Source organism: Camelus bactrianus, chromosome 17, assembly GCF_048773025.1.
Source record: "Camelus bactrianus isolate YW-2024 breed Bactrian camel chromosome 17, ASM4877302v1, whole genome shotgun sequence".
Taxonomy (NCBI): domain Eukaryota; kingdom Metazoa; phylum Chordata; class Mammalia; order Artiodactyla; family Camelidae; genus Camelus; species Camelus bactrianus.
In genome coordinates this window covers 7,063,239-7,336,704 of record NC_133555.1, presented here as the reverse complement: position 1 = coordinate 7,336,704, position 273,466 = coordinate 7,063,239, and the positions used below count along the sequence as shown (strand labels likewise).

At 46.5% G+C, this 273,466-nt stretch overlaps 2 protein-coding genes across 20 annotated transcripts; one reads left to right on the top strand and one right to left on the bottom strand.

Annotated features, from left to right (window-relative positions):
• Positions 1–150,290: 150,290 nt before the first annotated feature.
• Positions 150,291–205,941, top strand: LMCD1 (LIM and cysteine rich domains 1). Of its 2 annotated transcripts, XM_045515274.2 has the most exons (7): positions 150,291–150,654; positions 163,439–163,610; positions 179,361–179,449; positions 185,254–185,509; positions 191,927–192,256; positions 203,330–203,545; positions 205,287–205,941. In XM_045515274.2, the coding sequence occupies exons 3-7, from the start codon at positions 179,361–179,363 to the stop codon at positions 205,443–205,445; spliced, it is 1,050 nt and encodes a 349-aa protein (XP_045371230.1). In that variant the 5' UTR covers positions 150,291–150,654; positions 163,439–163,610; the 3' UTR covers positions 205,446–205,941. The 2 variants fall into 2 exon arrangements, with proteins under 2 accessions (XP_045371230.1, XP_010951274.1); XM_010952972.3 differs by lacking the exon at positions 163,439–163,610.
• On the bottom strand, positions 160,253–269,874 carry SSUH2 (ssu-2 homolog). 18 transcript variants are annotated; one of them, XR_012499862.1, is made up of 16 exons: positions 269,769–269,874; positions 261,110–261,208; positions 260,681–260,762; positions 259,284–259,416; positions 257,950–258,010; positions 256,719–256,843; positions 255,600–255,662; positions 253,753–253,838; positions 252,347–252,439; positions 251,819–251,924; positions 249,967–250,074; positions 245,770–245,888; positions 239,914–240,004; positions 239,132–239,240; positions 177,395–177,499; positions 160,253–160,407 (listed from the first exon to the last, which is right to left on the bottom strand). XR_012499862.1 is itself a non-coding variant. In XM_074344425.1 (13 exons), exons 1-13 carry the CDS (start codon positions 269,794–269,796, stop codon positions 243,838–243,840), a joined length of 1,233 nt encoding a protein of 410 aa, XP_074200526.1. In that variant the 5' UTR covers positions 269,797–269,874; the 3' UTR covers positions 243,543–243,837. The 18 variants fall into 18 exon arrangements, 8 of the variants coding, with proteins under 8 accessions (XP_074200526.1, XP_074200527.1, XP_074200531.1 ...); XR_012499864.1 differs by lacking the exons at positions 160,253–160,407; positions 177,395–177,499; positions 245,770–245,888 and adding exons at positions 209,334–211,397; positions 245,942–246,175; positions 249,702–249,878; XR_012499861.1 differs by lacking the exons at positions 160,253–160,407; positions 177,395–177,499 and adding an exon at positions 179,439–179,617.
• Between the last annotated feature and the right edge of the window lie 3,592 nt (positions 269,875–273,466).

The window sequence follows — 273,466 nt, the reverse complement described above, 5'->3', positions numbered from 1 at the left end:
TGGGACTCAGAGAGGTTAGGTAGTGAACTCAGGTCACACCGGCACAAAGCGGTGTAGCCACCAGCTCTGTGCGATTACAAAGCCTAAGGGCTTACCTATGACGCTAAATATTTTCCCATCAAGTAAACATGACCTGCCCCTGGGGGGGTCTTTGCTCTTTCTGAAAACCTTGAAGATGCGCTAACAAACCTGAGATAGAACAGTGGGCTCCTACATCATTGGGTACACTTGGAAAGAATGGAGCAAGTAACTGAAATCCAAGCAATTCAGCCAATTTGGAGGCTGCAATTTCCTAACAGCCTACCTGCGAGGGCTGAAGTGAAAACGTTCCTGGGAGGACGTTCAGTTTTGAATCACATAGACCCAGCTCGGGTTCACTAGCTCTGTAAACATAATGACCAACATCTGGAGACAGATGAGGTCAATTAGCCCCTCATCCAGATGTTGTGATGTTAATTATTGTGACATCTTATTAAGGATGCGTTACATTCACGGCACTGCATGGGCTGGCTATCTGGTTGGGGACTGATTCATTTTTCTTATCTTCCAGATGGGCTGTATGATAGGGATGGAAACATCTCAAATCTTCACAGAGGCGAAATGAGTGGGAAAAAATGAGAGAGATTATACAACAAACGTCTCTAATTTGCATTGAATTAGCAGGATTTAATACTGATAACATAATGGGGTGGCTTACATCCATGGAGAACTAACAGCTTGTCAGGCAACGCAATGGATGTTTTGTGTATAAACTGTCCCATTTACTCCCCGCACCAGTTCCTACGGGAGACACAAGGGTTCGGCGACTGGGAGAGGCAGGTCTCAGGAGCAAGTGGGGAGGCTGGATTCAAGCCCATGACTGTCTGACTCCAGAGCCCTAACTCATCAGTCACACTAGTGACTTTCCTGCGTCCTTGCTGCTCAGAGTGTGGTGCAGTGATCAGCTGCGTCTGCCTTTCGGCAGCTTGTCTGAAATGCAGAACCTCAGCCTCCCTCCCTCGACTCACGGTTTACCAGACACCTCAGGAGACTGGGAGCTAAGGCTTCCAGTTGTGGTTCACAGACTGCTTGCCTCCGTGAATCACCTGAGAGTTTGTGAAAAAGGCACTCATCTGAGCTCCACTCCAGGTTTGCTGAATAAGATTCCCTGGGAGGGGACTCAGTTCTTCAGATTATCCTGATGTCACATGGGCACCTGAAAACCAGCGTCAAAGGAAAACCAACGTTCCTTTTAAGGCCTAGATGTAGGGTTCTGTACTTTCTTCTGAAACGGGGGGGCGTATCCAAAAATGGGAGGAAACAGGTCCTTTGAGGGATCCTAGGAAGACACTCACTTGTGGCTGATGTGGAATCCTGGGGAGGCTTTCAACTTTCATTTCAAAGCCACCTCATCGATTCCATCCAGTTCAGCAAACATCTGCTGAAGCTCAACATACGGCATCAGAAGCAGGAGAAGCAAAGGGTGGGCTTTGAAGTAGGAGGGTGATACGCAAAGACGCAAGTAAACACAACCTAAAGCATGGGCTCCTGGGACCCACAGGAGGCACACGGTGTCCGAGTCAGCTCTAGAAACCCTCAGCCAGCTGGCCCCACCCGGCACCGGAACCAGCATCCTGCCCAGGGCAGTAGACTCCCCATGGCCTCTGCCCCTTTTCTGGATGCTGCGTCAAGTTCAGCTGAGGGACAAAAACCTCTAGGCGTCCATGTGCCCCCAGCGTGGACCTGGCGTCCGTGCGCCCCCAGCGTGGACCTGCCCACCAGTCATGCTGGTCTAACGCGTTCACCTGGTTGTGGCTTTGCTTTCCTTGTGTTGCTGCTAAGATGAAAGCCCCCAGATCTATCAAGGTACCAACCCCAGTGGATGTGCAGCAATCTCCCTGTCAGCTCCCAGAAATGGGTTGCATCTGGATTCTGAGTGATGGTTCATTTCACGAGTATGAACCCCGGATGGAGATACCACGGAGATACAAGACTGATTCTGTATTGCACCTTAAAACTGGACGGAGGTCTCACAGGGAAGGTGGTTAACCATTAATAATTACACACAGGGACCAATGCTGCGGAGGTGAGGTTCAGAGTCCTGTGAAAGTGAGTAAGAGGAAAGCCAGACCCAACCAGGGGCATGTGGAAGGCTCTCCCGACGAAAAGCTCAGCCTTCCCCACCTTCAGGTGGGGACCTGAGGACCCACAGAAATGGGACCGCTAAGCTGGATCCCCGCCGGCTGCTGCGGATCAAGAAGACTCGCACCTGAACATCCCCAGCTCTGCAATACCACAGCCACTTAATCTGCACTGAACATCTACTCTGGTGAACAGATGAGGCTTTGTGCCATTTTACAGGCTGAATGTCTGTGCTCCCCACAAAATTCATACGAAGCCCAAATTTCCCACATGGCTGTAGGGAGATAGGACCTCTAAGGAATTAATTATGGTCAAAGGAGGGACCCTGATCCAACAAGATTAGTGTTCTTATAAGAAAACCCCTCCCATTCTCTGTTCCTCTCTGCCATGTAAGGACCAAGCAGGAACTGTGCTGTCTGCAAGCCAGGAGGGGCCTCCTCACCAGAAACCGAACCCCCTTGGAAATTCGACCTTGGACTTCCAGCCTCCAGAATGGTGATAAAATAAATGTCTACTGTTTAAGCCACTCGGTCTACGGTGTTTTGTACAGCAGCCCGAGCTGACTAATACATGCTGTATTTTTATAGGAATCTGTTAAAGGCCCTTCTTCATTTAGTAACCATTACTTGCCTAAAAGAGAAAAATTTGACCTAGGAGTTTCAGGATTTCTTTTCTTTCCCTGTTTCCTGATCAGCAGTTATATCGAGATGATATTTATAATAGTGGGCTAAATTAAAATCAGACCAGTAAGTTATTTTACAGCTTAGGTAAACAAAGTCAATTTCCTACAATAAATATGTTTCATAATTTTAAGTAAACAAAGTTTCCAAACAATTTACATGTTTAAATGGTTAAACTGATACTTCAGGTTTGCTTTGTTTCATTACCTTATTAAAACCAAGGAGAAAACATACTGAAGGTAGGAAAATGCAGTTATTTTTCAAAAGTTTTGCCCCACCTGATTCTTTTTTTAAATAAACATTTACAGATAAACAGTCTCTAATATTTTCTTCCTTATTTTTAGGGAGAAAGGCAAAGGTCAGCCCAGCAGCTTTTGGATTTCACAGAAGTTTTTGATTTGTTAGTTTTTCACAATTGTAACTTATGTTTTAACAACTGGTTGGTCGAAGACATCAAAGCTTCTAAATTCCGATTTTCACATTCTGCCTTAGACACCATGCCCCACCCTTTACAAATACACACATCACCGAGGTTAGCATCCTGATATCTATTTAGTACATAAGGAAATGAGGCACAGGAAGGAGACAGGAAGATAAGGTCCATGTCACACGGACAGAACTTGGCTTTCAAATCCAGGCCTCTCATCTACGCTGCCTTTGACATTTAACCACACATCCACACCATCTTCTCTTCTGACTGGAACTCTCCTCTCTGCTACATTCCTGATCCAGCCCCTGGCCCATCCAGAGGGCCCCCTTACCTCTCTCCTTCCCCAGTCTTCTGATTCTATGGCAGCCTGGCTCCTTGTCCCCGCTTCACACCTCACATCCACAACTGGAGTGTCAAGAAACAAACGGGTGCTAGAGTTCAAAGCATGCAAAAACCGACCATCTGCAACTGGAATCTGTAGAGTTTAGAGAAGAGGCAGCCCTTGAGTCTGAAGCTTGGGGAAGGATCCAAGTTATGGGGCAACGTAAACATTATGGACAGAGATATAGTGTAGGGAAGTTACCAAATGAGCGAATAGGTCCCAAATGAGACTGGTTTTGATAAAGAACAAAGTACATGTATTAGAAGAACAGAGTATACGTATTGGGTGTATATTTATCACCTGGACAGGTTGCCCTGGTGAGCTGTGGAGAGGACTGAGCACCAGTTGGCAGTGGCCTTGCTGGTGCCCCCCCCCCCCCCCGCATCTCTCTCCTGCTGGTAACATACGCCAACAAGTACCATGTTACCTAACTAAATCAGTTCTGGTACCTCCCCCTGACCACAGTGACTGGTCCAAGGTGGAAGGCAGGGCCTCGTTCTCTTGGGCTCCAACTGGATCAATAAGATTCCTTCTTCTGGGAATTGGCATATTCTTCAGACACCCAATCACCAAGAGTGGTTGGACCTGAGTCATTTTCTGGCAGTTTTCTTGAGAGCAGGTCATGAACTCTGGCCTCTAAGACCCCTCGGGGCATCCCTGGGTCCTACCATCCCAAGACTTGGTTACCTGTCTCTCCCTTTGATTTCCTGAGCTACCCCATTTGCTTGGGTTAGACTCTGTTGTTTGCAACCAATATCTTTAACACAGGCTAAGGAATCTGTGCTTAAATTAAGTAGACAATGGAGAGACACTAAAGGACTTTAAGATTAGGGAGATTATCATCAGACATGCAGAAATAATTCCTAAGAATAGATTTCAAACAGCCTAAAAATGCAGTCTACTGAAACGCCTACCAAGGGTTATTTGGAGCCATAGTCACCCTCCCCTGGAAACAAGGAGCTGAAGATCTACAAAGAAACCACAGGGCTCAGAGCAAGGCACCCCACAAAGCAAAGTAAATCTCATTTCAGACAGTCAGAAGTGCAGTCTTCTTTAATCCCGTTGGTTTCAGATTTGAGAACTGTAATTTCATGGAACCAGAGAGCATCCAGGTTACATGTGGCATTCTATTACATGGCCTTAGAAAATCGGTCTGTGTTTTGTTTTTTTTTAATGTGTGGTTATCATCACTGTATTCTCCAAAATAATCCAGTCCTGTCCAAAATCTAAAGAGTCCCGCAGTTCAATAGTTTTCCTGACAAGACAGCATACTCTTAACCTCTCCTCACTCCCCACTTTTAAAAAAGGAGACTGAACTTGGATGAAATGAACTTGCCCTAAAGCCCAGGGACTCGGATTTTTCCTCAGGAAAGGAAGGAAGAAACAAAAGCATCCAATGATTATGCCTCATTTTAGGTCAGTCCTGGGCTTCATTTTACTGGGGATTTGACGCTGAGAAAGGAGAGCGGAGAGTGATGGGTTTCCCTGGCCTCTCTCTGCATTCAGACAGGCGGGATTATCTATCAAAATGAGCCTGTCAACGCACATAGCTTAGAAGGTCACCCATCCAGCATCAAATTCCACACCCTCCTAACTGGGATTTCATTCAGTCTTACTCCATTCTCCCATTTTTGTCCTTCCTGCTTCTCCACAGACTACGCAGGGAAAAGGGAAGGGAGCCAGGAAAGGACAGAAGGGAGTGGAGGAGAGCAGAGGCTGCCCCCCCCCAGGGGAGGGGGGGGCACTTGGCTCCTTTCCCTTTGTGCTCTCTCTGATCAGAGTGGGGAGAAGCAAGAACCCGGCTTGCCCCAGGACTGTAAGATGAGACTGCTTCTCAGCAAAATGTGTGCTGGAGGACAGGCCTGACGGTCTGTAGCTGCATCTAGTTGGTCCTGATGTTGTGTCTTGTCAGGGCCCTGCAATTCTGCACCACCTTGGAAATCCCCGCCTGTGATGCTTAATCTCATGTGTCACTTTGGCTGGTCCACGGTACCCAGTTTTAGGTCCGGCACCATCCAGATGCTGCTGGGAAGGAATTTGTCAGCAGTAGTTAACTCTGAAATCAGGAGATTCTAAGTAAAGCAGCTCACCCTCCACAGTGTAAGTGGGCCTCATCCAATCATTTGAAGACCTGAGAAAAGACTGGGATTCTGCAAGAACGGAGGAACTCTGCCTCCCAGGCTGCCCTGTAAATCGAGCTGCAGTATCAGCTCTTGCCTGGGTCTCCAACCTGCCTGCCAGTGTGGCCTGCAAATTTCAGACTGGAGAGCTCCCACAGTCAAGTGAGTCAATCCCTCAAAATAAATCTTTCTCTTTAAATACGTACATCCTATTGGTTCCACCTCTCTGGAGAACCCTGACTAATACAGCACTCCTTCTAATCACAGTGCACAGCTCTGGCTCTGCCCTCTGGGCTCACTGGGACCATCTGATTAACCATTTCTGGCCGCATCATGGTTAGATGTGAGCAGACTCAGAGAGGGCTCCTCTGGGAGGACATGGTCAGCGAGGGCCTAGGAGTGTGTCCATGGACTGATGTTAATGTCACACCTTCCCAGACAGGCCAGGAGAGTGAGCATTAGCATGTCCATTTCTTAAAAGGAGGACATAAAGCTCAAGGAGGTAGAGCGGGATGCCCAGACTCTGTGTCTGACTGCTGTGTCAGTCACATGAGCGATGTGACCCCCACCTGGGTTTGTCTTCTATTCTGGGCTCTTTCCAGAGCCGTATTGGTCTGCTTGGAGCCAGGGCCTTCGCGCGGCAGAGTCTAGTGATGGGACCCTGAGACACAGTGTTGGGCGGAGGGAGAAGCTGAAAAAAGTGGCAGGAAGAACTTGGGATTCTGTTGAGTCAGCTCTGGTCTGAGCATCCCTACAGAGCTGCAAACTCCCTGGGGGATCATGGGTGGTTATTTCATCCCTCTTGGCCTCAGTTTACCCAGTGAGGGGTCTCGACTAAATATGACCATTCTAGGAACTCTCTTTATGTAGCTTCCCATGAATGGGAAGAAACAGTCAAATACACTGAATACACTAACCAAGGAAGGCACAGTGCTTTCTGGGGTGTGCGTGTGTGTGTGTGCCTGCTTTGTTTTTACCACTTCTCCTTGCTGCCAGGGTCTGTTTTGAGTTTTTCCACCCTTGACACCATGTCTGATACATCTCTCCAGCTCATAATGAGCTTTCATTCAAGCCACTGATCAATAGCAGGAACCAGCAGGTCTGTCTCTCCTGCTTGTTTTCTCTATCTTCAATCTGCCAAGACAGATGATGCTATTTCCAAGGTCACTCAATATTCAGGGAGAGAACAGAAAACTATCTGGTGGGCTGTTCGTAGAACAAGGCGGCACACAGATAAGATGAGAGCTCTGCTGTGTGTTCCACGACAGATTCGATTTACATAAAGGTCAAAGAGGGGACGTCTTCCTGCGGAACCTTTCCCTACCTCTGGGTTGCCGATCTGCCCTTCAGCCTCCAAGGCGGGAGGCTCCCTAACAGAACATCGACTTATAAACACAGGATGGGCCTCACAAGCCAAGATGCACTATGGAATCTCAGGGTCCGAGGTACCCCTTGTTATGCAACCCGCTTTGCCTGCCTCTTGAAACTTCCATCACTGGGCTTTAAAGTGCAAGACATGCACAGAGCCCCTCTCCTTGCCAACGGAATCCTGGCAATTTTGTTGAAATGGCTCACGTCTAACCTCCTGCCGAGTACCTGTACTCGCCCAGTCAGCGCTAAGCAGTGCTTGTAGAGGAAGAATCTTTTCAGCCTCCACCTCTGAAGACATACGTACAAGCTTCCTGGTCCAGGAACACAACACAGCAAATATGGAGTCACCATACTCCCCCAATGATTTGGGAGGAAACTGAGGGGGAAAAACGTGGAAGATCACAAAGGAAACAGGTTTTCCATTTCAAACCTCTAAGTACTGGTTCAAAAACTGTGAAGGTGAACCCCAGGCTGCAACATACGGAACTCGGGGGAGGATCTACCTTGACTCTTGTTCTGGGTTGAACTGCATCCCCCCGAAAAATCGTATGTGGAAGTTCTAGCCTCCAAGAACTTCATGATGGAACAGTGTGAGAGTTACAACTGCACCTTTGAAGAAGTAATTAAATTAAGGTCATTAGGGTGAGCTCTAATCTGTTCTGACTGGTGATCTTATCAGAGGAGAAAGTATGGACACACTCACATACAGAGGGAAGAGATGTGAAGAGACATAGGGAGTAGGTGGACTTCGAGATGCCAAGGACAGAGGCCCAGGACAAATTCTTCCCTTAAGCTCTCAGAACCAACCTGCTGACGCCTGGATCTTGGACTTCTAGCTTCCAGAACTGACAGAAACTTAACGTCTATGGTTAAGCCACCCAGTTTGTGATACTTTGTTACAGCGGCCGTAGCAAACTCAGACAACTCTCTGTAAAGACACAGCAACATTTGCCAAAGCAGATTCAGGTGTAGGGTCCCCTCTCTGAACAGGTTTACATTGCCAGTAAAGATAGTCAGTGTTTCCAGGCAGATGCTTTCTAGAGGGAAAAAAAATGTACATCTAACACACATACATGTGAGAGAAAAAGAGAGACTTTCTCCTGATCCTTGATGGTCTATGAGTCTTTAAAACTCTGTGAACCACAGTAGTTTTCAGGAGTAGTCTCTGGGTGTTAAGGGATTCATTCACTCATTCCACAAATTTTTATTAAATATCCCCTGTACTCCAGACACTGTTCTAGAAACTGAAGGTTCCGCCATGAACAAAATCCAGCAGGGGAGACAGGTGATAAACAAGGAAGTACACAAGTATGTCAGGCAGTGACACAAGCCATGGAGAACAAAGCAGGGAGAAGGGATGGATTGTGGAGTAGTCAGGTTACATGGAGAGAATGTTGTTTAATAACTCAATGCGTCTCTGCTCTATTCTAGTTCTCCTGGGGTCAGCTCTCTATAGCAAGGGGCTGGAAGGTTACACCCTACGTTTTCCAGATTCCCTCACAGCTGGGACTGGGTAGGTTCTGCCAACGCTCCCTCTGCCAACCGGAGGTACCAGCCGGAGACGGGAAAGCAGGAGGAAAGAGGGAGCAATATTCTTTCTGGTTCCAGTGATGCTTCAAGCAACCCCAGTTACCAAGGCAGAGTAGGGAGCTCTTGGGCCCCTGATGAGACAGAGTGATACCATTAACAGCAACCCCGCAGCAGTTAAGGACTCTGGCTCTGGCAGTGGTAACACCAAGTGTAGGTCTCTTCTAGTTCCCAAGCACCAACGGAAGTAAAGATTTTGATCTTCCTGCAAGGCAATGTCACTGGTGGGTCCAGCAGCCATGACCTCTGTGACCCCGAGAGCATGGGCTCTGGGTTACAACATTTCCCCTTTTCTCTTCCAGCCCTTCTCTGTCACTCACCTCTGTGTTAGCTCACCTCTCCCTTCTGCCCCTCTAAGCCTTTCAATTTGTAACCATTCTCCTCTATTAAATTCTGTATGAAATGCCTAGTTGTCCCTGAGTTTCCGACTAGATACTGACCAAGACAAAAGGTCTCACTGAGAAGGTGATGTTTGAGTAGTGACGTGAAGAAAATGGAGTGATATTTGTGATAATCTGGGGGAAAAGCATTCCAGGCACTGGGAAGAGCAAGAGCCCAGGTCCTGAGACAGCAGCATACCCGATATTTTCAAGGACCAGCAAGGAGACCAGGGGAGCTGAAGCAGAGTGATGAAGGGAGAGAGGAACAGAAGATGAGTTCAGGAAGACCCAGATAATGAGGCCACTGAGATGATGCTCTTACCCGAAAAAAATGTCAAGATTCCCTATTGACTATGTGAAAAGGGAGAGAGTAACAAAGTAAGCTGGGACTCATCATAACTGTGAAGAGATGTTAGAACCCGGTGTATGCCTGTTTCAACATTATGAAAATGGAGAAACTGTGGGAACTATGGTTTAAAACAGGGACGGTAGACCACAGCCCACAGGCCAAATGCAGCCCACCACCTGTTTTTGTAAATAAAGTTTTATTGGCACACAGCCACACCCATTCACTGACACACTGCATAAGGTGGCATTTGCACATCAACGAGAGACATGAACAGTTGCAACGGAGACCATATGGTCCACAAAGCCTGAAGTATTTATTTTCTCCTTCATAGAAAAAGTCTGCCAACCCTAATTTAGAGAGTTAGTCATGTCCGTGATGAAGTAGAGGTGATTTTGGAATAAGAAAACAACCATTTATGGTTAGTAAAACATTTTGTAGCTTGGACCTACATAATGTAGAATCTTGGTTATAAAGTGAGCAGAAGGATGATAAAATAGAAACCTCCAAGGACTTAACAAAAAAATTTCCTCTAAAAGCAGTCTGGTTATTGTCAGGGAAGTATCAACGAGGACCAGGCAGGGATTGAGACAATGGGGATGGGGGGTTGGGGGACTCAAATCAGCTAATCTCTTGAGCAAGACGACAACGCCTACTTACAGTAATGAGAACAAAACCAAAGCCCATGTCCAATATGTGCTGGAAATTCAGGCATGCTGGGCAAGAGAGTGCTTCAGAGTTTGGGGAATCCAATCCTAATCCTAAACCCTGGGCTGGGGAGTGGGGAGAAATGCATCTTCAAGTTCTCACTTTGTCCCTGCACCCCACACCGTCTCCAAACGAGCACCCTCCCTCTGTGTCATCTTCCTTCCTTCCTTTTGCCTAGGTTACATCCCCCTCTGAGCGCTGGGGTAGAAAAGCAAAATGCATCTTTGAATAGGGAAATTTAGCTCATTTGCTTAAAATGTACAGAATCATAAACTAACATTTGCAGTTCACAGACTCCAGAGTCCCACAGACCTTGATGAGCCCAGAGGCAGTTAACACAAGCATTCCTGGGTAAACTCAGTTTTCTACTGGCAAATAAATCTTTTTATATTAAGGTGAAACTGTAATAATCATTTTAAACAATCATGTGGAGTGTGATTACAAAATAGCTCATTTGGAAAGAACATTATCAGCTTATGAGATCCTTGGAGAAGGTGCTACAGAGGAAGCCAGGAGTTACAGGGCTTTGTTATCCCTGCACACAGAGGCAACACTCACACTTTAACACGGAATGGAAAAACAATGCAAATTCTGATTAAGTAAGAAGTGAGAGAGCCCTTATTACAGCCAAGCCCAACAGCTCTCCTATCCTTGCTGGCGTTGCGGAGGGATTGCAGGAGAGGCCTCTAAACTCCTGGGGCCCCTTAGGGACCACTCATCTCTGTGCTGAGCTGACATTCTGAGCACGCTCCCTTCTCGGCTGGGCAATAGTAAGGGTTTGCTAGCAAATGCAGACAATTACCTTTTGCAGTATTCTACTTGCTTGCTATTTACTCAAGGTTTCTGGAAAGCAGAATCCCATCCAACCCAGCCTAAGTCATGCTGAGCTCATTTCAATGCCGAGTTTTCCAGAACAGTATAACCTCCCCAACCGGGGCTGACTGGTAAAATGTCGAGCTGGAGTAACTCAACTGTCAGAGGGGTCGGACGCACTGAGTATTGCTGCCAAGGTACAGCTGTGTTTCTTCTGAGTGCACAGTAACTCCTAGAATCAGAGGGAAACAACTAGGATTCCTTCACTCAACAGACTGTAGCTGAACCCCTTCCTTGCACCAGATGCTGTTCTAGGTGCTAAAGATACAATTATGAGATAACAGTCGGGATTTCTCCTGCCTGGATCGTCATATCCATCAGAAATGAGAAAGACAGGTCATCACTGAATCAATGGTTTTATGAAAAGATGTACCCAAAATTGTTTCCTTCTGAATGTGGCCACCACCCCTATTAATATTGTTTACGTGAACACAAATATTATTTATCCTTCTTTCACAAGAAAATGATAAGTGCTTTTAGCAAAGCCATTATCAAATCACGAATTCTTGACATCTAAACCAAAGCAACTTAAACTCCTAATTACACAGATAAAGATGATGTCTACTTTTTTAACTACCCGTGAACAGGTTCTCAGCTCACATAGGACTTTTCCTACTGCCATGCACATCAAGCATGCTTCTGCACAAAACAGAAATGGTGAATGCGTGGCAACTGTGTTCTATTCCAATCAGCTTTTCCATCACCATGTGCTTACCTTCTAGTCTCTCATTAACCCATTTCAGTCCGGCTTCCGCCTCTGTCGTGCCAGTTGACTACTGCCAAGTTCATTAGTGACTTCCTTGTTTCTGAATCCAACAAACAAGTGTCACTGCTCAGCCTCCTGACCTTCTCAACTGCATCCAATAGATGCCCCCCCACCCCGTCCACTACCTATCCTCCATGGTACTACCTTCTTGTGGTTTTCCTCTTAGCATCTTGGCTTCTTTGCTGAGTTATCCTCCTTTAAATGTGGATACTCCCCAATGATATCTCTACAACTTTTTCTCCTGGCTTCATACTCTATCCCTTGACTTCCATATTATCATCATTAAGCCAATGACTTGCAAATTTGTACGTCCAGCTCATGCCTCTCCTCTGAGCTGAAGAACAACGTGCTCAATTGTCTACTAGACATTTCCCCATGTATCACAGTACCTCAAAATCAATATATCTAAAACTCAACTCTTGATCCAATTCCCTAACTCATTTTTCTCTAATGTCCTCTGTCTGCATGAGTAGCAACACCAGTTGTGATACACCAGAAACTTCAAAGGCAATTTCCCCCCTTCCATATCCACCACATCCTAATGAACGTCAAGAACTGTTGATTCTACTTTCTAAATATCTTGAGGACCCATCCAAAGCTCTCCAAATCTACTCCAATCACCAGAGTCCAAGCAAACATTTCCTTATTCCTGGACCATTGCAAGAGCCACTTTCCATGTTTATCCTTTTCCAACCCCATTCTCCATATTTCACCCTGAGTAATCTGTTAATATACAAATTGAATAATGCTGCTCCCCTTTAGTTACTCTCGACTGCTCTTAGAATAAGGCCAAAATCCTTAACCTGGTCATGGCTGATCAGGCACCTGCCCACTGTCTGCTGTTCAACAAAAATGACCTTTCACTTTCTCAAATAAGCCACACACTGCTCAACCTCAGGTCCTTTGCACATACTGTTCCCACTGCCTAGATGTCTCTTCCTGCTCACTTCAGGTTTCAACTTAAACATCATTTTATTCTCAGAGAAACCTTCACTGATCCCCAGACTATGTCAAGTACTCCTTCTTTCTAAGGTTGGAACTCACTGTGCTTCCCCTCTTTCTAACATTCATAACAACTGGAATCAAATAATGGACTTCTCCTGTGCAGGAATGCCAGCTCCACAAGCATATCTGAAAGAATGGAGGAGTTGGTGAATGAACAACTAAAAGGGTTTCAAGAACTTCCTATACATGGAGTCGAGAAACCCAGGACTTACAGTCCAAATACCATGTGCCTCGTATTTAGTGAAATTCCTTAAGTATTACCTGTCAATTACATGGGGAAAAAATGTTCTGTCATCACAAGCAAGTGAGCAACATGAGAAGATACATGTTATTCAGTTAATTCAGTCTCAAATGTATTTAATCAGTGAAGTGTGTTCTCCCAACCCTCTTTTTCTCTGTCTTCTCTTCACAGCACAAGCCATCGAGAACTGAACAAGACAGATAACATCCTGTTGTGTCAAGTCTGGGTCCTCGCTGGCTCAAAACAGTGTCCATCTGTCCCATTTCAGCTCACCTTTATGTATATCTCACCAATCCATGCAAGCATGCACTGAAAATATTTCAAAAGCCAGTGTTTGGCCTTAGCTGGGACTCCATTCTGTTTCACCTGCTTTGATTTGTGCTCTATCTACCTTACTTTTTTGGATCTCCCGCACCTGATCTGGCCCCCAGGACCTCACTACCCACCTCCAGCCATGCCCTCCTGTGTCAGACACACTACTCCAGTGAGTCAGGTAGCTATGGCTGTGTGACAGACCAATTCCAACTACAACAGCCACCACTTTTATTTCAAGTATCTGAGGGTTGGCCACAGTGAAGTGAGTTTAGTATACTGAGTTTAGGCAGAGCTGGCTGTGCTCCTCATGCCCCTCATCCTCGCCCTGAGACCAGTGGGCTCACCTGCACGTGGCGTTCCCATGGCAACGGTAAAGATGCAGGAGGTGAAAGTCTCGATGCACAGGTCCAAAGTGAACCTCTGATTCTGTCATGTCGGCTAATACCCCACTGACTAAAGCCAGTCACGTGGCCAACCCTGGGGTTAAGGAGTAGGACTGTCACTCCTCCACTGCAAAGCTGCAGCGGAAAGGGCATGGATACAGGGATGGCTAAAAGCTGAGGCTAAGGATGCAATCTACTCCCCCAGACTGGCCTGACATCCACCTTGAACACAATTCAAGTATTTCTCACACACCCCATGTTGGAGACAGACACTCTATCATCCCTGTCTCTTTACTTTGGCCCTTTAACTAGCTCTCCTTTTTGGTTGGTCATTTATTCAGGAAAAGTATCAGACAACACGGTTCATGATGTGATAATGTGATATGTGATAATGCAGACTAAAAAAAGTGGTCAGTGTTTTGAAGGTTCTACTTTAAATCTTTTCTAAGGTGAATTGCTATCTCTAGGCAGAGAGAAATTTATTCTAAATGCAAACAAATAATAGGAGGCCTGTGTGCTATTTCAGTGTGATCTATGCCCTTCTTCTGTAAAGGATACTCCATGGACCAGCAGCCTGGGCATCACTCATGGGCTTGTTAGAAATGAAGAATCTCCGGCTCTACACTGGACCTACTGAATTAAAACCTGCCTTTTAACAAGATCCCTGTGTGATGTGTATGCAAGTTAAAGTATGAGAAACACTGCACCAGCACAACTCCTTCAAATTTGGTGAAAGATCAAGAGGTAACTTGGGAAATGATGTTAACCAAAATTGGATATGAGCAGTTTCGAGTCCTCACGGGCATAGAAATGAACAGCAAATAGCAAGGCAGCTGTAGCCATCGGATTATCAGACTCAAAGGTTTGGTTTTCCAGATCTCCCATGGGGGAGGGGATGATGCATTCCTCAATGAACACCTACTGCTCTTAAAATCATGAAATTTCAAACAAATTACAGTAAAGGTCAGGCAGAAAATTAAAGCTATAATTTCATTGGACGATTCCTCTCAGACAGAAAAGGCTGTTTTTCTTCATTGTCACTTTTATTGAATTTCATTTCAAAGAGGGGAAGAAAAGGTACGCCCAGAGTGGATGGGCATATGCAGTGTGTTGAGTAAAAGAAAAAGTATAAAAGATCCTCATTAATTGTGAAATATTAGTTTATGATAGATGACAAAAATAACTCAGGAACCATGCAGAAAAGGCATGCATCCAAGCAATTTTCTTACATAGAAATAATGTAGATAGGAAATGTGAAAAAGTGTAATGATTTTGAGACCCATCCACGCTGCCGTGTGTATCAGTAGTTGGCTCCTTTTTACTGGTAAAAGAGTTTTTCATTGTATGACTAAACCATTGCCTATTAATGGGTATGTGGGTCATTTCTATCCAAGCTATAGGAAACAAAGTTGCCATGGAAATGTGTGTACAAGTCTTTATAGGGACATGTCTTTATTTTGCATGCGTAAGTGCCTAAGAATGGAATGGTATATGGTAGGTGTATGTTTAACTGTTTAAAAAAGCACAGTCAGACACACACTACTATACATAAAATAGATAAACAACAAGGTCCTGCTGCTGTACAGCACAGGGAACTATACTCAGTATCTTGCAATAACCTATAATGAAAAGAATCTGAAAAAGAATACATATATATGTATCTATGTATAACTGAATCACTATGCACCAGAAACTAACAACTATGCTTTAATTTTTAAAAAAGTACTGCCAAACACTTGTTAAAGTGTGTGTACCATTTTACATCCCCACCAGCAGTGTATGAGAGCACTGGTTCCACCACGTTTTCATCAGCACTTGGTATGGTCAGTCTTTTTCCCTTTAGCCCTAGTGGGTGTGTAGCATTATTGCACCATGGTTTCAATTTGTATTTCTCTAATGAATGATTATCCTGAACATCTTATCATGTTCTTATTGCACACTGATATACCTTATTCAAATATTAGCCTGTGTTTACTGGGGTATTTTGCTATTGTAAAGCTGTACAAATTCTCTATATAGTCCAGATCCAAGTCCTTTGTTTGATATATGGTATAAGAAAAGTTTTAAGGTCCTTTCTTTTTTTTTTGTATATGTTTTTGACCTCTGGGAGATAAACAGAAAAAGTAATGGTTAAAATGTCTACAATTGTTTTGGTAAATGGGGGTACCATTATATTGATTTTAAAAACATTTCAAAAGGAATATATATTATTTTATATAAATGCCTTCAAGTGACCACATCATATATATTTTACAGTAGTTTTTAGCCCTGGTAGTATTTATTTCTTATACTTTTCATGCCTGAATTGAAGGAAGTAAGAGAGACTGTGAGTAAAGATGTGAGTAAAGATGCAGTAAAGATGCAAAAATATTTCCTATAAAAAGGAAATATTAACTATAAACAGGAACCAATTAAAAACAGAAAACTCAATGGCTGTAACAGCCGAGCTAAAGGCAGTGAAAGGCAGACCACACAACGCAGAGGAATGAGTAAGTGACTTCAAATACAGGATAACAGAAGTCACCCAGTCAGAACAGCAGACAGAAAAGCAAGTAAAAATCAATGAAAGCAATAGAAGGGACCACCACCATAATCCCCAGAAAAATGGACTCCGTGCCCAGCCAGCTGGCTTCCTCCAGCCACTTCACATCAGAATCGTTCCTGTGTTTGTATCTTATTGACTGAACCTAAGTCACGTGACTCTACACCAAGCAGCAAGTCTAGGAAAGTGTCGATTCCCCTCCTTGGGTAGGAAGTGTTCATACTGTGAAAATTCTCCAAAGACTTCTCAGACAATTCTATGCAGCCACAAACTATACCAAGTGTCCATGATACACGTGGGCAGACCCATCCAACCATTCAGTCCGCCAGGCCCACAGTTAGACACACGGCAGGTGGGAGTGGGGATGGGGGGCTGGAACTACCCATGACACAGGTGCATGACAACACATCTGGTCTGACTGAAACTTCATGCTCATTCGCGACCACATGGTTCTCACCCTATGCCTTTCCTTTCTTCTCACCTTGCATCTGAGGTTCAAGTCAAGCTTCACCCTCAGTTGCTGCCTTGGAATGATGGATAAAACTGAGTCCCTGAATTACTGTTGCTGGAGAATAAACCTACGTTCATTTTAAAGAGCTTTTATCTGCTCAGCACACAAGGATGATTAGCTAATGACTGCTATTATATTTTGGCAAGTACATTGAGACTTGCAAAAAAAAAATACTTCTATACTTCTTTGGGAGCAAAGCTAAATGTCTGAACAGTGATAAAAAATGCTTGAGGCCAAAGAAAGTGAAAAAATTCCAAAGAATAACAAAGGCTATTTTTCAGATACTAGCAGGCTGAAAAGAAGGTCATGTTAGCAAGATAAAGAGACGCTCTTAAAAGAAAGGATCAAATCAACCTATTGAAGTGAATCTATACTATTAATATCACAGAGATGTCATTTAATTCTCTTGCTTGATTTCATGAAATAAAGATTAATGATCAGAAACCAGGAGAGAAGGGTCAATTATTCAGGTAAGCAGATAGTTGTAATATCAGATAAGTTCTGATAGCATAACAAAGTCAGTCCGAAAATGCTCAAGTAGATATTTATCTCTGCCAAAAATGTAATACATTTTTAAAAGTATACACAGAGAGAGAGAGAGAGAGGGAGAGAGAGCGCTCTATGAACTGCTTTGTTTATGTACAACCCCATCAATAAAAACAGAGGAAATTAACTCTATCAGGCAAACTTAGTTGTAATTTTTCAAACAACTTTTTCTAGGATAAAAGAGTCTCAGAAATACTTTTCCCCTTAAGAGCAATCCATTACTTAAAATGCTGCATTTTTAAAATTTATTTTTAAAACAAAGTTTATTCTAGAAGAGTAACTCATTGAGATAAAACCGCTTTAAATTTACATATATGTACTGTTCATTGTTTCTAAAAACAGCTTTAGCTTTTTAAATTTACATAGTTATCAAAAGAATAAAGCCAATCACAAAATAAGAATTAACAGAATGCAGTAATCCAATCACAAAGGACAGTCAAATGTGCTTACATACATTCAAGAAATCAATCACCTAAGTTATAAATAAGTAGTTCATTTGTGTGCTTTTTTTTTTTAGATTCCACATATAAGCAATTAAAATGCTGCAATTTTACTTGACTGTCTTAACAGACCCAAAGATATAGATAAGCCCTTAACATCCAGACTGACTTTATGATTTTGGGTAGATACACTTTATATAAGCTCCAAAGCTATACTTAGTGTATATTATGAATTTAAATATAACATATATTCTATTTTAAGTGAAACTTTGTTTAAAAATAATGAGTATATAACAGAAACTGGGCACTAGACACATGAAACAGCAACCAAAAATTATTTTATAATTAAGTCATTAAAGTCTTAAGCAGGTTATACATACAAATGCAAACCAGTAATGGATTTCTCTTAAGTGAATTTCACACATGAATAAAAAACATGTGGATCGAAATAAATATCTAAAGCCGGACAGCTGTAAAAACACGCCTAGAGTTAGTTTCAGAGCCGTCAAAAAGTTTAGAAAATGTAGGCATTCCATTTACATAGTTTCTTAAAGAGCTGCTTTATTAGAAGATATTCTCCTTGCAACAACGCACAGCTATCAGCCCAGAAGAACTCCCGCCCCGTGTCCAGCAGCCGCCTGCCTCCCAAATCAGCACTGCCCTGCTGGGAAGCAGCAGGAGGAACCTAGGAAGACACCTAGGAGCCGTGGCTTCTCAGCGGGTCCTCTGGGAAAAAATGCGGCTTCACACTTCTCAAATTTTAGAAAGAACTTTTCAAATAAACTTTATATATTGCATTGTGGGAAGTCACAGGACCACCTCTTTCCTACTTCTGCTGAGCTGGAGGCTCAGCTGGCTCCTTAAGGGCTGCTTTCGTTATGCAAGGAATGTTCCCCGACCTCCAGCTGCCACTTTCATCACCTGCAGAGACAGAGATGAATGGGAAAGGTGGATGCACCCAAGGAGGTGATTTCCATGATCCAGGTGCTGATCACATTGGTGACATTAAGCCTGGACAGAGAAGAATTACACTCACAGCCAGATGGAGAGGGTGCCCTTTATTTGCAAGTTCCTGGACTTGGAGAACTAGTCCTGGACAAAACACTGAAATTAGAGATGTTAATGCCAACTTGGTACACGCAATTCCTCACCTCCAAGTGCTCCAGGTTCTCACAATACTTCCTGCAGGGAGACCATCCCTACACAGAGCTCTAAACCTTGGGTTCTGCATCTAGAAAATGGGGATAACAATATTACAATGTTTGTGTTTATTAAAGGAGCTTTTACAGGTAGCCAGATCCATGTAAGTGCTGGACTAGTGTAAGATATTGTTCTTTTATATCAGCACACAGGTGGTAGCAACCCTGCCCCGTTGATCGAATCTTCCAGGTGTTGTTTTAAGCTAAATCTAATAAGCCTAGCTAATATTACTCATTAAGAGCATCATTTCTCCTCCCACGAGCTCTGGAGCCTGGCATAAACGAGTGACAACAGTGGCTTTAGACATCTGGGTAGTTACTACTCTTTTAGGTCTTTAAGAACTGCAGTAAGGATTTAACACACAAAACTCATTTAACTTTTTCAACAATCTAAGGATCAAGATGCTTCCACCCAAGGTGTGGGGAGGAGAGCAAGGAAGGAGGAGGGGAGCTTCCCGGTGCTCCTTGAATACCATGTGGACAGTTGCTTACTCCATCTCCATGAAGGACCCTCGTGGAAAGCAGACTCCGCCCAAATGGGATCATCCTCCTTTGCAAGAAGCACAGTGTGCTTGTGTGTGCCCCCCAGCCGAAGGCAGATGTTCAGTTCTATTCACATCCACCCTCCAACCTGGTCTGGCAGCCCAAGTAGGGAGTTTTTTCACTTTCTTAGACGAAGTTTCCTCAACTGGAAAGCAAAGCCTAGATGATGCCTACAGTTCCTGAAATCAGTATCACTCTGTTGCCAAACACAGAGGTCCATTTGAGCTAGCTCATGAGGAAGGAGCTGATGATGGTGTGGTCAGGGCTGGGATCAGGAAGTGGTCCAGCCCCAGGAAAGCTGTGATGCCAGCCATCCAATCACACAGTCCCTGCTAGCATCTGGGCCATGACTGTCGTTCTCTTTATCCGCCTGTGCTCTCCACCTCGAATCTCTTTCTCTGTCTCTTTTTTCTTCTCATGACCCTGATAATGTCAGCTTGCACACTGCTCTGCTTATTCTCTTTCTCAAGGCAGCCTATGGACTTTCGCCTCCACCATTAGCTGGGGGACATTTCCACCTCAACACCAGCCAGCCTGGACCACGTCGACCATTCACCATCCTCTGCTTCTTCTCTCTTCTCTGCAAACTGGCAAAGACCCAGTCTCCATCACCATCACCACAAGCCTGTATACAGGAACCAATTCCTCCTCTCAAACTTTTCATTTAGATGGAGGTGAAAAAGTCACCCTAATGTGTACTTCCAATGAGGAGTTGCTCCCAAAAATGGAGTACCGAATGACAGAGTTAATAAAACATTGAAAAAGAGGAGCTTTTTCTCACCTGAGAACTTAATTGCTATAGCAAATTCAACAAGGAGCTCTTGACATTCTATTTCATAAAAAGTGTTTTATTCTCAAATTGTACCTTTGATTTATAAACTGCAAGGTGAGGGCCCATCAATGGCCATGGGGAGCATTTCTCTGCTTAAATACCAAGGTTTAATTTACGCCCTTCAAGACTAAAACTAATTTATTTGGCTTACAATATAACTCAAAGTGCCTTTAATTTATGTCATTATAATTTTGAAAAATTAACTTTGAAAATAAATTACACCACTTCCCATCCCCAAATCCCTTGAGATCTTCTGCAGGCCAAGGGTTCAAGTTATCACCATGAATGGCAGCTGGAAAAGATCCCACCTCACCCCCTCTGCCATGGTTTAAGCCAAGAATATGAATAATAGAATACTTGTCTCAATTTCTTATAAGTATTTCAGGGCTTATTTTTCTTATAAATGCTAAATGGGGATTTAAGTGATCCACCTTGAAAGAACTTAACCAAAGGATTTTATATGATAGAAAGTATGGGTATACCTCGTTTTCAACCAAAAATAATTTTGAAAATGTTCTGATTTCATTAAAAAAAATATTTATATAGAGAACAAACTTATGGTTCCCAGGAAAAAAAGGAGGTGAGAAGGGATAAATTGGGAGTTTGAGACTTACAGATACTAACTACTGTATATAAAACAGATAAACAACAAGTTTCTACTATATAGCATAGGGAACTATATTCAGTATCTTGTAGTAACCTATATGAAAAAGAATATGAAAAGGAATATATGTATGTATACATATGACTGAAACATTATGCTGTACACCAGAAATTGACACAACATGGTAAACTTCCTATACTTTAATTTAAAACCAAAGTTCAAAAATAACTAAATAAACCCCCCCCCCAAATTTATTAGGTGTTGATTCTATCAGTCAAGTCTCAGCTAGAAATAGATAATGCATTTGAAATAAATACCCCTGGGGGGTTTATTTACAAAGGGGCAGATTACAAAGGTGTGAGCACAGGGTAACCACAAGGGGTGGTGGCGGGCACCTGGGGCAAGCAGCAGTGCAGCCATGTGGCCCCTAGACCCGAGCTGACCAAGGTAGGGAACGGTCCCCAGACCCTGGCAGGAGGGAGGCCAATAGTGGAAGCTACCTTGAGAGGAGCAGAGGCCTCTGTTGGGTCAGGCGGTACATACCTGGTCTGAAGAGCACTGACAGAGAAGGCCCAAGAGAATAAAGACCTTAACCTTGCTCTTCTCTCTTCCTCCATTTTTGTGGGGGGAGGGGGACCAGAAGTGTCCATTAGCTAAACCCAAGTGGGATCCAGAGGATACCAGAGCCCAGTGATGTGATGCACAGAGATCAGCCTTTGGGGGCAGAGAGCAGAGAAGGATGGGGAGTGGACGGAAGGGGCACTGGACAAGGTCAGCACTCCTACCACACTGTGCTAAGAGGACACACAGTTGAAGAGCATCCCTGCAGTGTGCAGTCTACGGAGGAGAGGACAGACGCGTGTAGAACAAACCACAGCTAGAGCAGTGTGGAATACGAGTGAAAGGAACATTTTAAATCAACATATAAGATAACATCTTCTTTGCTTGTACAGGAGCTCCTCCCCTCTCTCTGGCACTAGCCCCCTGACTTTCTGTAGGGTGGTGGTTCTCAAACTTCAGCACCATGGGAATCACCAGGAAGGCCTGATGAAACACAGACTAGTGGGCCTGATCCCAGCATTTCTGATCAGGAGTTCTGGGTGAATCTTGAGAATCTGCATGTCTAACAGTTCCCAGGTGATGCTAAGTCTGCTAGTGCCCAGGAACCTGAGTTTGAGAACCACTGCCTTCAGGAAATTACCCACCCTCCAAGCTCCAAACTTCAGTCCCTGTGGCTCCCGTCAGGCTATCAACTTCCCACCTATCCACTGCTGGTCCACCACCCAGGCCTGACCAGTCAGCATCACCCCATCACCCCAAACCCCAACCAGGGGCTGTCTGCAGCAGCACTGGTCTGTGTGAGGCAGTGCTGACCTCAGGTCCCCCACACTTCCCCTTTTCTCTCCTTCCCTGGAGAACAGCCCAGCTCTCACATGCTTACTACACTGTGTTTACCCAGGGAATTCCTTTTCAGGAAACAATTCAAGTCTGTGCCAAGCTTTAGCAACAAGGATGTTCACAATATTATCAACTCCCTAAACACCCAGTTATAGGGATAAGGTTAAATGAAGTGTGATACATCCACAAAACTGCATACCACAAAGCCATTAAAATGCATGAGGGTAGGTATAGCTCAGTGGTGGAGCGCATGCTTAGCATGCACCAGGTCCTAGGTTCAATCCCCAGTACCTCCATTAAAAAAATTATATAAAGATAAATAAATAAACTGAATTTAAAAAGTGAATGTAAGGAGACGGAGAAGATGGCGGAGTAGAAGGACGCTCGCAGGTCACCCTCTCCCACAAATACACCAAGACCCACATCTACAGACCCACTCAGCCAACCAGAGCACCTGTGGAACTCCGACAGAACATCGCCCTCTTCAAAAGATAAAGACGCCAAAAATCTGGTAGGAGAAAAGGAAAAAAGAAAGAACAAAAGGCAAAGCAGGAGGGTAGGGTCCTGCGGGGAGGGAGCGGCAAAGGAGGACTGGCGCTCGCTCGCTGGGTCTCCCCTCTCCAACTGAGAGGCCAGCGGGACGGAGGGGGAGCCTCCGAGGCTCGGATCTGTACAGAGCAGCCCTTGACTAACAGAACTAAGTTAAACGGGCACAGAGCGTCCCCCCAACACCCAGCCTGAGACGCGGGCCGGCAGCGGCGGGCAGGGCCAGGCTGCCCAAGCCGGGCGGAGGACGGAAGTGGCTGCACGGAAGCAGCCCAGGGGGAACGCAAGGGGCTGAGCGCCGTGGCTGTGGGTGCACAGGGCAGAACAACCTGGGCCCCCCATAAAACAGCAAGGTTGATGTGCTCTCGGGGGTTAGGGTGCACACCCCCATCTCTGAAAACCCGAGGAAAGTTTTCGGGGGAAGAGAGGCGGGGCTCAGGCACAGCCGCCATATCCTCCGCGCTGAGCACTCAGGCGGGGGCGGGGGCGAAACCTGAATCCGCACCGAAGGGCTTAGCAGCCGCAAAGGCCAGACTGAGACTGGCCTGCAGCCCGGGGCAGACAGGATCCTTCCATCCTGGTCCCTCAGAGAACTTGCTCCACAAAGACAAACAAGGAGCTGGGTTTTGGCTCGGAGCAGGGACGGGGCTGTCCCTCGGTCTTCCCCGAGCCCACCCGCGGAGCGCCGACCAGGGCGGAGCGCGCAGCCGCACAGAGAGCGGAGCTACCGGCGGTGCAGGTAGAGGGAGAGCGGCCCCCCCCCACCCCCCGCCTTTCGGGCAGGAACACAGCCCCTGACCCAGGTGCTGGGAGGGGACACGACCCGCCCTCCTACCCGGCCAGTCTGCAACATCTGACTGCGGCATCCCGAGGGGCAGCGACCCGCCCGCCCACAGCAGAGAGCTGCACCTGACTCAGTGTTAGGAGGAGGCGCGATCAGCTTGCTGACAGGTGCTGGGAGCAGCACAGAAGAGGGCGCCAACGGAGGGCCTCTGAAAACAGCAAGCTGAGCTTCCAAAACAGGACGAAGACAGAAAGACTTCACATTAAAAGCACACAGACTCCAGGAGAACACCGACAACACCCCCCCCCCTTTTTTTTTTTTAAATCTGTTTTTACCTGTTCTATTTTCTATTACTCTCTTAATCTTTACTTCTTAATTCATTTCTATTTCTCTTGGGTTTTGATGTCCTACTATTGATTAGACACAGGTTTCAAATACATCTATTCATCTCTCCCCCCCCCCCTTTTTTGTAAAGGTTTTAAAAGGACGTCTCAACCCGATTAATACTCTGCTTCAACTCACTCTTCTATTATTCATTATACACTGTTTTCAAACCCTCTTTCTCCCTTCTTTTAAAATTCTTTCTCTCTCTATTTTTTTTTCTTCTTTTCCTAAGTTCTATTCCTAAATAGGCATGAGACAGATAAAATCCTTAAGGACCAAAATAAACAACTGATACTCCATAAACCACAGTGCCAAAGAGGTATGAGCAAGATGAAGAAGCAGAAACACCTTTCCCAATTAAAAGAACAAGAGAAATCCCCTGAAAGAAAGATCAACGAAATAGATATCGATAGCCTACTAGATCAAGATTTCAAAAAAAGGAGTGATTGAATTGCTGAAGGAATTAAAAGAGATAGTGTTTAGAGATATAAAATATGTCAAAAATGAAACTAAAGCTATAAAGAAGAGCCAAGTAGAATGGGTAAACTCATTGACAGAGATGAGGAATGATCTAATAGCTGTGCAAAGCCGACTAGATAATGCAGAGGAACGAATTAGTGATCTAGAAGACAGGGCAATAGAAAGCACCCATTCAGAAGAACTACAAGAGAAGCAAATAAAAAATAATGAAAATAGCATAAGGGACCTATGGGATAATATAAAGTGTCCCAATCTTCGCATAATAGGGGTCCCAGAAGGAGAAGAGAGATCAAAGGGGATTGAAAAGGTTTTTGAAGAAATCATGACTGAAAACTTCCCAAACTTAAAGAAGGAATCAGATATCCAAGTACAGGAAGCTCAGAGGGTCCCAAACAGGAAGAACCCAAATAGACCCACACCAAGACATATCATAATCAAGATGGCCAGAGTCAAGGATAAAGAAATGATTCTGAAGGCAGCAAGAGAAAAGCAAAGAGTAGGTTACAAGGTAACCCCCATAAGGCTCTCAGCTGATTTCTCTACACAAACACTACAGGCCAGAAGGGAGTGGCAAGATATATTCAGAGCCCTGAATGAAAAAAAGATGCAGCCTAGGATCCTTTATCCAGCAAGGCTATCCTTGAGGATAGAAGGAGAAATAAAGAGTTTCACAGACAAAAAAAAAGCTGCAGGAGTTTAGCAACACTAAACCCATGCTAAAAGAAATATTGAAAGGGCTATTCTGAATAGAAAAGCAGCAGGATGCTACAGAAATGAGAAACACACAACTGGAAAGGTGATAACTCATGAATTACAAATAAAGTAAACATGAAATTATAAAAGAAGACATACAAATCACTGAGAGTGGGAGAGGGAGGCAGGGAAATATAGAATATTTTTTTCTTTCTTTTTTAAATTTTTTTAACAGTAGGATGGGTTTGAGATCATGTTACTATCAGTTTAATAAAAACAGTTATAGTAATGGGTTGATAGATTTACAAAAAAGGGTAACCACAAGCCAAAAATTTACAAAGGAGTCACAAAAATGAAATAAAATCCATGATAATACAAAGGAAAATTACCAAACCACAAAAGGAAGAAGAAAGGAACAAAGAGGATATACCAATTCAACTGCAAAGATAAGTTCAAAATGGCAATAAACACACATCTATCATTAATTACTGTAAATGTTAATAGACTAAATGCTCCAGTCAAAAGACACAGAGTGGCAGACTGGATAATAAAGCTAGAACCTTCAATATGCTGCATACAAGAGACCCACTTTAGGGAGAAGGACACATATAGATTGAGAGTGAAAGGATGGAAAAAGATATTCCATGCAAATGGAAAAGCAAAAAAGCAGGTGTTGCAGTACTGATTTCAGACAAAATAGACTTTAAAACAAAGGCCATAAAGAAAGATAAAGAAGGACATTTTATAATGATTAAAGGAGTGATACAAGATGAGGATATTACACTCGTTAATATATATGCACCCAATATAGGAGCACCTAAGTACATACAAGAATTACTAACAGAGATAAAGGGGGATATTGATGGGAATACAATCATAGTTGGAGATTTTAACACTGCATTAACATCACTAGACAGATCTTCCAGACAGAAAATAAACAAGGCAACAGAGAAATTAAATACTACAATAGAAAAACTAGATTTGGTGGATATTTTCAGAGCATTACACCCCCCAAAAATAGGATATACATTCTTTTCAAGTGCACATGGAACATTTTCCAGGATCGATCATGTACTTGGGCACAAAAGAAACCTCAACAATTTTAAGAAGATAGAAATTATCTCAAGCATCTTTACTGACCACAATGCCATGAAACTGGAAATCAACAACAGAGAAACAAAGGAGAAAAAAAGGAAAGCATGGATATTAAACAATATGTTATTGAAAAAACAATGGATCAATGAGGAAATCAAAGCTGAAATTAAAAAATACCTTGAGACAAATGATAATGAAAGCACAACCACTCAAAACCTATGGGACACAGCAAAGGCAGTGCTAAGAGGGAAGTTTATAGCGATACAGGAATTCCTCAAAAAAGAAGAACAATCTCAAATAAACAATTTAACCCACCACCTGAATGAATTAGAAAAAGAAGAACAAAAAGCCCCAAAAAGCAGCAGAAGGAAGGAAATAATAAAGATCAGAGAAAATAGAGATTAACAAGACCATAGAAAAAATCAACCAAACCAAAAGCTGGTTTTTTGAAAAAGTAAGTAAAATCGACAAACCTCTGGCCAAACTCACAAAGAAGAAAAAAGAGAGAGCACAAATTAGCAAAATAAGAAAGGAAAATGGAGAAATTACAACAAACAAAATAGAAATACAGAATATCATACGAGAATATTATGAAAAACTATATGGAACCAAACTGGATAACCTAGAGGAGATGGACAAGTTTCTGGAAACATACTGTCCACCAAAACTGAATCAAGAAGAATCTGAACACTTGAACAATCCGATCACTAGAAAGGAAATAGAAATAGCAATTAAAAACCTCCCTACAAATAAAAGTCCAGGACCGGATGGCTTCACCGGGGAATTCTACCAAACATACAAAGAAGAACTCATACCAGTCCTTCTCAAACTCTTCCAGACGATTGAAAAGGAGGGAATACTCCCAAACTCATTCTATGAAGCCACCATCACCCTGATACCAAAACCAGGCAAAGACACTACAAAAAAAGAGAATTATAGGCCAATATCACTGATGAACATAGACGCCAAAATCCTCACCAAAATTTTAGCAAATAGAATCCAACAACACATAAAAAAGATTATACATCATGACCAAGTGGGGTTCATCCCAGGGACACAAGGCTGGTTCAACATACGCAAATCAATCAGTGTAATACATCATATCAACAAGAGAAAGGACAAAAACCACACGATCATCTCAATCGATGCAGAAAAAGCATTTGATAAAATTCAACACCCATTTATGATAAAAACTCTCGCCAAAGTGGGTATAGAGGGAACATATCTCAACATAATAAAAGCTATATATGACAAACCTACAGCCAGCATAGTACTCAACGGTGAAAAACTCAAAAGCTTCCCACTAAAATCTGGGACAAGACAAGGATGCCCACTATCACCACTCCTATTCAACATAGTCCTGGAAGTCCTAGCCACAGCAGTCAGGCAAGAGAAAGAAATAAAAGGGATCCAAATTGGAAAAGAAGAGGTAAAAGTGTCATTATATGCTGATGACATGTTACTATATATAGAAAACCCTAAAAGGTCCACACAAAAGCTACTAGAGCTGATTGAAGAATTCAGCAAGGTAGCAGGTTACAAAATTAACGTTCAAAAATCAGTTGCATTTCTTTACACTAACGATGAATCAACAGAAGAAGAAAGTAAAGAAACAATCCCCTTTAAAATAGCACCCAAAGTAATAAAATATCTGGGAATAAATCTAACCAAGGAGGTGAAAGAATTATACACAGAAAACTATAAACCATTGAGGAAGGAAATTAAAGAAGACTTTAAAAAATGGAAAGATATCCCATGCTCTTGGATTGGAAGAATCAATATTGTTAAAATGGTCACACTGCCCAAGGCAATCTACAGATTTAATGCAATCCCTATCCAATTACCCAGGACATATTTCACAGAACTAGAAAAAATCATAATAAAATTCATATGGAACCATCAAAGACCTAGAATTGCCAAAGCATTACTGAAGAGAAAGAAAGAGGCTGGAGGAATAACTCTCCCAGACTTCAGACAATACTATAGAGCTACAGTCATCAAGACAGCATGGTATTGGTACCAAAACAGACATATAGACCAATGGAACAGAATAGAGAGCCCAGAAATGAACCCACAAACTTTTGGTCAACTCATCTTTCACAAAGGAGGCAAGAATATACATTGGAATAAAGACAGTCTCTTCAGCAAATGGTGTTGGAAAAACTGGACAGCAGCACGTAAAACAATGAAGCTAGAACACTCCCTTACACCATATACAAAAATCAACTCAAAATGGATTAAAGACTTAAACATAAGACAAGATACAATAAACCTCCTAGAGGAAAACATAGGCAAAACATTATCTGACATACATTTCAAAAATTTTCTCCTAGAAGAAATAAAAGCAAGAATAAACAAATGGGACCTAATGAAACTTACAAGCTTCTGCACAGCAAAGGAAACCAGAAATAAAACAAGAAGAAAACCTACAGAATGGGAGAAAATTTTTGCAAATGAAACCGACAAAGGCTTGATCTCCAGAATATATAAGCAGCTCATATGACTCAATAAGAAAAAAATAAACAACCCAATCCAAAAATGGGCAGAAGACCTAAACAAGCAATTCTCCAAGGAAGACATACAAATGATCAAAAAGCACATGAAAAAATGCTCAATATCACTGATTATCAGAGAAATGCAAATCAACACTACAATGAGGTATCACCTCACACCAGTCAGAATGGCCGTCATTCAAAAATCCACAAATGACAAATGCTGGAGAGGCTGTGGAGAAAGGGGAACCCTCCTACACTGCTGGTGGGAATGCAGTTTGGTGCAGCCACTATGGAAAACAGTGTGGAGATTCCTCAAAAGACTAGGAATAGACTTACCATATGACCCAGGAATCCCACTCCTGGGCTTGTATCCAGAAGGAAATCTACTTCAGGATGACACCTGCACCCCAGTGTTCATAGCAGCACTATTTACAATAGCCAAAACATGGAAACAGCCTAAATGTCCATCAACAGGTGACTGGATAAAGAAGAAGTGGTATATTTATACAATGGAATACTACTCAGCCATAAAAACCGACAACATAATGCCATTTGCAGCAACATGGATGCTCCTGGAGAATGTCATTCTAAGTGAAGTAAGCCAGAAAGAGAAAGAAAAATACCATATGAGATTGCTCATATGTGGAATCTAAAAAACAAAAACAAACAAACAAACAAAAACAAAGCGTAAATAAAGGACAGAAATAGACTCACAGACAGAGAATACAGACTTGTGGTTACCAGGGGGTGGAGGGTGGGAAGGGATAGACTGGGATTTCAAAATTGTAGAATAGACTACACTGTATAGCACAGGGAAATATACACAAAATGTTATGATAACTCACAGAGAAAAAAATGTGACAATGAGTGTGTATATGTCCATGAATAACTGAAAAATTGTGCTGAACACTGGAATTTGACACAACATTGTAAAATGATTATAAATCAATAAAAAATGTTAAAAAAAAAAGTGAATGTAAAAATTTCTTCCTCGATATAGAATGATGTTCACAATACATTAAGCTTTAAAAAAGCAAGTCACAAAACTATTTTTAGTATATCACCCCCTTTTAAAAATATATATGTATGAAACTTAATACAGCATTGTATTAGCCAATTGTTCCTAAGTGGGTGGCATGGTGAGTATATTTAATTTTCTTTTTTGTTTGCCCATCTAGTCTTCTTCCAGGGAGCATGTATTGCTTTTGTAATAAAAACAAACAATAAGAGAAATTTAATTTTGAAACACAGTTCTCATACTGACTGTATCTAATTTAAAGGCTCAAAAAGTAAACATCTATATTATTTCTATTAGCTCAGACCTCCGTGGCACCATAAAATCTAGATGTATCAGCTATAATTAGGTTTTGCTGCATGTAACCTCAAGGCAGATTAAAAGCTAAGAATCAAGAGGGTTTCATTCTCGCCCACGAAATTTACAGAGATGAGCAGCCCAGGGTCAGTGTGACAGCTTACAAATCCCGAGGGACTCTGTCACCTCCCAGACTTTTACTTCATTGTTGCTAGAATGTGGCCCTTCTGTAACATCCAAGGTGGCTACTGGAGTCTTGGTCACTGTATTCCTATCCTAACCAGCAGGTAGGAGAAAGGACAAAGGGAAGGAAATACTCACCCCATTAAAGACACGTGCTTGAATCGTGCAGACCACTTCTGCCTAAATCCTGCTCCCTGCCCAGATCTTAGCCACACGGCACACCTAACTGCAAGGGAGGCTGGCAAACGCCTCTACGGAGGACTGTCATATCCTCAACTAAATTGGGAGTTCTGTTACAAGTAGGAGAAGCAGAAATAGACATGGGAAACTAACCAGCATCCTATACTATGTCCCATAAAAGGCATGACCTAGTTAAACTCCATCCAGCAACTCCTCCAGATAAAGCATTCAAAATAAGAGATCTTTCTGAAATATCTCCTGGTAAAGCGGGGCCTCAAATTTTCCCCTAAGCTTAGGCCACTGAACTAACATTTTTCAGTGGCTTCATTTCAGGGGTAGCTGGGGCAAGAAGAAAATGTTTAAGCCTGGAAGGGTTTATAAAATCTCTACTTTTCTTTCACTGTCATGATTGAAGAGACTCTGCCTCAGAGAAGTTTCAATCTGACAGAGCTGAGCAACACGAGTCATACAGTCCCACAGATGAATGCAAGACAGACTGGGACAGTCACTACAAGGGAGAGGGGCTCTTCACATCGCCCTGGATTTTTATATTACTCTCCAATGGATCTTACTTAACTTCCTATTTGTCTCCCTCTTTACTGTATACCTTCCCTACTAAAATGGGGATCCTCTGACAACAGGGATCTTCTCTGCCTTTCCTCCATATCCTTAGGGCCTAGAACAGTGTCCAGCACGTAGGAGGCACTTGATAAAAATTCCTAGATGGATGGCTAATGCCAGGAATGCATGAGAGGAGTTGAGAAAGGCAAAGGGATGGTATGACAGATGTAAGATGTGAAAGCTAGGACAGAGCTAACTGGGCCAGTAGGAGAGGAAGGGCATTCCAATCAAAGGGCCAAGTGGCATGTGCAAGAGCTCTGCGGTCGGAGGGAACGTGGCTTCAACCAAACTAGAGCTCATGGTGGAACATACACAAACCACTCGCCATCTGCTTTTCTAAGGCAAGATGTACTGGAATACAACCACGTTCATTCTGTATTGTCTTTGGCTGTTTCCAGACTACAAAGGCAGAGCTGAGTATCTGCAGCAGAGACAAAATGGACCACAAAGCCCATATGGTTCTTTGCAGAAAGGAGTCCGCTGACCTCAGTACAGAGTCTTAGTGTTGGATAAAAACATAGGAGGCAGTGTCACTCAGCGTGGTCCACACACCGGCGGCGGCAGCAGCACCCCCAGGGGAAGTGTCAGATGTGCTCATCACACCCTATCCCTGACCGACTGAATCAAAATCTCTGGGGGACAGGGGTACAGCAATCTGTTTTGACAGCTCCCCAGAAGATTCCAATCCACGCTAACCCCTGTGGTAGAGGATGAGAGGAAAAGAGCGTGGTGAGAGATGAGGCTGGAGAGGTCAGCAGACACCATATAGGCATAAAACCACGTTCAAGACTTTAGTCTTTATCCCAAGGACAAAAGGAAGCCATGGAAAGGTTTTAACCCTGCAAGTAAAATGAGGTTTGCCATTTGCTATCACTCTGGCTGTGGTGTGAAGCAGCAGCTGTAGGGGGCGCTAGATCTGCAGGTGCCCGGGTTACTTGGGAAAGTGCAGTCCCCACCAGAGAGACAGTGGGGTTTGAACTCTGGATAATGCAAATAGCTGTGGATACAGATGGATGGAGGAAACCACCTGAAACCCCATCGCCATGTTCTTGCTTCTCTCCTTAAACCTCGCCAGGCTTCAAAACGGGGATAGTAAGTCACACATTTGCCATGAGGATTAAAAGACAAAATGTATAAGAAGCACCTGGCACAGTCTCTAACACAAAACAGGGATTCAGCTAATGGCAATCCTATTCTTGAGATGCTGTTTTTCTTTTTCTCCTGCTTCACCCTCATTCCGTCATCTTGAATGGCTTTTGCATTCCACTTTGGCCAGTCTACAATAGGACGACTTGGAAGTAGGTAATATGGTCCTATTTCCTTTCATTTCTAGCAAGACTGGGGCCCACCTTCATGAGGAACTTTAAAATACTTTCAAAAACAATGAAAAACTCATTCATCGAAGACATTAAGCTAATTATTGGAAGCCCAGTAGCGATACACAGGGTCATGAGAAGGAAATTATTTCTTAAAGAAAATAATTTTTCTTCATTCATATCCAACCCTATTCTAAAAGGAATTAAAGACTGCTTATCCAAATGCACAAGCCACAGAAAAACAAATTAAACTAAAAGGAAGAAAATGAGACAAAAGGAAAATAAGGGAGAGGAAGTGATTTAGATTTAGAGCCTTGAGCAAAGTCAGTAAGGTCTCTAGGAATTTGCCACTGATCTGGATCCAAGTTTTCCAGAAGCCAATACGGCAAGTTAGCCACAGTGGGTCAGGGGATTCACAGTGTCTATGAGACTAAAGCACAGCAGGGATCAAGAAAAGCCCTTCACGCAGAGGCCAGAGAAAGATGCCTCCCCTGGGCTGGCAGAGTGAAGACACCAAATAATTAACAAACACCATCCCTGGCAGCCCCCAGAATGGTCCTGAGGAATCACTTCGTATTTGCTATGTTTTGTAAAGCCAGGGTTCAAGTTAGGATCATCCACAGTTTAAGTGGTCCCCTTGAGGGCTGGGGAAGTGATGCTGCTGTTTCCTGCTGCTGTGTGAGTCACAAGCAAGGAGCCCATGAGACTGAAAAGCCAGGGGTCTTTCAGCCCAGAAGTTCTGAAGTTGTTTCTTGCATTCCTTGGGTTCCACAGAGATGGCACAGAGGAAGCAGGGGGATTGGAGGAGCACATGAGAGGCTAGTGGGGCAGGTCTTACGCTCCACGTCCTTGGCTTCAACCAGAGCAAAGTTTAAAATGGTCTCATTTTAAGTCTCAGTAAAGTGCAGCAATTCAAAAAGTGGACTTTGGAGTTATCTGGAGGTCAGAGAGCCTGGATGAAAATTCAAACTCAGACACTCACGCTTTGGGACTCTGGGCAAATGACTCCACCTCTTTGCACCTCATTTTCTTTATCTGTGTAATAGGGATACTACAAGGACCTATTATATAGGGTCACCGGGACGATTAGACTGCTTGATGAAGATAAAGTCCTGTGATATTGTGAATTTTAGTAAATACATAGTTTATTCTTCACAGTTCTCAGCTCACAACTCCCAAAACCCTTGGCAAAGAGGAATGGGAGCATCTTTGGTTTTGACATTTTGTCTCTTGTCCTCAGTTCCTGAAGTGGCTTCAGGGCCAAAAAGGTTAAGTGGGTGTCATTATTCATAACAGGCCCTTCCACAACTACTGGGTTTATTATCAATGAGGTGACTTTTGGAAAGCACCTAAGGATGGGGGCTGGTTGCCAAGGGAACCAACCACGAACAGAGAGTTGAACTTTAAGTCCCACCCCCTGATTTCTGGGGAAGAGTGAGGGGCTAGAAATTGAATCAATCCCTGGTGGCCAGTGATATGATCTATCATGCCTATGTCATGAAGCCTCCAAAAAGCCCAGAAGGAGGGGGCTCGGACAGCTTCCAGGATGGAAGAGTGGAATGTTTCCACGTCCTTCCTTACTGTCCCCAGACTCCACAAGGACAGAATTTTCCCTGTATATCTTCTTCTGGCTGTCGATTCATAGCCTTTAATATCCTTTGTAATAAATTGGTAATCCAGTGAGTAAATAGGTTTCCTGAGTTCTGTGAGCCATTTTAGCCAAATTAATCGAACCCAAGCAAGGGGTTTGGGGGAACCTCTGATTTATAGCCTGTCAGGCAGAAGCAAAGGCAGGAACCTGACTTGCAATTGGCATCTGAAGTGGGGCAGTCTTGGGAGACTGAGCCGTTAACTGTGGAATCCAATGCTATCTCCAAGTATACAGTGTCCGAATTGAGTCGAACTCTAAGATGCTCAGCTAGTATTGGAGAATTTCCAGGTGGTATGGAGAAAACTCCTCACACACAGGTTGCAACTGGGTCCAGAACCTTTAAGTCCTTTAGCAGGATGCCTGGCACAGAATAAGTGCTCAATAGTGGTTTTGTAGCAGAAGTTTGGGTAAAAGAAATACTAACCCTGAATCTAGCCAAGCTCCTACAATGTGAAGAAAGCACCACGGTAATACTTTGTCCAGATAAGGCTTACCTGAAAGAAAAGTTGCAGAAGTTGAAGTGACTTGCCCCAAATCACATTTCCAGTAGCAAAACAGGCACTGGAGCCCAGCACTCCTGACTTCTTGTCCAGTGAGCCACCCACTCGACGGGGACCGGTTTCCATTTCTCACGGCTGTGCTCCATTTTACTCCCACCTCCTCGGTCCACCCACATAATGAAATCCTGTCTATGAAACAGCTCTCATGTCATGTGTGAGCTCCACCTATTAGAGGCTTCCTCGACAAAGATTTCACATCAGGAGTAGCAATGCTGACAACCAACTAGTAGTGTCCCCGACTGGAAAGGGCAGGGAGATATTTGCAGATGTATTTCACTGTAGCATATGCCGTGGTACGTAATCATTTTTTGAGGATGAAAACCATGTGTAAGAGCACTTCAGACCCTCCAAAGCACAACTTCCTATTCTGAACACATAGTAGGTCATTTGTCAGTGTTTACTGAGTGACTAACCAATTGTTTCTACAAAATATTTAATGAGCATAAAAGAACGATGGTGACTGATTCCTTTGACCTTTTGCAGAACGTAAGGTAGGCAGTATTACTTGAGGTTAAGAATTATGAGCACTCAATTATTTACTTTCTCCAGGTCCTCGCAACATAGAACGATGCCTAACTGGTTTCAGAGGGTCCACTGGCTGAACAAGGGGAAGGAGACGGCACTGATTTCTATTAGGAAGATGTCCATCTGTGAAAGCCCTTAAATCAATTCAGGACTCTTACACAACGGGCTGCCTTCAGTACGTATTGCCTCTGAAACTGAAACTGCTTACTTTCGAATAATCTTGGCACTGCAAACTGTTAGTGGGTTCCCCCTTTACCCAGATGACGCACTGCTAGCTGTAAGCCACGGGAAAATGAATCAGTTGCTGGCTTCCGGCAAAGATACATGCGCCAATTAATCTTCACAAATTTAAGAATGCAAACATACTAATACAAGAGCCAGAAAAGTGTTAATAGAATGTGAGCCTGGATGAGAGGTAGTGAGTGGGAAAGCTTCTTGGACAGGGTTCATCTGAGCTAGGGACATTCCAATGGTCTCTCAGGAAGAGAAGGCCATTCCAGGTGGAAAGGCTTTACCAAGGGCATAGAATGAGGGAGTTACAAAGCATGCCTTAGATAGTCGCTGTGACACGTGGACGTGATTATAAAACTTTATGTATGACGGGCAGAGTCACCTGAAGAGGCTGATGTTATCCTTTGTCTCCCACCCTCCAAAACTGCTAAATCTCCAAAATTCCAATGATTATAAACCTGGTTCAAAACTCATTTTTGAAAAATGCAAAGCCAGACCAGACTGAAATGTTATTTATCTATATTAGAAATAGGTTGAGTGTCTGCTCTGAGTTGAATAAGACACAGGCCCTGCCCTCCAGAGGCTCCCAGTCTACTGGGGTAAACAAACACGTGGACCCTCCACTGAATTACAGTGTGGGGCATGCAAGAAAAGAGCTCTACCCTGAAGAGGCTAGAACCTAGAGCTGGGGTATCCAATCCAACTTTGAGGTGAGGGTCAGAGGAGGGAATCAAATAAAGGAAGAACCAGGAAGGCTTTCTGGAAGAGCCAATACCCAAATTAACACCTAGACGAAGTCAGCCAGGTAGTCCTGTTCATCTTCCCTCCTCTGCTCCTCGAAATGTTTCCTCTCATGGTTGACAGGATGCAACACCCTCACTTGGTTCTCCTCCTACTTCTCAGCCAGGGATCTCAGCCCCCTTCTCTGATTTCTCTCCATGTTCCTAACTCCAACATGTTGGAGTGTCTCAGAGCACAGTCCTTGCATTGCTTTTCCTTCATGTTAACACCTGCACCTGGTAACCTCATCCAGCCTCATGGCTTCAAACACTGTCTATCGGCTGATGGCTCCCAAATTTACATCGCCAGCCCAGGCCTTGCTTCTCATCTCCATATCCAACTGCCCACCTTACATCTCCAGTTGGATGTCAAAAGGTATCTCAAACATGAAATGTCCCAAACCAGTTTCTGATCTCCTTTCTAAACACTGCTCTCCAGCCTTCTCATCCCACTGTAGTTCACTACAAGGCAAGTCCATCCATGCAGAGGCTCATCATAAACCTCGACTCCTCTCCTTTGCTCATAACTTCTAGCCAGTCCGCCAGTAAATCCTCTCCACTATGTCTTCATGTTACCCAGAACTTAACCCCTCCTTACCACCTCCAGCCTAGCACCATCATTTCCCACCCAAATTACTACTCTATCTCCTAGTCGATAACCCTGCTTCTAACTTAAGCTGTCTTTCAACACAGCAGCCAGAGCAATCCTGTCAAAATGCAAGTCAGAACATTCAGACTAAGTCCAAAGCCTCTAACAGCCTCCCGTTTCACTTGCAGAATATCCCATTTCCTTACAATGACCTATAAGGCCTCACATGGTTTGTTCTACCCACCTCTATCACCTCTCTGACCTCACCTCTCATTCCTTTCCCCTGTGTTCACTCTACTTCAACCACATTGTTTCCTTGCAGTGCCTCACACACTCCAGGCACGTTCCTGCCTCAGGACCTTTGCACTTGCCATTCCTCAATCTGAGATGCTCTTTCACCAAATAGCTACATGGCTCACACCTTCACTTCCTCCAGGCATTCTACCCAAAGGTATGTTCTACAAGCCATATCTTGGACACCCTATCCAAAATTGCAAGCCCTATCCTCAAAACTTCCCATGGTTTTTCCTTGCCTTATTTGTTTTTCTTCTTAGAATTCACTATTATCGTATATGCTTTACTCAATCAACTTCTGTGTTTTTAATCCCCTCCCCCAAGAATGTAAGCTCCATGAATGTAGGAATTTATGTCTCTTACTTACTATTGTGACTCTAGCACCTGGAACGCTGGCTAATACATAGGAGACACTCAATAAATATTTGTCAAATGAACAAAAGAAAGGGAATTCCATTCCAAATGGGAGAAAAGCAGAGAGAATGGCATGATGATAAGAAATAGTTCACATCTCTTTAATGAAAATAGCTAACATATTTTAAGGTTAAGTAACACCTTAGAAGGCAAAATCTGGAAGAAAATAATATTTGGAATAATGAAGCTGTAAAATGAAAATGCTTTGCTTTTTCTGCAACTTCTAATTACATTTATTTTAAAGTTTTATAAATACTTTTAAAAGCTCAGTGAATTTTCAAACACTTCAAAATATTAGGAAGTTATTTTGGAATGTTCAAATTGTTAAAATGCAGAATGTAAAAATTATTTGCAAAAAATTTCAACTCGTCAGCAGCCTTAGAAAATAAACTGATGTAATATCTAAAATGTTTTGAAATTGTGTGTTGAGATGTTTGAATTTAAAATGAGGGAAAATAGTTTGGAAACAGTTGTGAAAGTCAACTGTTTTCAAACTGATCATGTTTGAAATTTAAAGTTTTTGATATCACAGTAAAGAAGGAAAGAGAATAAGTCAAACATTTCAAAGTCACTTACAAAGCAACATTTCCAAACTAGGGAAGAAGCAGATAGAAAATTTTCAAGGATACTTTTTGTAGCCTTGTGCTTAACAGTAAAAACCTGCAAATGTGTCTTTCAATAGGAAAACTATGAAATAAATAGGTATTTTAAATGGGATATCAGAAAAGAAAATATGTTTTTAATAATATATAGATCACAATCTCATTCAGTTTTTTCTTCTAGGAAGTTAAGTGCACGTGTCTGTAAGACATACCATGCAGGGCACCTAAACAGGGTTACTTCTCCCAGCTGTTAATGGTGGTTGCCCTGAGAGCGAGAGATGGGAAGGGTGAGAGGAACGTGGGGAATTTTACTTTAATTAATCCCATTTTAAGATTTTTTGAACTGTGGTGAGTTATCTATCAGGGTTTTTTCTTTAAAAAATGAAAACCTATGAAAACTGTTTCAAACGTTTTAAGCAACAGAGTTTGAGATACTGAAATGTTACATCAGTTCCCAGGTTTAAAGGGCTTTAAATATAATAAAATAGCCAGCAATGTTAAGGAATAATTATTCTACAATACAATAAGCTCTCAAGCACCAGCACAAAGTTGAGGAGATGTACAGATAAAGAAACATCTCGATTTGTTAGGAAGCCTTCCCAGAAGATAACTGGGCCAGTTCTTAAAAGACAGATAGAGCCAGGTCAAGACATTCTGGGCAGATTAGCAGAGCCAAGGCATGCAAAGGGCACACTGTGGGGACAGGTGGCCTTTTAGCTTGACTGGAGGATGGGCTTGAGGCTCCTTCATGGTTACTGCTCTGAAGGCTGGGCCTGAACTGGGATGAGTTGCAGAATAAAACAAAACATAAAGAAGTAAACATCTCAGCCCGCAGAATCCACTTTGGTCCAATTCCCAAACCTGTGGGTTTTCCACTAAACCTTGGGCATTTTCTCTGATAAAATGCCCCTGAGTGTGGCATCTTCACACAAATCCTTCTTTCTAAAGATGAAAGGGCTGGGAATAAATTCAATTACAAAAATAACATTAAATAATGGGAGGAGGAATAAATATTATTCAGTCTGGCTAAGGCTCCCAAAACAGCCTCTCATTTAATCCAGTTGAAATTCTTATGAAAAAGATCCTCACTGACAGATGAGGAAACCCTCAAAGTTGAAGCAACTTGCTCCAGGTCACAGAGCCAGCAAGTGGCCAGGGCGGGATTTGAACCTAGGCAGCTCGACAGCAAAGCCTGGAGCCTGTTCACCGCTGAGCAGTAGTGCCTCCCGCAAAACAGCATCTGGGGAAAGCAGAGAGAGGGCCCCCATTCAGACAGTGGTGGTTCTGGGTCCTGAGCTTGCTGGGGCTGCTCCGAGACCCGTCACAACGGAGACGTCTGAAGCACGTTCCTTAAGCCCTTTTCATTCACTCAACCGCCCGCAGCTGCAAGCTCTGTGCTCTGTTGCTCTATCCCGTCTCGGGCCAGAAAGAGGCATCCAGTCACCCAGAGCTTCTGCCCCAGGTCTGTTGGACTTCACCCCTCCACCTCTAGGGTCTATGATCTGTGCTCGAGTCCATCAGTGCTTCTGCCTGACAGAAACTCCAGGGCACTCGGGGTTCCCGCCTCCTCCATGAAGCCTGTCGGCCAACTTCTCCTGTCCTTCCCATCCTCCTTCCATCCCTCCTTCCCCTCCACAAATGTTTACTTAACATCAGTGAGTCTAGGGAAGGCAGAACTAAGCCAGGACATTCCAGAACCACCTCCATACTGCAATTGGCAGGAGTATTTGTATGTGACCCCACAGGCCATCTTGGAAGCCACTCTCCAGCCCCTTCCACTTTCATATGTTCATCAGGGCAGGAAGCTTCCAGGTGACTCCAGAACTCTGGTTCTCAGCCACTTACCAAGCACTCAGGTATCTGTTACTGTTAGCTGGTATTTGATATCTACTGTTGCAGGTCATCATCCCGCAACCCCATGAGAAAGAGATTACCTCCCAGATATACTACTAATGAGAGAGTGAAGGAGTCACATAAGATCTTAAAGCCACATAGCAAATGGTGGTGCCAAGACCCAAAGCTAGAGTTGGGCTCTCTTCTGCTGCGCCATCCTGGGCTCCGTATTGGATCCTTGGCAGGGGCAACATGGCAGAGAGGAAGAAATATGATCCTGGAAAGCAGGAGACCCAGGAACTAATCCAGGTCAGCTGCCTGTCACAGGGAACCTGTCAAGTCCTACCTTCTCCAAGCTTTGAATAGCTCAGCATCTGTAAGCAAGGGCTTCAGGCTGGATAATATTAATAACACTACTGTTGACAGCCTCCTTTTCCAAAGTCCTTATGCAGCATGGGGCACTTTGCGAGGTAGATTGTACCAGTCAGAAACACAGACCCAGGATTCAAATCCTGACTCCACCACTTACTCATGAGTGACCTTGGGCAAGTGACCTAAGTTTCCTCATCTGTAAAATGGGGATAAAAACAATACCTACTTCAGAGTTGCTCTAAGGATTTAGTTAGTGTAGACAAAGGAACTTAGAGCGGCACTTGGATTTAGATTTTGGGGTTGCCATGTTACAAACTGCCTTAATTATCTCATTTAATACTTTCAGCAACCCTGTGAACGAAAGACCATGATCTCCATTTTACAGACAAGGAAACTCAGGCTTATTAGCGAGGCTAATTAACCGGTCCAAAGCCACACAGTTAAGTTTAAGACTGGAATTTTAACCCAAGTATGCCTGACTTCAACGTCCAGGTTCTCATTCCCTGCTATACAGTGTCCCACTGCATCACGGATTCTCAACTATGGAACCATGACATTTGGAGCTAGAAAATCCCTCACTGTGGGGTCTGTCCTGTGCATTGTAGGATGTTTAGCAGCATCCCTGGCCTCTACTCACTAGATACCAGTAGCATTCTGACCTAGTTATGACAACCAACAATGCCTCCAGATATTGAAAAATGTCCCCCGAGGGGCAAAACTGCCCCCAGTTGAGAAGCAAGATACTCTCCAAGGTCAATTTCACTCTAATGTTGTATATTTCCACTTTTGTTAGAACATTGACCAAATAACAGGACAGCAGAGAGGTGGGCGATGCTGTTTATCACAGAAAATAAACAAAACCTAGCCGAAGCCTCCTTCTTGGGACTTGCCTATCTCATCCTTGGAGGGTGGCAGCCAGTTAAACCGGAGCCCTTGTGCTAATTACAGAAGGGCTCACCCACTCAACAGACAAATTACTGCATTGCACCTGTTTCACTTTTTAACATCTCTGAAGTTGGCATGTGTCTCATAATCAATGGCCCATGAAGATGGGATTGGCAACATCTTGTCTTTCTTGGGTGTACATAAAATAGTGGTGCATATGACAATCAACAGCATCCTAAATGTGATCATACACAATTTGCAAAGACCCCACACATACAATCCCACCCCCTGAAGAACACAAATTAGAAAAAGTTACCACCTCTGAGCAGAGGTGGTCCAAAGGCCATGGTTTGGCTCAGTGGACTGTGAACTGGCATGAAGAAAAGGATGCCCCTTCTTCCAGGTGGACACAGGGCACAAGGCACAGGGCTTGGGGGACAGAGACAGGCTGCATTTCAGCCCCAGGGGCATTTGTGTAATGCACAACCTCACCACAACTCATGGTTGTCCCGCTGGCGCTCATGATTTATCAACCAACTCTGCCCAACCCCGGGGACTAAGAATTAAATATAATAAAAGACCACTGGATATTACATGGCTTCTCAAAGCCAGAAATAATTTCCAGTTACAATTTCTTGAAGTGGTTTTCAATTTTTTTTCAAACCCTGACAAAGCAGGTTGTTGTACAGACTGAGAGTGACAGCCGATTACCTGCAACACAAAGGTAAATGAATAAACGTCTAAAATACGATATAGTTTTGAAAAAAGGGGAAATGCTCTCTCAACAGGAGACAAATGTAGCACAACCTCTATTAATATTGTTCCCTGAAGAAGAACGAGTTAGTATAAAACTGGGGAGGACAACAGCCATGCATCTTTCTGTCTTCGTAAAATACAGCCTTCTTTAAAATTGATGTGATTACTTGGGAAGCCAAAGTTTCTATTTTTTTTTTCTTCTTTGAAGCTGTGTGTGCCTTAATGTGCTTTAAATGTGTAATAAAAATATAATGAAAAACATACATTTATTCAATGTGGCTGCTACAACAGATGCTGTAAAGCCTGAATCCTATAAAGTTGAATTTTATGGCATTTCTTAAACCTGTTTCTTCAGCTTATAGCTGCCCTACAATATTGGTCAGAATTTAGAGCTTCTCTCTCCCATTTCCATCCCCCAAGAAAATTACTGAGCTTGAACTTTGAGTTCCCATTCCTGCTTTTTCATTTACCTTCCAGCCAAGCTCATCTTCCCAGTCTCGCTGGCCATATTCCACCACCAAGATGTTCACGCTCAGTATATGGCTAGTCAGAAAACCTTTATCAAAAACTCACGATCAGACACCTCTAACCAAAACCACATTTGATATTAAAATGTTAAGCACTGGAGTTAAATTAGGGTTCAGCAAACTACAGCCTGTGGCCAAATCTGTCCCTCCTCAATTTTTCAAATAAAGTTTTATTGGAACACAGCCTTGCTCATTTGTTCAGGTATTATCTAACCCTAATGCTCTCTGAACCTAGGATGCTGTCATGATACAAAGGCAGAGCTGACAAGTCAGAACAGAGACTATGTAGATCACAAAGCCTAAAACATTTGCTATCTAGCCCTTTACAGGGATTTTTGCCAACCCCTTGGTCAGAGCCAGGTCTCCAGAGGTAGGCCTGGGTTCACACCCCCGCTCTGAGGTCACAGGCAAGCTGATTACCCTACCTGCACTGCAGTCTCCCATGAGTCAGATGGGGATAAGAAGAACCTACACCGTGGGGTTGTGAAAATGCACAACATTTAGAACAGTACCTGGTATGCAGTGTGGTAAGAACTCCAGAGTTGAGTGCTGTTACTATGCCAATCTGCCTCCTCTGCTCTCTAGCATTTCCCCGCCTTCACTCTCCAAAAGACAGAAGTCATTCAACATTCCTCATCTTCCTGTTCTAACCTCTGTCTTCTCAACCCACTGCCTCGCCTGCACCTTCACTGCTCCAGTAAGACCTCTCAGGTTTGCACCCAAGACCTTCCCATAACCACATCCCACCACCTCTGAAATCTTTATTCCCGTCCATTTTTCAGTGGCTTCTGATACCGTGGACCACACTCCTCTTAGGGATGAACTTCCTCCCTGGGAATATTCACCCAAGGGCTGGACTGAGTGTTGTAGTTGCTCTAGGTTCTAAGGTTTTAGAGAAAACCAGTTCTCTTCCCTGAGCTTAACCCCTCATTAAGCCCCATTAAGACAACACGTTCTCACACTGGCTACATTTCTACTTACACAGAGCGAGCCTTGCAGGTCCCCAGCCTTCACTCTAACATCTGCCTGATGACATGAGGATCTGTAATTAGTCCCCTCTGAGGACTAAAAAGAGCTTTTCTTCCTTGAAAACAATTGTCACAGCTTGGGTTCCCCAAAAAGCAGCCCCTGAGACAAGACCGGAATGTAAGTAGTTTACTTGGGAAGTAATCTTGGGAAATATTGGAAGGGGAGAGGAAAGTAAAGCAGAGTAGGGGAAAAAGAAACAAGAGAAGGTGTGTAATTAGGCAGCTTATAAGGATGGGCAACAGAGGCTTAATTCTGATAGGGATGTTCAGAACATGCATCTCCCAGTCATCTCACGGGGTAAGGAAGCCCCCTCCTGAGGCTCTGTCCACAACCTCTGATCAGCCATTGGTTGAGGGATGCTCCCTCGGGAGTTAATGATCTGGCCCTCCCAGGCTGCAGGCATGCAGGGATGGCAACTGGAAATCAGCCCAGAGTGCACTGAAATGGTAACGCGGCAAGGGGATAGCAGAATCTACAACACCGTGTCAAATAGATTAGCTCATCAAATAAATCGCCCCCTGTGGAAGGAAGGAATAGGACTGGGGTTGGGGGAGACTGCGATTTTATGTAGAAATTGAAATACGCTTGTTAAATAAAGCTGCCATGTGGCTGTGAGAAAGCACTTGCCCTAATCAAAGGCAACTAAAAGTGTTAAGAGTTTAGAACAGAGAGTATTTATTCTTCTGATAGGATTGCTCTGGGATGTTTAAAGCAAGAGCAGCTCTCCACCGTCAAGGTATTATTAATGTCACTAGGCTGTCAGTCAAGCTCTGTTTTCATTTCATTCATCCTAGAAGAAAACGTCTCCCTTTCTCAGCCCTTAAGAGGTAGTATTTCTCCTCTCTAGTACTACAGAGCAAATCTGCCCTTATAACGACATAGCAAGGTTTCTAGACTTCTATTTTCCTTTATGTAAACACAACTGATACTTTAAGTTTGGTCTACACTTTATAATGCAACAAGTGAGAGACAAAGGTATTTTTAACATTAAGCAATCATTTCAAATTCACTGTGTGGCCATTTGTGTTCAGGTACTCACTCAATAAACAACTAGTTTTTTTTTTTTTAATATTTCTTAAGTCATTTGTTAAAGGCAGAAGGAAGGTGTTAAACAATTAATAATCCATACTCTCTGCCTTTAGAGAGTTTAATGTATAATTGTGTTGCAGAGCATATTTGTTATTTTGGGTCTCCCCAGCATCCTTCCCTCCCTCTTGATGATGGCATGTTGATTTCAGCACGTTGAGTCCCCACCCCACTTCTGGCATCAAGTCATGTGACCCAGGCCAGTCAGCTCACTGACTCCTAAGACACAGGGATTGGTTCAGAAGTGACCACAGGATCAAGTCTGTCCTATCAGAGTGAACTCCAGAACATGTGTGGGACCTTCCAGGAAGAGGTGCTTCCTCCTTTTTCTGTTGAATTTGAACCACAAATGATTTAGGCTGGAGCTCCTGCAGCCATTTTGCTCCCATGAGAGGAGAGGCTATCTGAGAATGCAGCTAAACAGAGGAAGTAGAGCTGAAGGATGAATGAATGGAAATGGACTCTTGATAACAACTGGACCTAACATTCACCTCTCTGGACATTTTGGTGATGAGACCCAGTAACGTCCCTTTTATGGCTAGGCCAGTTCACGACAGATTTTCTGATAAACAGAAAGAGGCTTTACCAACCCAAGATGAAGTAAAATGGTATTTTCTGAGGAGGAATTTCATATGTCCATCAATTCCTTGAGACAAAGATGCAATGTGGTCACTGAGAGACTAAATGTGTCCGTAGGACGTAATCACAGAAACACAGTACAGGACCTCAGATGTGTGGTTTTTGACCTTGATCTTCACTGGTCAGACCTCATCTAGAATATTCACAAATTCTGGCTACATCACCAGATAAAAGGAAGATATTCAGAGAAGGAAGAGCAGGATGAGGAAGCTTCTGAAAACCATTTCATAAGAATGACTGAAACACTTGAGACGTTTATCTAGGAGAAGATAACAGAAGTTATAATTGTATAGTTGTCTGCACAGTTACTTAATGATCTGAATGCTTGGGACATTTTAAGGACTCCCAAATCAGCAATGCCCTCCTGTTGAATTTGTTTCAAGACAGCCTTTGGCTTTTGACTTTGGCTGAGGGACTGAACATCTGACAACACGCTTTGCTGGTCTGTGAAGTAAAAACAGAATTCATCAATGCTCCTTAAAGTTAATTCTGTTACCCTGTTCTGGAGTATTGGACGTCGTCCATTCACCCTGCTTTGCCTGGTCTCATTTATCACCAAAGGTAACTGTGCAGAAGCAGTTCTCACTGCAGCACAGTCAGACACAAACTGAAACTTAAAGGAAGAGACACTATAACATAACACAGGTGCCAGATCAGTGCATTCACAGCCCTGCCCACGACTCTTCAATCTTGTGTACTAAACAGCATATATCAGCATTAGGGGATTTACTTAACAAACATTGTTGGAGTATCTAGTGAACATAGGGCATTGAGCTGGTGAACTGTGGTTGCTGGGTATGTAATTAAGCAGGATACAATTCACGGCCTTAAAGAATTCATCAGTTAGTACAAGTGATGCTGCATACGTAAGAGAAACACAGTGGAGATCAGAGAAGGCATCTAGAAAATATTAATGTCCCCAATGGCATCAATTCCTTTTCTTTTCCTCTACACAGACGTTGCTAATGATCATGACAGTCTTTCCCACTGAGCTCAGATACAACCTTAGACTCCTTCTCAACACAACTTTTTAGGCAGCTATTATTAATCAACAGATCTCATTTCTGAGATAAAATCTACTTGCCACACCTGAGTTGGAATTTATAGGGAGAAGAGACTGATTCCTACTGCAGTGATTTCTGGTACAAAGGATAGCGAGAATGACTCCACATAGAGATTTGAGTAACATTCTCCCCATAAGGAAGGGAAAAAATGAGCCATAACTGAGGAGAGAAGAAAGACTGGTGTAGTTTCTGAGGTCTCTGAAAGTGAAGATGAGGCTGGAAACAGAAGACTGAGGCCTCAGATGCTACATGAGCAAATGGAAGTTATTTGGAGGATATAAAGAACCATCAAAAATATATAAGAGAAGTGATATGATTTAGAAATATAGTTGGCTGGGCTCTAGGAAGAACAAGAACAGGAGGAGTCAAGAACAAATTAAAATACAGAAAGATGAGAGAAACAGTCAAAGCATACAGGGAGAGAGTACGAAGGTCTGGCAATGAAGTAAATAACAACAACAACAACAAAATTCGAAGAATCATTCTGGAGAACAGACAGAAAAAATGGTGTACTAGCCCGGAGAGTGGGAGGATGAGGAACAGGGAAAAGCTCCAGGATTTTGAGTTTGAGTGAAGAGGAGGGTGTGGCATCGTTAGCCACCCTAGAGAAGGTTGGTCCCCTTTGGAGCATGCTGAGCACTGAAGTACCATAGGACATCCTGCTGAGATTCCCAGGTAGAAATTGAGAATAAAGGCCTAGACCTTGAGGGGAAACAGCAGGTGGAGACGTGGAGATGTGAGCTGAAGTCATGAGAAAGTAGGAGGGTAGGTGGATGAGAGGAAGGATGACCAAAGGGCTCCTGGAAAGAAAGTCTACTTTTAGGAAGCAGCGTGAAGGAAGAGCCACATAAGGAAACCAGGATGGGACACGTTGTGTTTTAAGATAATAACTCCTATCCAGGGTTGTAGATGCTTTGGAATCAAATAGGATCTATTGTTTTGTGTTTTTCTGGCAAAGCAAGCCCCTCTAGCAGCCTTGCCCTGGCTGTTGGCATGGTCATCCAGAGGCTACCATTAGATAAATCACTCACTCCCTGGACTTATGGCCCTCAGACTGCAGACAGCTGTGCACAAAGCCATGAAGAGGCTGTTTTAGCTACAGACTCAGGTCCAGGGAAACAGGCCTCCCAGAGCTGGGTGGAGAGAAGCCACTATGTACCCCAAATATATTTATGGCACCCCCTTGGAGTCAGGCTTGGCTTGACTCTAGAGATTCTAGAAGTGAATAAAACCCAGGTCCTTCAATTCAGCACTTGTTAACCCTGGAAATGTTAATTAGTCACTGAGTAATGTGATAGAGGAAACAATTTTTCTACCCAAGGGGAAGGGTAATCAAAAAAGGCTAATCAGGTCTGAGAGATTCTTCTGACTTTCAAGAGGCCTGTACTGGGCCTGGTAGCACTAAATCTGGATAGATGAATGGGTGGGTGGTTGGGTGGACAGATGGGTGAACAGACGGGTGGATGAGTGAATAGGTAGATGGGTAGATGAGGAAGTATACATTTGTTGATGGTAGTGATGTGGAATAATTGTTAATATACTGGAGTTAGCTGTCTTTTCCCTCTCCCTGCTAGCTAAAAAGATACTGATTTAGTTCTTTCTCTTTCTACACCCTACATAAAGGATACTGCAACTGTCACATATCTCCTTTCCAATTTTCAAAAAAAGGTATAAAAAAATAGTATATGCTGATTCCCATGAAGAAAAGATTGAGTTAGTGATGTCCCACACCACTCCTCTCCCCACCCCTGTTCTATGTGGTGGTATTTGCTGGGGACAGAATATCTAAAATGAGGATGACAACTCTTCCTGGGTATAAGAGTTAGGAGTACCAAAATGTTACTAGACCCAGAGGCTAGAGACAGCAGGGGACTGGATGCCTTCCATGGAGTACACAAGGTCCAGGGGGAGATCAGAACCCCTGCTTGGCCTGTGCCTCCCTGAATGTAAAAGGTGGCAAAGACAGCGAGTCTTCACCAAAATGTCATGGGCTCCCTTGCATTTCTAGATGTCTTTTTCTAAACATTTTTTAAATTTAAGTATAGTCAATTTACAATGTTGTGTTAGTTTCAAGTGTACACAAAGTAATTCAGTGATAGACAGATAGATACATACACGCGCGCACACACATATATATATTTTCTTCTTTTTTCAAATTCTTTTCCATTTTAGGTTATTACAAGATACTGAGTACAGCTCCCTGTGCTATACATTATGTCTTTGTTGTGTATCTATCTTATATATAGTAGTGTGGTGTATGTATGTGTGTGTGTGTGTGTGTGTGTAATAAATACACACACACACATACAATGGGATATTACTCAGTCATAAAAAAAACAATGAAATAATGCTATTTGCAGCAATACAGACAGACCTAGAGATAAGTCAGACAGAGGAAAACCAAGTATCATATGATATCATTTATATATATAATCTTAAAAAAATGATAGAAATGAACTTACTGACAAAACAGAACTAGACTCAAAGACATATAAAACTAATGGTTACCAAAGGGGAAAGTGATGGGGAAGAGAGATAAATGAGGAGTTTGGGATAGACACACTCCAGACATCTTTTGAATTTAGGATGTGGACCATGTGACTGGCTTTTGTTTATGAAGTATAAATGGAGACAGCCTATATTCCTTCCGGACTAATGTGATAAAGAGCTGGTGTGCCTCTTCCAACTCTCTCTTCCCTCTCTGGTGATCTAAGTCACACATTCCAGATATCACAGTTAACAAGCTGGAAGAGGCTGCCAGAGATAGAAATAACCTTATGAGTCACACCAGTGAGATGTAGGTGTTTATTCGTTGTTGCAGCATAGCCTAGCATTATTCTGACTAATATCTAACATCACTCTGACCATGAACTACACGGGTCACAGTGCATCACAGTTATGATAGTGATGTTGGATAAATGATTTTTAAGTCCCCACACTCATTCTCACACTGCTTTACTTCCCAATTTATTGCCTCTAAAATATGCAAACATTCACTCATACACTGTTTTACTGTCAATGTAGATATCAAAAAACAGCTAGATACATAGATAGACAGGCAGACAAACAGATAATACTTTTAACACAAATACAAGCCAGAAAATGCAAAGAAAAAGATTTAGCATCCATATCTATCCAAATCAATCATTGTTTATTTTTTTCTTACCCACACTGTATTAGATGAAAATATGCTTTAAGCATGCTTTTCACAGCAACAAACACAAAAGTAATAGCAGGAGACATAATTGATATTACTTGTATGAATGAATATGAAACTGTCATAAAAGTTTAGTATCCTGTTTTCAAGACAGTCCATTTAATTCAAGGTACACTTATAGAGGTGGCTTGGAAGATAAATCATTTTTATTTCAGTAGCTTCAGGGGTAAATTTTAAATAGCCTCTCATTTTTTTCTATTAAAAAAGGATACAGAAAAAAATGACAAAACTTAATTTTTTTCAACCCTCTAGCATAAGTATTAGAGACAGTCTGAAACACAAGGGAGAAGGAAAGGGAAAAAAATGAAAAAAGCTTTCGGCTATCATATTGTAAACATTTATCAATACTGTCCTATGAAATTTTTATGCAACATCTCAAGACGTAATTTTAAAAAAAGAAGTCATAAGTTTAAAATAAAACTGTCCCTCCAGTTCCCTTCTAATCAGTCTATTTGTGAAGCTGTAGCAAATATTATACCCAAATTCTGAAAGAAAACAGAAGGTAGGCTCATAGGAAAAAGATAAAAAATAAAAAAAAAATATTTTTACTTTAAAACATTACATTTATTTTATAGAAATAAAAATACCATAAAATATTGTATTTATTTTATTTTTATATTTTATTTATTTTATTTCAATTTTCATTTTCAACAATATCATTATTTATTAAACCATTCTCAAGGTCTGTAGAATGATGGCAAAATATCAGTCTAACTTCAAATATTGTAAGTGTCAAAGTTATTTTTCAGTTTCCTTCACTGACCCACATATCCATCTATCCACTCATCCATTCCCCCATCCATTCATTCATCCACTCCTCCGCCCATCCAGTCATCCACCCCACCATCCATCCTTTCATCCATCCATCCTCTATCTATGCATCCATTCAATTTACTCACAAAATATTCAGTTAGCCTATGAAATGCAAAGTGCTAACCTCAAAGAGCTTTATAAACTATCATATAAATAACTCTAGAGCAAGGCTGATGAAGATATGACATAGGAAAGTACCAAAAAGTACTGAGAGTTGGAGGAGAGGCACAATCTCACAGTGGAGATGGAGACGTCTTCATGGAGGAGAGAGCTGAAAGAGAAAATACAGGCAAAGCAGCATCTAGCTCAGGGCCTTGCAGGTGAGGCTGAATCAGAAAGCAGAACTGTTAACAAACAACTACCCATCTCAAAGTAAGCGTATTAGTTGCCAATGAAACATAACATTCTGCAAACCACTCCTGGAAAGTTCTACCATTTACTGAAAAAGGGAAAAAATAGAATGCAGATCAAGGTGACAGGTTTTTTTTTTTTTTTTAACTTTGTTAAGCAGAAAGCTCCACAATGCCTTTCCTAGTGGGGCCTGCAATCAAAATGTCATCAGTTTGCCTCCTCCTGTTTTTCCAATCTCTCAGGGAAATTGCTGTTTAAAAAGAAAGCCATAGCAGAACATTTTGACATTATTTCTATGCTGCTGTCCAAAAAAGTGGCATTTGGTTAATGTCAGCGTTCACGTATCATTCACATCAGACGCTGTGATTATTATGTTTTTCACCTTAGGGTCTTTTCTAATGACAACTAAGGTTATCCCCACCCCCTCCAACTGCCAAAAAGAGAGAGAGAGAGAAAGAGTGCACCAAAATACCTTTGGTTATATAAAAAGGGAACTGAGCAATATCTCTGGGGCCCACTCATGGGACTGACGTTTTGGGAAGTACTGCATTACTGGTGAAGCAGCCCGACTTCTGTCTTCTGTTTTCCACTTCTCTTTTCCTAACTCCATGGAGATTCAGAGATGGGAATTCTCGTTACAAGCGTGGCAGGCTCGTCTCCTGTTTCCCCACCAGCTGCACCACTATTTAATCAAGGGAGCTAATCAACTGTGGAGTTCTTAATGGCTGTCAGGAACATTTCCTGTTGTTATGATTGATGAATCTAACTTTGGACTTAATGCCTTTGTTCAAAATTAGATGACGATAGAATCGAGATCAATACTACATATTTTTTAAAGCTGCATTGTGACAACTGATAAAAGTGGTTCTCTCACAGCCAGGGTACCACGCTGGTGGCAACAGAGATGGTTTTAGGCAGAGCCTAGACTAGTTTCATTCTAAGAACTACATATATTTCAGCATGCATCAATGTGAACCTTTTGCTTATGACTGACAGTGGTTCTTCATAAGGGTTGGTAATAAAATGTTTCCTCTTTGTAAACATTTAAATAAAAGTGAGTCTTCCATATGTGACTGATGGGATGTGTGTGTGTATGTGTGTATGTGTGTGTGTGTGTGTGTGTGTGTGTGTGTGTGTGTGTGTGTGTGTGTGTGTGTGTTGAATAAATAAATCTCTACTTACCTCCTCTTCTGCCAAAAATCAAAACTGTTACTGAGTCAACTTTCTCCTGTCTCTATCTTTTTCTACCTCTCCAATCCATTCTCTCCCTTAAAATTATAGTTAATAAAATGCAGGTTAGCCACAGACAACGCCCCCTCAGGCAATTGTCCCCACGCACCGCCCCTCAAGGGACGCAGTGTGAAACATGTGACAGAGTTCTCCCTGCTGAAGTTTCTTTCTCAGTACTGGTCTAATCTAACTACTGAATCCTGAACCCAATAGACACCTGCTTTGTTTACAGTGTCTCCTTTGTTCCCTCCTATTTTCCTTTGTTTTTTGGGGTTTTTTTGATTAATTAACAATGCTTCTTGGTAACAATCTCAAAAGAATGTCTTGATAGATTGCAACCATTACTTTCTCCACAGAGAAATGTACTTTAAATGTGCAGCAGGTTGAAGGGATGGGGGGAGTGTTGTGGGGGGGTCCTTAGCAGTTATAACAGGAAAAACTAGTAAGACTAAAATTGTTCATCCCAACTCAATGGGGAAAGAGGGTTTCTTTTTTTAATTATTAAGTTCTTGAAACAACAAAATCACATTATCACACTATAAAATTGAGCAAAATGCAGAAGGATCTTCTGCATAATAATAAGTAACCATATTATCTTGATTTTTTTTTTCATCTTCCCTTAGTCCCTAGAAACAGTTATCACTTGGGATTACAGAAATGTCAACAATTACCCTTTTCTGCACATCCCTTTCCCATTTGTTTTACTTAAACTTCTTAGGGTGCACTATAACCTAATGAGAAAGGGAGTCTCTATTCTTTGATAAATGTGAACGGGTTTTATCTTCTCCAGGGCTTGTGGCCAACTGTCCTGGGTAGAAGTCTCCCTCATGACATCTGAGTCTGACTCAATACCTAGTGGTCACTTTTGGTTACTGAAACAGTCTCAGGTTGGTCCTTTGAGCTCTGTCATGTTTGTTTCAAAGCATCAGTTTCAGCAAATCCAAAGGAGCCTCTCTCCCCTCCCTCCCCAATACGATATGGGCTACAATGGCGGCTCAAGACCCTGGGACAGGGGAGGTGGGCAGAGTCCTGCTTTCCTTATAAATGGGGGTAAGGTGGGGAAGAAGGAAGCAGACATCCTTCATGGCCCAGGGCTGGGCTGAGACTTCTTGACTGGCCATAACCACTGATCTATTTGTCTACAGATTTGAGAAGGATGAGTGGGGGCTCCAACAGCCCTCTGCCTGGGGCATCACTCCACTCCCTGCCAAACAAGCAAAGCCTTAACTCCTCAGCAGAACATGCAAGGCCCTTTACAACTGGATTCAAAACTCTTCTTCCAACCTCAACTCCTGCCACTCCACTTCAGGAACCCGACTTCCAGCTCTAGGAGGTCTTTGTCGGTTTGCCCAAGATGTCATCCTCTGTCCTATGTCCTGGCTTGTGCACTGGCTTCTCCAACTCCTATATTAGATTGCCCTTCACCCTCCACTTAGCTCTCTAATTTTTTTAATGGAGGTACTGGGGATTGAACCCAGGATATCGTGCATGCTAGGCAGGCGCTCTACCGCTGAGTTATACTCCTGCCCCCTGAATTCTTGTTTATCCGCCAGTCTTGAGATGCATCAGGCTTCCAGACAGGTGAGGGGCTGAGGATACACCTGGTTCACTAAGTCCTCTGGAATTCTGAAGCCAAGGATTCTATAACCACAGGATTTAAAGCCAGGAGAAAACTGAAACTGTCCAAACTTTCTTTTATAAGTCATCTAGACATACAGATGACATTCTTCCCTCTGCTTTCAGTTCTTTCTATAATGCTGTTATAATTCTTCTATAACTAAAAGTCAATTTAAAAATAACAATAAGCCATATGAAAAAGCCATCAAGAAAGCATTTAAAATGTCTTTCGCAAGCCCCATCATTACTCCCAAGTAAACGATGCTGTTTTCTTAAAACAAATAAATTACAAAAATGATCCAGCAAAATAAAAACCCTGATTGTCTCACTGAATGTTACTTCCTTGAGAACACACACACACAAACACATTTCATTAAGACAGCTTTTCTACATTGTCTCACATATAATTCTCTAAGGGAATAATGCAAAGTGATGCTTTACATCAAAAACAAAATACAATAAACGAATGATGTGAAAACACCATATTCTCTGTGCCGAAGAATAAAGTAGTAGAAAAGATTTTAACTCTACATTGTAAATCAATGATTTTTTTTCTCCAGGAGGGAGAAGACTTATAATTGGTTATCTGGAATAGAATTTTCTATCGTGTTATTTATCTCCTCTCTGCTCTCCAAAATAAACCATATGTATAGGAATAATCTAAAAGTCTAGGGAGAATATTGGCCCTAAGTGAATAAAACATTACTTTTTTTTCTGAAATTTTTTTCTCCTTGTTGGAGGTTGCATTGTGCTATACTCAGGAGAAGAACTACAAATTGAAAATTAGCTTCGGTTTTTCCTTCCTTGGATGTTTTAACAAAATTTCCATACTGGACTCCAGCGTGGCAGCCAAGCTGGAGTCCTGTGAGAGTCGGTGTGTGTTGGGGGGGGGGGGGGGGGGGAACGGACGAAATGCCTTCACCCCATCAGACCTCCACCAACCTGGACCCCAAGTCCCAAGCTGGACACATCTAAGCTTATGAAACCAGGCAACTCTGCTCTCCACTTTTCCTTGCTGTACAGCTGGGCAAATGCAGTACAATTTCTTCCATCGAGACCAAAACCACCATAGATTTTTTAAAGTTTACTTTAAAATTGAATTGCAGTTGAGACAGAGTCTCTAGGGAAACATAACGGCGGCGTGGGTCCACCTGAAGCAGCGGAATGACGTGAAGTAAACACTGGCTCCCGGAAAGCGGCGTCGCAGACCTTCCGTCACCACCACCGCAGGCGTGCACAACAGGCCGTGGGTCTTCACCCGGACACGGCCACGGGGCAAGAGGGCAAGATCTGCACCTAGCGTCTCGGGTTCCCCCTGACTCCAGACAGTCGTTGGAGCTTCTCCTGAAACTGTGAATTCTGTTCACAAATTGCTCACACCGTAAGTGGCTATTACTAAAAAAATAATAACAACAACAGCGAGAAACACAGCGTCTCCCCTGCTCGCGGTTCTGGCGGGGTGGAGGCGGCGCGGCGCGGGGCATGCCGGGAGTCGGCAGTCATGGCGCGGGGGCGGGGCCCAGCTCTGACAGGACTAACCCTGCTAGTCATGGGGGGCATCACAGCTTCTGTCGGCCTCGGTGCCACAGCGGTAAAGTCAACTTGGATATGAACTGAGGGTTTTCAAAACTTTTAAAATCAGCTGAGAAACCTTCGCTCTAGTGAAATCTTAGGCAAGACCTCGTAACATAAATGGATAAAGGTGACGTTATTCCAGTGGAAGAGAAGAGGTGGGGCAGAGGCCCAGCCACCATGAGGACATCCTGGAGATGTAAGGACCAGGCTTTGAAGTAGCCTGGGCTGTGGCAGGTGACTCCTGAAACCCTTGCCAGCCTCAGTGCTCAAAGTCAGCGCTCTGTAAGGCACAGCCCATGGGCTAATAAATTCAGCCTAAACCCTGCTTTGATTTAAAAAAAAAAAAAGTTTATTAGAACACACCAATGCCATCTGTTTAAGTACTGTCTGCGGCTGTTTTTGTGCTACAGGGACAGAGCTGAGCAGTTCTGACCAGGCCTGAAGTAGTTACTTTCTACCTTTAGACAGAAAAGGTTTGACAGTCCCTACTCTAAATACTTTCAGCTCGGTATCTGGCACAGAGTCGGCGTTCAATCAGTGCTAGCATCCTTCCCATCACCCCAATTCTATAATTAAAGAAAATGAGGTGCCAAGTCACTGGTTGGAACACTTTTCCAATAAGGAGCTAGTCTAAAAATATTACATGGACAAAGAGAATTGAACATGGTAGACTGAGTTTCAAATAATGTGCATCAGTCATCATACTGACCATGTAATTGATACAAAGCAACGGTGTCATTTCCTTTCTAGCTGGGCATTGTCCCAACTCAGGGACCTTCAGAAAAAGAAACAGTAATCTCAGGTGGCTCATGCCCCCAACTACTTACTAATGAGGGATAGAGGAGTCTACAAATAGAAAAGCAGATGCACTGGGTCATTTAGTCAATAAAAAGAAAAAACACAAATATGATGATTGGAAATCAAAACTAAAGTAAAACATTAATGATCCCAGCGGCCTGGGAGATCAGAACTCTTAATAAAGCAAGTAGTTTTTACATTTCAACTTGGGCTTCGCTACTCTATGTGGGATTTTCTAATGTATCACTCAGATGTGGAAGGCACTGGCTTTGGCCATTGGTTAATTACTGGATTGTCATAACCCATTTCATGCTCATCCATCTTTTTTTTTTAATAAGCTGATTTTGTTAGCACTTTTATTTTGTAATTACTGTCTCCTGACAAGTGCTTCTCCCACACCTGTCATTTTACAATGGAATCTACTGCGAGAAGGAAAAAAAATCCCCTGGGTATAGAGACTTCAAATATCTTACCATCTAGTCTCATAGGTAGTTTTAAAATAGTGGAGGAGGGGCTTTTAACAGTCATTCTGATGCCATATAAGGTTATCAAGAGGCCTAAGGAAATACATAAGTTCTTTTTCATATATAACTTCCTTTAAGTGTGTGTGCAGAATTTACAACCCTTTTTTAGATGCATTTCAATGAGTCCTGGGATTAGCTCTCTATTCGGGCTGATTAGTAGTTATTTCTGAGCTCCTATAATTATCAGCATGACTAATTTAATGAATACCATGACCAGTGTTCACACCCCTCATTGCAGGGTGCGTGGTAGGGCTTGCTGAGAACAAGGAAGGGGTGATTTCACTGCCTTTTTATAAATAACATTAAAATCAGGATTTTTTTTTTTGTCACTTCTGCCTTGATCATATTTCATGAACCAAAAGTGATATTTTTTAACTCCTCTGGGTCCACACAGCACTGTTGTCACCCAGTCACAACTGTGAGCACCTACGACGAAATCAGGAATTGGCTGATTGTGGTGCCATCTGCTTACCTCTCTGTATGGCCACCCTACTAGACTATGAATGCCTTGAGGGCTGGGAGAAATCTTATTTATCTAGGAGTTTCTTATCCCTAACATAACACACGGTACCTTTTAGGTTCTGTTCAGTAAATGTTCATTGAGTTAACTTACACATGGCCTTGCTGGTGTGACAAAGCTCATGCAAATTAAGGACAATGCCACCAAACTGTGAAATCCTATAGGACATAAGCTGTATTTCTCCTCCATGTGCCATCAATGCCAACCATCAACAAAGCCTCAAACATAGTAGCCACTAAATGAATGTTTCTGGAAAGAAGGAAGAGTTTTTACCTGAGAATGAAAAGCCCATTTAGTTCTATGAAAATGTGAATTTGACCAAATATGTTATGGATCTAAATCAGAAGTTAACAATTTTTTTCTGCAAAGGGCCAGTGGTAAATATGTAAGGCTTACAGGTTTTACCATCTCTGTTTCAACTACTTCATTCTGGTCTAGTAGCATGAAAGCAGACATAGACAACATGTAAATGAATGACTATGTGATGTTCCAATAAAACTTTATCAACAAAATCAAGTGGTGGGCCAGATTTCTTTGGCCAGCCATAGTTTGCTGACTCCTGATATAGACAAGAAAGGTGAAACAACAAAGCTTTTAGAAAAGAATGTAGTAAAGTAGCTGTATGATTCATGACTTCAGCATATAGAAAAAATATTAAAATAAAATACAAAAAAGGAGTTATTTTTCTGGAAAAAATAACAAATAGACTACATTAGAACTAAGAACAATGGAATGTGGCACAGCCATGAAATGATAACGCACAGCTACCAACACAACATGAATAAACTTTGCGACGTGATGTTGAGCAAAAGAAGCAGCATCATTGAGTTAGGGAAAAGGTAAGGTACAGGTGGGAAAGAAGTTTGCCACTTATATAACTAGCAAAGGCCACATACCCATAAAGGTGTTCTGGAACCAATTCCAATGTGTGATCTTTCTCCAACACCAACGAGCAATTCCGAGACACTGGTGGGATGTCCTATGATTCAACTCAGTTCTGACACTATCAACCCAGAGAGAGCATCAGATTCCACAGGTTAAGGGCTCAGTCCCACAAGGCTGCCCTCCCCCAACACACTTTGGATGCCAGTCACAAGCCCAGGTTAATCACCTGTGCTTTCGACCACTTAGCTATAAACCAGAGGTTCCCACGACCTCCTCTCTGAGTTCAATTAATTTGTTAAAGAGGCTCACAGAATTAAGAGAAATATTTCACTTACTAGATAACTGGTTTATTACAAAATAGCATAACTCAGAAACAGTCAGATGGATGAAATGTGTAGGGCAAGGTATGGGGAGACAGCATAGAGTTTCCATGCCCCCTCCAGGCATGCCACTCCCACCAAATCTCCATGTGTTCATCAAACCAGAAGCCTTCAAATCTGATCCTTTTGGGGTGATATAGAGGCTTCATTACCTAATCATTGGTTGATTGATTAAATCATCGGCAATTGGCAAGTGGTTCAATCTTCAGCTCCCCTTCCTTCCCCAGAGGTCGGGGCACAGAACTCAAAGTTCCAACCCTCTAATCACATGTTTGGGTCCCCTGACAGCCAGTCCCACCCTTAGATGTGGTCCCAAAGTCACCTCATTAACATAAAAAAGGCATTTTTGTTGCTATTATCACTTAGGGTTTTAGGAACTCTCTGTCAATAAAAGGGACAAAGATCAAATGTTTAATTCTTATCATAAATCACAATATCATAATCCCTAATATATAAATAACCCCTATGTATCAACTAAGGAAAGACATGTGAAAAAGAAAAATGGTGGGGAGAGGATACAGCTCAGTGGTAGAGTATGTGCTTAGCATGCATGAGGTCCTGGGTTCAATCCTTAGTACCTCCATTAAAAATTAATTGATTAAACCTAATTACTTCCTCCACCAAAAAAAGTTAAAAAGAAAAATGGAAAATGACAAGAACAAGCATTTCACCAAAATAGGATGTCCAAACGGCCAGTGAACATATGAAAATATGATCAACTTCGTAAGTAAGCTGAGAAATACAAACAAAAATCACAATGATGTACCATTACATGCCCACTAAAACAGCGAACATTGTAAAGGCTGGAAGTGGTCCAAGATGGTGATATAAGAGAATCCTGAACTCACCTTGCCCACGAACACACCAAATCCGCAGCTATAGGGGGAAAAACTTCTCTGAAAAAGACCTGAAAACCAGCTGTGCAGCCCTTCCCCTCTGGCAAACAAGAGAAAGTCCATACCCAAGAGACTAGGAGAGACTGGGACATAATCTCACCGTAAACCCATCCCAGGCTCAGTGACCCAAGGCTGGTAGGGAACTCACACATCTGGAGAGTCTCCCTGAGGAGCAACTGGTCTGGATCCACATCAGGCACTCCGACTGTTAAGACTTGCTCCCTAGAGATGAGCCCCTCAAAACATCTGGCTTTGAAAACCAACAGGGCTCACAACCAGATGATCCAAAGTCCTGTAGCAAACTGAGAAACGCCTCTTAAAGGGCTGGTGCAGACTCACCCACCCCAGGACCCAGCACAGAAACAGCCTTTGGAAAAGTGCTCAGACTTTATGTGAAAGAGAATTATTTACTCATCTTGAAGCATCAGCCCGAGGGACAGGGGCCTGATGGAATACTCTCCAGGGACAGAGGAGCTGGTGGACACCTTTCCCTCTACTTGCTAAAGATGCTCCATGCTCCAGGACCTCCCAGAGCTGAGCTGCTGATACACACGTCCGCTAGCCAGGGTTTTGCTGCTGCCACCCAGAGGCCACCCCTTGGACTCCTGGCTCTGGTGGCCAGCGGGACTTGCACTCATGGGTCCCACAGGACTGTAACCCACGGAGAAAGGGTTCCTCATCAAGCGACCATCCCCAGGGAACAGCAAGAGGCACTCGGCACAGAAGCTGAGTCTTCCTGTGAAAGACGCCCATTCATTTATCATCACAGCCACAGCGGAAGTGCGCTTCTAATCAAACACACAGGGCTAAGGACTACCGCCATCCCTTTCCAGCGACCCCGGAGGGCTATCTTCCCCTCCCCACCCCATCTCACGCCAAAGTGTCAGTATCTCTCTGGGTGGAGCTCTTACACGGGTCTTTGCTGTAGAATATTCCATTGTATGAACATTTATCCCCTCCACTGCTGACAGACACATGGATTGTTTCCAGTCACTTCCAGCAAATAATGCTGCTATGCACACTCTGAAATGTGTGTTTCGTGGCATCTTGGCATGCATTTCTCTTCGGCATCACCTAGGAGTCTGTGTTCCACGTGAGTAGACAGTGACAGCCTGTTTTCTAAAGTAATTGTACCAATTCACATCTCTAAAAACCACGAGCACAAAGAAACGGCTATTGACTAATGCCACTAAGTTCCTGGTGCCGGTTACAGAGCTACTGGGATGACCACCTTAACACCATTATTCCTAATTTTCATAAGAATTTGATGAAAAGAGGTCTTTCATCAGCACTTTCAGGGAGATGTGGGTAAGGTTTAGACCAATAAGATGAATTGTTCAACATTATACGGTAGAGCCCCAGTTGAAACCTGAATCTATCTGTTCCCAAAGTCTGGGCAGTGTCCATATGTCATGCTGCCTTTCTTTCAGGGAGGGGTTGATGACCACACCAAAAGACCTCAGAAATGTGTGCAACACAGATAAGAGAGTTCCCTCAATGTACCCTTTGATACTGAGCTTTTCCACCAGAATTTCCATGAGGAGGAGGCTCACGCTGCCATGTGATACCTCCATGGCATGGGCAATTCACCCCACCCACATTTTCTCACCTGTGAACTAACACTCAAGACACGGGGATGTATGATGGGATAACATCTGCTTCGAGCTACCCTGGGAGCTTTTACTGAGGATAAAAATGAGGAAATCATGAAAATGTTAAGAAATGATGCCAACATGCTGCTTCCTGGCCAATGGACTTAAGAATGTGACATTCTTACACATATCTGCAGAGCACTTACAGTTTTCAAAGTGTTTCTACAACTTACCTCGGTGAAATTCCTTGGTAAATTGTAAGGCACGCTGAGGGAAAGCACTATTAGTGACACATAGGAGGACATTATAAGCGAGGAGCATAAGTCTGCAATGGCCATGGAGCCAGAATGAAAGAAAAGAGGAAACAAAAAAGGATGGGGGCACTGTAAGGAAATGTGACTTTCCTTTTTGGTGTTCTCAATGTCCAGAACAGGTCCAGATATACATACAAATGTCAGGTTTCCCTTGCAAGCCAGGCACTGAAATTTTTGAAGTCTCATAGGATAAATTTTCCTCCCAACTTTGCTCTCTCCATGTAAGAGCTCAGGGGGGTATAGCTCAGTGGTTGAGTGCACGCTTAGCATGCACAAGGTCCTGGTCAAACCACCCTAGTACCTTCATTAAAACAAAACAAATATAAACCTAATTACCTATCCCCTCTCTCTCCCGAAAAAACCACACAGCACAAGGCTGTGATTGCAAAATCCAAGTAAGAGCTTAGCAAAACTATTCAACGTGGCCACGAGGAGAAAAACCATGAAAGCAGGTCAGTGTATTTATGGTGGCCAATGTGCCTTTATCCTTTAAGAGCTAAAAGACATTGGTGTGAAAGGACACAGGTCTGTGACCCTCTGAAGAATCAAATGCCCCACAAAAGAGGGTTAGAACTCTATTTCATGGTGTCAATTCAAGAACTTCCTGCTTTTCTTAACCTACAAGAGTTTTAAATGTGCTGCATGACTCGGTCTGATTGTTTTTTTCCACTGCAGCACATACAATGGAACTGAACATGAGGTCAAGAAAGAAGTAGAAGAGAAATTCACTTTCTATCTCTGAGAAGAAATGGGAAGAAGGGGGATCGTGTTCTGAAGCGGCTTTCACTGCTCTCCAAGGAGCAGAATACAATGAAAGACCCAAAGAGTAGGGTTAGAGGCCTTTTCCTTGCACAGCTTTTGAACTAATGTATTTTCTTCTTGGAGGCTCTTACTGTATTCTTCTCTTCTGGGCTGGAGAGAGTCACTTCTGAACGTGTTCTGCCATCTTCTGCTTTTTATGGAGTCAGAGGTTGGTCTGTCTTCAAAGGACAAAGAATTCTTTGTTGATTCTGAGTCTTTATGGACTTCCTGCTGTGGCTTCGCACCATGTGAAGCACCGTATCGGACCTCGTACCCCAGTCTAGTTGGTGATCGGGAGGTGGCTGGTTATCCGTTCAGATACTGAGGGATAGGTCTGCAGCTCAGGTTGATGAAAGGCACCGTCTCTGCCCTCACGGAGCTTCCAGCGTAATGACCGTGGCAGTGGCACTAGGTGCTGAATGCTGCAGCATCAGAGGCAGAAGTCACTGGCTGGCTGGCACTAATTCATGCTTGCCTTCATATAGGAGTCGCTGGGAAGTAACTGCCCACCATGTTTCTAGACCCCTTTGCATCTAGACAGGGTCATAATCACCTTGTCCTAACCAAAAAAATAAGAAAAAGGGAAAAAAAAAGAAAGAAGAAGGACAGAGCAAGGAGGAGGGAGGAGGAAGAGGAAGGAAGAAGGAAAAAGAAGAGATGTACACTACCTCTAGACCCAGACTATAAAAACTTACATCCTTCACAACCTCCACACTCTGTAGCGTCCCCCTTCATTGGCTGGACATCAGTGCGTGTGGGACACTAAAGGTAGGACACCTCTGTCAGCCTGGATCCCTGAATGACTCTCTAGAGCAGAGGATCTGTCCTCATTCTCCGCACGGCCATCCCACCATCACTGATTGGACTTGACATTTGAGAAAAATAAACTTCTATTCTATTAGCCACTGAGACTGAAAGTCGATCTAGTACTACTGCTAGCAACCCAGTAACTACTCATGCAGTACCCTGCCAGTCACCCATTCATTTGTTTAATATATGCATTATACCACTGCAAGCCTCCTGCTAGCTGGTATAGTTCTAGATACTTGAGACGTCATGGGTGGGGAGGGACAGGAAAGAAAAAGAAACTCATAAGAGAACTGAAATTGGAATAATGCTATGAAAGTCTCTGTCCATTTGAGCTGCTATAACAAAACACCGCAGACTAGGTTGCTTGTAAACAACAGACAGATATTTCTCACAGTTCTGGAGGCGGGGAGTCCAAGATTAAGCTGCCAACGTGGCCACATTCTGATAAAGGCCTTCTTTCTGGTTCACAGCCAGAGCCTTTGCACTGTGTCCTCAAATGGTGGTGGGATGAGAGCTTTGTGGGGTCTCTGTCTAAGGTCCCTAATCCCACTGCCGAGGGCTCCACCTTCATGACCTAATCACCTCTCCAAGGCCCCACTTACTAATATCATCACCCTCAGAGGTGAGGATTTCAACACAGGAATCTGGGGGGAACACAAACATTCAGACCACAGCAGAAAGACAAACATTACATGATAGAGAGTAACTGAGAAGCTACTCCGAGGAGATGACTATCTGACCTAAGACCTGAGGATGTAAAGGAGCCAGCCAAGCCCCTACATGGGAGAAGAACACTGCAAGCTGAAGGCACAGCACATGCAAGGGCCGCCTCCAGTGAGAACATCACCAGGCACATTCCAGGAACCAAAGATGCGTAGGCGACAGGAGCTAAATCAGGATAAGCAGCATAAACCAAGACAGCTCCTAGCAAACCGGGAGGTAGAGACCACTACTCTTGACCTTCTAACCTTCCCGACCACCCTTCCAAGGTCAATCACTACTGCCCTGTGGTGCCAACGCCTTGTTCTGTTCCCAGTGCTCCACGCTCTGGCCAAGGCTGCCCCCATCAAGGACTTATGACCCTAAAAGAAAGTTTTTCAGCCACTGTAGCAGCAAGCAGAATTTTAGAACATCATTTGTAATCATCCCCTTCAATCAGTGAAAACAATTTTCAAATTTTTTTTAAACTGGGAAAAGACCTATTTTGGCTTGAATGTCCCCAAGAATCTTGGCCTGAGGGTTTTCAAGGAACCAATACCACACAAAATGCTAAGTATTTCTTTATAAAATAAATGAATATAAGGCAGGACAATCACAATAACCCACTATCGAATGTTTTTCTGTAGTAGGGAAGAGGAAATCGTTATAGTTTCCATTCGGGACCTGGGGACCACATTTGCTATGAACTATCCTGCCTTTACATGAAATATTGAACTAATTTCTGCTATCAATTGGAATATATTGCTGTCTTATTCACTGTGAATTACCCTGGCTGGAAAATATTTGCTGTTTTTTCTCCTTCAGATTCTCCTGGGTCAACAGCCTGGGGGGATAAACTGTCTGATTCAGTTATAGGGAAAATCACTGTTTTTATTTGATGATTTTTTTTTCTTCCAAAGGGACAAGAAAAACATCCTTACCATGATCAACCTGTTTCTAAGAAAAGAAGAAGGTGCCATCTACACACAGTCTGATAACGAGGTTGCTCTGAGCTAGGATGGAGAAGGTTCCAGAAGATGATTTAAGGAAAAAGAGGCAGGAGTGAAAGAGAAGTACTGAGCAATTCCAGATGTGGCCTCAACCCTGGGGGCAGAGGGAAACAGAACCTTTGACATTCAATGGTCTCTACAGGGAAAGAAGAGTTGAAAGAGAGAAAGGTAAATGGAGTCAGGTCCTGACTCCATCCCCAAGTGACAACGAGTAGGTAACCATCACTCTGCCTCAGTGTCTTCATCCGTAAAATGCCTTTGTTTGGTCTCTTCCAATCCAATTGGTCCATGGTTTTTCAACAATATTCACTGAGTGTTGCGATGGTTATTTTTATGTGTCAGCTTGGTGGGGCCATAGTACCCACATACTTGGTCAAACACTATCCTAGATGCTTCAGTGAAGATATTTTCTGGATGAGATTAACATTTAAATTAGTGAACTGGAGTAAATTATACTGTCCTCTATAATGTAGATGGGTCATATGCAGTCAGTAGAAAGCTTACTAAGAAAAAAAACCGACCTCCCCCGAGAGAGGGAATTCTGCCAGCAGATGGTCTTTGGGCTTGAACTACAACTCTTCTCTGGGCTTCCAGCCTGCTGGTCTACCCTGCAGATTTTGGACTTGCCAAGCAAGCCAATGCCTTAACATAAATATTAGTTTTCCTGTTGGTTCTGTTTCTCTGGAGAACCTCAATACAGGCATCTACCATGTGACAAGCATCATCCTCAACACTTGGGATTTGTGAGGGTGCAAGAGAGGTAACTCTCACAGCCCGCTTGGAGCTTATGATCTCGCCTGCGCAGTAAACTCAGAGGGTATGGGATCCTGTAACCATGCACTGTCTAAAGAAAGGACTGGCCCTTGACTACTCATAGAGATAACCTCTAAGCCCTTGAAATATCCTGCCTATGAAGTGTGTCTCTGTACCACTGGGGCCTGGGCCACGCCGGATAGTTTATGCTAACAGTGTGATCTATGGTGAAGGCCTGCTTTTGTTCACCTGGGACCCTGGACCACATTTTATCAGTCTGACCTCTGGGGGGTGCTAGTAGCTAAGGTCAGTCACATGGGTGATCCATGCCTAGGTGAATGACCCCTCAGTGAAAACCTGGACATGAAAGCTTGGATGAGTGTCCCTGGATGGCAATACCACATACCTGTTGTCACATACTGCTGCTAAGAGAATTAAGTATTGCCCACATGGCCCCACTGAGAGAGGGAAGCTTATGCCCACTCTCTCCTGGACTTCACCTTATGTACCTTTTTCCTTGGCTTATTTTTATTTGTATCCTTTCTCTGCAATAAACCATAACCTTGAGCATAACTTTCCTGAGTTTCGTGGTTCCTTCTATCAAATCACCAGACCTAAGACTGGTCTCAGAACCCTTGACACATCCATCTACTGTGAGCCGACACAATCCTAAACACTTGGCATTTATGAGGAAGCAAAAAAAGGCAATGACTCCTGCCCTCTTGGAGCTTATGATCTTGGCTATGTCTTTGGGGACCAAGTGTGAGGTCACAGCTCTCATGTTCATTTCCTAATCACAGTCCTCAGCAGTTAGCACTGACCAGGAGAAAAATGAGAATGAAAGATGTGTTGAGGTGGTTAAAAAAGTAAGTAACTAAAATAAAAATAAAAGCCCAGTATGACCATGGGCTGCAGTAAAAGGAGATGTTTTGTTTCACCCTGCTCTTCAGACCATACCTGGAAAATGCCCAGCTGCAGTCAGCTCTGAAGTCTCTTGCACAACACTAGGAAACCACTGACAAACAAGAATGGATCTAGGTGGGAGTATCCCAGCTGATGAATTTGGCCAAAAACTTCAAATGCTCTCTAGGGAATAGTGGGGAAAACTGCAGATGTTTAATTCAAGCTGTGGTTGTTCAATGGAATGATCTTGCTCATCAGAAGACATCTGTCAACATGAGGAGACATTTTTAGGGGTCAAACTGGGTGGTGTGCTACCAGCCTGCAATGCACAGAGGGCAGCCCACAATGTACAGGATGCCCCCTGCCCCCAGTAAGGAACGGTCCAGACCAAAATGGCAACACTGCTGACACTGAGAAACCCTGAATCAGAGCCAAAGAAGACAGAGAACTACTTAATAAAAGGAATCCTCTTCCTCGAGCACTAAGCACACATGGAATCAGGGGCTCCGTAAGAAATGTATTTTGTGCCGTAGGCTATTTCCAGACAGAAACTGTATTACCAGCCATCAGGGGTATCACAGAGGAGATCCAAATCCTGAACTGTAAGTGATCCTTGAACATGTGTGGGAAACTACATGGAGCAGCTCACAGGTCTCTCACCCACTTTAAGAAGGAAGAAACATCAGAAGTCAGATGCCATCTGTGGCACTCTGGGAGCAGGGTTAGAATTAAAACTCACAGCTATGGAATGTGGCAAGACAATGGCAAAAATACACCTTTGACCTCTCCCCTTTGGCAGATACAATAACGTAACTGAATGGGAAGTAAAAGTAAAGTGATCATCATTTCTAATTATTGCATCTATTGCATTTTTGAGCACCTCCTACTAACCCCTCTGCATGTCTGATCTTTAATCTTCTCAAACAAGACTGGAAGTCACCAACAAGAATGAACTCCTGACAGCCTTGAGACAGCTACTATTACCACACTCATTTCTTAGATGAGGACACTGAGGCTTACTGAGATTCAAAAATTCGCTCAGGGTCATTCAGCCAGCAAGTGGCAGAGCCGGAATGTGAGCCCAGCCTGCCTGATAACCAAGTCTGCATTCTCTCCTGTGTGCGCCAGCGGCAGCCAAAAAGTGGCGTCTGGAAGACCCTGTCAGGCAAGACCAAGCAAAGCATTAATGATGCTGCTCGAACAGTGGATCATATTCAAATGCTAGAAATTACCTTTCCTGAAAAATCCCAGGTAATGAAATCTCACCACCCTTCATCCTTCTGTCAGTGCAATCAGATCACTCTGGAGAGATTAGACTCTGCGTCTTTCTGAGACTAAACTTCCTGGCTTGTAACTCAGGATGATGACCTGTCAATGTGCACAATCTGCTGCAATTAACAGTAAGATCATTTTTATCAGGCTGGGTCCCAACAGGAAACAGGTGCAACACTCAGGCGTAATCCAACAAGGGCTCCTTTACCAAGGGAGTCATTCCAAACCTCAAGGGACAGCACAGGAAACTCCAGCAACAGTGGAGCCATCCAGATCCTAGGAATTAAGGGACCAAGGAGTGAGTGGGTCCCAGAGAATGGAAGGAAATGTAGTTGTGCAGAACGAGCCACCTTGGGCATGTGAGGGACTGAATCTGTGTCACAGCTGACCATACAGGGAGGGAGGGAGTCAGGACAATAACCACCCAGACCTCGCTCTCCCCCCCTCCCCATTCCGTCTCTTGCTGGGGCTCCCCACTAACCACTGGCCAAACCACACAGAAGGGAAAGGCAGGGGAGCCCACTGAGGAACTTCCCACAGGTCACCCCCCACCGGGGGAGGGAAGAGAGGAGACTGGAGAGTGGACCAGAACAGACTAAGAGGCGCTATCAGACATGGGCTATCATGAAGCGATAAGACATGTGAAAACCATGTAACCATGCTGGGACCAAAAGGAAGAATACAATTTAAGCATTTTTATTTCAAATTTGAAAGACATATTTTTAAGATAATATCAAGTGAAAACATAGATTTGCTGAAACAGGCATACTCATTACAGCCAATTCAGGTCAAGATGTTCGTGGTATCTGGAAGGCAGTTTAGAATAAGTAGCAAGGAGTGGTGAAATGGCCTTGCCCTTTGACTCAGTATTTCCACTGACACACCTATAGCTATTCGTTTACTAGGATATTCACTGCAGCATTATTTATGAGAGTGAAAAGCTGGAAAATCGAAAGTCTAACACTAGGGCCTTGGTTGATTGAACCACAGTATACTCATCTGATAGAAAACTCCACAACCATGGAAAATCATATTGTTGAAGAACATTTAACGACATAATAAAATGTTCGTGATATAATATTAATGACAAAAAATCAAGTTATAAAATATATACCGTCAAACCCAATCCTATAAACGTCTTCAGCCTGTGTATCTGGGAATACATCTGAATTCAATCAGGAGGAAAGCATACCAGTATACACGTGGTAACTACTTCTGGGGCATGGGATTCAGGGGGCCGCTCACCCCTGTCTGCTGAGGAACCAGGAGAAAGAGAAAGGAAAATAGGTGCCAAACAGTAGTCTGCCTCAGATGAGCAAGAAAATCAAGGTGCTAAATTTCAGGTGGAACACTGCGCCATCCCTTAATGCCCTCAAGTCACATCAGGGAACCCCAGACAGGGAAGGGAGAGGGGGCTCCCAGAGTCCAAGTCCCTGCTCGAGAGTCTAAAATCTAGTAAAAATCACAAATCAAGTGTCTGTTATTTCTTAATATGGCGATTTAAAACCAAGCTGTAGTTACTTTAGACAATAAGCCCTAAAGCCAACGGTCCTATCAAAACACATACCTCTCATTTTCATCTAGTGACACCGTTTGCTGTTGGCTGTTTTCCAAAGCGCAGCAATAGTTTCTTAGAGACCAGGAAATTCACTTCACCAAACTGTTGAATTCCACATTTACATGTTAAGAGCTATGCAAAACCCCTAGCATCACGGCTGGCCTGACTGCAAATTATTCCTGAGCTCCAGGGCAGTGGCGGGTAGAGGAGGGAGGGGAGTGGGGAGAGGGGGGCGACGCCATTATTCTAATCTTGTACATGAGGAAAGTGAGACTCAGAGCAGTGAAGCTTCTTGCCTAAGTTTACACAGTAGGTGATGACTTGAGCCCAAGAATCCCGAGGCATTTCCCCTATGCCAGTTTCTCTCCAGACGGCTGAGCGTGCTTGAGCCAAATGCATGGCCAGGAAGCCCCCCACTGCATGGAGGCCCTCAAATATATCTTCCCAGGACAGCGCTACATGTGAGAGCCTTAAATGGGGCATATCCTTGGTTCTGCATTTTGTTTCTCAAAATTCATCCCAAAGGAATCCCCGAAGAGGCACCCAACCCTTTATGCACACAGATATATATGACAGTTATTTATAAGAACAAAATAGTAGGAAACAACATAAATGTCCAACAGTAAGGCACTGGTTGTCTAAGGATGGCTTAGCCATTTAATGGAACACTCTGCAGCCATTTTAAATGCTGCCAAAGAAGTCTCCCAATGGCATGCAACGAGTTCACATTATAATGCTCAACAGAAAAAAAGAAAATAATCTGACAAAGATGACAATTTGCTATGCACAAGGAAAAGTATAAAATGATGATTTTAAAGAAAAAAATAACTGTTTTTCATAGTCTCTAAGTAAATACTTCCTGGGAGGACTTCTTTGTTTTTCAAAATTAAACAGCTTGGACTCGTGAAAAATTTTCTTTGCTGCACTCTATCCTCAATGTACTTCAACAAAACTACATTTATTTTCATAATAGCTTTGCCTCTGATCACAACTGTAATATGTACACAAAGCAGAAAACGAGAAAATAGAAAAACAAAAAGAAAACAAAAGCACCAATAAATTTCAACTTACCCTACCCAACCTGTGCTCTCAAGATAGCCACCCAAAAAGTTTTACCCAAAACTCTTCCATTTTGGGGAGCAGAGGCTACAGCTTAGTGGTAGTGTGTGCTTAGCATATAAGAGGTTCTGGGTTCAATCCCCAGTACCTCTATTAAAACAAATAATTTTTTTTAAAAAAAACCTAATTACTTCCCCTCTAAAACAAAAACAAACAAACAAAACTTCCATTTTGCTCCCAAGGTATGGTCATTCTTACCTAAGTTTTTAGATTCTGTAATTAGTATACTGTGCATGTATATTATGATTATGTGAACAAAAGGCAAAATATTCTTTAACTCTATAAGCATATTATATGTTCTCTTGTCTCTTTTGTTATTCAAAAATGAACTAAGTTTTAAAAATAAATAAACCCTATCACCTCGCCAAAACCAGCCTTGCCTTCCCCAAGCATCAGGGGGACCTTTTTACACCCAATGAGCAAGTAACTGAATAAACAGACAGATCTGAATTAATGAATGCTCACTGAGTCAGTGTTTCCTGGCCTGGAAGACAGGGGAGGAAGCCATCTGCAAAGCTGCTTTCTGGCCTATAATCTAATAACAACACAACACAAGGTGGCTGCCATGAGGTTCTGTCTGCCTTCCCACAGGAAGAGCTGAATTACTGTTTGTAATCCTCAGCTTGGTAAGCAAGTTCACTCCTTGTAGGATTTTATTTTTCTTTTGCTTGATGGGTTTTAAATTATTTGCCTTCTAAATGTTTATGTTGAATGAGGCAGCAGGGAAGAGAGAAAAAAAAAAAAAAAAAAACCTGGGAATGAGACCTAATTGTTCCCCACTCACTGGAGGAGCTCTGCCTTCGGTCCTGGCCATGGATGGTGTCCTGGGTCCTCTGAGCTGACAGGGCTTTCTCTATGACACCTCACTGCCTCCCGGAGGCCGGAACCAGGATGTCCAGAGACCCAGGACCACCCTGACAGCCATTTCCGTTACACTGACACCTGCTATTCTTCTCTTGCTCATAAAGTTCCAACTATTCAGGACATAGAGTTCTGATGTCATTTTGCTCATGGTCTTCTCCACTGACAAATGGCAAAGAGACTGAGCAAAGACATGACCCTTTTTCACAAGCTCAGTGTTACTCTAAGAGACAGATAGTCTTTGATAATTCTAATGTCGATTATCACCAGCCATTCATTATTCATTCATTCGCTGGGTAAATCCATGTTAAGTGCCTACCATACTAAGCCCTATGCAACGAGCATATGAAACAGATAAACATGATCTCTGTCCTCATGGAGCCCACAGCCCGGTGAGGGAAACAATAATACAGGAAGTAATCAGACTTTCAGACTGGGAACAACAGGAAACAACAGGACAGACACCGGCGATCAGGGAAGGCTGCATGGTGGGCCTTGTCAAGCTGCCCAGATCATCCTTCAAAGAAGAACTGTGTGCCTGGGAGCACTGCCATCAGCTCCCAGCCATCAGCCATCGGCCGTCAGCCCTTTTGGGCATGGCCTCAGCTGCCAAGTCAACTCCCCAAGGTGACATCCTCTCCAGTGGGAGGGGGATCCCCCACTTAAGACTGATCAGTGAGAGAGTATAAAGGCCTGGCCACGGCTGCCAGCTGCAGGCCACCCTGCAAGACCACTCCAGCTCAGAGCTCCCGTGTGGTTGGCCAAGGCTGCACCCACCCCACATCTCCAGACTCCCTCCACCCACCGGCTCCATCCCCCTCTCTCCCACAGCGGATGAGCCCATGGCTCCCCTATACTGCACATCCTCATGCTAAATTCCATCTCAGAGTCTGCTTCTTGGGAAAGACACAGGTTGACCCTTAAAGGATGAGCAGAAGCCGACCATACCAAGAGGCGAAGGAAGCGGTCCAGACTAAGGGAACACCAAGTCACAAGGCATGGAGGCATGGGCTTGCCAGCATGGTTAAGGACAGGAGAGGTGGTGGCACGTGTGCTTGGGATATAATGAGCCATTGGCTCGCCCATTACGAGATGCGATTAGAGAAGCAGGCAGGAGCCAGACCGTGCAGGGCTCTGCCGTCCAGGGCTCTGCCGTCCATGACGAGGGGCTTGGACTTCTTTCCAAGTGGGAGCGGAGGGTGACAAGTGAAGGGTTGGATGCTGAGAAGCAACCAGATCTAATGTTTATTTTTAAGAGAGAACTCCATGGCTTGCTCTCTGTGAGACTGGGAACACACAGAGGCCTGAATTTTATTCCAGCTGTCCTGATACACAAATGTGAAGAGAGAGCAAATTTTTAGGATTTGTTCAAAAGATAACTTTGCAGGGCAAGAAAGGGGGAAATGCCTAGTAATGCATGACCACCTACTGTGTGCTAGCCTTAAGAAACCTTTCAGTGTCGGTGTGACCTTCACGTAGCAGAGACAGATATGGGGGCAAAGAGAGAGCAAGAAAGTGGCCTAAATTTACAGAGTAAGAGAAAGATCAGGGATGTGAATCCAAGTCTCCTGGCTCCACAGTGAATTACTTTCTCCAAGTATTAAAAATTAAATTATAATTATACATAATAAATTCTTACCATATACAGTGATAGTATTATATCAATATAGTATAAGTATTATAAGATATGAAGTATCTTGTAAAGCCAATGATAATCACAGGCATCTAAATGACCAGTTGCAACAAGTCTATACAATTCCTGGTCCTACAGAACTGCCAAGATGCGCCAAAATCACCACTGATCTTTGAGGTAAAAGGAAGAGACCAAATGCAGCTGGTGGTACCCAAGTTCTGTCCTATGTCCTGAAGAATTCCTAGCAGCTTCCCTCCCGGCACCCCCCCCCCACGGTCTGTCTCATGAGAAGGGCTTCCCCTCGCAGGCTGCTGACCTCAGGTACGAGTCCAGGGCGTGTGTGAACCCAACCACAGCCAACACTGGCTGCTTCGTGTACCCTGCAATTCCACCCGTTGTAATTCGGTGTTAAGTGGCTGAATTTTCAAGTGTCTCCCGTGGGTGGCTTCCCTTGAGCAGGAACAAAACAGCCAAGCAAATGCCTGCAATTGAAGGGCTTTTGTAGTGGGATGATGTGAAGGTCAGGAGAACAGTAAATTCCTCCCTCTCCCGCCTCCCAAGGCTGGCACAACGAAGATTTCAAACACCAATAATGTAAAAGGGCAAAAGGCAAAACGAACGTTCCCTCTTCTTAAACACTTCTGGGAAAAGCCAAGGTCATTGATGCATTCTGTTATTTCAAGGTGAGAGAGTCTTGTGATAGACTGAAAAGAGACTTCCAGCTGTACCTCCTCCCTCAAGTGAATCCAGTCAGCGTATGTTCTTTTTTTTTTTTTTTCTAGACAGTATTATTCCTCTCGTGCTCTGCTTTTGTCATCTTTTGGACAGAACTGCACCTAAAATCATGAGCAAGCCATCCAGGAGGAAGAAGGAAGATCTTGTGGCCACTGCAAAGTTTCAGAGTTTCAAAATCATTAACTATGAACAAAAAATACTTGAGACGGGACAAATCCAAGAAGTCCTTAAATCGAAGTAAAAAGGCAAGAATCAAGAAATAACCCTGTTCAACTTGCTAAGGCTTTCCAAATATATTTTCACAAGTTAGTTGATAATTTCCTAATTTCCTAGAACAGCAGATTCTCTGGCCCAGACGGGCACTTCCGCCTGGGCTGAGTGGCTCTTGCAGGAGTATGCGTGTTTTATATAATAGATGTTTTTAGAGGTTACTCACCTAACTTCAATACATAGGCAGAAGATAATCACTCGAGTCTATCAGCTTCACAAAGGGAGCATGCTGGTGTTACCAGCAACCAGATCAAGGACATGAACACTGCCCAGCACCCCAAAGCCCCCTTCACAACCCTCCCCACCTCTTCCCCAAAGGCAGTCAATATCCTAATTCTATCCCCATAGGTTAGTTTTCCCTGGTTTTGAATGTTACATAAATGGGATTGCATAGCATGTGATCTTTGGTGCTTGACATCTTTGGCTCAGTGCAGTGTCTGTGAGGTTCACCCACGCTGCTGCGTGTCACAGCAGTCCACGTGCATCACTCCCTTGTACAGCACACTCCCTTGTATGACCACACAATGTGTGCTACACTGTGGGTGAGCACTGGGCTCTTTCCTGTCCCCAGAGATCATGAAGAGTGCTGCTAGGGACAGGCTTGTACATCTTTTGATGCACAACTGTACACATCTCCGTTGAAACTGATCTGCTAAATCATACGGTCCATATATAACGTAGCTTCAGGAGATACTGCCAAATAACTGTCCAAAGGGACCACACTAATCTACATTCCTGACTACAGAATATGAGAGTTCCTATTGATCTAAGAAATTTTTCCAAGGTTTCACTGGTTCTGGATTTTTATCAAGTACTGCATGTTCATAGTTTTAAGAAGCAAATAATCCCTTAAGAGTTATAATGCAAAAGATCAGTCCCTTGCCCTGCCCTTAAGTCCTACTCCCCAGAGCCAAGCATTTTCAATTCCTTTAGCTCCTTTTTCCAGCATTTACCTTTGTTCTTCTATATGCTTATATTTTTACTCCTCAAGTGATTGTTTCTAAGGCTAATTTCTTGATTTCTTCCTACAGAAAAAAGCTTTAGGGCCCTTATACCCTATGCCTCCACCCTCCCCACATACATTTCACTCTTACCTTCTTCCTAACACAGCTTTATCATAATGCTCTTTGTATCAATAGATACTGTTTCGATTACTGCTATATAATTATTATTCACAAATGAAACCAATGCTATACTATGACTGCCTTTCCTTCCTTATGCAAACTTTTGTTTTCCCTGAAGTTAGTGATTGCCTTTATTTTTCATCTATTTCACTTTCTAATTATCAGTTTTTCTCGGACTCTTTGGCAGAATTAGAAAATCTCCTTCAAAAAGGTCCAACTTCTTGGGAATCTATCAGTACTGCACTCTCCCTTTGAAGTTTTGTGGGGTTTAGGGGTTTCGGTTTTTTGCAGAAAGATCTCTGTCTTCCTGCTGAGGGTCCCAAACAGCTGTCATGCTAGGAAATTCCTTTATCACTACCCTAGGAACTCCTTTACTGCTTCTCAGAGATAGACCCCCTGTCTCCAAAATCTTGTATTTTCTTTTGTTATGTCTTCTCTTGCTTAGTGCAACAAATTATCCAGTAGCTCCCTGAAGGTAAATGTTTTGAAACCTCCCATGTCTGCATTCTTCCTGCACATTTGATTGACAATTTGGAGGCATTTGGATGTCTAGGTTAGAAGCCTGTGCTCAGCTTTGAAGACATTGCTCTCTTGACTTCTCGCTTCAAGTTTGCTGCTGACAAGTGGGATCTCAGTGCGATTCCTGATACTTTGATGTGTGACCTGTTTGCTCTTCTCTGGAAACTTTCAGCATCTTCTCTTTTTATCCCTGGTACTGTGAAATTCCAAAGTAATATGCCTTGGTGTAGACTCATGTGCTGACTACAGTGAGTATTTTCAATCTGGAGATTCAAGTTCTTTGATTCTCAATACATACAAGATTTTTAAAAAATTCTTCCCTTTTTGTGTCTCTCTTAGTTGCTTATTGGAGCTACTATGTTGATTCCCTGGTTTTCTAATTATTTCTCTCCTGCTATCCACGTCTTTATTATTTTGTTCTGCTTTCTAAGAAATTCCCTCAAGATTAACTTCTAACATTCTAATGATTTTTTTTTCATTTCTGCTATAATATTTTTAATTTCCAAGAGCTCTTTGTTCTTCAGTCCTTTTCAAAATAGCACTGTATTTGGTTTCATCAATGAACTATCTTCTCTTCTCTTTCTGAAAATATTAATTATAGCGTTTTTAATTAAGTTGCCTTCTGTTCCTTTCATGAACACTGTATTCATCAAGTTCATTTTCTCCCAGGATTTGCTTTGGTCTTTCTCACTTGAGAACAGGAGCTTTCCTCAAAAATCTGGTGACTCCTACATATCCACTGGTACTGAAGAGAGAGGCAATGAAAAGTTAATTGGCAGTTCTCCGTGAGGCAGGGCTTTACTAGAAAGTAACTGGGTGGAAATTTATCTAATTCATCAGAGGTCTTTCTCTTAGAGTGGTCAATTACTACCAAGAAAAATCCTCCTTTCTCTGCCTATGTACCAGGCTGCCTACATCCTGGGAATTGAGAAGAGGAAAAGGATGGGGATGAAAAGTCTCTTCCTTTCTTTCATTTTAATGTCTAAAGCCAGTTCTCCATTGCTCCTGGTGTCCTCAAATTGAGCCCCTTCTGTTTGAGCTTCTCCAGAGATAAATACCCTTTCTCCAGATGCTTGGGAAAGGATCCATTATCTGGCTCTTTGGAGTAGAAAAGGGCATCCAGGAAAGAAACTGTTACACATGCAGTATTAATAGCATTGTTTTTTGGTTTATTTGTTTTCCATTTTTTAACTGCAATTTATAGAAATGGATTCTGGCAATTTAAATAGAAAAGGAGTTTATTAACTGGCAAGTGGTTCACTGACTTCTTGGGAAGGCTGAAGAACCAGGCTCCAGGCAAACCCTCTAGAACTATGCCCAAAACCACCCCACAGAACAGGCCCGATGAGGAAATCCTCACAGACTCCACTACCATACTGAGCACTAATGTAGACCATCACAGACCCCACCACCACGCCCTTGACCCTACAACCCCTGACAGACTGCCTCCACTCAAAGCCTAAGTCCTCTGCTTCAAAAATGAAAATACACGCAGATCCTCTGTCCTCGTCTCACTTCTGAATTAAAATTTTACACATATCTGATTGACACAGCCAGGTCACATGACCAGCTAGACGGGAAGCCAGGAATTAGTTCAGACTGGGGAAGCAAGACTCATAATTTTTGATTTCCCTAAATATAGAAAAACTACTCAAAAGATGATGGACAGCCAAAAATATGGAGGCTGTCTGCCACTGAACTGAATCCTTCACGTCTGCTTTTGGAGGTGTCTGTGGGTTCTAATTTTCAATTCTCTAGGATTCTCTAGCAAAAGCTGACTTACTTCTTGTTGGAATTTCACCCTCCAGGCACATAGTTCCAGCTTTCCTGCTCTGCCAGTCCAGTTGCCATTTGTCCACCTGCTTTCTGTCTTCTAAACACTTGTTGAAATCTTTAACTTGCTATTGTTTCCTCTCCTATGCTCCCTGTCTCTATAGGTTAGTAACTTCTTAATTCCTTTTCCACTATTTTCATGGAGTTCAGGGGGGAGTTGAAATCAATGTGTGTTATGTCTAATCAGAATTTAAGCATATCTTTTAAGCTATAATGGAGAATATGTGTCCCAAGGCAATTTACTGACTAATGTACTAGAATAACCTCTTAAATTTTTTTAAATTTCTCAATGGGCTCAGACACATCAAGACTGCCACCCTCACCTGCTGACTTTCTTCTCCCCAGGGAAGAAGCCAGGCCTGTGTGTCTGGGAGAAATGGATTTTTCTTGCTGAGAATTTTATGTATTTTAGGAGTAAGAAAAGAAAAACTTAGCAAAGTGAGTCCCTCTTTGTTTTCACCTCTTTGTTTTGGTGGAGAAATGCAGCTCCTGTCTCCTGTAACTACAGCATTTCTCTCTCAATTCAATTTGTAAATCTCAGTGAAGGATTCTGATTGGCTGGCTTGGATCCTACACCCATCACAGTGAGGGAGTGTGAGGATCTGTGGCTGGATCAGCCTGGCTTACTCTGTGAGTAGAGCATGATGGGATTATCCAAGAAACATCTGGGACAATCCTGTTGTCTAATGGAATGAACCCCTATGAGATATACTGGAAAGCCACAAGATTTTTTTGAGGATGCTATATTAGCAGAAACACTGCCAGTCTGGACTGAAAGGAATGTGAGAGGACAAAATAAAAGAAATGTTTAGGACTCTCAAAATTCCATAGGCAAGAAACAAACTCATAGAAGTACCTGCAAACATATACATGGAGAAGGAGTAGGAGGAGGCAGAGGAGAGGAAGGGGAGAGGGAGGAGGAGGAAGAGGAAGGAGAAGATGAAGGAGGAGGAGAAGGAAATGAGGAAGAAGAGGAAGAGGAAGAAGAATAATTCCCAGAGTAGAACCTTAAGCTAAGAGGGCAGAGCTGCAAGCCACAGAGAATTATTTCCAGTCCTTGAAACCTAATGAAATTGGTCCTGCTGGATTCTGAAATTGCTTAGGATGACTCCTTTCTTCCTTCCATTCTTTCATTTTTGGAATGGAAATTTCTATGACTGTTATCTCATTGTTGTTCCATCATTGTATTTTGAGAGTAAATAACATATTCCCTCGTTTCACAGGTCCACAGATAAGGAGAAAATCTTTCTTATGACGAATTATACCAAGAGTTTCACCCATACCTGATTCAGATGGTTCAGATGTTGAGATTTTAGATTTTTGAGCCATCTGATGCTATTTAGATGAGATTTTAGACTAGAGTTGATATTATAATGGTCCGAGTCTTAAGGGGATGTTGGAATGGACTGAATGCATTTTAAGTGTAGGATGAATGTAGGGTAGACTGAATAATGACACCCCTAAAAGATATTCTCATTCTAATCCCTAGAACCTGTGAATGTTACCTTATAAGGCAAAAAAAAAAAAAAAAAAAAGATGTGATATGTCAAAGACCTTGAAATGGAGAGATTATTCAGGATTACCCAGGTGGGCTCTAAATGCAGTCACATATATCCTTATAAAAGGGAGTCAGAGGAACAGTTAACCACTGAGGAGAAGACAATGTGAAGACAGAACCAGAGCAAGAGAGATTTGGAGATGCCGCCCTGCTGGCCTTGAAGATGTTAGAAAGGGCCAGGAGCCAAGGAATCCAATGACTGCATCTCTAGAAACAGGAAGAGGCAAGAAAACGCACTCTTCTCTAGAGCTTTCAGAGGGAATGTGGTCCAGCTGACACCCTGAGTGAGCCCCATAAAGGTTAGTTTGAACTTCTGGCCTCCAGAACTGCACAAGAATAAACTTTTGTTGTTTTAAGCCACCAAGCTGTCTTTTGTTACAGCAGCCATAGAAGACTAATACAGACTTAAAAGAGTCAATAATCTCTGAGATCAAAGCAATCAAGAAGAAGGGAGCGTAGTCCAGTGGAATGGGAACTGACCAGGAACTGGATGCCCTTGGAATCCTAAAGTCCAAACACTGCCACTTTTACTAATGTCACCATAGATGGGACATAATCTCAGAGCCTCCATGTCTTTACCTTTCACATGAGGTGATAATACCTGAGTCATATTATTCCACTGGATAAGAAAATAAAACAAGAAAAAATTAGAATTCACACTGCTTGTCAATGGAAAAGAGTGATTAAAAAATGCACAATAATTACATTTAACAGATAAATTCATCTAAACCATTACCGTAAGTTAAAACACAAGTACTACAAACACAGCTTACCTGGACTTCTGACTTTTAAAATGTAGAGCAATGAGCCTCACTGGAATTCCCTTGGTAGAACGTGACGGCTTAGGGATTTGGCCAATACAAGTCTGAGTTTGGGGGAAAGATTTGATTTATTTTCTTTTCTTTATCTAAGGTCAGAAATTTCAACCAACTAGACGAGCTCACCCACCCGGTCCAAGCTAAATGTGCTTAGCTACCAAAGACTAGACACAGGATGCCACACCTACCAGGCATGATAAAACTCAACTTTGAAAAAAATAATTTATTTTGGGAAATTAAACCCATTCAAATGACACTGTCACTGTTCAAAATATCTGCAGAACAACTCTTCAAGAATTTCTTCCAAAGCCAATTTTACCAGCCAAACAAGCAAACAAAGAAACAATTCACTAAATCAAACGAAGCCTTTGATTTGGCTCCAAAATGGTATCCCCCAGCATAATTTCCCACCTTATTCACAAGACTTGGCTCTGAAAGTGTTTAGGGTATTTCCAAAAATGAAAACTATCCTCAAAGGACCAAGATTTGCTAACATTGAAAATGTTCTTAAAAGAAGAAAAAAGTTACTTTGAAGGCCATTCCAAAGCAAGAGTTCCAAGAGTGTTCCAAACAATGGTAAATCACTGCAGGGAGGCTCTAGCTTCCCAGAGGGACTGACTGTAAGGGAGAGGTGCTCCTTTCTCTGTACTGAGAGGCAGAAGGCTGGCAGGGAGGACTTGGGCCCTAGAGACAGACTGACCTGTGAGAATCCAGCTCCATCGCCCACCTGCTTGGGTGAACTTGAGCGCGTCACTTATCATCTCTGTGTCTGTTTCCTCTTCTGTAAAATAAGGACAATCTTTTGGGTGACCACTTAATTTGTTGTCCAACTAGAACACTTCGGAAGGTGAAAGGGGGCTCTTTCAATCAGGACAACAGGCAAACCGGGATGCCTAGTCATCCTAATAACCAACTCCTTTTTGTGAGGACTGAATAATGTAATAGATTCATAGAATGGGATTAAATGAAAGCCCAATAAAGATTTTTTAAAAATCCATTTACTTCTTGGAGATGCCCGTTTGCTCCAACAGGTCTTGCGTTCAAATGCCTTTTATTTACCAATCTGTGCAGGTCTGGCCCCTAGCCGGGTCTGCATGATAAATGGGTGTGTGTTTTCCACCGACTGCTTGGCAGCGCTGCTGACATGGCCTTTCCTCCCTCCATCTGCAGAATATCACCAGCGAGTGGCAGGTTCCCCTGTGAGCCCAGCCAGCGAGCAGGCAGCACATGGCCCATTTATCATGGCTCTGCATGCACAGAGCTGACCATACAGCGGAGTTTCCAGAGTTATAACAGGCTCAATGTGGATACTTGCTCTCAAGTGGTCAAACTTCCTCAAGAAAAGCCCAAGTGAATCCGCACATCCAACAGTAGACAGGTGACACTCACATGTCTACATTTCACTCTGGGATGATAGAGATTTCTTTGGAGAAAAAAGTTATTAACAATCCAAGTCCTGTATAAGTTGTTATACCCTGTAAGGTTAGTACTGACTTCAGGAACAAATATATCTGATTATCTTAGCATGAAACCAGTGTTCTCTGACGAGCTCCCAGGACTGTTTGGTCTTCTTTTGGCTCCTTAGGCCTCCCTGAACAAACTGCCGTCATCCTACAACAACTACAACCACAGACTGTAAAGAGGAGGAGCACAGACTCAGGTAGCTGTCTGCCTGGATTTGAGTCCTGCCACTTACTAGCTACATGAGCTTAGGAAGTACCTGGACCTCTCGGTGCCTCAGTTTCCTCACCTGTTAAATGGAAATAATAACAGTATCTAAATTTTGAGCAAGTGAGTTAAATGAGTCACTTAAGTAGTAAGGACTATGTATGTTTTTGTTAAATTTTGTTTTTATTTTATAATAAAACAGCAACAGCATCACAATATATGAGTTCCCATTCCCTGGGTCCTTACTGTGAACTAAGAGTTTCACTAGGCTCTGTTTGGTTTTTCCTGACACCAGATACATCATTTCAACTCCAATTCTCCAATTCTCTTAACACCAACAGGGTGTACTACAATTTTCTGACACCAACCACCCAGACTTAGCACAGATCCAATGGGTTAAGGCCTCAGTCCCAAAAAACTACCCCTCACTTCAAACACCAGCTGCAAATGGGGGCCCCAGACTCAGTTTAAAAAATAACTAATTAAGAAGTATAATCTGTTTATTCTCCCCTTGAAAGAGGACTGGCCTCTCTGACGAGTAGAAGTGGGCAAAAGTGATATCATGTGAGAAGTAACTTCCAGATCTAGGCTTTAAGAAGACTGGCAGCCTCTACCCTGGTCTCTTGGAAGCCAGTGGCCAAGTAAGAAGCGCAGATACTCTGAGACCCTCCTGCTCCATGTGGAGGGGCTCTGAGGATGAGATGCCACAGCAAGAAGAGAGAGGCCAGTTGGAATCATGGTGTCAACATAAGAAGAAAGAACCGTCTTGAAGGCGGGTCCTTCCAGCCTCAGCCGCCCTCCCTGATGATGCCAAGTGGATCAAAACAAACTTCCCAGCTGAGCCTTTCCCACAATACCCACAAACCATCAGCACCACACATAGGTCATTTAACTCTGAAGATTGGAGAGAGTTGGTCATGCAGCAGTAATCATTGGAATAGAATCCATTTACCGAAGATGCTTATCTTGAACATGTTCCCACATCACAGCCTTTGCACTGGTTTCCCCTTATGCCTGGAATGTTCTTCTAGTCATCAGCCTGACCAGGTCCTTCTAGTGGCTCAGGTTCTAGATCAAACACCTCCAGCTTGGAAAGGCCTCCCCTTACCTCCTTTTCTGAAGTACCTGCCCTCAGCACACACCTGTCTCCTTACACCTACCACCCCACTAAAATTCCTTCACTGGCTCGTTTTTTTTAACTAGTTGATAATGGGTCTCCCCACCCCCATAAGGATATGAAGCTTTGTTTTCCCTGTTCATGGCCTTATTTAAACCCCTCAGAACAGCACCTGGCACACATTAGGTCCTCAAGAAATCTCTGTCAACCAAACTCAACATTTTTTTAAAAAGAAAGAAATATGTGTTACCAGAATACTTAAGGGAAAAAAATCTCCAAGAGGAAAAAGTTGTAAATTGTGATAAAATTATGTTCTAATAAAGCAAATAAAAGCTCTTAAACCTCACTTACCTAGTCCTTGTCATTCTTGTGTTTCCAAATTAAGAATCTAAAAGAATGTTTTAAAATTTTTCCTTCCTGATTCTCCAGAGTAAGACCCTGAACATTAAAATTTCATTTACAACAGACATTACTCCATTATCGAGCAATGCTTTCCTCTTAAATGCAACCCCTTTTTCTCACCTCAAGATTGCAATTTCAAAGGTGCTATTTGGTTCAGGGAAAATCATAGTATCAAAGGTATTACCACAGTGCCACCTGGTGGCGAATGCTGATTCCGCACATTTCCCTTCCACACGGAGTGGAAATAAGGAAAGGCAACTTACCAGGTTACAAAGCCTAAGGACTCAAGTGATCTTATTCAAGATGTGATGGCTTGACATGAGTAATGTTATTCCTGTGTTACGGAGGCTGAGGGAGGGGAAAGGACTGTGACAAACATTTACTGATACCTAATACGTGTTGTTTTAGGCAAGACGGCAAGACGTTTTGAATCACTTTTCTCATTTAATACTTGAAATAATCTCGGGACATTGATACCACCCTCATTTTTGTATATAAGCAGATTGGCGCATAGTGATGTTAAATGTCCTGTCAAATTTCTGGTCAATGGAGACTTGGGTCCAGGAATGCTGGCATCTGAGCCTGTTTCTGCTCTATTGTACAGCAGGACCACACTTTACCAGGTTTGCTGGGCCTGTAAATTTTAGAGACAAAGCTCAAGCCCCAGGCTTCCAGCTCCAAAGTTCATTCATTCAACAAACACTTATTGAGCTCCTACTGTATGCAGAGATTGTGCTGGTTGCTGACGACATTTCAGTGAGCCTATCACTGTGTTCTTTCTACAGCCCCAGAAAGGCAAGCACCATCTTTTCTTTCAAAATGTGACCAAAGTACCAAAATTCCACATGCGTTAGTCGACTCTGGATAGATGTTCATTCATTCATCCAACAAAGAGTCATTAAACAGCTACCAAAGGTGTCACTGTGAGAAAAAGCCAAAGCGGTCCCTGCCATCATGCAGCTTATAGCCTAGTTAGGGAGACGGACATTAATCAAATAAATGTAAAATATCCATCATGGTAGAGAGGTAGGTAGGAAAGATGTGGTATGTAAGGTTATATAATAGGGAGAGGTGACCAGTTCAGGAGGTCAGGAAGTGATGACAGAACCAAGAGGATAAGGAGGAGTTATGGAGACAAAGAGGAAAGAATTGCAGGCAGGAGAACCTGAGTGTGCAAAGGCCCTGAGGTACCAGGGATGTGTATGATCCTAAATGCAAAAATCCTTTCCACTGGGCTTCCGTCTTACATTAAAAAATAGAATTATGTTCTCAGCACTTTCGATGCACTCTGAATCTTCTAGAAACCTAAGAAAGTGGAAATAACCACAAAATGCCCGTTTTCCAACTATGAGCTAATAACAAGAGCCTCAAATTTGTGTAGTACTTTCAATTTCCAAGACACTTTTATATCCAGATTATACTGACTCTTCCCAAATAGGCAATGGATAGCGATTCTTGAAGACCAGACGAGAGGGAAGACCAGGAAGGCCAAATGACATGCCCACATCAGTAGGGAATCCACAAAAAACTTTTACAATCTCAATTCAACTGCCTTTTCACCATGCTTCCTTGTGTTAAATTATAATATAACTCAGTCCCTGGTGACTGCTAACTTAGCACACTACAATCAGCAAGTAATCATTTGATAACTATGTCAAAATTAATTCTAATTTTCATATTATTAATATTCTTAGCCTTCTGGGCAACAGTTTTGTTGGACTTGACTCAGCAGTATTTTGGTTAATATTCTGGTCGAAAAAAACAGATATCAGCATTGTGTTTTCTTAGCTATCTGATCAACACTCAGATGGGGAATTTAGTCAACTGATCAATCTGAACTAGTTTAATTAATTTTTTCCACTTAATTGCTCAATTCTTCAATGGATTTTTAGCAAATTGATCAGCTGCATGAGAGTTGGGAAGACACAACAGGATAATTCAGTTAATTTTAAATTTAGCACGAAAGTGGGGGTGGAAGGAATAAAAACTGTTATTTGACGGTCTATAGATAAAATTCAAACCAGTGGTAAAATGCATTCTCCAAAACAGCCACCAGAAAAAGGCAAGCCCTGTCATTCACTTATTCATGCACACACGCATACACTCATGCCTTCTTTCAACCATTCGGTTATCATTAATTTTCTGTCTACTAAGTGCCAGACCTGTGTCAAGCTGAAGGGAAAAGAAATTATTAAGAGGAGGGTACAATACCAGAGGATGCCAACTATCAATTTATTGCCTTTCCACTCCAAATCCATCTTTCATGATGAAAATATTTCTCCTAGGGCAGTCTACCCAAGCAACAGAAATAAAAGCAAGAATAAACAAATGGGACCTAATGAAACTTACAAGCTTCTGCATAGCAAAGGAAACCATAAGTAAAACACAATGACAACCTACGGAATGGGAGAAAATTTTTGCAAACGATGAAACCGACAAAGGCTTGATCTCCAGAATATATAAGCAGCTCATATGACTTAATAAGAAAAAAACAAATAACCGAATCCAAAAATGGGCAGAAGACCTAAAACAAGAAATTCTCCAAGGAAGAAATACAAATGATCAACAGGCATATGAAAAAATGCTCAGTATCACTAATTATCAGAGAAATGCAAATCAAAACTACAATGAGGTATCACCTCACATCAGCCAGAATGGCCATCATTCAAAAGCCCAAAAATGACAAATGCTGGAGAGGCTGTGGAGAGAAGGGAACCCTCCTACACTGCTGGTGGGAATGCAGTTTGATGCAGCCGCTGTGGAAAACAGTATGGAGATTCCTCAAAAGACTAGGAATAGACTTACTGTATGACCCAGGAATCCCACTCCTGGGCATATATCCAGAAGGAACCCTACTTCAAAAAGACATCTGCAGCCCAACATTCATAGCAGCATTATTTACAATAGCCAAGACATGGAAACGGCCTAAATGTCCATCAACAGATGACTGGATAAAGAAGATGTGGTATATTTATACAATGGAATACTATTCAGCCGTAAAAACCAACAACATAACGCCATTTGCAGCAACACGGATGTCCCTGGAGAATGCCATTCTAAGTGAAGTAAGCCAGAAAGAGAAAGAAAAATACCATATGAGATTGCTCATATGTGGAATCTAAAAAAAAAAAAAAAAAAAAAAAGGAACATAAATACAATACAGAAATAGCTCATAGACATAGAATATAAACCTGTGGTTCCCAAGGGGGTGGGGGTTGGGAAGGGACAGACTGGGGTTTCAAAATTTGTAGATCCTGACAAGCATATGCAGAACAGATAAACAAGATTATACTGTATAGCACAGGGAAATATAAAGATCTTGTGGTAGCTCACAGCGAAAAAAAAATGCGACAATATATCTATGTTCATGTATAACTGAAAAATTGTGCTCTACACTGGAATTTGACACAACATTGTAAAATGACTATAAATCAATTTTAAAACGTTAAAAAAAAAAAGATGACATGATGCTAAATTTCATCAGTAGAGGGCGCTCAAGAGACATAATAAGAAGAAGGGGCTTTTCTTTCTGTTCCCAGACTTTTGCATTTGCTCCTAGTTCCCACCAAGAGTTGCTGTCAGCGTAATAAGGGGACAGCCAGTGACACTCATCTTCATCAAGTGACACCGCCAGGATGAGTTTCCAGCGAGTGATGCCTGTCACCAGCAGTCAGCTCTCAGCCTCAGCCCATGTGCACCCAGAAGGGGTTTTTCCTGCTTGCTGGTCTCAGCCTCCCCTCCTGCTGTTTCCTGCTTACCCTGCAACTGTAGACCTACCCTGGCCCAGGGCAACTCAGATTATGTCCCCACACAGTGGGCTGGAGGGTTAAAGAAATTTAACACCGTCTGAATCCGACCTCTGGAAGTGGGGTTCCCCCTCCTCAGCATATCCCTTCCTTCATACTGTCTCTTGGCCCTAAGGCATTCTTTGTGGTTGTCTTTACGCCTTTATCAACAATCTCTGATATTGGTACTAATTCTTTTACCAGTGGTTCTCAAACAGGGGCCATTTTCAGAGCAAGGGACATGAAAAATTGTCTAGATATGTCTCCAGCTGTCGTCACAACTGCAGGAGGAGGAGGGAGTGCTACTGGCAACCAGCACGCGGAGGCCAGGGACACTGCCAAACTTGCAGCGCACAGCACATGCCTGGAAATTCAGAATTACCCAGCCCCAAATGTCTGTGGTGCTGAAGCTGAGAAACCCTGCCTTGTGGTCAACTTTTCTCGCGGAGACAACTGCGTGGTTTCCTTCTCCTCTTTGGACTGTGACTGATGCAGAGGTTGAGAAAGAAACGCAGGCAGACAGATTAACTCAGACGCTGGTGAGTTTCATTGCCAGGCTTTTGTCTTAGCGACTATGGCTTGTCTAAAGAACCCTGCTGTGTTTTTGATTATTCTTCTTATTTGACCTGATGTTGCTGGTGGAGTCAGGAAAAACTTAAGTGCTGGGGGTTGAGAAGAATCCAGGGAAATTTTTTCCTTCATTTAGCTTGGCATGGAATTTTCTTATTGATGAATGAGGAATACATACTCCACACACTCCAACAACTATTTCCTGGCAAAAACAGATGGTGGGAAGGGGAAGGACACCATGGGATGGCAGCTCACGTACTTCTTAACAAAAAGAAGTTAAACTTGAAATACTAGGACACATGATGTAATTCAAAATCACCTCCCATGAGAGTGAGAAGGGTCTTACAAGACCGCCAATCCAATGGTACCCAAATCAGAGGAAAATCTGAGTCACCTGGGGATTTCCTGAAGAATACAACTCCTGGGGTCGCAGCTCATAATGATTAAATCAGTCAACCAAGGCCAACGCCCTTATTTTAAAGAGAGCCACTGCCGATCTGTACGGTGCCTTTACAAAAAAATCAAAAAGGCACCCCTTTCTGCACCAGGCACATGACTTGGCAGGTAGAGAATATGGGTGTTAGTCCCCTCTCACAACCTCAGGCGAGTTCACTTGTGCAGTGCACAACCTGTGTAACTCTACATGGGAGCCCTGATTTGCAAAATGAAGAAATTAAGGCCCACAGGATTCAATTTCATTCTTTTGTAAGTTTATTCTCTGGCCCATTCATTCACTCAACCACTGAGCACTTGATACGTGCCAAGCTCTGTGGAAATGACACGTGGCCCGCACCCTCTGGGAACGTACATTCCATCTGGAAAATAACAAGATGCTTTTGTTTGTTATTGCATCTGACCTTCCAGCAACATAGAGAGGTAGGTAGTAGTATGATTATCTCTGCTATACAGGTTGAGAAACAGAGGATGTGAGACATCCAAGGTCACAGCCAAAACCCAGTCCTGATGAAACAGGAGCCCCAACCCTCAAATCTCAGGGGAGCAACTGTCCCTTAATTCAATGTCACCTGCTCTAGGAGGCACAGTGTTGCTCCACACCCCAGTCTATCCCCTAAATTTGGGCTGTCAAGAAGCATTTTATTCCCTAGTCTCACATCCTTGGGTTTTCTTCCTGATCAGCAAGACCTGTCAGATGGGAATCAGTGAACAGAGACTAGATTTGAGAAAGAATGAGAAATCGCAAGGCAAGGTAGGATGATATGAAGGTAGTAAACGTACATCCTGTTTATGGAAACCATACCCAGGGTTCATTTCTCCTCCAGCAATTACGTTTTGTCTTCAAAGCGTTAATCGCTCAATGATGCTAATAACTAACTGTAGATTTGCTTCTATGACTACAATGTCAGCGCCTGGATGCTTGGGATCTGCTCGTCTTGTTCAACTTCACCTCCCAGAAGGAGGACAGTGTCTGGCTCATAGGAAACACTGGCTGAATAAATGCATGAAGGAAAGAAGGAAGGAACACATTTTAATGAGCCCGTGAAGCCAGGCCAACCAAACCTTTTTCCTACCTTTAGGAGAAAAGCCCAAAGCAATGTGATTTTTGTCAGTTTCACCAAGAAGTCATAAAACCCTCCAGCTTTAATAATGCAGACTCTTCTTTGTCAGGAAACTTGAACATTTCCTTTCCAAACCTGTACTTGTAGAGTTAAGACATTTTTCGCTTCGCTCTCAGTAAAGGGATTTTCTTACAGTGGCACTAGCCAGTTTACGGTCTGTTTCTTTTTATGTGGATGGTTTAAAAAAAAAAATCCATCTCATCATTTTTTGCCACTCCAGTGGTCCAGAATAAGCCACCCAAATCAAATGTGGACAGTGTGAACGCCATCCTAGCGGGGCATCCCAGAGTCACAAACACTGAGCTGGGGGGAAGCTTGCAGAGTATGTGTGTCAGTTTCATATTCTTAAATATGCAAGGAACTGCAGCCCCGACAGGTTAAGGGAATCACTAAAAACCATGTGGCAAGGTGAGGTCAAGGCTGGGACCAGATCAGACCTCTCACTGATGGTTCATTTCTTCTGTTAAGGTGTTCAGAAATAGAATCACAGAATGGGGCATCTGGGACACAAACCTAAAGAAATGCACTTTTCACAGAATGAAGAAAAAGGAAAAATGTGGTTTTAATTCAGCTGCTGTCTGCTCCGCCTCTAGTCTCGCCACCCAATTGTGGGATGAAAATGAGTGCAACTTGGAGCTAAGAGCATCAGGGAGATTTTGTGGTGTTAACAAACTGCAAACTCAAAACTTAGCGGCTTAAAATAATGACCATTAATAGAGCACATGGCTCTATGGGTTGGCAGTGTGGACTGGGCTCAGCTGGAAGGCTCTTCTGGTCTCAGTTCACCAATGAATCAGCAGCTGTTGGCTGGTTTTAGGAATCTCCGTTTTTGGAGTTGGCTGGTATATTGGCTGGGATGGGCAGAGAGATGGGGCCACATGTCTGTTATCCCCTGGTAAGCTACCTGGGCTTGTCAACAAACACAGGCAGGGTTCTGAGAAAGAGAAGAAGCAGGTGGGGCCTCTTGAGGCCTGGAGCTGGCACCACCACCCACCCCTCACCCACGCTTCCAGAGCATTCTACTTGAGTGGCAGACCACAGGCAGCCTGTTTCAGGGGCAAAGAAACAGACTCCACCTCTTCATGGGTGGAGCTTAAAGTCACACTGCAAAGGCATGGGAAAAAGGCAGGAAAGAATGTGACCATTTTTGCCAACTCCCACATCAGTCAACAAGGTGAATATGTCCCTCCCCCACTGCCCTAGAGTCTGGCACACTCTGTTTTATAGGATGCTCCCAGCCACTCTGTGAAGGCATTCATTTGCATCCTCATCAAGTATACGCTCACATCGGTATTAAGAGATATTAAGAGGACACAGTATTTGAAATGGAGAGGGATACCAATCCACTTGGGGAAGCTGGTCACCAGACAAGACCCTAGTGTCACTTCAATCTATCACAAGCCTGGCAGCATCAGGACCAGCCGTGGGAGAACATGGAGCAGGAAGACAGAGCAGTACTGAGATGATGGGGCCAGATGGGGCCAGCCGGCGGGGACCACTGCCAGGAGTCCCAGAGCAGAGCAGGGCTGGGAGCTACCTGGGAAGATGCATATCCAAGGAAAGGAAAATTTGGAAATAACCATCTCTGGAAAAGCCTCGAGCTTATCCGACTTCTTAATTTTGCCAGAAGCATCTTTCTGGCCTGGGGCAGTTTTCAAAGCCCTTGAAGGCCGCTCTCCACATTCCTTCACTAACTGGCTCCTAAGAGGACCTCACCCAATATTCTCAAGATCACCAGTGGGATTTTCCTCTATTCCAACTCTGAGTTTTGTTTTCTGGGCTTGGGTGGGAACAAAGCCTTCCTCCCAGGCCTGCACCCATCGGCCCCTTGAGCCCCACCCCTAAGTAGCCAGCTCTCACCCTGAAGGACCCATCACCATGAACCCGTCAAGGGCCCTCTGCCAAGGGAGAGCAGCTTTTCACAAGAACTAAATTAAGGCATGACATTCTGTTTCAAAATGTGAAAATTCTCATTAACAAAAAGCACACCCTATGTTTTAATTTTCACTCTTAATTGTGAATGTGTTCCTGTTAATTGCTAAATAAAATGAGGTAACGTGGGTCACAGGGTGTAGAGCCCCCCCTTCCCAGTCCTGTGATACTTAATTACTCCATCTGGTATTAAAATCACAGCCTCTGCACTGCAGGTTACGAGACCACAGAAACCCACCAGTCTAAGGTGACATGAGACACTGACATCTCCTCAATTCCATTCCTGGAACTGCATGTTTATTTATGAGGGATAATTAAATATTTTAACAAGCACATCATGCTTTCTATGTGCAAGGCTCTGCTCTAAATACGTTTCAAGCACTAATTCCTGTGACCCTTGTAATAACCCTATGAGGTAAGAATCAGGATTAGTCACATTGTGCAGCTGAGGCAAGCAAAGCACAGAGAGGTCAAGTTACTGGCCCAAGGTCACACAGCTGGTCAGCAGTAGAACAGGATTCAAATTCAGGCAAGCTGGCTGGCTACGGGGTTTGTGCATGTCTGCCACTACACCGTGCAGCAGACATTGTAACTAGAACTTTCCACCATACCTGGGAAAATGGGAATGCCACCAGGTCAAAGGGTGAATTCCACCACCTTGACATATTGACTCTGAGCATCCCCTGATGGCTGCTCTGAGCCAGCACAGCCTCAAAGTCAGGATTAGCTTCCAAAAGGAGCTTGACCTTGGCTAAGTCACTTTACCCCTATAAGCCCCAGCCTTTGCTGCTGTGCGGATTAAAAGGGTAAAATTTACAAAGCATTTAGAGCAGCACCTGGCACACCTTAAGAGTCTAATAAATATTAGCCCCTGTTATTTCTACAATTTTGCAGATGAGAACACTGAGACAAGCAAAGGACTCCCCCAAAGCAGAGCCAATTCACCCTAATGACACACCAGGGCACTTCCTATCATGAAGGAACCCTGGGAACCCATCAGAAAGGAAAGGCATTTGGAATTCCAGCCTCAGCCCACAAGCCCGTCATCAGCTGGCTCCTTATGAAAGCAGACAGGTTTGCAGTCACCGCCGGTTGCTAGGTGCTAGGTGCTGGGTGCTGGGTGCTGATCAGGGTTGGTTTATTTCAAGGCAGAGCTGTGGCACTGTGATGGTTGGAGAAAGTAAATGGGAACCAACAAGGGAGAGTCAGCCACGAAGGCAAACAAACAGCCAGCATCGATATAATTAATCTGTCGGCAAGCCAGACACCAAACTCAAGTGGGTTTGCTGCCAGTTTGAAGCATTTATCTTCAAGGCTGAGATGCCAGGAGTCCTCTACGAGAACAAGTTTGCATTTCAAAGATGCCTTGAGGAGAAGTGGTACCCGGCCTGCAAACAAGGTCTTGGAAGGTTTGTAATTCCTAAGCATCCACCAAAACAATCACTCCAGAAAGGCGGCTGAACTCCATTAAAGGGTCAGCTGGGTGAGATGGGCTGTCTTCTCACACTTCCCATCAGAAACCCCACCAGTTTCTCTGCCCGCGTGTTTGAAGCCAGTGGTTCACCCCACTAGGAAATCAGATCGTAAACACAAGCTGATCAGACACCCCTCCCTGCCTCATACATTTCTCCAGGGCCAATTTACCCCTTAGGCCCAAGAGGCAATATTTTTAGGGAACCTTGAAAATGTTTCAAAAAATTTTTTAAGGAAAAAAGAAAAAATGAACTTTTAGGATGAAGAAAGTATTTTACTCCATGATGTGAACATATACCAACATATTTTTTTTCCTTAATGGAGAAAGGGACCAGCGAAGGGGAAAGTGCCTGGGTCCCATGACCTGCATTTCTCCAAAGGCCAAAGGGACAAAAAAAAAATGATGCTTAATCCCTCAGAAAGAGAATGTTAACAAACTGTAGTACATCTATACCCAGTACAGACTACCACAGTAAAAAGGAACAATTTTTTTTAAATGATGCTTAAAAAGATAAAGCCTTCACTTTGTTAAACGTCAAAGTACCCCAGGAAACAGTAAGCTGATGAAGAGATGGGCCTTGACGACTCAGGATCAGGGTCCCTGCACCCAACTCCTGGGCTTGTTTCAACCTCATCAATACACCTCACATGAAAGCCGGTACCACGAGGTGCCTGGGACTCAGGCTTCAGGGCAGCGGGCCTGCAGCTTCAGTGAGCATCAGAACGACCCAAATACAAAGCTGGCTTACAGAGCTCCCACCTCCAAGAGACGCTACTTAGATTGAATCATAAGTAAGTTCACAAGCCAACATTTCATAAAGTTTAACCATAAATCCACTAGATCTGAGGTGGGACCAGGTAATCAGTTTTTCTACCAAGTGCCCCACGTGACCCTGATGCAGGGGACCATAGGCCTTTTTCTCTGGAGTCCAAAACGTCTGAGTTTGGTTTCTGCTATCGCCTCATGCCTCTGACCAGCTCAGCCTCACCCAAGTCACAGGTGCAGCCGACTTTAATGCTTAGATGTCCTGTGCCCTCTACAACGCTAGCACGCGCCCCCATCTCTCCCTTCCTTGGCCCTGTACCTCAGGACCCCATCTTCCAGGTGCAGACTGCAAGCTGGAAGAGGACCACCTCACCTACTTGCCATCTTTGCTGTGTTAAGCAGTGAAGATTACGGTGTTTACTGGTGGCTCCCACCTAGCCTAGCCCGTCTTAACTACCATGATGAGTCTCTCCGCTGCAGACCAGGGCCTGCCTCGCAGAGCTGTAAGGGGGACTGAGTGAGCTGTGTGCATAAAGCACTTAGCACAACCCTGAAGGCACATCTGTCATTTACTGAGCATCTCCTATCAGTTCCCATTATATTCCCTGGGGCTCAGTCTCTCCAGGTGTCAGGCCAGATGGCTGACCTGAACATGTGATGCCCTCCCATTTCTATTGCTTCATATTGGTTTGATTTTACGTGTATCTGTTTTATGGCAGAAGTCTCTGGAGGGAAAGATGTGTTTCTTGGAGGGCAGCACCCAGCACGGTGAATAAGCTCAGAGATCCCACAGAACAGAAAGCCTGGGTGGACCTGTCTGTCTCACTCTCTCTCTCTGTCTCCCAGGAAATGAATCAGCTGGCACTCTTAATTCGGATTTCCAGCCTCCAGAACCGTGAGAAGTCGTTAAAGCCCCCAGTCCACAGCATCCTGTCACTATGGGCAGACTAAGGCAGGGAGACTGTCCTGGGCTAACCTGGTGGGCCCAGCGTGACCACAAGAGTCTTTGTAAGTGAGAAAGGAGGCAGAGGGGTCAGGGTCAGAGATGGAAGCAGAGGTCAGAGAGATGTCATTCCTGGCTCTGAAGATCAAAGGGGGCCACAAACCAGGGAATGTGAGCTGTTTCTAGAAGCTGCAAAAGGCAAGGATGGGAATTCCCTCTCGGAGCCTCCAGAAAGCACTACAGCCCAGCCAACACCTTGATTTTAGCCCCCCGTGAACCCCATTTTGGACTTCCGGCCTGCAGAACTGTAAGATAGTTAAGTTTGTGTGGTTTTGCCATAAAGTTTATTATGATTTGTTGTAACAGCCACAGGAAAAGAAAGAGCCCCCCGTGGCCAAACCTGGGACAAGCGGTACCAGAAAGCCAATGGAGTGGTCTTGGATGACAACTCAAAGTAGAAAATAAATGTTTTCATTTATTTTTATGGAGTTACAGGCGTCCATGTGGATATAAACAACTGAATAAATGGGAAGAAGAGATACAACTTCCTGTATGGAATAATTCTAAATAATAGAAGTAGGTAATTCTTCCCCAGGAGGTAGAGCTTAACCACACCCCTTGGTTAAGTGTGGGCTCCACTTAGTGACTCACACCCAGAAATGAGTACGGAAAGGGGGAAAACAGAGACTTGGCAAACCTACCCTCACCATCGCTCATGGCTGACTCGCTAGCTGTCACTCCCGCCCCCACAGGGCCCCACACCCCAGCTGTGCGAAATTCTGCCCCAAAGCCCAGAACCCTGGTCTCATCCTGAGAAAGATCAGACCCACAAGGAGGGAGATCTCACAAAATATCCTGACTAGTACTCTTCACAACTGTCCAAGTCATGACAAAGAAGGAAAGACTAGAAACATAGCCCAGAGAAGACTAGGAGCACACTGCTGAGGGCTGCGTGGGGTTCTGGGTGGGATCCTGGTGTGGAAAGTGGAGACATATGAATAAGGTCTGGAGCCTAATTAATAGAGGGAAGGGAGGGGAGGAAGAAGGGAAATGCAATACTTCTTACAAAGCTGAGCTTGTGGGTCACAAGGCCCTTGTCACCCAACAAGGATGAGGGTGACAGGGATATTATCATTCACCTTAAAGTGCGAGTTAGAGACATGACATGGAGAGAGACCTGCAAGCACAGACACGTAAGTGTGCAGGTTACCTGTAGTCTACACCCAGGGGCAGTTCACTAACATTGGAAATTCCCTAATCAGGAACCCACACCCAAGAGGGCTGGGGATGGGAAGCATCTGATGGACCCAATCAGGGAGGGTCCAAACTCCCTGCCACCTCAAGCATTTCAAACATCTCTAAATCTGCTTTAGAGGGCCATTAATTAGCAGAGATGTTAGAAACAATGTTTCCCTGATTAAACGACTGGAGTTCAGGGTATGTGGGAGGCTGGAAACAGTGATACAGATCTTCCATCCTCATAAGCACAGGTCAAGCATCCCTGAGCTTCGGAGCCTTGTGTCTGGAATCCCAATGGTCCTGTCTCTTTTCCCACCTTTGTCTTCTGGCTTTCTTGTCTGTCGCCTGAACTGATTAGAAAGTTTCGCTGCTGTCTCATTGATCCTTTCAGACAAGGGGCTCAGTAAGCCCCTAAAAGCACCGAGGGCTGCCGGTTCAGGACCCCGCAGGACAGTGTGAGCCACTTGCTTACTCAGTAGCAAGTACGTGTGTGGCAGAGCTCAGAGAGGACAGGATACACCACCCAGAGGCGAGGTGGTGAAGGGACACCAGAACCCCCACTCCTCTCCAGTAATCAGATGCCCCTGACAGTTGTCAAGAAGAGTCGTACAGCTGAACAGCCAAGTTAGCCATCTGCCCCAGTGGGGATGGGAGGAAGAAAGGAAGGGGAGGGGAAGAGAGAAGAGAAAGGGAATAAAGGTGGAGGTGGAGAAGGAGAGAGGAGACACAGAGCAGGAGCTGGGCTTGGGATGGGAAGGGGACCAGGAGCAGGAGCGGGTGAGGGTTAAGAAGGATGCTGACTCAGAATCTTGCCCAGTGAGTGAGAACACGTCCTGTTTGCTGAGCAGCGTCTGCAACCCTCATGGGCCCTGCTGCTGCTATGAACGGTCTGTTTCCTAGATAGAACTGGCTGCAGGAGGAAGAAATCAGGTCCATGACTAAATAAACCTATGCAGGAGTGCTAAGAATGACCAATATTAACAGAAGGGAACTTAGTGGGGCAGAACAGCAGACTCCTGCCTCACCACCGGCCCAGAGCAGGGAGGGAGATGGAGCCCCGGCAACATCACAACAGAGTCCTGAGTCCCAGAGCCTGAGATTCCCTGGCCTGGGCTCCTTAGCAGCAGAATAAAGTTTTAGACCAGCAAGGGCCCCTTCCTGCCCAGGCAGCTGGGCACCAGCAAACCTAACAGGAGAGAGGAGACCAGCCACCTCCTTCCGGTTGTTCAGAAAACAGCAGCTGGATTCTCTCCTCCTGCTGGCAGCTATATCCCCACCACAGAGAAGGAAGCCACACTCAGAAAGAGAGGAGAAAGCCCTCAATGCAGAGAGAGGCAGAGATGAGAAACAGGGGAACTCTGCCAGCCTGTGAGGGCCTGGCCCCAGCTGTCGCCAAAGCCAGTTCCATGCCCAGCCCCGCTGTAGTTTGGTTTCATGAGCCAACAAAGTCCCCTCTTTGACTGACCTAGTTCAAGTTGCGTTCCTGTTATTCCCAAATAAAAGAAACTCAACCAATACAATTCCTGGCCCCCCATTCATTCATTTATTCACTCATCCAACAGGTGTTTATCGAGTGCTATAAGCATGCAAGCACTGTGGACACGGAGTGGGCATAGGGAACTGGACGAGACACAATGAAAAAAGAAAGCAAAGGACACAGATTACGTGTCAGCTAAATACAGGAACACTCGTGGGCACCTGCACATGTGATGCCTCGTTTAAGTGTGATAAGAATTCTGCCAAGTAGGTATTCCTGTCCCAATTTCACAGACAATAAAACTGAAGTATAAAGACCGTATTCATTAGTGTGATAATAACAATCACTATCATGAGTCAAGTACTTGCCATCTGGCAGGTGCTGTGCTAAATGTTCAGACGTATTAAATTACCATATCTCATGGACACTAAGGTGCTGTCACTTACAAGATACATCATTCATTTAAAATGAGACAAAATACTGCCAATTACAATAGTACAACACTAGTCATGGGTCCAACTGTGTGCTCCTCAAATTCTTACAGTGAAGTCTTAACCTCTAGGACCTCAGAATGGGACCTTAATTGGAAACAGGGTCACTGCAAATGTGATCAGTTACTGTGAGGTCATACCGGAGTACAGTGGGTCCCTGATCCAGCTTGATTGGTGTCCACAGGAAAAGGACACCATGTGAAGAGACAGACATGCACACAAGGAGAGCCCGACGTAAAGACTCAAGTTACGTTGCCACAAGCCAAGGAACTAACAGAAGCTAGGAGAGCTTCCTGGAACAGATCCTTCCCCGGTACCTTCAGGGGGAGTACATCCCCACTAACACCTTGATCTAGGACTGCCAGCACCCAGAACAGTGGGAGGACACACTGTGTTGTTTAAACCACTCAATCTGTTGCAGCAGCCCTAACAAACAAACGCAACGCTACTGCTTGAAGTTGCACGTGAATCGTGAGATTTTGACACGTCAGTGTTCCAATCATAAAATAAGGCAGCTTGGTCTTCATGACAAACCTACGGGTTATCCCCAGTTTGCAGATGGAAAAACCCAGGTACTAAGCATCTTACCGAAGATTCATGTTATGCACTGGTGGAGCCAGGACTGAACCCCACGCTGGGTTCTCAAACAGGGTCCCTGCTGCCTCCCAGAGGCCCCCATTACCACACATACACAAGCACACATGCACGTGCACATGTGCGCAAACACACACGCACACACACACCCCTCCAGATTTATACTCAGGTCCTCAACTTTTAGACCATTTAGAACTTCTGACAAAAGTTTCACCCCCTAAAAGGGGGAGGACCATCGGCCCAAGGGGACCATGCACTGACGATTCCTTTTCTAACCTCTGTGGCCAAAACCAACCCAAACTTTGCTCGGTGCTCAGGCCAGATTTGTGCCTGTGGCTTGAGCTCTTCATCGAGTCGTGGAGACTCTCCAGCCATGCCCTGGTGCACTTCTAACCATCACGGATCAGATGGGAATGGAAGGCTCCTCGAGGGCCTGTGGGAATGATGACAGAGGCCACAGCACACCCCCTCTGCACAACAAGCGGGGCACAAAGTCCCCAGAGGTTTGCTGAAATCTCCTAGATGGCTCTGGGGACATCTGTGTCCTGGTCTGGCAACCCTGCAAAATTCAGGGCATGCCTATCAAGCCCCTTAGTCATTCTTCCTCTGTGCTTGTAATTCTGAAAAACATCTTGAGAAAAGGGCATGTGTAACACCCCTCGGAGATACTCCGTTGGGTGAGGAATGAGGAAAATGTAAGGACAAAGCCAGCCTTCTTCTTAAGAGTTTGTGATAAAGCACCATGGGTCCAGGCACACAAGGCGGTCAGAACCCGCCATCGGCCACCCTGCCTGCACGGAGGCGGGGCTGGCGCTGTTTCTTCCAGAAATATCCCTAGTGCCTGGCCCAGTGCCTCACACAAAGCAAGCACTCAATAAACCTCACAGAATTAATGAAAGAGGAAAGTCTCTGTCTCAGAGGTTTTCCATAGCCCCCTTGCTGCGTCTGAAATTTTGTCATTATACATTCATTCCTTCGGAGTTACATAAAAAGGCTCCTAGTAAAATGCACAATTCCTACAAGACAGATCTTCAGCACTGAAGAGTTACTCTCTCAGCCAGGATCAAAAGTCGAATATCTTACAAAACAGGGGGAAGGAAGAAGAATCAAGGGTGTAAGAAAACAGAAGCCTAAATAAAGAGAGAAGCCAGAGATGGAAACAGCATTTATGGGGCACCTACTACGTGATAGGGACTCTCCAGGCAATCTGCCTGTATTTAAGGGGGACCCATCATCCCCTGGACTGATTGGGTTCCCAGGATGCAGGACTTTCAGGGTTAAAATCAGAAAAGTCACAGGTAAACAGGGGCAAGCAGGTCATTCCACTTACATCACCTCACTTAATCCTCATAGTGGCCCTATGAGGTAGATAAAAGGTGCTCCAATTTACAGATGAAGAAACTGAGGCTCAGGAAACTAAGTCTTCCCTAAAGCAATACAGACAGGCGGTCGTTTGCGCAAAATGAAAACCAAGACGCATCTGATTTCAGAGACCAAGCTAACCCAGTGAGACCATGTGGGAAATCCAACTGACCTCACAGTTAATTCAAATACCTTTCCAGCCTCCAAATATATCAAAGGCAGTGAAGTCTGGCTCACTAACCTTTGAGAACTGGCTAGAATAGAATGGAGCCAGGCTCTGGGCCTGACACAGTGCAAGTCTTGAACAAATATCATTCAAATGAATGAACGAACAATCAGCTGGGACACCGGTGTCCACCTCTGGCCTCCTCGCGCTCCAACTGCACAGTAACTTACTCTCCTGGGTCTCAGTTTCCCAGAAGTTCTCTGAGATGGAACATCTAGAGCTAGACCTTGAAAAGTGCTTGATTTTGATAAGGCAAGGACGAGTGGGGAAGGAGGGTTCCAGGAGGGTGGAATGACATGAACCATCATGTCCGGGAGCAGGGACAGCAGGGACACGATCAGAATGTGTGACTGAACATGGCTGGCTTGAGCAGAGTTTGCGTCAGAGCAATGGGCCCAGGTGACAGAAGGTTCTGGATGTCGTAGGGACGGAGATGATGCCCTGGGGCCTAGGAAGAAAGTATTAGGCACCTATTTATGCTTACTTCTTCTCATTATTTTTAAATTTCTCTTCTTGTATGCTTTTTAAATAAAAATAATACATTACTGACCTATGATACACACAATTTGTAAGCACCATACATATACTGGGGTTGGGGGCGGTTCAGGGTTTTTCACACCTGAGGTACAGTCAAAAAACTGGAAATCACTGCATTTGGCCAGGGGAGCTTAATTTTTTTAAAGCAAGGAAATGAAGTGGTCCAAGTCTCAACTATGACTTCCTGCTCCTGTGGGCTTTAAACTCCCTAAAAATCCACTGTACTTTTCCTCCAACTATCAGGTTACTTACTTTGCTATATTGTCTTAAGCTGAACTAGCCATAGATTTGTGTCCATTCTGATTACTGGTCAAAAATGTCATCAGCTGTGGTGTAATATGAAGGCCAGTTCCAACCAGACAAAAATATTACCCATCCCAAGTGCCAGGGAGACTGACATTTTCTGCATTTATGACTCTAACGTTTAATACTGGGAAAGGGTATTAAAAATAAATTGTTACCTAGAGCATGCTGTGGGCCATTGTCTCTTGGCACCTGGAACAGAGAAGAAAAAAGGTGGGGGTAGGGGGAGGCCTCACTTTCACAGCAGACACAGGCCTGTGAATATATTACTGTAATTCAGTGTAACGAGGGCCTGAGATGTAGTGGGTTTTCAATAAATGGTTTCAACTCAATGAGAAGGTGAAAAGAGTTGATATAAAGAGAAGTAAGAAATATCGGAAATCCCAGAGGAGCCAAGTGTCTGGCTTGGCCTGCCGAGAGCAGGGATGATTTGTGGAGTTGGTGGCTGTGGGTGGTGATGTATGAAGATGGATTCTGCCTGGCCGAGAGAACGACCATGGGACTCCAGCAGAGGAGACGCTCACACAGCACCGAAGCCTTAGCTGCTCATCCTGGCAGTCCCCTTCTGGAGGAGAGGGGATGAGACCTGTTCTGTTTGACTGCTGAGGGATGCTGGAGGAAAGACACTGTCTGACTCCAAAGAAGTGGAGAAACAGAGAAACAGAGACAGGAAAGTGGCAGCTGGAGGGACAGAGCTGGCGGACTGGGGATGGGTGGGGGTGGGGGCGTTTGGTGACGGAGAGACCCAGTCTGAGGCTTTGCCCCCGACTTTGACAACTACCTCATCCAACCACTAGATGTCACCAAAAGCAAATCCCGCCAGAAACAGGAAACCTGAAGCCAGGGAATCATGCTCCTAAAAAAATTCCTGGACTCAGTCCCGGAAAAGTCTTAAAACTCAGGAATGCTACACCCAGATCACTCTAGATCAAGGAGGACTAATTTTCATAATGTCACCAAAGGAGATGCCACAGCTCTGGGGTCTGGCGTCTGCATCTCAGGCACACAGTGTCTCAGCGACACCTCAGCACCCCACCCTCCAAGGGGCAGTACCATTACCAGCCCCATTTGACAGGTGAGGACACTGAGGGTGGAGAGGGCCTTACCTACTCACGTTCACACAGCTAGGAAGTGGGTCAACAAGGACTGAACCCAGGTCTCTCCAACTTTGCACCTGGGCCCTTTCACCTGTACGGTGACACACATCCCAGCACAGTGAGTCACCAGGGCACAAGGCTCAAAAAGCACCTTTTTAATTTACTAACTCCGTTCTTCTAATACAGCACTGCTCCTTGATTTCACAACTGCTAATCATAACAGCCAGCAGAGGGGAACAGTAGCCGGGATTATCCTGAATAGCTTAATTGTTTTTTCCATTTAACTTTTGACAAATTTTTATATGTTGCACTGTATTTGGGGAAATGAGAGGGGGTCTTGTATATGTGGGGTTTTTCAATTTTTTTTCTTTTTCGGGGGGAGGTAATTACATTTAATTATTTATTTATTCATTCATTCATTCATTTAATGGAGGTACTGGGGTTGAACCCAGGACCTTGTTCATGCTAAGCAGGCACTCTACCACTGAGCTATAACCTCTCGCCTTGTATATACACTTTTAATCAACTTATTTATTGCCCCCATGCTGTTTGGCGTGCGATAACATTCATCTGAGGGTATACGCTGTCTGATACAGGAAGTGGATGAAAATGTAGTTAGAAAGAGAGAACAGCGTGAAGGAGGCCTAGACAGCTCAGCGAGATGCCTACCTTGCCACTTACACATCAAAAAGTAGGGGACAACAACAGTTTGGAGTGGAGCATGATCCTACGTATACTGGAGAATCACAGTGAGGTACTCATTCCCTCCTTCCAACGTGTCCTGGGAGCCACAGAAGTGGCCAAGGCATGCTCTTGCCTTCTTGAACGGTGGAAAAAAAACTCAAAGTGAGTAATCGTAATACAGCACACCCGGCGCTCCACCTGAGATACATACAAAGCGCTAGCAGAGGGAAAAAAGTGAGCAGGGAGGAGAAGAGAGACCTGAGGGGAATGACTTTAGAACCAAGGGATCTGGGTTTAAAAGACAAGTCGAAGTTCAGGTGCAGAAAGGGATGCCAATCAACAAGAAGGACAGGTGCAAAGCCACAGAGGGTCAAGGGCATGAAAAGTTCACCGGATGACAGAAGTTGGGGTGTGCCTGTACTTACAACAGCCAAGACATGGAAACAACCCAAATGTTCCTCAACAGATGACTGGATAAAGAAGATGTGGTATTTATGTGCAATGGAAAACTACTCAGCCATTAAAACAAATGAAATAATGCCGTTTGCAGCAACATGGATGGCACGGGAGATCATCATTCTAAGTGAAGTAAGCCAGAAAGAGAAAGAAAAATGCCGTATGATACCGCTTATATGCAGAATCTTTAAAAAAAGGACACAAATGAACTTATCTACAAAACAGAAACAGACTCACAGACATACAGAACAAACTTATGGTTACCAGGAGTTAAAGAGGGTGGGAAGGAATAAATTGGGGATTCAAAATTTGCACCTCTTGGGAAGTGATAGAAATGTTAGCTATCTTGATTATGGTGGTGATTTCATGGGTGTAGATATTTATCAAAAGTCTTCAAATTGTACATCTGAAATACGTTTAGTTTACTGTACAGGAACCATACAGTAAAGGTGTTTAAAAAAAAGAAGTTGGGGTGTGCCTGGGGCCCTGAGGAATTGAGGAGATTGGGAAAGGGGGACAGGAGGAGACTGGAGGGGTAAGCAAGGAGGGGCAAGCAAGCAGGGGCTAGAGACAGTGCCACCAGCCACTCAGGACTTGAATGTGTCTGCTCCGAATTGAGGTGTGCTGCATATTTAAAATACAGAGCAGATTTTGAAGACACAGTGAGAACAAAGAAAGCAAAATGTCTCGTGAATATTTTTATATTGTCCGTTGAAATGATGCTTCTTGGGATGTACTGAGTGAAATAAATAAAATACAATACTGAAATAAACTTCACTTGCTTGTTTTTACTATTTTAATGTGGCCCCTAGAAAATTCGAGAGGGCAACTGCGGCTCGCATTGTATCTCCTCTGGAGACCCCTGGGCTCACTGAAGCATGAGGGCATCCGATGGTATTACAAGGGGGTTGGGGCTCATTTTGTACCAAGAAGGAGTCACCAGAGGTTTGCAGCAGAGGAGTGATCTGAGACATTGAGAGTTTAGAAACACCTCGGGCAGGTGTAGATGGGAGGAGTAAAGATGTGGTCTGGGAGGGCTCTCTGGGGGCCATTACAATTTCCTAAATCAGAAATGTTTAGGTCTGAATAAAGCAGAGAAGCGAAATCTGGGAGAGCTATTCAGGAGAAGAGAAAACCTCTGGCAGGTGAAATTCAAATAAATGATCGTGCTTTAAAAAGACACGTGATCCAACTACACCTGGAGGAAAATCCCTCCTCATCACCCCAGCACATCATCAAGTCTCGCAGGCTGATGGAGAACACAAGGCTGAAAAGACAGTTCAGGGCACGGGAAAACACAGCGGGAATGCTTAAGAGCAAGACTTACTCCACTTTCCCCGTTAAGGGTCCAAGAGAAAAACCCAGCCCCATTGGGCCCCAGACGGCAGCAGCCAACAGTGTGTTCTTTATACCTTTTATACCTCCCTTCCAGGCTGTGGACAGGAAAGGCTGTTACCATGGAAACAAGCCCAGCCAGGAAGCCGAGTGAGGCAAACACAGACAGTCTCATGGCCTGCTGTGTCCACAGAGCCGACTAGTTGGTAAATATTACACCAGGCACATACCAGAGACACAAAGCAAACAGTCAGTCATCCCAATGCAGCGCTGGAAGTGTTTCCAAGAGGAAATGTTGAAGCTGGAAACTGCGTGGCTTGATTCCCAGGCTGCAAAGGACCATCTCCCAATACAGCAGGACTAGGACATCGCCCCATTCTGCTACAGTTAGAGTGAGCCTCCTGTAGCACATAGCCTTCCCGGACTAGGGGGACTGGTGACGAGAGACGCCAAGTTATTCTGGAAGGAAGTAGGCAATCAGTAGCTAAGTTACTTCCCCTTTCTGTCAGTTTCAGTTCTGCTTACCTTTAAAATGGATATAATCTACATTGTCACTGAGTCACTGGGAGAATTTGGTGAGATAAGATAGTTTAATGAGGAAAAAAAATGTGTTGTTGGCATATAGTAGGTGCTTCACGTCCCACCGAAATGTATCCACATGACGCCTCACATCTAGAACTAAAGACAGCACAAGGTACTATACTAAATATGGACTAGCACCCCCTCAACTTTAGACTCAGTATTTCTGTTAAATAGGCCGACAGCTGCCTCAGCTTCTCAGTACCTACCACTGAATAAAACCGCAAAGTGATTTCTTTTCCTTTTTATTTTTTACATCAACTGCAGCTGAGCCACATTTCCCACATTTTTTACTGATGTAATTGATGACCTGGATTCAAGTCTTGGACTTGTCAACCATCCCAGTTAATCCCATGTTATTAGACTGAGGCCAAAGGTCTAGTCTAGCAAGATCATTTAAATGCCGTCATCGGTCCTCAAAGAGCTTGCTGTCTGGAGCAGTGTTTTTCAGAAGGTGGTCTCCTCACCCCCTCACCCCAAATCAGAATCAGCTGAGGTCACTGTTTAAAAAGCAGGTTGCTAGGCCCCACCCTAGACTTACAAAACTAGAACACCTAGAAGTGGGGCCCAGAAACTTGTGTTTTCAGTAAACTTCTCAGGTGATATTTATGCCCATACATCAAGTCTGCAAATCAATTCTCCCTCCAGTTTTTACAGTGGATTCTTGGACCACCTACATTGGAATCTCCCGGACACCCGTTAGAAAAAGGGCTTCTGAGCATCATGCACGTCTACGGAATCTTCAACTCTGGATTCAGGAAGCAGCATGTATAACAAGATCTCCCGGTGACTCTTATCCACACTGACAATCGAGCACAACGGACCTAGTGAATTGTAAAGCAGCGCCCTCAAACATGCCTGCAGGGCCCAGAGAGACCGAAGCAGCCATTCCGGTACCCACCTCCAGAGAACCTGATTCAGCAGTAGGTCTGGGGTGGAGGCACCCAGGAATCTGTCTCTAACGAGCTCCCAGCTGATCCAGATGATGCCACATGCAGATCACACTTTTAGTTTACATTGGTGTAAAATAAATATTACTCTGCATTTGTTAAATGTATCTATATATAATCTATAGAAAATCCTATTGAAACAAAAATGGCCCTGCCTTTTTTGCTGTTGTTATCTTTTAAATCTCCTTCAATCTAGAAAAGCGGTCACCATGGATGTATTGGGGTTGTGTGTTAAATACACAGAACATAAAATTTCACCATTTTAACCATTTTAAAGTACACAATTTGATGGGGATTTTGTACAACCACAATGTTGTGCACCAATCACTGCTATCTAGTTCCAGAACTTTTTTATCACCACGAAAGGAAATCGCATACCCTAAACAATCACTTCCCACTCCTGCCTTCCCTGAATCCCTGGCAACTATTCATCTTTCTCTCTTGATGGATTTGCCTGTTGTGGACATTGCAGATAAATGGACTCATACAATATGCGACACTGTGTGTCTGGCTTCTTTCCATGAGTAGAATGTGTTCAAGGTTCAACCATACTGCAGCACCATCAGGGCTTCCTTCCTTTTTTATGGCTGAATGATATTCCACTGTGTGGACAGACCACATTCTGTTTATCCGTTTATCAGCTGATGGATATTTAGCTTGTTTCCACCTTCTGGCTATTGTGACTAGCGCTGCTATAAACACTCATGTACAAGTTGTTCTTTGCACATCAGTTATCAATCTTTTGGGTGTGTATGTAGGAGTGAAACTGCTGGGTCATGTGATAATTCTAACTTACCAAGGAATCGCCATATTGTGTTCCATACAATGTGTCGTTTTCCATTCCAACCAGCCATGTGAAAGAGTTGCAATTTCTCCCCATCCTCGCCCGACACTTGTTTTGGGTTTTTCTGTTTTGTTGTTGTAGTTACTGCGGCCAACCTGGTGGCTGTGGATTGTATCTCATTCTGGGTTTGATCTGGTGTTTCCCGAATGACCAACAACATTAAGCATCTTTTCATGTGCTTGCTGGCCACTTCTATAATCTTCTTTGGAGAAATATTCAAGTTGTTTGCCTATGATTTAATTGGGTTCCTTGTCTTTTTGTTGTTTAGCTGTAAGAGTTATTTATATATTCTTGATACTAGATCAGTATCAGAGATAAGACTATTAAATATTTTATCCTATTTTGTGGGTTGTCTTTTTACTCTCTTGATAGGCCATGCCAAGGTGAAGATTAATTAATTCCAAGGTGATGGCAATATTATAGAAGTTAATAACAGACAAGAGATAAGAATGCAGCCAGTCTAAAGTTCTCAAAGAAACTGAGGGCTAGAGAGCTACACTGGCTGTTACCAAGTCACAGGGGGACTCACCAGAATTGGAAGGGGCCAAGGGAACATTGAGTCCACACTCTCAAACCCAACACGCACAAGCAAACAACACATACACACATACATGATGCCATTTTAGGTCTGGGATATTGAGGACACTGAAATACACCCACAGAAAGTTACCTCTTCTTAAAAGTCAAGATGTAGCATATCTATAGAATTCAGTTCCTTCGAAGTTAGACTTTCAGTGTTGGGCAATTTTCCATTAAAATTCCACAGTCAGAGCTTGCAAAGAGAAAGTAAAATAGGTACCCATTCAACAGGAATCTGGACCAACTTCAATATTGGGCATTTCTTACAATTTGTGACCTGTTTCTATCTTTACATATTCATTAGCTACTGTTAAAATGGGTTAATAACCATAAAGCAGGCAGCTCAAATGCAAATAACCACTAGAGCCAAACAGGTCACATAAAATATTGAATCCAAAGGAGTGAAAGGCGAGAAAGCTGAGCTGCTTATTGTGCAAACAAATGTCACTCCTGCCTTGTTATGTTGCCTTTTCAAACAATAAGGAGACCTAACAAAATGACAGGATGAAACAATTCCACGTGCTGGGATGGCCCTCACCCTAGTCACCAGTTAATGATTCCCATGTAAAATGTCCCTTACCTCTTCTTGAAATAAACTAAATATCTTGGTACATGAACCTCTCCAATCCAAAGAACCAAAGATGAACAAAACAAAGGAAAAATAATCATGTACTGAATAATCACGTGTCATATGTCTAGGGCTGGCCCATTCACTAAACTCAAAGATGTAGAATTGGGGAAAGAGTAGAATCAGATAACATAACATTAAGATGCTTAGTACAGTATCATCAATCTCACAGGAACAATTGGCTTAAAATTACTTGTTTATATGTACCTTACTTTTTTCTCAAAAGTTTTAGGGACGCCTATGACAAAGAGCATAAGTTTAGTAAAACAAATACAGGAATAGCAAATCTAGGCAAAGGAAAAGTGGGCAGAGGAAATCTGGAATGGCAGCACAGATAACATAGAATCTATACATAACATCAAATTTGGCTGTGAGCTTCCTGGCAGACGGGGAGAAAGGAAACACTACATCATTCTTAGTGTCAGGACTAGGGATTCTTAACAAAAACTTAAGAAAAGGTTTTTCTTAATGGCAAATTCCAAAAGAACAGTCCCAAATGGTTAAAATGTCTCTTAATGATTTAGACATAAGAACGGAATAAGTTCTTTGAAAAAATGCCAGTCTACCATTCATACGTTCCTCTAATATTTCACAGTAGTGTAGCCTCACACAAACATAGAAAGTTATACGCTATGACGAAGAGAAGATGGCATACTAGGAGTCTTCAGCCACACACACCCACCCCCACAGAGCCATCCTCAAACATCAATAGTCGACACTTCACATCTCTGGCAGTAGAACAATTTCAGCGTCTTAGATAACTTTCCAGTAAAACCGAATGGACAGTCTCCAAATTAAAAAAAAAAAAAAAGTCTTCTTTTTTGGAGAGGAAGAACTGCATCTGACACATGGAAAAGATAAATCCAGATATGCATCTCCTAGTAGGATGTCTCCTGAAACAACAGAGCCAATGCTGAGTGAAGTAACAAAGAAAGAGGCTTTCTTCAAGGAGACTGCTATTTTAGCTAAGGAATCCCACAAACCCTGGAAAGACAAGAAAATTATCAAACATACATACATGAAGGTGGTAAAGAGGGAGGAAAAGGAGGTTTGGGTACCAGGAGGAGTGATGTTGGTCCAGCAGCATACTCCATTCAATTGTGAGTCTATAGATTCATGGTTTATAGCCATTATGTCATCAAATGTAATAGATTCATCATTGTGTCCATTGATAATCTTTCATCAGAAGCCACAGAAACTGATTCAGATTAACTTGAACAGAGAAGAAATTTACTGAGGGATATAGGGTGATTCAAAGAATCAGAAAAAAAATTGGGAGAAAAAAGAAGAATCCTCAAAAAGCCAGAAACCAGGGCATCTGTGAGCATCTAGGTAGCAAGAAAGAAGCCAGGCCTAGACTCCTTAGGACACAGCATTCTTGAGCAATCAACCCCAACCACGTCTGCCCTTGTTTCCTTCAGCAAGAATAAAACTTCTAGGAGGGACAGTCTGGGTGAATTTTCGTCCTCTCACCAGGGGAAGGCAGATCAGCCTGACCAGGGGTTCTCAATGCGGGGAGAGATTTTGCACATACCCGCTCCCCCAGACATTTGGCACTGTCTAGAGACATCCCAGGGCATCGGTGGCTTGTCACAATTAGGGATCTGCTAAATACCCTACAGTGCACAGGACAGCACCCTCCAGCAAAGGATCCTCCTCCCCAATGTCAGCAGTGTCAAGGTTGAGACACCCTGACCTTGACTGATGGGCCCAGAAGGAAGGCAAAAGGGACACTGCCTTCGCGGAGAGTTGAAGGTACAGAGGACACACCCATGACTGCTCTGCCCACACTCTTTAGGTCCCTCTGGCCATTTCTCTTTTCCCCTCGCCCCGCTATGCTGCTTCCACGGCCACTTGCAATTACTGTCTTCGGAGGACAGTAATTGGGCTGTGAGTTGGGCTTGGGCTGTGGAGCCACCTGTGCACTCAGAGAGCTGGAGCACCTGGAAATTTACATCTCCTATGGTCAATCCTTAGTTGGGGTGTGGGGAGAAGGAAAACCCGGCTCTCTTGCCTCAGGTCAGGCACGGTTTAGACTCCACAGCTCCCTGGCATCCGGCGTAGGCTGGGACCTAACTTGCCTGGCATTTCCTCTCATCCCAGCCCCACCTCCCCACTTCCTTACTGGTTTCTGCTGGGAACACTTCCTCAGTAACTCATGTGTACCCAAATCCCCTCTCAGGGTTTGCTTTTGGGGGACCTGGCCTAAGATAAGGGGTGTTACCAAAAGAGAGGGCGGGAAAGATTGCTGGACAGCCAAAAACAACAGTGATTCACCAGGATGGCATGGGCCCTCCTGGCAGGGTTTCCAGCTCTCCTCTCCCTACATGACAGGTGACTGGGTGGCCAGGGGCCAAGTGCATGGGCTCTGCAGTCAAACCTGCGTTCAAACTCTGATTCTGTCACTGTGTGGCTTCAGATGAATCATTTCCTCAATTTTTCCCTTTTCATCTGTAAAATGGGCATCAGGTTAGTACCTACTCACAGGGTGGTCTTCAGGATTAAAAGGAAAAGTAAGGAGTGTTTCTTCTGGTGTGAAATCCTTCACAAATACTTGTTAAATGCAGCAGCTATGATTACTGATTATCAGGTAAAGAATCTTTTACTCACAGAGCAATGAAATCTATTCCTTTAAGTTAATTAGAGTTGAACAAATCCAACTGTGAATCCAGAAAGTGGAGATGGATTGGAAGGTAAGTGAGACCCTTACAATTTATGAAATGAGGAGTGCCTTCATCTCATTGTTTTTATTTATAAGGTACATGGTAACATTTTTGACAGTCAACAATAGTTTAGAGAGAAGCCAGAAAGAGAAAGAAAAATACCATATGAAATCGTTCATATGTAGAATCTGAAAAAAAAAAAAAAAGAACATAAATACAAAACAGAAACAGATTCATAGACACAGAATACAAACTTGTGGTTGCCAAGTGGGAGGGGACAGACTGGGAGTTCAAAATTTGTAGATACTGACAGGCATATGTAGAATAGATAAACAAGATTATACTGTGTAGCACAGGGAAATACATAAAGATCTTGTGGTAGCTCACAGCGAAAAAAATGTGACAATGAATATATGTATGTTCATGTATAACTGAAAAATTGTGCTCTACACTGGAATTTGACACAACATTGTAAAATGACTATAACTCAATAAAAAATGTTTAAAAAAAAAGAAGGAAAAATTAAACATCCAAAACCCTAAAAAATATAACAAAACAATAGTTTAGAGAGAGAGAAAGAGAGAGGGAGAGAGGGAGGAAAGGAAGGAGGAAGGAGGGAGGGAGGAAGGAAGGAAAGGTTTCAGAATCTAAATTAACTAAGAACCAATGCCCCGGAAGTAACCCAACCTCGATGGGATTCCAACAGGTAAGCTGAAGGCCATCAGTTACCTAGAATTCTATCTCCATCTTCACAGGCACTGGCACTCCTACAAAGAAGCGGGAGACTAAGGAGGGTGGTAAAGATGACAGAGGGAGGGAAGAGGGTAGGGGAAAAGGAGGAGACAAGGAGAGAGAGACAGATGGCTGGAGCTGTCAGCCAGTGGTGCCCACAAGTAAGGAACGACGTCACCTGGTTTTCCGGTCTGACCCCTGCCCATGCAATGGCTGAGTTTCTCCTTCCTCTTGGGGGGAGGAGAGAGAACTGAAGGGAGATGGCGGGCAGAGGGGGGGGCTGGAGGACAAGGATAAATGAGTTTCCTGAGGACCAGGAGCATGCTTGGGCCCTGATACAAGCACTTCTGACTTGTAGTGACTCCCTGAAACCCCATGACTGCTCCAGGAGATAGACACTTTATAATCCCCATTTTGCAGGGGAGAAAAGCAAGGTACAGAAAGGTTAAATGATTCACCCACAGTCACAGAGCCAATAAGTGTTCACTTCAATCTCATTTCTAATTAGACACCCATCTTCAGTTTCCATGACCATGAACTTCCAGGTAGCATGTGGTCCAGCAGCGCCTGGAGGGATGACAGGACCAGGGCACTACGTTTCAGGAGGCCTGGTTTCTGTCCCATTTCCACCCCTGGCAAATTCTGATCTTGGACAGGTTCCTTGCTCTCGCTCAGCCTATGTGTCCCCATTTCCAAAATAAAATGATCGCCTGAAACGATGAGCTATTGTAGGGGTAGGAGTAATAGAACAAGCAGGAGTAGTATCAGAAATAGTAATATTACAAGTACGCAGCAGTAGAAGTGTTAGTTGTAGTAACAGATGTAACAGTACTAGGAAAAGTAATAATAGAAGTATTGCTAATACTAATTAATAATAGAAGGAGTAGCGTTTGCAGTAAGACAAGTAGTAGTAACAGAAATGAGGGTAGAAATCACAGCAGCAACAGAAGCAGGAGGAGGTGCAGAGGAAGAGTAACAGCAGTGATAGAGGAAGTAGTACTAATGGAAGCAACAGCGGTAACAGCAGTGGTCAGACTAGCAGAGGTTGTAGTATCAGTGGTGACAGGTTAGTAGTACGAGAATCAGCAGCAGTAACAGATGCAGTCATGGTAACAGATGTGGTAGTAGTAGTGACAGAGCAATACTAGCCACAGGAGAAGTAGTAGAAGGAGTAACAGTAGTCACTGAGAAGGAAGAGGAGGAGGAGGAGGAGGAGGAGGGATTAAACCGCCGACACTGACTGGCGATCTCCTAGGAGCCGGGCACCATGTGTCTTATGCACTCACTCCTCACTCCCCTCTTATTAGGGAGCTACCTATCCTTATGCCCAGTTTACAGACGGGATAACTGAGACTTGAAGCTGTCACCCTGTGCGAGGGGGTAGTAGAGTTTGGATCGTGCAGTTAGAGATGTTTCCCAACATGGGAGCACCCCCACCCCCAGGCCAGGCTGCCTCTGAAGGCCACACACACTGCTCAGAGGGAGGGGCTGGGTCCTTTCGGCTGGTATGACGCTTATCCCAAAAGTCTTGCTCCATCTCATGATTTGCCTCCCTCGTCTTCTGAATTAGACGGCTACTTAGAACAAACTTTCCTTGGAGAGGGCCCTGAGTAACCATTTTTTATGGAATGCCCCCCTTGCTGTGCTGGAAGGATCTGCATGAGACTGGTTGTCACCCAGCACTCTGTTGACATTTCCTTTTTAAAGAACATAACATACATTCTTGAGCTGGACTCCCAACATTCTTACATTTTTTTAAAACTATTTATGGAAAAATGGAATCATTGGAAATGCTAGGTAGAAGCCCTGAGTTCCATCTTCCTCTGTGATGTAGGCCACAAACTGTCAGCCCTCAATAATCCTCGCAGAAACACTCCCTCCACAGCCCCAGGTCTAAGGACTGGCACAAAGCTTTATAATCACAATAACTGAGAATATTAGTTGTGCATTTAGTGTGTTTCAGGTGCTATGTAAAGCATTTCATATGCATTTTTTTTTCATTTAATTCTCACCAAAACTTATAAGCTAGGTTACTGCCAACAGTCCCATTTGACAGACAGTGACACTCAAGTTCCCAAGCATTAAGAAAATCTCCCAAGGTTACAAGTAAGTGACAGAGGTGGGCTCTTAAAACCCAGGTCTGTTTGAATCCAAAGCAGGACTCCCAGACTGGGAAAAGCTGAAAATAATGAGCTAAGGGAATTTAAGTAACTACAGAAGGACTGACCCACCAAAAAAAGTTGTGAGAGGTCACTCACACCACCCTATCGAGTAAGACTTGGGAGGGGGCAGGCTCTGGGAATATCTTCACAATCACTCATTCATTGTTTATTCAACAAATATGAACTGATCACCTGGAATGCCCAGCACAGCCCTTGGAACTGGGGACACAGTGGGAACCAAGACTGACACAGTCCCTGCCCTCCTGGGAGCTCACAGCTGAGGAGGAGACAGCAAGCCAAAAGACAATTACAACTCAACAAAAGAAATGGAACACTTAGGTTAACACAAAGGAATTATAGTAATCTGCGAGGGGACCTGATACAAATGACAGAAAGGGTGAGTGCAGTCAAGGAAGGCTTCCTGGAGGAGGTGAAACCAAACTGCTACTGGAAAGACAAACAGAAGTCAGCTAGGTGAGCAAGGCTGGCTGTGGAAACAGTGTCCTAGGCAGAAAGAATGGCACACCTGGAGTAAAGAGAGAGCGAGGCAAGAACAGGGAACTGTAGACCATGTGGATGGATGGTAGAGATGGAGGCCTCGGCCTTGGGGGCTGGGTGATAAAACCACTACAATCATGAAATGGAGAACTAAGTCTCTGAGTTGTGGCTCCAGCTCCAAGCTCAACCAGCTACTCTCTAGTTACCACTGACTTCCCATGAAGCTTTGTCTACAGGGAGACATTGTCCAGACAAAAATTACATTTCAAATGCCAATTAATAAACTGACTGTCCAATTCTTACTTGTGGTTCTCAAGTGAATCTAGTTATCACCAGGAAGTCAGTCTCCTAAGCCCAGTCACCCGAGAGTCCCAGCTCACATAATAAAAACAAGACGTGGAACCTGGCACCCTCACCCTATGTGGACCCACCTGGCTGGGCTGGATAACCTCTCCAAGAGGCATACTGCTGCCAATTCGGGCATCACTGTTTATCAAGCATCTGTACCAGTTAGAATCCTTTTCACTATGACAACAGAAAACCCAATCAGATGTCCTCAACAATAAGGGAATTTATTATTACATATCAGGAAGTTCAGAGGACCCAGAGAGAATTAATTCAATAGCTTAGTGATGTCATCACGTGCCAGATTTTTCTTCTCCCATACTGTTGCTCTCACATTGTCCTGCTATAGCTCCTAGTGTCTCACAGAGAAATTATCCATCAGAAGAAAAGGGATTTTTCCTGCTCTATTGTTATTCCCCAAAGTGCCCCCTCCCCAAAAGATTTTCCTTCATATTTCATTGGCCAGAATTTGGTCACATGTCCCTTATAATTAGGCAAAATTTGGTTTTAAAAAAATAATTTTTTGGACTAGATCCATTACAGGGAAAAGAGAAGGCATTTTCATGCCTGGCCCACAGCTCTATGGAGAAGGGCCAAATTGAATTACCAGGGAGGGACTCTGCCAGCCATGAAAGGTGGGGGTGGGTGAGAAATGGACATGGGTCATTGTCTGCTATGGCGGCCATGCACCTGGTAAGCAGCAGGAGCTCCATAAATGTTTTCTGAATGACGAAAAGGAACAAGCAAATTGGGACAGTCACCAGAGGTGGGGTAGCAGAGCGGCTGTGGATACTCATTTAGCACAACCCTTTGAGTTGTAAGAAACGGACACCCAATTCAAAATCGTCTCAGAGACGATTAATTATATTTACTGGTTCATGTAATTGAGAAGTCTGAGATCGTACCGCCTTCACTACATGGCTGGATCCAGGTATTCAAAAAACATTTGCAGGAATCTGTCTCAGTTCATCTCTGAACTCTGCTTTTCACAAGATGGGCAAAGGCAGCTGCTGCAGGACCAAGTGCTCTTACTTCAACACCACCAAGAGAAAGGGGACTGTCTTCCCCAGTCTTCCAGCCCAAGTCCCTGATCTGATGCTCAATGGCATGGCTCAGACTATGTGCCATCTCTGAACCAATCCCTGTGGCTGGGAGGGGGCTGATTGGTCAGCTCTGGTCACATGTCCACTGGTCTGGGTCACATGACCACGCTGTGGGTGAGGGATAAAAAGGAGGGGGAGGAGAAGCAGCAGCAACAACAGCAGAAGCGGACATGGAAACAGAACAGGAAAAGGCAGAAGAGGACGGCAGAGGCTGGAAAACATGACTGGCTCCCTTGTTCCTGACAGCTCCCACCTGATTTCTCCCTGGCAGGTAATAGACCAGTCCGTGCATTTCAACAGTATCCTCTCCTGGCTACAACATAAAGTACTTCCAAGAATCATTCCAAACCAAAAGCAGGGTGGGTGTATGGGAAGAGAAGTATGTGTTTAATTAATAGAAACTGACAGCCTTCAAATGATCTCAGTGGTAAAAACCTCATTTAGCCTAGGTTTAGAGAGGGAACATTTGGGAGATGACTAACGAAGCTTGTTTTTCATGGCCGCAGTGAACACAAAGAGGGAAGCGTAATTGATGCCATTTGGGTAAAATGTGGCAATTTAATCACCGGCAGATTTGTTCGAGGGAGGCAGAAAGGGCGGGAAGAGGGCCAGGGCAGAACAAAACCAGTAGGCACGTTTCAACAATGCACAGCCGAAGGAATAACCCAAGCGACACCTCCATTTGGAAAAGGAGTTGGGCTGAACACATAACACATGAGTGGGTTTTATGCAATTCAGACCCATGATAAATGAACTAATTTCAGGTGAATTTTCAAATGGGGTCCTCCTGCATGAGCCTGTAAGAGGCACTGAACACCAGTGATCACAGGACAAACATAAGAACACTGCAATGTAGGTTTGATCGGGGCCTTTTGTTCGGGCCAATTTTCCCACGGAGAGGTCATTGTCCTTGCAGACCACACCCCCATGCCCTTCCCCGTGATCTCCGTGTGGCTGGCTCATGCTTGGTCTGCAGATCTCAAATGTAACTTTGTAGGAGAGGCCTGAACACATGACCGATTTCTCACGGCGCTATTGGAATTCCCAGCATCTCAGCAGCTGATATATATGTGGTCTGTTGGCAAGTTCCTAGACTTACGACCTGGCTTAAAGGTGGTCGCATACGAGCAGAACCCTGTCCAGTCTTGGTCGCCAAAACATGGCCAGTGTCTACACCAGCAACTGGCACATCACTGGCACTCAAATATCTATTGAAAAGATGAATTGATTATCTCTGCTCCTTTCCCCCGACACTTAGCTCGGACAGAGGCCACAGCAGACTCCTTGCTCTCCTGTCCCCTCTGCCTCCACACCCTCATCTAGGCTGTTCCCTACTGGGAGTGCACGTCCTGCCCACTCTCACACCCTTGGACAACCTCATGAACCCCATTCACTCTTCCAGGCCTCTCCAGTGTCACTCTCTTTCTGTAGCTTCCCTCAATCCCCACCTCTGCTCAGGACAGCATCAGTTTCGCTCCCACCCCCGCCCCGCCACCAATCAGTGCTCCTGCCTCTCTGACCTCGCCCAGATCAGTGAAGGGTGGAGGACAGTAGAGAGCACAGGCTCAGAGCCAGACAGCCCCATGTTGGAATCCTGGCTCCCATGCTTACTAGCTGTGGGTGCTCAGGAGAACGTTTCATTTTTCTGGGCCTCAGTTTCCTCATCTGAAAAATGGAGGTCAGAAGAGCATCCACAAAGAGAATTTCTGGCAGGACTAAACGGGATCAAGTACACTGAAAGTGAAAAGTCCAGCCTCAGCACCTCACCCTGCTGTCTGGGGATTCTAGCATCCATCACAGTTATCTGGATGTGTGGGTACCGACGGGTTGTGAGTTCTTCAAGGGGGGATAGATGCTGTTTCTCTTTGTATTCTCCAGGCTTGCATTTTGCCTCAAACATAGTAGGTGTCCAGAAAAGTGTTTCTCAAATTATATTGGATGCCATTCCAACGTGACCAGGGCATCTGAGCGGCATCTGTACTCCCTCCTGTTGTTTAGCTCTCCAGAGAAGGCAAACCCATGTGGCTCATGTCTTGAGCAAAACTTGAAGAAACGCTGCCGACCTTGAGAAAGTAAGCACGCCCCACATTCCCACACCAAAGAGAACTGTTTCCAGTCAAATGTGTAGTCTACACACTCTGCCCTTCTAACCCATGTTATGAGCGTGATCGCACAGAATGAGCAAGAAATGACATTCAGCTGGTATCCGGACCTCTCGTCTCTCTCTGCAACGGATGCATCTTCATATCCACTCCTTAAGCAGAAATCTGTTTCCCCCCTAAGACTGTCCAGAAAACATAAGACCTAATGTCCCAGGCTTTTGCTGCCACAAATTGCAAACCCTTCCCTTCTCCAGCCTCAAGGACTGTGTCAACTTTAAGATGCTGACCGCAGGGCACAGAGGAGCCAGACACGCTAGCAAAATATTATTTGCCTCCCTGGTTTCTGGTGCATTTGACAGGAACCTTTAGTTCCCAGAGTCCCGAGACTGAAAATTCCTGTCCCAGCCCCTAACACTCTCCCGGGCACCGATCATTTTTTTCAGACACCTAAGGTGGCTCCAGCATCTTATGCCAAGTTCTGACTACGCTTTCTTTTTTTCTTTTTTTTTTTCAAACAGTATGAATGTGCTTCTTTTTTAAAACATATTTTTCTTGGAAAGAACTGTATGTCCTCATTATGGATGTTCAGATTTCACCAGAGCATAATATGCCCCTTAAAAAAGTCAATCACCACCAAAGAAGCAGCCTCAACGCATACATTTAACAGGGAACAAGATACATGACATCATTGGAAGACAGTAGTGATGTTGGGAGGGGAAGGCAGTGATGGACGTGAGATTGCAGACGTGCCGTCCGGAAACCATCCTTCATTCAGCAGGCTGTCATTTACTTGGAGTATCTCCTCTGTTCCAGGGATTTGAGGCATGTTTTCTCATTCAATGGGAAAATGGAAGGAATAGGTCGTTGAGACCTTCCATTTTTCTCATTCCTGTCATCTCAACATGAAGAAACTGCTCTCTGTAAAAATGCTACTAAGTTAGGGCAGCCCAGGGATACATCAAACCTGCAGTCTGGCCGTTTCTCTCTGTTTTATGTGGCTTCCTGCTCTCACATCCGATGAAAATAGCTCTTTCCGTAGCAACACTACATAGAGATACGATAGGTTTGGACTTTTTTTTTTTTAAGCAATACTGTTTATCTTGAAACTGAACTGAATTCTCCCCGTTTTGCTCTTACTCCACAATCACACCAGTCTTCGCAGACTCTCTCAAGGGCATCTGAGGACACATCTTTACCAAGGGATTGTAGTTATTTCTCTCATTCCCCCATGTGACATTAATCCTGTATACCTGTAAGTAGGCTTCAGTCTGGAGTGCTAGAGTCCATTTACAATTGGCTTCTATATTTGCATATTCTAACAGTGCCTACATTTTACTTTACATGCTAACAATACCACACTGCTTATCTGGGACGCAGAGGTACCTGGACTTTCATAGCCAGCTCGCCATTGCATTACAGTCAAGTGCAGCATATCACCTTCTCCCCAAAACACACATGCTTACACACACATACGCAGAAATACACAGACACACAAATCCATTCCCTATAGCCTTCAGACCGTGATGCAGAATTTTACTGAAGGTCTGTGGAAAGAGGACTGAAGGAGATTTGACTGAGCATTATTTGGCCAAATATCCCTTAAAAATTCCTTCTAACATTTTTTCTCAAAATTCCTTTCCCTATGACAACTGTCAACAGTCTCTCTCGCCTCTTAATGCAAAAACTGTTCTCCAAGTGAAGTTAACTCTTTCTCCTCAGTTCAAATATCCACTGAACAAAATAAGAGCCAGGCAGCGAGCTGAGAGGCACACCCTGGCCACCTGGTATTCCTGGTGAGTCCCAGGCTGGGGAGAGGTGGATGCTGACACTTAACTTACTGACGGTGCAGAGTTTACAAATACATCAGGCAGCTCTGTCTCTGTGAGCGCAAAGCTGTTCCCTCTTCCCAGTGTGCCCTTCCCACACTGCCTATCTAATGAACCATTCAAGGCTTGAAGACTCAGGTCAAGAATCACCAGTTCTGAGAAGCCTTGGGGATTTCAGACAGGTTTCTTCATCCAAAGGAAAAAATGGAAGTCCAGAGCTGATCGCTCTGACTTAGCACTGTCACAGATCTCTGGCCTCTGTACTTACTGGCACACCCTTCTGGCACTATTAAACCATGAATTCCTCAAAGGGGAAGTCTTCCTAGCTGAATCTCAGCTCAGCACAGTGCCCGGTACATATTATATGCTCAGTAAATGTCTGTCAGATGGGATTTTACTTTTATGACACACCTGGAAGTCAGGTGGAGTGGGTGTACACAGAAACAGGAATCCCAGGCAGACCCTTTCTCCTGTCTGAGCCACAGGCTATACTGTGCATTCTCTAAGCACTTTCCATGCATTAATTCATTCAATCATCACAAGAATCCTATGAAGTAAACACTCCAATCATCCAAATTTTACAGATGATGAAGTTGAATGCTAAATTTCCCTCCTATAGTTTTTTTGTTTGTTTTAACAAGGGAACCCTCCTGTAGGTTTTTAGTGTTCAAAATATTTGTTGTCCACCCCTCCCTGTAGGAGGATTATGCCCTCAGGCATGGCTCTGTGACCTGCTTTGTCCTATGAAAACTGAGATGTGAGGTGTGTCTTCGCCAAAGCTTTGAACCAGCACGTGATATGCCCTGTCTCTTTCCCCTCAGCCCGATGAGCAGCTTCTACTCCACCACCCTAAGCCCCAGAGTAAAGAGGATGTGGAACAGAAAGGCAGCTGACCACTGCGGCCAAATATCACAAGCAAGAAATAAACCTCTGTCTTTATAAGCCACTGAGATTTAGGGATCATTGGTTGCCTCAGCATAACGTAGCCTAAACTGACTAATGAACTAAACAAACCTGGTCTTTTCTCTATTTTCCCACGTCATAAAGGAGATTAACACCCATCTAGTCTCACAAGTCATAAATCTGGAATTTGTCTGTGGTGCTTCTTCTCCCTTCTCCCCCATCCCCCTCTCCAAAAAAATTTCAAGTCCTGTCAATGCACTTCCTAAATCTCCCTGGAATGGAATGGCTCCATTTCCCCCTTCAGCTCTAAGACCACCATCTCAGGCCAGGCCACCATCATCTCTCCTCCGAATGCTGAAAAGATATATCTGACCTCCCCAACCCCATGCTCCACCCAATGACCCCCTCCTTCATACTATCTGGCACAGATACTCTGTTATAAGGACAGCATCAACCACGTTACCATGGTGCTTGGAAACCTCCAATGCCTTCTGGTTGTTCTAAGGAGACCGAGCAGCATCCTCACCCTGGAGACACCTCCCTCCATGACCTGGCCCCTGCTCCCCTCCTCAGTCTCAGCTTATCCCAGCCTCTCACTTAATCTCAATGATCCAGCCACTCTGACCCTCCTTCACTCTTAGACAGCAACTTGTCTTCAACCTTCATTCCCTCTACCTAGGGTTCTCTCTCCACTTCCCGCCATCATTCTCCCCAGTAGTTTGGGTCAGGGTCCTTAATTAAGTGCTTGCACTGGACAATGTACTTCCCTTTCATAGTATTTTTCAGTTGCGATTTTTAGATGTATTTATAGGACTGTTTTCTGAAGCTGCCTCCCACACTAGACTGTAAGGTGAAATATGGCAGATGCTGAGATAACATTTGATGAGGAGAGGAATGAATGGATATGTGAAATGAAGACCCTTTCCATCTGAATATCCTAGGGCTCCTCGTAATGCCTGAAAAATACACGGGCTTGCTACCACCCCGTATTAAGCTGGAAAAAGACAAGCCTTCCCACTCAACTTACTGGGTCAGAAAATCTCAGATCCCACAGCAGTAATATTTTTGTCAGCGTTTCCAATGGTACTTTCTCATATAATCTTATCCACTTAGCCCTCTGGCCATGCAGATAAAAAGTGAAATTCAGGATTACTCTGGACACTGGCCCCAAAACTAAAGCAAATAAGATGAATGTGAGTAGTGACCAGTAGGGCTGCATCTCTGCGGTCTCAAACTTGGTCATGAGCTAAAATGGACTGCTTGTCCATTGGAATGGGGACAGACGGTGACCAGAAATGGAGCACTAGCTGGCGTTTTCCCTCAACAGCCAGCGAGGGCCCTGAGCATCCCAGGGGCATGGTCTGAGCAGTTTCGTATCAACAGCACCAGCGGCCCGCAGCAGGGCCCGTGTGTTTTTCTAGCCACTGACTATGTCACTGGCTGTGCTGCTGCTCTTGCTGATGGTTCTCAGAAAGAGGAGGGCTGGGCCAGTGGCCAAGAGATGCTCTGTGACCCACAGGCTCTGATTATTTCATGGAGTTCCAACCTGAGTTCTAGAAAACCGCCTTGTTAAAGTTCACACAACAGGGGAGCCCAAATGTGAGCAGTACGGTACAATGGAAAGACCCAAGTTTTGCCCATGGTCTTGGGTTCAAATATCAGCACAGCCACTTATCAGTGATGTGACATTGAGGAAAAATCAATGCATTTCTCTGAGCCTTAGTATCTTCATGTGTCAAATGGGGAGCACGGCAAGGATAATTCTTTCTGCCTCTGGGAAAATTAAATACACATGAAGCATGTAGCACATAGTAGGTACTGAATAAACATCCACATCTCTCCATCCCTAATCCTTCTGCCAAGTAGGTAGCAAAGTTGAATCTTCTGCTTTTATCTAAATAATTAAGAGTGGTTCTTTGAACCTCATACTCTCATCTCTACTTTAATGGTAAGAATGCAATTTTTTAAGTTCCTTTAGAAATATGACATTTGGGGTGAACTTTATGAAAACCAATGGAACATAACACAAATGATTGAATATTAAGAAGTATCTCTCCTTCGGTTGCAGAAGAAACAACATCAACATCCATCTCTTTGTCAGAGTCTCCCAGGGGCCAGGCACTGAACTGAGCGATTAACATCCCTGCTAGGGGTGACCCTGGGCAAACTACCCATCTGTGCCTCAATGGCACCTACTGTAGAATAAGGTTAACAGTGACACCTTCATCACAAGGTTGCTTTGAGGATTACATGAAATACTCTATTTCACTTAGGTCAGCTCAGAACCATATGCAGATTATTCAGGAAACTGTAGATACTTCTCTCCTACGGGAGCAAATACGCTGGCCTGAGAACATACTGTGTGCATGCTTTCCCAACTTTGCGCTTGGTGACATCACAGAGAGAGCTCAAAATCAGCTGTAGTGGATGTATTTTCTCCATGGAAGTCAGCTAACACTACAAGTAAGGACTTTTTTTTCAGAGACCTACTTATTAACCAATCACCAGCATCCTACTCTAATTTCCCTTTCTATTTTACCAGTGATGAAATGATGCTTCTGGAGATGTTAAGTGGCTTACTCAAGGTCCAGAGCCAGAAAATAGCACAGTTAATGGTTAAATCAATTCCATTTGACACCAAATCTCACCTTTTTTTCCCCCATAAAAATATTTGCTGACATTTAAAGTAAAGAAAGAAGGAGCAACTTGTGTTTGTAATAGGTTCCTTATATACTAGGAGGGTCTTAAAGACAATTAAAATATCTGACCTATTGTTTTTAACTTAGCAAATACCTTTATAGCAATTACTTTTACTCCCCAACTGGGCTTCACAAGTGTTAATTCCTTAAATCCAATGAGGTTGGTTTTTATTACTGTCCCACTTTACAGATGTGGTAACTGAGGCTGAGAAAAGCTAAGCAACTTGCTCAGAGTCACACAGCAGAAGAGGGATTTAACCTAGATGCTCTGACTCCAGAATCTGATGATGAAATGTTAACAGGAAGTGTTTACTTCCAGCTGCAGCACAAAATCTGCTCAGCTCCTTTGCCCTGGGAACTGAGTGGCCCTTTCTCTGTCACTCCTTGAAGCAGAGAGGAAATATTTACGGACACCCCACAGTCTCACCACAGGGGCAGAAGTCAGTTTGCACAAGGGCTTAGCGTGTGGAATCCTTCAGTCAGCAAAACCGTAATTGTCCCGCAAGCCTCCGGTTTGGAGCAAGCCGCTGAGAGTGGATGGCTGGAGCCTGGGGGCAGGCAGCCTGAGGCGGTGCTTGGGAAAGTGCTCTGTTACCATTTAAACTTTTTATTATAGAATTTTTTCAATTATTGACAAAACTAAAGAAATCGATCATTTTCAATTCAAGGACTGATTTCTTTACCTACTGAACAAGGAAAGCGTGTTCAACTCACATGTTTAGGAGGTAAATGAGGCAAGTCCAAATACACTCAACTTCCATCACTTCTCCCCAGGCCCACCGCTGCAAGCCCAGCCCAAGCTGAGTCTCACTGCCTGGAACGCTGTGGGAGGTTCCTGGTGGGTCTACAGTCACTCACCCCAGCCACCCTAAACTCTGTTCTCCTTACGGCAACCAAAATGAGCCTTACAGAGCGTAAATTACATGACCTAACAGCCCTACTGAAGCCCATCACACAAGAACCAAATCCAGACTTCTGCAGTGGCCCTTAAGACCCCACAAGATCAGCCCACAGCCAATATCCTCACCTCCTACCAGCTCCAGCCAACGGGCTTTCTTTTATGTCCTCAAAGAAGCCAAGTTCCTTTTAACTACAGGGCCTTTGCATTTGCTCTTTCTCTACTTTTTTCCCTCCAAACGGTAATATGGCTGGCTCCTTGCCATCATTCAAGGCTCAACTCAAATATCACTTCCTTAGAGCACCTTCTATGATGGCCCCCATTGAATGCACTTGCCTGGCATGTTCCAGACACATTATATTTCCTTCACAGCACTGGTCACTTGCTCATGCATTTCTTTGTTTAATTGTTTATTGTTTCTCTCCTCTAGCTGGAATGGAAACTGCATGAGAGCAGGGACTTGGTCAAGTTCACAACTGTCTCCCCAGTGCCTGACACAGTGCCCACGACCTGACAGGTGTTCCATCGATATTTGTTGAATGAATAATACGGGATAAAAATAAAGGATGCAAGGCTGACGACATCCACCCAATGACCGAGTCTTGGAGCTCTTTTCCCAGATAGTAGGGTAATGGTGGAAACATCCTGTGGTGTCATTTCTGAATGAGAACTGGATGACCTCCGGAAAGCAAACTGATTTGTGGGACTGTGAGGTACGTATCACTCAGCATGCATTACACCTTCAGGCTGGAAAGAGGAGATGTTGGGCCCTCCTGCCAGTCATGCTTTGGTGTTAGTGAGGCAGGACCATGACTGCTTCTGATCCATTGAATACAGCAAAGGTGACGGGCTCCCACTCTTGACAATTGCATTGTGTTAAAGACTCCATCTCTCAGACTAGAGTGAGAGAGGTGCCCTCTCTGTAGCTGGCTCCCACGATGTGTGAGGACCCACAGAGAGGCCATGTGGCAAGGTGGCCTCCAGGGGCTGAGAGTGGCCCCCAGATGATAGCCAGAGAGAAAACGGGGAAGTCAGTCCTACAACCACAGCAGATGGATTCTGCCAACAGCCTGCAGGAGCTCAGAGGTGATTCTTCCCACAGTTGGGCCTCTGATGAGACCACAGCCCTGACTGACACCTGGCTTGCTGGTTGATAAGACTGAGCAGGGGACCCAGTTAAGCTGTGCCTGGACTTCCAAACCCAGAAAAACTGTGACGTAATTAACATTTGTGTTGTTTTAAGTCCACTAAATGTGTGGTCAATGGTTTTGCAGCAAGAGAAAACTAATACAGAGATTAAAGTCACTCATCTACAGAAAGAAAGGCGCCTCCTGCATGCAGGCCAAGTCAAAAGCAATCAGAATGTCTAAAGCTTGCAATCAAGAAAATAAAAAAACATGATGTTTTTAATTTACCATTTTAGAGACAATATTGTAAACCAATGGCCAATATAGTTGTTATGTCCTCTGGCAGTCAGCATGAAATTAAGTGAAATGTCCCTATGGGCTTGTGTTCTGGAGCAGCAGGAAAGAGAGACTTGCTCCCCTCCCCAACCAGGCCTAGGAGGGGTGAAAATCCCAAGAGATGGTGTATGTCACGGCAGAGAACATACATTGAGACCATGAGGAAAAAGAAGAAAGCAAGCATTTTGTTCTGTACAACATGGGACCCCATCACAAAGGGGTGCATAGCAATAAAGGAGTCACTGGTGGGCCCCAGTGTAGTAGCTACCTCCTCTTTCACCTCCCTGCCTCCCTGGGAACCAGCTATTAACATCTTCAGATCACTGACTTGCTCAAGGAGGAGCTTAAGGACGTACTGGGGTCCCATTATCTTGGTTGCCCTGTGCTCCAGCCCAGTAGGTTGAGCTGGGCTCACTGGCAGTTAAATGATGATGCCGGTCAGCGCTAGCACTGGGCTGATGCTGAGCGTGAATTCGGTTTAAGGTCCAACCACTTCCCAAACTCCTGGGTAAGTTTCATTATAAACTTGTTAAGGTCCCAACGGGACCATCTTCATCCCTCACAAGTCATTAAAGTTGATGCCTTGTGACAGCTGACAGCAGGCACCAAACATTTTTGAAGTGAAAATACCAATATATGATGTAGCACAGATGCAAGAAAACAAACCATCATCACTAGAGCCAAGGGACCCATATCCTTCCTGGGATGTTATCTTCATATTGTCTGATGATTCCCATCCAAAGCAGAGACTGGTTACCTCTAGGAGGCTGTGACTCAGCTGCCTGACTGTGACTCATGTGTCTGGTGGGCACACCCCAGCCACACACACCCTGGGTTCTATTATCTTCTAGAAGCAGAGAGAAGGGGAACATGTGACAAGGTGTTAGGGAGCAGGAGAAGGATAGAGGAGCTCTCTGGGAAGAAAACGGGGTGCAGAATGAGGGGGAAAGGTGCTGAAATAGGACTGGTATGAAATCAAAGGGGAGAGGACTAGACCAAGCTTATGGAATTCAGTCACTAATGAATTTCAGGTTGCCTTCAGTAACTTCCACATCCTTTGGCAACTGGATCTAAAGTGTAGTTCCTGTATGAACAGCATCAGCATGACCCAGAAATTTGCTGAAAGTACAAATTCTTGTGTCCACCCTAGACCTACTACATCAGCAATTCTGGGAGCAGAGTGAAGCAATCTGTGTTAACAAGCTCTCCAGGTGGTTCTGATACATGCTGAGGTTTGAGAACCACTGCTCTTGAGTATCCAGTACCCTCACAATGACTTCAGATTCCAAATCTCTGCCACATCTAGAGGATAAACAGGCTTTGCTTATGTTGTTCTCATCGCCCCTCATGATATTGTATGAGCCCTATCCACCAGACTTTCCCATCACTACTCTCCCTGGACTAAGCCACCTAATTCATACTCAAGTGTTAATGGTTGTCACAGATAGAATTATCAGCCCCAATTCTTCACCCCTCCCTGTATTTGGTGCTTTTTGCCATGAAGCCATGCAGTTCCTCCATAGAAGACAGACTGTATGACTCTTTCCCTTTCCTTTGGGCTTGGTCATGTGACTTGCTTTAACCAGCAGGATGTTAGCAGATGTGATTACAAGTAGGGGCTTGAAATGTGCTTGTGCCTTTGACTTACCCTCTGACACCTCTGCCATCCCCATGAGATGGGCTCCCCCAGGACACTGGGCCCCTTCAGCCTGGTCCCAGAAGGAACCCACATGGAGCAGAGCCAACCCAGCACAACCTAAGCCAATGCATAGACCTATGAACAAAACGCTCCTTGTTGTAAGATGCTGGGTTTATCTGTTCCCAGCGATAGCTGACCAGTACATTGGGCATCAGTGGATTTTGGTGCTAGTCGCCTAGATGATCTATTTCCTATGACATGAGCCTCTTGAAATCCTAGTATCATGGGAGAGTAGGACTTTCAGGCCCTTGGAAGGAGACAGTGGGGAATATATTTTAAGGGGATCAGTTTGGTGGATGGAGAGCTCTCCTCTTAAGTTGACTGTGAGCAGAGCTGCCCTGAAAGACACTATTGGGTCAGATGATGAGAAAGACACACAGAAGGCTGAGCAGAGACAAGACAGGAAGCAAAGACAAGGATGAGTTTGAAGGGAAAAGAGACAACTGGTTAGGAGGAGAAGAAAGTGACCAGCAACAAGCATCATGTTGTATCCTCACTATGTCCCACTGCTGAGGGCCCCCAAAAGGAACTGACAAGGCTCCCAGCTCCAGCAAACTCATCTGTGTGTTTTCATGCTTCTGACCCAGCTACTCGGTCATCAGGCTCTTGCTTAGCAAGCCCTGGTACAGCAGCTCCGGGATAAGAAGCAGCATCTTCTCGGGGGAAGGTGGCCATGGACTGTTTATATTGAGAGAATTATTCCCTCTGGAAGCCATGCACTCCCACCCAGATTCTTACCCTGCAATTAATTGTTCCTGAAGTGATCTCTTACTTGGAGTCACGGCAGTGAAATGCTGCCCAGGCTCTGTACTCAGGCTGCCTGGGAACGTGGATGGTGAGAGAGGTGCATGTGTACTGCGCAGGAAAAGCTGAGGTTACTTCTGGACATCAGCACAGGCTTCCCCATGTCACGAATGATGCTTGCTCTGGGCACAGCAGAGGCATTTGTCCTACTAGTCAAATCCTGACAAAAAGGGAAATAATTTAATGAGTACTTCCTGGGTACCCAGAGGCGGGGATTGGGCGATTTCCCACACTGGAATGCCAGTGTCTAAGATATGGTGTGTATACCCTCTCTTCTCAATCCCAGTGCAATTTAGCTGGTTTGGACCACACAAACATCAGGCACTCCACCCCCAGCACAGGGATGCGGGGTGACCCCCGCTTCTAAGAAAGGGAGGGGAAGGGTAACACCGCTGCCTGAGCACATGCTTCGTGCCAGGCTTTGCACCAAATGGTTTACATAAATCGCTTTAATTCACATCCTCACTCTATGAGGCTGTATCTTCACCTCCATTTTACACATAAAAGTGGTAAAATTCAGGGAGGTAGGATCACACAGCTGTTAAGTGGACAGCCAGGGTTGGAATCCAGACTGAGCTAGAAGCCAGTGTTTTCATTCTCACTGTGACACACCATAGGGGCTTGTCCATTGTATACATAGCCATTCTACTATCAACTTCCTGGGGATAAAGACTGGGTCTGATCTCTCCCTAGGCTACGTTTTACACACATGGTCTCATCCAGTCTTCTCAATGCTAGTGTTATTCTCATTTTACAAATGAAAAAAAAAGCAAAACTCAGAGAGGTTAAATAACTTGCCTAAGATCACACAGCTAACTGGTAGAGCTAGGATTTGAACACAAGTCTGATTCCTGAGTCTGGATCCCTAATCTGGTGCTCATTCCTTAGGCTGTGGGTGTCTGGGCATTATGGCCCAATCCTGCCAGTGGAGAAGTGGTTATGCGCTAGGAAAAAAAGTCTCTGAAGAATGCAGATTTCTCAAAGCCGCAACAGACACCCCAGCCCTCTCAGAAACATGTGACCTTGCTAACATCTGTATCTATGGAAACCTTGAAGCTTCAAAAATATTTTGGGAATGAACTCTACCCTGTCACGCCAAGGCCCCGACCCAGCCTTTGGAGCTCACCTTTGGAAACAGCAAGAATGAAAACAATGACAGCAGCCGCTCTGAATGAGCAGCTATAAAAGCAAGGCCCTTCTTGGATGAGAAACAATATTAAAAATGTATTCCAGAGGGTCACATTTCCCCAGCCTGAAAATATCCAAAAATGGAGATAAGACAGATAAATTGGAAGAAACAGAAAGAGCCCCGTTCTCCGAGAGTTTTCGCCAACTTAATCCCAAGTCTTCACGAGCTTGGAGAGAGTCACATATGCGTTTTCACGTGGACACCCCTGGGGCTCCCTATCTGAGCTCTTGTCATAGTAAATGAAACTGTTTATTTCTAAAAACCTGCCTTTTCAGTTTGGTTTGGTTTGGTGTGCTGAGCATCTAGCTTCTCTTCCAGGGGGTATCACCCTCATTTTCCTGGAGGGGAACTACCATCTCCCACTTGTGTTCTGGGGTTTGGGAAGAAAGAACTCTGGGTGCCTGATGTAACTGGGTCACACCAGTTGGCACATTCTGGGGTCCTGGCCATAGGGACTGGTTCAGGACCTGCTGGTGGCTCAGTCTGGGCCACTCAGAGGGAGTCCAGGGCTTCTGGAAGAGGGACCCCAGGAAGAGCAGCCCTCCTCCCCTGCAGTTACAGGGTCAGGGGGAGACCCTGAGGGGGACTCTGCCTGGGAAGGAAGCTTCAAGATGGGGAGACTGACTCCTAACACCGTGAACTCCTTTTACCGAATGAGGAGTAACCTCAAGTTCTCCCTGTGTGGCCAGACATGAGAAATGTATAGTTTGCTTGTCAGTGGTGACCCCGGAATCCTAGCTCATCTAATATTAATGAGTAGAATCCAGGAGAGAGGCACAAATGGCCCCCTTCCTATATCCAGGGGCGCTGGACTGGGGATCCAATATTAACTGAGTGTGTCCTATGTCCCATACCCCAGGCCAACACTGTTCTTACTTTGAAGGCAACTATACTCACTTCTCCCCAAGTTGTCCTTCTTCCTGGAGTAATTTCTGCTTATCTCCATCCAGTGCACTCCTATGCAACCTGCAAAACCCCACCTCATCTCCTCCTCTATAGTAAGGTGCCCACCTCTCTGGGCTCCCACAGCACTGGTCCAGACCTCTGTTCTCACCTGTGTCATACTTCCTTGCTCTGTATCTCCCATAGGATGATTTTTTTTTATTACCAATATAAAAATATACAACGTAAAAATAAATAAAAATCCTAACAACACATGACGGAATGAGATAAAAAGTAAGATGAATTCTCCCTTTCAGCCTAATGCCTCTCCCCAGAGATAAACATCATCAACACTCAGTGTGAATTTATCCAGTTGCTTTCAATCACACTGTGCTGAAATGTCTGTCTGTCCCAGGACACGTGACTCTCCAGGGACAGCGATTTTGCATCAGACATTTTGTAATGGTCCCATAGGGTCACTCGGCCTGAATTCCAACCCTGGCCCAAACATTTAAGAGTCTGTGACCTGGGCCAAGTTAAGTAAACTCTCGGTACCTCAGCTTCCTCATCTGTAAAATGGGCTTTGTCTCCTGTCTCATCAGGTTCTCGTGAGCATTAAAGGAACTGATATATGAAAGCACTTAGAATAGGGCCTGGCACATGGTAAGTGCTGGGTAAATGTTTCCTAATCCTACTATGAGTCTCTGTCCAGTGTCTACCCCTCAATAAAAAGTTCTGACTGAGTGGAGATGCATTTCTCTCAATCCGTGTGACTTCAAGTGTGCATGTAGGGGGATGAACCCCAGAAGTTCAGCCCTCTGTCCCTCACGCCATCTTCTGGAACTTTCTCACTGCCATTTCCATCCCTTGGTAAGACCTATCTCCATCACCACTGCTATTTATTGAATTCTTATTATGTGCTGGGGCATATCTTACATTTTACCCTCCTAATATTTCTATTAGAAAAAAGTCTTCACCATTGTTTATAGCAGCATTATTCCCAAGAGTCAAAATGTGGGAGAACTTGGTCAAGGTTCCCACAACTAGTAAAAGGCATTAAACTCAAGTCTGTCTCCCTCTAAGCACACTATCTGAGCAGTATGCCTGGTCCACTGTAAGTGCTTCATTAATATTTGTTGGATGGAAAAGAGAAATGAAAGCTGTCATAATGGTTATCCTTAATTTTTCCTTCTGCTATGTTTAATCAGTGGCTTCTGGAAACAAGGAGATGGCAAATGAAGTCAACAAAAAGTAAGAAAGACGTCAGTACTATCCTTGTTCACTCTGGTCTCCCAAACACTAAAACAAGGAAAATCCTTGGAGCTACCAGTCCAGATGCAATTTTCTGAGACCACGCACAGCACGCTGTGGATTGGACAAGACGGAGTGCAGGCTGGCGGTGGACAGTCCCTCCCTGACACATTAGCCACAGTGGCACTTAAAAGCAGAAGAATCAAAGAAGTTGGAGGAAGGTCCACTGAGCTTTCCTGGAAGAAAAGCTGTCATTGTACAGATGAGGAGACCAAAGCCTAAAGACACAGGGACCAATACAACACCCTCCAGCCCACTGGTGGTATCGCAGGGGCTGGAGGTGGATCTCGCCATCACTACATGACATCAAACAAGTCACTTAACCTATAGGATACTCGGTTTCTCCATTGATAAAATGCAGATATTAATTCTTCCCTTTGGATTAGTAACAAAACCAAAAAAAAAAAAAATCAATAAGCAAAATACAACCAGCACAGTAGAAAAAGCAGGCAAAAGAAACAGTTCACAGAAAAGGGAACACAAGGCAAAAAAAATACATATACTGACATTCAATATCATTAGTAATCAACAAATGCAAATCAATACCACAATGGGAGACCAAATATTTAATATCTTTTAGCTTGGAAAAAAGTTTTAATCCGACAACCCCAAACACTGAATTGGATGTAATCTAAAGGCTCTCTTACACGTTGCTGGTGAGTGTGTGAATTGGTGCAACGGCTTTGGAAAACTGAGACACAGAAGTTATGTTCAAAGGTCACACTGCTAACAAGAGCAAGTCTGGCAAACACCCAAAACCTACGAGCATAAGAATGAATGGATCAACTGTGGGCTATTTCCCCAATGTAATCTTCTGCAGCGGTCACCACGGATACACCAGGAGAAGTGCATGCTATGGACAACCTCGACAAGGAAGCACGTGGAAGAACTAAGTCTCTCCAATTACGTAGCATGTGAGAGCCTCTGATATAAAGTTAGAACAACTAACATGAAATATACACACACATAGTTATGACGTATGAACATATGTTAGAGCAGGCAGATGGCTAGACATGAGCAGAGAAAGGAGGGGCACGGGCCAAATGGCAGGAAACCATACATCTTGTGAACAAAAGCAGGAACCTCCAGACTGATAAGAAACCACGTATTTTGGGATGACAAGTGCCCCAGAGGCAGACAAAGAAAGATAGGAAAAGGCAGGAATCTCCCGGGTCCGAATGTAGCCATTGTGCCCCCATTACAACACAATCAGCATTGCAGATTAGAAGCACCCATTATGCACTGACACTATGACACATCCGATCAAGACTAATTAAGGAAAAAAATCCCTCCTCTCCTCGGGAAGGTGGAGATGGGAAGGAAATCACGGAATGTGGCCCCAAACTTCTCCCTTCCCTATGAATATGCCGCCCATTCAATTTTACACCCTGTGTAACCAGCTTGCCAAAGGAACTCAGGGCAGCACCCACCTCAGCCTGCCTGCTCTCCCACTGAGAGCTTCCTATCACTTAATAAATCCTCATTTTACTATCCTGACCTCTGTGTCTCGTCTCTGAATTCTCTCTGTGACTAGACAGGAATCTACTCTCCAGTAACACGTAGATGAGATACAGTTACATAAAGAGGAAAGCCAGAGGGTAGTGGGAATGGGGCTCAGGACAATGGTTGGGGGGGTAGGGATGAGATGCGGGAGGGAGCCCTGTGCTGAGACGCGAGTCAGTGATGCAAGTCAGTGTCTGCACTTTTGTTTTACCTCCAGGCTACCAGTGGTCATTGCATTACTAAAATTCGCACTTTTTAGCACGTGTTCTAAACTCAGTCATTATTCATTCAATCCTGTGAAGCTGAGGACCAATGACAATGATAGCAAGGATTCCTGGTGGCAAGGATGCTGTGAGGCTGCAGAATGAGTGGCCCAGCTCTTGGAGTGGTGGTTGTTACAAGTCTGTGATGAACATGTGGCTGCCAAATACCTTGAGGTGAGCTAAAGAGAATCAAATTCCTTTCCCTCCAACTCTCTCTGCCTCATGGCTCCACGGATTTTGTGAATTAATATAACCTCCCTGCTCTCCTGGGCCCAGTGCTTTTAAAGATCACCCAGCTCTTGCCCGGTTGATAACAAGACCCGGTTACTTGTACAATCTTCAGGCAACATTTTTTCCGTCGTAACCCCTTTAAAGTGCTGTGACGTGCCTGCCCTACTTTTCCTTCAGAAAGAACGTTTGGAGTTGAATCTCTGGCCCTGTCCTTTTGAAGGATTTCACCCGGCCTAGACTTTGGGTGAAAAGAAAACTGGCTTTCAGCAGAAAGGGGGCAGGCAGGGAGGGGCACCTTGTTGACACTGCTCTCCCACCCAGCTGTAGGTAAGAGGTTTTCCTCTCACACCACACAAGGAACAGAGAAGTCATTTAAGCTTTATAAATCCTGGCAGCCTCAAAAAGCAAGTCGCCAGCCTTAAAAACATGTCTCTGTTTCCTTTGGCTAATTTGCAAATCCAGTCATATTTTCAGATAAGAAGGTAAACAGAGGGTAGAGGAGATTAAGGAGGCCTATCTTAGGCGGGTATCTTTATAGAGGGGCTGGGAGGAGAAATGTTATTGGAGTCTTTCCCTTTCAGGGAAAAGGAGAGCAGCCAAGCCCATAATAGCTCCAAAACTGGGAGAGTAGTAGGAGGCACGTACGTCTGCACCTTCAAGAAACAAAAATCAGAACAGCAGGGAACAGGGTCTCAGGTCCCAGTCTTGGAGCTCAGAGGGAGGGAACAGGGTCAAAGAAGAAACTAGTAGAGTCTGTAATCTACAGAGCTCTAGATCGGGCTGCCTTAAGAAGTAGTACTTTCCCATTCCTAAAAAAAAAAAAAAAAAAAAAAAAAAAAATCCCTATGTTGTGGTCAAAACCTCTTGGCAAGGATGCTGAGGAATGTTCTCAAGATGGTAGAACCAGATCAGAAGCCGGAAGTCGGGGAGGAAGAGAGGATGAAATAAACACCTTCTGAAACTGAAGGTGGAAGCTGGCAAAGGCCGGTTCACAGCATCTATAATGTTCTCAAAGAGGCACATGACCCTCAGAAAGATCATGAACCAACAGAATAGATCATCTTGAAGGTTCTTCCCCCAAAGAAACCCCAGGTCCTAGAACCCTTTGTGTCTCTGAATTCAGGCTGAAGCCAGTAGATATTCTGACTGAAACACCTACCTCAACTAGAATGTGGGCTCCGTGGAGGAAGGATTTCTGTGTCTCCTCCACTGCTGTGCCCCCACATCTATAAGAGTAGCTGACATGCTCTAGGTACGGGGGAAACATCTGTTGATAAATGTAGATGCATCAACCCCAGTCAAAGCCTCTATTTCTTCTCCTTAGGTGACTCACAGACTCAATGACGTCTCATGTGGCTGGCCATGGAGGAGGCTAGGTCTCAGCAAATGCTCATCTCTAGACTTTACACAGATTCAAAGAGTCTCCTCCAAAATTCGAGTGATGAGCACATTTGGATCCTGATGACAGCTCCTGATTATTTAATTCAATGGGGCAACCCCAAAATATTCCCCGCTCCCCATTAACTGTGGCCCCGGACACCAGATTTATAAAAGGCTTCCACTGCCCTTGACTTCAAACCCTCCCATGTTGTTGATATTGAAACCTAATTGTGTTGATGTTGGTCTCCAAGGTAAACAAAGCTTGACAGGGGAAATGTTTGGACCTTGAGATTCCTGTTTGCTCCAAGTTTGGACTAATGGCCGGAATTGTGAGCATTTGCCTTCATTTCCTTTTAAAGGGCTGCCGACAGTGCAGCCGAATGGACAGCCCAAACCACGCCTGCAGGCCAATGGTCAAAAACAGCCTCTGGAGGACAATCAATACCCCCCACCTCTGTGGAATTTCACCCAGAGGAAATGCCAAGAATTGTACCTCAATGAAAGCCCCAAGATGCCAAGAGGAAGGCCAAGGAGAAAAGGGGAGAGGGCGGCAAGGTTAGGAGAGAAGAGAAAGCAAACAGCAACGGCTCATCGGAACTGCTACTCTCCACCCTTACAACATACCCGGTACCAAATAAAGCCTTTTCTTTTTTTCCCCCCTCTTTTTAATTAGATTTGATTTTTTAGAGCAGTTTTCGTTCCAGAGGAAAATCAAGCAGAAACTACAGAGTTCTCTTTCTCCTGTCCAATCTTCTCATTTTAAAAGTACATCAACTCATTGACCTTTTTCAGTAGCCACGAGAGAAAGGTTGTATTTCCCCAGTGTATTGATGAGAAAACTGAGGCCCTGACACTTGCCCAAGGTCACACGGCGGAGGAATGGCCAAGCTGGGATTTAGTGTGAAGTCTGACCATAACCACCAATTTGCACTGCCTCTCTTAATGCCCAAATCCCAGTCCTCCTTCTCGTCACCGCAGGTATCCCTCCCCATCCTACGAGGATGATTTCTGAGTTAGTGTGACTCATCCCTCAGGCCTGGAGAGGAGAGAAAGCAAACATGAGAAATGAGGAAATAATATATGGGTGGGTTTATAGACTCTAAAGGCTGGAGATGGGAGTGGAGCTTGGTGGGGAGGCTGCTGAGCTTGACCAGAGCAGGGTTTGAAGTGCGCAAGAAGCATGGCCAGGACCATGTGTGAGAAACAGCATGCTGATGGTGGCGAGCTGGCCCTCATGGGGTCCCACGCAAGACAGACAGCGCTGGGCTGAGGATGCCGTCTGGCTCACGGCTCTCCCGGAAGGGCCGAACCTGGCAGACCCCAGCCTCGTAAACCAGTCTGGGAAGCTGGCTCCTGTTGAGTTTGGCCAGGAGGCCTCCAGGAGCTCAGCAGGAGAGAATGCCTAGTGTCCATGGTTTAGAGAGGAAAAGAATCTGCTGCACCCCCACCACAGCGAGGCCCTCGCTCCTTTGTTTCTGACACCTGGCACATCGTATCCAAGCTCGAGTCAGGCTCATCTGTGGCACATGGGACTTAAAGCTCTGAAAATGTTCCTTGTACCTTGCTACTCCAAGTGTGGTCCAGAGACCAGGAGCATCAGCATCATCTGAGAACTCATCTGAGTTGCAGAACATCAGGCTGTACCCAGACCAGCTGAATGAGAATCTCTGAAGTCTGAGAAGCACCGCTCTAAATGGTGCCACAACCTGGGGTCAGCATCACTGCAGCTCCATGTCTACACTTCTCGAAGCTGCTTGACGTACAAACTTCCCAGGTGAATCAGATACAGGCTGAAGTTTGAGAACCAGGACAGGATGCCATTACTATGGCATTCAAACCACACCTTTCAGATGCCTCCCTAACCTAGGAGTATCACAAAAATTCCCTTTGGGATAGCATAGAAACTATCATCAGTTGATTTGTAACCCATCTACTTCTAAAAAAGGGTTGGTGACAGCTTATAAACAGAGCAGGTCAGCTAAGCAGCCTAATACAATGTTCTTGGAGAAGATAAGACAGTCCAAGATACAGAGATCTATTCAGACTTCCTTTTCATGTTGCTTCTTCTTTTAGTGGTCCATGAACGCTCCCTGATGATTCTGGTGGCAAATGTATGAAGGCCACTGCTAATGGTAGCTTCCTGCCCTGGAGACAGGAGACGTGCCCGTGGCTAAATGACCTTCAATTTTCTCCTGACTCTAAGAACAGATCTATCATTAAATGGAATTTTCTAGTGTGCCGTTATGATGAAAATGTAAACAGAAGTTCTTTCTTGCCCCAGAAAGAAGCAGTCTGAGTTTTACATAGTTATACAAATCAGTAGCAGTCAGTATATTATAGACAGTAGGTGGTCTCGAGGGATCAACTCACCTTGTTGCCATTTGCCTGGGTCTTTCTCCGTTAGCACATTCAATCTGCATCCTGGAAACCCCCCTAATCACAGATAAACTGGGACAACAGGTCATCCTGGTGATAGCTAAAAGGCCTACCTCTAACACTCGAGGGGCCCAGGGCAAAGGGTACAAGTGGAGCCCTACATGCTGTATGTCTAAATATACAGAAGTCATAAATCAAGCTACACACTGCTCAGTAAAAATATGGCCTATCTTGGCACCATGATAAATGTCTTCAGAACTACCTGTAAGGCTAGGTTTGAAATCCAAGCTCTTGGATTCGCCTCTGGCTTCTGGTCTGTTTCTACTTTCTTTTCCCACTCTGAGCTCTGTCCCACACTCTAAGGGGTCTTGATCAAACAGATGCAGATTCTCAAACTCCATCCACACCCCATCAGCGGCCACCTCTTGGTTCTCCTTCAGGCCTATAGGTAAACTGTGCCAAGGTCCATCCTTGAAGGAGACTGGCCCCAGAGAAGAGGCCCACTCTGCCCTGGAAGTGGGATAAGAGTCTTTCAAGCAGTGAATTCTGGGGTCCGAGGAACCTAAGCCTGGCCTGGAAGGGGTGGATGACCAGAGGGCCAGGGTGGGGTCCCCAGGACCAGAAGCCACTCTTGCCTGTGGGAGTCACCCCTCCCTGGAGGCCCCTTGAAATTTGAAACCATGGGATAATTATCAATGTCCAAACATACCACCAAGTCCTCTTGGGCAGAGGTCAGAGTTGACCAACCCAGAGAAATCCAGTTTGCACAAAACCTTTTAGATGCCCTCAGACTATTCCTAGAAAGAACAAATTCCTAGAGTAAATAAAATTATAGTACGATGGGGGGAAAAGTCATGAGGCAGAAAGGAAGTACTCAGAGAACGGCTCTCTTGCCCGGAGATTCATAAGAATGTATCTGACACAGAAAGGGGACCAGGAGTCTGATAAGCTCATCCTGCCGAGTCCACGCTAATCCAGGTTTCTGTTTCCCTTCGTGGGATTTACTGTGATGGATGATGCAGAGTGTGGTCGAAGTATCAGTGTGTTAAAAGTACCACATGCTGAGAACAACTCAGGGGACTGGGCAGCCTCGTTCATATAAGTGTGGTGAGTGTCCGGCTGCCAGAGTTACATAAATAACAGCACAGAGGTGACTTGATATGAGGTGCTGAAACAGATCATAAAGGCAGAAAGCATCGATGTTGTGGCGGAAGCACAGGGTCAAGTTGGGTTTAGATCCTGTCTCCACGGTGTACTCACTGTGAGACCTTAAGTCAGTTACTTTGCTTGCGCCTTGGTTTTGCTTCCTCAGCAAAATCAGGATCCCAATAGCACCTACCACGGATGACTGGTACGAGGATGAACTGAGATGTATACAGAACTCAACCAGTGTCTATAGCATTGTTACCAAATATCCCCTACTAGTAAGGCTGGCAGCGGTGGCCGTCGCAGCGCTGCACTAGTAGAGCAGTAGGCGTTGTCAAGAAGAGGCAGTAACACTGTATTTACAGGGGGGTTAGGCAGATGAGTGGGGTTCTGAGGCTCACTGTTTCCAAGTCTGGAAAGAAGCCATCTCTAATGCTAATGAGACACAGGAGAAAAGAATCTCTTTGGGGAAGGGAGGATCTATGAACTAAGCCTGGGGTAACTGCAGATACCAAACCCAACTGACAGAGAGACATGAGGAAGCATGAGTCACATGCCTTCAGTGAGACTATGGGCTCGTGAGCACAGAATCATCTCGAGCCACGTGGGGGACACCAAGAGAGGCTGCTGAGCATGCTCACCGTTGTATTTACAGATGTCCAGACTCAAGCTGAGTCACTGGAGCAATTCAGTATCATCCCGAATAACAGAAGGCTGAGCGCTCACAGGCCAACCTGAATCACCACTCACTCGCAACCACCCCCATCCCCAGCCAAACTAAGGTACTACTCCATTTGTAGATGAATCATTTCTAAATTAAGCATCAAGATGCCCAAATTAGCTCAAAGCAATCTGACATCTGGGTAGGGGATACATATTACTGAATCGGAGGAGGGGACGTAAAGAGAGAGAAAAAATAGAAAGAAAGCTATGTTCTCTAAGAAAACTAGCTTCTTTTGAAATACAGGACCTATTTTTGCAAAAAAAATGACTCACTTTATTTTTCTAATCACTGAAAAAAGTGGGTGCGTGTGACGGAGTGCTGTACAACCAAATAAAGATGTCATGTGGGCAGTAGGTTTTTAATTCCGTTTGTATTACTCTAGCTACATTTAAAATGCATGTATGAGCAGGAGATTGATTTATTTCTGGGTTGAACTGCCTAAGGTCTTTCTACTGGTACAAATCACTTCCTGCAAAGCTTTCTCAAGCCTTCTGGGATGTAGGAACGTAGCTCACCCCAAGATGCCCTTTGACCTGGTAACCCCAGATCTTGCGCTCATTCCCATGAGCTGTGAGCATCATCGTAGAGCACTTGGCTCTTTGGGAGTAAGCTAGAAAGGTCCAGAGGCTCTCTTTTCCCTGAGTTCTCAGTGCCTCTGTTACAAGTTTCCCAGTTCCTGGGCATGTGCAGGGGGAAAAAAAGCATTCACGGTTATCACTTTTGAGCTCTGGACTCACACAGACCAGGGTTCAACTCCTGGCTCTGCCACTTCTCTCTGTGCAACTACAAACAAGTTGTTTATCCTCTCTGAGCCTCAGCTTCCTCCTCCATGAAATGGGGAAACTCAGAGTCCCTAACTCAGGATTACTGGGAGGATTAAGCGTGGTCATCTTTGTCAAGGAGTTGGCTCAGTGTCTGGCCATGTATCAAGAGCTTCACAAATGTTAGCTCTTATTCTTTCTAGTGGAGGACTGTCTGGAGTTCTTTATTTAGATACCCTGGAAGTTAAGCCACTGGAGTCTGATGTTTCAGGTACTAGGAAACAGTAATATCCGGCCAAACCGATCTTTTTAGACCTCAGGGCTCACGCTTTTCCTACCATAACGCTCACGAGTCACCATCTTTTGTTGTAATCGCTTGTTTAACATCTGTCTTCCCCTGGGGAGTAGATCCTATGAATCTTATATCACTGCTGCATGCCCAACACGCAGCAGAGCTCCTGGTACTGAAAGAGATATGCTCTAGTTGTTTGTTGAATGACTGAAAGACAGAACCACCAATGGAGCAAAGGAATGACAGACTGAATGACCAACTGAACCACAGACTGAATGAATGATAAACTAAGTAACTGATTGAATGAATGAATAAATAAATGACTGAAATTGGTCACCTCCATTCAACTAGATGATCTGAAAATACTTCCCACCATGATAAAAGATGAGAGCACTAAATACAGGATTTTAACTTGAAAAAATAAGGTATTTGGAGAGATAAAAAATAACTGGATTTGACTATTTTCAAAAGTTCAGTTCTTTTCCCCCACAATCAATGATGGGACAGGCGGTAATATCCTAATGGAAAACATTACTCACTACTCACTCACGTTGCCCTCAAACTGCACATCCCTCCCACCCTCCATCATAATCCAGGATCTACTTGACAGCGCTGGCCTCGGCGTGTCTATCCGTGTCAGATGACATCATGGCCAAACCATGTGTCTTGGGCTGTGAGAACAACTGGGAGAATCAACAGGAAGCCCCAGATCTTTCACTGCCTCATTTCTGAAAACGAAGAATCTTCCCTGAAATCGCCCACCCCTCTCTCCTGGATGAGCTCATCCAGTCTTTCCAGAAACGCTGATCAGCAGCAAGGCATGGCTGGACTCTGTCAGGGGGATTTGGTGTCTTCATACCTTGTTCATCAGCCACGGGACACACTCATCTTTCAGAAGCTCTGGAATTCTGCCCGTGGATGTCTGGACCTTCTGCTGCATTTCCTATGGGGCCTCTTAGGATGGACTCAGCCATAGATGATCCAAATTGCTTTTAAATTATAGCCTGCCTCAAACTAACATACTTAAAATGACCACTGGACGGTATTTGACTCTCCTGTCCTCCTAAGAACCTGTGGTTGTAACGAAATAACTGAAACACTTAATGCCATTTTCCTGTTGTGAGGGAGGAAGGGACTCCCACATCCAAGCTGAGGAAAACCTTAAGGGCTCCAGGGAAGATTTTGTAAGAAAACCAAGCGTGATGACCACCTACCTGAAAATTAGCCAACAATAACTGCCTAATAATTAAATAATAATTACCTAGCTACCAGGTATCCAACGCCTTTCTCCATGCCGTGCATGACAGTGCATGCTTTGTGTACATCAGCACGCTTCATCTGCATGGAGGTACTATGAGATTAAAATGGAATACTATGAAAGTAAAATGGAGTTACTGCTTTCATTTTACAGATTGGGAGACTGAGGTTCCCCATAGGTGCCCAAGCAGGGCCTGGAACCAAATCTGTCTCATTTCAAAGCTGGTGCTCTTACCCCCTCTACAGGATGCATCGCAGCATGCCAAGAAAGGAGGAAAGGGTGACTGCCCAGGAAGTAGAATGGAAGGGAGGACTATAATTTAGGCAGGATAAAGCAGAACCCAAAATCTGGAGGTGAGAGGTGGGAGAAGACCTCAGAAATACATGACTCTACTATTCTAATAGAAACCGTCATCATGTGCGAAAGGGAGAGCCCTTCAAATAGACTCTAAAGGCTGGAAAGAGATGGGTGACAACTCAGAAGGCAGATGTCAGCCCAAGGCAACGATGTACTTTTTAACAATGAGCACTGTCCCCAACTGCTGGAACTGTCTAGGAAGAGAATGAGCTCTTAGACATGGAAAGCACCCAAGTAGACAGCAGAAAACCTCCTGTTGGGTGCCACGGAGGCGGGGACGGGATACCTCAGGGGTCCTGTCCCACTCCTAGTCCCTCTGTTTGCTTTGGGTAGATGCTCACTGGCCATCCGAGAAAGTTACCCTTGCTGCACCCCACCACCATTTGCTGCAGGCATGCAAGTTAGAGAATCTTCCCAGAATCGGTCCATCGTGACAGGCTCATCTCCCTCAGGATGGAGGAAGCCATGATGGGGAACTGCTATTCTGAACCTATTTGTGATAAACAATGAAAAACTGAGAGGACATTAGGAGGGAGAGGAATCTTGGGAGAGGAAGGAAACTACAGGTATTACCGTGTGACAAGCCATGGGCTGGGTATGTTCCCCTACTCAAAGGGCTGATCATTTCCATCTTACAGCTAGAGAGAAGTTCACTGGCCCGTGGCTGCATAGCTACTAGTTGGTAGGAACCAGGGTTCAAACTCAGATATGTCTGGCTTCAAAACCCTCCCTCTTTTCTCCAAAGTATATGCTGAACCTGGTGAGGGGGAGACTGGGCAGGGCTCTGAAAGCACAGTCCTTAGGACAGATAGATTTTGATGGGCAGAAGAGGAATGATAAGGCTGTAGCATGGAGTAAGACACACGGAGCAGGTCAGAGTGAGCTGTTCACAAAGGTCAATTTAATTGTGGAGGAAAGGCAAGTAACAGAAAGGAAATGGATCAAATCACCTCCATCACAATCCATTCTAATTTTGGCCTTGAGCCCTAGTTCCAGAATTGGTTCCAAACTGCAAATAATGCAGGTTCAGAGACAACACCTCAGACATTTCTATCTGAACAAAACCTACATAATGTCAACTCTGCCCCCCAAGGGAACCTACGGAAGCACCGTTACCACTTTTTTCCAGAGAAGAGAATGATTTCAACACCCCATGAGGAGATGTTACTGGGTAACACAGGTTCACAAGGCTTTGGAAAATTAAAGTGCCAATACGGCCAACAGAATGGAAAACATGATCATGAGAAAAGCTGTTAATGACGACTTTAACTACACTGATTTTTATCTCCTCCCTGCCTCTTAAGTTCTCCTACGAACCTGGGGTGCTACAATGCTTCCCCCAACCCTCTGCTAATCAGAGATCTGCTGGGTTGAACAGGCCTGATTTTCCCCATTATCTGGTGTGTAAAAATTATTCTAAAATAGACCTTATTCTCAATAGTTGCCATAATTAAGTTGTTGAGGGTTACCTGCAATTAGATCACAGGTGTTAAGTGTGAGTGTGAGTGTGTGTGAGTGTGTGTGTGTGTTTGGGTGAGGAGGAATGAAAGGTTTTTTATGTCTATGTTAGGAATCCAGACCCTACTCTGCAGGAATTAAATGGCATGAATTTAGCTTGATACCTGGTGAACAGCCCAAGAAACAGTTGCTGGTGCTTTAATTGTTGTTTTATAGTTTTCATTAGTGCCACCTTTGGAGTCTGACACACGTGGGTCCAAATTCAGGCTCCGCCACCAGCCATGTGACTTTGGGAAAATTACTTAACGTCCCTAGGGCTCAGTTTGCTCTTCTGTAAAATGGGGGTAATACCACTGCCTCAGGAAGCTGTTGGAAGGATGCAGGGAGATTAGAAAGGACACTTGGGACCAATTATACTGAGCACGTCCCTAGAATCTGAGCAGTTCCGCCTTGAATCAGCTACTGTAAACCCTCCACCCAGCCCCCTCCAAGCTAGTCCACCCCTCACACAGCCTTCCTCCCCAAAAGATCAAAATCACTCCTAGGCAGGGAACTGGGAGCTGAAGGATGTCCCATTAATCCCATTCAATAGCCTTTCTCCTTAGTGAGTCACTTCAACACCTCACTCCTGTGGGCCATGCTGAACACAAGTATTTTGCTACCTCATGGCTGCCCTCTCCATGAGGATTAGCAAATCACAGTGATTCCAGCTTAGGAAGAGGGTCCAGCTCAGCAAACTGCTCCAGGTTCCCCAGAGTCTCACATGGAAGCCTCATCCTCAAAGGCTCAAGACTAGAGTCACGTTAGCTGGAGCGTGGCCTCACATTTGGATGGACCACCAGAGCCCAGACCCAGCAGCCACGCACAGCCCCGCATTCACACCTCACAGTCAGCTTCACAGATAAGGGGACTCAGGCACAAGGCAGTTAACACACCGGAAGTCACCATCACTGGCCAAACGAGCCATGGTCAGTCTTCTCAAGACACAAGAGCAGCCAACAGACCTGCCCAGGAAGGGGCCACCAAGTTCCCGTCGTTTCCCAGCACCTCTCTCTGGTTTTCCTACTCTAATGAACTGCCAAGCCCCAAATCCTTTTAACTGATTAATATGCCAAGAGCCAAGAAGATTACGTGAGAAACCACAGGGCAGTCCTTATCACAACCGCCTAGGGAAAGGTCCTCTCTAAAGCCCACTTTTGCTTCCAGATGGTCAGGGTCCTGGCTGGAAACATTCCAAGGGGTAACTGAAGGGAGCTTAAGGGAGGGGCTATAAATGAAAGAGAAAACAGGGTTTCAAGAACCCACTGGGGAGAAGGAAGCATCCCAGGGCCAGTGAACACAGGACACAGAGACCAGCCCCCGCCTGAAGGGCCCGAGGGACAGAGCTTCAGACGGACAGGAGCTGTGGCTGCAGATGGAGGACCCAGGCCGACACGGAGGACGTAAGGAGACTAAACACACCTACCTCTGAACTCCCACTGGAGCGTCTCGCCGGCTGAACCAGGACGGAAAACAGCAAAGGAACCGCGCGTGGAGAACGCCGGTCAGCCTCCCAGGCCGAGCTGGAAGCGGCGGAAAGAGGGGCTCCGGAGGGGGCCACGGGATCCCCAGTGGCCGGGAGTCTCGCCTCTCCACCTTCGTCGTCCAGGCTAAGCCCCTGCTCTGGAGCCAGGCGTCTTCTGAGCGATTCCAGGTGAAAGTGGCTCCCAACTAGCTATGAGGCTTAAGCCGCTCCCATTCACACAGCAGAGCTTCATTTTCTCATCTGCCAATCGGGCTACCACCACCCGGGGTCGTTTTAAGCTTAACCTCGTGAGGTACTGACGGCACGGAGAATACACGAGCGTCGCGTTCTCGTCCCTCCTGCTCCGCAGACGCGCGCCCGTACGCGCACGAACGCACGCACGCACATGCCCGCACACACTGGGGATGGGCAGGCTGACTACAGCAGGAAACAGTACACCTATGGAAATTAAGTGTGGCTGTGGTTCAGTCCTTCAGGACCGTAACTCAAACCATCTCCTTGATGAGCGTAAATGCTGCTTTAATAAAGCGTACACTCAACGCGTGTAACATATTGTTCCAGGAAGCTTTAAGAATTGAGGGGAGAAGTAATTCTTTTAAAACGAGGTACCAAACGTCTTCACCCCAAGAAGGAGCGGAGAATTAGATCTTTTAAACAGATCCAAGAATGATGAGAATGATAGTATGTTGGCTTTCGATACATTGTGGGATAAATTACCATGAATTTAGCAACTTGGTACTCATTTATCATTCTGCCATGTGGCTATTGGCAGAATTCATTTCATTACAGATGAAGAACTTGGGGCAGCTCACTCCTCTTAAGGCCAGCAGGACTGAGGTGGACGTTTCCTCTGTCTCTGACTTCTAGATCCTTGTGTGAAGGGATCACCTGCTTATGACAGGCCCACTCAGGATACTCTCCCTTTTGATTAACCTATTAGAGACCTTAATTACACCTGCAAAACGCCTTAACTTTTGTCATAAGACCCAATATAATCATGGGAGTGGAATCTCACCCCCTTTACCACATTTTGTTGGTTAGAAGCAAGTTACAGGTACTGCCCACACTCATGGGGAAAGGATTATACAAGGGCCTGGGTCATTGGGCAGCATCTTAGAATTCTGCCCAGTACATATACTTACAGACGACCGTGTGGATATGCTTTGTAAGGCAAGAGGAATAAAGATCATCCTCCCCACTTTTCAGGGACTCTTAAATACATTGCCCAAATCACTGAGCTTGCTCCACAGAGGGTGAAAACACACACGGAGACTTCTGGGTCTAAATCTAGTGTCCTTTCCACTCCCTTGTCAACCTGGCAAAGAAGGGAATGGTTCCATCTCACCATCAGGTGGGAAATGTATCTGATGTCCAGAGCAAATTGATCACTTGCTCCCAGTAAATAGGGATAACTTTGAGTTGTGAATGGTGATGGCCAGGCACACCATCCTAGCAGAGCTAGAATCAAAATGCAGGGCCCTGGACTCCTGACCCAGTGCTCCTTCACAACGGGCAGATCTCCTAGTATCTTTCACTGTCCCTATCAGAAACAGGCTATAAAGCAGGAGAGTAGAATAGCTGGGTCCAAGAATCATGTTTTGTTTTTAACCCAGATGTTTTGGCCTTATAGGCAAAGCCTTTCTTGATCTAGGAGGCTATCCAAAAATCTGGAGAAAATTAGATAGTTATTCTAAAATTAAAGTTACTGTAAGAATGGCAGGAAAGAAACCAAAAAATTCAAGTTGTGAACAATTCACATATATAGGGTACAAATGATGGTCCAAGCTGATACAAATTAAAATACATTATGTGGTTCATGGTATATTTACATCAATTAATACACGTTAAAATATACTATATGATTCATGGATTATTTATAGCTACCTATGCTTAAGTGTTTTAATGAACACAATATGTTAAGAAAAAATCATAATCAAATAGAAGTCATCACTTACATTTACATATTAAAATAACTAAGCCACACTTGCTACATTGTAGCAGTAAAAACATCATCTTTGTGGGCCATGAGTATTGGGGGCTTTCTAAAGTGTCTGGCAAGAAACTAAAAGATCTGGTTACAGGTTTTGCTTGGCCTCTTTCTAGGTCACTTTTCCTTCCCAGTGAAGAGCTTAAAACACATGGTAGAGCAGACACTTCATTATGGGTTCCCAGCCCCTCAGTCTCACTGTCTGTTAGTTACCAACTGGGGTTCTATTAGAACCTCTTGGGTGTCCTCGCTGTGAGTTAACTAGTAGATCAGATACTGCCACTCCCCTGCTTAAAGCTCTCTATAACTGCACTGTCCAGTGTGGTAGCCGCTGGCCGCACATGGTTATCAAGCATTTGCAAGGTGGCTGACCTCAGCAGAGATCTCTTGAAAGTATAAAACATACACCAGGTTTCAAAGATGTAGCACAAAAATAAAAAATGTAAAATACCTCAGTAATGTTTTATATATATCACAGGTGGATATGACACCATTTTGGATATATTGCATTAAATACAATATAAGTTATTTACCTGTTTTTTTTTTTTTACCTTTTTAAATGTGACTATTAGAAAACTTTAAGTGATATATGTGGCTCACATTATATCTCAATGGGAAAGTACTGATCTATAGCTTCCCACTGTTCTCGGGAAACAATTTAAACTCCCGGGAATGTAGTTTGGTGCAGCCATTATGGAAAACTGTATGGAGATTCCTCAAAAAACTAAAAATAGATTTACTATATGATCCAGCAATCCCCCTTCTGGGTATACATCTGGAGGCAACTCTAATGTGAAAAGATACATGCACCCCAGTGTTCACAGCAGCACTCTATACAATAGCCAGGACATGGAAACAACCTAAATGTCCATCAGCAGATGACTGGATAAAGAAGTTGTGGTATATTTATACAATGGAATATTACTCTGCCATAAAAAAGAATAAAATAATGCCATTTGCAGCAACATGGATGGATCTAGAGATTGTCATTCTAAGTGAAGTAAGCCAGAAAGAGAAAGAAAAATACCATGTGAAATCACTTATATGTAGAATCTTAAAAAAAAAAAAAAGGACACTATGAACTCATTTATAAAACAGAAACAGACTCGCAGACTTAGTAAACAATCTTACAGTTACCAGGGGAAGGGGGTGGGAGGGGATAAATTTGGGACTTTGGGATTTACAAATTTTAGCCACTATATATAAAAATAGATTTTAAAAAGTTTTTTTTGTATAGCACAGGGAACTATGTTCAGTATCTTGTAATAACCTTTTAATGAAAAAAATATGAAAATGAATATATGTATGTATATACATGACTGGGACACTGTGCTGTACACCAGAGATTGACATATTGCAATTGACTGTACTTCAATAAAAAAATTTTTTTAATGAAAAAAATAAATAAACTCCTTATCAGCATCCAATGTGATCTGGTCCCCACCAAATCTTCCTCTCAGGTCTCCTCACAAATTCTCCCTCTTCACCCTCTAATCACAATGACCCTATGATCCCTTAGACACAGCAAGCCCATGCCCACCTTAGGGCCTGTGCACTCATGACTCCATCCTTCTGGAATGTTCTTTCCATGTCAACTCTACTCATAGTTGACTCATTCTCCCTCTTCAGCTTTCAGCTCACACACATCACCTCCTCAGTCATACCTTCTTGGACCACCTGATCTCAAGGGACCACCCATCCAGGGACTCCCTCCTCCATTTGTTTCCTCTGGGACACTCACTGCCATCCCTGTTACCTTACCTAATGATCTGTTCACCTGTTCAATGCCAGCTTCTCCCCAGTGGAATGGAAGCTGCGTCAGGACAGGAATTTTCACATCTTATTCTATGTCGTATCTTCAGCTCAGCACCTCACCCATCGTATTTCTCAGCTCAGTGTTTGTTGAATCCATGAATCAACAGTGAAAAGAGCATGAAACAGACAGTCAAAAATCCCAGGTGTGACAAACCCAGCAACCATGTTGACAGCACCACCATTTTGCTCCGAGGTGCTTACTCTTGTAATCAATCCTCAACAGTCATTACAGGAGGCAGTGTAATAACTGAAAGGACACAGTCTGGACTTAGAAGCCCTGAGTATGAATTTCATCCCTGCCACTTGCTGGAATGTGACCTTGGATGGAGCCCTTGACTGTCTCAAGTCTCCGTTTTCTTCCAGAGGAATAATTAGAATTATTATGGAATAATTAGACTTATACCATGGTTGTCTTGAAGTTCAAGTAAGATAAGAGCTTGTCAACCAAACATTCCCAGTGGTATTTATCAGAACAAGACACTCTTGAAGGGGAAGGAGTCTTTTATTTACCAAGGTGTCTCCAGCACCCTACACAGGGCATGGCTTACACCAGGTGCCCCAAAAGTGCTTGATGGATAAATGAAGCTTCTCATAAGCCCCAGCACCACAGAGCAATGAACCTTGGGAACATCAGATCTCTCTACTGTTCCAACCTGGAAAAGATGCCCCATTTGCTTCTAAAGAGAAGCAAAAGGACCCCAGAGATGGAGTGAGGCTGAGGTGTGATGGGCCAGATTTCCTCTATTTTCCAGAAGAATCCCAAATGATAACAGTCTGTCTAAGTGTCTAGCCAAAACCATGACTTTAGGTCCCCTGGAACATGTGGCTTGACAGTAGGGTTTCAAGATCAGAGTGAGCATCCTCAGCTGCAGAGAGATCAAGCTTTCTGCTCACGAAAGTTCATTTCCAGAAGGGAGAGATGAGGCCATCCAAGCAATGGCTTCTGATTCTCACATCCTGAGAAAAAGCCACAATATCTGCCTCCTTAATTGAAACTAGGGACAGGGGAGAAAATAAGAGGGGAAGGGGGTCTCATATGGAGCGAAACTGTGTTAAAGCTAATAAAATGAGAATTATTCCACGGAACAATAATTTCTCAAGATGGGGCAGAGAGGCTGGCTTTGGGAGTGGGAAATGACTTCACTGGGAAGGCTTCTGCCTGGTTTGCAAGGGATAAAGCTTGCCTTTGTTACTCTCCTGGCTTCTGTTCCCAGAGCTCTAAAGTATAAAGGCTTCTGGCAGGGTATCCCAGGTCAGCACTATTGTTCTAGGATTTGCTACTGAAAGGGCTATTCACGTGGAAACCTCTCCCAGGCCAGGCTTCTGTTGGCCACCGTTTGTTTACACACTGGTTTAACAGGCAGCCCACCTAGGAAGTTTGGACAAACCAGACCAGTTGGGCATTGCGCCATCTCTCCTAGTCCCACCTTGCCAGCTCACTACTGATGAAGGTCCAGAGCCCAGTCTCCACTCCTTTTACAAATGTGTTCTAAGCATCCATCACATGCTAGGTGTTGAGACTATAGCTGGGGGTAACCAAGACAAACATCAATTATAGCAGAAATCCATGAAAGAAGAAAAAGACCTTTCCTCGTCTTGGAAAAGAGGAGCCACAAACAGAAAGTCCTTTCCAGGAATATGAAAAAGGAACCACAATTTGGGATCACTGGTCAAGATTCAGGATCCCTGGAGAAGACAATGTGTTAAGAACCAAAGTGGAGGAGGCTTGAATAGGGAAAATGTCTCCAGTGAGAGAAAAAGCCCTAGAATGTGATCTGCACCTCCCTTGTCCTCCCAAATCAGTCCCAAAATACAGTCATGTTGTACTTTGAGACCACCCTTCAGTCTCCCTGCAACCCAGTTTTATTTTAGCCCACTTGAGCCCTGATTTCTGGCAGAGGACACCGCCAGCGTGAGTTACAGGATGAAAACCTCATGACAGTGTATTCTCCTGTCTGAAGAAGGTGGAAAGGGGCTGTGTTTATTCCTCTATCCAGGCAGGGAAAATGGCTCTGGGAACCCAGATCTGTGAAACTGGCTTAAGAGAGATACGTGGATTTATAGACAGACAACATGATGGCATAGCAAGGGAAGACCTGGCCGATTTTGCCTTACAGAGAAATTGTAATGTTAGATGTTGCAAAAGACTTCATCCCAAGGATGTGAGAAATCCACAGATGGAACCTTACCTGTCTGGACCTGCATGACATAATTTATGTAAAAAAAAAAAGAATTTCCTAGTTTCTGGCTTGTCATCTGTGTCACTTCTCCCCAGATGAGGAGTTCTCACGCTCACTCTCTCACGTTAGGGTCTGGCTGAAGAGTTCAGCTTTGGACCAGTTACCTTCTTGATCCTATGTCCTCAACCACAAAATGGGAGTGAACATTGTCATTATCCTGGTAATAATAACAGCAGCTGAGATAATGATGAGAAAAAGTGACTACAGGAGTGAAGATGAACATCTTGGCATTTATACAATCAAGACAGTGTTCTCTTCCTCACTGAATGGGGAGGGTTTATACTAAAGCAAGTTATAAAAAGCTGATTAATACTTTACAAACACTTGAAACGAATATGTGTGTATATATATGTATATGTATGTGTATGTGTATATATGTATATGTATGTGTGTGTGTGTGTGTGTGTGTGTGTGTGTATATATATATATATATATATGACTGGGACATTGTGCTGCACACCAGAAATTGACACATTGTAACTGTACTTCAATTTTTAAAAATTACAAACACTAGGTTAAAAAAAAAAAAACTCCCTGGAAGCTCACCTCTTCTCTGGTGATTGTAAAGTTTGCCCAGGTTTGGGGAAAGCTAGCCAGCTGAGTCGACGCTGCTGCATATCACCTGCCTCCCCCTCCCCTCGCACCCCTCTACGACAAGGCAGAAAGGGTGGGCAGGGGAACACAGTTCAGCACTTATTTTTGGACCCAGCTCACTAAAAATACCCGAGCCTTCCTGTTTGATCACTCTCCCTTTTGACCTGAACGGATCGCGGGGCCCCGCGGCCCGCCCCACCCTCTGCCCCGTTGTCCTTTAAAGGAGAAGGGCGTGGAGACGGATTCCTGCCGCTCAGGGACAGATGTGCGCCGCCCGGGCAGGCAGGGGCCGCGGCCGCACTGACGTCAGGGCAGCGCTCTCTCCGACCACCCGAAGGGAGGGGGGAAGCCGCGCGCTGGGATTGGCCGGCCAAGTGCGAGCGCCGGCGCGGATTGGCTGGCGAGGTTTTAGAGGGAGTCCCGCTCTCCAATTAAAGGGCCCGTCTGCGCTGTGTTGCGCGCAGAGCTCCCCCTGGGCCCGCGATCTTGGCCATTCAGCCACCGCTGTCCCCGCTGCGCGCCCTCGCGCCTCTGCCTAAGAAGCCAGGCGCTGTTTCTCCACCGCGGAAGAGGATGGCAAAGGTGGCCAAGGACCTCAACCCGGGAGTTCAGAAGGTGAGCTGAGATCTGTTTGTATTTACCCCGATTCTTTCTTTTCCCGTTTCCCTCGCCAATGGGTTTGCGGAGACTTACCTAGAAGTAAGGAGAAGGAAATGCATTACATTCCAAGACTTCATAGAAAATAGAATCCTTGGGAATACATGTTTAAGATAACAGGCGCACACCCCAAATCTGACTCTTAAAAGCCATTGTGGAAAGTATTTGCAAAGGATCTTAGTTCTTTGGTGATGCGAATTAGAATTTAAATCAGGTAAAACTTTTTCTTAAATGGTAATTCTCTGGTCCTTAGGGAAAAGCCCTACCTTCCCCTTCCTGTGATTGAGGTGAAGGTTTGAGGAGGGGGAATATTTACTCACAAGGAATTTCGCCTTTTGCTGTCATCCTGGTGTTCTGTGTTATTCACACACAAAGAAACCAGTTTCTTTAGTTGGTGATGTTGGCAGGGGCAGCAGTTCCAGCACACGGGAACTAATTTCTGTCCCCGGGGTCTGCACGTTTCCCTTTCAAGAAGGGCTGGCGGAGAGCCCAGAAGGTCACGGGTGAATTGCTGCCAGAGGGGCCTGCAGCTGTGCCTGTAGCTCCAACCCCTCCAGTTACTTACCTGAATGCAGTTGGGAGAGGCCACAGGCTGGAGGCTTATAGGACATGTGAGCTGGAAGGAAGCCCAGAGACCGACTCGGCCGATGGAGAAACTGAGGCCCAGGGTCACAGAGACTTGGTTCCAGCAGGCAGCAGAGACTAAGGAAAGCCTTAAGCATCAAAACCCTGGTCCTGCCACTTTTTAGCTGCATCACGATAACTAAGTTATGTTTCTGAGCCTCAGTTTCCTTGTCTCCCATGGGGGATGACAGGCCCCGCTTCCCTCACCGCAACAGTAACAGTGATGGTACACAGTGGGGTAATCTCCCAGAGCAGTCATTGTTTAACTCTGATTTCAGGAAATTTGGTCTTGTAGGGCAAAGTCCCCCTTAGGCATCTGCCATTAGCTGGGGGGATTGGAATGTGAGAAAAACAAACAAAAACATACCTATGTCAGAATCAAAATTAAAATTAGGATGCAAGCCAACCACTTAGAAGGGCAGGATTCATGCATCTGATTTACAGCTGGGCCACTGCATGGCTGACCTGCGCCAGACACCCACACACAGAGTCCATCAGACCCTTCTAAATATGTACACCAAGGCGGACTTCATCAGTACATCTCAGGAATGTACCTGCCCCCTTGGATTTGTCAGACTATTTGCAGAATCAAGTCAGCTCTCTTTCTTTGGAATTCTTGCAACACCTTAGATATTGGTAAGATACCTATTAATTTCTGCATAGTAGTAAGTCCTGCACATACTGCTCTGATTTCCCTACCCATCTTTCTAAAGTCCTTGAGAACAAACCTTTCTGGCTTATCTCTGTTCCAGTGCTGCATGCCATACACAGCAGGACTCAACCGACTACCAGTTAACCACATAAGACCATAGTGTCCACGGACATACATTGTGTGTGTTGTTGTTTTTTAATTTGTGGTAGCACTGGTGTATTTGTGTGTCTGAACTGCCTCCCCAGATTCAGCTGAGGTCAAAGAGTTTAGAGCTAAAGGGGCAGAGGCTCACTGTCCTCTGGAAAGTCAGATGATTCGGTGTGGTTTTACTACAGGCTGGTTGATGGTTAATGTGTGAAGGGAGACAGGGTACATGGACCATCCCCCTCCTCCTCAGCACCAGCCCAGGCCACCCCTTGGGAGGAAGTCTTGTTTTTATTTGCCTTTGCATGGGAGAGAGTGATTGTCCTGATTAGAGGTGGAACAAGGTCTCCTTCTTGTCACCCCCTAGTGCCAACTTCCTTGGCCTGCAAAGGGTTTATTTTCCATTTAGCTCCAATTACAGGCTTAGAGTAAGCATGTGGTGGGTGGAGATGAAAGGGCGGTTATTTTTTTACCCCTTGGGACTGTGACAATCAATCGGGAGGAGGATCACCACTTGTAAACTCACCAATGTCTTCAACTCAAAAAGTCAAGGGGAGGGAAGGGAGTCGGGGGAGGGGGGACTCTCCTTGCTGAGCTGTACAGCAGTGATGAGACACTGTGTCTTATCAACCGCATGCTGAAAATCTTTTATTGCCTGTTTACTTTTTAAATCTGCAACAGTGGGGGGTTTTCTAACACTGGGCTCCAGGATGCATTATCACAGTTCGGCATTTTGAAACCATTTCCTAGGCTCTTAGCGCTGCAAGGGACCTATTTACAAAATGAGAAATAATTTAAAATGGCATACAAGCTGTCACCACTGCCCTGCCCCCAAGGGGAGGGGGGCTGTTGTGGGAATCCCTAGCAGCTGGAAAGTCATAAAAAGGTCTTCGAGAGAGAACATAAAATCCCCAACCTGGAGCAGCCTTTGAGATCATCTATCCAATTTCAGGCAGACCAGGGGAACTCGCCATGGGTCACATCTATAGTTAGTGGCAGGGCAGAGAAGCACTTCCCTCCCTTCTCTCATTTGTGCTGAGTCGAATGTTCCCATTGGCTGCCCAGGAGCCATCACTTGTCTTTTGACTGGGAAAGAGAAGTTCCCCTCACATGGAGAGTTCCTTGAGAATGATGAACTAGCCAACATTCCGTGGTAACAAACAGCCTGGAAGGCCAAATGTCATTTCTCTTGGTGGAATCAACCACCGTTGTGGATGTGTTCTGCTCCTGTTGATTAAGTGCCCAGGATTCTTGTCACGAGATCTGGGTTCAAATCTCAGCTCCACCACTTTCACTGTGTGCTCTTAGGCAAGCTGATTAACTTCTAAGCCTGTGTCCTCAGCCAAAAACTGGGGAGACAGTAGCAGCATCTCCCTCCCAAGGGGTCTATGATCATCAAATGAGATGATTTATACAAAAGGCTCAGCCCATGAGCTCAAATGGACTTAGCCATTGTTACTGTCGGTGGTGGTTGTGTTTCAGTGGATGTGTGAAGGCTGAAAGGGTTCTTTAGGTGAATGAAGGATACACCTGTCTTCTTCAGATGACTGTCCCATCTAAGGAGCAGCTAGTTTTCATTTGGTTGAACGAAAACCAGCGGCACAGCCTTGGTAAACTAGAACCGACCGGTGATCATGTCTTCATTTGAGACCAACAGATACAAAATCTGCTCACATCACAGAGATTCCCAGTCATTGCGCATTTCATGCTGGAGTCAGGGAATGATAGGCCTGGAAGGGGGAGTTGGAGCTCCTTTCACCTTGTAGTTAAGGAAACGGAGGCCCAGAGGGGTCAAGCCCCTTCTCGGAGGGTGCTGAGAAGCTGTACTGGAGCCCATTCGGCTCTGCAAGAATATAGACCCTGTGGCTGCCAAAGAGCCATTTGCAGGAATTTGGAAAGGACTAGAACAAAGAGATCTGAGAGCATGTTCACTGTTGACTGTGCGTCTGCCAGTGGACCGGGTCCAAAGGGTTCTATTTCTCACTCCTCAGGACAATGTCGGAGAAGCATGAAATGAGGGCTCTTTTAAGTGCGTTGCCAGGGTCAGTTGGGCGTCTCCCTCCACCCTTCTCCACATCACATCCCTCTCGGCTTTCCTGTCCTCCAGCTCCGCCCTCCCCTATGTACTCAGCCCTTCCTGCCTTCACCTCCAGTTCCTGCAGCGTGCAAAACCGCTGGCATGCCGCCCAGGCGAGCCGATCCAACATCAACACGGCTCCTCGAGAATTGTCCTTGGCTCCCTCAATCTTAGAAATATATTAAGCTGTCACTTAAAGACCTTAATAGCCAAGCCGTTGGAGACATGCCCATAGGTGTATAAGCAACTTGGCCCAAAAGACAGCCATATTTAAAAAGAAAGAAGGAAGGAGAGAAGGAGAGAGAGAGAAAGAGGGAGAAAGAGGGAGAAGGAGGGAGAAGGAGGGAGAAAGAGAGAGAGAGAGAGAGAGCGAGAGAGAGAGAGAGAGAGAGAGAGAGAGAAAGAAAGAAAGAAAGAAAGAAAGAAAGAAAGAAAGAAAGAAAGAAAGAAAGAAAGAAAGGAAGAAAGGAAGAAAGGAAGAAAGAAAGAGAAAGAAAGGAAGAAAAAGAAAGAGAAAGAAAGAAATTATCCAAGTCCTTAAAAGGATCTCCAAAAACAGATAATGAAACCATTACTTTGTAAATAGCAGATACTTGTCATACTGTGCAATGGGTCTGAACATGTGGGGTTGGGGTTGACAACTGACTTTCAATGCCTCTGCCACCTTGGTGGTGGGACACAGGGAAAAGCTGTATCACAGATCATCTCTAGGCTTCATCCTAAGCCATCTCAGCTCCAAGAACTTCTCCTGGCCCAGGGCTAACCAACCCTTCTACAAGTAGGACAGTGGAAAACGACTTTGGTATTCCCCTCTGAAGACCCCAGAGTCTGATCTCCTCTCCATGTTAACTGACCAAAGGTGACAAGGGAGAAAAAGAATAGGCTGAATTCAGCAAAGGCTGGGGACCGGGAAGGAGGGACAGATGCTCACATGTGCGTCTTCCTTTCCCTCTCCGGCCACTTCCGGTGAGAATGAGGTAAAGAGCAGAGCAATCAGGGAGTAGTTCCTTGTGTAACCCACTAGAGTGAACCTGACTCCAGGGGAGGTATTTGATTTGACTTTGGGAAGGAGAATCTTTCTTTCTTTCTTTCCAACTTTCACATTCAAAATAGTGTGCGTATAATACAGCGGAAATCTGTCACGATGAGCACAGACCTTGGGAGTTCTTATCTCCCCAGTGTTCATCCAACGCCATTTAAATATGTATCGCAAGAAAAGTTTTCTGACAAGGGATCAAGTCATGACAGCAACTGCAGGCACTTACTAGTGACTTTGGATAGGTCATTTTTTTCTAGGAAGTGGCCAACTTTGGGTGAGAACTGGACTTCCTTCTCCCTACAGTCCACTGACCTTTCCTGGACATCAAGCTGTCTCTCAAATAACAAATGATTATGGAAAAGTGGGCCTAAAATTCTATTCCACTGAAAGCAGAAGTGTGGAGAGACAGCTGCTGCCTTCCTTTGGAAACATCCCCCTCTTCCCCTTCATTTGCTAATAGGAAGAGGATTTGGCTGGCAGCTGCCCCCATCTCACCAGGTGCAGGACCACCAGCCACTTCTATAGGAATCCCTCGAGATCGTACCATTTCCTTAACTTGACATGGAACATTCGGGGTCTCCTGAATCCATTCTCAGAGCTTCTCACATATCAGTGGCACGGATCTGCAGAAGCTCCAGGAATGCATTCTATGAAGCTTTTATAGAAAGAGAGAAACTAGAATTTGGGTCTCCTATGTGCACTAAGACTCTTTTAGCAGCCAAAACTTATATTTGGTATATAAGCCTAAATATTTGTTGGGGAGATTCAATTGTGTTTTCACAAAAACATAAACAATAATACAACTATCAAGCTTTATAGACTCCCAAATCAACCCTTTGCTCATGGTCTGCTCTTTTATATGAGAAGCAAACCCTTTTCCATGTTTTCTCAGAAACGACCTGTTGGTCTTACTTTTATCATCCATTCAGACTCTAGCGCCCTAAGGACTGCAGGAAGACCCTGTTCTCTGTTATGACAGTTTGGGGGACAGGCAAAAGAAAGGAAGGGAAAGGCATCTTTTGAGTACACTCAGGGTGCTTGATGTTTTCACACATCTTATCTCATTTAGCCTTTAAGACCACTGTGCAAAAATATTCATGTCCTTTTTTACACATGAGTAAATGAAGACTCAGAGTTGAAATGACCAAGATCATAAGATGACAGGTTAAGAATGCAAACCCAATCTTCTCTGATTCCAAAACTAAAGCTCTTCCACTATAGAGAGGAATAAGAAGGCTTTCGTCAGAAGCAGAATTCTGATGGAGAGGGACTAGGATTATTATTTCAGAGAGAGAGAGGCTAGGATTATTACTGCAAGCTTCACACAAAAGCGAAGGTCTTCCTACACATTGACAGTGCAATTCAAGAATTGCCCAGCATTTGCCAAATGTTATCAGGCATCTGTATTTCTCTAGTATTTCTTGGCCATAACCAGGTCTGTATTGTCACCCACAGTAAGTCAAAGCCAGTTCCCAGGTATAGAAGAGGGGCTTTCCAGATTTCTCCATTCCTGGTTCTCTAGAAGACAGATAGAACTCTCTTAGGAGGAGGCTAGTAGAGAGACAATCTAAGGAATTATACAGTATTATCCAGAAATTACTGAAGAAGCAATGACACTTGACCAAAAAAAAAAAAAAAATCTTAGCGATTCAAGTTCTAGAGCTTCCAGGACATTCTATCCTGGGGATTAGCTTGGCCTCTGGAATGTGTATCTCTACATGCCTGGTCTACCCAATAACATGTGAATCAGGACCAAGCAAAACACAGCCCAAGCCCCCACCAGGACATGCTTTAAAAGGAAATAAGATTGCAGAGGGAGAAGAAACCCAAGGCTCTGTTTGGCAGGTCATTCTTGTGAAGGACAAAGTTAGCGCTGGAGTCCAGCCCCCAGTGACTGTTTCAAATCCACATGATTTGTTTATAGATTGATATATTTTTTTGTTCCTCCTCCTGTTTTAAAGCATTGGATCCTTTGTAAAATTAATCTTTGGAGAAAAATGTGAAGGAATGATTATATAGAAGAGCTGAGAAAAATCTTGTCATCTGCTTGGTCAATCCCTTCAAGGTGCAGCCGGGCCATGGGGGGAAAATATCATATCCAAAATTTACCTGTGAGGGATGCAATGACTCGTGGCATCTTTTAAGAATGAAAGGGGAAAGTTTGTCTTCTCAATTCCATCACCTCCATGCCCAGAGTACCCTGGTTTCATGTCACACTCATACCTTCAAAGTTCAGAAGGTCAGGTGAACATTTTAGCTGTGAACTTAGCTCTGGACACATGGTTTCAGGGTCATTTTGAAGAGGGGTTAAACACACAACCCTGGCAAGCATGGAGATCCAGATGTGACTTGTAGTTCTGCCATTGTCTGGGTCTGCAGCCTTTGCCAAGTTGCTTATTCCCTCTGGACCTCTAGTTCTTCATTTAAGAAAGAGAGTTTATGAGAGGTCTATATTTAGGCAACAGTTTAATGAGATAAAAAGCATGTAAAGTGCCTGAATGCATAATAAGCGCCCCAAATAACATTTCCCTCTGCTGTTACTGTTACCCCCTCTCAGCAGCACAGTGCAGAAACCCCATAGGTAGTTAAGGGCTAGAACGTGGAGGACCAAAGTTCAGCTTTCTGATGTCACATGTGGCTTCTAAGAGATCAGATTGCAGGACCTTCTCTTTGTAGCTAAACTTAGACCTGGCCGTAAACAGACTCAGGTCACATCATCTGCGGAATCATGACAATGGTAACAATTTGCCTTGGGTGTCTGGTTGCCACACTTCTGAAGAGCAGCCCTCCCCTTCGTTGAAACCGTTTGCTGGCCCCAGCTGTGTGATTTTACATGGCCACTTACCTTCACCAAGCCTCAGATGTCTTGCTTACAAGGCAGGGTCACAGTCCCTCATTTCTTCATTTAGCAACCATTATGTGCCAGTCACTGTGCTAAGTGCTCAAGACGAGACAATGAATAAGAAAGTTTTGGTCCCTGCCTCATAAACTTGAGTCCAGTAGAATGTGCTTTATATGGAGGTAGGAGAAAAATCAAATAATGTCAGTGTTCTATCATTCTGTGTGTTCCTTGACCTCCTCCATCACACACATACACGCACTCACACCCTTCTTTCTCCCCCTTTGCCATCTGCCTTCAGATTTCCCAGCACTGCCCACATTTGAGCCACTCCCAGCCCCAGTCATCTCTACAGTGTAACAGTGGGATGAGTATGACAATTCTGCTCCCAGCTGTTGCATTTTTAAACAGGGCATTGAGTGAAGAGAAGTCTGAGGCAAGAGGGCTACTGGCAGCAGTTCTCAGGTACCACTGGTAAGCAGTGGCCCCTACAGCCCCCTTGTAGACATGTGGTGATAGACCAGTTGTCTGTCTGAGAAGCAGCTCAACAACCCAGACTCTGTCCTCCACGGTGTTGGTGTCAGGGGCACCGTCGGGCAGGAGCATGGGATAAGAGCTCTTGGCTGATGAATGCCCCCCTAAGAAAGCTGCCTTAAGAAGACAGCATCTATTTGGGCTGTATGACTAAGAGGTATTTCCAGGTACTGATTCACGAGGCTGACCACCAAGGTGACTGACCCGACTAAGCCTCTGGCTGGAAGAGGTGGAGGGAAAGTGGAGCCCAGACCTGCGCTCATCCTGGAGGAGCGCCACCCACCTACTGAGACAAACCTGAGCTCCCCACCCCAGCTTTGGCCCTGTGGCCAGCAGTGTCCTTGTTAAGCGATCCAGCTTCAATGTGGGGAAGGGACAGACTGGGGACTTCTTATTTTAGAGGAAGTCTCAGAGGGAGATTTTTTTTGCATCTTGTTAGTAGATAGAGGAGAGGTTTTTAATCAGGGATCTGTGGATAGAATTGAGGGTATCAAGGAACGTAAGTGAGGAAAAGCATTGTATCCGTATACACCCAACCTCTAGCTGAAAGGTAACATTTCCTTCCATCATGAATGAAGGCAAAAGCCCTGGCAGTTTAGCGGCCCCTGTGCCTCATTTTTTTAAAATCAAATAAAGCTACTGTATATGACTTTTACATTAGACAAAGGTAACTGGGTGTAGGTCCCACGCCCTTTATACCGATAGAAATCTGGTATTTTCATATCCTATTACAACCAAGAGAGATGACCTGCGTACGGCTCACACTTCTCCCTGTTCTGAAATAACAGTAATTAAGTCCATGGCTGGATCTTGTTAATTAACTTAACAAAGGCACATATGTTACTAAATTGCAGATTTGTTTTTATATATTGGTATTATTTCAGTAACACTCCTTTCCTTTGTAATCCTACGTATTTTAAGTTGTACATTTAAAACACTGTTCTGACAAGGGACACTTTGATGTCAGACAGCCAAAAGACCTCAAATATATTAAGACTTCGGTCAAAAGAAAGCTTTAACAGTATTCTACACATACACACACACAAATACACACACATATGCATAAACACACATGCACACCCACAACTATAGTGGATTGAGAACCGAGGTTCTTGAGTCTAAAGTCCAGCTCCGCCACATTTCCTATGACCTTGGACAAATGACATTACCTCTGAGCCTCAGTTTCTTCATCAATAAAATGGGCCTCAAAGTTGTCCTTGCAGCATAATCTATTAAGTTCTTAACACAGTATCTGACAACCAATGAGTGTGTGTTAACCGTGAGAAATCGTCACTATTAAAAGAGCCAATGAGAGCAAAATGGGAAAGAAAAAAAAAAAAACATTATTTCGATGAAACTTATTACCCACCTCTGATTTGGCCAACTTTAAGAATTTATTCTGTGCCAACACATATTGTGTGTAATGAATGTAAGCCAGGGACTGAGCTGGGAAGTGGAGAATTAAAAGGAAAGGAATCCCAGAGGCTGATGGTTTCAGAGACAGGACAGCCAGTCTGGCCATCTAGAGATTCTCTTCACAGAGAATCACAACAGTGCCAAAGGCTTGAGCAGAGGTACGAATGAGGGACCAAGGGACAGCAGAGAGGAAATACTTAACCTCACCTGGGGAGGTGATCACAGGAAAACTTACCAAGGAGGTGACATCTGAGCTGAGCGTTGAAAGACGAGGATGAATGAGCCACTAGGACCGGGTCACAGTCTAGTTTTGTGTGTTCCACGTCTGACACGCATCTTCTCCATTTTATGTGACTTGTAACTTGGGGAATACCACGCATCTTGACCTGTAGAGAAATACACTTCTATGTATCCATCCATCCATCACACACATCTTTTAACTCTCATCTGAGAACTTACTCCTCTGGCCTCTCAACCAAAACCCTTTGGGGCAACAGGCCCACCAAGCTGACACACAGAAGACTTCAGGCAGTGGCTTGAGCCTCCCAAGCTCAGCAAAGGAGTTCCGGCAAGCTCACCCCCACTGAGTTTGAATTTCTGCAGGAAGATGTAGATGTGTGTTGTGACAAAGGGAGACAAAAAGTTAACTGAGGATATGCAACGTATGTGGAAAGAAAGGTACACATGCGCGCACACACACATACACACACACACACTGTGAAATCCAGCACGCTGGACCTGTGGGCAGAATGTGAAAACACATTTCTGAGGGCCATAGGATGGTGTTTGTGCACCCCAAGTTTCATGCAGTTTCCAGTCCTGAAGCCATTTAAATGATAATTGGCGGGAAAGAAATCCCATGGGAGATTCCATGTTGAACCATGAGGATGAAAATTTTGAAATGTGGGAACCTGACTAACCAGATCCAGAATCTTGCATGGAAACCATTCCTTCTGCGCAGTTCCTGCTTCAGACTTCTGACCTGGTCTGAAGCTGTGGGTTCGTTCTTGCCATGTTTTAGAGCAGGTGAGGCATCGGAATGAAACACGCATGGTTTGGATATCAAAATGCCACTGGGATGATTGTCATCAGCTGATTTTTGTCAGTTGCATATGGTACATTAAACAGAGGGAGAAAAAACATCCCAGATGATTCCCTGCCAATTATCCAGAAAAATGAAATTCTGGGGATCAATCCCTGGGTTTGCAAGGATCTGACAAAGAGGTGAGGATTGAAGAAAAAGCTGTATTTCCTGGAGTCTGACCTCTTACACAGTCAACAGGCCCTAACAGCCCGTGGGGAGAACACACTCTGTACGAAGATTCATGCTAATTAGAACAGCTCTTGCCGCCTGCCCGGCACCTTTCCTTGGACCCAGCACAGGGCTGGGACCATCACAAGGGAAAGCATCATATACTTATTTGAATAATGATTGTACTGTATATTTCAGCAATTAGAATTCACTTCTAAGAGGTGGAATGGGCCTCACAGATTTCCTGGGTCAACTTCCTTGTTTAACAGACAAGGAAAGAGATAACTAGCAGGTTAGGTGACTTGCTCAGGGTCACAGAGATAGCATGTAGAAGAGGTAGGGTTAGAGTTCAGGGTGTCATCCCATTTCAGGTTCAGAAAGACTTAAAAATGATTCTGTCCAAGTACCCCAACCAAAACCTTAAACGGAGATGAAACAGGTGACCAGATGCTCTAAGAACAACCGACAAGCACTGAGTCCTCCTAACGAGATCTGGTTCCTTGAAGCCCTCTAATTATTAGACAGCTCTGTCTTATTTTGAGCTAAAATAGCTCTCTCTCTGTCTCTCTCTCTCTCGCTCTCTCTTTGCAACTTCCCCCCCATTGGTTCCCTCTGTTTCCTTAGTTCCTTAGTTCAAGGACGCAGTGGCCACTTTTTTCTAACATTCTGGTACTGGTTCACCAACCAAGTCCTACGTATTGGTCAAGGAAGTCAGAGCACCCATTTCTTGGGTTACTTCCTACCTTCTGGGAGACCCAGTGTCTGCTGGTAGCTGAGAGACACGGTCAACAGACAGCCCCCGGCTTTCGCCTTGGCATTAGTTCTGCGACCTGTGCTACCTCCTCCACCTGGGTGGGATGCTTCTCCCTCCTTCCAGCCTCAAGGCCACTTCTGTGCCACCAAACTATCCTACTTCTTGGAAGAGAGTCTTTTAAAGTGGAAAAACATACCAAGTGAGAAGGGAACAGGAAATTTTAAATCACCAAGAGAAGAACTCCAAACTCATAAACACTCATGGAAAATCCGCACGGCTCCACATGCAAAGTACCTGATTAATAAAAAGGGCTTGGACAGGGAGGTAATAGGAAATCAGAAAAGGCTATGGAGGAAAAGAAAAAACCTGCAGTAAAGAGGGCAATATCTTTTTTAAAGACGATTGGCCAAGTTGTCATAGCTTATTACTACACGGGATGCTAGAACAGTAAGAACGTTTTCCAAGTTTTATATCCTGATGACTTTTTCGTCTGGAGGGAATGCTCAATAAATAAATAGGTATAATTAAAAACTGTATCATTCCATTTCTGTCATATTTAAAAACAGGCAAATCCAATCTACAGTGAGAGAAGTCAGAATAACAGCTACCTCTAAAAGACGAGGTACCAACTAGAAAGGGGCATTTGTGAATTTTTGCTGCATGTAAATTTTACCTTGAAGCACTGTTAGAAAACAAATGAGACAGTATTTTATTTATAATTATATTTATATTACTTATAATTATATTTATATTACTTATAATTATATTTATATTATTTATAATTATATTAACTTATGATTTATCATTAGAAAGTGTTCTGTATTCAAGCAGAAGGATGTGAGGATAGAGGTTGAGGGCTGGGTTCTTGCTGGGGCCCCGCAGATGTATCACATTAACAGACAGCTTTGTCCCAGGGAGCTGCTACTAGGATGCTTTAGAATCTTTCCATTGGCTTGAGTCTGGCATTAAAGTTTCTACATGATGGGGGGGCCCTGTTCAGCCCCATGCATCACTGCAACGTTCTGCTTCCCCCAGACTGACGCGTCACTTTTCCCCTGGACATGCCCGTTCTTCCTCACGTGCATGCTAAAAGGCCTTCCTCTTCCTAGGCCAAAATTCCGCCCATGCCTCAGTGCCCTCCTCCATGAAGCCTTCGGTGCAGAGCGAGTTCTCTCTCCCCTCCTGAACTCCTGTCCCATGAGCTCCCGCCTGTGCCTCCATTCATCAGCTCCCTGAGGGCAGGGATCACCCCCTTGTTTCTCCTCTGTCCTCCCCAGAAAGCCAGGTGCACAGTAAGGGCTCAACTGTATGAATGGATAGAAAAGGAAATGGGATGAACTCAGGAGACAGGGGGAGAAGGAACGGTATCAGAAGACATTAGAGCAAGTAGGATCTCCTTCCTTCCTGGCAGAGACAAGGAATCCTGAGGGGAAAGAGCGGGGAGAGACAGAGGATGAGGGCGGAGGACACAGACCGACGTGGAGCAGAGTAGCTGAGACCCTTAGCCTCTTCCAGACGGAGCCCCACACACGTTGCTTAATCTGAAGCCTCCTGATTCGTGGACCAAGATCAGGACTGGCAAGGTGGGAGTGGGGCCAGGGGGGTGGGAGAAAGACTCCTTGGGAGGATTTAGGAAGGATCTTAAGATGAAAGGGGAATGAAAGAGAGAGGGATGGGGAAGGCACCCTTCCAAAGCAGACTCTGAGTTGTTGCTGTCTGGTCCCAAGTTTTATTATCCTCCTTCAAACTCGTCTACGAAAGGACTGACTTTAAGATGGTAGATGAGCCAAGCCTTGACTTGTCTCCTTCCTTCAGACAACTAACTCAGACCTTCAGCTGAACCTCGAGGCCCCCTGTTTCTGGCTGGAAGCGTCTTGAGAACAAAGTCCTGTGATTCCCATGGTCTGGGGAGGTAGTTGGCTGGGATCTCTAACCAACAGCAGTCACATCTCAGGAGGGTTGTTCCTCCCAGAGCCAAGGGCCGGCAGGACGACTGAAAATTGGCTGAAATGGAATCCAAACCACTCATAGCTCAGACCACTATCTACTTTAAAGTTTCTAGTCCTTGATGCATATTTATACCAAAATAGGGCCAGCGGAAAAGTTCCATCTGTGTGGATTTTAAGAGTTTTGCCTTTCCTCAGCCACGTTGACCACACTCAGGAAAGTAGCAGAATCACTGCCAAGTCTATGCTCTTTGAAGTGCAAGAAATTCTGAGAAGGCCCTGGACCCATCATATTTCTTCTTATCCTGAAGACTCCGAGTTGGCACTCCCTTTGTGAAAAAAAATGCTTAATATCAACACCTCCCATTGCTTTATAATTTTAGCTCAACCTTTGACACCGTGCTGACCATGAACACTCTTTTGAAAGAGTGGATAAGCCTGTTCAAAGCTTTGCTGGGTGAAATGACATTGTTGATTAATATTTTCCCATCTTTTAAAAATCTGAATGGCCCAGTTAATCACTTTAATTCTCCTCTTTACTTTGCTAGTAGAGAAATAGGCCTAAATTTTCTCCTCATTTTTATGAGTCATTCCATAGTCCTCGGAACCACAATGCCGGAAGCTTCAACCAGTTCTGCTCTTGGTATGAGGGTCTGAAACAGAAGCTTTGCCCTTGTACTTGGCATATGAAATGCACTTATCAAGCACAGGCCAGACATTGTGCTACATTGTTTTTTCCCTTATCTTGACACAAATCCCATTTTACAGATGAGTAAACTAAGATGAACAGGGATTAAGTCAATTGCCAAGGTGACATAGTTAATGTGATGAACATGAATGAAAGGTAGGAAGTTCAGTCCACAGCTCCCCCTTCTCCCTTTAAACCATTTCACATCTACACCAATCATATTTACAGGGTTCCAGAAGGATGGGCCATGAACTTGTTGGTCACAGGATGGACTGAGTTGGTACCCAGACACGCATTAACAATGCTCAACCACATTGGTCAGCACTTGTCTCCCTTTTCAGTTCATTCGTCCTTTTGATTATGTCAAGGAGAAAAGTCTCCATCTGGTGCGAAAAGGGCTTTAACACCTCAATCTCTTGCTCAACTTCACTTTGAAGAGATGGAGAGCTGCTCTCAGGTTCAGAGCTTTAAGAAGGCAAGAGTATTAGCTAGAATTTCATGTTGTTATTTCATATTTATTGTATTTCATATGGTTACCTCCTGTTTTTATACGTTTTAGAGATAAAGGTTTTTTTCCAAGAAATGTTTTTTAAGGTGATTTCTTTAAACAAAAATAAGTAAATAATCACACACATGGTATCCTGAGGAAAGGATTCAGAAAGGAGGAACCCAGGGCTTCTCTGCTATTTGATAATCCCTGACCGCTATAGCACCTGACGAGTTTCGAAACCTCTTATGTAAATTACCACATTGGAGTCTCACAACAACCCCATAAAGCAGGTAGGGATCATGATCCATTTTTTCAAGTGAAAAAAAAAAAAAATCAAGGTTCAGAGAACAGAAACTGCTCACCAGGATCACACAGGTAGCGAAAAAGTAGCCAGGGCTCAGGTTCAACTCCTCAAGCTCCAGCATGCCCAGTGTTCCCGCAGTGCTCCACCAGCACATCAGGTCAAGGGCAGGACTGGAGAAAGGGATATTCCAAAGCAATGAGCTAAAGCCAGAAATGCCACGGAAAATCTGCAGAATTTGATGACTCTCACGACTTGCCTGGGTTGTCACAATTTCCCAGTGCTTGTATAGATTCTATTTCATGGAAAAGCCTGCAGTTGCGACATTCTGAGCTCCTCTAGCAAAGTCTGACCATCTCCCTCTAGTGAGTCACCTTCCAGAAGGCTCAGAAACTGGTTCTCCTGTCTGGGGACCATCGCCTACCTTCTGGGGTACACCGCAGAAAGGATGACACCGACTAGAAATGGGCTCCTCAAAGAGGAAAAGCCAACTTCAGCCCAGTAAGAACACCATTTCTCCCAGCAGTTGACTAGGATTCAGACTGCAGGTCCAGGTGACTGGATGGGCAGGGATTCGATAAACATGGGAGAACCAGTGGGTCTGGGTGGCAAAGAAGGTAAGTGGGCAATTCCATCAGTCAATCCATGAAGAGCTTCCAGGAGCTGAACACACCCCTAGAGATGATGCTCAGAGCTGGAGAGAATAGTTGAAGTTATTTGAGCAGATTCATGCAGAAGAGAGAAGCATGCTGAGAACCAATAAGAGACCAGAACCAGTGCTAGAACCTTGGAGGGGGAGGGGAACAAGGGAGAGGAGCAGAGAAGGGCTATCTGGGTAGGCTGGGTGACCAGGGGAGGCATGCATTCTGGAAACCAGGTTAATTCTTTCTCCTTCCTACTCATTCTGTTAGGCATCAGGGCATCTATGATGTGTTAGCTTTTAATGCACCAAGAAGCATTGCTTGAAGGGAAAACTGAAAATGTTACAAAGGAAGCTATTAAAACGAGTGTTTATTGAGGAGATACTCTGTGCAAGGGACTGGTTCAGGCACTGGTGATAGAGCAATGAACTAGACACACAGGGACCCACGCCCATAGAACGTACAATCCAGCAGGAAAGAATGACATTAGAGAGTTACATCCATAATTAAATAATTCCCATTATTAATAACCCAATAAATAATAAGTCAATCACGATGGGTGCATGATACAGGCTTTTCTAAGACCCCATGATTGGGGTACCTGAAGGATGAATAGGAGTTAGTTAGGTGACGGGAGGGAGAGACCAGAAAGATGGTCCAGGCAGAGGGGACTGCAAATGGGGCCAGCTTAGCAATATACAAGAATTTGTCATCTCTTCTAGGGCATATGATTAAGTGAATAATTCTAAATTTACTCCAGAGGTAATTTTCTGGAAAGAAACTTGGCTGTTGTATCTCTGATTTTACATTTTAATTGGGTTCCATGAGCTTCAGAGGTGAGACCTTGAAAGGAATTTGCTTGCAAAGTGAATGACCATCTGCTAATTTCTGTTTCAGAAAAATGAAAAACTTGGCCTCAGTCCTCCCTTAAGGTGTTTTCTTTTCTAAGACTCTGGTTTTCTTGTGTCAGGTTTTCTTCAACACTGGATTCCACTATGTAGTGTATGTACAACTAGTGCATTATGGAGGGGAAAATCCAGGAAAGGATGAAACATGTGAAAGGGTAGTTAGTTTTAAAAACATATGACAGCAATAAAGAGAGGAGAGGGAAGTCGTTTGTAAGAAGGAGACTTGTTTTAAACCAAGAAAATGTCATGTGAGAGACTCCACCCTTAAAACACAAGTGCTTTTCACCATCAAGGCACCAGCGTTGGCTGAAGGATGCATGGGTTTCAATGCCTCCATTGTCCCCTATTTAGCGTGAGCTTCCCAGCAAGAACTATTTGCATAAGCAAAGCCTTCAGACTTTGAATAACAGTGCTGTACACTTAGACCGCACATTTCCTCTCAGGATATTCAGATTCAGATAGGCAAGATCAAAAGTTCTCCAATTTGGTTTGCTGAGTCCTACCCTGCCCCCATCCCAGTCCAAAATTAAGTCCAGTCGAAGTGTGTTACCCTTGGGAAGCTCAGTAACACTGCCAGTTCAGAATTCAGATGCATGCACACCCCTCCACACACCGCCCAAATGATATCCTTAAAGGAAGTTGTGCTTAAGACATCAGGCTGCTAAAATCAGGAGAGTCTTAGTAAAACCGGGGAGGTATAATAAGTAAATATTGCTGGCCTCAACTTACAATTTTATGCTTGAGAAGGAGTGTATTAAGGGTCAAAACCTAAGAACCATGCAGCCAATGAGATTTTCATTTCCAAGTGTAACCAGGGGACACCAGACTTGTTCTCATTTAGGAAACTGGGGGGCTGGGGATTGGGCGGCAGCAAAGACTCCCTGCAGTGGCTTTATTTTCTTTTATCTCTACTCCCCTGAGCTACTTGGTAAACCTCTAGATAAGATTCCCAAGAGGAATGGATAACTTCTGGCTCCTGGTGAGACGACTTTACTTACATCTCCCTCCAACCCTGGCAGGGCTACCGAAGAAAGAAAAAAGACAACTTCAAGAAAAAAAGATTATGTTGGAGCCTCTGAAAACACTTTAGTTTGGCAAGAAATGCCAGGTCAGCTCCTGCCCTGGGGGGGATCCCTTTCACTGTTGATGATGAAAAACTGCCCACACTCTGGGAACCTGAGTGTCTCAAAAGGTCCCTAAAAAGTCTGCAGGTGAAGGGGAGGCAGGAGAACCCCTCCTTTCCCTTTTCTAATTAAGCCGCCAGCTAGCCTCTCAGATAATAGGCTGGCTTTTCTAGAAAAGGGAATGGTTTTGCCCCCTCGGCTGGTTTGATCTGTCTGCGCTGGTGCAATGCACGATTCACTATTCCCGGGCTGTGTCTGCAGCTAGTTCCCAGGGAGCTGGTGTCAAAGGGAAATAAGAGTTCAGTCCTAAAAATCCTATCACTTCAGCCCAGCAGGATCCCTTCTCCATAAGATGGGTGGACCTGCTTTGGATACAACCACATGTAAACCTCAGTATGAGAGAGAAGCTGGCAGCCCAAGAGGCCACTTCGCTTCCTGCCTGGGTCACTGTCATTTTCGCCCTGTGGATGGAATGTTAAACAAAGGAGTCAGGGCAGGGCCTGACAACTTCCCCAATTTTCTGTGGCCATCACACAAATCCAGTCCCCCAGCCATCAATCGCCCCGTTTAGGACTGGGAGCGTTTTGCCTTGTCTGTACTCCTCTTCTTTAAAGTGACCCCAGCCCCATCACCTGGGCAAAGCAAAAGAGAGATTCTGCGGATATTTTGAGGCTGCCCCCTCGCAAGGGCTCTAGCAGTGCCAACCAGAAGCGGAGCCCAGCCTGTTACAAACTATGTGAATTAGTTCATGGAATTGGTATAGCTCTTCTGTCCCAATGTCCCTCATGTCAGGCCTTTCCAGGAGTTGCAAACCCTTGAGAAATGTACTGGTTTGCATCTGGTCGCCTCTTGGCCTATTTTTTGATGAAAGTGAGGAAGGAGGGAAGGGGGCAGGGCACAACCACTGAAGGGATGACAGCAGTTGAGGACAGGACACACTGGTTAGAAGCAAGATGGCGGAAGGCTGGACTTCCAGTAGACCTTGAGCCTCGTGGCACGCCCACAGGCGCCACGACAGTTCCTAGGCTGACCATTAAAGTCCAGAAGTGGGTGGGGCCCAATTCCTGGGAATCCCCGCCCCTTCCCCAAGGTATTTGGAATATTCCTCCTACTAGTTAGCATATGAAATTACTGAGCCCATGAAAACTAGCAACCCTGCACCTCGTGGTCGCTCTCTCTCTTGCCTTCTGAGCTGTCCCCGCACTCTGTCTATGGAGTGTGTATCTCTCTAAATAAACTTGCTTTGGCTTTATGATGCCTCGTTCTTGCATTCTTTCCCGTGCAAGACAAGAACCTGTTCTCTGGCAAAAAAAAAAAAAAAAAAAACGTGCTAAAAACACCAAAGAGTGAAATTATCAAAAAGGCAGACAGAAAGAAGGAAAAGAAAAAAGGGGTAGATAATCCCCTATCGTGGCTCACTGAGCACTCGATTTTCGCTCCATTCTGCCAAGTGATGACGTGGTACGATGCAGACATTACTAACAGACTCAGCCGACCAGGCCAGATACCAGAGGCAACTCTGAGGGCAATAATTCGTTTTTAATCACGGGGAAATTTCCAAGATGGGGTCAGCTGTGGGGGTGGGATGTGGTTTTAGAACCAGCCAGTCTGGGTTCCTCCTTTTTTGGAAGCAGCCTCGAATCAGTGATGCTTGTCTGACAAGGGCAGAGGTGGGGCGGTGGGGGGGAGGTAAAAGCAGGGGCTTAAACAGAAAAGGCTTTCATTGTATATTTCCCTGTCCACATATGGATTTGCTTTGTGACTTGGTTTTCATAGCCAGATTAACCCTTTTTGTTCACACACGATGTGAACCTTGGGGGATCTCCAATAATTTCCTCCCTTAGAGGGGAAGACTGAACCAAACAAGTGGTTACAACTATAAAAATGTTCCGTGAAGAGTTATACACGGTGGTTAGGAATTTACTGGGGGAGTGGAGAAGGATCTAATCTAGGAAAATCAAGGACCTCCCTAAGGAAGGAAGGGGAGGAACTGGATGGTGGTTTCCAGGACTTCCCTGGGGCATGTTCCTCAAGGAACTTGAACAGATGATTAGGACCCGCTCCAGGGACAGCTGGTGTGGGAGACACAGGAGCAACGGGCCCTTCCACCCCATGCAGGGTGTGGGGACCAGCACACGTCCTGCTAACCTTTCACGTGCTCTAGAACATCTGTGAATTCAATGCTCCTTCCTGGCTGCCCTGATTTTGACTTAATTTTATCTGTTACACATGATGTGCTGAGAGAAAGAGAACAGTAAAGAAGAATATGGTATATGTTGCCCCAAACCCAAATTCTCCTAGAGCTGAACCAGGCCAAACTAATTTGATGGACAAAAACAAACCCAAACTAAAACTCAGCACTATTTCTTAGAGAGCGTGAAAAGTACTCTTATTGGGTGTTTGTTAAAAACTTCCTATGGGACATCAGACACTCCTAATAGCATGAGCTGAATCCATCAGACCATCCCCCAACCACAGCTAGTCCACGGGATAAATTTAAGCACACACACAGTGGGGTGGGCAATAGCTCACTGGTAGAGCACATGCTTAGCATGCATGAGGTCCTGGGTTCAATCCCCAGTATCTGCATTAAAAAAATTTTAAGTGTAAACACACACAAACCATGTCATAGGAAAAATTACAGCATCTATACCCAAAAATACTAGCGACATGGGCACTTCTGTAACCAGCTTGTCACCCACCAAACGCTTTCCTATCCTGTTGCTTTAAATAGGATTGGTCTTTAAAAACAGAAGAGAAAAAGGAAAAGTTTTATGTCCATAGACTTCTCAGCACTAGATCAGTGGGGCTGATCTCAATTTGTTTAGTCTGTGCACTTGTCTCCTCATGACACAATTTAGGAAAAGAGGGTCTAAACTGAAGAGATTGCTTCACATCCCTGCTGGTCCAGACAGAGGGAGAGAAATCCCCAAGAAACAAACGTAGGGGAGAGTCAGTAGGTTTGGACACACACATGCACAAACACAGGCATCCATAGCCCCCGAGGACCGTTTCTGCTCCGAGATGACCTCTAATATAGACGAGGACTTGGCTCCTGCCTGTGTGACCGGCTGTGGTTTTAGGACTCCCTTTATCCAACGTGCCCAACTTACATGTCATCCTAGAGAGTGTAGGTCGGATGGTGTAGAGGTGGAAATTTGGAAAAGGAGAAAGACTGCCAGCATTCAGTTCTGTGCTCTCTGGCCTGTGGCTACCATGTTCTAAAGCCACTCATCTTACTGCAGATGGGATAAAAGATAGAACCCTCCAGGGCCTGGGCCACAGGTATCACTCCTTCCTCTCCTACTTGGGGAAACAAGGTTCTCTTGGCCAAGACTGGAAGCCATAGCCAAGTTGAGTTCCTCTATCTGGCCTGACCCCTCAGTCCTCGCTTCGGCTCTGGAGTTGGGGGTGGCAGGAGGACCACCCTGCTGATCTCAAGCCTGGCAGAGGGTCTCAAGATCCATGAGAGCCCCGAGGGGAGGCAGCCAGTGAAATTTAAAGGAAGAGGAAGGGTGTGGTTTCCCTTCGGTCTGGCTGTTAAGAAAGTTACTGCGTTTGGCACGGAAGCCTATGAGGCTGGCCTGAGCCAGGGTAGATGGAAACAGAATGAAAAGTCAATAACAAAATCAGGCGGGTGGTAGAAGCTTACCTTATAGGGGACAGTGGCAAAGTTGGAGTAGGGGAGGGGCAGGTGTTAAGCCAATGAGCTGAAGCCTGCAAGTCCAAGTTGGAACAGCTGAGGGCCCGGACAGCCCTGTTGCTCTCAAACTTGTCTGCACATTAGAATCCCCTGGAGGACTTCCAGAATGACTGCAGCCTGTGGCCCTTCCCCAGAGACTGTGGCTAAATTGGTCTGGGGTTCAGCCTAGGCTTTGGAAGTGTGAAAAGATCCCCAGGTGCTTCTAATGTGCAGACAGGTTTGGGGACCACTGATGTAGCTCCTGGCTTCTCAAAGTGTGGTCCCCGGACCAGCAGCATTGGTTTCCCGAGGAGGTTGGTAGAACTAGGGAGTATCAGGCTCACTCAGACTTGCTAGACTAGAATGTGCATGTTAGCTAGAGTCCTGGGTGATCTTTATGCTAATCAGAGTGTCTGGCTCATCTGAGAAGCGCTGTCTACACACACACACACACACACACACACACACACACACACACACACACACACACACACACACACGCACACGGCCAAATCCTCCTCCTCAAGTGCAAGTTAGTGTTCCACTCCTCCTTCCCGGCACTGATTGCATTTGTAATTCTCTGTTTATGTGAGCAATTACAGAAATCAGTGGAAAGGCCCCAAAATATCTAGAGAAGCCTTCCTGACACTGCCTGCAGTGTGTTGATTAAACTAAAATATAAATCTGGGGTTCAGAGAGACCTGGGTTCAAATCCAAGCTCTGGCACTTTAATCCAACCTCTTTGAATCCCTTTTAATTAGGGAGATCAACTCATCCTGGTTTGCCTGGAGCTTTCCTGGTTTTAGGCCTAAAAGTGTCCCATTCAGGCCCTGAGTCATTCTCAGGCAAACCAAGGCAGTCAGTTACCCTTCCGTTAACTCTCGTGCAACCTGGAGTTACCAGCAAAGGTCAGTGGTTCTTAGGCGTCACCTGGAGGCCTTGAACAGGGATGGCTGGACCCTATGCACACTGCCTGATTTCAGAGGTCCGGGGTGAGGACTGAAGATGTGCCATGCCAACAAGTTCCCAGGTGCTGCTTGGGGATCACAACTCGAGGACCATCTCAAGATACCGACCTCCCAGAGATGTGCTAAGATTTGCATGAGCTCAGGCTTAGTGCAGTGATTAGAAAACCACAAAACCTAATACTTGTTACAGCTGCTGTTAATGCTTTTCATATGGAAAAGATGGCCTTAAGCTGGCCTCTAAAGAGAGGGTAGGACTGAAGCTCTCTGAGGTTTAGGTGCACGTGAGCACAAGCCCTGAGTGTATATTAAGGAGAATGGCAAGAGGCCCAGGGGACTGGAAAGAGAGTCTGGGTAGAAACAGTAGATGATGTGGAAAAAGAAATAGATAAACTGGGGCAGGGGAGGTGGGCCACATCGTGGGAGCCCTGAGACATCTAACACTCAAGAACATTTCTCCCTCTAAAAGTGGTTCCGCATAACTTCGAAATGAGAGGGGTGCTAACATCCTTAAGACAGACAAACTTTTAAGAGTTGGGAATAAACCCAGAAACGACTTGCTTCTTGGTTATTATGGATTTTGTTCTTATTTTTGTTAAGTGACAACAGTTTCTAGGAAACAGTCTTCAACACGTTGGCCCCCGTGCCACTGTCGGTCCAACCATCTCCACAACTTGAGTGGGAGCGTGAGCCCCAGCCTAGTCCTGGCCTAGAACTAAGCATTCGTGACCCGTAGTCATTCCAGGCGTCCGGGCAGGGCAGATAAACTAGGTGAAGCCAGCGCCTGGTGCTCTTCTCCCACAGGCAGTGCTGTGGTTCTGACTCACTTTCTCCTCTGGCCCCTCCTCCAGCTGAAGCCTGTCCGTTGCCTGGAACATCTACAGTTTATTTAGCAGACAGGGTTGGCTGGTAGAAATCCTGGGACCAAAGTGACCATGACCTTGTCCTACTGCCCCCTCCCCTAGCCCTTCCAGGACCTCCCACCCCTACAGAAACGCTGTCCACCCCTTTGGACCCAACTGGCCCGAGACCTTGGGTCAAGGCTAGACTCGTGGGAGGCTGTCTGGGGTCTGGAGACGCCCAGTGGGGTTGGAAGTCATCGGGTCTGGATTCCCAAGACATGAGTGTGAATGGTGTCCCAAGCAGCATATCCTGTCAGTCCTGTGAGCATGTTTTTCTCATGAGCCAAATGCAAAACATCTACATCCTAGCATTGTGGTGAAGACCCAGTGAGATAAGGGATGGAAACACACTTTGTAAACTGTAAAGGGCTGTACCCTCTGTGGAAAGTGCCATAGAAAATGAGATGAGAGCAGAGCAAAGAAGTCAGACCTGCCTGGTTTTACCTCCCGGCTCCACCACTTATTGGCTGTTGGATCTTCAAGAAGAGGCTTAACCTCTCTGGGCCTGTTTCCTCATCAGAAAACGGAGCTACTTAAAAGTACCTCTCTCGTGGGTTCATCCCGAAGCTTAAATTAAATATTATGAAAATGCTTGGCATGAGCCCAGCACATAAGGTGTACTCAGTACACGTCACCTACGATCATAATCATTAGGAAAAAGAAAACATGTCTGCTTAAAGTTACAGTGCAGCTAAGGGTAGACTCAGGAGTCACCCCCCCCCCGCCCCCCACACCAACCAGGGGAGCTCCAGTTGAGACTATTCTGAATGACCAGGTTGTTTCTCCTGTCTCAGACTCCCAGTCGTATATCACCTATTGACTGGGAATAATGACTGTACCTCACAGGGCTGTCATATGTGCAGGAAGAGAATCCTTTTGTAAGTGAAATCACTTTGAAGGCTGTCGAGCTGGTTTTATTTTGTGGGTGGGTGATGGTAATAGCGTAGTTTCGGGATCCTTTTCTGTACAAGGTCTGAGCTCTCTTCTGGACCTTCTCATAATGCCCCCACCCCATCTCCATCCTCACTGCACTCTCTCTCCTGGGACCCCTGGGGAGGGGATTGTTTGTAAGTAACAGAGCATGCTGACCAGTCATCTTTTATAAACAACACACGTATGCCTGTCGAGCTTAGCTAGAAAAGACAAGGCAGGATAGTTGGCTTGGAATCGAATTTAGTGTCATTTCCAAACACCCCAGCTCAGAAAGCAAACCCATAGATGGTCAGGAGGGCACAGGATGGTGTTAAATTATAGTTTTCAAACAAGGGAAAATCATGACGCTTGTGCCACTATAAAATGAAACTTAGCAAAGGGTTTTGTCAAGTCATTATGTAATGAAGGAACCCATAAGATATTTAGACCAGTTTATAAAGTAGTCAAGGAGCTAGGTGTTTATAGGCAGTTTGATGTTAGGACAAGACTGATAGGTTAGGTATATAACTAGTAAATGTCCTATAGGACAAGAAACTATAACCTCTGGGGTTATCTTTTTCAAAAGGACAAAAATTATTTGTATTTGTATCTCTACTAGACAAAAACCTACAAGTTAACAAGTAACTTCACTGAGTCAGATGAGAACAAAGTAAGTGTCTGTACATAATCCTTGCAGGGATGGGGGTCGGGGGGGTGTCACATTGCCACCACATGACATGGAAGGATGTGCTGCCCGCACTTCTGCCTTACATCCAGGTTCGGGATTTTTTTTAACAATGGTAAATACTTATTACATTGTACAAACAACCTTTTAATCTTACATGATGCTTACAACAGCCCTCTTGGGGCAAAAGGGGCAGGGAAACCCCATTTTCAGGGGAGGAAACTGAGTTACCCAAGGAGAGGGAAGCTGAACACCCGCCCTCCTCACTTCCTCTTCCTCTCCACCCCACGTTACCCTGGGGGCATTTTTCTCCTGTAAGACCTCCCTGGGGGTTCACCTGAAGATAAATGCTCCAGGGAGGGAGGAGACCCCACTGCCCCCTTCCCCTTCCAGCCCAGGGGGCTCCTGGTCTCCTCTAAGTCCTTTTAAGTCCGCGACACGCTTCAGTTCCTCAACATCAGATGAACCACATCCTCCTATCCTGAGCCAAAGCAAAGTGTCCACACATTTTATCCTCTCCTCAGGAAAAAGGACAGAATAGATGTTGCATTCCAAGAACCCATTTTTTTTTTTCAAGTGGTGGCTCCTTTTAAACTGTTCTATCCTCAGCTACTGTGCACCATCCTTCATCCGAGACAGAGTCCACATCAGAGAAACCTACTGTTTATAAACCAGAACATCTCATTTGAAACTCCCATTCTGGTTGAAGCTTTCCCCTCTGCAATAAACAGGCTCATCACATTCTGTGTCGGGGAGAGTGGGGTCTGTCTGGCTCCTGGATGAACAGCAGGCTGTGGACAAATGGCTATTTATTGTGTTAAACAGTCCGCCAGGAAACTGGCGGCGAGTGTGGCCTGACGGCCCAAATCTGTTTCTTCCTTGCAAGGCCATTTCTTTTTCTCCCCCACGGACTTATGTTGCCATGGAAACTGTCCCACGAGCAGGATGGAGACTAAGGCCAACCCTGCTTCCTGTACTTAGTCAGAGAGGCCACAATTATAATCATAAGACAAAGTAGGGAGTAAGAAAGTGGATGGGGTATGCATCAGAAAAATAGTTCCTCTGAAGTTCCCTAGAAGTCTGAAGCTGGGGGGAAAAAATTGAGAACATCTGATTCAGAGTGTGTTTACACAGGGTATACTGACAACAGCAAACGCTCAGTGCATAATAAATGCATGCTAAGCCCTTTCTATGTGGCTGCCCATTTAACCCTCACGGTGACACCACAGGCAGGGGGGCTTTATTGTCCCCACGACCCAGGTGAAGAAACAAACTCTGCAAGTCCAGTCACTTGCCCAAGTCCAGGGGCAGAAAGGGACCACAGTGGGACTCAGACCCAGACCCTCTGACCCCAGAGCTTGGACCTCTTGACTTGCAACAGCTGCCTGCTCTCCACCTCTCTTCTCGCCTCCCTGGTAGGCGAGCACTTCGAATGGGCTGACCACCCAGCATCCACTGTCCACCATTCCACTTGATCATGTCATCCTTCCTGCCTCCAGCATGAACCACTCTGTTGGCTTTTTTGGGGGGAGCAGGGTGGGGAAGCGAACTAGATTTATTTGTTCATTTATTGTTCGTTTGTTTTTTTTAATGGCAGTACTGGGGATTGAACCCAGGACCTCGTGCATGCTAAGCACGCACTCTACCACTGAGCTATACCCACCCTTTAGCCATGAGCCACTCTGTAACATCCCACAGAATGAGGATTCCATGGAGCAGGATTTGGGCCACCCCGATCCGAGCTGGGCAAGGCACTGAGTCGCCATTAGCTGCGCAGCTAACAAATGTCCGAGGTGGCACCGCAGGACCAGCCCCCTGCCCCAGAGGCTGGAGCTCGGCTGTGCTGGACTGCCTTCCAACACTGTTTCTAAATCAAACCCTGAGCCAGCACCCAACTCTCCCAGCCAAGCACCAGGGCTAATCCCCTTATAGGATGGCTGTTAAATCAACCACTCGTTAGAACAACAACCACGCTCGGGCAGGCAGCGTGATCGGCCCTTAGGAAATGCTCCCGCGTAGCTCTTGGGTCTCAGGCTTTGCCGACCCTGGGTCTGCCTAAAACAACCCAACGATGAAGCCTGCTTCATAAACTGTATCCTCCCCCAAAACTTTACATCACTTACATATTAAGTACGAAAGGATCACTGTCTTTCAACTAGTAGAATCCAAGGTGTCCGGACAAGAGGTGAGGTCTTCTACGCCAACAGCCTGAGGGAGTGCAGTTCCGCCTGTGAAGGAAGGTTCCCAGCTCAGACAAGGAGATCATTGTGAGCATCGTGTTGTTTTTCAATTTGAACATGAATCTAACACCGAACAGGCACCAATATGAACGTGATTCCCTCCAAATACGTGCACCATGGCTCTTAGTCCCAAAGCTGGGGAGATAATACACATCATACAGACAGAACAGCGCAGGGTGGGAGGACGTGGTGTCAACAACGGTCACCAAGCGGGAGGTATGGAGCTGGGTACTATCGCAGGATGACTGGGGGTGCAGAATTATTGCTACTGTGACGAGTAACTCTTTCTTTCCATGTCCTTCTTTGGATTTTAACACTAGCAATGAGGACAGCCTCACCACTTCTTTCCCCACTAAAAAACAGAGCCCCAAAGGGTGTGCTCAGATGGTGACACCCTACCCACCCAGCCCTTCTGTACTTTCTGCCCCTGCACACACTCCTCCTGCTGCTAGCACTCTGCTTCTCCTTTTCTGCCGGCTCGCCCTGAGCAGCCCCAATCCCAAGTCACCTCCTCTGAGAAGCCTCCCCAGACTTCCCATCTGGGTTGATTAACACCTTTAGCTCTGTGCTCCCAAAGTCCGGGTGCAAAATAATAGCGGCTACCATTTTTAGCGCCTAACGTGGTTGGGCACGTGATGTACATTTGTACCATTTGTACCAAATGTACCCATTTGACAGGTAAGGACACTGAGGCTCAGTTTGTCCAAGGCCAGGTGGCTGCTAAGTCATGAAGCTGGGTTTGGAATCCAGGTCTCCCTGGCTCCAAAGTCCACGTATTTCTACTGCACAGTGGGCAGCTGATCTTTCCTCAAACTTAACCCCTCCCAGAGAGGAGATAAGTGTGTGTTTCTCCATCTCTCACTAGACTGTGCATTCCTCTAGGACACCAGAGTCTTACTATGGATCCTGCACCTGGCACACAGCAGGTGCTAAATTAATGGTTAAATGAAACAACAGTTTGTTGAATGAGAAGCCTATCCCTTTACCTTACTCACTGATGGAGCTTTGCTTCTGATCAAATCATAGCACATGGTGTACCAGTCCCAGGTTATCCCCTCACCCGTAGTGGAGAGTCAGGGAAATTTCTCAGCTCACATCCATATAATAACCCACTGCTTCTCCCATTCTCATGTCGTATGACTCTCCTGGTAATTTTGTTGAAGTGCAGATTCTGATTCAGGAGGGCTGAGACCCTCACAGGTGGGGCCCGAGGGTTTGTGTTTCCAACACACTTCTGGCAATACTGCTGGTGTGAAGACCCCATTCGAGAGCCATTTGGGTTGAAACACATCATCCAGCAGCAGCCAACGCACTTTGGGTTCCTCTGGCCAGTAACAAATAATAAAACCTATCTCGTGCGTTGTCCTCCTTCCAAAGGACAACCAGACTTCAGATGTTCCTGATCGTCCATGTTTTAGCAAAATATTTAAGTTATGCTTTGAGCTCTCAGCATTTGGCAGCAGGAACATTTGTTGGTGCCTGTAGCTTTGGTTCAATCAGACCCTATCAATAAATCACAAATAAATGCGGGAGAGGCAACCCGCACTGGAAGATTCCATTCCGGTGACAAGTGAATCAGGGGAGTGGGCGAGGGTAGGGGAAGGAGCAATGAGGCCCCTTTGCATTTTCACTGGGAAGGGCCCCACCCTTCCCCCCTTGCCTACCCCATGACCACTTTCCCGGCTGGTCTCCTCTGTTCCTCGTAAACAGTAAAGCGATGGCTTATTCATCCTGAGCCCTTTGAACCCCACACAATCGCTTTGCTGGCATGCCAAGTCTTGAGAGGTCAAGCATCCCCGGTCCAAGACGCTTGGAAGAAAAACACCCTCTTTTCTGTCTCCTTTTCCAGATGTCCCTGGGCCAGCAGCAGTCAGCAAGAGGTGTGCCTTGTCTGCGATGCAAGGGGACATGTTCGGGCTTCGAGCCACATTCGTGGAGGTAACGGAGTTTGTCAGGAGAGGCTCTGCCTGCCTTCATTTCTTGGCTGTCCTTTCTGGGAACCCTGGTTGTTCTCTCTGGGACTGCTTAGGATGCATGCGTTGTCAGTGGACTGGCTCTGGAGTGAATGCACTCTTGCTTGGCTTAATTCAGAAATGACAGAGAAGCCTGTGGGGAGCCACGACAAAAGAGTTAGTGCTTTATGAGCCACTTCCAGGTGGAGGCTGCCAGGCTCAGCCCAGCAAGGGGGCTCTGGGAAGGGGCGGGCCGTTGCTACCTGGTACCTGGTCCACTCTGGGTAGACCTGCCTGTCCTGGGCTTGATCTCGTCCTACTGTGCCCTCACCCCACCAGGGTTCTGATCTAAGAGTGCCTCGGGGACAGAAATAAAATTCACTGTGCCCACAGTACTGAAAATCCAGGACCTGGTAGTCACATCCACGTGGGAGGACTGTAAGATCCTGGATTTGCAGAGCTTTTTTTTTCTTTTTCCCTTGAGGACTATGGAAACAAGAGGTAGGGCTGCCACACTGCACCACCCCGGGCACCATTCACATCAGCATCTTGCGGATGGCACCACCTGGAGGTGTGCAGGGCACAGCCTGTGTGACGTCCCTCCAGCCCTGGGAGAGAGAGGCTCTGTATGGCACTAGAGCTAGAAAGGAGCTTCTGTCTCCACTGCCACAGCATTGCCTTGGGCGCTCAGCATGGGGACAAAACTGGGGCGATATTTATCTCAGAGAAGTTGCCTTCCACGATGAAACGGCAATTACAAAACTATTTTTTGAGCTGAGCTAAAGCATTTAAAAAAAAAAAAAGCTTTCATATTTAAATACTGAAATAACCCTAGGTAGGAGGTATGAGTATCTCCATTTTACAGAGCAGGAAACTGAGGGTGGGAAATGGGGGAACAGCTACTAGGTGGCAGAATTTGAACTCAGGTCTGCGTGAAGCCCCATCCTGTGCCCTAAACCACTCCACAGCACTGTGGACCACGCCCAAGACTGTTCCGTGACTCTATTCCCTGCCAGTCCCCACCTTGGAGGAGCTCACAGGGTCTTCTGGATTCAAGGGACCTTCAAGGTCATCCAATCCCTACGCCCGTCCCTTGCACAAATTCCTCCCACGGCTAAAACACTCCCAGGATGAAGAACTCCCCACGCATCTCTTTTGGCCAGTTGCGCGCTTCCTGGCCTTGAGAAGAGTCAGCTTCCCTATCACTTCAGCCCAGTGGCCCTGAATCTGCCATCAGGGCGTCACAGAACTGTGCTGGCTTCGCGCCAGCTTTTGAAAGCCAAGCGGGGACGCCTCCTCTTACAGGCCCTGGGGCTGGGGGATAATGTGCCCTAGACGCACACACCGGGTGGGTTCAATACCGTGTCTCTTCTCTCGGGGATCACAGTCCCGCACTGCCTGTTGTATAGTGTCTGAAAATGGTTGTTTAATACATTTTGTCTGTTTTCTTAGTGGTTTATGGCAGGAGGGCAATTCTGGACACTGCTCCTCCTGGCGGGGAGGGGAAGCCTCTCTGCGTTGTCCTAGTCCTGACATTTCCTCATCATCCTGCAAATTATCTGAACGCCCAGTGACCCTGTCCTTGAGAAATACAGACAGCAGCTTGTAGGGCCCGCATAGCCATTGTCACCTAGGAGCAGCCTTCACCGGGACCTAAACTTAAGCCACATCCCAGCAGTGAGGGCTCAGAATCGTAGCGGGGAAACCATGTCGAACCATTTTTACGCTCCAGTTCTCACACTCTCAATAGTTTGAAAGATGTTTAAACGATCAAAGCGGCAGCCAGTCTGGCTTCATGGGAAAGTTTCCTAACTGGTAAGCACAGAACAGCATTCACAGGTTGACTCTGCTCGAATAAGACGCTTCCTTTCTCTCGGCCTCAGATTCTCCCATCTTGAAAAATAGGAACGTAGGAACCGCTGGGACCTCGGGTCACTTCCTGGCTTTACAATTTTATAGTTTCAGGCAAATTGTCTGTAATCACATTAACGATTCACGTGGCTGGTAGATTTAGAATGGTCTTCATATTGGTAGCACAGAAGAGTAGAATTACTTAAAGAGGAGGGTACAGAGTGAAGACAAGAGCAGACTTTTCGAACAAATGTGTCATGAAAATGTTTCCCTGCAGCCTTCAGCATCCCAGTTTCCAAATGGCCAGGCCGGACTCTCTGCCTGCCTGGACCAACCTCACGGACTGCTGAACTGCCATTCAAGGCAGAGGGACGCAGGCCCCCAGAACTCCAGGCTTTTCAGAAGGAGCCCAACACAAGGGCTCTTCCTTGCTTGCAGAGATTTTTTTTTAAATCATCATCATCATCATTATTCTAATAGCTTTATTTTTTTAAACGTCCACCAACTTCAGTGAGTAGAGGAAAGAAATCTGATCTGAGGGAAGAAGGGGGCCTAATATGAAAAATGGAAAGGAGGCCACTGGCTCTGCAAATTAACAAAAATTTTACATTCTTCAGGGGTTGCTCTTGACAGATTCTCTCAATCTCCTCATTGTGGTGCCCCTTGCACGAGGTCCTATCTCCCCACCAGCCTCAGCAGCTGCCCTGGGAACGGTGGTGTTAGCTCCACCTCTTCTTCCCAGGGCTGGGGATTTCGTAGGTCACTCTGCAGTAATACAATAGCTGGGCTTCCTGGGCTGTTCCAGGGACAGAAAGTCAACCTGAGCTGCTTAAGTTCCTGAAAGGGACGGACGGTGCCTCCCGTACTCTCGTGTGCATCAGAATCTCCTCTGGAACAGGGTCACTAGCATCCATGCCCGGATCCCACTCTGGACCAGTGAAACTAACCAGCTGGGGCTGGGGGCTGTCGGGGTGGACCTCCAAGTTAACACAGCTCCCCAGATTTGGGTATGAAGCAAAGCTTGGAAACTCACCAACCAGACCAGGGGCCAGTAAACTTTCCGTAAAGGGCCAGAAAGTAATTGTTTTAGGCTTTGCAAGTCACATGGCCTCTCTCACAGCTATTCAGCTGGGCCCTTACAGCACGAAGCATCCCCAGGCAATACGTAAATGAATGAATGTGACTGTGTTCCAATAAATCTTTACTGAGGGGCACTGAAACTCAAATTTCTCATCATTTTCACGTGTCTCAAAATTGTAACCTTCTTTTGAATTTTTTTCAACCATTTAAAAGTATAAAAACTCTTCCTAGTTCACAGGCCATACAGAAATAGGAGATGGGCTGGATTCTGCCCATGGGCTGTCGTTTGCCAACCCCGGATGGAACCACCCGTTTCATTTTACGATAAGAAACTTGACAGGGGCCTGTGGTGGGCTAGTGTTCAGGCTGGGATTAGATTCCAAGGCTGTGCCTTTTCCATAATTTCAGGTTGCCTCTGACAGTAGCCATTTCTACAGAAAAGATCCACCAAGGATCTTTCTAGAGGCATCTGTGTCCTCTGCAATCTGGGTGCCTGGAAAGAGTGGGGTGGGGCCAGAGGGGTGACTTCCTCATCTATGAAGTCCTGGAATAAAGGAGAGAGCCTGGATAAAGGAGAGAACATCTCCTATTTGTCATCATTTTCCATTTCAAAGTGTGAGGCATTCCCAGCAGCTCTAATACCATACTGAGTGTCTACATGAACCAAAAAAGCCAAGGGCACCTTCCTCCCCGAGTCCCAAGAATGGAAGGTTTGGGACATCAGAGGACCCAATGGGGCACTGGGCTTTCCTTCACTCCTTCCTCTTCCTCCCCCTTTCACTTCCTGCTCTGCTGCTGCCCACCCCCCAGAAGCCAGTGGTGCCCTCAGCTGTCTTCTTAGGGAAGCACCTGCCTCCATGCCTGGCTCATAAAAGGGAGCTGAAGGAGGATAGGATCAGTCATGAATAAAATGCCCCAGTTCCACAAAGCAAGCAACCCCTTCTTACGAGAACAAAAAGAAAACCATCTTGCATTTGCCTTGTGCCATCTTTAGGCTCATATCATCTTTAGAGATAACTTCTCTGGCCTTATCATTGAGATTGTCCATTTGAACATTTCTCAAACGCCACTGAATATGAGCTTGGACCCCAAGCTTCTCTGCCAAGAATGCCAGAAACGCCGCCTTCTCTCCCCCTTAACGGCAAACGCCATGTCAGTGCATTAAAAACAAGAAGCAGCCTTGCCCTGAAAAAATGTGTTTCAACTTCTGTCACCCCATTTTCCAAACGCATCACCGCTGAGCCCTTTCCTACGCGCCGCACACTATCATCCTTGGGGAATAGGTCCAGGCAGCGGAACCACCCCAGGGCATATGCAACTTTCACGTGGTCCAACCTGATTTTCTTATGTTATAGTTTCCACCTGACTTTTCTCTCCCTCTCCCACCCCAACTGCAGCCTTCTTGAAGGTTGTGACCCTTCTCTTCATATTAGACTAGGGTTTCCCAGCCTCAGCACTACTGACATTTGGGGCTGGGTAATTTTTGTCTGTGGAGGGAGCTGTCCTGCATATTGTAGGATGTTTAGCAGCATCCCTGGCCTCTTCCCTCTAGAAGCCAGTAGCGCCCTGCTGGGATAATCAAAAGTGTCTCCAGACATTGCCAAATGCCCCCTGGGGGAGAGTTCTGACGTTGGTTGGGAACCACTGATTGGGACCACCAAGGCATGCCTCTGGTCGCCCCACAAGCAATATTTGTGCTAAATGATTAAATGCATCAATCTCCTGAGTTTAGAAGAGAAAAGGGGGCTTCCTGCCAGCAGGCATGCGACTGCCCTGACACTGCTCACACTTAAACCTGCCCCGACGCGCGGTAGGTCTTGAGGTTGCTCACTTGACCTGACCAGCTCTAAATCCCCTGCGCTGGAGCGTCTGAGACACAGCATGCCTGAGGGGACACGGCCAGGAAGGGAGGGGAACTCTCTGGGTGTCTAAACCTTAACAGCAAGACACAGAGCAGCCATACGCTTTTGTTTTTCATTGTCAGAGAGAAGCAGCAGGCTCTCAAATGAATGGAAACCTGCCCCTTGATGATTTTCCTTCTCCTAGCCTCGCAACAAATCTTGCCAGCAGACATCCATCTCTCCAGCCCGAGGGGTTTTCTAAGCTCATTTCCTGCCCCCTAGGTCCTGTCCCCCAGCTTCTTGAAGAAAATTTCCAGCTGTATTCTAACTTCAGGACGAGTGCTCAAAAGTTTACAAGCTGCTGAAGCTTGGAGGCTCAGGACTCCTGGGAGACAGCTTCAATCACTGTTTAGAGGGGGAGGGTATAGCTCGGTCGTAGAGCACATGCTCAGCATGCACAAGGCCCTGGGCTCAATCCCAGTACCTCATTAAAAAATAAATGAGCCTACTTACCTCCCCCAACAAAATAATAAATAAATAATCATTTAGAAGAGGGATGAGCAGACTTCCTTTGTAAAGGGCCAGACAGTAGATATTTTAGGCTCTGTGGGTCACATGGTCTGGGTCACAATTACTTTGCGGTTGCCACCCAAACGCATCCACTGACAATGTGTAAATGAACGGGCATGGCTGTGTTCCAATGAAACTTTATTTACAGAAGCAAGTGGTGGGCCTGTTCTGCCCACAGCGAAGACTCTGTCTGTAGACCATCTCTAATGATGAACCAGCTCTTTTTATCAGCCAAAGTCATACCCACGTTCCCCACAGGTAGACTTGAGTTTCCAATGCCAAAAGCCTTTTGGTCTCAGGTTATCATCTGTCTGCAGCTAACCTTTCCGAGTTACTAGAGTCAAACTCAGCTTGCTTTCCAAAGCGTAGATGCTGCCGGCGGGAGACTCTGCCTCTCTTTTCTGGATGTTGATCTCACTTGTCTTTACCCCACCATCCCCCCACCCAGGAAAATATGCAAATCGTGCAAATGCAGCCAAGAGGACCACTTCGTGAGCTCTGACCTGGAAGATGATCGGAAAATTGGCCGCTTGCTGATGGACTCTAAGTATTCCACCCTCACGGCCCGGGTTAAAGGCGGGGACGGCATTCGGATTTACAAGAGGAACCGGATGATCATGACTAATCCCATTGCCACCGGGAAAGATCCCACCTTTGACACCATCACCTATGAGTGGGCCCCCCCAGGAGTCACCCAGAAACTGGTAAGAGCCCTTCCTCCAAAAAAGGGGTTGTTTTCCTATCTTTGTAAATAGCAGCCATGCCATGGGTTCCTGATGGTCAAAGACAAGGTAAGAAGAGGGCAAAAATGGTAGGACTAGCTATGTTTTCGAACCTGCTCCTGCCTCACTGTGTGATCTTGAAGTGAAAACTGTCTGGGTCTCAGTTTTCCACATCCATGAAACGGGTAGAGGTGTTCATGTGAGTTTTAAGGGCCCTTCCAGCTCTAGCACAGGGTTGTTTGCAGTTAGTTCCCTTTGGGCTCCCCACTTCTGAAAAGACGACAGTTTATCCTTCTGAACTCCCAGGGCACTTGTCTTCATCTCTAAGTTGTTCATTTTCACTCAGAGTGCCCTTTGCAAGCCTAGGAGAGAGCACAGGAACAGTCTTCTCTTCACCCTAACTCTTGGGTTTAGGAGGGACAAGCAAACTGGCTTTACACAACCCAAGGGAAGAGGCATCCAGAGAAGGACAGCCCACAGAGCGCAAGTGATCTCCACAAGGTCACCCCCTGGCTGCCCACTGAAAAGGACGCATGAAAAGTCCCCCTGCAAAGCCTTGCCCCAGACCATTCAATCAGAAGCCCAGACTGCAGGATCAGAATGACCAGACACGAGTACTAAAGGGAACCCGCGGGTAATAGCACATGCAGCCACCTTCAAGACCCAGCGCACCAGATCCATGCCCCTCAAATTTCCACAAGCATATGCATCACTTGGAGAGCTTGCAGAAACACATCCAGGATACTTGGGTCTGGTCCTGAGAGTCTGCAAGCCTGACAAGCTCCCAGGTGATGTGGATGTGGCTGGCCCTGGACCACAGCTGGAGTAGCGAGGGCCTAGATGATTTCTACAAGTTAACAAAATTAAAAGGCCCTCCAGTTTTAGAGATGCAAGCCTGGCATTGAATTCAACCTCTTCTGGGAGAAAAAGGGAGTCCTGTGAGGCCCCATCCCTGCAGGCTCCTCCCACAATTCGTGCTGCGCCCCCTCACTCTGCACCTGTCAGGGCCCTAACCTTCCGCCTTCCCGCCCAGGACCACTCTAGGCTCTTGCCCTCCTCAGGGACTTTGTACACGCTGTTCCCTCTACTTGAAACATCCTTACTCTGCACTTTGCATGGCTGGGACCTTCTGTCAGTCAGGCCCAGGCCTGCCCTAAACGCCCAACCTGTGGTAGATGCCACCCATTCCCCTACTACATTTTTTTCTCTCAATTCTCCATTGTTTTTCTAGAAGCTTTGCTTTCAAGCTGTAATTGTCTCTTGCACGTGTCTGCTTCAACACCCTCTCTCAGAGAGGAGCAAGGCCCAGGGGAGCACGCTCCGTGTCTGTCCTGGGCGTCACCTGGCCCAGCACCTCGCGCCGCGCAGAGTGTGCAGCCAGCTTAATGGGTGTTTGTGCCATGTCACCTCCCAGCCAGTGACACTTAGGTGTGGTCTGTGAACTGGCATGGCTCCCCAAAACCCTTGTGACTGGTCCACAACCAGGGGCACAGGAACTGAGAATAAATGTTGGGAAATTTTGGAGGTCCAGCAGTGGACACCCAAGGGTGGGATCCAAGCAGTCCTCGGGGGAGCAGAGTTCCCATGTGGTCAGCCCCCCATGGAAATCACGAGTGGCATGAGCTACGTTCTCATCACAGGCAGGGAGCCCACAAATCGTCCCTCAGTTGGTGGCCATCCTTCACCGTGGAGGGTTCGAGCCAGCCTGGTGCTAAGCTGCAGCTTCAGAGGGGAACATACCCCTTCTAGATCAAGTGAAGAGAAACAGATTTTCTCTTCAAGTTTTGCTTTCCGAGAAGCATATTTTACAAGAACACTTCTGCATTCACGAGCTCAGCCACCCTGTGAGGGAGGGATGATTTTACATGTAAGGAAACAGAACATTTCATTGGCCTTCCTGAGGGTGGGCAGGGCCGGGGCCGGGGCCTCGGAGGGTGGCGTGGAACAGCAGCAGTACCAGGTGGTTCCGAACACGGGTCTGGGTCAGCCGTCAGTGGGTCTCCAGGATGTCCGTGGAAACTAAAGCGGCTCATCAAAGAGCTGGCCGTGGGCGTTAGGCACTGGCTGGTGAAAACCCCAAACTCTTAGGCCCTAGACTAATCAGAGGAAGGTACCATCAGGCCATGATTAATGCTGGCTCATAAAACCACACGGGATAAAGGCCTCTGTGTCTGGCTGGCATCTGGCCCGCCCTGGGAAGGCGCATTTCTGAGATTGGACGTCTCCCTTCCTACCCACACTTCTGACTTTTTTTTTTTTTAATTACCAAGTGATCAGGACTGATGATACTTTGGAGAGGGGCAAGGCATGAATCTTGCTCGCTGTCATCCTTCCCAACCAGAATGAAAACCAGAGAAATGCTTAAGCCTTTAAAGACATGTCCCAATAAACCTCATTGCTAACATTTACTGGGTACTTACTATGAGCCAGGCACTGTCCCAAGAGCAATATGTGCACAATCTTATCGAATTTTCCAACACGGTTAGGGCTGTACTGTTATGATCCTCATCTATAGAAGGAGAAACTGAGGCTCAGAGAGGGGACGCAGCTAGCCAGATGTCCCACAGCTGACTTCAATGTCAGGACCAGGTGATGAACTGAGGCATCCGTGACTCCCAAGCTGCCCAGCCAGGCCAGCTAGCCAGGCAGGTGGGAGGGCAGGGCAACTGTTGTGGCTTAGCAATTTTAGGGAAGTCTTCCAAGAACAGGGGGGCTTGAATGGGTCTTTGAAAGTGAGCCAGGATTTGAGGGAGCCAAGATGGAGAAGATGAAGGGAACCAGCATCCTTTGAGCACTTGTATATAGTATCTTATTAAGACCTCACCACTTGCCATGTGCCCCCATTTTACAGGGCAGCAAACAGAGGCTTGTGGGGATGCTCTGCAGGGGTGGCAATCACTCATCCCTCATCCTTTACTCCTGTGCCCATGGGAGACACTGCTGATCAGTCACAGCTCCGTTTCCCATTGAGCTCACATTGGGCCTCAGAATCCTTCTCAACACAGCACTCTAAGCCACCATGATTAACCAGGATTAACATGGAATGTGAAACCCATTTGTTGTCCTTGTCTGACTGCTGGAGAAGAATCAGAAAGCGCAGAATCAGGGCTGGGTCTCCTGATTCCAGAGCCCCCATGTTTCCTACTGCCCAACCCTGGGGGGGAAAGCACCTTTCTCTCTGCTCTTTTGATTTCTCTCCTGAGAAAGCCTGATTCTGGGAACTCATCACCCAAGATGTCTCAATCAGCCAACAAAGCACCAAATTATTTAGAAAGGTCCTCATAAAAAACTTAAAACCTAAACCAATCTTTCCAGCTGGTCCCAGGGAAGAGGCTTCTTGCTAAATGTTTTGAGAACATGACTTCAGTCAGCTTCCTGGAGCGACACCTGGGAGATTCTTACAGGCTCTGAGCAGCTCAGGCAGCAGATTCTGACCCAACCCTCTCTCTCCACCAGCCCCTTCCCAAGTCCATGCCAGTTGATAGTGACTGTTTGAGATGAGTTCTGAGGCCCTCCTCAGGGTTGATTAGTAATGTCTGCCATCGCTGTGTGACTAGGGAGTGGAGGCAGGAGTCTCAGGCCAACCATCATAGAACACATGCCTGTGGAAGCTGGATGCTGGGGCCTTGCCCAGGCAAAGGCAGAGAGCCGTACCCAGCTGGGGCTTTGCACTGCAATAGGACCAGTGGGCTGCTATCCCCAGGGCCCCAGCCAGGAACCCATACAGGAACCCAGCCAGGACACCAGCAGCCAGGACAGAGCCGTGCAAGGACACAGTGAGTGCACGCTCAGCAAGATGCTGGCTGGCGAGGCCACCGCCCAGGACCACAGGGTTTATCTGTAAAGCCGAGCGGGGAGGCGTGCAGGCTTTAGAAGACCAGGGGCACACACAGATCCACCCTGGCATCAAGCAATGCTTCCACGGCCCCCTCACCCTGAAACCATGACAAAAGGAAACTCCCCCAGAGTTCAAGGGACATTTTTTCTCTTTGCAAATCCTCCTAGTGAGGCAGGATAGAAGGGTTTGAGGCTCAAGCTGCTGAGTTCAAAGCGGTCTCTGCCACATACTGGCTGTGTGACCTTCAGGAAGTTACTTGACCTCTCTGTGCTTCAGTTTCCCAAGGGATAATATTAGCACCTTCCTCATAGGAGTGCTACAAGAATGAAATGGGTTCCCATAGTCAGGCAGAAGAAGAGGATCACAGTAAGCAGCATGTAGGTGTTCTCTGTCCCTACCATCCCTCAAACCACCCACTCTAGGGGAGAAGGCAGCCTTCCTAGAAGAAGTTGCTGTACCCTGAGCCAAATCAGCTGTGCGACTGGGGCTGCTTCAGCACCTGGAGTGAGTGAGAGGTTGGCCAGGTATGGATAACCATTCTGGCAGTGTGAGCAAAGCTCTAGTCTTCACTTCTCCAAAATCCTTCCCGAGATCCAAGGAGCAGGGCAGGCCACAGGCAAGACATAGGAAGGGCTGGTGGGTGTATTTCCCTGCCCCATGCCTGCTGTCCCCTAACCCATCTGCCGGGGGCCTGGGCTCCGCCCCAGCCTGGTGGCTTTTGGGCTGCTGCTTCCCCGTCCTCACATCCCTTTCGCCACCCACTGTCCTTGGATGTCCTGCTTTGGACTCACCCAGGAGAACTTGGACAAGCTCTCACTTCCTGGCCCCTCAAGGATCCCCAATCAGAGTGGGCCTGGGAAGCTTTTTCATAAGGTTGCCAAGTGATTCTTAAGCCCCCCATGTTTGAGATGAGATTCTTCAGATCTACCTGCATGGCCTGTTCGTGCTGGAGGCCACCTGCCATTTCATACTGATCTAGAGAAAAACCACCGTCGCCCCGGTCTTCCCAAGACAGAGTCAGGAACCAGCCCCTCCCCGACATGTCATCAGCCGGGGGCTCGCTGGGGCTCCTGGCTCTTCCAAGTGTTGGGTGAAGGGCTGGACCTCCTGGCCACCCAGAACCCCCAGCTCCTCTGGCCCCTTTCCTGGGCTGCGGAGCCACTTAGTGCTGCTGCTCCCCCGTGGTGAGGGTCGCGCGAGGTCACCCAGACGTCTCCTGCTGGTGCCATCTACCCTGCACTTCACAGATGAGGAAACCAAGGCCCAGCAGGACTGAGTGCTTTCTGGGTTTTACTCAGAGAGCAGCAGCAGGGCTGGAGCTAGAAACCCAAATTTCCTGGCACCCCAGGACTCTGGGCACCACCCAGGCCATCTTCTGTGTCTGGAAAAGCTCCTCGAAAGTGAACAGGGACCAAGAGGGCGTGCGTGAGCCCACAGCGCCAGGAGAGCTCAGCCAGGCCCCGGGGATCTAGGGCTGAGCCTCCGGGGGATGCACAGCCCCCCTCAATTTCAGTCCCACCGGAACCAAGGTCACCTGCCTCTCCCTGTTCTAGAAAGGCTTTTATCCAGGATTCATTTATCATTAAACTCAGCAAACCACAGTCTCTGGACCAGCAGACCCCTCCCCCAGGCCTTCATCCCCTGCTCCCTACAATAGGGCTGCAGCTGAGACTGTCCATTGCGAACTGCACTTTCCATGTCGATTAACACAACTCCTGTGTGAGTCCACGCCCAAGGATGCGCTAGAGGGCAAGCAGGTTCTCAGCGGGTAACCTGGCAGCAGCCACCTGGGCGTGGGAATCAGGCCACCCACTGGGGTCAGGGTCTGGTTCAGGGTTGGGGTCAGAGGTGGAGAACAACAGTCAAGGATAAACAATTTGCCTTTCACCGTTTCTCAGGCTGTGTGGCCTGGCCTCTCCCCAGAATCTCCCCATCCCTGGGACCCACCCAGGTGGAAGATTTCTGCTCCTTAAAAAAAAGCAAACAAAACAAAAGGCCAGTTGGACAGTGATCCACAGACATGTTCATATTCAGATGGTCTATCGTCCATTCTAGCCTGTCTGTGTGGAAACATTATTGACCTGAGACCTTGTTGATTCTACTATCAGAAGGTGCTTTGAATATTTTTATTCATAAACCATGAAATACTGCATGCCTATAATGATTTAATTACACTTTGCTAAGAAAGGCGATTTTCAACTAGATTGACTTTTTTTTTTTAAAGAGAAACATTGCCAAGAGGTAAATGAGGTAAAGATACTGAGTTTTGAAGGAAACGAAATCCATGTTGTAAAGCCAGCAAATCTCAAAACAAAGGTCTACTGAAATGAGCTCACTCTCACCAAGAATATGAATCTGTGACCACGACCCGGGGGAGAGTGGAAGCTGATTTAGGCCTCTCTTAGGTGTGACCAAAATTCACCCTATTCCTTCCTTGAGGATGCTTGGGTCCTGAAAAACCTGAAGACCTAGACGCTGCCCACCGAGCCCAGGGCTTGCCAGGGCTCGGCTCTCGGCCTGGGTGCTGGGGAATCACGGGTGCTCTGTCTCCCCCTCCCCAGGGCCTGCAGTACATGGAGCTGATCCCCAAGGAGAAGCAGCCGGTGACCGGCACCGAAGGCGCCTACTACCGCCGGCGCCAGCTCACGCGCCAGCTCCCCATCTATGACCAGGACCCCTCTCGCTGCCGCGGACTTTTGGAGAACGAGCTGAAAGTGATGGAGGAGTTTGTGAAGCAGTACAAGAGCGAGGCCCTGGGCGTGGGCGAAGTGGCCCTCCCCGGGCAGGGCGGCTTGCCCAAGGAGGAGGGGAAACAGCAGGACAAGCCCGAGGGCGCAGAGACCACCGCCCCCACCACCAACGGCAACATCGGTGACCCGTCCAAGGAATACGTGAGTCTCTCCCGCTCATCCGTCCATCCATCCGTGCCGGGGAACCCAGCTCCAGGCACTGTTCCCTCATTCCTGCATTCATGCACGCGGGGGTCCCTCCAGGGGGTAGCTGGTGCTCCTGGAGTCTGTGCCAGGCACCATCCTGCGAAAAATAAGACAAGGTCCCCGCCCTGGAGAGGCTCATGGTCCAGTGGGGGTCACAGACAACCAAAGGGACGCAGCTCCCAGAAAGGGCATCTGACCTTGCCTGGGGGCGAGGGGAGGCCCTGCCAGCCTTGGAAGAATAAGTAGGAGCCACCCAGGTCTTCGGGCTCTTCCGGGAAAACCTGAGGGGGAGCATGAGCCAAAAAAAGAAGAACGTTCCAGAGAGCACAGCACAGAGGATGGAATGAAGTCCCATGTGAATGAAAGCGTGGTGTGCGTGTGTTCGAGACGGGGGTGGCGGGACGACGCTGGTCAGCAGGGGCACATCTCCGGAAGAGTCCTGCCCTCCGGCCACTCATCACTCAGGCACTGACTAGCCCGGACTGTCTGCTGAGCCCCGGGAAATCAAACAAGCAGAGGACACTGTCCTCATGTTGGAGTGCCAGGGACTTAGGACTTTCCACTGCGGGCCGTGTGGGGCGGTGGCAGGCTTTCCGGGGGAGGTATCACAGGATGCGGGATGAGCTTCCCCAGGAGGAGCGTGGGAGATGTGCTGTGGGGGAAGCCCCTGGGGCCTGTCTGAGAAGCACAGGGGAGGAGGCAGGGTCTGGGAGCTGGAGCCTCCTGGCTTGGCTTGTCTTAATCTGCAGCCCAGGAGATGAGAGGACTAGCCTGAGACTGGGGTCACGTGGGCTGATGTCTGCTAAATTTCCTGGCCCCCAGCCCCAACCCTCATCAGCCAAGCGACCTCTTGCCTCTATTTGACATTTGGAGATAAAGGTCAGAACACACAGGGTCCTCAAGCAAATTACATGCTTTGCTGGGACCAGGCTAGCAGTCACCCGCCTGAGCCAGACACCTCAAGGAAATGCCAGCCCAAACGATGCTGTCACTACACCCAGAAGGGGCCGGCTCGCCCATCTCTGTAGTGACTCACACTTGTTACACAAGACCTGCGTCCTACATCTCCACCCCGCTCCCTGTGGGCACGTTCATTTGGGATTGCCATCCGATGAACTCTGAGACAAAAGAATGAGACTGATTTTCCCTACCACAAATTTGATGATGGTGTTGAAAAGACCCATTTCTCCATAAGAATTCACAACCCAGGGACTTAAAAAAAAAAGTTAGATCCAGTTACCATGTTTCATAAATTAGTCTCTCTCTAGCCCTGCCCTCTCCCCACCCTCCAGTAGCCGTCTGTCCTTAACACATAAATACTGCATGCTTCCAAGCTGGAAGGCAACTTCTTTAAGTCTGTGACATTTCCCAATTGCCATTCCCAAGAGAGAAATGTTGATCTGAGAACTATTTGATCCTGGACTCAGTCCACATATTTGGATAGCATGGAAGTGGGGCAGAGGTGGCCTGAGATCCCTGGTCCTTGCCAACAGTCAACTTTAGGAAATGGCTCTGACACTCTGGAAGCATGTAAACAACAAGACCAGTCAGTAAATAGGGAATCTGAAGGAAGCCGATATTGGTGGGCAGGGCAGGCTTGGGAAGACAGACTTTCCCTTCCTTGCCCTAACCCCAATCTTAATTAGATACCTAGTGATGTCATCGGTAGACCCATGTCCATCACCTCCCTCAGATGCGGAGGTCCAGCTCTGTATCTGCAGGCTCCATCCATATAGATAGTAGGTGCTTGATAAAATCCATGAATGAATGAACAAATTAATGAACGGATAAATGTTGGAACTAAATTGATCCTTGAAAGATGGGGACCCCGTGGGTGGCCGTTTTGCCGGGGAGGATGATGAGGTTTCAAGCTCACATGCATCAAGCACCTGTTCTGTGCCAAATGCTGTGCTCACTGCTTCCGGGGCATGGATTAATCCATGCAGCTAGCTGGGGGGTGGATCTTGCCAACCCCATTTTACAGGTGAGAAGTCAGGGATTCCAAGAAGATAAGTATTTGGCCCGGGGCCCCATAGTCTCTAAGGGGCAGAAGCTGGATCTGATATTCTCTCTACTACATTGGTGCTGAGTTAGAAAACCCTGCTGGTTATCTGTTCCAGGAAGAAAGCAGGCTGGGCGCTCTTATTTGACTCCCTGTTTATCTCCTTGAAGCTGGGGAGCAAATCCTATTAAGGTAGCTAAACAGCCCACCCAGCCATAGACGGCGTGTCCCACAGCCCCGCCGTTAGGCCTGGACCTGGGCCGCCTGCCGGAACCGCACTGCCTTGCCCCAGGGAGCGGCCCGTTCAGTGGACATGGGTGCTGGCCGCCCTGTGCACTGTGCTCCTCCTGTTGTCATAAAAGGGCAGACAGGACAGTTACCAGAACAAAGCATTAGGCACGAAGCCTGACTTTTGCTCCCCTGGGGAGGGCAATGAACTTTGCTAGAAGCAGTCAGGGCATTCAACTCGAGAACCCAAGAACAGGGAGGAAGTAGAGGGCTCAGACCGACACCCCACAGCAAACAGTGATTTATGAAAAAAAAAAAGAGGCAAAAAGAAGGACACGTGACACGTATCATCCTAGAACTGTGTTGGTAACTTATCACTGTTCATTATCTTAACTCTAAGAGTTCCTTCTGTTGTTAGTGGCTACCATTTAGTGGACTTTCTCTGGACCGAGCACAGCACTAAGCAGGGGAGTATATTCTGATTTAACGCTCCCAGCCGCCCAACGATGTGAAGAAAGGCACTGGGATTCAAACCAGCCTCTGTCAGCCCCCAGGCCCTCTTTCCCATTTCCCAAAGCTAATTCCTTGGACAGCTCGTGGCTATTAGGCTATAAAAGGGCCGTGTGGCCATGCAAGGGAGACATCAGAGCTTTGAGGAGGGGACGGCATGGTTCACAAACTAACATTGCCTGGAAGTCTGGCCCAAGTCCACAGGGCTGGGTCCCACCCCAGAGCTCCCCACTAGTCGGTGCAGGTGGGGCCTGAGAATCTGCATGTCTAACGAGTCTCCAGATGGTCTGGGGGCCACGCTTGGAGAACCACTGCTAAAGAGTGTTAAAAATTACCTGACATTTAAGCTCAGCAAAAATGATATCACCAATTTCATAAACAGTGAGGGTCCAAGAGATGCTCACACGGGCATTTTCTAGATTTATGTGACCTCCCAGCTTAGGGAGTCCAGCTTTGAGAGGGCCACACAGCACTCTCGAATTCCTTGAAGTGTCCTTGGAGAGATCTGGAAACACAGGCACAGAATGTAGCCCGCTGCTCTACACCCATCCGACTACCCAGTCCTTGAGCACAGGGCACTGAGGCCACAAGCCCCACTTTCTCTGTGCTGCCTGCAGCCTACACCGCGGTCAGTTTTCCCGGATGCTCACTCGGCTCCGTCCAGCTGCTGGGTGGCTGGTTACAGTGATGTCCTTCCTTAGGACCCTGGGAGGAGCTCAGACCCAGGCAATGACAGGTCAGGCAGCCAAGTCCTCCCCTCAACAGGCCCCTCCACCAGACTGTCCAGACCAGAGGAGTGTGACTGCCAAAAGCCTTTTCCAAATCGCCTGTGTGGAATCTCCACCCACAGGCTGAGTTCTGAGTGAAGCCAGAGAGCGGTGGTCCAGCCAGGTGGCAGGAGCAGCGCCCTCTGAGCCCACCCATCCTCATGGCCAGGGCTGCTCAGTTACCCAGATCTGAGCACAGTTCTCAGGTCTGCACCCCTCCCCCCGGCTCCCAGACCCCAGGGCTTCACATGGGCCCCACTAATAGGACAGGCGACCTAAGATCAGCCGTGACACATCTGGGAAATGAACCCAAGAGCTGCGGCTGCCCACGCCTACCTCAGGCATGGTAGCATCATCATCACAGTAAGGTTAGGAGAGAGGCATCATGGGAAATTCCATCAGTCACCCCTCTTCATGAGGAAATGCCACCACAGAAAAATCCCAGATACTCACACACCCACTGTTACTCCCAAAGCAAGCCCTTTAAATCAGTGAGGCCAATGAAAACCCAACATATTTAACCTCCTTCTCTTTCCTTCACTTGCCCCACTGTGTGCGCGTGGAGCAGGGAGGAGGGGGAAGAACAGCAGGCTCACTGATCTCTTTGAATCTTCTAAACAACCAGCGCAAGAAGTTGGGTTTGTTGTGCCCGTTTCACAGATGTAGAGCCTGAGGCACAGAGAAGTTAATGGGCTTGCTGGGGGAGGGGAGGGACTGGGGATGGGATTCCAGCCCAGGTCCTTCTGCATCACCGGCCCTGTGGGATCTGAGCCTTGTGGGAGTAGGGTCCAGCTGGTGGGGAACAACACAAGGATGCATGTATTTCTGTTTGCTGGGGTGAGTGACAGTGTTTGGAGTAACTGACAGCCCAGCCCGGTGAAGAATTTAGGGTCCTCTTGTCTGCTAGCCAGGAACAAGAGAAGGACTTGCCTCTCCCACCCTAATCCTACCCACCATGGGTTCTCATAGGTCTTCGGGGCTTCAAAGCATTCCGTGGCCAGTGAGCTGCCCACTCTAGCAACCCGGACCATCCCACAGCAGTGTGGCCAAGCCTCACATCCGCTCTCAGGCCCTTGCTTGGACCTCTCCAACCTGGATGGATCCTACAGATACTCTGACTGTGAACAGCTTCACCAGACCATTTCCTTGCATTTAGACAGCTTACTGGTTATTTTCTCAGAAATTAAATATACAGATTTCCTGGGCATGGTCATCTTGCCCAGGAATTTCCGCCCATCCCTACACCCCAAACTTGCAACTGAAGCAAGGGGAAAGAAAGCCAGAACATAGCATTTCATGTCATCTCTGCCCTTTTGTAATTTTCATTCCTGCCGGGAGCCCCCCTGCTCCTGCCTTGTCAGCCAAACCACGGCACCAAAGAGAGTAACTAAAAGGAGAACAGATGGAAGGAAGTGAAGACATTCCTGGGAGTTGTAAAGATGTGTTAATTTGGTCCCAAATCACAGCACAGCCCCCTGCCTCCTCTCCCCGCCAGAAGGTACAGAGGAGGGACCAGTGGCCTGGGGCCCCGCCCTCTCCGGAATTCAGCCTCTCAAATGGAAACTTACAGCAGCTGGCGGCTCAGCTTCAACAAGGGACATATTTGTGGGCAAGGGACTTCCAAAGCTTCGTCCGAGCAGATGTTTGGCTTGTGGGCTGGCAGGCTGGCTTTCCTGCCAGCCCCTCTCTGGGAATCTGAAACCACCATCCTATCCCCATGCCTGAGAGCCCCATCTGAGCTGGAGGACAGTGGGTCAAAGGCCCAGGAAGCGTCCCCCAAATCACCATGGTTACCACGCTTCTCAGCATCTGCCTGCCTCCTTCTTTATGGTGGAGATATTTTAATGACATTAAAGGAGAGTTTCTTTTCCACAGAAAATTCCCTTCACCCGACTCTCTGTACTCTAAATACTTTTCCATGTTGCCACACAAGTCTTCACAAAAATTTTTTTCTGAAGTGGGCTGTGTAATATTCCATTGACTAAAACTGAGGTTGCCCAATTTTTTCTGTAAAAGGCAGATTGTGAATATTTTAGGGTTTTCGAGCCATACGGTCTCAGTCATAACCCCTGGCCCCTGTCCTGGCAGCCCTGATGCAGCCAAAGACAATATCTAAACAGATGACCATGGCCATGCCCTAATAAAACTTTATTTGACAAAACAGGCGGCAGGCTGGATTTGGCCCACGGAGAGAGTCTGCTGACCCTGGAACTGGAAGAACCACACAAAATGTTTTTTTTAAGAATTACTTTGGCTTTATCTGATTTTATTTTGCTACTGTAGGTAAAGGGGTGACGATGGTGATGGGTGGTGTCACCCCCCATTCACTGACTGCCCAGGCTGTCCCAGGCATTGTGCCAGGCTGCTCATGGCTGTCATATTTAATCCCAAGAATGATCCTTCAAGATATACTGTCCCCTCTCTAGTCATCTAGCCGGTGAGTGGTGAAGCCAGAGCAGTAACTCAGGCCAGCCTCACCCCAAACCCTGCACAGACTCTGAATAACGGAAGCTCCCTCTTCCCTGTGCAGTCCCGCCACCGGGTGAGGCCAGTACAACAGAGGTGACCACACGTGAGCCTTGTCCCTGCTCAGCAGCGACCCTGTGCAGGAAGCTGGCCTTCCCCTACATGCCCATCAACACTGGATTCAAGAACACTGCAGGCTGATGGTCTCTCTCCCAAGTGTATCATTTACATAGCCCTCCTGGCCCCACCTTCTGCCTTCACCAGACAACCAGTGACAGAGGCCAAGCACCAGTGGCCAGCAACTGTGACCACACGTGCCAAGCATCTCCCATGAGCCAGGGCCCGCCTCCTGTTACAGATGAGGAAACTGAGGCTCAGAGAGGTAGCTGACTTATCCAAGAGCCCCCCCAAGATGAAGCTACAGTGGGACCTCATGCCAGTCTGGGACCCTAACCACAGCATCGCACCCACCTGCCCACCCGGTCTGTCTGTAAAGAGCCTCAGGAAGATGACTGTGTCGGGGAACAGAACGCAAGAGGCTGAAGATGCCAGCAATATCACTGGGCCAGAAAAAGAGAGAAAAGAGAAAGAAAGAAAAAAAAAACCCACATTCTGGGATACATGAGGCTGCAAAGCAAAGATGGTGAATCCTCACCATAAGAGGAAATGGGAGATGCTGTTTATAAATAAATTGTTGAGTATTTGTGTTGGAGAGAACCCAGTGCCTGAATTCAAGGCCCTTGTGTTAATATTTACTGAATCGTAATGGTAAGATTTTCACAAGGCAATCTGGGTTTAGACTGGGGAGGCCTTTGGCTAAGAGCCTTCCAGAAGAGAACAGCATGACTGGGACAGAAGTTCTGGCAACCCCGACAGAGAGATTAAGGCTGGTTTAGAGGGTTCTCGATATCTGCAGATCTGCCTCTGAAGGCCAGCGCGGCTCATCCTTAGAGACAGTCCTGTGGCCGTGTAACCCTGGGCCACTGTCCTCGGTCTGCTGTGGCCTCCAACACTTTGTGTCTTGGTGACTTGCATTTCAGACATCTTAATAATTCTGCGTGTCCACATCTGCTGCTGCTGTTATGCAGGATCATACTTCAAGCACCCCGAGATGCCACAGCTTAAAGCCACTACGTCTCTTTTGCTCACAAGTCAGCAATCTGGGCACGGCTCAGCGGGGATCTCTCGGCTCTGAGCTCAAGGTATTATCTGGAGCAGCCCACAGGCTGGGGGCTGGGATCTTCTGAAGCTCAGTCGCTCACACATCTGGCCTCCATGCTGGGAAGACACAAACGGCTGGGGCGGGACCAGCAGCCTCTCCCTCTGTCTCTAAGTGTTTTCTCCCCTAAGATGGGGGCCTTCAGACCTTTTTCCTGTTCATCTAGAACTTCCAAGGTGTGTGTACTGAGAAAGCAGAAGCTGTGTTGCTTTTGATGACCTACCTCAGGAATTTACAGCATCCTTCACCACATTCTATTCTACAGAAGCGAGAATTAGACACCCTGTTGGGTGGAGGAGGGTGCAAGAAGTTGCCAGCATCACTTCCACACACCACGGTGAAGGGAACCCCAGCCCGGCAGGGTCTGAGCTTCTGAGGCAGCTGAATCTAGAATGCTCCTCAGCTTTGTCAAAGCAGGCATTTACAAAAGCCCGAAGTACAGAACAAACTCTTTCATTCAGACCCTTGTGATTAAGAACCTCTCACCATTTGAACATGAACAGGGCAAAACTTCAGAGGCACTGGGAGGAACGTCATGTGCGTTCTACCTGTGAGAGGTTTGTGCTACAGCATCTCCCCGGGGGGTGGGGGGGACCAGTCTGAAAACTAGGTTACGCAGCAAAGGCTGGACTGATTCTCGTGCGGAGGCTCTGGTTTTAGACAGCTGGGAGTATGAATGAGAACCCACTGACATGCTAATGAGCAGTGTTCTTCTCTGTCCCTTTTAACCTAGTCCCAGAGGACTTCTACTTGACCACACTGTCTCCTCCACACGGGAAGTTGCCTCGGAATGACCACATTGGTCATTCTCAAAATAGTCTAGGATTTAAGCATCCCAGGAATTCAAATTGGCTTTTGCTGTAACTGAACCTAACCGGTGATGTCATTTTTGCTGAGTTTATTTATAAGGTCATTTAAAAATATTCTATGACAGAGGTTTTCAAAGCGTGGTCCCCTGACCACACCAGCATCCCCCCAGGAACCCGCAAATTCCTCTGCCCCCTCCCAGACCTACTCATCAGACACTCCAGGGCGGGGGTGGTGCAGCAGTCTGTTTGAACAACGTCTAGGGGATGCTGGGGCAGACTTGAGTCTGAGAAACCGTCTTGCAGGTGGGGGGGAGGGGACGGCAAAGGGAGAGGAGGAGGCCCCCCAAGCCAGGGACATATTGTAGCCGAGTCTGCAGTGGTGACATATGATGCAACTCGCATGATCTGATTCTCTGGACTTGCACAGAGAGAGAACAGAGATGGAAAAGCACAAAGCTCATGGGTGGGAGGAACAACCTCCTGCCAGTCTATGTACTCATGCTGTTACTGGAAGAAATCCAGGCCCCCAGCCAGAAGCAGATTCTCCCTTCAGTGCGTCTTTGTCATCTTGGGAAACTGATTTGGCTCCTCTGATCCTCAGCTTTCTCCTCTGTAAGGAGGGCTGGGTAGGGATAACGGGAGCTAATTATTCTTGAATCCTTATAAAGCTCATTAATTCTCTTATCTCATTTAATCCATGCAACTGACCTATGATGTTATTAGTATGATTATTAGTATTCCCTTTTGACAGGGTAAAAACAAAACTAAGGCCCAGAGAGGTTGGGTAACTCACCTAAGGTCACACAGCTAGCCCCCATCTCAACCATTCACTACAATTTGGAAGCTGTAAACCTCAGTACTAAGGATTGTAGGAGAGTAAGTTGGTGCAGAGAAAGGCAGGGCCAGGACCCTAAGACCCCAGCAGGCTGGGCATTCTGACTCCTGCTTGCCAGGCTGCCCCTGGTGGCTGAGGGTCCCCCAGGCTGGAAGAGCCAGGGTCCTATCAGATATCTCATCCTTTGAGACCACAGGGAAGGGGGCATGGCAAATAGTTCAAAGGCAAGAAGAAATTGGTTCCTAACACGTGTGACAGAGCCCATTACCCTGACATCATGTTTTAGTAAAATGGCAGTGACACTGTTTGCTTAAAAAAAGGGCTGCCTGCTGGTAGGAATGGGGCACAGAGCCAGGGATGCTGGGGGACAATGAGGACAGAGATGCTCCACAGAGAGAGGCTCCCAACAAGGCCCTTTCAGTTGTCCCAGAATCACCTCCCCACAGTGTGAACCAGAACACAGCACTCCTGGCCTCTGGAACTAGTAATAGCGCCCCATTCCCTCCAGAGTGAAGTCCTAGCCCACTGTGACTCCATGGTTCAAAGCCACCCGTGATCCCCCCGCACGCCTTTCTGACCTCACATCCCTCTGTTTCCTTCTGTGGGTCAGGGGCCGCTGCCGATAACCCCCAGGCACATCCAAGTGCATTTATAAACCCTCCCTTTCCCGACCTCTGCATTAAGCAGCATCTGGAAATTTGGAGCCAGGAGCCCCTCGGATATATCTTGATGATCCCCAGACAGTTGTGGTAGATGGACAGTAAGTCCCTTCTGTGTGGGAGGAAAGGGACTGGAAATTTCATTCTGTGAAATTTGGAAAGAAAGACAGAAAACTCACTTGGTTCTCAACAGCCCGAGCCAGAGAGTCGACACTTCCCAGCTCTGATGAAGCAATGTGACCATCTATGAGCTCGGGACCATCACCTACTTTTGGTTCAGACCCTCTGATGAGAGCCGGGCAAGCTGGGGCTCGGTCACGCGCAGAGGGACAGGGTTTCACTCTGCTGAAGGACTCACGCCCTTCATTCTTATGGGCAAAACCCAAACCACAAATCCAGCACGTTCGAAGGAACACCGTCAGGCAGCCAGGAGCAAGTAACCAAACACATCCCCCATCTGGACATGCGCTCAACCACGACTATGCTTAGGGACCGCTGTCAGTACCTGCACATTTTTTTCAGATGGTTTTTCTCCCCCAATTTTCACCATGTTCATTTTTATGTCCTCTTCCTATACAGAGTATATTAAGTATACCATTAAAGTGCATAAAGAATACTAAGTATTTAGGCTCTGAACATAGGCCTACTCGTCTTTACATAGCAAAACGGTAACTCTATCTGGGCTGATGAAGGATTGATGCTGAGTAAGACAGAGTATTCACATCAAGGCAGGGGTGGCCGCCATCCTGTGGGGGTGGCTGGCCAAGAGCCGAAACTGGTGATATCACCTAAGTACTTTATGGGACTAGAGAGAAAATAAATGCCCACTTTTTTTTTTTTTAATTCAAAATATAACGATATAATTAAGCACAGGCTTTCATAATACAGTAATAATAGTCAACTCGGGCCGTCACAATGCCTGCCTTTTTCAACTTCTTATCAGTGGAAGGTCAGATTTTCTTCATCTGTTTCAAAGAAAACAACACAACGCAATGGATGAAAAACTAAAACAGTCGTAAGAATCCAGAAATCCTCTGCTGAGGTTGTCATTAGAGTTTTGCAAAAATGTAGCCAATGCCACTCTCCGACTCAATTTTTCTATTTTGGAAAATACAGTTATTTTTAATTACAAATATTTGTGTTAATATGTTGGTTTATTATTTTTTAATGACTTAATCATTATTTAATTTTTTCTCAGCTTTCATTTCTCTTATGGTAAATATCAGTAGCTGTTACTGACATGCAAAAAAAATCTCTTTGGGGTTCTCAATAATTTCTAAGAGTATAGAAGTGTCCTGAGAACAAAAAGTTTGAGAATCACTGTGTTAAGCAAGTACTTTAGTCCTCACAACAACTGGCTAGGTATGCAGTGTTACTATCCCATTCTGCAGCTGAGAAAACTGAGGAACAGAGTGGCATAGGAACTTGCTCAAGGTCACCCAGGAAGTAAGGAGACTGGCGTTGAAACTCAAACCCGTGTCATGATGCACTCCTGACTATCTTGTGTCCTGGGGGTCCTCCCTGCCCTTCTAGGTCTGTGAGTTCTGCAAGGGAGCGGCCCCTGCCGACAGCCCCGTGGTCTACTCGGACAGGGCGGGCTACAGCAAGCAGTGGCATCCTGCCTGCTTTGTGTGCACCAAATGCTCTGAGCCGCTGGTGGACCTCATCTACTTCTGGAAGGACGGGGCGCCCTGGTGTGGCCGTCATTACTGTGAGAGCGTGCGGCCCCGGTGCTCGGGCTGTGACGAGGTGAGAGCGGAGGGGCTTGACGGTGGGGTGGGGACCCCCACAACAGTGGGACAGGACCCAGAGGCCCCGGGGAGTGTGGCTTCACTAATGGTGTGATCCACAGATAGGAAAACTGAGGCTCAGATCTCCCTCCATGCTCTCAGCCTCTTTCCCCATCTGCAAAATGGGGCAGAAATGAGTTCCTGCCCATGGGCCTGCTGGGATGGGTTGGACACAGAGCACCTGTCAGGACTTCTCCTTGGCACAACACCCGGCACTGAGTTAGAGATCAGAAGAACATGATGGGTTGCCCGCCAGGAGGCAGACTGCCCACATTCAAACCACTGCATCTGTGAGTCGTGCGGGTACCTCACTCTTGTGCCTCCGTTGTATCACTTATAAAATGGGAGGGGACCAGTGCCCATCCCAAAGACTTGCTCTGAGGATAAATGAGATCATGCGTGAAGATGCTTGGCACAGGATCGACCGAGTAACTAATAAATGGGAGCTGCTGTGAGTCTTAGGATAATGTAATACAAGATGATAGAATATAATAGAGTGACATGAACATAACACAATGTAACAGTCAGAGATGCTAGGAAAAGGGTTCAGCTCTCCAATATGGGTTCACACTAGAGCAACTCAAAGTTGTGCTAACAGTGACAATAACAGTTATGATACTGATAACTATTGTCGGCCTGCCTTTGGTGATGGGAAACTCACCACCTTCCTTTTTGGCACACACAAGGGTCAGAAATGTCCTCCTCACTTTGAGCCAGTGCCTGCCCTCTCCCACCTTGCATGTATCGGTCTCCACGTGAAGCTAAGGCCCCGTAATCCTCCTGTCTCATAACTGTGTGAGCAAGGACATTAAAGAAAGGAAAGCGCTGTCAGCCGGCCTGGTCCACCCCCTCACTTTTGCAGGGACCACAGTATGCTCACAGGAACACCTCCTCATCCTCACGCGCCACTGACTTTGTATGGGATGTGCTGTTTACAGATCCTACGGCCCTTTAGGGAGGGAGAACCACTCTCCACTTTACATTTGAGAAAAGTGCAGTTCAGAGAGGTCAATGATCATCACACAGCATTGACTTTGTCTCTGTTTCCATTCCAAATACTCCATCTGTAGCAACACTCATAGCACTCATAAAACCCTGCAGGATGGGTCATGTTTATGTCCCCATTCACAGACATGGAAACTGAGGCACAGGAGGTTAAGTAGTTTGTCCAGTCATGCAGCTGGTAAGTACTTAAGTGAACACTCACACCTGCTTCCTGTTTGCCCCCCACATCAGAAGGCACATTTAACCAGTATGCTCTTCTGCTCTGTGGTCCTCACAGATGGTCCAGATGCCCCAAAGCATTAGTTTATTCCAAGCCCACGTGACTCTGGGTGTTCCCGCTCTTGAAGACTGCCTGTTGGCCACTCAGCTATCCTTAGGCTGTCTTCACTGGAGTATGTAATCCCGTCTTAGAACACAACCGGGCTTTGGATTTGGCCCAAAGAGTATCACAGATGCTAGAAACGTAAAACCTGCCGATAACAGAGGATTTTTTTTTTCCATCTGAGAAGCTAAGATGCAACCATGACCTTCACCAAATACTGTACTTACTGCCTGCAATTTATGTCTCCACTGAGGCATTTAAAGGTCAAAACAAGACTGGGGGAGGGTGGACCACCATCTTCCAGCTTGTCCTCCACACGTGGTCGAATAGGGGCAGAACCTGAGTTGAACGTCTCTTCTGCTCCCCTCCCCAGATAATATTCTCGGAGGACTACCAGCGCGTGGAAGACTTGTCCTGGCACCGAAAGCACTTCGTCTGCGAGGGCTGTGAGCAGCAGCTGGGTGGCCGAGCATACATCGTCACCAAGGGTCAGCTTCTGTGCCCAACATGCAGCAAGTCGAAACGCTCCTGAACGGCTGTCCACCCGCAGGTGGGATCCACAGGATCCCACCAGGAAGGGGAGCCCAGTGTGCTGAGGCCATCCTAAGGGTCTGGGGAGACAGCCAGCAAGCAACAAAAACAGTGCTCTTTTTTTCAGCAGGAATATATATCTATAAGTATATTCTAGGTTGGGTGGTGGTGGATCCTTGAGGGTCAAGTTTGAAAGCCAGAGATGCTCTGAGAAGTCTTAGGATGGAGTTATTGTGTTTTTGTTGTTGTTGTTGTTTCCCAGCCACCAGCTAAAGACCTAGGTGACATCCTGCAAGGGATCTCCAGGAGGAGATTCCCAGAATGCAACTCTGAGTGGTCAAATCACGTAGCTGTAGACTGTGCGTGAACGTGGGGGCTCCTCCAGGAGCAGCCTGGGATCCCAGCAACCATTTGTTGCCTCCTTTTCAAGTGGAATTGGAATTTTAAATCAAAAGGTTTTGGCATGATAAACATATCAATAAAAATTTTACAAAGTTCGTGTATATCCTGATCTCATTATTGACCCCTGGCAGTGATTTCGTGGTGTCTGTTTGGCCCCAGGACCCTGAATGCTGGTGCTGGCAGATGGCATTCTCAGTACGAGTGTGTCTCTTCATCAGCTGTGTCTCATCAGACTTCTTTGGGGACTGTAGGTCCTGGGGGCAGAACCCCCATCCCTCAGTTCCTGGAACCCCCATGGCACTGACAGAAACTTGAGTGTCGTGTTTCATGGGACACCGAAGAGCTGCCTCCTGGGAACTGATGAGCTGCCTGGGGAGCAAGGACCCAACTTAGCGGATCTCAGAGCCCAGGCAGGTAATGAGTGAACCGCTCTGGAAGGCAGACCAGGGAGAGTGTTCGGAGCAGCCAAACAGGACCACCTGAGCTCAACCAATGGGTGCCACGTGAGACACGGGGACCAGTGCAGGCAGACCTGAAGATAGATTTTATGAGAAATTGCTCCATTTTTTAAATGTTGCCAGCTGAATACAGAATGAGTCAAATGGAATAAATAGCTCTTTGGGCGAGATTCTCTCTCTTTTTATGGCCACTCTGAGTATTTACAGCCCCTGAATTTGTTTCCTTCCCACACTTTCTGAGAAAAGACATTTCTTTTTCTCCTGGGGACATAAGGGTGAAACATCACGGGTCTTGGGAGCCACAGTCCTGGTCACTCATGACCTTCTCTCTTTCTTAAACTTCCCATCTATTGCCCAGTTCCTTTCACTCCACCACCCAAATTTCACTCTCATCAGCTCACCTACGCGACCCCCGTTCACGTGCCTCGCAAGTTTGATGAAAGCTACTGTGCTATCCTCCCAAGGTGGTTTTGTTCCCAGCTTCTCTCTCCAGCCCCCTCGGTTTCTCTGCCACGCCCACCTTCTCAGAGAGAAGCTGTAGGGCTCATCCTTCCTGGCTCCACACTGCCTCTCAAGTGAAGAGCCAAGTCCCCACCCTGACATGTGAGTCCTTCCAACACAGGGCTTAATTGTCTTTCTGGTCTTAAAACCCTTCATTGCTCTGGATTTCTGTTTCCCAATTTCTCTTCAACATTCAGAAACTCCTCTGGATCCAGACCACTCCCCTTCCACCTTGTTCTGTGCTGGTTACTTGAAGACAAACTTCTTCTACTGAAATTCTGTATGTCCTAAGCTGCTTCTCAGTCCCTTCCTGAAGTACCAATGGAATGTTCACTCCTTCCTCCCTTCCTTCCTTCCTTCCTTCCTTTTTTCCTTCCTTCCTTCCTTCCTTTCACAAATACCCACTGAGCCCTAGAGTTCCAATTCCCATGCTGAGTGCAGGGGGCTCATTGCCCACAGATAGAACATCACCCCTAGACTTGGCTGTCTGTGCAGGAGATGGGCTTTGGGCAAATATTCTCACAAGACGATGTAAAATTATAGCTACTGCAGATGCTCTAAAGGCCAGGGTGGAGAAATATGTCCCTATAAAGCAAATGAGAGAGACTGGACCTATTGAGGGATGCCAGGAAAGATGCTCCTGGAAAAGTGACACCTGAAGTGAGATCTAATGGACAGTAGACTCTGAGTAGACAAAGAGGGAAAGGAAGATGGTCAAAGATGGATGCATGGATGTCATGTGCAAAGGCCCTGTGGCTAAAACAGCACCAGCTTATTCAAAACTAATTGCTGTTGGAGAGAGTGGTGACCATGCCCCATGAACAGGACTGAAAGAAGGTTGGTATGGCAGGTCTAGGGAGGGAGGATGGATGCTGAGGCACAAGAGGTTCACCAGCTTTGTGAGCAACAGAAAAGACCAGTCTCTGTCCTAGAAGCAAGGGGGAGCCTTTAAAGACTTTTAAGCAGGGGTTGGTGATGGCTGGACAGAGAGATTATCAGGTACATGACCTCTCCTCTGCTGAAACCACAGTATGATAACTGATTGATTTTGTCCTGGTGACTTTGACCACACCATTGTGGGTTGGAGTGACATCCCCACTGGACCCCACCCAGAGCACACTCCTGCCTTCCCAGGGTCTACCACATGAAACCCACCTTGCACTTGGAACCCCTGAGTCCTCTCAGATACCCCTCCTCCCATCTGATGATCACTCAGTGCAGTCCCTTCTCTCCCACACCTTTCCTTCCATCCCCAAGGCTATGTTTGACCTTGAACTTTTTCTGTCTAGAATGACAACAGTCTCATAGTGAGCCTCCCTGCCATGACCTTACCCTCTCCACCCACCTCTCAGATGGGGTCCTCAGCAGCACAGACCTCCCCATGCACTCTCCTCTCCAAAACACTCAGGGGCTCCCTGTGCACACATAGGAGAAAGTCAAAGCTTCTTAGCTTTGCCTTCAAATTATTTAATTTTCCTGGCCCCAACCCGCCTTGCTGTCTGCTCCCCTTTCAGAAGCTAAGTGCACTGCATGCAGGTCTCTCTGCACATCCCACGCTTTCCCCACCTCTGTGCGCTGCTCCGGCTGTTCCCTTTCCCTGCAGTTCCCCGCACTGGGCTCCATCGCTGCCTCTCCCATGGGGCTGCCCTAGCTGAGTGAGTCTGTACCAGAATTGGAAGGACATGGGCTTTTAAATGTTACAGTGTTGGGGTGGGGAGGTAACAGCTCAGTGGTACAGTGGAGTGCTTAGCATGCACAAGGTCCTGGGTTCATTCCCCAGTACCGCCATTAGAACAAATGTTACAGTGATTACTGTGATCAGTTGAACTGATTCGACCATGCTATATAATTATTAGTTTGAGAAAGGCTCCCTGATGCACTTCTTGAGGGAACAGTCTCATGATCTTTAGTCTCCAATCCTCAGAACAACATCTAGCAACTAAATGAAGGAACAAACAGCCTAGGGCCCTTGGATGAGTCACTATCGCTAATGGCACTGGGTTCAAGAGAGCCTAAGTGTAAACACTTCAGACCAAGGCAGACAGGTTGGCTGCCTCCGTGTTACCATTCTCTGCCCCATTTCCTTCTTCTCTGTGGGACAAGCCCACTTCCCACAAAACACACTCACTTTCCCAGCCTCTTTGGCAGCTGGAGAAAGGGCACATGACTCAAGCCTGGCCAGTGGTGTTTCACCATTGGGGAGCAGCTTAGAAAAGTTCTCTTCTTTAATGAAAAAAAAATGCATTGGAGAAAAGTCTTACTTTCTCTTTCTTCTGCTATAATTTTAAACTAGAAAAAAAAAGTTATGAGAAGAGAACAAAGAATCTGTCTTCTTGAACCACTGGAGGGTGTTGCTGGCACAATGCCCATCACTCCTGAATATCTTAGGGTGTAATTCCTACAAACGAGGGCATTCTCCTCCCTAACCACAAAACAACCATCAAAATTAGGGATTAATGTTCTATCACCTAATCCTTATTTCACCAATTGTCCCAATAATGTCTTTTTATAACAAAAAGATCCAGTCTGGGATTATGCATTGCGTTTAGTTATCTAGTCTCTTGAGTCTTCTTCAATTTGGAAGTGTTCCTAGTTCTTTCCTTGACATTTATGATCTCAACATCTTAAAAGATAAAAGGCCATTTATTGAGTAGAATGTCCATCAAATTGGGTTTGTTTGATACCCTCTCATATTGAGATTCAGGTTACACATTTTCGGTAGGAAAGCCACAGAAGGGATACTGTTTTCTTTCATCGCATCCGATCAGATAATACAAGATTTTTATTTCTTCCATTAGTGTTGGTATTAATTTTAAACACCGGATTATGCTAGATTTTCCCATTGTAAAGTTACTCTTTTTCCATTTGTAGTTAATGAGTATTTTGTGGGAAGGTACACTGAGACTATGCTAATCCTGTTCCTCATCAAAATCCCACCCACTGGTTGTTAGTATCCAATGAGGTTTCTTGACTGATTTTGTTATTTCAATTAGAGTTGCCAAATGTTGATTCTACTTCATTCAATCATTCCTTCAATGTTTGCTAGGGTTCTACTATACAGAAAAGCTCTGTTTTCTCCCTATTTATGTATGTATTCATTTATTTCTATCAGTTTGGAATTATGGGTTTCTATGTTAATAAGTTGTTTATTATCTGTTGTTATCATTATTTATTTTGATGCCCAAACTGTCCCACATTTGGCCAATGGAAGCTCTTTTAAGCTGGCGCTCTATTGACATGTTCCCATCATTTGTTGAGCTTTATACTCTGGCACAGTAAGGCGCTCTCAGCTCACTGTGTACTTTCCCTGCCCCAGTTCTGGACTCAGCCATTTCTCAAGTCTCATCTTCTTAAGCTGGCTGCTGTTGGGTTGGAACTCCTGGTGCCATCTTTGAACTTTGAGGAGACAAGAGGACCAAGCCAATAAGCTGAGGATGACATAGGTGACACTTAAAGAGAGCCTAGGTCCTTGGTTATGTCATCCAGCCAGTGAACTCACCTCTGGGCTTCTTGTTACATGAGCCAATTTCCTTCTTCTTTGCTCTGGACAATACATTTCCCCACTGTGTATTACATTTCCTCACCATATAGTTTCTCATTAGTGAGGTCTTGTTAATTGTAGCCAAAAACAATGTGACTAATACCTAAGATGTTTCCCATTTCAGCTTGAGTGGATCACACATTTCTGAGGCCATGACATTCCTTGTTTCATTTGGATGTTTAATCAAGTCTCCGGGGGACACAAGAGAGAGTGACATGAGCTCTTGACTCACTGGGTTATCAGACTTTGGCTCCAAAAGTTTGGCTTCAAACATGAGAATGTTCCACGCAAGTAGAGACAGTACAACAGCATACGTGAACGTTGTTCACACACCCCTGCCTTGAACGAGCCAAGACCAGAGACGATGCTGTTGAAGGAAGAAGTGTGCTTGCCCCTGTGTCTCAACCACCATTTGTGTTCAGTCAGATTCTACTAGTTTGAAGCAAAATGATCTCTTGGTCTGATTCTCTCATTTCTATGATATTAGCACCTGTAGGCATCCAGCACATGGTGTTTTTTTGGTCTGAGTCTGGGACAACACCGGTTCTTTAACAACAGAAAGGATGTGGACTTACAGGCAGAAGTGTTGTCCAGCCAGTATTATCCAAGTGAGAGAAGTCCAAGGCAAACCAGTTCAAACTCAAAAAAAAAAAAAAAAAATTGGAGGGAATCCACATTCTAGAATCTTCTTTCTAGTCAGAAAGTCCAAGAGAAGGGCCATCCTTAGGGACAACTGGATCCAGCAGTTCAAATTGTGTAGCTGAGAATCTGCTCCCTTTCTCCATCTCTCCCCTCTGTTTTCCTCCATGTTGGCTTCATCCTCAGGCAGGTGCACCTGCGGGGGGCAGCAGATGTGGCCACCAGACCCAGCTAAGGTCACTTCTGCCCTTGGAGCCAGTGAGCCCAGTCAAAAGGGAGTGTCTTTCTCAGGCTTTCAGGGAATGATGATGATTGGGTGGGTCACGTGTCCATCCCTCGACCAATGACTGTGCCCAGACAGCCGGGGTACCCTGACAGGCAGTGCCTGGATCACATGCCAACCAGCCAGCCCCTGAGGGGAAGAGAAGAGATTTGAAAAGACAGTCGCATCTAAATGACAGGAAAGAGGCCTCTTGTCAAAAAGAGAGTCCCTGTTAGAACTGGAGGTGGCAAAGAGAGGTGTCCTTCTGGACAAAGAGAGGCGAGGGTGGATAAAACTGCAGGGGCAAAGCACAGAGAGGGAGCAATCTGGGAAACTGGAAGAGAACCAGCCCAAGGAATCTAAGGACAAAGACAGCCCTGGGACTGGGGAATGCAGGCTCCTGAGGGTCCTGGGAGGGGTGCCGCAAACAGCCAGGGTCCAGGAGCCAAGTCACAACGCTCATCTTGAAGTAATTATCCTGCTACTAAAAAATCTCATTTGTCTTGCTATTTTTTTAATTACTGGCAACAAAAGGCAAATGCCTTTAAGGTCTAAATAAAATGGTATTCCCTAAAGGAAATGTTGAAAGGGTTTTATTGGGACCTCTTTTTTTTTTTTTTTAATTCTATGAAAGATGATGGAGACTTGCTAAACTGTTTTTAGGGGAAAGTTTAATAAATGTGAAGGTTGTACTTCCATGAGTTCAAATATGGAAAGTTTTAAAATAGAAGAGTGACACAAGCCGCTAATGATCCCAATGTGCTAGATCATGCAGGCTCCTGGCACGGGTTCTGGTTTTTAATCAAATATATAAATTATGAAATATTGTTGCAAAGAATCTCAAGCCTTTGCCCTACAAGGGAATAGTTTGTGCTCGGTTGACAGGAGAGCTCTGTGGAGTTCATCTTCAGCTGATAAGGGGAGAAGGAGCAGGAGCCAATGGATGGGCAGGCATCCTTGGCCAATGCAAGGGGACCATCTGGTGCCAAAGCCAGACAGAAGAATATCCTCCAGCCAAAGCCCCAGGCCAAGGAAGAAGGTGTTTGTTCAGTATGTTGTGTGGTCCCCTCTGCAGGGGAGGTGTCCATGACATTTTGGGCCAGAGTTTGCAAACACTGAGCTTTCAGCTTCCTCCCACTCAAAAGCCACCCATCTGCTGCCTCTGCTTCAAGGCTCAGCAGGAACTCTGCCTCCTCCAGGCAGACCTCCAGATGTTCAGAGTCTCAACCAACCACATGACTGACGTGGCCTTTGAACGGATCGTACTTATATCAGACTCCACAGTTTGTCTTCTGAACAACAGGCAACTCACTCCCTCACTAGTTCATTCTTTGATCCATTCATTCACTACGCATTTACCCAGCACCAGCCATGCCCCCAGCATGGTGCCAGGCCTAGGAAATACAACAGTGGACAAAGGAGACATGGTCCCTGCACCACAGGAGTCAAACTCCATCAAAGGAGAGTAACAAATAACAATTATCTGCTCAGACATGCCTGCATCCCAGCAGAATCCCAGCTTGACTTCCCTCCCAAGATAGCCATAGCCTCCTCGCAAACAGGCCACCAGCAGGCCTGGTCTTTCTGAACTCACCTGCCAAATAGATCCCACACACGTGGCAGCGCAGCGTCACCCCTGACCGAGCGGGTAGGGGAGCGCAGTGCAATTCTAAACCAACTCGACTGTGTCGCTCAGATAAGTCATCTCACTTTGTTCCCAGGGTTCTCCCTTATAAACTGGGGACAGCAATATCATTTGCCTTATAGGGTTGTTCTGGGGATTAAATGCACGTATGCATGCTTAAAGACCTGGGGCAGCTCCTGGCACACAGTAAGGGCTCAGGAAGTAGCTACCGGCCTTCAGCATCACCGTTGCTGTGTCACCCGACAGCGGACCCCGGAAGAGGATGGCTTAATTGCAGTCTCCTCTACTCTTAGAAAGAGGTTTTGGTTGGTTGGTTTGTTTGTTGGGTTTTTTAAAACTGCAGCAAAGTCAGTTACAATGTGTCAATTTCTGGTGTACAGCATAATTTCCCAGTCGTACATATATTTGTTTTCATATTCTTTGTCTTTAAAGGTTATTATTATAAGATATTGAATATAGTGCCCTGTGCTGTATGGAAGAAATGTATATTTTTATTTATTTTTATACACAGTGGTTAACATTTGCAAGTCGGAGTTTGAGATTTGCAAATGTTTTTGGTTTTCTGATTTTTAAAAAATTTTGTAAGTTTTTTAAAGTCCATCAGTAAACTTTGCTTATTTCTAATCTATGTAAGACCTCCTGGCAAATGCCCCGGTGTGGCCAACCTCCTCACTGAGACCTCTCAGCATCCTGCTTCACAAACACACACACATACACACACACACACAGAGGAGACGAGGGATGGGCATGAAGCCGGCCAGATGCCAACAGCAGGGGCCAAGCTGCTGGTCTGGCCACTAGTTACTTCACTTTTTAACACACCAGCAAAACACACTGTAGCTCTGACTGTTCTGTGGGCAACCAGGTTGCATCCGCCCATCGAAGACCAGGGGTCGGCAGAGTAAAGGGCTGGACGGTAGATATTTTAGACCTTTCATGCCACGTGGCTTCTGCTGGAACTGCTCACCTCTGCTGTGGGCGGGCAGCCCCAGACAACACAGCAACAAAGGGTACACTGGGTTCCAATGAAACTTCACTGGAGGGCGGCCCGACGTGGCCAGGGAGCCGCAGTTCACCAAGCCCCGCCCTAGCTGACTACACAAACAGGGCTGGGGGACGGCCTCTGTTTATACCGTCACTTCTGAAACAGGATTTTAAAAACACAACGTGCCTTTTGCCTAGTCCGTAAAGTGCTGTCCTCTGTGAGTTATAGAGAGGGAGCATGGAGGTTCACTATCTTGTTTCCTCGGTTCCAAAGTACACACCAAGCAGGGGAGGGGTAAAGCTGAGTGATGGAGCATGTGCGTAGCGTGCACAAGATCCTGGGTTCAAGCCCCAGTACCTCCATTATAAATAAATAAATAAACCTAATTATCTTCCACCACTCCCAAAAAAATGTTTTTAATTAAAAAAAACACACACATTAAATGAAAACCACATTCTGAGAATGGGGATTCAGCTCAGAGTAACGATGTACATTACCGTGGGAGAGTTTCGCCCTCCAGCCCTCAATAAAGTTGTCACTCAAGTGGATGTCATGCAAACTGAGCTAAAATCCATGGATGAGGTGACACCAGATCAGTGGAAACCACCCCTTCCAACCACAACCCTACTCTCCCCAAAGCAGCTTTCCTACCGTATATGATCAGTGTAATTTTCCTAAAGGAAATCAATTCAGTATTGACTGAATTATCACAAACTCCAAATGAGGAAGTGGGTCACCTATATACTCATTTTTTAAAGAAAGCATTTTTTTCCCAAATCAAACGATTATTAAAATGGGGGCCTAGAAGGAAATGCCAAACGTTCCAGGTGAAACACCACAGCCTAAAACGAAAACACCTAATTTTGGAAGACGGAACAACAGGTTACCTGGCTCCAGAGACACATCCTGCGCACTAATGAGAAGTCAGAAAAGACCTGGCAGTCCACCACTGGCCTCTGGACGCCAGCATTTCTTTTGACTCTTATTTCTTCTTCCACGTTCAGAGGCTCAAGTGCTTTCTGATGGGAGCACGTATCTGTTTCAGTTCAGTTGTTGCTAGACTGCCCATGTGCCAGGTAGGGCGAGATCTTCCAGATTTTGCCCAAATTGTGATTGCCTTTCATTGTCCAGCAAGGCACTTGCACTTGAGAATGCGCACATGGCCCTAAACATCGGCCATCGGTTTCCTAGGGAGAGTGACCTGGGGACCAATCTCACTCTGCTCACTCTAGCAAACTTCTTTCTATCCCAAGGGCAAGCCCAGTTCCAAAGGTTTTATGACACCATGTGGATCCTCCATGCAAGGAAACTTTCCAAGAGGAAAGAAAATAATATGAAACAGAGCAAATGTGAATGTTGTCTGTTTCATTTATAATGCAGAATTAGAGCTACTTTCTAGAATTCTTAAGAATTAGGTGGCTCTTTTCCCTTTCTTTCTTTTTCACCTACAGGTAACCAGGTGGTGGTCTGCATGACTATTCCAGTGACTACATTAGAGTCACAGGTAGCATCTGGTTTCCTACCTATGAGGAAGAATACAGGTTGTCACCCCCTCTCCCAGATAAGTTGAGGCCAGACATCTGGTTCCTTCCCCTCTTCTGCAAACACTCTAGCTGCAGTGTTGCAGGAAAAGGTTCAGGAAGAAGAAACACAGCTCACACTGAACCCCAGAACCAAATGACCCATTGGAGGAGTCAGTCCTGGTTGCTACTTAGAGGAAATCTGAGGTTCCTGGCAACTAGGACACCACTCTGAGGCTCTGCTCACCACACCTATCTCTCTGCTGCCCTGGTATCTGGGCCCTGGTTGCAGACTAGTGTAAAGGAGGAAAAAAGTTCTTTTTCCCTCTATCCATCTCAGGTTCATTGGCAAAGGACCCCCATCAAACTAATGAAAGAAAGATTAACAAGAGGGAAAATATTTTAATTTCATACCCATGCACGGGAGTTCACAAAGAAAACTGTAGCTCAAGGACGCAGTCAGATGAATGAGGCTCCTGGACAGTCTTAGGCTAAACAAAGGACAAGGCCGGTGGGCTTCTCGGAGGAGGAGGAGGAGGCGGCAAGTTCGAGCAAGATAACAGGGAAAAGTACAGTAAACGAGGGCTGTTTAGGAGGGTTTGTTAGGCAGGGTTAAGTCCCAGCTTTCTCCATTCATACTACTCAGCCATAAAAAAGAATGGAATAATGTCATTTGCAGCAATACGGATGGACCTAGAGATTATCATACTAAGTAAGCCAGAAAGAGAAAGAAAAATACCATATGATATCGCTTACATGTGGAATCTAAAAAAAAAAAAAAGACACAAATGAACTTATTTACAAAACAGAAACAGACTCACAGTCACAGAAAACAAACTTATGGTTACCATGGAGGAAATTGGGGAGGGAGGAAATGGGAATTCAAGACTTGCAGATACTAACTACTATATATAAAATAGATAAATAACAAGGTCCTACTGTATAGCACAGGGAACTACATTCAATATCCTGTAATAACCTACAATGAAAAAGAATATGAAAAGGAATATATATACGTATAACTGAATCACTATGCTATACACCAGAAACTAACACAACATTGTAAATCGACTATACTTCAATTAAGAAAATACCAAATACTACTGTAATATCAGTTTTACACAAACTATTTCAAAGAATAAAGTAGGAATGTCTCCCATCTCATCTTATGAATCCAGTATAACGCTGTTTATTGGAGCTTTATGTGAATGCTAAATAACCTACAGATTACTGAATTAAGATGTTTTTAGATGTTTATCAAAAAAAGAGTTTTTCAGAGTCCTCCTCTTCCAATTACGAGACCAGGAGTTATCTTTACAAACAGAAGTTCTCTTTATAAATCTAAATTTCCTTCTGTGCCCTGCTTTTTCAACTGTTCCTGCATCTGCTGGTTCTCCACGGCTTTCAGCTCATTTGAGGATGGAGTATTCCCACACACATCACTAGCCTAGACTTTTTCTAGCCAGGGTCCTCTCTGGGGTCCCCAGGGCTCCCCAGTTCTCCTTGGTGGTTCTAGACAGAGGACCACAGGAGCACTGGCCTAGAAGGGGGAAAGCCAGAGCTCAGCCAGGGCTTTCCTGCTCCCTGGCAAGTCACGAGACCTCTCTCATCCCCAAATCGCCTGCAAGATGGGGGTGCAAGCATCCATCCCGCCCACCCCTGGAGATTGCTGCGGACCCCATGCAAGAGCAGATGGGAACAACTTGTGTAAATCAGTCGTACAGAGTCCTATTCACGCACCACCTGCTTATCTGATGTTCTCAGAAGAAATACCGGCTTTCTCCTAATCCGGTCTGAGAGGAACACACTTTCAGCGGCACCTACTGGGCTCACTCAGGCACGAACAGACATTTCTCAAACCATTCATGTCAGTGGAATTTTCTACAGCCTCCTTGGAAGTGAAATAAATGAATGCAAGGCTTGAAGAATGAGCTGGAGGGAGGCAGCTGGAGACCCGCCCCATCTGCTTATGCCTTAAGCTGATGGCAATAGCCGGCCCCTCCCCACAGACCCCAGGGCTCCCAGGAACCAGCAGGAAAAGCTCTAGACCAGATCATGCCCTAAGGCTCAGCCCTGAGAGGCAGGAGCAGAAGCTCCCTGTGTCCTCCCACGCCGCCAGACCCATCTCCTTCTGGAATTTCCTTAAGGAAGGATGTTGGGATGGAAGAAAAGGCAAAACAGACCATTTATCTGACCACATGGTTCAAATCAGAGGACAAGAAAGGGGTGTCATAGGGGGAAGGGACTCTGAAAAGTCTGATGGCAGGAGCCCAGGCTGGAAATGCAGACCCAGGGTGGAAAGGTCATGTTTCATGAATCCCCTACAAGTCCTGTCAAGTTCAGCCTTTCATCACACACGCTGCAAATGAAAAGCACCATACAAACTCTGTCCAAACAACCACGTGGCAGCGACCGGGAGGGGCACATTTGTATGGGGGCGTACAGCAGGTGGGAGCACGATCTTGAAGTCGGGGTCGAATCCTGTTCTGCCTCTTTCTAGCCATGGAGACCTGGACAGGTATTTTAACTTCTCTGTGCCTCAGTTTCCCCATGTGAAAAGGGGATAGATAATCATGACCGCAGAGAGTGGCTGGGACTGTTAAGTGAATTCACTAAGGCAGAGGGGATAGAGCTGCACTCAGCCCATGGTCATTACACATATGCTACTATGTGTCCTTGTTTTCTCCACCAATAAGCTCTCAGGAGGTTTACTATTCCCATTTTACAGAGGAAGAAACTAAGGTGCAGAAGGGGCAGAGCTGTACCTTGACCATTCACTGTGTACCAGAATCTAAGGTTTCTCCAAACCAGGGCAGAGAGCTGGCCTCCATCCCGCCTCGGCGCTCACAGCCCCATCTTGCGCCTCCCACCTCCTGACCTTGTCTCCCAGGTGCCGTATCTTGGGCTGCACACATAAGCCATTCAGAGCAAGAACCTGGATTCCAGGCATTCAAGTTAAGCTACAATTATTTCTGTGAAATCATGACTATGTTATGCTTGGCAGAGAGGTTGTTCAGCGGGACTCAGGCCACAGCCTACCCCCACCCCCCACCAACATAGTTGAAGTATTTTATTCGTTGCCAACAATGAAAAAATGTGAGATTCCACAGAGAACATCTAAACGTCCGTATTCTGTTGACAGATCAGAAGGTCTGACCTGTCAGAGTTCAGAGACCTGCCTCCCCGCTGCCCCTGACCCTTGGCCAGGCCATTCACCATCACTGCCACAGCAGCCCTCAGGCGTCCCTGCTTTCGCCCCCTGCAGCTCTCCCTTCAGACACCTCCCAAGGAATTCTACTCCAGTGCCCTAGACACAAGATCTTTCAGAAAATAACAATCTTATCAAGTCAAGCTCTTATTCCAAACTTCTTATTCTTTGTTTTTCTACAGCTTCATGTCTAAACTCCTTACTGGGGCATTTCAACCTGTCATGGCCCCGCCTCTGGCTAACTTCCCAGCCTCAATTCTCTTCACTTTCTTGAAAGCCATCTTAAACTACAATCCTAACGATGAAGGCCAACATTGAACAAAGAAACAAGATCGTAGAAGAGGTATGAAAGAGTTCAACAGGGAAGTGTGATAAAGAGGAAATGTGGGTCACCTTGAGGTAGAGACATCTGGGAAGGCTTCTCGGAGGAGGTGGCCTTTGAGCTGAAATTCAGACAGAGTAGTCTGATGAGTGGTCTCAAGGAATCTTAAAGATGGACCTTCACCCGTCTTTCACCATGAAGGATTCCAGTCCTTTGTGTCTCCCTGTCTTCACATACCTTGCAATATAACTCTGCTACCCTCCCACCAAGAGTTAGAGTTTATTTCCCTATTCCTTGAATCTGCACTAGCCTTGGGACCCACTTTGGCCAAGAGAATGTGTTCTTTCCCAATCCAAATGCTTAGACACTTTTGTTGGAAATCTGTTATGATATGTATGTGGCTCTATTTTGGACTCTCTTCCATTCCACTGATCCATGTGTCTACTCTTCACCAATTCTACACTGTCTTGATTGCTCCGATTTTATAGTAAGTCTTCAGACCAGGTAGAATAAGTTCCCAAACTTTGTTCTTTTCCAAAATTGTTTTGGTTGGTTCTAGGTCATTTGCATTTCCACATAAACAGTATTTTTTTTAATTGAAGTATAGTCAGTTTACAGTGTTGTGTCGATTTCTGGTGTACTTTTTTAAATTGAAGTATAGTCCATGTAAACTTGGAATCAGCTCATCAATTCTTACAAAAGTGCCTGCTGGGATTTTGATTGGGATCACGTTGATCAATTTGGGAAAAACTGTCATCAACAACTTTGAGATCTCAATCCATGAATATGGTATATCATTCCACCTGTTTAGGTCTTCTTTCATTCTCGTATTGCAGATGTCCTCCATTGTAAAAAGTCTTGGATATCTTTGGTTACATTTATTCCTAAATTGTTAGTGAAACTTAATTTCCAAAAATTTCATCTTCTAATTGTTTACAGCCAACACATAAAAACACAATGGATTTTGTTTAGTCTTAGCTGAAAGTTGCTTACATCTCCCTGCATGTGCATTTTCAGTGTTCAACCAGAGACGTTGTGGAGTATATGGAGAACTTGGGGGTTCTTCCCTCCAGCTCTCTCCTGCCCAGGACTCCACCGTCCCTCTTCAGTGACCACAGTAGCCCCACAGAACCAAGTTCCTAGGCCAGAAATATAGCAAGATTTCTATCAGAGTTTTAGCAACTATTCATTTCACCACGACTGCACCGTGCCTTCAAGCTAAAGCCATAAAAACTGGAAACTACTCAGCATTGGGTCCCTTCTTTCAGGCTCTGACCATCTCCAAATCTGCTCACTTTGTGCACTTTCCAGAGCCTTCAGGTATTGGTTTTGTACTTTATCCAGAATTTATTTTCTGAGGGAGGATCAGCCTATTAGGAGCTTACTCAGTCATCCCAGAAGTGAAAGTCCTTGTTGATTTTAACACCTCTGATGGAACAAGAATTTAAAAAGAAACATACCAAAGAAAAATAAGTGCTGGCAAGGAAGTGGAGAAATTGGAACCCCTGTGCTTTGCTGGTAGGAATGTAAAATGGTGCAGCCACTGCAGAAAAGAGTTTGGCAGTTCCTCAAAAAGTTAAGCATAGAATTACCATATGATCCAGCAATTCTCCTTCTGGGCATATACCCGAGAAAATCAAAAGCAGAGACTCAGGGAGATACCTGTGTACCAATATTCAAAGCGACAAATAGATGGAAATAATCCAGTGTCCACCAACAGATAAATAGATAAACAAGATGTGGTCCACATTACAATGAAATATTTTTCAGCCATAAAAAGGAAGGAATTTCTGGTACGTGCTGTTTGCTAGAGTTGTCAGAACAAAGTACCACACACTGGGCAGCTTAAACAAGAGAAATTAATCTTCTCTGGTTCTGGAGGCTGGACTTCTAAGATCAAGGTGTCGGTAGAGTTGGTTCTTTCTGAGGGCTGTGATCTCGTTGACTTCTTCTTGTGTCTTTTCCTGGTCTTCCCTCTGTACTCCCTCTGTTTGTGTCCAGATTTTCCTCTTCTTATAAGGAAATCAGTTATACAGTCATTAGGGCCCATTCATATGACTTCATTCTAACTTAATTATCCCCATAAAGACCCACTCTCCAGATACGGTTATATTCTGAGGTACCTTGGAGGGTCAGAACTTCAGCACATGAATTTTAGCAGCTGGAGGGGGGAAGAGGGACACCAAATGCAGCTCTAACATGCAACGACATGGATGGATCTTGAAAACATTTAACTAAGTAACTAGGCCAGACACAAAAGGACAAATGTTATGTGAATCTACTTCTATTAAGTACCCAAAATAGTCCAGTTCATAGAGACAGAAAGCAGAATAGAGGTTAACGTGGGCTGAGGGGTGGCGGGACGGGGAGTTAGTGTTGAACAGCTATGAAGCTTTTGCCTGGGATGACAGAAGAGTCCAGGAAACGGATGGTGACGACAGTTGCACCACATTGTGAGTGTACTTAATGTCACTGAATTGCACACTTCACAACAGGTAACATGGTAAATTTTCATGCATGTTTTACCACAATCAAAAAGAACATTTTTTTGTTTTAAAAAATCTATAAGAAGTTATTATCTGAAGTTCCTTCTCTTTCATAGCTCAACACCGATGGAGGACTAGAGGGTATGTCTATTTTTTGTTTGTTCCCTGAGAAGAAATTTTAACGTCTGTTGCTTTTTCCCTTTGAATTATGTACCTCAATAGAGTGACACCAATCATTATTTTAAGGCAAGAGACAGGTTATTAAAGGCAAAATGGGAAAGAGACAACAGTTTCTGAACAAGTCATTTAAAAATGAAATTAAAAGCCAGGCCTTCCGTTTGAACAGCAGGGCATCAAAAACGCAGGCATTTAATCTAAATGGTTTCCTGGGACTTTCCCAGATGGTCAGCTGTGTGTCTTTCACCCCGATAAGATACTATCTTCCAGCCTATAGACTCAGAAGAATGGTATCTCGGTGTCAAACAGCATCATCCCCTCGAACACAAAATGCCATGGTCCTGTGAGCTCAGCAACCAAAGACTAGCAGTCCTCGTGCTGGACAGCACTTCAGGCGCAAAGCTTTTCAGACTCTTTTCATTTAATAGTCACAACAACCTTGACAGTCAGGACAATCCCCACTGAACAGATAAGAAAACTGAGGCCTCGGTCTTCCTGCAGAAGTCTACAGAGCTATGTATATTATAGATTATCTGGAGAAAATTCTTATTTCTATTGTAAATCTTAAATACTTGCCTCATCACCGTAGAAACCGTGTAACTTCAGGCAAGCTACCTCACTTCCTTAGTTAGTTTTCTCAACTGTAAAATGGAAATAGTAATAGAACTCATCTGTAACATAGTAAGTGCTCAGTAAATATCAGCTAGTCAACATTATTATTGTAATGGTGGTTATTCATGCGTTCTCAGCAGCATGTCAAATGCCTTAAGCCTGTTATGATCTATCATATCTATTTCTACACATACACATCTAGCTACTAATATCCATCTACATCATCTAATTCAACCATCTCAGCAACTCTGCAGAATAGATTCTCTCATTCCTGCCTGATCGGAGGGGAAACTGAGGTTCTGAAATATTAAGTAACTTCCCCAAAGTTTGCATGCTTTATTGGTTTAGAAGTCCAGGGTTTAGAAAAGGCTGTGACTTTGAAGACCTGGTTCCAGCACTGGTTTGTGACTGTCAGCAAGTCACTGTCCTTCCCCAACCTTGGTTTCCTCATCTGGAGGATGGGATTAACTGGTTCCTGCCCCCTCTGTGCACTTGCTGTGGGTACCAGCGGAGACTGGCTGTGAAACACTTCATCATGATTAAGGAGCATTCAAGCTTCCCGAGAGGTCCACATCTGTTCTGTTCCTGGCTGTGACCCCAGTTCCTAGCACTTTGGATGGGACAATAGTAGGTATCCAATTTTTAAAAGCTGGATGAATGAACAAATTGTTTTGCTCACAGGGGAAGTTTCCTGAATAATTCCTCAAACCCCAGCAATCCTGTGGTCCTCAGAACAAGAGCCTGAGAGGATGGTCACAATATCTGTCCCAGTCTCATCTGTGATTTCAAAGAGGAAAATTAGATCCTGAGTTCCAGGGTGGGTGGGGACACCTCCATGCTGGTAGTGGCTGTGTCAGATGGAGGAAAGGTTGATATCTTTGCAAAGGATGTGGAGCTGTACCCGCCTGCCTACAAGGCCCTCTCCACAGGGAAGCTAGAGTCCTTGGGGTGTCTCATAAACTGAAATTTGCATAGAAGAACAAGCGCCAATTTCATTCACGACCTTATTTGGGGGAGAGTTCAATTCTTTCCACGCCCATGCTCAGGCCATAAAGAAAAGCATTCTAAGTCACTCACTGCCTGCCCTGTGGCCATCCCTGCATTCATCTTGGGTTTTTACTCTTCTGTTGGGCAGAGATTAAATTCTCATTAGTTTTCTACTGTATCTTGGAGGATGCATATATCTGACAATGAATCACGCCTGGAAAGATGAAGAAAACCCTCCAGAGGCAGCCATTTATTTGTTTGCAGATAAAGCTGCAAAGGAAACTGATTAAGGCTTTTATTTTTAATTTAGGTTAAATTTTGAAATGCTCCATTACCAAGAGCCCTAAGGAACCAGCTTTCAGGATCCTGAGGGCTTGAGCAGCTGGACCAGAAATAAAAAGGGGGTGGGAGTCAGAGGAGGGGAAGACCACCTTCCAGGGACCGGTGGAGAGGTCCTGGAGCAGAAGAAGAGCCCTCTGCCCTCAGGAGCGTGACTCTTCTGGTCACAGAGATGGTCACTCCCAATATTATTATACCCACGTGACACAGCATGAAGACTCAGCTGAGACTTCTTGTTAAATGTTTCAGCTGCAAGGCGTTCAGTCCTTTGGGCCTCAGCCTCCCAACTGTAAATGGGAATAATAATGCTTGCCTACATCAGAGTTGTTCTAAAAAGGCCAATGACATGATGAGTGATGAAGCAACTTTACAAAAGTGGATGTGCTTCTCCAAGTTTGAGCATTCTTTAACCATCTTATGACTCCCGCCTCTACCGTCCCTCCTTCAAAGAAACAATGAGTTCTCTCAGGACAAGGTCCAAGTCTTGTCCAGTAGTGAACACAGCTCAATGTGAACAGGCTTTGAAAAGAGACAGACCTGGGTTTCAATTCTATCCCTGCCATATTCTGGCTGTGTCAACATAAGCACATTTCTTTATCTGAGACGCTCTGCTGGTAACAGGGGTCATAACATTTTCCTCCAAGGGGTGTAGGGATAAAATGAAATCACAGGGGAACAGTGCAGGACACTTAGGAGATGTTCTGATGGATGTTCATTCTCTCCTCCTTTTCTTCTCCTGACACACTTGTTCTCGTCATCTCACAAAGAATGGGCGTCTGTACACAGTGTGTGGCAAATTAATGTCTGCTCCATGGATAACTGGTGCTCGACAAACACCTGTTCTAAACCAGCTGGCTAATTCACCCGACCTTGCAGTGCAGCAAGAGTGCTCTCCCAACAAGCTCTCCAGACCCCGACCTACTGCTCTCTCTGTGGGGGGCCCAGAGGGGACAAGAGAAATGAGATCCTTTAATCTGCTATTCAAAACAATAAGCTAGACTTCAACGATCTGATGTGGAAATCACTGTCACCATCATCGTCATCACCACCTATAGGGCCATAACTCCGAGGCAGGCATTGTCCTAAGAGCTTTACAGATGCTCACTCATTGACCCCCTCGTAGCAACCCTCTGGACGCAGGTGCTCCTGTTAACCCCATTTTACCCGTGAAGGAAGTAAGGCACAGAAGCCTTACACAGGTCTTCAAGCATATGAAAGATGAAATAATTCAAGTCCCAGAACCATGACTAGAATTCCCAATTATGTAATTTTAAATACACACCCATGCATGTAAATTCACAGACTGTGATGAGTTTAAGCCAACTACAAAGTTAGAGGGCACTGTCCCAGGACCACCTTCACTTCTGACACCAACTGCAAATTCAAGGCGGTTCCCGAAAACCTCAGGTTTAATAATTTGCTAGAAGAACCCACAGGAGGCATGAAAGCTCCTAGACTCACAGTTGTGGTTTATTACAGGGAAAAGAGGAGGACTGAAATCAGCCAAGAGAAGAAGTGCATGGGGCAGAGTCCACAAGAAGTGCCAAACGTGGAGCTTCCACAGCCCTCTTCCCACGGGGTCATGGACGGGTTACTCTCTTGATATTGACATGGGACAATATGCACAAAGTGTCACCAACAAGGGAAGGTCACTCAAGCCTTAGACTTTAGACTGTTTAATGGGGTGCCATTACACAGGCTTGACTGATTGATTGATTGCCCCATGGCTGTTCTAATCTGCAAATCAACTGACACTGCATGACCCAAAGCCCCATCCTTCATCACTTGTTGATCTTTCTAGCATGGCCAGCCCCACCCTAAATCACCCTGTTAATATCTGGCTGACCCAGGCCCCCAGGCAAATAGAGATCCCTCCCAGGGCAAAGACCAGGCCTCCTTTTGGGCAAGGCTTAACTCTTCACTCATACACACATATACTTGCATTTGTACTTACACAGATACGTATATAAATGCACAGAAGAAAGACGGGAAGGAAATTTGCCAGACTGAGAACAGGCAGCGTAGAAGGAAGTGTCACCTAAATATTTCACTCTGTTTTCTCTATTTCTCTATTTTTAAAATCTTTTCTGGTAAGAATATATTTGCGTATTACTCAGGATAATAATTACCTTTACAATTTTAGAGGACACAGAACAAAGAGAAAAGGAAAAAAAGTCTATTATGGCTGCCAGGCCAGTGGTGGGGGCGCCAGGTCTGCCAGGCCACCTCATCCTATAAATAGGAGAAAATCTGCTGACTTGACTGGGAGCGGACGGCATGGGCTGACCGAATCATGGAATTCAGAGTTGGGACATCCTAATGCAGTGGCACGGGGCTGGGACCCAGGAGGGAGGGGAAGGAGATGAATCCAGGGGAGAAAGGACCCTCAGGCAGGGGTCCGCCTGACCTGCAGCAAGCTGGCAACCAGGCTGGGCCGAATCGTGTGAGGAGATATGTAGGGATGGTGCTGGGATGGAGAACATGGAACTCTCAGATCGTGGCCTTGAAAATAAGGGTGGGGAGGAAAGGGTCAGAGGAGCAGGAGGGATCTTCCCCACTCTGATGCTCCTCCACCCAAAACCCCAGCCAGCAGCCCAGGAGAAGTCAGTGGCAAAGCCCCAAGTCCCTCCTGCATGGCTCTCCACGGCACTGGTCTGTCCCCTGGTCCTAGACACGCAAAAGCTCTTCCAGCTCGATGCCCGGGGGGGGGGGGGGGGGCCTGGTTTCACCCCCTACTCACGGCACAGATCAGGCCCTCTCGACATTGTCACTGGGACAGGCTCCCACACCCCTGCTCTGTAGGGCCGAGCTGCCCCAAATAAAGGCAAGGCCTGAAATCTTTTGAAAGGCAGCTGTACTTTCCCTTCTAAGAAGACTTTCTAGCAAAACCTAGCAGCAAAGAAAGGCAATTTACACAGAGTTACCTGCATGAGAAACACAAATTAGAAATGGTTCTGAAACCATAATTCAAGTATCATATGGAATCTCCATTATTCATGTTCTCTATCATTTTTTTTTCCCTTTTAGAAGTCACAGGTTATTTTTTAAAGAGCTCAGAGTGCTATTAGAAGCGTAACAGAGAAGTTATAAATACGATGCTTGCTATATACCAGGTATTGCACTAACTCAGTTAATCCTCACAGTTAATACTGCAAAGTACAACCCCTATTTTACAGACATGGAAAACTGATGCTCAGAGAGGGTAAGAGACTCAAGGTCACATAGACAGTGAGAGGAAGAACCACCATATAAACCCAAGACTGATGTGAGATTCTGTACTCTTTCCAGAAAGCCCTGAGAGTTCCTGGTTCTCCCAGGCTCCCAGCCCAGAGGTGATCCTGGTTCTAGTTTATCACATTCCTCCCAAATTCAGCAGCATCCTGAATCCCAAAATGACCTGAGCTGACTTTAAGGTCATCTAATACAGGGACACATTTTCCAAACCAAGAAACAAGCCCAGAGTCTAACAGGTGAATTTTACTCTCCTTCAGCTGTGGAAGTCAGTCTGGGAAGATGTCATTTGGACACCAAAGTGTGATGATTCCAGGGAGAGTTCAATGGTTTCTGAAGACCATGGGGCAGAATCTCAGGCATTGGGATTACCCAGAAACCCCTCATTCCCATAGCATCCTGTGTGCACTTTGGGCCCGCCTCTCACCAAGGTATGGATGCTGGTGATTGACATGTGCCTCACCCAATGGACTGCAGCCTGGAGGACAGAGGCACCTGGGGCAATGGTGAGTATACAGATAGACTGTGCTTGGAGTGGGGTGGGGGGGGGGGAACAGGCACTGAAAGAAAGGAGGAAAAGGAAAGGAAGTCAAGGAAAGTGGAAAAGGAGGGAGGGACAAAGAAAAAAACAGAGAAATGGAAGACCTATAGTCACTCTGGTTATAAAGTCACTGAGGCCAATCCCTGGGAAAGGCTCCACGGTGAGAGCACCCAAGGAGGTAGGAAGCTACCCTCTCCCTGTATCTGTCACCCCTGACCCAGCCCTTCCTGGTGACCTCGGCATCTGCTGATCAGCCCCCTGGATCCCACACGGGCAGCTGCTGCCTTGGGTTTGCCTCCCTCTGGCTTCCGGGGAAACCTGGAGATGACAAGGACCTCCAGGATCGGCAGTGAGTAACAGCACGCTCACCCGGCACTGCTTTCACACCACGACGCATCACCTGGGCGGCGTTATGCGCAGACACAGGCAATCTGGATCACAACCTGACTTCCCAAGTCCCCATGTGGGCGGGTGGAGAAATGAGAGCTACATGACATCAGGCCTGCAAGGTGCTGAATGACGACCCCCGAAAGGGTGCGGAGTGACGGCTTCACCAGAGCCTGAAAGGGACACACATGCCGAGTCCCACAGGTCGTGTTCCTCAGCAACCAGGCGAGCACAGGCAGTGCACTGATCCCTGGTGTGGGAGCTGAAAGGGGCTGCCAACGTCGAATCAGAGAATGAGGACCGAAAAATATCCAGACGGCCTGGAGCAATAGCGTGAATCCAACAAACAAAACTTTAATGGGGACAGATGTTTGGGAGCCCCATGCTTGGGCCTGGAAACGCAGCTGCCCAAATCCCAGAGGGGGCGGCGCAGCTTAACAGCAGCCTGTGTGAGAAAGACGTGGGGGGTTGTGCTGTGTCAAGGGTGGGGTGTCTGCCAAGCAGGGCTGTGACAGTAGCCATGCAGGGGTCTGAATAAAGGGGAATGCCCGGCTCTGGTCTGCTCGGATCAGTGCCTCCGGGGCCCCACACGTTGCTGTCAGAAGGACAGCGGAGAGGAAAATGACGAGGACAGTGGGGCAGGCTGAAGCCGTGGCATATGAGCAACGGCAGAAAGAGCTAAGTTTAGCCTGGAGAAGCGGCTCAGCGGGGAAGGAGAGCGACTTTCAAACATCCGAAGGGCTGTCGCAGGGAAGAGGGGTTTCAGTGGGCTCTGCGTGGCTCCACAAGGTGAAACCAGGGCAATGGAAGTGGCTTCAAGGCAGACTGGGCTGTGCAGCAGCCAGAGTGGAGGTGCCTAGCACTGTGGGTTGTCTCCAGAGAGAATGAACTCCCCATCATTGGAAGTAATCAAGCACAGCCAGAATGACCACCTCTTAGGGGTGCTGGGGATGGTACTGGTCAGCCAGGATGACCTCTGTGGGCCCTTTTATCTCCAAGTCAAGCCTTTTCCCGTGAGACCTTGGGAGAGAAGGCCTATCTCTAGAGCTGAGAGTCTCAAAGGGGCTTTTCCTTAAATTCTCTGGCTAAAGGCAGGAGCCAAGCACTTTCAACAGCTGCCACCCCACTGATTCCTTTTCCTAAATTAGGCTCCCTAGGGCCCCGCACCGGCTGGAGCCCAGAGACAAGGGCCCCATGTAGTCCAGAAAGTAATTAAGTCCATGACATCATCATAGACTGGTCCCAGAGAACACCGAAGCCCCGGGGGCAGAGGGCCAAGGTTCCTCAAATTACCATTCTTGTAGCAGATTTTGGCCTTTTGTCCCTGTGGTCCCAGGCCTCTATCAGGCAACACAGGCCAAACGGCGACCGAAATAGAGCCGAGGGCTGGGACTCAGGCCATCACCCCAGACGGGGACGTCCAGTCAAGGACACTGGGGAAGGCCTCCAACATCCCTGCCCACTTCTTCTCCCTCCACTTCCATCTGCAGCTGTTTTCTCCTCAATCAGCCAAGCAAAGTCAGGGATGGGAGACGCCCGCTCCCCCCTCACCCCCACCAACCAGGAGTAGAACAGGAGACACTGTGAGTGGGCAGGACTGGCAAGTCTTGGGCGTCTCATTGGCTCACCCAGCAGATGAGTGAGCGCTCACGACGTACAAGGCATTCAGCTACAGCGACTTGACTCCAATAGCAGGAAAGGAAGGGATTAACAACTGAACAAACCTTCCCATTTGTGGCATTTGAGAAAATGAGAGCCCAGAGAGGTTAAGTGACTTGGCTAGGGTCACAGAGTGGCGGTAAAGCCTCAATTAATTCTTCAACAGAAGTGTCAGCCCCATCAGGCCCAGAAGCACAAAGGAGACCCTTCTACCATCCAATCCACTGGCTCTCTCAATCCAGGAACCTTTTTTTTTCAGGGAATCAGAATTTTTCAGGAATAAAAATTCCTAAAGAGGTAGAAAATGTACCATCTCTGAGTGCCTAAAGTAGGTGGGTGGGAACCCCACAGAGCAGACAACCCTCAGAAGAGCTTGGGAGTTCCAAAGACAAAATTCCCTCCTTCACGAATTCCCAGAGTGGGAAGGCTATATTCCTGGGGACATGAGAAGGATGGAGACATGGGGGGAGGAAAAGAAGGTACATGAAGATGCTGCCAAAATGGGTGGACCACGTTCCAATCCTCACTCAAGCAAACCAACTTTACATAAACGTGTTTGTCTATCAGCAATTGCATATGGTTTCTAGTATATTCAGAAGTATTTGTGGATGAAATAACACAACTCTAGGATTTCCTTCCAAATAACCTAGTGGGGTTAATGGAAGCACGGGAGGTGGTAAGAGAGGCAATGAGACTGGCCCTGAGTTAAAGCTGCTGAAACAGGTGCTGGGTACCAGGGGCACATTATCATTCTCTCCACTCTTGTATAGGTTGGAAATTTTCTACAATTCAAGATTTTAAAAAGGAGATGTTGCCAATATTTTGAGCATCGGTGTGAATGTCACAGCCTAGAAAGAGAATTTTTAAAGGACGCAAATATTTTGCAAAGGTCAATTTTGGTGTCCATGGATACACTGGCACTTCCGAGTCTTTCTGGAAGTCATTTAAGCAAATTGCTTGTGAGCTGGGCAGGGACTGAGAAAATACACTCATTAAAGACAAGGCCAAAGAGTTGTTCATCCTCACTTCTCTTCGCCAGGAGACCAGTGTGCTGGTTTCAGCCTCCTTCATAGGAAGGGAGTACCTCTGGGGAAGCGCCTAGAAAATGTGGGGGGTGGGGGAGGGGGTTCCTGTCCCTTTAATTGCTTCATGGTGGTCTCTGAGCTGGGCTGTTGTGCTCTGGCTCCAGGATGTCACCAGCAAGCCCGCTCTGGAAATTCCAGCAACCTCTCCACAGAGCCTGGCCCATCCAAACGCAGTTGCTCAGATGCCTTCTCTAAATAGAAGGCTTGTGTGACGATGCCTCCCTTCTGTCCACTTGAGGAAGCCAGGATGAGAGGCCAAGCTGATTAATCCTGAGCTAATTTTTACCTGCGTCCACCTGTCAATGTCATTTTCCAGAGGTCCTGAAGCATGCAGCCATGTGGTGTGGGGACAGGACAGCCTGACTTTGGGACAGGTCTGTCCACAACATGCGGTGAATTTCATTGGCGGTTCGGGAATGGCTCTGGGTGGTCCATGGACCCAGTGTTAAATAACTCAGTGAGAGATTTACCCCATTCCATCATCAATTCTCTCCAAATCATGCTGGTTATTGCCAGGAGAAAGTCTCACTTCAGTGCCAGTAAGTCTTTAACATCCTTCTAATGATAGCTAATCTCCTTTTTTAACAAACAGAGGACAAACCTCAGGTTTGGGGTCCTTGCAGGCCACACTAACTAGCTAAGGCTGAATAACTTTGATTTTCACCTTGTTTAATTCTGTAGCTTTCTATGTACGGAAATAATGCTGGCTTGCCTTGTACAAATGGAAGACAATGAGAAGAAATGTTAAGTAAATAGAATTCAGGTGTTCTGTGAAGTGTGAAGAAACAGGGACAGATTTAACATGGAGCTCGTGAGGTTTGCATGGGTCCTTCTTACAGCTGTCCCAGCACCGCCCAACCCAAAAGACACCGTGTAGATATCAGAGAGGACAGGGAAGGCAATCTCGGCTCAGTGGGGTTAAGATACCCAATATCCAACTTCTCAAATTCTACAAAAGCATAGAACCACCTGAATATATTCTGTGGGTTTTTTCTTCTTGAAAAGAGAGAGCTCAGTCACCTGGGCCAGAAATCCAGGAGGCATCTCTGACTTTTCCCTCAAATCTCACTTAGCATCTCCATCCCTGTTACTGCTGTCATCACCTCACCATCACCACCACCAGCATCATCAACCACGGACGACAGCAATTACTGAGTGCTTCCTGAGAGCCAGGCACTGTGCTTGGCTTGCACATTATCTCAGGGACTTCTTCAGTACCCCACGAGCAGAGGCAATCTTAACCAGCCTTTCTTACAGATAATGAAACGTGGCAAGATTAGTGGCTTGCCCGTGTTTACACACCAAGCAAGTGGTGAAGTCAGGATTCGAATCCAGGTCTGTCATCAGAGATCAAGCTCTTAAAAAACTACACTTTCCCACCTTTAAAGCAATCAACCGGTAACCTAGCATAGGCCTTCAGTATTTCCTTCCTGGCCATCAATATTACGAAACCAATCTTCCTGCCTCCTATCTTCCCCTCCTCACCCCGCCACAGCAACCATCCATGGTTCAGCCACCAGCTCGATCTGCCCCAGAGACACTCCTGCCTAAAATCTTCCCAAGTGTCTTCACCAGCTAGATGGTATAAATTCCTTACATGTATTAGGGCTCATTGATAAAAAGCAGTAGAACCAATTCTGAGAAAGGGCAAAAGGCCAGGGCAGGGAATCTAGGTAGCTCACTTAAGCTAAGCATAGAGCCCAAGATATAATAAGTACTTACCACAAGTTTGCTGAAGGGATAAGTGAATGAGGGAATAAATAAATGAATGGGGAAGGCTGCTTGGTGAACACATGTGGCTTTGAATCAGAGTTGGAATTGGTTCCAAAGCCCCTAGGATGAGGCTCCGGGCCACACATAACCCCCTCTTCACTACTTCCAACTGTTTCTGAGTTGGAAGGATTCACATAAAACCATCATAAAATAAGCAAAGCGCCAGCCTGGAACTGGGAGATTTACACTTCACTCCTGGCTCCCCCAGTCACTGGGTGGGTATTCTTGGGCTAGACATGTCCTCTCTCTCAGCCTCAGTTTCCACATCTGCAAAATGGTCACATCCAGCAACTTTGGGCTCAGAGGGGAAAGTGATGGAGAGTAATTGCATAAACACTGGATAAATACAAACACAAGCTCTGCCAATCAACTCTCTTAATCAGATTTTTTGAGTTAATATTAAAATGAATTCTACTCAGCCACCAGAAATGATGTGACCACGGGGGCAGTAACAGGAAGAGGGCTTTGTTCAGCGGAAAGGCAACCCTGGGTTTAAAGAGCTGCTACTAATAATCCACTACGTGCATTTATGGCACCAGGGGAGCAGGAGGAGGTTGAAAGATTAAAGACGTATGAGTTGGGATCCAGCTACCATCTAGCAAGTGGATTATACAATAGAACATATATTTGGGGTGTGTGTGCACTCATGGGAAAGGGCCCTAGAAAGCTTCCCAGCACCAACCCACACAGAGGAGGAAGCCGAGACTCAGAGACACTAAGTGTCTGCTTCTTACATGACCGTGGCTTTTGCACCAGTGGTCTCAGAGCCCATTCCACACCCAGTGCGTGCCTACTCCTCCATTAGCTCCCAGCCTAAACCCTTTCTACAGCACCTCCAGCTGCTTCTCTTCCACGGGGATCGGCTGCCCAGGTGGTCTCCTGGAGGCGGCTGTGAGGCCCCCTGAGTCCATGGGAGGCAGACACAGACACGTTTCTCCATGTGAGCCCAATATGCGGTGTTTTTTGTTCTAAGTGGATTGGCACCAACCCACCCTCAACCTGCCAAAAACCTCTTGTGTTCTTTGGGCTCAAGCCCAAGGTCATCGTATCACTTTCCAGGGAGCCATGGAATTGGCCCCAGAGAGGAGAAACATCTGGAAAGTAGAAAATGGATACGGATTACTCTTGGAACCAGAACCAGCTCTCACCCACCGCACGTGCTCTCGACAGGCACTGGGCTCACCTTCAAGACCAGACCAGTGGTGGTGGAACCTGGGTGGGGCCAAGAGCTGGGGGCGGGGCCAGAACCTGGGGGCGGGGCCGTACTAAGATTTGCACTCTCCTAGGTGACTGGCAGGAGAAATGGGGCTCATACAATTTCTCTGGAGGGCGATGCACCAGTCTACAACAGGACTCTTAAAAAGATAACACATAATGTTTTGCACAAACTCTGCAGTCACATTTTGGTGCTCATCTCTGATTATTTCCTTCATTCAGAATTTTAAAAGTGGAATTACGGCATCAAAGGACAGGCACACATATGTGTATACACTGAACAATACACATTATATATGTGTCTATATGGATATTAATATGTATGTGTATCTTTAACTACGAGAGTGAAAAATAAAATTAGAAAAGAAAAAGAAAAAAATGAAACGCCCCCCCCTTATAGGAGTAGTTCTATAAACAAATCAGGGCAATCAATGTGACATTTATAAACAATTTTAAAAATTATGTTTATCTGTAGTGTTTACTCATAATGCTAAGAGAAAGAAGTGGAAGGCAAAGGTGTAAGACCAGAGTGACTACTAGAGAGAAAGAAAATGCCTGGAAGGAAATACACTAAGACAGCGACCAAGTTATGCCCAAGTGGTAAGATCCTGGTTTTTTAATGTCCTGTCATGACCTGAATTGCTTTTATCATCAGAAAAACGGGGGAGCACCCTCCCTGTCTCAGCCCCGGCGTGCCCTGTGAGGGCTCCGGCTCCATCCCCTCCGCCATCTTATCTACATCTGACATCTGCTCTGGTCGACCAGATCCGATCGTGGGCCAGGCCTTGTTTTCACTAATCTCCAGCTCTGTTTCGACGCTGCCATCAACTTGACATGTACCCTTGAACCCCTTACAGCCAGTTTCCACGTCAATGAAATGACCACACCCCGCAAATCTCAATTCCCCACCCCCTGCGTCTTACGATCCTGGCTGTTCCCAGCCTCCCATGGAAGGAGGACCACTCCATGATGACCCAAGGGGCCCCAGCCTAGGTGACCTCCCGGGGCCACCCTGATATTTTGAGGCTCCAGTTTTCAATCTCCAAGTGACCATAGCCACAGGGGCAGCCAGGCTGCCAGGAGACTCCTGGAGAGCTCCAGGATGTGTCTGCTGGAACCGAAGTTAGCTCTTTCCTTGTCTGTGCTTCAGCCTCTTGTTCACGAAGCAGAATCCATCCCTTTACAGACTTTGTGAGAAATGCACTCACCCAACGTGGGCAGGTCAGAGTTCAGGCAGGAAAGAGACAGCACGCTCAAATTCGGATCATTTAGGGAATGTTGAACAGAGGGAAATGTTACAAAGATGTGGGCAGGGCGCACAGTCGCCACAAGGGATCCTGGGCTTCCCTGCAGCTAGCAACAGCCCACCGGAGGTGATGCAGAAGTAGGCGGACAGATATCCCCCCCGTCTCTCTCCTCCCACCCTCTGATGCCCTGACCAGACGTAACTGGGAGCTCCCCACTGGCCAAACCCAAAGGACGCCAGAGGGCAAGGGAGCCCATGCAGGATGACCTCCCAGGGTGAGGGGAGCAAAGAAAAGAGATGCCGCCCACCCAGCCTTGGGGGATCTCTTCATAATTTCTACCGGCAACATGGATGTTCAAAGGGAAAGCCCACATCGCCCAGCACCCTGAACCTCCCTTGAAAAGTTCCCCACTCGACACGTCCACGTTCCTCCGGCCTTTCTCAGCAGTGAGAAGCAGCCCATCTCTCCTGCCCTTCCTCTGCCTGGCGGTCAGCTTTTAAAACCAGTCACTCCTTCCACCAACTTCAATCCCCAACTGCAAACTTCTCCCTCCTTAATTATGCAGGGCCATTGAGAGAGCATCCTGCCCTCTGCTCCAGGGTCCTCACAGCACATCTTTCTGACGGTCCTCTCCCAGAGAGGCACCCTGGCAAATCGGCTTCTCCCTTCATTTCACGTTTTTCTCAGTCGCACTGCGCAGCCCTGACTCACTATTAGCTGCAAAGTCCTCTTTGGGGAGCACTGCAAAAAATAATTCCCCTTAAGTGATCTGGACAAACATGCGTCGGTCAGTACAAACCCCACCCCTTCACAGGTGATTCCCTGCAGCTCCAGCCACCCGCTCCAGGGCAACGCTAAGGAGGCTGCTCTGAGGCTGCTCAGGGCGGCTGCTGAGTGGATCGTTCTTGGAGAAAACCCTCTCTGAGCCAAGCTGGAGGAATGGGGAAAAGAAGCAGATGCTTCGAGCCACGAGGAGTTCCACATTTGCATCATCGGATCTGGTCTGTTCTCCTGCAAGGGTCTAGATTCCCTCGAGCCCACCAACAGCCACAGCCCCAAAGCCACCTGCCCGCACCCAGCCATCGCTGCCCAGGGCCAGACCACATAGGCTCTGGCTGGTCCTCATTCTCTCTAAGTGACGAGGCTGCAATCGTCCCACCTGCAGACGGTGTGTATCCCTTAGAAGCAACTGGCCTACTGGCCTTCTGTCCTCTTGAGAAATCTCCCCCTTTGAGGCAGGGCAAACATCAGGGACCACAGTTTGCCACAGGAAGGAGGGAATGTTGGGAGTCTAACTTCCCTGCCCCGAACTCAGGCCGGTGTAGACAGGGAGTCTCCAGCCCAGCCCCTGCCTCCCCGGAGGACAACTCCCCATCTGGGTCTCTATCAAGTTCACCTGTGACATTGAACAGGTGCAAGCTAAGTGTCTCAGGATGAAAGAGGGTGGCTGGGGATGCCCCGTGTCCAGAGTGGGCACAGACTCTGCCCTGCTTGTTGGCTGTTTTGCTGAGTAGATGCCCCCTGGTCTGGGAACGGCACCCAGATCTTCCTAAGGGAACCAGCCTTCCCCACCTCTGGATCCAGGAGGTTTTCACGGGGCAGGTCCCATCCCTTGAATCTGGGCCTTACCAATCAGCTCATTTCATCACCTGGGACATAGGGATTGGCTCTGGGTTGGCCCAAGCCAGGCCATTGGGCCCAGTGAGTCTTAGTTCTAGAAAAGTTCCTGGAGCAACTAGGAAAGCCATGTGCTCGCGGCTGCAGGAGTTGCTAAGAGAGTCAGCATAAGCTTGGGATTAAGGTGGGCAGCTTGACAGAAACAGGCCAAGAGGTGGAGAGAGATGGGTCCTGATGGCATTGTTTGAACTTCAGATACACCCAGGCCCCAGGCCAGAACCAGCCTTCCAGTTCCGCGTGTCAACAAAGCTCTCCAGCCTGGTGAGCTGGGCTTCTGGTTCTCGCAACCAAGTGTCCAGGCCCACAGGTACACCTGCTTTCTTTCTGCAGTATCTGCATCACTATTTGTGGGTGATGTCAGCAACATCCGTCCTCTGCACCTCTGCACACCTGCCTGTTTCCCCTCTGGGTGTCCTGCCTTGGTCAAGAGGCAGCAGGACACGATGGGTAGGAGTCCTAGCTCAGCCACACAGTGGACAGGTGACAGCAATCTGGTGGCTCTGGGACGAGAGCATGGAGGCTGGACCCAGGGATGGCGGAGGGGGGTGGTCTGGTGCTCGGAGAGGAGGCTGGGGATGTACGAACGGGTCTGTGAGGTGAGCAGTGAGGTGGGACTGGGCTCTGGGACATGGTCAGCTCACCCGGAGTGATCAGTTACAAGAGGGACAGAGTCAGAATCAGAGGCAGTGACCTCACGGGTCATCAGAACTGCCAGGGTGGCCAGGGAGGCAAAGACAGGAGAGAACTTCTACGGAGGCAGGAGCTTCCTGGAACACACAGCCTCCTCTGGTCTTAAAGGCGCTCTCTTCAATTTTGCATAAAAGAACTAGAAACCAGAAGACCCTGGCTCCCTCCAACCTGCCACATGACTTTAGGCAGGAAGCTCAGCCTCCGTGAACCTCAGTTTTCTTGTCTTTGAAATGGGTCTTAAAATGAATGGGCCTCAAAGGACTATAAAGTGCATCAGACTGACATGGTAGATGGAAAGTGTTTTGCAAATAGGCAGTTGGTAGCTGACGTGATTCAAAAAGCTGTTTTCTGCCTAATAGGAGGGCAGCTTGCTTAAAGGAGCCTTCGGTGTCTTATCCCAAACTAGGAATTCATGGTGGTTAGGAGGAAAGAGGATTTCCAATCCAAATACTCTGAATTTCAGCCACGACTTTGACCTTTACTCTTTAGGAAACCTGGAACAAGACATCTTGGGGGTTTGTGCCTCTGTTTCAACATCTTTCAAAAGAGAAAAGGAATTCAGCTTTCCTTCCAATCTAGAGAGGAGACTGCATGAAGGCCAAAGAACTCAGTAAAACATAGTCACAAAACAATAACAGTAACTGCCCTTTAAGGAGCATTTGCTCTGTGCCAAGCACATCGCATCTAAGTCCCACACGGATTCTCCCAGAGAGCTGTGACAGTAATAATAACAATCACCGCAGGCGCTGGGTTGGTAACAGTCATCGTTCCCAAGCGCTTACTATGCACGAGGCCCTGCTCTAAGGGCTTTCCAGGCACTTCCTGCCTCTTGTCCCCCCAACGGCTCTAGGAGGAGTAGGTACTGATAACACCCCATCCTGCAGACAGTTCACAGGGAGCGATGAGCCAGTGGCACAGGGCCGAGGAGAGCACGGCGCGGACTGATGCAAAGGCAGGGCTGGTTCCACAGGTTATCACACGTGTGTTGGAAGCATGTGTGCTACACACATCACAGATGGCCCAATACACAAGTTTTATTTCAGGTCCTGAGAATGACTGGCAGGAGATGGATCACACAGGGCTCCGTTAGTCCCACACCCAGGACAATGACACCAGCAGCAGGAGGCCACGGACAGGACCCTTACTTGCATTCCAGAAATGAAGCTGTTTCTGTTCTCCTGTGAGGCTGAAGGGGTGACCTGGAACTAACCCAACTTGAGAACGTTGGGCCCCAAACGTCTACCCCGGAAGAACAGCTCCCTTCCCCTCTGCAGCTGCCCCAGCCGCCCCGGGCCGCATGCGCATTCCCGGGAGTCCCGGGCGCGCGCCCCTTCTCACAACGCACAGAAGCACCATCTAGACCCACACGCTGCCCGTGCACCGGGACTGAAAGCCTGGCTCCACACCGCCCAGCCGTGTGACCCTGGGCAAGTGATTTAAACGCTCAATCTGCTCACCTATAAAGTGTGCATTTAAAAGAAGTCCCTCCTTCCTAAGCTTGTGGAGAAGATCTAGGGCCTAGCGCTTGTAAAACGGTTAGAACGACACACAGTAGTCCATAATGTCTTAATATTGGCCATTGTTATTACCAGTTACAGTCAGTGAAAAAGAGAAACCAGAAGTGGGAGGAGTCGCACGCAGCCCCTCCCAAAGCCAGACCAGACGAATCCACAGAGCTTTGTAACACGACTGAGTGAGGAAGAGATGCTCGGGGTTCTGGTAACAACCAGGTCCAAATGCTGGGCTGGGTCTCCTGCACGGAATTACGAGGACTGTTTGGCCACGAGGCCCTAAGGTGAGATGCTTGGATTTCTACCAGGTGTCTGGGGCCATTCGAAAGACACGAGTGAGAAGTCGAGCATCTCTCCTTCCGATCCCTTGCAGGAACCCAGGACACCACCAGGGAGGTCAAGGATCAGACTGCAGGACTGCCTGGCACCCAGAGAAGGGGCGAAGATGAGCAGCAGCGGGTGACTGACCTACCTGCCCTCACAAGATGACAGCCCCGTACCCCACACTGCCCTCCACCAGGGCAGCCTCCAGCCTCCACCCGGCGGGTTCCCAATGAAGCCCCGGAGATGACACAGCCTGTACTCACCTTATCACATTGAGACTCACACAGCCCAGCTGAGGGAAGCATGACCATTCCCGTTTTACAAATGTGGAAACTGAGGCTCTGTGAGGTGATCTGTGACCCCAGGAGGCTACTGAAAAGTCAAACAGAAATGATCAATTGGTTAACACACTTGATAAACACACAGGACGAAAATGCTTTAAGAATGAGGGATCAGAAGGCAATGAAATCCCGGGGGCCGGATCATGACCTTCTGCGAGAGCCCTGAGAGAACACATGGGCTCCAAAGGCAAGGAGGAAACCAGTGAGGGAGAAAACCCTTCAAAAAAGACTTGCAGGGGTGGGGGCGGGGGGGGGGGGTCCAGACTCAGCAGCTCAGCTGTCATCTCTTCTGCCCTCACTGCACCTGCCCTGCCTGGGCCAAATCAATTCCCTCCAGGTCTCCAAAGCCTCCAGCTCAATTCCATTCAGCCCGAGCAGATTCTGGGCTGGGCTACAGCAATGAATGGGACTCAGCCCTTTGGTCCTTAAAGGATACAAAATTCAGGGAAAGATGGTGTCCTAGGCAGGGCTTCCCCAGAAGCAGCCCCACAGCAAGGACTGCAGTGGGAATGGTTTGGAAGGCAATCTCAGGAAACCACAGCAGGAGTGTGAGGATGTGGGCCAGAGTAGGAAGGAAGCCAAGACCCTGGCATGACTGAGCAGGGTCCGCTGTGGGCACCCGGGGCTCAGTCCCACTGGGGAGCACCAGGGGGCGACAGAGAACACACCTCAGAGTGGTCCCACCAGGGAGCTGGGGGACTTACCCTCCAGCTCTGGCCTGTAGTTGCAGGAGGGCTGCTCCAGGAGCACCACCTCCCCAGCAATGCAGAGCTCAGGAAGGCATCATCAGCAGGCCTGCGAACAAGGAGTGACAAAGGTGTGAGTCTCCCAGAGTGCTTACCGCTAAGTCGTCACCACGTCAGCCTCCCCCACCAAATCAGAATGTGGGCCGTGGAGCCAGACTTCCCATGTCCAAATCCATGCTTCTCCCCTGGATGTGGGACTCTGGTTGAACTTCTCCTGACCTCAGTCCTCTTACAGAGGAGGTCACGTTAATACCTACCTAGCCAGACTCACATCAGGTGACACACACGGAGCGGAGAACAGCACCTGACACATGGGTGGTACTCCTGAAAGGTCCACCATCATTCTGAAGACCAGGAGTTCTCAAGGCAAGGTCAGTGCCTGGTTCACCTTTGCTTTCCCTGCACCTGGCCTTGTCGGTGCCCTGCACAGAGAAGGGGCTCAGTGCATGTCTACTGAATGAATGAATGAGTGAGTGAGTGAACGAATGAGTGAACTGATTCAAGAGCTAATGTGTTGCCCTAGATCCCTAACTTCTAGTCTGGCATCTCAAGCTTGGCTTCCTAAACATCACTATTGGTTTCCATGGTGTCTTTTCGGAAAGATAAAGTAGTTTTAACTGGAGCTGATGAATAACAGAAGATACACTACATGCATCTCCTAGGAAACTTTCTGGGGCCACTCTGAGTTCCTTGAGGTGATCTGACAGCCCACAGACTGCTGAGAATGAGAGACCCACATAGGGTTCAGATTTTACCGGATGAGGCGCTCACTTGTGCAAGAGAACCGCGTTGAGGTTTCGTGCGTGGGCACCTGCTGCCCCCTGGTGGACAGAGCCAGAGAGAGCAGGAAGCCGTGGAAACCACAGAGGTTCTTTTCCACCCTTAACATGAAAAATTTGGGGGCAGTGCTCTAGTTTGCAAAGCGTTTTCCCATTCAGTGTCTTACATGAACCTTCAAACAGCCCTGCAAGGTAGGTAGGGCAGGGATTCTCCCCGCTTCACGATAAAAAAAAAAAACAAAACAAAACAGACTTACAGACCGTAAGCCCATGGTGAGCTAAGAACTGGAATTTCAGGCGCAAAGTTCTGATTCCAGAGCCCAGTAATTTTGACTCTACATGTCAATTTCCTGTTCTGACCATGCATAAGCATCATCTTGGGGCACTGGTTAAAAGGACTGAATCTCAGCAACTAATACCCCAAATATCTAGGGGCGAGACTTGGACTCAGCATTTTCGACAGCTGCCAAGCAACTGTGGTGCATTCAGGTCCCGGTAACTCAAATCAGAGATGAGCGCAAGCTCATGCGCCCTGAGACACCAGCTCCGCGGAGGGGATGCAGGATCCAGCCTGACCCAAGAGCAAGAGGAAGAGACCCGGGGAAGGAGAGCATGAGCTGAGCTGAAGGATGAAGAAAGAGGGAGCTGGCTGGTTAGAGAGGTCACTCGTAGTCACTGCTGCGGTCACTGGTCACCTGGAGAAGCGCTGTGACAAGCATTGAAGCACTGCCCCTCCCCCGCCCCAAAGGCATTTCCTTCAGGGAAGAGGAGACCTCTCCAGGTACAGAGCACCTAGTGATGCTGAGTTCTGCAGGCCCGATCTCTTTTCAACTCACCCTGCCAAACAAGCGGTATCCCATCTCACAGCAGAGAAAACTGAGGCTCAGCGAGGTTAAAAGAATTTGTCCGGTGTCACACAGCTGATGACGGGCAGGGCTAGAATTTGAACCAGAGTCTAAATGCTCTTTCCACAATTCCTGACTCTTAACCGTAAGCAAAAGAAAAGTAGAATTCTGAGTTTAAGCTGTCAGCGTCCACACTGCTTAATCTAGAAGGGTCTTTCCTGTTGAAAAGCATAACTCCACAGTCCTGACTGAGAAACCCCAGTTCTCTCATCATTCTTCACATGCTAAACTAGAAACTGAAGTCGGCCACAGCACAAGATGACAAGTGTTGAAAGCCAGGTATGGGAACTACAGAGAACGCCAGGGACCTGGAGAGAAGGGAGGAAAACCAGATGCGGGAAGAAGTCTCTCCTGTCTTCTAAGCAGTGATCCTCACCACCTGGCAAACACACACACACAAACACACACACACACACACAATGTACACACAATACGCACAGACTCATATATGCACACACATACACCATGTGTGCACACCACACACATACATATACACACTGTGCATACACATACAGATATATGCATGCACGCCATGCATGTGCAAAATGCACATGTGCATACACAAATGCACACACATCCCGCACATACACATACACCATGCACATGCCATGCACATACATATAGACACATATGCACACCATGCATACACACATATAGACACTCATGGAGACACACACGTACAAACACGTGCATGCATATCACACACATGCCACGTACATGTATGCAAACGTATGTACACACCATGCACTTACCATGCACACATACACATGCTCATGCACACATGCATGCATACAAATACATCATGAACACACACGTACACACATTATGCACATATACACCATGCACTTGATATATACACATATGTACACTGTACATACACATGTGCATGTGGTTGGGCACACATACAAATACATGTGTGCGTATCACATGCACATATACTCATGTGCACGTGTATGTATACACACGTGCATACTCCCTGTACATGCACACGTGTGCACACATGCACACTGCATGCACATACGCAAATACTCGCGCACACAAAAACATGCATGCACATCACATGCACACAGATACACGTGCACACACACATATACATATGTTTGTAACCACCTCCACAACCTTGGGCCTTAGGTATCCTCATCTTGTCACGACACCTGACTCTCACATTGATTCTCTCACCCTCCTCTGCTTGCAGACAGCCCCTCCTCCCGAGACGGGGACTTCAGATCTCCGTGAAACCCTCACTAAGCCCAACACGGCCCTCGCCACCTGGCAGAAGCCCAGCGTCTGTCCATGATGGGTAAAGAACAGGGCGAGTGTTCTCCTTTGGCAGGGCAAGAAAGCAAAGGCCAGCCACTTGAGTCTGACGTTCTTCTAAAAAAGTGAATCGGGCCCAGAGCCACAGTGTGTGGCGGCCGGTTCGGGGGTTCGGGCTGCCCCTGTGTTCTGCTCCCCACCACCCAGTGGTCTTCAGCTGGGTCTGGGGCTCTACAGTAACGGCCAACTCAGCCCTAGGATAACAGAAAGAGGCAGAAATAGCTAATTAAGTCATATCCTGGCTGCAGTGAAGGTCATCAAAACAGATAACACTGCAGGGGAAAACACGCAACAGTTAAACAGCCGGAGGTCCCAATGACCATCTGGGATTTTGCCAGAGCCATCAGAGGTAAGGGGCCCTGCGGCTGGTGAGTCACTGGGGCTCAGTTACAACAATGTCCCTGTGACCCACTTTATTCCAGCTGGATTTTTCTCATCGGTTGGGTTCACATGCCAACAGTGTGTATGGGCCACGGGGCCTCATCTGTAACACGTGCAGGGCTCCCTTTTTATCCTAAGCTGACATTCACATATAACCCATTTACATTTTTTAAAAGCAATTAAATGCACAAACTGAACCATAAAGGAGAAATGAGAAGTAAGCCATGTTTTAATCCGTGTATTTCAATTTGTGATGCTCGGGCACAGCAAGCTGGGGGAGCCCCAGGGACAGCGTCAGAGTTACAAGCTTGGACTCAAGAGAAGGGAGAGGAAGTGAAACCATTTCAGACAAGACCTACAGGAAAATCAAAGAAGAGAGGTGAACGCTGAATGAAAACAAGCACTGCGTTACATAATAATTGATGAGACTCTAGAACAAAGTAAGTTCTCTGTGGGTGTCAGTGGGGTATCTGCCAGCGTGTGACACGGGGAATGACATCTCACTGTGTGCAGGTCCCCAAGCACTGCTGGATGCCTTGCTTTCCTGGACTCGATCCACCAAATGCCAATAGTGTTGCTTCCACTTCTTGCAACAACCAAAAACCATCCACGCGATTTGTACAACGCCCCCTAGGAGCAGAAGAGAAGCATCGCCTTGAAAAACCACAGAGGTGGGTCACACGGAGACACCAGGGGCCGGAGGTGTTGGCCTCCCAGACTTGGGCACTACAAGAGAGGCGCTGGGAGGTCTTTGGGAAGACTGTGTTTCCCCTGCCTCCAACAGGCTCTGTCCCCAGGGTCCAGAATATACCCTGAGCCCAGGGTGCACCTTGTCCTGCCCTGGCCTCCCCCACCAGCGGAGCCTGCGGCATTGGCTGGGGGCAGCCTGCTCAGGAGGCAAAACCTGAGCCCGGAAGGTCTGCAGGTCTCTGGCATCTCAGAGCCTCGAGGTTCACACCCCTCTGCTTCTCAGTCAAGTTCCCCTTGTCTTCCATGCAGTCCCAAGGGAGGACGCCCCCTGACTCCTGCTGCTCCTGTTGGCAAGACCCAGCACACTGTCAGCCAGGTCCCGCCAGTGGGGGCTCAGCCAAATTGGGGGGCAAATGCAACATCCGAACACAGAGACCCCCCCAGGGGCAGGGTGGCAGCAGGAGAGGATGGGGGTGCTCGTTTGCATATCATTTGTCAGTGATGCCCAGGGGAATGGCTCTAGTCTCTCCAAGCCTCCCCCAACCAGGCCTGTCCACATCCTTCTACCCTATGAGGGGCAAGGGCTGTATGTAGGCCAAGAGAGGAGCTTGACGATCAAGAGGGTACAGACTGGCCCTCCTGGTGAGCAGCAGCCCCCTTCCAGGAAAGGACAGGCCTTGTAAGATGACCAGGGCCTCTGGTTATCCACAGCCTGGTACCCAGTGGCCCACCCAGTCCCTGAACTGCCCCTCCAAAGCCAGCTGGGTATTCATTGTGCAGGGTGTCCCCTCTGCCCACCCAGCCTCACTGTACCAGGTGGGAGTTCCTGCACGTGACTGGGTACACAGGACGTCCAAGTTCGCATCCTACTCAGTGGGCAAGTTCTAAGGTCAGCAGGTAATGTAAGAACCTGCGTGGATCCAAGATCACTCTGTAAAATTTACCCATGCACAGGCACCATGCTAGCAACTGGCAGACAGACCCAAGTCCCTCCAACACAGTGGCATTGCTGTCCAGCCTGGGAACAGGTCTCTATCCCTTCAATCAGGTTGTGCACGACGGGCGCTTACCCTCAGAGCCGCCATGTTGTAAGGAAGCCCACACTGCATGGAGAGACCACACATAGGTGTTCCAGGCAACAGCCACCATCGCCCACAGATATTGGGGTGAACCAGCCTTCAGATGATTTCAGCCCCCTGCCCTGCACCACCCCTGCCATGGCTATGTCTGAATTCCTGACCCAGAGAATGAGGAGTGAAATTTTGTACATTTTTTTCCTATGTGCGCTATTGGGTGTGCATTAAGGGGCAGCCAATTTCTGCATATCTTTATGTATTTCACAATCACTCAGCTCTGCAAAAGGTCTGCACCTTTAAGGCCCACTGGAACCAAGACTGATTCAGGGACAAGCAAAATCAACCCCACATGCAATCAGGGCTTTAGCTCGGAGGCCAGAGGCAAAGCCCCCACCCGTTAAGTGATTTCTCCTAAAGGAACGTGTGTAGATGAATTCTTGTAGGTTAAGCACAGGATGGATTCCACCAGAAGGGCTTCAGAATGACTTGGGGCTTGACAGAGGAGCTGAATCCTCTGGAAGGACACAGCAGGGTTTGTATGCGGTTGTCCAGAACAGCCAACAGTGAGTGAACTCAGAGACCTCGTTTGGCCTCCTCGGCAAATGTGAGCGGTGGGGTCTGGGCGCGGCTGTGCAGTGTCAGATGATGGTGCAGCCACAGCAGTACCTCTCGGGGTAGTCCACCACGTGCACTCTGTGGTCAGTGCCGTAGAGGTAGTAGACAGAAGTCTTTCCTCGGTACGAGTAGCGAACCTCCGTGAGGGGGACCAGCTCGATGGTCTGGCGCTGAGGAAACAATTGGCCAAGAAAAACCTCAGTGTTCTCTTCATGTCACTCACCTGCTCAAGAACCTTCAGTAGCTCCCTACTACCGGTGGGATGAAGTTCATGCTCTGGAGCTGGCAGTTTGGCTCCTCCCTGCCTTTTCAAATGTAGCTTCTACTGCACTCCTTCACATCCTCAGCTCTGGTCCAAATCAGTTTCTCATCTTTAACCATCATCTGATTCTAAGTTTCTGGAGTGGGGGAAGGGAGTTCCAGGATGTTACGGAAAGCCACCAGCCAAACAGGACATCTTCGAGAAGCATTAATTTTTAGATGAGGGTGTGGGGCAGAGAAAGTTAGAGGATAAAGTCATTTTAGACGTTTTTATATTAAAAACAACCATGGAGATAGTAGAGAGTGGACTATACAACTTGAATTAAATTTTAAGATAAAATGTTAATCCCAAAGAGATTCCAAGGTTTGATGAGCTTCTTGAGGCCATTTTCTTAGACCCCTCTCTCCCCACTCCTCGGTTTTGCATCGACCTTCCTTTGAGGAAAGACTTGTTTCCCCCTCCTTTTACAAATGGGGAACTGGGGCCCATGGGCTTGTGGAATTTCCAGTTTGTTAGATCTCCTGGCTGTAGCTGGAACTGTGTCATGCTCAGATCTCTTCCCCAGCATCTACGTCTACCTAAGAGCCTGGGGCTCTCACTCCCCTAAATCCCTCCCTCTCTGGCCCCTTCTCCGAGCAGTTACTCAATAATCTTCCAAAATCATGAGGTGGTCAGCAGAACACAGCAGGCTTGCCACGTTGGGAGAGGACACTGGCTCCTGCTGGGATACCCATGTCGTTAGCTGTGGTGTTGTGTGACGGACAACTACATGCATAATCCACATGGCAAAGTGACTCCTCACCATCGGAGCAAAGCTTTCTCAGGATGTATGTGGGCCAGGCTCTGTGCCAAAACCCTGAGTTCTTCTGCACAAGCTGCTCCCCTATCCCAGACTCAGACTGGGGGACCCCAACCCCAGAGGGAGGTGGTGTGGTTGGCCCAGGGTCAGACCTTCCCGCCTGCAGGAAGCTCCCCTCCTTGGGAAAAGAGCCCAAGTCCTCTCGTGGTAGGTGATGGTCTGGAGGCCCCAGGGGACAGGGGGAACCAGGCCAGGGGAGGCCATCTTGACAAGCAGGCTCCCTAGGGTACAGGAGGGGCAGCAGAAGGCATGTGACACCACAGCAGGAAGAGGGGACTCAGGGTCAGGGCCTATGCTTTCCATGAAGCGGTCTGTGTGATCTCACACTTCCTCTCTCTGGGCCTCCGTTTCTTCATCTGTGAAATGGGGGTAAAAACTTCTACATCACAGACTTGTCGGAAAAAACCAAAGGCGATCGTGACACTGAGTTTTCTCCTTATGCCGGAAATCAACCTCCAAGTGATAAATGTGGAAATAAAAGGTTGAAGGTTCCTCTTTAATTTTGGTATAAAAGACCCCAAAATGGGAACTGAGACCAAGAGCAGATGGGCACCAACATCACTGCTCAGAAACCACTCTTGTTTTTAGACTTTCCTACAAAGATCACATGGAGGCCCAGCAAAACCATCCCCACCCGCGTCCATTTCTGATTTTGAAAAGTCTCAGGGTTTGAGACCACAGGATGCTTAGGACATTTGCTGCCAAACCGTTGTCATCTCGTAATTGGCCGTTTATCTGCTCAGACACCTCAGTCATCCCCTGGGGCGAGCAGATTCCGGGTCTGAGAGGAGTGGCCAGGGCACCGAGTGTGACCGCTGTCTCCTTGCTGGATTCTACTCGCTCACTTCTCAGCCCCGACCCAAACAGCAGCATGAATCTTTATCTACAGATCCAAGGCCAAAGGACAATTTAGGAAAAAGATTCACCGATGTGGCCTTTCCTCCCATTACATTCCCTTTTAAAGAAAAGTGTGCGTCTGCCTCTGGTTCAGCCCTCCCTGCTCAGACTGGTTCACAGATGGCTTGTGTGGCCCAAGACGGGTCTAAGCTTTCGGGGAAAGTCAGGGGGACCCAGGGTCTAGACAGAGGCCTGCTGCCAACACACTGTGTCAGATAGGGCAGGACACTGCCCCTCTGCCAAATAAATGAAGGGTCCAAAAAGGACTCAAACTATCAGCCTCAGAAGCACAAAAGTCCCACTTCTATCGGCAAGCTGCTAAAATCACGTCCTGATCATTCTGCCTGTTTCAGAGCAGACACCTCAGTATCTGGGGCTCCTCACTGTAACACATGCCATACTGCACCCACGTGGCTGCGGTCTTTCCTGCACGGGGCTGCAGAACAGACGTCAGCTCCAAGGGAAGAGCTGCCGAGGTGTGACCGATGCTCAGAGCACCACCGCCCACACCGGCCCTTGCATGGTCTGTCCTTTCTGCTCCCATGCCATCACCCCTTTTCCGGTTTCTCCCAGCACCCTTTCCTTAACGAATGACTCACACACAGATCTTTGTCTCCGAGCAGCTTCTGCGGAGCCCAACCGCACCCACTTTATAGATGAGGACATCGAGCTGTGAAGGGAAGAGGGGGGCCAGGAGTACAAGCCAGAGCTGGGAAGTTAATTGTTCCTGCAGTGTCTGCCGGGTGAAAAGGGCCGTGAATCCCACATGTGGCTGTTATCCCTGCAAAGCCACCCCAGCTTTCAGTTGGTTGTGTGTCTTGAATGTGGCGGATAAAAACATTTCCCTTGTAGTTGGGAAATTTGAGTTCTACTCTTGGGTTTTTCCGCTACGAAGCTGTGTGACCTTGTTGAAATTACTTCCACTCTCTGGGCCTCCTCTGATTTATTGGAAAAGTCAGGGGTTTGGACTAGACCAGGGGTAGCCAACGATGGCCCATGGGCCAAACCTGGCCCATCAGTTCACACAGAGTTATTAGCATTTTTCAAATTTTGCTCTCAATATTGAAAAATTAGATTTTCTATAGAAGTCTGGACTTCAGCAGGCCTGAAATCTCTGCCCCTAGGCTACACAGAGCTGAAGGGAGGCCCACCCCTGTGGATATGGGGGCCTCCCACCCATGCTACCACCCACCCTGGAAGTCTTTGAGTTTGCAGTGTCCCAGTGCCATGATTTCTGCCATTCATTCCAGCTCCAAGATGGTCATTATTAATTTTAAACTAAAGGCATGCTTCTTTCTCCTGCAAATAGAGATGTGCAGAGAGAGAAGGGGAAATACTCATTGCAAAAAGGAACAGAAGGAACAAGGGCAGTTTGAGCAACAGGTTCCAGGCATTTAAAGCAAATGATCTCATGCCCACAAAACCCTCTGAGGCAGTGTTAGCATCTCTTTTCCACAGGTAAGAAACTGAACTTCAAGGACGAGTTGGAAGCTAGTCCAGGGCCACTTAGAATCAGGATCTGAGCCCCGTCTGTAAGAGTCGGATCCCCCCACAGACGCCCCTCACAGAGCTCTGGCACTGGGTGTTCCCCGGCCAAACCCCCATCTTCCACGGGATTCCTTCCCCGCCTCCTGCCCCCTCCCGCCCCCCGACACACCCGCCCCAAGCTGCACCTGGAGACAAGAAGGGCACCACCGCCACCTAGTGGCCATCCGGATACAGCCACACAGCAGCCCTCCGCCAGCCCTGCCCTTGGGAGGCCCAGAGGGACCAGCCTGGGATTTGGGAAGGGCCCTGAGGGACAGGAGGCTGGGTTCCAGCCCTGCCTACGACCCTAGATGTAGAGCTTTCGTCTTCCCCTCTCTGAATACCAGGGGGTGAGAACCAAAAGCACACTGAGCCACACTGCTGCGTGAAACCCTACAAGCTTCGTGTCACTCTCAGGATAAAATGCAAACCTCTCACCGTGGTCTCTGGTCTGGACCGCTGAGCTCTCTTCCCTCGGCCACGCTGGCCACAGGTCAGTCCCTAGTGCTCCTCGTTCTCCTCGGGCTGGGGCTCCTCCCCTCCACCGCCTCTTCCTTCCGCCCCGCCACTCTCAGAGGAAGGAGCCTCCGGGCAGAGGGAGGGGCCCATTTCCTCCTTTATGTGACCAGAGAGACAGTGCCCTCAATCCGCCGGTTGGACACCAAGAACCTCACCTCCCACCAGCCCTGCCCGCCCAGCTCACCTGCTGCAGGACACGTGCGCGGGAGGCCAGCGTTGCGTTGTGCTCGGCGATGGCCCGCTGGGAGGCCAGAGAGATCTCCCGCAGGGGGAAGTCGATGATGGGATACACCTAGGGGGAGATGAGAACCACCTGCCCTGATCCGGAGCCTCAGCGGGCTGACGCAGAATGACTGGAGCACGAGTCCGGAGAAGGGAGGGCCCAGGCCAGGAGTGAGTGGGGTGGGTGGGACTTGTTAAACCTTGATCACTCACATTACCACCTTGGAAATGCCAACAAAAAGCGGGGCTGTAGACAGTTCTGCCCCATCCACCGGGCCTCTGGTACAGCCTGACTCCGCTGGGGGGGGGGGGGGTGCAGGGTTTACCTGGAGCCCGCGATGCCTGAGGTGAACCTTTAGGAAGCCGGGTGACTGGGGCAAAGAAAGGAGCCTGAGGACTATATTCAGCCCTCAAGAAGGAAATCCTGCCATTTTCAACAAGACGGATGGCAGAGGGTGTTATGTTAAGTGAGATAAGTTAGAAAAAGATAAATATCGTAGGTTTTTATTCCATATATAAGTGAGATCAAAGACAAAACAAAACAAACTCCTAGATACAGAGAATAGATTGGTGGTTTCCAGAGATGGGGATTGGGGAATTGGCGAAATGGGTGAAGGGGGTCAGTTGGGACAAACCCGCAGTTGTAAGTCATGGGATGAAATGTACATCATGGTGACTACAGTTGATAATACTGGATTGTATATTGGAAAGTTGTTGAGAGTAGATCATAAAAGTTCTCACCACAAGAGGAAAAAGGTTTGACTGTGTGGTGATAGATGTTAACTAGACTTACTGTGGTGACCATTTCACAATATAAACAAACAGCAAATCATGATGTATTCCTGAAACTAATATAATGTTATATGTCAATTATGTCTCAATTTTTTAAAGTCATATTACAAAGTGAAAGAAGCCAATCTGAAACAGCTACATACTGTAAAAAAAAAAAAAAAAAAAAAAAAAAAAAGGAAAGCAGGAAGGAAAAAAAACTGACCCTCTTAAAGAAAACTGCAGAGGATGTCCCATAAAGGCCAAAAGGCTAACAGCAGGGGGCCAGAGAGTCTCTGTACTCAACTCTGCCCTCGCAGCCACAGACAATATGTAAACAAACAGGCATGGATGTATTCCAATAAAACTTTATTTATAAAAGCAGGGTAAGAGCCAGAGTTTGCCAGTCCCTTCCTAGCATACAGGACCCTCCCTGATCTGGCTCCTTGCCCTGCCCAGCACACTGCCCTCCAGCCTCCCTGCCCTCTGCTGCTCCCCAAGGCCTTTGTCTTACTGCTTCCTCTGCTGGACACCCTCACTCCTGTGGTCACACCGTCCACTCCCCCACTGCGGTGCATTCAGGGTCAGCTCCCTGGCCCCAGCTAGAACAATAGCCCTACCCGGTCCTGTCTCTTTACCCTGCTTATATACTTCCGATGACGCTTAGCACCCACCATCTGACACTGGGGAAAATGCTATTATTATCTTTTCCCAACTGTGAGGTCTACAAGGGCAGAGATTCTGTTTGATGGTATCTGCAGGGCCTAGAATAGTGCCTGGTTGAGGAGGAGGGTCTCAAAGTTTGTGGAAGGGATGGAAGGTGGAGGGAAAAGGAACAGAAGAAGAGAGAGGGCTGAATAAGTAAAATTCAGGACAAACTGGCCCCACAGGGTCCCAGCAGCCTCTGTCCTGCCCCGGAAAGCTCTGTTCCCATCCAGCCAGACTTTCTAAACAGAAGCAGCACCTGCAGAAGCCCAGAAGGCCCGGCCTCACAGCGGGGAGGAGGAACCCAGCCCCCTTTGTGGTGGTTGCAAAGCCCTCCTTACCATCGTGTTTTCATCCTTAAAGAGGGTCTCCCCTTTGGCTTTAGCAAGGAGCTCCCCAGGGCAGTCCAGCTGGTGCTCAGACACAAACTCAAATAGGCTGTTTTTCCTGGAAGTGAAGAGAAAGAGGGCAGAGCACATGTGTTGGGTTAAGAACATGGGTTTGGAGTCAGGCTGACCAGGGCTGGAGGGCTTGCGTTGCTACTGGTAGGACCCTGGGGAGGTGCTTTAGCCTCTCTGGGCCTCAGCATCCTCACCTGTAAAGAGGGCACCTAGTAAAGCACTGACAATTCTGTTCTGTTACATCACGTCACCCTCACCTGTGACGCGCTGAGCTGGGTGCCCAACAGGAGAAACCCCTTAATGCAGGGGAGCTCCCCTGATGTGGGGATTTAGGACCCTGGGACTCCTCTCCCAGCAGGTCCCTGCACTGTCAAAGCCCCCACCAAGTGGAGCTTCTCTGCAGAAACCGTTCCAGGCCACAGCCCCCAGCCGCCCCCGCCAGGCCAGGGCACTGGGAGCTGCACGTACCAGACGATGACCAGCTGGATGAAGTGCAGCAGTTTCTTCTCCCCCTTGCAGGTGGCACAGGTCTTGTTCCCCCTCCCTGAGCACGTGCTGCATCTGAGAGGGACACCATCGGTATGGCTCAGACAGTCGTGGCGTCCTGTGGCTTCCGAGGCTCCCACCCCACATCCTTCCTCACAGAGGTGGGCCGTGCTGGGCATGGACCGCTTCCTCACTTCCACCATCTAGACCTCCTGCTTCTCGTAGCAGTGCCCCAGTCTCCCTTCGGAGACCACGTGGTTTGTGGTCTCACCCCTGCCCCTGCCAGGACCAGCTTGGGACTTCAGCCTGGCCAGTGAGCTTATTCCCTCTCTCTGGCCACAGTGCCTGATACCAAGATTGACACTTGGCCCAGTGAGTGCATTGAGACCCACCCTAGAACTTTTGTTGGGATTATCAGGAAAGGGCCACCCTTTTCTACTGAGGTTACTACATGTGCAGCTGCTGGTGGCCCCCTCTGCCATCACAGGAGACAGCCTGCCTGAGAACGGATCCACCACGAAGGAAAGCAGTGTGAGGGATGGAAACAGATTCCTCGTGGCACTGTTTAAGCACCTGGATCCAGCTGTACCTAAACCCACCTTGGAAATATGTTCTTAGACTTTTCTGTTACATAGGCCTATAAATTTACTTTTTTGCAAAAGCCAGTTTGATTTGGAGTTCTTTTACTTGTAAGTGAAAGAATCCTGTATTTCTTTCCAAATTAGAGACAATCTTTACCCACCACAGGTGGCAGGTCCACCAAAGCTTTGCCATCTGGCTTGTTAGAAGGATGGCCTGGGCCTTGATGAGCCAAAAGGATTATTAACTAACACAGCTCTGAAGAGTTTCACTCCTCCTGGCTTCCTGTTTCCCTTTAAGGATTTATAAATACATGAAAGGACATCATGTCCAAGATGCAACATCCCACTGTTTGCAAAGCCCTATGAACAGACATGGCACTTTGTTGACTGAGTCAATCAACTGACCGTTCCTGACTCCTCCTCCATTCAGGCCCTGCAGTGGGTTATAAACAAGGGTTTGCCCCGGCCGGATCCTTGGAGAGTTAGGAATCTCACCTTCGGATGGTTTGCCCTATTCACTTCCCCTCCATGTGAAAAGAAGAGGGCTCCTCCCTGTAACTCATTCGCCTCCCTTCCTCCCTGCAGTGCCTCGTCCCTTCCCCCGACCCACAGACTGCTTGACGAGCTCCCTCTGGTCTCGAAATACCAGGTCTTGAGAAACACTCACCTAGGCAACAGCGCACCTACAATGCACAGAATTCTGGGGACACAGGAGTGACAAGACAGACAGGGCGCCAGCCTGCCTTCCAGGAGGGCAGGCAGTGAAAAGCAAGAATGGCAGCTCGGTGCCGGGAGACCCACCCTTACCTCTGCCTGCCGGACCCAGAGCACATCGGACACCGCCGGGCGGGCTTGGCTTTGCGCTTGGCGCCGCTGCAGGAGGGGCACCTCACCTGCGGACACACGTGGCCTCAGCCCCCACTGGCCTCCCGGGGGAGCAGGCAGAGGGCATCCTGAAACCTGGTTCCAATCCCAGCCTGTGACCCGCCCCCAGTCACTTCCCCACTTCCTCTCCCTGGGCCTCGGCCCCTTATCTGTAAGTGGGAGGGCTGGACGCAGTGTATCTTTGGACCTCTCCAGTTGTAGCCTTCAAAGACTCTGCATCCTCACTGTTTCTCCTGAGACATCAGCCTCTCCTGCTCCTCTCTCATCCCCACTGCCCCCAGGACCAGGACGGTCCTCTGACCAAACAGCCCTGGCCAGACGGGGCCCAAACAGCTGCATCTTGGATAGGTCCCCAGAGATGAGCCAGGCTACATCCCACAGTGGGGGCTCAGGAGACACTGCAGGGAAAGCCTGGGGAATGAGGTGGGGGGGGAGCAGGGGAGGGAGGAAGGAGCAGCAAAGGCCCCAGGAAGGGACACAGAGCCAACAAGGGCACAGCTGGGCCCCACTGAGGGGAGGGCGCTGTGAGGGCAGTGGGAGGAGCCTGCTGCACAGAGAGTAGGGAGCGCGGGTGGGCAGCTGAGGGCGGAGGGGACGTAGCCAGTGTGTGTCCAGGAGATTGGGCACAAATGGGAAGGGTGGAAAGAGCTGAGAACACTGGGGGCAGTCTCGCCGCTGGGATGGCTAGTAGCTTAGACGGTTCTACAAGGACCACTGATGCCACAAGGGGCTGCCTGAGTGCTGAGGGGCCCAGGGCTGCATGGTGTACGTTCGCTCCCAACCCCCAACATTCACAACCAGAACTTCAGAAGGGGACCTTATTTGGAAACCATCTTTGCAGATGTAATCAGTGAGGGTGAGGTCATCCTGGAGGAGAGTAGGCCCTACACCCCATGACTCGTGTCCCAACAGAAGGCTGTGAGGAGACAGAGACACAGACACAGGTCAAAGGCCGGGAAACAGCAGAGGCAGAGATGGAGGTGATGTCATTACAAGCCAAGGACTGCCGGCAGCCACCAGGGCTCGGAGGAAGGCCTGAGGCAGCTTCTCCCTCAGGGCCTCCGGGAGGAACTAACCCTGCTGACACCCTGGTTTTAGACTTCTGGCCTCCAGAGCTCTGAGAGAATTAATTTGTTGTTTGAAGCCACCCAGCGTGTGGTCATTTATTACAGCAGCCCCAGGAAACAAATCCAAGGCCTGAGTCTATTTTATCACTCAAAGGCCCCTGAACTTCACTTCCCGGCACTCACCACGCGCACCAGGAGTGCTGGTCACTTGTCAGTCTGCCCTACAGAGAGTCTCCACGAGAAGGACCCCAGGTCTTAGTCCTCCTGCACTGAGCAGGCACTCAATAAAGTTTGTAGGTGGAGGAGAAAAGGCGACAAGAATGAAAGTCCTAAACCATCAAAGTGGAAAAAGGTCAGTAGAGATCCAACTTACCCATCTTACAGGTAGGAAAACGGAGGCTCAGAAAGGGAGGATGGGGGAGGGTATAGCTCAGTGGCAGAGCTCATGCTGAGCACACACCAGGTCCTGGGTTCAATCCCCAGTACCTCCATTAAAAAATAAACAAAAAATAACCCCTAATTACCTCCTCACCCTTCCCCAAATAAATGAGTAAAAAATACATTTTAAAAAACGAAGAAGAAAGGGAGGGTGACTGTGTCAGGTCGCACTGCTAGTGCGGGCAGCCCCAGGCCCCCCGCCCCCCGCCCCCACGTGGCTCGGCCCGCACGCATCGCGCACACCGCCGGCCGTGCGTGACTCACCGTGCTGGCGCCGTGGCAGCCGCTGCACCTGTAGCGCCCACGCCCGTGGCACCTGTGGCATTCCTGAAAGCGCGTGCCCTCCTTGATCTGCTTTCCCGAGCACGGGAAGCTCTGATTCCCCCACCCCCACCCCCATGAGGTTGCCTTCCCAAACGGGAGTACAGCGCTTCCAGCCGCGGTGGGAAGGTGGCTATTCGCTGTTGATTAGATTCCAAAGGGCCTTGAATGCCAAGCCCAGGAGGTCATGAGACCGTTTCCTCAGAGCCCCAGCCCCATCTGTCCTGGATGCTCAGAAGGGGAGACCTGTTCTCCGACTGCCATGCCCTACCCCGACTCCCAGGCTAAACCACAAAAGCCGGGTTCCTTTGCCCATTAGGCAGCTAGAGGCAGTCTTTAGAGATGAAGCCATCAGAGATGAAGGGCATCTCTGTGAAAGGCAACGAGCTACTAGAATTCAGTCGCTGAATCAGAATAGCTTTTCCACCCTGGAGAAAAGAACGAAACACTTTCTTGATCTCTCAAAGTCCTCTTCATCTTATGATGCTATAAAAATTTGCAGGGTGAAATGACATGCCTGAATCATGTTCTAAAGTGAAAACAAGGCAGGTAATTCGATGAGAACATAATATAAAACATCTCAGCGGTGTTTGTGTTAATACATGAGCTGATCCTCACTGCCTGTCCTGATTATATTTATGGAAAACAGTGTGGAGGTCAAATTCTCTCCTACTAACTACCATAAAAAAAAAAATCCAACAAGGCTTTAATTTTATTTTATATTTGTTTCATTCAGCTATTTACTGACAGGCCAAAAAATTAAAAAATTAAAAAGATAAACACACTTACAATGTGTAGGGATGTGAATGCCCACTATTTAAGCTGGTGACATTTTGTACCACCCTGTTGCCATGTGACACTCTGTAATTTGCGTGGACTTTTGTTGGGACTACACTCCACACACTGGGTTTCCTTAGAAGTCCACTTATTTGATGGTCAAGGAATGAACCACCACCTTGGATTTGGGGTTTCCTTTTTTAAAGGCTAAAGCTTGAAGAAACCTATAGTGCCTGGAAAACTGGCTCAGAGAGAGAGGGACAGAGACTCCAGTAAACATGTTACCTTGACCAGTGATGAGTGAGGGACCTGGAACTTCCTGGTATCTTCCTGAAACATTGGGGGAACCTGGACCTCGATGTCCCAAAGCCTGGGGGAGGTCCCTCTTTGTGGCCCATCCACGGAGTGATCTGACAGAGAAAGAGGCTGTTATAAGACCAGCAAATGGCTGCAAGGACCAGCTTTCATTTATTCACCAAATGGTGTAGAGCCTTCACTCAGTGCCAGGCATTAGGCTAGACCCTGGGGCTCTGGGATGGGGAGGTAAGGGTTCCCTTAGAGTCTGTGGTTAAGCCCCCAAGCATTGGAGTTGAACAAACCTGGTTGACCCCTGGTTCTTTTACTTCCTAGAAGCATCTCCCTAGACAAGCTACCCCATCTCTCTGATCCTCAATTCTCTCCTCCCTAAAATGGGGATAATGGTGGTACCTACCATGTAGGAAGGAAGTGAAAGCTGAGTAAAAGAAGGCATACCAAAGCTTAGCACAGGGCTGGTACATGCTGAGGGGTCAAGAAACAAGGACTGTCATCACTATTGTCACCACCCCCAGCATTGTCTTCTTTCTCCTCCGCCTCCTCTGTTCAAGGAGACAGACACAACTTTAGCCACGATGCGACAGACTGCATGTAAGTGCTTTGGACAAGAGCTGCATAAAGGGCTCTGAAACCTCAGAGGACTGACTCATCCTGCTGGGGAGGGGGCAGCAGGAGAAGATATCCTCAAAGACTTCATGAGAGAGGGAACATGTGAGCTGAGTCTTGATAGATAAACCAGAGCAGTCAGCAGAAAAAACAGGTAGGACATAGGGCTTCCCAGACCAAGAGCCTGAAGCCTCCAGGGGGTTCAGCAGAAGATGTGATGGCACAGCGAACGGGGTCCCCAGGGGGTCCAGAAACTCAGGAAGGTGCTGGGGCGACCGGGGAGGCAGGCGGTCACCCGAGCACACTTGCTGACTTTGCAGTCTGGCCCCGGCTGGCAGCACCAGCTTGTGGCCAAATACAACACTAGGCTTTTTCAGGCCCTCCAGCGAACCAGTGCCGGGACAGGAAACGTTTGCTAAGACCAGTCCTGGAAAGTCTCCAAGAGGAAAGGCCACCCTCTCTTTTTGTGGGTGATGGGAAACTGAGGCTCTGAGCATAAGAACATCTTACTCGGGGTTAGTGACTAAGACAAGTGTTATTCTCCACCAGCACCTGCCGTATTTGCTCCCAATTAAACTGATTTCAGACAACTCACTAGTAAATGGCTGAAAAGTCCATTCACTTATCCTGGATTCGCTGAAGGTCTCTAGTCGATACTACAGAGAAAAAACAGCATGTCACACTTGTGCCCTTAGGAAGACAGAGCCTTATGTGAAAGAATGAAGCACCCCACCCTCGGGGTGAGCTCCCCCAGGCACAGCGCCTGCAGGCTGCTCAGAACAGGCCAGCAGCAGGGACTTCAGTGGCAGATGCCCCAGGACATCTGCAGGGGGTCAGTCAGCCCCGGGAAATTGTTCCTGACCGGCTCACAACTGGGCTGCTTCAGCTCCTCATTTTTTTATACATAGAAATGGCCCATGAGACAAGTTTGAAGCAACAATTTTCCTTTGACAGATGGAAGCAGCTGGAATCAACAGCGCCAAATACCCTTTGGAGGAATTTATCTGCCTGATGTCAAGATCTTCTTTCTTGATCCTCATCCACAGAATCACAAAGCGGGAAGGGATCATGGACATCACCTGGCTCCTCCTCTTCCATGTAAGGAAATGGGGGCTCAGAGAGGTCAGTTGACTTGCCCGAGGTCACACAGCTATACAGAGGCCTCTTCCCTGATCCCTACTCTGATTTCTCCCTGCAAAGCTCTTCTGATCTCTATGTGATTATGTGCCCTCTAGGGAATGGCTGTGCCGGTGAACTAGGAAATGTGAACTTCAACCTCTCCCTGTTAAGGCAGAAGGTGACAGAGGGGATGCTGTGGTCTCAGTACCAGACGCAGGACTTCCCTGTGGAGCCTCAGGCCTGGGGGTGATGAATAAATGACTCCTTGGCATAGATGTGATTTGAGGAAGGCAGGGAGCTGGGATCAGGGGAGGGGATGGCCCTCTCTAGCCCACCCCTCCAGGAAGCAGCTTAGTTTAATGGAGGTGCTGGGGGTTGAAGCCAGGACCTCGTGCATGCTAAGCATGAGCTCCACCACTGAGATATTGCCCTTCCCCCAGATCAGTCGTGTCTTTAACGACACGGCTTTGACACTAGCAAGCCTGAGTCTGAATCCCAGCTCAGTCTCTACTAGCTGCATGTCAGGGGCAAGTAACTCCACCTCTCTAAACATCCAGTTCCTCCTCTTAACTGGTGACAATAACACCTGCCGTGTGGGGCAGCTCTGAGGGTTTGGTGAGATATTTATGAATGTGGTTTCCAGATGCCTAGTGCATTCGAGCTGCTCACTGGCCACTGAGAATAATTATTCCTCGTATTATCACTCACTACAGACCCAAGACGCGGCAGAAAGGACTTCAATGTCACTGCCACTCGCAGGCACTGCCCCCTCACCCTGAGCCTCCCGGTCCCCGCCAGCTGCCCCCTCACCCTGCACAGGGTCTGCTGCCTCAGCTCCTGGATGATGAGGTCAGTGGCGGCTGCGCTGCCGTAGCAGCACTTGGAGTTCACGAAGTTGAGGAGGGCTTCCCGGGCCACCTCCTCTGTCACCACGGGGACTCTGCTGGGGCCAAGCAGAGGGGCAGCGGGTTTGGGGAGAGCCTGCGGGCTCACCCAGGCCAGTCAGCCCCCTCCCTGTGCAGATGGAAATGGAGGCCCGGAGACAGGGGGGCCCTGGCCGTGGTCCCCAGCCATAGTCGAGCCCTTGGCGTCCATCTGGGGAGGGTGCCTCCAGCATCAGGAGCTGTGAGAACAGATGCCCAGGTGGGAAAGGGACAGGTTCTTCTAGAGGACAGTAAAAGCACTTTACCTGAAACGTAGGGCTGGGGAGAAGCGCTGACGGAATCTTAGAACTTGAACAACAACAACAAAAAGAAACAAACAAACTCAAAAAAGAACACTAAAGATGAATTATGCCATTTTACAGATATGGGAAACTGAGGTCCAGAGAAGATTAGATGTCACACAGCTGGAAAGAGGCAGAGTTAGGCTAGACAAGGCTCCTGCCCCTCGAGGACCTTGACCTCGGCCAGAGGAGCTGTGAGCAACACTCATGAGAAGACCCAGGCTGAGAAACTTCCCACAACAGGGCCCAGAGAGACTCATCGTGAGCCTGCTGGGCGGGAGGAAGCGGCAGTGGGTGGGAAGGCAGACTCCGCATGACCCTTCCTCGGCCTTCTCTCTGGACCCCTCCCCTCCTCCTGGAAGACCCTCCCCTGGGCTGCCACCAGGAAGAGAAGGCAGGTGCTCCAGGCAGCAGTGGGGCCAGGAGCACCAGGCAGACACCCTCCAAAGCAGGACACAGCCGCCCAGCTTGGCACCCCATCCTGTCCACACAAAGCTGGATGGACAGCCGGAGCTCTGCGCCAAGTCCTCCAAGCAAGGAGAGAGCACGCTCCCAGGAGCAAAGAGGGGGTCAGCAGACTTTCGGTAAAGCCTAGACAATAAATATTTTTAGGCTTTGTGGCCCACACAGCCTGTCTCACCACTCAGCCCTACCGTTATGGTGCAAAACAGCCACAGCCAGTGAGGAGACAAATACACGTGGCCACGTGCCGAGCAAACTTGACAGACAAAAACAGGCGGTGGGCCAGAGTCTGTAACCCTCAGGTTGACTATGGTTTTCAACCCTGGCTCGCGAGCCCACCAGCCTGAAGAGCTTGGTGAAAAACACAATCCCAGGCTCCATCCCTAGAGAATCTGACCCAGTGGGGCTGGGGCCCCGATGCTCTGCCTGGGCTGAGATCTGTGGCCCCTGAGATCCCTGAGGAGGGCTCCAGGTTGGGGGTGGGGGATGGTGATGGCTCCATGGGGTCCCCAGGGCTCACCCGTGCTCCAGGAACGGGGACCAGCACCTCTGCTCCTGGGGTCTCCCTGGGGCCTCCAAAGGTGGGAAGAATATCTGGCGCCCTGGAGGAGAGGGGAGGAGTCAAACACCTGGCTCAAACGCACAGGTAATTGCGGGGTGAAAGAAGGGGGGGCTGGCTGCACGTGAGAAAACACAGAAGAAGAAGAAGAATGGTGGTTCTAAGACAGCATCAGTCTGGGGTCCAGTGGAAATGGACATGGTCATGGAAGGGCCACGGGCACAGGACCCCTGTCCTCCCGTCCCCTCCCAACAGTGACAAGAAGCTTCCCGGGGCCCCCAGGGGACAGGGGAGCCATCCCAGGCTGACCTGTTCCAGAGACACTCCCACAACCAGCTAAGCCCCAAGAAGAGGTTGAAGGGCCCAAGACCCATGGACCATAAGACTTACTGTCCCCTTGAAGAAGCCAGTCACAGCTCGGCAGCCTCTCCAGGAGTTCAGCCGGGGGCGCCAGAGGACTCTCGGCCTCGAAGCTGAGGTCGCCCACACCTGCGGGAAGAGCAGGAAGATGGCGACTTCACAGGAAATTGACGAGTGGGGGTGGGGAGCAGTGCATCACAAAGTGGCTCACAGTTGAAGTCAGTCTCAGTTCAGCCCCCTCAGGACACACAACACACCTGCAGGGCTGGCAGGGCTGGGTGGGGGTATGACAGTGGCAGCAGGAATAAGAATGATGAGAAAACCATGAAGCAGGGCAGCTCCAGTTTGCCGGGCCCCTGCTCCAGCCAGTCACAGATGCTTTAGAAACATTAACATATTCCATAGCCCGAGGGGACAGATCTGGAGTACCAGATGGTCACATTTCTTTGATGCTCTTCTCATCAAGAGACAAGTCTACATTTCCTCCCCCTTGAACCTGGGCAGCTTCGGACTGCTTCACCAAGGGAACACAGGGGGCAAAGGAGAGACTGCAGCTCCTACTTCTGGCCTCTTGATTCCCTGACCTACCAGGTAAGAAATCAGTCTGTCCCACTGGACAGGCCATGTGGAGATGCCCTGAGTACGTGGAGAGGGGCCCAGTGGAGCCCGGCCTCCAGCCACCCTGCCAAGCCACCAGGCATATGAGCAAACCGTGTGGGACCCTCCAGTCCAGAGCAGCTACCTGCTGACTACACCGAGTGACCCTGTTAAAGACTGCATGTCTGCACCCCGCAAATTCATATGTTGAGTCCCACACCCCCAGTGGAGTGGTACTAGGAGGTGGGGCCTTTGGGAGATGATTAGGTTCAGATGAGCTCTCGAGGATGGACCCCTCTGCTCTAGGAGTGCCCAGGGAGCAGGCAGCTGTCTACAAGCCAGAAGAGGGTCCTCACCAGACACCGGATCTGCTGGTGCCTTGATCCACCTTGGACTTCCCAGCCTGCAGAACAGCGAGGAATGTTTGTTCTTTAAGCCACCCAGTCTATGGTATTTTTGTTACAGCAGCTCAAACTAACACAGACCCTCGTCACTTACACATGGAACAGAAGAATCACTCAGCCGAGCCCTGTCCAAATTCCTATCCACGAAATCATGAAATATAATAAAATGTTATTAAGGCACCTCATTGTGGGGTGATTTGTCACGCAGCTTCCTCTACTGGGCAGTCTTTATTCTGAGTCTCTCCACAGACCTGGCCAAGACATTCTTGTTGCCACACCAGGGTCCGAGGCTCCTCCTGCTGCCCTCTCCTCTCTCACAGGGGTCTGATCTGCACTGTGGTCCAAAGATGGTCCCTGCCTACACCTGCTCCCTCTCCCCCTCTCCCTTCACAGGTCTCCAAGAGATCTCTGGTATGTCTCATGCCATCTTGGTGTCTGTTTCTTGGATGATCCGAACTGACACACTAGCACTACCACACTCGACCAATGAGGAGACTGAGGCTCAGAGAGGTTGTGACTCGCCCTATATCACACAGCCGACGAGTAAAGGAGTCGGATTCAAACCAAAGTTCCTCTGTCTCCAAAGCTGGTATTCTTTCCATGTACCTTCTATGAGGCAAACCCTATGGTGGAAGACACACTATCTCACTGTTTTTAAAACCTCATCTTGATCTGTCAGGCTGTAACATAGGTACATACTACCCTGAGACTCCAAGGAGAAAAGCATATTATTAGTACTGGCCTCTGGAAACTCAGGACAACTCATGAAGCATCCCACAAACCTGTTGCCTCATCCCACCGTCACACCTGTAGGTGTGGAAGGCAGGACTTCTAACCTCACTTGACATGAGGCATCTGAGGCTCAGAGAGTCACTCCAGTATCCCCAGGGTGCACAGCAGTCGAGTTAGAGCAGGACAAAAACTCCTCCCTCCTGTTCCTGCCCACGGACCACCCTTCAAACCTGTTCCCTGAAGTCCCCATGCTGGGGAACACGGATCCCTCAGCTCTGTCTTTCTAGTGGCCAACTGACCACAGGAAGTTGACTTTAAAGGGTGAGCTGATAAATGGTCAGTGGAAGGGGATTCTGTCTGCACGAAATCACTGCAGCACACTCAGGTAACATTTCCAGCTGACCCACCTCATCGCCTAGATCCTTCCCTTTCTCGCAGCTCTTTAAAGCTACAAAAAATAAAAATAACATGTCCTGCCCTTTGGAGTTTCATAAAAGCAAAGACCCGATGAAGAAGCAGACCTTGTTCGAAATTCGAACAGCCTAGGTTATCTGGAAGCGGAGACAGATGTCAGGTGATGAGCAAACCTGAAATCCAGAAACTCGTGGCCAAGAGCAGTGAGGGAGGCACAGGGTGGGGTCATTCAAACAAATAAATAACCCTGCTCTACTGCTCCCCACAACCCCCAATTAGGAATGCGCTTGTCCTTGGACAATAAGAAATACACATCTCTAAGTTTCTTCCTCCTTGCAGGAAACTTCCAAAGGAAGCTGAAATGGAACATTTAGAGATGGAGGGGTACTTTTCTGAACAGGAAGCAAATAATTCCGCCGAGAAAGAGGTGAGAGCCCTGGGGCAGAGGTGGGTGTGATGGAAAGTGACATCGTCCCCAAGCTTCAAGCACGTATCCCCAAATCCCCAGGATGAGAATTCACCCAGAATCATTCTTCAAACCTTGATTCTCAATATTGCTTTGCTTCTAATGAGCTTATTAGCATTCTAAGCAATTCTAGCCCCCAGGGACTTGGGGACCAGCAAACATTTTCTACAAATAGCCAGGTGGTAAATATTTCAGCCTCTGAGGGCCCTGCAGTCGGTCTCCATCACTCAACTCGGCCATTGTGCCCAGAAAACAGCTACAGACAATAGACAATTGAGTAAGCATGGCCTGGGTCCAGTGAAACTTTACAAAACAGGCAGTGGGGCAGATTTGGTTCATGAGCTGTATTTTGCCCATCCTGACCTGACACTCGCCTGTGTGGATGAGTTTTGAGGGGGATGAGAAAGGTGGAGGGAGGGTCTGTCTCTTTCTCACTGCTCCTTTAAGCCAAGAGTGAAGATGTCAGGCGTGGAAACAAAAGCGAGGCTATCCCAGCCGCCTTCCCTGGGAGGGCCCCCGCCCACCCAGAAGTCTTGGGTCTGCTGGGGCATCAATACTTTCCTCCTCAAAAAGACAGGGAAATGCCACGTGGCCGTGATGTCTTGCTGGAAACCAAACAAAGGGGCAGGAAGAGGGGGAGAATGAGAGGTGGGAAACTCAGAGCTCCATCCATCAACCGGGAGCCACCCTGACCTCTGGCCATTCGTCAGAGCTAAATTAATCTCTCCATTATGTTGCGGACAAAAATAAAGGCCCCCAGGCTGCAGTACAGGCGGACGTGTCATTTCCTGGGCAGATCTCCTTGGGCACAACAGGAATGTGGACGTCACGGGACTTCGTGTGGCGCCCAGCATGGGGCACTCAGCAGGGGGCCACCAGCCGCGTCACAGTTTCTACGGTGTCTGGGCTGAGTTCCAGGGCGACTGTCCAGCTGGACCAGGGCCCCGTAACACAGGCCGCACCAGGTTTGAGATGCTGCATGGTCTCCTCTTTGCACCTCAAGACAACCACTGTTTGGCCCATTTCGTAGAAGAACAAGTTGAGGCTCAGAGATGTGACTGGGGGCAACGAGCTCACACACTCAGAGCCAAGACAGAAACAGTACTTAGAACTCACATCCTGACTCCAAGCTCAGTGGTCTTCCCACTTGGAAGGTGGACACCCCAGTGATCCTTGCAAACACATCAAGCGGTCACTGCGAAAGCTTTGCAAAGTGCTTCTCAGGCAGTGTTTCTGCTCACTGGGCACCAGCTAGTTTTCTTTTGTATAGGAAGGAATTTTTTCCTATAGGGAAAGGCATAATTCATGATAACCCCTTTCGCTTTCTCTTTTTAAAGTGCCATTCCCTCTATTTCAGAGATCAAAGAAGTCCACGTCTTCTGCCCCTGATTCCAGATGAATGCTGTCAAAGCACTGAAATCAGGCCACGTCTCTGGGCAGACGGCCCCCCACTGCCATCTTGCTTTCCTTTGTTTTACATCTTGCCTCTTTCAATAGGTGTGAGAGCCCCTTTTGGACAGGGACCACCCCGCCTCCCCGCCAACTCTTGCATACAGGTGGTGCTCATACATGCCTGTGGTGTGCATTATACTTAAGATGGTGCAAGAGAGATTCAGGTGGTCAAATTCATACAGACAGAACGCAGAATGGTGGTTGCAAGGACCGGGGGGAGAGGAGAGGAGCCAGTGTTTGACGGGGGCAGAGTTTAGTTGTGCAAGACGCAAAGATTCTGGAGATGGATGGTGGTGATGCTTGCCCAATAACATGAGCGTGCCGTACACTCACAGTGAGATGGTAAATTTCACGTTATGTGTATTTTACCACAATGGAAAATAATTTTAAAAAGAAGGAGATTCAAGTGATCCTAAGATAAAGAAAAGAAAAAGTACTGTTTTGCCAAGAAGAACAAACAAATAATTGGCTACACCATTTGGAGGCCTTCCCAGCAAGACCAGAAAGCCTGACCAGGTCACCCCCAACCTTACACACCGCAGTGGCTCACTACTGCCCACAGCTAACATCCAGGCTCCTGAACCTGGCAGGTATGGCCCTACGTTACCTGTCGGGCAGGAAGGAAAGAGTCTTGTCAGCCCACACGATGGGGCAAAAGCCTTCCTGTGTTGTCCAGGGGAGAGAGAAGGGAAGACAGCTAACCGGTGGGGGTGGGAGGGTGGGGTTAAGAACAGAACAGAAATGGGAAATGAGAGAGAGCGAGGCAAGCCTGCTTTGAGGCAGGAGCCATTGCGAAAATATTTGGGGGAGCAAAGAGATTGCCCACCGTGGGTGTGATAACCACCAAAAAAAACAGGGGGAAGAAGACATGGGAGAAGTCTTTCTCGGGGCTATCGGCTCCCTCTGGTTCCATGAGAAGGCAGCAGATGTTACAGCTGATTGTCAATTAGTTGGCGTGTGGAACTCAGCCTCTGGAGAAAGTGCTCTGGAGCCAAGACAGAGCCACATGCAGGCTGGGCTTTCTGAGAGTCATCTCCTTTCCAGAGGTGACTTCCCACGTCATGACACTGATGTCTGCACTTACCCCCCAACACACAGAAGCATCACACACACACACTCCAGCCCCTGCTCTGGCTGTCCCTGCCCACGACACCCCCCGTCACTGGGCCCAGCCTGGCTCAGCCCAGACCTCACCTCCCACAAGGCCGGCCCATGTGTGGTTCCCCTTCTCCGGGCCCCCCAGTCTTCTCTCCCACTCTCTGTTGTTGCTTCCTCTGAAAGGCTTTATAAGAATTATCTGCAAAAAGTCCATGTGGGGTCTGCCTCCCCCATTAGCCATCCTGGTCCCCCAGCCATGAGCACAGCACAAAATAGCTCCCTTACTGTGTTGTCTCGGGGAAATCACTTTACTTGTTAGGGTCTTGATCTTTCCCTACAGCAAGGCTCAGGGTGTCACTGAGAGAAACGATGGGAACTACAGGCTAGAGACATCTGTGCTGATGGGCCTGCGAGAGTCCTCCAGACCATCTCTAAGCTGTAATACAGTTTCATTAAGGCTTTTTATTTCTTACTCATTCCCAAGACGGGATACTGTATCTTTCCTTTAGAAGTTGAGAAACCCACAGTCCCCGATCCCCTGCCAGAAATGTGCAGCTGCTGGGGAGACCAGGTGTGTCTGGGAGCCCAGGGCCGACCCGCAGGAGGCTCAGAGTAGCTGCGCCTCCACCCGAAGGGACGTGTGAAAAGCATGAGGCCCCATGGTCAGTCACAGGCTCTGGGCAGCAGGGTTCCTGCCAGGAAGTCTGGCATCTTTTCCCATCAACTTACGGAGATGGCTTCAGATCCGGTCTCAAACCCCAACTCAGCCAGGGCGGGGTCCACACTAATGAATAAGGCTTTGTAGAGCAGGGCTGGCCTGGGTACCAAGGAGAGTGTCCCATCTCATCAGCAGTGGGTCACAGATGGTGACAATGGTGCAGCTTCAGACCACTGCCCCCTTCCCCAGAGACCAATGCCAAGGCATAACGGGGTACCATCTAGACCCTGTGGTCTTGGACCACAGACGCCCCCTCCTAAAATTACCAGGGGCTCTAGTTACAGCCCATCTTACTCAAAGAGGCTCTTGCTCACCATTCCTGGGAAGGCTGTCAGTCTGTAATAAAAGAAGTTAGATTATAAAAGGTATGGTTTTTAGAATAAGGGAGGGGATTTTTCCTCTTTAGCTCTGTGCAAGGACATTCCCCTCTAAGAGTAAATGAAACCACATTGCATCTAGAACCACTGAAAAAACAGGACCTTGGCAAGTCAAAGAAGAAAAGACATCTAGGGGTTCTCATTTTAAACAGTGAATAGACATTCTAAGTAGTCTTGAGGGGGTAAAACCAACATCAAAGAGTAGAAGCTCCAAAGAAAGAGATGCCAACTCAGTGTGAGAAAGAACTTGTGACAGTCTCAGCTGCAGGAGGGGGACCAGTCCATCCCAGGAGGTGTTCCAGTCAATGGTGGGTGATGCTACCTCTAGTCGGGGATGCTGTCAGAGGTATCCTGGCATCTGATGAAGGCGATACTAAAAGGCCTTTAAGGCCACATGACTTCCATGTGGTACCAGGGTACCACATCCCAGAATGTCCCTATCCATGCCTACTTTGTTCCCAAATTGTGTAACTGGCAGAAGATATTCTCTCTCTGAGGCTGCCTGCATCATAGACTCATAAACCAAGGAGACAACACTTCTGTGACAAGGAAGGGTAACTCAATTGGATAAAGTGGACAGCCATCTCTCACCTAGGAAGGGACATTTGAATTATACAGATCCCATAGCAGGCTCCCTTTCTGAAACCTGGAAAAAATTTTTACCTTGTTTCAGATTTCATCAACCTAGTTTCTATTTCTGGACAATCCCCTACCTTGCAGTAGACCCTAAGTGCTGGCCTCAGGGTTTACTGTATTGGAAACCGGCACATAGTGTGACCCCAAGGCAGAATCAGAGTTTTCAGAATTTTAAGGGAACTAAAAAGAGCTCACCTTCCTCTCAGCTTGTTTTCCAAGACTTGATGCCAAAACAGAAACATCACAGTAATAATATTTTCCATTAATAGCAGTTTAATTTTAAAGCTCTGGGGGACATAATCTGATCATTATCCATGCCTACTCTGGGCTGAGTGATGTATCAGGCACTTTATATCCAATTAATCTTTTACCAACTCTGCAAGGTGACACCATCTCTTTTTTTTAAGGGGAGAAATAAAGTTCAGTGAGGTTAAGTGACTTAGGCAAAGTCACACAGCAGTTAAATGGCAGGGCTTGGATTTCAATCCAGGTCTGACCTAGCTCATTCCTACTAAAAGAAACTCCAAGTATAAATTGAAAGAATGCTAATGAGCTGTGTTTTGAAGAGGAAAGACTGCATTCAAATGTTAGTGGAAGCCTATTAAATAAGACTATGGACACACAATTTCCAATATCAGAGATCAGATGAGGCCCTTCCCAAATTCATGCTAAAATATCTCTGTACAGTTTCTCACTTCAATATAAAAAAGGATTCCAACAAAATTTAACCTGAGTTCTCTCTCAGATTAGCAGGGGTCCATTTTATATCTCACTTCAGCTCGGAAGCTTAAAGCTCTGAGATACCAGCATTTAAAAAAAATGAAGTGTTAGACCTGCAAAGCGCCTTCAAAATCACCAAGTTTGGTAACTCTGAAAATGTGCCAGTGTCACAGACCTCACTGGGATTCAAATGAAAGTTGTGCCCACTTGCTCCCAGCACATACACACACACACGCGAAGCACATTCACACAGTATTTTGTCCTCACCTTCATGGTCCTCAAATTAAGAATTCCTGCCCGATCTTCCTTTATAGATAGGGATATTGAAGCTCAGAGATGTTAAGTGACTTGCCCAAGATCACACAGCCAATTCACAGCAGAGCTAGAACTTGAACAATAGCCTCCCAATTCCCAGTCTGACATTCTACCACATTGCCAGTTCCAAATTCAGGCTTGAAACTTCCTTTTTAAAAACACAGTGCATCTCTTCCTAAAATACCACTTCCTTCTTCATCTCTTTAATAGTCCTTAAATTACTATTGTATTTCTGTCCCACTAATGACAAGACGGGGTCACCTGGGCTATGTTTCAAGAGCAGTAATGAACTAGTGAGATTTTTGCTAGAGGAAGATGACGTGTAAAGACCTTTCACTCACATTTCTTTAAAATTAACCTCATCTAAGAACTGAAGCAACTGTGGTTGAAATGAGAATCCTGATATTCAGGCTCACATTGGGCTCCAGGGCGGTGGGGGCAGAGGGGGACTAACAACCAAAGAAAAGAAGGATAAAGAATGTAAGATGTGGACGGGTTACGGTGTTACATAGCTTGGAAGAAAAGTTCTCACCTTGCTTTTTTCTACCTTCCTTCCACATTGCTCAGAGGCACCTAATGGAACAGCCACCTGCAGGCAGCAAACGGGCTTCACACTGGGAAGGAAGGAAGGGAGGAAAGAAGCAACGGATGCTCTCAGCAGCACAGATGCAGAACCAGGACAGCACTGAGGGCAGTGGGAAAATTTCAGCTCAGCACCCTGCAGAGGCGGGCACCCCATGCCTTCCCTGGTGATACTTACTGTCCGCGTCACTCAGATCACTGTCCATGGTCCAGACGTCCAGCTGAGGAGGAGGCTGCCCTTCTAGTGGGCTCAGGCTGCTGGGAGCTGAGGGACCACCCTCAGCCCCTCCCAGGACGGCGGGCCCATTGTTACCAGATTTGAATACAACAGAGGGAAACATCTGCAGGGCACGGAGCTGCTCTGGGCCCAGCCTCCAAGGTTCTTGGGGCTCGTCCTCACAAGCTCTTCCCCTGCCAGGCTCTTGCTGGTGTTCCTGGTCACCTGTGTCCTCACGCAGCTCTATGAGATGGGCACTTTGATGGAACCCATCTTTCTGAGCTGGATTTAAACCCTCGTCTGTCTGACTCTCACGTTGGAGCTCTGGACCTCTGTGCCACACAGCTCATCTGTAGGAGGCATGCTTCTGAGTGTTGTGTGGGCATGGTGGGGGGAATAGAGAAAAACGTAAAATGTAATCACCACAAGAAGGCCACCTCCCCGAGGTGGGGAGGAGGACGCGTGGGGTTTCTCAAGTCTTGAGCACTGACCCCCTCGGCTCCCTGAGGGAGAGTCGAGGCTGGGATTGTGAGGCGATGCTCCAAAGCCACACAGCGTGTTGGGGGCGGAGCCAGCCCTCAGCCCAGGCTGCACGGCCCACTGCTGTCACCACACCAGCCCGGCTCCCTGTGAAACATCTGTGGGTTTTCGGAGGTCTCTCCCTGAGCCCTCTGCATGAGGGTGTAACCCCCCTTCAGCCCTGGACCTGAGCTACCTGCTGGTGGAAGGGGAGAGCTCGTGGGCTGGTACCCCCTGCACTGCATCCTTGCCAATGACGCCTCACACATCTGGGCCTGGAGTTCTCTAGCAGGGCAGCCTCACTTCACAGGGCAAAGCAAGTACCCTACACCCTGCCTGCCCAGCCCAGCAGTGCCCACGGGTGTGTCCTGATGTCCCAAACGAGGACGGCTACTGTATCCACCTGGGAAGCGCTGTGACTGATGTGTCAGTGGCCTGTCTTGGATGGCCACGCCACACACAGAAATGGCTCCCAGGGGCTCCACGAAGAGCCCTCAGTCTCACCCTGCTGCTTCCCCCCATCATTCACTGCCCGCCCTCAACAGAATGCTCGTGACAATCATGAAAGCAGTAGTGATAATTTGACAAATGCTCCTTAAATACAGTCAGATAACTCAGCGCCCACAAACAGGTTTTCATGGTTGACAGGAGCACTGAATTCCTTAAACTGGAGAGCTATGTAAGTTTCATTACAGCAGGTACTGAGAAAGAGCAAGATCCCAAGAACTAATAGAACCTGTTGTTACCTTTATACATTAAGCGATGATTTTAAGCCCCTGTAGAACTGTCCCCATGGTGACAGGATTACCATGGATGTGTGTCCCTGGGTATGTGTGTATTTCACTCTAAACATAATATGTGTGTGTCTGTGTCTGTATGTTTGTCTGTGCATAGATTTAGATGATAGATTTACAGACTGACAGACTACTTGTGGCTTACTGAAACAATATACCATTATTACATCTTGAGCACTTTTTAAGCAGTAATGTGTGCTTGCCCAAAACCCTCCTCAGTATTTAAAAGAAACAATCATAGGAAATTTTTAAATGGCAAACAGAAGGACAGAATGTTAAACAGAGCTGAGAACTAAAAGGTCCCGAAAGACTGAGGCTACAAAAATGCAGACAACCAGGAGTTGTAGCTTAGATCAAAGTGTAGATCAAAGGCAGTGAGAAGTCCCTTGCTGCTCACTAGCTAGATCACATAGTAGCAGGTTAATAAGTACCTCTTAAAATGCCTGGAAAATGAACAAACCAACTACGAGACCGTTCTAATCTTGCTTAGGCATCAAAACAGGAATGCTGTCAGCAACGGCACGCTTGGGTGACTCAGGGCTAACAAGGTATCCATCACCATCACCACCATTCATCGTGTCAACAGGATCAAGCGTCATTAATTCTAGGACCCAGGCCAGTTTGACGTTGATACTGGTTCCCACCTCCCGTGAGTAACAAAGGGGCTTTGGGTGGGGAAGAGAGGCATTTGACATTCATTCTGTATCACTGCTGTTGACGTCAAGAAGGGGGCTCCTTCGAGCTCTTCTTCCTGACCCTGTCCTTAGTGGTCCATGGCCAGGATCCATCACCAGACTCTTCATGTCCTGCTCACAGTTCAACACTCATGAAACATCTGTTGGCTGAACATAGCTGTCCAAGAGCTAACTCTGTCCACTTCCTGCTGTCTGATAACCTTTCTTGTCCTTGGAAATAAAATCTATATAATCTCATGGTTTGGTCTCAGAGTCTTGAGGTTACGTTGTGGCTGCGGGAATCATATTAGGGCACTGGAGGCCCTTAGAGGGGAGTCTAGAAATCACAGTGTATGGCAGTGGTTGAATATGACGCTGACGGAAATGCCTAGAGGGAGGGCTCAACCAATACCTTCAAGTATTCAAAGGGCTGTCATGGGGAATCCAGTCTTGGGACACTCATCTTATGAGCAGGCATTCTGAGAGCTGATCCAGAATGGGGAACCACTTCAACTTGACAGAGAGGAGACCTGACCAGCAACAGACCCTTCTACTGGGGTGGGCCTCTCCAAAGAGTGTGAAACCAGAACCTTGAGGATGAAACCAAGTGGGCAGCAGTAGAACGGAACAGTTTATGGCTTCAGAGTCAGAGTGAACTGGGTTCAGAATCCAAAACTGGGTGCGGTAGCACTATGGTCCGTTTCGGGGGCATCCCTAGAGGACAGTGAAAGGAGATCTTCCTGGTGGGGAAAACCGCAAACAGTGCACCTGGCTGTACGTTTTGCCTGGAAGAAGAAATGGCCCCAGGTAGGAGTCTATACTAACTCACCAGCTGTCAAAAATGGTTTTGCTGTAAGATCAGGAACTTTGGAAGGAACATCACTAGAAAACTAGTGACAAGGAGGCCTGGGAAAGAGGTATATTGACAGATCTCTCTGAATGGGGAAAGAATATGAAGATATTTGTATTTCTTGTGAATGCTCATCAAAGGGTGATTTCAGCACAGGAAGATTTCAATCATCCTTCAAAGCTGAGGTGTGACCCTCTTCCCCCATCATCAGACACTTGGGTTGCTTCCACCTTTCGGCTAAAGCGAATCATCCTGCTATGAACATGGAAGGCTGGACAAACATCTCTTCAAGACCCCACTTTCCATTCTTTCAGGGATATACCCAGAGGTGGAATTGCGGGATTATATGGTAAGCCTATGCTGCATGTTTTAAGGAACTGCCACACGATTCTCCACACCAACTGGACCAGTTTACATCCCCCCAACAGTGCACAAGGGTTCCAATTTCTCCACGTCCTCGCCAGCACTGGTTTTCTGTTTATACAGTATTTAACAGCTTAAATTATTAACTCCACTTGACAGGTGTTTTTAAAAGGCTCAAAGAGGTGAAATGACTTGGCCAGGACCACACAGGAAGAAGCTAGGCTGGAACCTCCTAACTCCTGGTGCTGCCGTGTCCCCCACCACCACCACATGGTGACATGGAAGCACTGCTTTTGCTCTTTCCAGATCCAAGTCTTGCCCCACCGTCTGCAGAGCTCTCTCTCATTCACTCGTTCAGCCGTGAACACTCGCTTAGCATCTGCTAGAAGCCAGGCCCTGCCCCAGGCCCTCTCAACAGCCCATCTAAACCTACATCCAACCAGAACCCCCATGGGAGCC

What these genes read in the sequence shown, in the direction of transcription:
- LMCD1 (XM_010952972.3), top strand. Translation starts at nt 150,613, where the DNA reads ATGGCAAAGGTGGCCAAGGACCTCAACCCGGGAGTTCAGAAG. An exon ending in TTCGAGCCACATTCGTGGAG is followed by an intron (nt 179,450 to 185,253) that starts GTAACGGAGTTT and finishes CCCCCCACCCAG; the next exon opens with GAAAATATGCAAATCGTGCA. An exon ending in GGTGCTCGGGCTGTGACGAG is followed by an intron (nt 203,546 to 205,286) that starts GTGAGAGCGGAG and finishes TCCCCTCCCCAG; the next exon opens with ATAATATTCTCGGAGGACTA.
- SSUH2 (XM_074344425.1), bottom strand. Translation starts at nt 269,796, where the DNA reads ATGGACAGTGATCTGAGTGACGCGGACA. An exon ending in TCTGGGTCCGGCAGGCAGAG is followed by an intron (nt 252,440 to 253,752) that starts GTAAGGGTGGGT and finishes TGTCCCTCTCAG; the next exon opens with ATGCAGCACGTGCTCAGGGA. An exon ending in GTGGTGGACTACCCCGAGAG is followed by an intron (nt 243,968 to 245,769) that starts GTACTGCTGTGG and finishes TTCTGCTCCTAG; the next exon opens with GGGGCGTTGTACAAATCGCG.